The 288,358-nt window shown below is 42.4% G+C and overlaps 1 protein-coding gene across 5 annotated transcripts; it reads right to left on the reverse strand.

Annotated features, from left to right (window-relative positions):
• Positions 1 to 34,333: 34,333 nt before the first annotated feature.
• Positions 34,334 to 227,587, reverse strand: PCDH19 (protocadherin 19). 5 transcript variants are annotated; one of them, XM_066581431.1, is made up of 5 exons: positions 224,502 to 227,587; positions 219,674 to 219,788; positions 121,872 to 121,930; positions 103,754 to 103,923; positions 34,334 to 35,657 (listed from the first exon to the last, which is right to left on the reverse strand). In XM_066581431.1, exons 1-5 carry the CDS (start codon positions 226,658 to 226,660, stop codon positions 35,071 to 35,073), a joined length of 3,090 nt encoding a protein of 1,029 aa, XP_066437528.1. In that variant the 5' UTR covers positions 226,661 to 227,587; the 3' UTR covers positions 34,334 to 35,070. The 5 variants fall into 5 exon arrangements, with proteins under 5 accessions (XP_066437528.1, XP_066437527.1, XP_066437526.1 ...); XM_066581430.1 differs by having other exon boundaries at positions 103,754 to 103,926; XM_066581429.1 differs by having other exon boundaries at positions 219,461 to 219,788.
• Between the last annotated feature and the right edge of the window lie 60,771 nt (positions 227,588 to 288,358).

Genomic DNA, 288,358 nt, shown 5'->3' on the forward strand with positions numbered 1-288,358 from the left:
GGAACCCACTGCAGAATTTTCTTTGGTGTCATAAGAAAAAAAAAATATATTACAGTAATATTGAGTCTGCCTGTATTCTGCTTGTGCTATCGTGCTGATAGCAGCATACCTACACAAGACCAGTGAATAAATGCTGAAACAAAACCAAACTTATAACATAAATACGACACCCGAATCAAGCTCATAGCATAAATACGGTACCAGAGCCAAGCTCAGTACATAAATACATTCACAGAACCAAACTCAGTACATAGATAAAACACCAGAACCACACACACTTCATAGATACAGCTCCAGAACCAAGTTCAGTACAGCACCAGGACTAAGCTCATAACATAAATACAGCATTAAGCAACCTCAGTACATACATGCAATACGAGAACCAAGCTCACGACATAATTACAGCACCAGAACTAGGCTCAGAACAATAATACAGCACAAATGAACCTCAGTACATAGATACATGCCTAGTCAGGCTAATGGTTAAAAGGGAAAAAACTGAACTTTTGGGTCCCAGGATCCAGGTGTGACTAAAATGTTGCACTCCTGTATCTATGCAGTGAGGTCACAATACAGTTATAGTGGCATAATAATTCACAAACAACTCAATTAAAATTGATATTTTGAGGACAGTTTCCACCTCTTCATGTTCAGCTTATTGGAGGATGTGAGTGATAAAAGAGTTGTCTGGGATTAGAAAATAGGGTCTGTCTTGTTTTTTTTTCCAGAACATTGCCATCCTTGTCCATAGGCTGTGCCCATTATTATAATAGAGTCCCATTCAGTGGAATGGGGCTATGCCGAAATACTTGACAAACCACATAAACAAGAGTGACATTGTTTCTGAAAAGAAATCAAACTTTTTTAATAAAGCAGAACAACCCTATTAACTGCTTTCTTATTACCTCCTTCCTCAGTATGGTTCATGCCAATTAGGTGATTGAATTACCCACATATCCCAATTTAGATGAGCTTTGGAAACCCTTGGATAAAAGGTCACATTCTTCAAGATTTACTACATCTAGATTAATTTTGACTTACTACCACCATCAAAAGTACCATCAGAATACCGTGTATGGCGCAAGAAGCTGTATACCATGAGCTTGGAGACATCTAGATGAACTTTCAGTGGGTTACATACATGATAGTGGTCCAGCCTGAGTAATAACTTCAAACACATATTGTTGCATGTTGGGTCAGTTGACCAATGCTGTGATTAATACATTTGACTTTTCACAAAAATAACCACAGACAGATATTTCAGCAAATACAACCAATTGTGAATGATAATGTATAAACGCTCCAGCAACAGGTCTGTTTGAGTCTTGCCAGGAAAATAGCAGAAGTCATTACTTGCCCTGAGTTATCACATTCCTAATACAAGATGAAGATTTAACAGGCTACATTTCAATCCATTAACTGCCCAAGCCTGCTGTGCTGCCAGGCTAAGATGGAGGGTGTAAAAGAACCTTAGGCTGTCTCCTTTGGAATAAGAGTGGAGTGAATGATGTGAAGAAGTACTTTATTTTAGCAAAACCAGCAGTCAAAACGTTTCTAAGTGTGCAGACCTCTTCATCAGGCACTGAGTAGAACATATAGCAGTACATCCTTTATTCTTAGTCCAATGAATCAACAAAGAATAACCTCTGGTGGCTAACAAGGGGGTGTAAATGGCCAAAGGCAGCAGGCTTGTATTGCCCTTGACAGCATACTAGGCCAGCAGAACCTATTCGCACAGTTCCAATACGGATCATCTTCAGATCCCCACTCTATTCCTAGTCCACACCTCCCACTTCAGTGTTGCTCAGCACACTTTTTCTTTTTCGAATGGCTAGATTTCTAGATGTCTACAGGAGATATGTCTATGGACAGTATATACTCATAGCCAGAATGATCACATGACAATAAGAAGTCTAATGCTATTCATGCATAAGTAAGCATACAGATGTGCCCTATTCATGAGTCTACAGACTCTCCAGTTATCTGTGGAAATCTATGGAAATGAAATTCATAAAAAATAAATTGATTATTGCTTCAATCAAGTTGTCTTTATGATACATATATTGCAAAAAAATTACAGTAAATGGTGAAGAACGAGTTAGTGAGAAGGACTGATTCATTCATCGCCACTTGATAAAGCAAAATGTTTCTCCTTGCTGGTCGGACACAACCTGTCATACTATACGTTATTTTTAATCCATGAGTATAGAACATATTTTAATGCTAATATGTTTATTTTGAGGTTCTGAGATTTCCCATCATCCCTGCTTGGCACATTATCATATCAGCTGCAAGACATTTCCATATCATAATTGTATTTATAATCAAATGAATTACTGTCATCCTGATATCAGATTAAGGTGTAAATTAGTCTTTTATTTTTAAGTTATGCAACTTGGTAAATTGCTCATATGGTTGACAAACATACGATATGAAAGATGTTTTGTCAGAAGGCAGCAATGCAGATGGGAGGGGAACATTCTGATTAGAAAGATTAGTAAAAAAAATATATAAGTAATTTACAATCTTCTATTTAACTATTACAAAATGTAACATGTACAGGAATATAACTACCGTACTACCGTATATACCGGCGTATAAGACGACTTTTGAACCCCGAAAAATCTGCTCTGCAGTCGGGGGTCGTCTTATGCGCCGGTAATACAAAAAAAAAAAAAGTGTAAAAAAAAAAAAATTATTACTCACCTCCCCCGGCGTTCTGTCGCGCTCCGGCAGGATGTCGCTCGCTCCTCGTCCCCGGCGCAGCATAGCTTTCTGAATGCGGGGCTTGAAATCCCCGCTTCCAGAAAGCTAATACACACGCCGGCAGCCATGACAGCATTGAATGGCTGTGATTGGCTGAAGGCGCACGTGTTAGCAATCACACCCATTCAATGATGTCATTGAATAGTGTGATTGGCTGAAGCCACGTGCGCCTTAGCCAATCACAGCCATTCAATGATGTCATGGCTGCCGGCGTGTGTATTAGCTTTCTGGAAGCGGGGATTTCAAGCCCCGCATTCAGAAAGCTATGCTGCGCCGGGGACGAGGAGCGAGCGACAGCCTGCCGGAGCGAGCGACATCCTGCCGGAGCGCGACAGAACGCCGTGGGAGGTGAGTAATGATTTTTTTTTTTTTCTCCACTGTATACCGGCGTATAAGGTGACAGTTGGGGGGTCGTCTTATACGCCCCGTCGCCTTATACGCCGGTATATACGGTATAATGCTGCCCGCAATGTACAAGAATATAACTACTATGATACTGTACCCTGTGTACAAGAATATAACTACTATAATACTGCCCCTTATGTACAAGAATATAACTACGATAATACTGCCCCCTATGTACAAACATATAACTACTATAATACTGTTCCTATGTACAAGAATATAACTACTATAATACTACCCCCTATGTACAAGAATATAACTACTATAATACTGCCTCCTGTGTACAATAATATAACTACTATAATACTGCCCACTATGTACAAGAATATAACTACTATAATACTGCTCCTATGTACAAGAATATAATTACTATAATACTGCTCCCTTTGTACAAGCATACAACTACCATATTACTGCCCCATATGTACAAGAATATAATTACTTTAATACTTCCCCCTATGTACAACAATATAACTACTATAATGCTGCCTCCTATATACAAGAATATAACTATTATAATACTGCTCCTATGTACAAGAATATAACTACTATAATACTGTTCCCTATGTAGAAGAATATAACTACTATAATACTGCTCCTATGTACAAGAATATTACTACTATAATACTGCTCCTATGTACAAGAATATATCTACTATAATACTGTCTCCTATATACAAGAATATATCTATTATAATACTGCTCCTATGTACAAAAATATAACTACTATAATACTGCCTCCTATGTACAAGAATATAACTACTATAATACTGCCTCCTATGTACAAGAATATACTATAATACTGCTCCTATGTACAATAATATAACTACTATAATACTGCTCCTATGTACAAGAATATAACAACTATGATACTGCCCCCTATGTACAGGAATATAACTACTATAATACTGCTCCTATGTACAATAATATAACTACTATAATACTGCCCACTATGTACAAGAATATAACTACTATAATACTGCCTCCTATGTACAAGAATATAATTACTATAATACTGCTCCCTTTGTACAAGCATACAACTACCATATTACTGCCCCATATGTACAAGAATATAATTACTTTAATACTTCCCTCTATGTACAACAATATAACTACTATAATGCTGCCTCCTATGTACAAGAATATAACTACTAAAATACTGCCTCCTATATACAAGAATATAACTATTATAATACTGCTCCTATGTACAAGAATATAACTACTATAATACTGTTCCCTATGTAGAAGAATATAGCTACTATAATACTGCTCCTATGTACAGGAATATATCTACTATAATACTGTCTCCTATATACAAGTATATATCTATTATAATACTGCTCCTATGTACAAGAATATAACTACTATAATCCTGCTCCTATGTACAAGAATATAACAACTATGATACTGCCCCCTATGTACAGGAATATAACTACTATAATACTGCTCCTATGTACAAGAAGATAACAACTATGATACAACCCCCTATATACAAGAGTATAACTACTATAATACTGCTCCCTATGTACAAATATATAACTACTATAATACTGACCCTTATGTACAAGAATATAACTATTATAATACTGCTCCATATGTACAAGAATATAACTACTCCAATAGAGCCCCCTATGTACAAGAATATACTTACTCTAATACTGTTTCCTATGTACAAGAATATAACTACTATAATACTGACCCTTATGTACAAGAATATAACTACTATAATACTGCCGCCTATGTACAAGAATATAACTACCATAATAGTACCTCCTATGTCCAAGAATATAACTACTATAATACTGCTCCCTATGTACAAGAATATAACAACTATAATACTGCTCCTATGTACAAGGATATAACTACTATAATACGGCCCCCTATGTACAAGAATATGACTACTATAATACTGCTCCCCGTGTACAAGAATATAACTACTATAATACTGCTCCTATGTACAAGAATATAACTACTATAATACTGCCTCCTATATACAAGAATATAACTACTATAATACTGCCCCCTATGTACAAGAATATAACTACTATAATACAGCCCCCTATGTCCAATAATATAATTACTAGAGATGAGCGAACGTACTCGTCCGAACTTGATACTTGATCGAGTATTAGCGTGTTCGAGATGCTCGTTACTCGAGACGAGTACCACGCGATGTTCGAGTTACTTTCACTTTCATCTCTGAGACGTTAGCGCACTTTTCTGGCCAATAGAAAGACAGGGAAGGCATTACAACTTCCCCCTGCGACGTTCAAGCCCTATACCACCCCCCTGCAGTGAGTGGCTGGCGAGATCAGGTGTCACCTGAGTATATAAAACGGCCCCTCCCGCGGCTCGCCACAGATGCATTCTGACATAGTTCAGGGAAAGTGCTGTCTTGCTGGAGTTGCTATAGGGAGAGTGTTAGGAGTTATTTTAGGCTTCAAGAACCCCAATGGTCCTTCTTAGGGCCACATCTGACCATGTGCAGTACTGTTGAGGCTGCTTTTTGCAGTGTTGCACTTTTTTTTTTTTTTTGTATATCGGCCGTGCAGAGCATTGCGTCCTCAGTCTGCAGTAATTTTACATAGCATAGGGCCAGTAGTGCTGAGGCAGGGACAGTGAAAAAGGTGAAAGACGTATACTGTCTATATAGGCAGTGGGCTTTTCCAAAAAAAATTTGGAAAAAACATTCTATTTGGGCTGCCTGTGATCGTCCTGAGTGTACTACGTCTCTGCTGGGGGTAGTAGTCCTAATTAATACACAGCCAGCTAAGTGTTACAGCAGGCTTGCGCAAAATTCCTTACTGGCTCTGCGTTGGCCGTTACATCACCGCCGTCATCCTGTCCAGAGGGAAACAGTCTGCAGTAATTTTACATAGTCCAGGGCTAGTAGTGCTGAGGCAGGGACAGTGAAAAAGGTGAAAGACGTATACTGTCTATATTGGCAGTGGGCTTTTCCAAAAAAATTTGGGAAAAAACATTCTATTTGGGCTGCCTGTGACCGTCCTGAGTGTACTGCGTCTCTGCTGGGGGTAGTAGTCCTAATTAATACACAGCCAGCTAAGTGTTACAGCAGGCTTGCACAAAATTCCTTCCTGGCCCTGCGTTGGCCGTTACATCACCGCTGTCATCCTGTCCAGAGGGAAACAGTCTGCAGTAATTTTACATAGTCCAGGGCTAGTAGTGCTGAGGCAGGGACAGTGAAAAAGGTGAAAGACGTATACTGTCTATATTGGCAGTGGGCTTTTCCAAAAAAATTTGGGAAAAAACATTCTATTTGGGCTGTCTGTGACCGTCCTGAGTGTACTGCATCTCTGCTGGGGGTAGTAGTCCTAATTAATACACAGCCAGCTAAGTGTTACAGCAGGCTTGCGCAAAATTCTTTCCTGGCTCTGCGTTGGCCGTTACATCACTGCTGTCATCCTGTCCAGAGGGAAGCAGTCTGCAGTAATTTTACATAGTCCAGGGCCAGTAGTGCTGAGGCAGGGACAGTGAAAAAGGTGAAAGACGTATACTGTCTATATAGGCAGTGGGCTTTTCCAAAAAAATTTGGGACAAAAAAATATATTTGGGCTGCCTGTGACCGTCCTGACTGTACTGCGTCTCTGCTGGGGGTAGTAGTCCTAATTAATACGCAGCCAGCTAAGTGTTACAGCAGGCTTGCGCAAAATTCTTTCCTGGCTCTGCTGTGCGTTCCGTAAGCGAAGTCAGCCTCCAACCACAGGCCAATAAGCGGCACATTTAATTACAGCGTTCTGTTTCTGCACTAATGGTAATACACCATGCTGAGGGGTAGGGGTAGGCCTAGAGGACGTGGACGCGGCCGAGGACGCGGAGGCCCAAGTCAGGGTGTGGGCACAGGCCGAGCTCCTGACCCAGGTGTATCGCAGCTGACTGCTGCGGGATTAGGAGAGAGGCACGTTTCTGGCGTCCCCACATTCATCTCACAATTAATGGGTCCACGCGGTAGACCTTTATTAGAAAATGAGCAGTGTGAGCAGGTCCTGTCGTGGATGGTAGAAAGTGCATCCAGCAATCTATCGACCACCCAGAGTTCTGCGCCGTCCACTGCTGCAACTCTGAATCCTCTGGCTGCTGCTCCTCCTTCCTCCCAGCCTCCTCACTGCATTACAATGACACATTCTGAGGAGCAGGCAGACTCCCAGGAACTGTTCCCGGGCCCCTGCCCAGAATGGCCAGCAATGGTTCCTCTCCCACCGGAGGAGTTTGTCGTGATCGATGCCCAACCTTTGGAAAGTTCCCAGGGTCCGAGGGATGAGGCTGGGGACTTCCGGCAACTGTCTCAAGAGCTTTCAGTAGGTGAGGAGGACGATGACGATGAGACACAGTTGTCTATCACTCAGGTAGTAGTAATTGGAGTAAGTCCGAGAAAGGAGCGCACAGAGGATTCGGAGGAAGAGCAGCAGGACGATGAGGTGTCTGACCCCACCTGGTTTGCTAAGCCTACTGAGGACAGGTCTTCAGAGGGGGAGGCAAGTGCAGCAGCAGGGCAGGTTGGAAGAGCCAGTGCGGTGGCCAGGGGTAGAGGCAGGGCCAGACCGAATAATCCACCAACTGTTTCCCAAAGCGCCCCCTCGCGCCATGCCACCCTGCAGAGGCCGAGGTGCTCAAAGGTCTGGCAGTTTTTCACTGAGAGTGCAGACGACCGACGAACAGTGGGGTGCAACCTTTGTCACGCCAAGATCAGCCGGGGAGCCACCACCACCAGTATGCGCAGGCATATGATGGCCAAGCACCCCACAAGGTGGGACGAAGGCCGTTCACCGCCTCCGGTTTGCACCAATGCCACTCCCCCTGTGCCCCAACCTGCCACTGAGATCCAAACCCCCTCTCAGGACACAGGCACTACCGTCTCCTGGCCTGCACCCACACCCTCACCTCCGCTGTCCTCGGCCCCATCCACCAATGTCTCTCAGCGCAGCGTCCAGCCGTCGCTAGCGCAAGGGCTTGAGCGCAAGCGCAAGTACGCCGCCACGCACCCGCACGCTCAAGCGTTAAACGTGCACCTAGCCAAATTGATCAGCCTAGAGATGCTGCCGTATAGGCTTGTGGAAACGGAGGCTTTCAAAAGCATGATGGCGGCGGCGGCCCCGCGCTACTCGGTTCCCAGTCGCCACTACTTTTCCCGATGTGCCATCCCAGCCCTGCACGACCACGTCTCCCGCAACATTGTACGCGCCCTCACCAACGCGGTTAGTGCCAAGGTCCACTTAACAACCGACACGTAGACAAGCACAGGCGGGCAGGGCCACTATATCTCCCTGACTGCACATTGGGTGAATTTAGTGGAGGCTGGGACAGAGTCAGAGCCTGGGACCGCTCACGTCCTACCCACCCCCAGAATTGCGGACCCCAGCTCGGTGGTGGTATCTGCGGCGGTGTATGCTTCCTCCATTAAACCACCCTCCTCATCCTCCTCCTACTCCGCAACCTCTGTCTCACAATCAAGATGTGTCAGCAGCAGCACGTCGCCAGCAGTCGGTGTCACGCGGCATGGCAGCACAGCAGTGGGCAAGCGTCAGCAGGCCGTGCTGAAACTACTCAGCTTAGGAGAGAAGAGGCCCACGGCCCACGAACTGCTGCAGGGTCTGACAGAGCAGACCGACCGCTGGCTTGCGCCGCTGAGCCTCCAACCGGGCATGGTCGTGTGTGACAACGACCGTAACCTGGTGGCGGCTCTGCAGCTCGGCAGCCTCACGCACGTGCCATGCCTGGCCCATGTCTTTAATTTGGTGGTTCAGCGCTTTCTGAAAAGCTACCCACGCTTATCAGACCTGCTCGGAAAGGTGCGCCGGCTCTGCGCACATTTCCGCAACTCCCACACGGACGCTGCCACCCTGCGCACCCTGCAACATCGGTTTCATCTGCCAGTGCACCAACTGCTGTGCGACGTGCCCACGCGGTGGAACTCTACGCTCCACATGTTGGCCAGGCTCTATGAGCAGCGTAGAGCTATAGTGAAATACCAACTCCAACATGGGCGGCGCAGTGGGAGTCAGCCTCCTCAATTCTTTACAGAAGAGTGAGCCTGGTTGGCAGACATCTGCCAGGTCCTTGGAAACTTTGAGGAGTCTACCCAGATGGTGAGCGGCGATGCTGCAATCATTAGCGTCACCATTCCTCTGCTATGCATCTTGAGAAGTTCCCTGCAAAGCATAAAGGCAGACGCTTTGCGCTCGGAAACGGAGGCGGGGGAAGACAGTATGTCGCTGGATAGTCAGAGCACCCTCCTGTCTATATCTCAGCCCGTTGAGGAGGAGGAGGAGGAGGAGGTGGAGGAGCATGAGGAGGAGGGGGAAGAGACAGCTTGGCCCACTGCTGACGGTACCCATGCTGCTTGCCTGTCATCCTTTCAGCGTGTATGGCCTGAGGAGGAGGAGGAGGAGGAGGATCCTGAAAGTGATCTACCTAGTGGGGACAGCCATGTGTTGCGTACAGGTACCCTGGTACACATGGCTGACTTCATGTTAGGATGCCTTTCTCATGACCCTCGCGTTACACGCATTCTGGCCACTACGGATTACTGGGTGTACACACTGCTCGATCCACGGTATAAGGAGAACCTTTCCACTCTCATTCCCGAAGAGGAAAGGGGTTCGAGAATGATGCTATACCACAGGACCCTAGCGGACAAGCTGATGGTAAAATTCCCATCCGACAGCGCTAGTGGCAGAAGGCGCAGTTCCGAGGGCCAGGTAGCAGGGGAGGCGCGGAGATCAGGCAGCATGTACAGCATAGGCAGGGGAAAACTCTCTAAGGCCTTTGACAGCTTTCTGGCTCCCCAGCAAGACTGTGTCACCGCTCCCCAGTCAAGGCTGAGTCGGCAGGAGCACTGTAAAAGGATGGTGAGGGAGTACGTAGCCGATTGCACGACCGTCCTCCGTGACGCCTCTGCCCCCTACAACTACTGGGTGTCGAAGCTGGACACGTGGCCTGAACTCGCGCTCTATGCCCTGGAGGTGCTTGCTTGTCCTGCGGCTAGCGTCTTGTCAGAGAGGGTGTTTAGTGCGGCTGGGGAAATCATCACAGATAAGCGTACCCGCCTGTCAACCGACAGTGCCGACAGGCTTACACTCATAAAGATGAACAAAGCCTGGATTTCCCCAGACTTTTCTTCTCCACCAGCGGACAGCAGCGATACCTAAGCAATACGTAGGCTGCACCCGCGGATGGAAGCATCGTTCTCTATCACCATAAAAAACGGGGACCTTTTAGCTTCATCAATCTGTGTATTATATTCATCCTCCTCCTCCTGCTCCTCCTCCTGAAACCTCACGTAATCACGCCGAACGGGCAATTTTTCTTAGGCCCACAAGCCTCAGTCATATAATTTTTGTAAACAATTTTTATACGTTTCAATGCTCATTAAAGCGTTGAAACTTGCGCCTGAACCAATTTTTATTTTAACTGGGCTTCCTCCAGGCCTAGTTACAAATTAAGCCACATTAACCAAAGCGATTAATGGGTTTCACCTGCCCTCTTGGTTGGGCATGGGCAATTTTTCTGAGGTACATTAGTACTGTTGGTACACCAATTTTTTGGGGCCCTCGCCTACAGTGTAATCCAATTAATTTTTTGCCCACCTGCATTAAAGCTGACGTTACATCAGCTGTGCTGGGCACTGCAATGGGATATATTTATGTACCGCCGGTGGGTTCCAGGGAGCCACCCATGCTGTGGGTCCACAGGGAGTTGTAACTGCATGTGTCTACTTCTAAAGAACCCCAGTCTGACTGGGGCATGCAGTGTGAGCCGAAGGCCACCTGCATTTAACATGACATTACCTCAGCTGTGATGGGCAATGCAATGGGATATATTTATGTACCACCGGTGGCTTCCTGGCACCCACCCATGCTGTCGGTCCACACGGAGTTGTAACTGCATGTGTCTACTTCTAAAGAACCCCAGTCTGAAAGGTGCCTGTGCGCACTGAAACGCGTTGCCCGTTATTTTAGTGAAGTCTGAGAATAAAAGGTGTTATTATTTCATCTCGTATACGTGTGGAAACATCTATTTGGAGATATAACTTCAAGGAGGGGGCTCATGGTCATCATACCCCCCTCCTCCCCAGTAAGTGTAACTCCTATGTATTTTTCTTTGACAGAATACTATTTGTGGATGCACACTATTTTGTGAGCGCAGAAAATATTTTTGTTTGCTGATAGCTTTTTTGCATTTTATTCCAGTCTGACTGGGGCATGCAGTGTGGGCCGAAGACCACCTGCATTTAATCTGACCTTAGCTCTGCTGTCCAGGGCACTGCAATGGGACACATTTAAGTACAGCCGGTGGGTTCCAGGGAGCCACCCATGCTGTGGGTGCACACGGAATTCCCATTGCGGAGTTGTACCTGCCAGTGACTATTTATAAAAAAACGCGGTCTGACTGGGGCATGCAGACACCTTGACAGAATGGTGTGTGGCACATAGGTTCCCCATTGCTATGCCCACGTGTGCAGCTCCAGATGGAGGTGGCACAGGATTGGATTTCTCATTGCTTCTGTACAGCATTGTGGGCTATCGCCCCGCCCCTTTTAAAGAGGGTTGCTGCCTAGCCGTGCCAACCCTCTGCAGTGTGTGCCTGCGGTTCCTCCTCATGGCAGACGCACTTATAAATAGACATGAGGGTGGTGTGGCATGAGGGCAGCTGAAGGCTGCGCAGGGACAATTTGGTGTGCGCTGTGGACACTGGGTCGTGCGGGGGAGGGGGGGGTTGGGCAGCATGTAACCCAGGAGAAGTGGCAGCGGAGTGTCATGCAGGCAGTGATTGTGCTTTGTTGGAGGTAGTGTGGTGCTTAGCTAAGGTATGCATTGCTAATGAGGGCTTTTCAGAAGTAAAAATTGTTGGGAGGGGGGGGTGGCCCACTCTTGCCGCTATTGTGGCTTAATAGTGGGACCTGGGAACCTGAGATGCAGCCCAACATGTAGCCCCTCACCTGCCCTATCTGTTTCTGTGTCATTCCCATCACTTTCTTGAATTGCCCAGATTTTCACAAATGGAAACCTTAGCGAGCTTCGGCGATATACAAAAATGCTCGGGTCGCCCATTGACTTCAATAGGGTTCGTTACTCGAAACGAACCCTCGAGCATCGCGAAAATTTCGTCCCGAGTAACGAGCACCCGAGCATTTTGGTGCTCGCTCATCTCTAATAATTACCATGTTACTATCCCCTATGTCCAAGAATATAACTACTATTACACTGGCCCCTATGTACAAGAAAATGACTACTTTAATACTGCTCCCTATGTACAAGAATATAACTACTATAATACTGCTCCTATGTACAAGAATATAACTACTATAATACTGCCCCCTATGTACAAGAATATAGCTACTATAATACTGCCCCCTATGTACACTAATATAACTACTATAATACTGCCTCCTATGTTCAAAAATATAACTATTATAATATTGAATTTTTATGTATTTATTTACAGCTGGAAGTTTGCACTTCAATCATATGTCAACGCAGAGATGTAACTTGAACTTCTGGGCCCGAACGCAAAATTTGCAACAGGTCCCCCAACTATAATGCTTTATTCCTAGTACTAGGCTCTCCTTATGGAGAGGATAGAGAGTCGTTATGGGCCTCCTAAGGGTCCTGGGCCCGGGTGCAACCGCATTCCCTATAGTTACGCCATTGTTGTTGTTTATACTGGCTAAAATACGACAACTGTATTGCTGTCCAAATTCTTTTGGACCGACAGTAACTGTATATGGACCCAATATACGGCAAAAGGGCACACGATTAATCGTCAGTGGGGTCTGTTAGGCACCAGTGACATCCTGGGTCATAGTTTCCATTATATACCCAGTTGCTATACTGCTCTGACAATGGACATAAATGAATTATAATAATAAATGAAAATAAAGATGTAAAAACAACAACATAAAACCCTTCTTGTATTCCTCTAGTGGAAAAGTTGTAATCCCGTTGCAGGTCTGGCAAAGAGCTGATTGTAATGAGATACTGTGCAGATCCTTTGAGACTATTGCAGGAAAGGTTGTCTCGAACCCGATGGGTAATTTGATTTAATCCAAACAATCAGATTTGTTTGCCATAAATCCATATTTATTTTTGCCGGCCCTGTAAACAAGTGCACGCGGCAGTTGAAGTAATTTACTTGCTTATTTGGTGTACTCCCTAGTGCCACTTGGAATTGACAAAATTATCTCTTGTAGATACAGTGTGGAACTAATGCCTCAATGTTTGTTGTTCAAGGAAATGTTAAGGAGGTTGTGGAATGTTGGAACGTCTTATTAATTTAACCTGCATTTACATTGCAAATCGTGGTTATGCAGTACGGAAACAAACATGCAATTGGAACGGGGTCTGGAATGAATACAGTGAAAGCATGGTGGTCAAGTTGGCTGAATGGTAGGGGAAGGGGGGTTCCTTGAAAAAAAAATAGGAAAAAACCTTACCATTTTCTGAGCTAATCCCATTTCTCATCTTAAGAAGGTCAAGAATGGCTGCATCAGACCAAAGCGCTGAATAAAAAGCGCCGCTGAAACATTTATCTTTTGTTCTCAAACCGTAAGAAGTTGAGAGACTCAAATACGTCATCCAAATGACCTATTTATAATCCCATCGTTTATAACTAGAAAAAGTCTATTTCACAAAATGTTTAATCGTAGGCCCATGTGGTGTAGTATGGAATCTGTAAACCCCAACAGTGCTCAAACAATACTTACCCCATACACCATGTTGACAGTTGTATTGGGACATAGGTGATGAAATTCCATTTTTTTTTCACATTTTGCTGTACGGCATTGCCTTTAGCTTCAATGACTGCAGTAACCCTCCTAGGCTGCTTTTCACCAAATTCTCATAGTTTTGTGGAGAGATCAGTCTCTGTTCCTCAATGAGAGCTTCAGATAATGATGTGAGGGATGATGGGTGTGATGGGCAGGCATGTACGGATGTGGCATTGTAGCTTGTCCCATAGATGCTCAATGGAATTGAGATCCAGAGTATGGCCTGGCTAATGAAGTTTGCACATGTTCAGCTACTCAAACCAAGCCCCAACACTGCATACTGTATGACATGGTGCTCGGTCAGGTCGGTAGAGACACAAAGCTATACCTAATTATTGCCAAAGGGTAGGTAATGCCACATTGTCCAGGGTGCCTCTATACCCATTGGTGTTGAGGGTGGACTTAGCTATAGCAATTGACCTTAGCCCTTTCTAGCAGAAACACCCTCACACCATAATAAAATTTCCCCCAAACTTTACTGTTGGGACAATGCAGTCACATAGAAACTGCTGTCCAGGCAACCATTCCATCCAAGTGCGACTATCTACTAGGAAGATGGTGGACTGTGATTCAGCTGCTCACAACACTTGCTTCCACCCATTTACAATCCAAGAACGACACTCTGAGCATGCACTGCTGTAATGTTTGGCTAGTTTGCTGTCGCTTGTCAATGGTAAACCTTCACATGCAGTTACCTACGGATGGTTATGGTACTAATGGATATTCCAATGACCTAAAAGAACTCCTGAGCAAGTGTTTTGGCAGGTGATGTGCATGATGCCTTCACAGCTCTTACAAGGCTTCGTTGTCCACATTCTGTCAGTTTGCAAGGTCTCCTTGAATGTGACTGCACTGCACACACCTCAGATGATTTCCATTCCCTAATAACCTTGCCAGCAATGGACATTGGAAGGTCTAAAAGTGCTACAATGTCTCTTTGGTTGTTCAGGTGACATTCCACCACAATACCCCATTGGAAGTCTATCAACTCTACATCTGGTGGCATTCTAATAGTTTCTGTACTTGGATAAGCGTATGTCATTCTTTCATTTAAACGTAATGTTCTCACATCAGATTTGCATATCCCATTTGCCTGACAGCAAAGGATTGGTGGATGTCCTAATTAGAGATGAGCGAGTGTACTCGCTAAGGGCAAATACTCGAGTGAGTATTGCCTTTTGCGAGTACCTGCCCGCTCGTCTCAAACAATTCGGGTGACGGCGGGGGTGAGCGGTGAGTTGCGGGAGTGGGCAGGGGGGAGAGAGATCTCCCCCCCCCCCCCCCCCCCGTTCCTCCCCGCTCTTCCCCGCCGCTCCCTGTCCCCCGCCGGCACCCGAATCTTTTGAGACGAGCGGGCAGGTACTCGCAAAAGGCAATACTCGCTCGAGTATTTGCCCTTAGCGAGTACGCTCACTCATCTCTACTCCTAATATATTTATCAATCACCAAAGACACCATACTAGCCTCATTGGATGTCACCGCACTGTACACGTCCATCGTGCATTCGAAGGGACTGACAGCGGTCAAAAGCTTCTTAATGGACTCTGAATTGCATCCGGAATGTGCTGGATTTGCCCTGTCGCTGCTGGAGTACATCAGCAGCGCCGACCCCATTGAGAACATATAGAAGACAAATCATTCTTCTCTGCCACAGCTGTAACAGCTGTGGCAGAGAAGAACGATGTTTGCCCATTGAATTCAATGGAGCCAGCAATACAGCATGTTCCACTGAAAGCAATGGGCTGCCGGCGAGCACGGGATGAATTGTCGGGAAGGGGTTAAATATATAACCCCTTCCGTGCAATTCATCCAGAAATGTGTTACAATAAAAATATATACCGGCGTATAAGGCGACGGGGCGTATAAGACGACCCCCCAACTGTCACCTTATACGCCGGCAATACAGTGGAGCAAAGAATAAAAATCATTACTTACTTCTTCTGACGTTCTGCGGTGCTCCTGCAGACTGTTGCTCCCTCCTGGTCCACGGCAGAGTATTGCTTTCTGGACGCAGGGCTTGAAATCCCCGCCTCCAGAAACACAGCCAATCACAGCCATTCAATGACATCATTGTCATTGGCTGTGATTGGCTGAAGGCACATGTGTTTCTGGAGGCGGGGATTTAAAGCCCTCCGTAGAGAAATCAATGCTCTGCCGGGAACCAGGAGGGAGCAACAGCCTGCAGGAGCACCGCAGAACACCAGGAGGGAGTGACAGCCTGCAGGAGCGCCGCAGAACGTCAGAAGAAGTAAGTAATGATTTTTATTCTTTGCTCCACTGTATTGCCGGCGTATAAGGTGACAGTTGGGGGGTCGTCTTATACGCCCCGTCGCCTGATACGCCGGTATATACGGTATATATTTTTATTGTAACACATTTCTGGATGAATTGCAGGGAAGGGCTTATATATTTAAGCCCTTCCCGACAATTCATCCTGCAATCGCCGGCAGCCCATTGCTTTCAGTGGAACCTGCTGTATTGCTGGCTCCATTGAATTCAATGGGCAAACATCGTTCTTCTCTGCCACAGCTGTTACAGCTGTGGCAGAGAAGAAGGATTTGTCTTCTATATGTTCTCAATGGGGTCGGCGCTGCTGCCGCCGGCCCCATTGAGCGCATATAGAGAAGATTTATGGCCTTAAGAAGGACCGTTGGGGTTCTTGAAACCTAAAATACTCCTAACACTCTCCCTATAGCAGCTCCGACACGATAGCACTTTCCCTGAACTAATGTCAGAATGCATCTGAGGCGAGCCGCCGGAGGGGCAGATTTCAATACTCGGGTGACACCTAATCTCGCCAGCCACTCACTGCAGGGGGGTGGTATAGGGCTTGAACGTTGCAGGGGGAAGTTGTAATGCCTTCCCTGTCTTTCTATTGGCCAGAAAAGCACGCAAATTTCTCAGGGAAGAAAGTGAAAGTAACTCAAACATCACGTGGTACTCGTTACAAGTAACGAGCATCTCGAACACCCTAATACTCGAACGAGTATCAAGCTCGGACGAGTATGCTCGCTCATCTCTAATCAGAACTAAAAATCTGACATTGCCAGTGTCACGGCATTTTATTGAACGGGGCCACTCAACCAGTCAATTTAAATTCAGAGTAATCGACCATGTTCCTCCTCCTCCCAGGGGTGGTAACCGTGCGCTCCTCCTAAAAAAAACGTGAATTACGTTGGATTTATGAGCTGGATACGATGTCCCCCAAAGGGTTAAATATGGAATACGTCTACTTGCCCCACCTCTACCCAAGAGATTTGGGATTAATTATCGGTAACGAAATTGCGTTGTTTTTAATTACATGTTGGTGTATTTTAATATACCCTCTTTTTTTTTTTATTATTTCTGTAGATATAAACCAACAAATGGTTCCAGTGTCAGGCCTTAGTCAGACGGGCGTTTTTAGCCGCGATTTGCGCATGCGTCCGGCGATTTTTTAAAACCATTGCTTTGCAATGGTATCGGACACATGAGCGCTTTTTATGCGCTCGTCCGATAAATTATAGAACAAAAAATCGCAGATCGCACCTATCTGCGATCTGCGATTCCTGTTCTCTTCTGTATATGCGCTCAATGGGGACGGCGGCAGCAGCGCCGACCCCATTGAGAACATATAGAAGACAAATCATTCTTCTCTGCCACAGCTGTAACAGCTGTGGCAGAGAAGAACGATGTTTGCCCATTGAATTCAATGGAGCGGCAATACAGCCGCTCCATTGAAAGCAATGGGCTGCCGGCGTGCGCGGGGTGAATTGTCGGGAAGGGGTTAAATATATAAGCCCTTCCCTGCAATTCATCCTAAAATGTGTTAAAATAAAAAAAAATTGTATACTCACCTTTCCGCTGCAGCCGGAGTCCAGCCGCGGCCGTTGTCAGTTCTCCTGAACTGCTTCTTGGCACTATTCAGCCGACGGGGCTTTAAAATCCCCGCCTGCTGAATGATCTGCCTCTGATTGGTCACTGCCCTGACCAATCAGAGGCTGAAAACACTCACACACCCATTCATGAATTCATGAATGGGTGAGTGACTGCTGCCTCTCAGCGCTGAGCCAATCAGGGGCAGGTCTGACTCACATCCATTCATGAATTCATGAATGGGAGTGAGTGAGGCATGCCTCTGATTAGCTCAGCGCTGAGCCAATCAGGGGGCAGGTCTGACTCACTCCCCCTTCACACCCACTGCAGGACGGCCACGCGGAGCTCCGGCTGCCGGCAGAAGGTGAGTATTAGAGATGAGCGAGCACCAAAATGCTCGGGTGCTCGTTACTCGGGATGAAATTATCGCGATGCTCGAGGGTTCGTTTCAAGTAACGAACCCCATTGAAGTCAATGGGCGACCCGAGCATTTTTGTATATCGCCGATGCTCGCTAAGGTTTTCATTTGTGAAAATCTGGGCAATTCAAGAAAGGGATGGGAACGACACAGCAACGGATAGGGCAGGCGAGGGGCTACATGTTGGGCTGCATCTCAAGTTCCCAGGTCCCACTATTAAGCCACAATACCGGTAAGAGTGGGCCCCCCCCCCCCTCCCAACAACTTTTACTTCTGAAAAGCCCTCATTAGCAATGCATACCTTAGCTAAGCACCACACTACCTCCAACAAAGCACAATCACTGCCTGCATGACACTCCGCTGCCACTTCTCATGGGTTACATGCTGACCAACCCCCCCGCACGACCCAGTGTCCACAGCGCACACCAAAGTGTCCCTGCGCAGCCTTCAGCTGCCCTCATGCCACACCACCCTCATGTCTATTTATAAGTGCGTCTGCCATGAGGAGGAACCGCAGGCACACACTGCAGAGGGTTGGCACGGCTAGGCAGCGACCCTCTTTAAAAGGGGCGGGGCGATAGCCCACAATGCTGTACAGAAGCAATGAGAAATATAATCCTGTGCCACCGCCATCAGGAGCTGCACACGTGGGCATAGCAATGGGGAACCTATGTGCCACACACTATTCATTCTGTCAAGGTGTCTGCATGCCCCAGTCAGACCGCGGTTTTTAATTCATAGACACAGGCAGGTACAACTCCCTATTGTGAAGTCCCTGTGGACCGAGAGCATGGGTGGCTCCCTGGAACCCACCGGCGGTACATAAAAATATCCCATTGCATTGCCCAACACAGCTGAGGTAGTAATGTCGTGCTTAATGCAGTTGGGCTTCGGCCCACACTGCATGCCCCAGTCAGACTGGGGTTCTTTAGAAGTGGAAACAGATGCATTTATAATTCCCTGTGGACCCACAGCATGGGTGGGTGCCAGGAAGCCACCGGCGGTACATAAAAATATCCCATTGCATTGCCCAACACAGCTGAGGTAGTAATGTCGTGCTTAATACAGGTGGGCTTCGGCCCACACTGCATGCCCCAGTCAGACTGGGGTTCTTTAGAAGTGGAAACAGATGCATTTATAATTCCCTGTGGACCCACAGCATGGGTGGCTCCCTGGAACCCACCGGCGGTACATAAATATATCCCATTGCATTGCCCAACACAGCTGAGGTAGTAATGTCGTGCTTAATACAGGTGGGCTTCAGCCCACACTGCATGCCCCAGTCAGACTGGTAATATGTACTTTAACAGTAACCTCGTTGGTGGTAATGTGGTGGTGACTGCGGACCTGGTAGCGCGGTTTTATGTAGTTGGTTTTCGGAATGTGGCCATGATTAAGTGGGCCGTGGCGGGGGGATGGTGGTGGTGCTCTCTTGTTGTGTCGTTAAAGGTGAAATTCTTGGACTGCCACCAGACGGACCAATGCAAAGGTATTTGCCAAGAATGTTTTCATTGTTGGAGGAGGAGGGGGATGTTTTGGAGGCACTATGTGTCCTCTACACGTGTCCGTGGTTATATGCACCTTAACAGTAACAGCGTTGGTGGGAAATGGCCTCGCCGCCATCATGTCTTTGTGAAGCCTCTGTTTCCACACCCCAGTGACATACCATTAGCAGCGGTATAGGCAGAGCCCACAATTATTAACATTTCAGCGGTAGCATTAGGGACAGGCCCCACTAACATATCACTACCAGCAGTATAGGGGGAGCGCAGTCTTAGTTCCATTTCAGTAATAGTAGCACTCAAGACAGGCCCCAGTAACAATTCCGAAGCAGCAGTATAGGAGGAGCGCAGTCTTAGTTCCATTTCAGTAATAGTAGCACTCAAGACAAGCCCCAGTAACAATTCCCATTGCAGCAGTTTAGGAAGATAACAGTCTCTTTCACATTTCAGTAGCTGCAGTATAGACAAGGCCCCAGTTACATTTATGTAGCAAAAGTGTAGGCCTACCCCACACACCTTTCTGTACCATGAGTGCAGGCGAAGAACATAGAAATTACAATGATTACACTGTAGGTGAGGGCCCAAAAAAATTGGTGTAGCAACAGTACTAATGTACCTCAGAAAAAATTGGCCATGCCCAACCAAGATGGCAGGTGAAACCCATTAATCGCTTTGGTTAATGTGGCTTAAGTGGTAACAAGGCCTGGAGGCAGCCCAGTTTAACGAAAAATTGGTTCAAGTTAAAGTTTCAACGCTTTTAAGAGCATTGAAACGTATAAAAATTGTTTAGAAAAATTATATGAGTGAGCCTTGTGGCCCTAAGAAAAATTGCCCGTTCGGCGTGATTACCTGAGGTTTCAGGAGGAGGAGCAGGAGGAGGAGGAGGAATATTATACACAGATTGATGAAGCAGAAATGTCCCCGTTTTGGATGGTGAGAGAGAACGATGCTTCCATCCGCGGGTGCAGCCTACGTATTGCTTAGGTATCGCTGCTGTCCGCTGGTGGAGAAGAGAAGTCTGGGGAAATCCAGGCTTTGTTCATCTTGATGAGTGTAAGCCTGTCGGCACTGTCGGTTGACAGGCGGGTACGCTTATCCGTGATGATTCCCCCAGCCGCACTAAACACCCTCTCTGACAAGATGCTAGCCGCAGGACAAGCAAGCACCTCCAGGGCATACAGCGCGAGTTCAGGCCACGTGTCCAGCTTCAACACCCAGTAGTTGTAGGGGGCAGAGGCGTCACCAAGGACGGTGCTGCAATCGGCTACGTACTCCCTCACCATCCTTTTACAGTGCTCCCGCCAACTCAGCCTTGACTGGGGACCAGTGACACAGTCTTGCTGGGGAGCCAGAAAGCTGGCAAAGGCCTTGGAGAATGTTCCCCTGCCTGCGCTGTACATGCTGCCTGATCTCTGCGCCTCCCCTGCTACCTGGCCCTCGGCACTGCGCCTTCTGCCACTAGCGCTGTCGGATGGGAAGTTTACCATCAGTTTGTCCACCAGCGCCCTGTGGTATAGCATCATTCTCGAACCCCTTTCCTCTTCAGGAATGAGAGTGGAAAGGTTCTCCTTATACCGTGGATCGAGCAGTGTGTACACCCAGTAATCCGTAGTGGCCAGAATGCGTGTAACGCGAGGGTCACGAGAAAGGCATCCTAACATGAAGTCAGCCATGTGTGCCAGGGTACCTGTACGCAACACATGGCTGTCCTCACTCGGAAGATCACTTTCAGGATCCTCCTCCTCCTCCTCCTCCTCCTCCTCTGGCCATACACGCTGAAAGGATGACAGGCAAGCAGCATCTGTCCCCTCAGCAGTGGGCCAAGCTGTCTCTTCCCCCTCCTCCTCATGCTCCTTCCCCTCCTCCTCAACGCGCTGAGATATAGACATGAGGTTGCTCTGACTATCCAGCGACATACTGTCTTCCCCCGCCTCCGTTTCTGATTCCAAAGCGTCTGCCTTTATGCTTTGCAGGGAACTTCTCAAGAGGCATAGCAGAGGAATGGTGACGCTAATGATTGCAGCATCCCCGCTCACCATCTGGGTAGACTCCTCAAATTTTCCAAGGACCTGGCAGATGGCTGCCAACCAGGCCCACTCTTCTGTAAATAATTGAGGAGGCTGACTCCCACTGCGCCGCGCAAGTTGGAGATGGTATTCCACTATAGCTCTACGCTGCTCATAGAGTCTGGCCAACATGTGGAGCGTAGAGTTCCACTGTGTGGGCACGTCGCACAGCAGTCGGTGCACTGGCAGATTAAACCGATGTTGCAGGGTCCGCAGGGTGGCAGCGTGCGTGTGGTATTTGCGGAAATGTGCGCAGAGCTGGCGCACCTTTCCGAGCAGGTATGACAAGTGGGGGTAGCTTTTCAGAAACCGCTGAACCACCAAATTAAAGACATGGGCCAGGCATGGCACGTGCGTGAGGCTGCCGAGCTGCAGAGCCGCCACCAGGTTACGGCCGTTGTCACACATGACCATGCCCGGTTGGAGGCTCAGCGGCGCAAGCCAGCGGTCGGTCTGCTCTGTCAGACCCTGCAGCAGTTCGTGGGCCGTGTGCCTCTTATCTCCTAAGCTGAGTAGTTTCAGCACGGCCTGCTGACACTTGCCCACTGCTGTGCTGCCACGCCGCGTGACACCAACTGCTGGCGACGTGCTGCTGCTGACACATCTTGATTGCGAGACAGAGGTTGCGTAGGAGGAGGAGGAGGGTGGTTTAGTGGAGGAAGCATACACCCCCGCAGATACCACCACCGAGCTGGGGCACGCAATTCGGGGGGTGGGTAGGACGTGAGCGGTCCCAGGCTCTGACTCTGTCCCAGCCTCCACTAAATTCACCCAATGTGCCGTCAGGGAGATATAGTGGCCCTGCCCGCCTGTGCTTGTCCACGTGTCTGTTGTTAAGTGTACCTTGGCAGTAACCGCGTTGGTGAGGGCGCGTACAATGTTGCGGGAGACGTGGTCGTGCAGGCCTGGGACGGCACATCGGGAAAAGTAGTGGCGACTGGGAACCGAGTAGCGCGGGGCCGCCGCCGCCATCATGCTTTTGAAAGCCTCCGTTTCCACAAGCCTATACGGCAGCATCTCTAGGCTGATCAATTTTGCAATGTGCACGTTTAACGCTTGAGCGTGCGGGTGCGCGGCGTCGTACTTGCGCTTGCGCTCAAACTGTGGCGCTAGCGACGTCTGGACGCTACGCTGAGAGACATTGCTGGATGGGGCCGAGGACAGCGGAGGTGAGGGTGTGGGTGCAGGCCAGGAGACGGTACTGCCTGTGTCCTCAGAGGGGGGTTGGATCTCAGTGGCAGGTTGGGGCACAGGGGGAGAGGCAGTGGTGCAAACCGGAGGCGGTGAACGGGCATCGTCCCATCTTGTGGGGTGCTTGGCCATCATATGCCTGCGCATGCTGGTGGTGGTGGCTCCCCAGCTGATCTTGGCGCGACAAAGGTTGCACACCACTGTTCGTCGGTCGTCAGGCGTCTCTGTGAAAAACTGCCACACCGTAGAGCACCTTGACCTCTGCAGGGTGGCATGGCGCGAGGGGGCGCTTTGGGAACCAGTTGGTGGATTATTCGGTCTGGCCCTGCCTCTACCCCTGGCCACCGCACTGGCTCGGCCTGTGCCCACACCCTGACTTGGGCCTCCGCGTCCTCGCCCGCGTCCACGTCCTATAGGCCTACCCCTACCCCTCAGCATGGTGTATTACCAGTGATTTAATTTCCCAGCCAGGAAATAAATTGGCGCAAGCCTGCTGTTAAACTTAGCTGGCTGCGTATGATTTATTTACGTTCTCCACCCACCACACACGTACCCAGAACGCTGAGGACTGTCAGAGGCAGGCCAAATAGAATGTTTTCCCTTTTTTTTCAAGGAAAGGCCCACTGCGTATATTCAATCAATAATAAATATGTCTTCTGGCCCTGCAAATGTGTCACAGAACTGCAGGGTTGCAGAGTTATTAACTACAGCAGAGCGGTGATTTCCCAGGCAGGAAATAAATTGGCGGAAGCCTGCAGGCCAAATAGAATGTTTTCCCTTTTTTTTTCAAGGAAAGGCCCACTGCGTATATTCAATCAATAATAAATATGTCTTCTGGCCCTGCAAATGTGTCACAGAACTGCAGGGTTGCAGAGTTATTAACTACAGCAGAGCGGTGATTTCCCAGGCAGGAAATAAATTGGCGCAAGCCTGCTGTTAAACGTAGCTGGCTGCGTATGATTTATTTACGTTCTCCACACACCACACACGTACCCAGAACGCTGAGGACTGTCAGAGGCAGGCCAAATAGAATGTTTTCCCTTTTTTTTTCAAGGAAAGGCCCACTGCGTATATTCAATCAATAATAAATATGTCTTCTGGCCCTGCAAATGTGTCACAGAACTGCAGGGTTGCAGAGTTATTAACTACAGCAGAGCGGTGATTTCCCAGGCAGGAAATAAATTGGCGCAAGCCTGCAGGCCAAATAGAATGTTTTCCCTTTTTTTTCAAGGAAAGGCCCACTGCGTATATTCAATCAATAATAAATATGTCTTCTGGCCCTGCAAATGTGTCATAGAACTGCAGGGTTGCAGAGTTATTAACTACAGCAGAGCAGTGATTTCCCAGGCAGGAAATAAATTGGCGCAAGCCTGCTGTTAAACGTAGCTGGCTGCGTATGATTTATTTACGTTCTCCACCCACCACACACGTACCCAGAACGCTGAGGACTGTCAGAGGCAGGCCAAATAGAATGTTTTCCCTTTTTTTTCAAGGAAAGGCCCACTGCGTATATTCAATCAATAATAAATATGTCTTCTGGCCCTGCAAATGTGTCACAGAACTGCAGGGTTGCAGAGTTATTAACTACAGCAGAGCGGTGATTTCCCAGGCAGGAAATAAATTGGCGCAAGCCTGCAGGCCAAATAGAATGTTTTCCCTTTTTTTTCAAGGAAAGGCCCACTGCGTATATTCAATCAATAATAAATATGTCTTCTGGCCCTGCAAGTGTGTCACGAACTGCAGGGTTGCAGAGTTATTAACTACAGCAGAGCGGTGATTTTTCCCAGGCAGGAAATAAATTGGCGCAAGCCTGCTGTTAAACGTAGCTGGCTGCGTATGATTTCTTTACGTTCTCCACCCACCACACACGTACCCAGAACGCTGAGGACTGTCAGAGGCAGGCCAAATAGAATGTTTCCCTTTTTTTTTAAAGAAAAGGCCCACTGACTATATTCAATCAATAATATATGTCTTCTGGCCCTGCCTACACAATTCTCTCCCTGTAGTATTACTGCAGGGCGCAATGCTCTGCACGGCCGATTTTGAAAAAAAAAAAATATGCAACACTGCTAACAGCAGCCTGCACAGTACTGCACACGGTTAAATGTGGCCCTAAGAAGGACCGTTGGGGTTCTTGAAGCCTACACTCACTCCTAACACTCTCCCTGCCTAACCACCACTTCTGTCCCTGTAGTATTACTGCAGGGCGCAATGCTCTGCACAGCCGATTTTGAAAAAAAAAAAAAAAATGGGCAACACTGCTAACAGCAGCCTCCACACACTACTGCGCACGGATAGATGTGGCCCTAGAAAGGACCGTTGGGGTTCTTGAAGCCTACACTCACTCCTAACACTCTCCCTACAGCAGCTCCGGCACCAGCAGCACTTTCCCTCAGCTAACTCACAAGGCATGTGTGGCGAGCCGCGGGAGGGGCCGACTTTTATACTCGGGTGACATCTGATCGCCCCAGCCACTCACAGCAGGGGGGTGGTATAGGGCTTGAACGTCACAGGGGGAAGTTGTAATGCCTTCCCTGTCTTTCAATTGGCCAGAAAAGCGCGCTAACGTCTCAGAGATGAAAGTGAAAGTAACCCGAACACCGCGTGGTGCTCGTTAAGAGTAACGAGCATCCCGAACACCCTAATATTCGCCCGAGCATCAAGCTCGGACGAGTACGTTCGCTCATCTCTAGTGAGTATACAATTTTTTTTTATTTTAACACATTTTAGGATGGATTGCAGGGAAGGGCTTATATATTTAAGCCCTTACCGACAATTCATCCCGGGCTCGCCCGCAGCGCATTGCTTTCAATGGAGACGGCTGTATTGCCGTCTCCATTGAATGCAATGCGCTGGACAGCTCCAGCCCGTTTCTAATGAAACTCGGCTAGGAGCAGATTTTCGGGCGATTTGCGGGCGACTTGCGCGCACCGGTCACGCGATTTGCGGATGCGCATCCATCATGCAATCCGCAAATCGCGCGAAAAATCGCCCGTCTGACTAAGGCCTTACCCTCCCTGTTTTTAACACCTCGAGATATATTAGGAAGTCGGACAACAATTGAGGATCTACCTATAATCGTTATTACAATTTTGTGGGATACATGCTGCATAATGGTGTCTGTATTTATAACATGCATAGTGATTTTGTATGATTATGTAGATAGTGTCGTATTACGTATAATAGCTTTGTAACATTAGATATATTTACCATGGTATTGGGATAATGAATATTTTTGCATAATTGCATATTGTACTGTCATAGAGTTATATTACGTATAATAGTTAGGTAACATCGGATATACTTACCATGGTATTGTTATAATGAACATCATTGCATTTTGCATATTATACTGTATAGATTTAATATTACTTGCATAATTACTAGAGATGAGCGAGCACCAAAATGCTCGGGTGCTCGTTACTCGGGACGAAATTTTCGCGATGCTCGAGGGTTCGTTTCGAGTAACGAACCCCATTGAAGTCAATGGGCGACCCGAGCATTTTTGTATATCGCCGATGCTCGCTAAGGTTTTCATTTGTGAAAATCTGGGCAATTCAAGAAAGTGATCGGAACGACACAGCAACGGATAGGGTAGGCGAGGGGCTTCATGTTGGGCTGCATCTCAAGTTCACAGGTCCCAGTATTAAGCCACAATAGCGGCAAGAGTGCCCCCCCCCCCACACTGTCAGCATAAAGATCGTTCTCCTCTCCTTAAATATATAAGCCCTTCCCTGCAATTCATCCAGAAATGTGTAAAATATATATATATATATATATATATATATATATATATATATATATATATATACTCACCTTGTCCCGGCAGAACGATGTTAGCCCATTGAATTCAATGGAGCCGGCAATACAGCAGGTTCCACTGAAAGCAATGGGCTGCCGGCGATCGCAGGATGAATTGTCGGGAAGGGCTTAAATATATAAGCCCTTCCCTGCAATTCATCCAGAAATGTGTAAAAATAAAAATATATACCGTATATACCGGCGTATAAGGCGACGGGGCGTATAAGACGACCCCCCAACTGTCACCTTATACGCCGGTAATACAGCGGAGCAAAGAATAAAAATCATTACTCACTTCCCCCGGTGTTCTGCGGCGCTGCTGCAGGCTGTCGCTCCCTCCTGGTCCCCGGCAGAGCATTGCTTTCTGGACGCAGGGCTTGAAATCCCCGCCTCCAGAAAACACACGTGCCTTCAGCCAATCACAGCCAATGACAATGATGCCATTGAATGGCTGTGATTGGCTGACGGCGTGTGTTAGCTAATCACAGTAGCTTTCTGGAGGCGGGGATTTCAAGCCCTGCGTCCAGAAAGCAATGCTCTGCCAGGGACCAGGAGGGAGCGACATCCTGCAGCAGCGCCGCAGAACGCCGGGGAAGGTGAGTAATGATTTTTATTCTTTGCTCCGCTGTATTCCCGGCGTATAAGGTGACAGTTGGGGGGTCGTCTTATACGCCCCGTCGCCTTATACGCCGGTATATATTTTTATTGTAACACATTTCTGGATGAATTGCAGGGAAGGGCTTATATATTTAAGCCCTTCCCGACAATTCATCCCCGCGCACGCCGGCAGCCTATTGCTTTCAGTGGAACCTGCTGTATTGCCGGCTCCATTGAATTCAATGGGCAAACATCGTTCTTCTCTGCCACAGCTGTTACAGCTGTGGCAGAGAAGAATGATTTGTCTTCTATATGTTCTCAATGGGGTCGGCGCTGCTGCCGCCGGCCCCATTGAGTGCATATAGAGAAGAGAACAGGAATCGCAGATCGCACATAGGTGCGATCTGCGATTTCTATGGCCTAAGAAGGACCGTTGGGGTTCTTGAAGCCTAAAATCACTCCTAACGCTCCCCCTATAGCAGCTCCGACATCAACAGCACTTTCCCTGAACTATGTCAGAATGCATCTGTGGCGAGCCGCGGGCGGGCAGATTTTAATACTCGGGTGACACCTAGTCTCGCCAGCCACTCACTGCAGGGGGGTGGTATAGGGCTTGAACGTCGCAGGGGGAAGTTGTAATGCCTTCCATGTCTTTCTATTGGCCAGAAAAGCGTGCAAATTTCTCAGGGAAGAAAATGAAAGTGACTCGAACATCGCGTGGTACTCGTCTCGAGTAACGAGCATCTCGAACACCCTAGTACTCGAACGAGTATCAAGCTCGGACGAGTATGATCGCTCATCTCTAATAATTACACATCATACTTTTTCTGTGTTGGAATCCCATGATTGATGCATAACATGTATGTGATCTTATGCAAAATCTTTGATATTATGTGAAAACAAAGTAATTGCCCAGATGGATTGAACATATTTATTAGGGATAGAATAGCCATGTTTATATGCAGCAAATGATTATCCAACATGAAATAGATCTAAGGTTCTTCAATGTGTATTGGATGAATAGTCCCGGATAGAGCTACAAGCTGCTCTAACATGAGATCTCGCGAGACTTGCTTGCCTCTCGCGGCGGCGCGGCCACAGTATACCGGCGCGTGCACACTGAGATCGCGCGGACGTCACTCATAACACAGCAAGTGACGTAGCAACTGGCCAATGCGATACCGGCAATCATCCCGCGCATGCGCAGTAGGAGAGAGCTGACGCCGGCACCATGCACCTATGGGACTCCTATGGAGATGACAGCCTCGAGGAGGAGGGAGACACTGGCACCATAGACAGCAGTATGTAAATGATCACCTGTGATAAGGAGGGTTTACAAATTAGGTGGTGGGTTTTGATTTGTTAATTGCTTTACTGTGATGCTATTTATATGTAGTTGTACACCAATATAATTGAGCTTGAAAAAGGCCAGCACGGCCGAAACGTTGAATGCTTGTTCATATGTGATGGGGAAATAAAATTTTGGATTCTGAATTTGCACCTTGGATGCTGCCGAAGCCTTCTTTTCTGCAACACATGTTCTTCGTAGTGACAAGGATCCGGTCACTTACTATTTTGGCTATTGCATATTTTATGCCCAGCCCCTGATTGGGGTTTATAATTTGTGCTGCTGTCGGACCCTTCTTCTCTGGACTTTATCAATATATTGTATATTGTCTACATTAGGGATTCGGGGGCCTCATTTGGAAATATATTGTGCCCTATGGGCTTCACCAGTAGTGAAAGTCCATGTCAAAATTAGAAACATTGCTTGAAGAGTCATTCTGCTGCATTTTTCTGCTCAATGCTTCATCACACATAAAGAATTGCAGAATGTGTACTGGGTAGTTTGTTGTCAAAGAAACCATATAATGCCTTTGAGTCTCATGCATGGGTCCACTTTATTAAAACAAAGACTTAGCTCAAGATGACCTGCCATACCCTCCGCAACTGTATCACCCAGCATGGACCCTGCATTTTCTCATCCTTAATGTCAAACACTTTAGAGGGCCATTCTGGGGGAAAACACATTTTTCTATACCTGCACCCCTCACCTTATTGCCTTTCACATTCTGGAGATCTCCTTTGTGTATTGTACTGTCTTCCCTACAGTGTAGCCCTCCACCTCATGCTTATCAGGCACCATCGTAAGAGTGATATTTTTTTCTTTTACTTTCAAATCTATTCCATGATGCACCAGCACAGCATTAGCTAGGTGCCATACAATTTCTGTCTGCTGGGGGACAGGTTAATTATCGTTACCTTCTATATTTACCTAGAAAAGCTGTAGTCGGGAGGTTGAGCTGTTATCTCCTCTATTATAACTGTGTGGCAGCAGCTGTGTGATAATCATCAGTACCTGTGACAGGAGTGGCTGTGTCACACTCTAGACAGTTTCTTTGGCGGGATTCATGAAACAGCATCCCACAAACTGAGAAATGAACTAGAAACCTCTCACATAAACACAAGAAGATCTGATGAGCTGATCAGAACTGAGATCACATGACCATCTGAGGGGAAGAGATTGGGGGTCTATGATAGAGAGGAATAACTAACCAAGGTACAACACTAGCTCACTTAAATATACTCGGGGGGGGGGGGGTGATAGCTACATCATAAATGAATAAAAAAAATCATCAGCCCTTTAATTTACCTTCCATGTTGCTCTTAAACCAGTTTAACATTATAATAAATGCAGAAGTCAATAATGTCAACATCAAATCAAATTGCAGCCAGAGACAGACCTGTGCATCAGATGAGATCAACATATGGTTATGCCTTTCAAAACTGCCAACCTAGCTGCACCTCACCAGCAACTAGGAGTCACTCATACACAATTTAAGGGTGCCATGCACATGGTATAGCAGCCGGCTGATGTCATTCTGGCCCAACACTCCTATGGTATATTGTCTTGAAACACAACTTCTTACACTAGTACTATCAATAAACACATCTCTATCACCTCACCCAATATTCTTATTTTTCCCAGTATTCTTTCTATTTTGACACTTTTATTACCATCATGGCCACTCCTGTAAGTATGGCATTCAGTTGGTTTGACTACACCAGAAGCCCCACAATAAGGGCTAGCTATGCTTTGAGGAACATCCCTCCACCTCCTACCATGAGGGAGATCCAAATGTCATAGTATCCACTATCCATTTATTTACTACTGGGGATGCTCTACTCCTTTTTTCTACTTGCTACTATTGTCCTTGACTGTGGCTCATCTCCCCATGGACAAAAGTTGAAAACCAACTGCCCAAAACATATCTCCCTGACATTCGTTTTTGAAGAAGAGTTGGGAGTAGAGATGAGCGAACGTGCTCGGCCCCGCCCCTTTTTTGCCCAAATATCACGATTTTCGAGTACTTCACTACTCGGGTGAAAAGTACTCGGGTGCGCCGGGGGGCGGGGAGAGGCGTGGCGGCGTGGGGGGTAGCAGCGGGGAACAGGGGGGAGCCCTCTCTCTCTCCCTCTCCCCCCCCACTCCCCACGGCGACCCCCGAATTTTTTCGCCCGAGTACGGAAGTACTCGAAAATCGTGGTATTCGGGCGAAAAAGGGGCGGGGCCGAGCACGTTCGCTCATCTCTAGTTGGGAGGCCCTTATGTAAATGTATAAATATTTGCAGTAAACACATAATTTATTTAATAAGAATATGGGTAAATTTGGATAGAAACATTCATTTTTGTTTTACATATGCAGTTTGGTAACCAGGTATTATGGTAAAACCATTAGGATTAACCTATTATTTTTATGCTGTGTTGATCCAAAAGAAGACTATCCAACAGGGGTGACTTGTGCACCAGAGTTAAAGTTGAAAAGCTTGCTTGGGGCTGAGTTTCTCCTGATCTACCATAAGATCCAAACAACAAAATCCATGGCATCCCCATTGTAGAGTGTTCAAATCTTTATTTTGGAACACACAAGCGTAAAAACGGAAAGACTTCTGCACACAAGCCTGCTTAAGGAAAGCCAGTGGGTCAAAATGTTACTTTTTTTTGCATTTGCTTTCATGTTCTAAAGTAAAGCTCTGAAGACTCTACATTGGCAATGCCTTGGAATTGGATCCAGCAGAAGGCAAAAGAAGTTGAAAAATATTTATTCCTTATTTGGAATGTTTAAGTTTGTGAATCCTAATTTAAGTAAATAAATTGATTTAGTTTTTAACATGTTTTCCTTCAGGTAAAAAATGTGTTACATTAGTACAATATTTGACTTCTATTTCATATCGACTTAAGGCTGAAAGTACACTAGTATTGTCCTATTTTTAACCAGACACAGTAGCGGGTACAAAACAGAGGAGGGTGTGTCCTTTAAATTTTTCCTTCTTTTTGGATCCACTAATAACTTTGATTCAAGTAGCTGCCAAGAAAATTATTGGGCCTTAGGCTGGACAATATGTAGTTTTCAATATGCCAGCAGTAGGATACAACTCAGGCAGGCCTTTCTTCACCTGGAGAAAAACGTTCAGTTTATGGCTCTGTATCTAAACATCCTGACCAAGGTTAAGTGTTTTTTGGCACCCTCCCTGGCACTGAGCACCCTGGGCACATGCCTCTAAAAGATACTCTAGGCTAAGGTATGGTAGTTAAATAAATAAATCTTGGTATTTGTATAGCGCCAACTTATTCAGCAGTGCTTTCAGGTAATTACTACTTATTACCCCCCACCAAGCTGGGTTCTCATTTTACTGACCTTGGAAGGATGGAAGGCTGAGTCAACCTTGAGAGCCAGCTACTTGAATCATGCAGGGATCGAACTTGCAGCCTTCAGGTCGTAGGCGAGAGTTTACACTCTGCGCCACACGAGGCTCATAGTTCAAACAAAGGAGACTGTAATCAGTTGCCCAACTAGAAAAAAAATACAGTCATTGTCAAAAAAAATCAAGCACCTAGTAGGAGTTATCAGGATGAAAATGTTTTTTCTGATTGTCTGATTATCTGATATAACTAAGTGATTACAATATCAGAGCAAAATGATAATCTTATTGCAGAAAAATGAACACTTGAATAGAGGCTCTAGTAGCCTGTTGGGCCGCCTTTAGATTGGATACAAGATGTGATACGGGGAGGCATGGAGGCATACAAGTTCTGTATGGTATCTTGCCTCATATCGCTGCACATTTGCTTTAACTGAGTCTCTAGATTATATAAACTCAGAGGCTGTCAAAATTGACGTTCCAGATGGTCCCATACATGTTCTATTAGCAATAAATCTGGTGACCGGGCAAACCACTAAAGTGTGGCAATGTTTTGGGGGCTTCCTGTGACCCCCTCGTGTGTGTGGCTGAGCATTATCCTGCTGAAAAATGCCTCTTTGAAGCCGCCATGAGAGGAACACATGTGGCTACAAGATGTCTTGAACATATCGCTGAGCTGCCATTGTCCCTCGGACTACTACTAGGGGGGACCGACTGTTATATGCAATTGCCCCGCAGACCATCACACCAACAGGGGGGCAAGGTGACACCCCACAGCAAAGACAGGATTGAGGCGCTCACCCCTAGGTCTCCAAACACGAACACGGCCGTTGTCAGTGCCTAAACTAAACCTAAATTTGTTGCTGAAGACAACTCAGTTCCGCTCCATAGAAGCCCAGTTTCGTCGTTCCATCACCACTGTTAACCGAGGTGATGGTGGGTGGGTGTCATAAGTGGTACATGTAATGGGTACTGTTAGACCAAATATGCCTTAGCCAAGCGCCTTGAAATGGTTCTGACAGAGACATGAGCTTGTAACAATGGTGCCACCTGTCACCAGTTGGATAATTAGATGATCCTCTCTACTAGTTGTCTGTCTAGAGTGCTCTGAGCCTGGTTGCCTTGAATACAACAATTCCTAACAGCCTGGTCAGAATGGCCCAGGTGGTCGGCAATTCATCGATATGATCATTCAGCTTCTCACATCCCAATAATGCGCCCTCTCTCAGACTCTGTTAACTGAGCGAAATCTCTTCGATTGCATCATAGAGCCATGTCTATTGGTCAACAAGTTCTATACAAGTGGAAAAAGAGGTCACTACAAACAAGTAGCCTTGAAAGGGCCTCAGGTAGCACAACAGTTCATCTAATCACCCCACAACTCTAATCATTTGCATATCTGCCTGAGATAGAACTGCATGCCAAGTTTTGCATCAAAACAATAACTCCTTCTAGGAGCATGATTTTTTTTGACAAAGAGTATATTTCCTTTTTCTTTCTACTGAAGAAAAAAATTATCTTCTTAAAACATGTTAAATGGATACTAGTTCGATTTCCATCTGAGACAATACAAGAAGGTTCCATCATGTAAAACTGTGGTTCAAAACATGGCTACAACGCCATTTTGAAATTAAAAACTTTTTAATTTTTTCATCTTATTTTTCACTTCCTGTCAGTGAATTATGTTTTTTTTTTGTTGTAACATCTTGTAAGACTATTTTACAAACAGAATATCATGTAAACCCTTTCTATATTATACAATTGTCAAAAAACAGACTTCTTATATCAGAACATTTCAGAAATATTTTCCTCCTGTGCGCACGCTGAAAAAATTGGAAGAAGAGATGACACATACAAAATATAAATTGAATCCAAAAACCCGAATGAAACAATAAATGTGTGAAAACATAAAAAATGAAAAAAAAATCATTCTGAATTGGAGTTAGGACCTTAAACTAGACAGTGAAAATAAACAATTACTTAAAAAAATGTAATTGAAAAAAGTATCCATGAATATAAAAATGTGTATTGACCAAAACCTCACATATTTTTGATAAATAGCATTTAAATAACCAAACTATGCCATAACCTCCATAACTTTGCACGGGGAATTCATATTAAAAGGTTCTAAAAAAATTACCAACTTTTGAAATTATTTGAAAAACAAAAATGTTTAGCATTAAATGTAGGAAAAAAATCCCATATTTTAGTGAACTAGAGAACAGAATATAATAAATAAATAAAGATTTCAAATTATGTTTTTAATTTTCTTTCATTTTTACTTGAATGCCTTTTGCCATCACTGGACAAAAAATTTTAAATATCAAATACAGTAATAGTACAGATAGCATGTAACAGCAAAAGGGCTTTTAATGCAGGGGTGTCCAGGGCAACACAGCAACCTATCATAGGCTCAGTCATCAAGACTATTAGGATCCATTTGTCTATAGCTCACCTCATCAAAAGTAGGACAGCTCACAAGTCATGGGCCGGACTTTACCTATGCTACAAAATTATTAGCGAATAAATTTTTTGGAAATTGGTGTCTGAAAGTAGATTTTTTTCTCCTTTTTTTTCCATTCTGTACAAATAAGGTAATTTATATTATAATTTTGATATATATGTTTATAAAAATATATAAATTCAAAATACTTAATACATACATAATACTTTGTACATTGATGGTAATAACGGGTTCCATGTTGAGAGCAAGAAGATAGGGGGAAAACAAAAAGCAAAAAAAAAAAGTTTCCAATTCAGGCTGCTTGATTGGATGGAACACCCCTGCCACATGTTTTATAGTTTGGGATTGTCACATAACAATAGCCTTTATTTATAAACAATACATTTAGGGAAGCTTTAAATACAGCAGTTTGTGAACCATTGGTAAGCCATTAAAAACGAACTGTAATTTTTTTTTTGTTTTTTTGTTGTTTTTTTTTTTAAGTCATTCATTTGCTTTTCCATATAGTAGGCTTGGTGCTTAGAGAACAATGTCTTTTAGTCTCTTTACACCCACTGAGTCTTTTTCTCGACATTCTTGCAATAATGGATTGATCTCATGCAATACATTTTCACTGTCTGCCCCCCTGGGCTCTGCTTCTGAAGGTCGAGAAGGACCATTGCTTACAAACTGCTCAATATCACGGTTTCCAGTGCAATGCATTATATTGTATGTTGCTGTCGGTTTGGCTGGCAGAGGACTCTTTAAATGCAGAGGAGAAGTGATGGGGCTGACAGCCTCGCAGCCATTTCCTGCTTCACGGATGGCACCATTGACCTTGGGGCTGCAGATAGGCAGGTCCACTGTCCTTTTCCCTTTCAAGGTAGCCCTGTCATCAGTAGTATGCTCATTTCCATCTTTGCCAAAAGTTGCAAAAGTTCTTTTAGTGTTGCAGTCCTCAAAAGCTTCAGTGTCCACATTGGTTGCTTCTATAGACAAAGCGATTACGTTTCTTCCATGCTCTGGGGACTTGGCTCGACTTGGGATGGGGACACGAGGCATCCAACATCTATCGGAGTGACCAAGAATTCGACATTCTTCTCTGCAGTGGAAACCTTCATTCTGATCTGAACAAAAAAGAAGGAAGAAAAAAAAGGAATTAAAATAAAGAAATGTGGAATCAGTATTTGATTTGGCACGTTGTATAATAAGCTGTAATTATCATTAGACAAAAAGCTGCATTGTGCGCCTCATATTTACAACGATAATTATGAGCTATAATTTGTATCCTTATTATATTTGCTTAAATGTGTCTTATTAATATGTGCAAACTACAACAGTTCTGTGGAGGAAATGCATATTTCTGATGTGCAGTCAAAAGACATTGGCTCCGATTCCAGGCTCTCCATCTCTGGCACCGTTGACAGAAGCAATGAGCATGGCCACCAATCAACCAAGTGCTTATTGAGTTATAAGCTCAGGGATATGATTTGGTTTATAAAGCAAGTGTGTTTTATGAATATGTGCAATAGTAGAACAAATAACTTGACAATGCCTTTGTCTTGTGGCTCAGAGATAGAAACTACGTGCCAGCTGGATATTCTTTCGACATCGGCAGAAATTAAAGTGAACCAGACCCTACAAACAGGATGATAGTCTTGTCAATTGAACTAATATTTTTAATCAGAACTACCTTTATCAGATCATGAGTAGAAGTATTGATGAGCAAACTTATGAAAAGTTTGGTTTGGCCAATTCGCTGAGCTTTTTCAAAAAGTTTGGTTCAGTCAAAATTAATTCAAACAGAACAAGACATTCACTAAAACTCCCAAAACTTGTGTATAACAGTGTCTAAGAGCCACAGAAGCCATGTATAACACTCTGAGAAAGTTATACATGGCTTTTATAGATTAAGCAGTGTTATACACCAGTGTTCAGAACTAATGTTGAGCAAAGCAAACCAATAGAACTCTGTTTTGGATAGAACTTTGCTAAAAGCTTGGTTCGGGCTTGTACCAAACTGAACTTTCAGCGAAGTTCAACCAGAAGCAGGGTTGTACTGGTTCGGTTTGCTAAACACTAGGTAGAAGGCTCGACTAGACTACCTTGAAACCACCAAAAAAGGGAGACTATGGACCCTCCATCCAGATATAAAAAAACAGGTCTTCTGTTAGACCTTATGGCACCCAATGTGGGTGGTTCCATTCTCATGTCTTGACACTGACCCACAGGAGAATCATCTAGTTCAGTGGTGGTCCTCTCTGATCTTATATATGTTTATATACAGTATTGGCATCCATAGCTATTGATATGGGGCTCATACGTTTAGGGGCACCTTATAAGCGAAGGAGCTGCACACAATGGTGATTATCCTCTGTGGGGGCTTTCCCATGTGGACTCTCCTTTGTGCAGCAGACCACTTGATTGTGACAGACAACAAAACAACTGTTATTTTTGGATTTTTGTCTATAAGTAATTGAAGAAAGCTATTGTAGCCCCTTATATGATACAAATACTATAAAGACATGAAAATATCAAAGTGTACATACAGATGATATAATGAAAAACAGGTTATTTCAAGGACTTATATATTTTCAACCTTCTTGTAAAATGTATTTTTCATACGTTATCATACTAGTTAGACTTTCAATATGCTACAATATATAAATTGTTAACAGCTTTGACCCTTTCTTCTCTTTCTACCCAATGTCCCATTAGCCTATGATTTCCCTGTTATGTAGTATCCTTGTATCTAATTCGTACTGTATCCATTACATTGGTGGGATACACAGGTAATAATATTGTAACTTTGCTTCAATTATATTTATAGTTTATTTAATATTAAAGGGAATGTATCAAGTACATTTTACTAATTAAACCCAGATAGTGAATCATATTTTATTTTATAGTCTGTTTTCATTTTTTGATTGTATTTTTTTCCCTTGTCTGTACATAACTATGGCGGTGGCCATCTTGCTTGAGTTGCAGTTGGCAGCATTTAGAGATATGCTTTAAGGCAAAACTTATGGGCCATAGACACAATAGACAGGAGGGAACTCATTAGCATCTGTGGGAGAGTATTGTCGGCATGCTCTGCGATCTGTACAGAGAAGGGGGAGGAGGTGAACTGTGACTATCACCTAAAGTGAATGATGGATCTTGTATTATCTATATATAGGTGACATCTCTTATTGCATTTTTGGCCTAGAGATCAGTGTGAGAATTGCAGGTTTTAGAATTTTTTTGTATAGCTTGTGAGATTGAAAATTTAAGAAAATGCAAAAAAAAAAAACCTTTAAAAATATGTATGACGTAAAGACTTTATTTATACAATAGATCATTTTCTGATCACACATTCCCTTTAAGATGATGTCCATATCGTTTTGATTGTATGGTTGATATGGTTTTACTTTGACTGCAATAAAAGATATATATGTATTGCCTATTTTGAACATTTTTGGCCCTAAAGGAGGCAACGTCTGGTCAATATTGAAGTGAGATTTGCAAAAAGAGAGTGACGGCTATTTTTCTTCCTATGGTAAACAGAATTAAGTGACTCTAACTCATTAGAGCTTGTCAATCATAAGCATGCTGCCCTCCATTAACATTTTAATGCGTTCATAGAAATCGTAAAAGCAACACATAGAGAGAAATTAAGCTTCAGCATAACAGGGACCACACACACACTGGGGGTCGCAGGGAAGGGCTTAGTAATGCATTGTAATGGCAGAAAGCTGAAAACTTGAAAAAAATGTTTCTACCGAAGCCAATTCTCTGAAATCTGTTATTAGTTTTAGACAAATAATTATTTTGTAATAATTACCCCGTAGCAACAGTGCAACCCTACGTACTGGACAGTCACCGTCTACCTTCCATACAAAATAATTGAGTAAAGAACAGTCTGGTTTAGTAGAGGCCACATCACACTTTTGCTTTATGTCTGCTAACAAGACAGATTTATACATAGCACATCCAGCATTGATTCAGACAAGGAAGTTGAGCCATGGCTTCAAAAAAACAGAAAGTTGTTTCAATCTTATTAAGCCTCTTGAATATGACATATGGCTTCTTGCTGCTGTACTGTAAGACTATAAATACTCCGATGCCAGGTAGCAGCACTTAAAGGAGATAGGAAAACATCAGTCCAGTGCATTGTTAACTGAGAAGCAGCTGGAAGAAAGCATCATAATAGGACATAGCCAATTGAAATAGTCTTCCAAGTAATGTTTTAGCAAACAGGAACAGTAGAGCCCTGTCTTGAGTTAAATTTTGAAAAGGTTTGGTTCAGTGCAAACCCGAACCTCGGCTAGTACATCTTGGCGGAACCCATTACGACTTCTCCGCTTAGTGGTTAGCACTGCTTCCTTGCAGTTCTGAGGTCCTAGGTTTAAATCTGACAAGGTCAACATCTGCATGGAGTTTGTATGTTCCCCCTGTGTTTGTGTGGGTCTCTTTCTTTTCATAATACTAATCACCTTTATATATGTAGCATATTACATGGCGCTTTGCATCACTTTATATTTTCTATCCCCATTGGAGCTTACAATCTAATCAACTATTGGTATGTTTTTGGAATGTGGGAGGAAACACAGGGAAAACATACAAACTCCATTAAAAAGTAGTCCTTAGATTTAAAGGGGTTTTCCAGGCAGCGCCTGGTGGGATTTCAATGAGATGCGCCTGCAATTACGAGCGCCAGTCACTAGAGAGGGGTTGGAGCAGTGCTTGTGCTCCGACCCCAGTGTATCCTGGTGAGTGCTGCCAGGAAAATCCCTTTAAACCAGGGACCCTAGTTCTACAAGGCAACAGTGCCAACCACTGAGCCACTGTGCAGGAGGAAGAAGATGAAGAGGAGGAGGAAAAAGAGGAGGAAGAGGAGGACTTTTATGGCTTTTAGACAGCGTTATGCACCATTTTTAGGGGTATTGGTGAAACTCTGGTTCAGTTTAAAGTAATTTGTTTCCAGTGATAATTCAGAAAATAGTTGCCCCGTGTAAAGGTACAGTCTAAGTAAATATGCCTCAATGGGCCCACATACAGACTTAGTCTATAGTTGCTGATAAAATATTTATTTTATATTATTATTCATAGAGAGTTTTTTCGTAGAAAAAAAATGGGCCTCTACCTGAATCTAAAGAAGACTGAAATTATATGACAACTGCAAAAAATGGCCAAATTCAAATCAAAATCAACAACAAGGCCATAGAATGTGTGCGAGACTTAATCTTCCCTGGCTCAAAAATTGACTAGGCTAGAGAATCTATGAAGAGATAAAACATAGGATAGCATTGGGGCGAAGCGTGATGCTAAACATGGACAAAATCTGGAAAAGTAGGGATATCTGTATAGCAACAAAATACAAGATAGTGCAAACAAATTTTCCCCATAGCCATGTGTGGATGTGAAAGCTGGACAGCGAGGGAAGCTAATAAAAGGAGGATTGATGCATTTGGGCTGTAGTGCTGGCGAAAGCTGCTGCGTATACCCTGGGCGGCGAGAGTAAAAAACAGAGAAGTCCTGAATTTGAAGGCCCAATATATATCTGGAGGACAAGATGACCGGACTCAGGCTCACATATTTTGGCCATGTAATGCAAGCAGAGTCGCTAAAAATATCTATAATGCTTGGACAGATCAGTGGCAAAAGACTTGGCCGCCAAAGCTAATACTGTCAGAGCCGATACTGGCATGAATATCATACAACTTTAAGAAGACGTGCAAAACCGAAAAACATGGAGGGAGCTCGCCTTTAGGGTCGCCGAGGGTCATGAATGACTGAACGGCTAATAACAACAACAACATTATACAGAATGGCTCCTTTATTAGAGCTCCGGTCCTTTCACACTTGGCGCTTCCCTGTTTGGAAATTCTCCCCGAGAGATTCCTGACATCCTCTCAGAAGAGGATGTCAGGAATCGTTCTGATGAAAAGGCACTATACAGTCAAGAGTATCTGAATACAACACTGGAGCTCCAACTAACGTGTCTAATGAACAACTCATCATTCCTTAGTACAGTTCGGCTATAACAACAGACGACCAGTTTCATCACCATAGTGTCCAAGAAAAACAAAAAGGTGAGACTCCAGGGGGCAAAAGAACGCAAAAACATTGATCACTGAGCAGCGGAAAGCATCACATCGTGAGGTGAATCCAAATTTCTATTGCACCGTGCTGATGGGAGGTCAGAATTTGATGCAAGCAGCATTAATCAATGACCGCTTTCTGTCAGTCTGGTGGAGGTGCAGAAATGGGGTGTTAAAGGTTTTATTCGTGGGTCAGGAATGCTATCTTTTCTCCTTAGGGAGAGCACCTAGAAGGAGAGTGAATGAGTAGACTTATAAGGCCATTCATGCTCCTCTGGGTAATATGCAAATAAGGGCAATGGAACAATACCTCTGCAGCACCACTTGTTGGAAGGCCTTCCAATAGGTGGCGCTGCAGAGGTGTTGTTCCATCTCCCTTATTTGAAGGCTTTATTGGAACACCTTGGGTCCTCCAATATCTGTGTGATAGATACCATGATGAACTGCTATGGTTCTGAAGGACATACCATAGGAGGTCTGGCACATGACCAGCCTAGGATCTCTAAGTGGCCATTCCATGTATTTTTAGTGTTTAGAAGCAGGTAATTTTGCTCTCACAGCGATATTCGTTATTTCTATAAACATATTGATAATAATAGTAATACCGGCTCATCTTCATACACCTAAATTATACACAAAGATATGTAAAGGTTCTTTTTCTCCTTTATTTTCATCACATATTTTTTTAATTTTGTTTTTGAATGTATTTTTTCTCTGTAAGATCCCAATTTCTTCGCCGCTCCGACATGTTTGCACAGCTTGCTGATTATACAAGAAAAACTGCTTTAGAAAAGATTTCAGAATCGGCTTTGTGTTAGGTCTGAAAGGGGATTATAGAAAGAAAACAAGACAGACATAATTAGTATGACCAAAATAAAAGGGAGAGAGAAGTGGGAAAAAAATAAACCTCCCGCAACTTCTCCAGCAATAGTTATTACAAATCTATGTTTCTTCTTCAGTTCAAAGTCTAAATCACGGTAAGGATTCACAAGTGAACATTTCAGTCATTATTACTTATTCCTCGCTTTCTTACTGTATGCCGTAGAAGTGTACAAATTTGCATTGAAATTGATTAAGAAAAGGAAAATTAACACTTTCCCTTCCTTTGGCTCTTACATAAATATATTTTACATTCTAATCTTTATTAACTTAGCAGATAGACTATAGCTGAACTGGTGGCTCCGCCCTTGGATGTTTAGCTCTCCCCACCCTTCCCTGGTCCTCTGCTCCGTCTTTAGGTTTTTGACCCTTCTCTGAAATTTATTTTGCTGCACTTTTCCATTTTTGTACATCTTAGAAAATACAATATATACAACAGCAAAAAAAGTTCAGCTAAGGAGGCCATTTTGAATATTTATCTCAAAAATATGAATGAAAAACCAGTTCATAAATCTCATAAAGATAAAAAACATTGTTAATGTATCTTTTGGTTCCTATTTCCTGGGTGTGACCTTGAGTTAGAGCATTTGTTGTTTAATGAAGGTTAGTCCATTTTCTAAGCATTATGGGGCACAAAATGAGGACCATGTTAAAAAATTTGCTTTCTAATGTGCCAAAAAGTCTTACAGGCATTGGCATTGAATGGGTTGTACCAAGACAGACTTTTAGCACCTATCCACAGCATAAGTAATAACAGTCTGATCGTAGGGTTTTCAAAATGGGGTCTTGTGGGCTCATTTCTTGTTTCTGCAGGCTCACTGCACCTCCCTCGATGACAAGGAGACTGAATGGAACAGTGGTCGCACATGTATAGTAGCAATGCATTCATTTCAATCGGGCTGTTGGAAATAGCCGAGTACAAGCACTCAACTATTTCCGGCAGTCGCATTGAACATGTATGAATCTTCACCTCACTGTGGGAGGTAAAAATGGATTGAACACATAAATAGTACTTGTATAAGTTAGTATGGGTATACTTCTTAGGAGAAAAAATGGACAAAAATCTGATTACAAAATTTCCCCCTGCTGAAACCCCCAATAATTAACTGTAAGGTCTGGGTAAAACTGACAGTATATTTTTAATTTCCCCACAGCACCACCAGAGGGGATATGAAGCACTACACACAAAAGCTGATCTCAAAGGTTCCCCCTGCTGGAACTCCTAGTGATCAGTTGAAATCTATGGGGAAACAAATCAGTAAATGCTCAATTTCCCTGTGATGCCTCTACAGGGTAAATAAAGCATTACACTCTGCCCATTCAAATCAATGAGTTGTCAGTGTAATATAGGACAAGACAGGTCCTCCAGAGAAAGAGACGCTCTTTGTAACAGGTCTCTACTTTGGTCAATAGATGAGGATACTGAACAAAGAACCCCCCAACCTTTAAATGTAAAAAATTCCAATAGCGTTAAAACAGGTTTTTAAATACGACAAACCCCCTTAATGTGATTATTCCATCAAACACTGGAGAAATTACTTTTAGAATTAAGCATTTAAATTTAATTTTGTATTCAATGACTATTTTTTGCATCACCTCTGTGCCGATAAAGATCTTTTTGAAGCACTGCCAGCTATATTTTTGTATGTTTAATCTGAGTCTTTCTAAATCTATTTTTTCTCTATCTACCACACATGAGGCAAACTAATAAAAATTCACAGCACACCGTTCACTGCACCAAAAAAAGAAAAAAAAATATGAGCGGCTTAAGCTTGCAGGGAATTGGTGATGTATAAAAAAAAGCACTTTGGACTGAAAGCTCAGATACTCATCAGTTTTAAATCTATGTCTTAAATGTCTGATCACTTGCTATGATAAAGAAGCTGAAGCTGTGACAGATCTGGGAGACATGAGAAGAAAATGTCTGCACTTGTACAAATGTGCTCTGGTCATGCAGAGGTCTGCAAACCCGATGGCTGATGGAAGAGAATCTGCTACATCCACAGCTCTGCCTACGCAGATGAAGCCGGAGCCTGACACGTCTGACCATCATCACTGTTCCACAGGGGTCATGTTATATTTACTGTTTGTAGACAGCTACTGTGTGCCATGGCGATGTGGACAGTATATGGGGCATTACAATGGGATATCTATATGCTAAAGGTCAGACAGATCTCTCAATTAGGGCACTTGGTGAATATGCTAGTAATAGTAAACCATTCTGGGCTCTAGATGTATGCTAGTCCTTGAGCAACATGGTCACAGGGCATCTTCTATCTACCCCATACTTGACAATAATGAGGCATGTCTAAATAATTCATAATAGGCCCATTAGATAAGGCCATCTACCAGGTTTTCCTGTTGCTGACATCAGCCCTGAACTCCCAAATTCATGATTGTAGGGCTGTAAGAAAAGTGCTATAGTGAAAGCATAACCTACTACTGTGTATAGAGTGTCTATCTATCTATCTATCTATCTATCATCTATCTACGTATCTATCTATCTATCTATCTATCTCATATCTATCTATCTATCTCATATCTATCTATGTATCTATCTATCTATCTATCTATCTCATATCTATCTATCTATCTATCTATCTCATATCTATCTATCTCATAGCTATATATGTTCTATCTATCTATCTATCTATCTATCTATCTATCTATCTATCTGTCTATCTATCAACCTAATTGATATGCTGCAGAGCCCCTCTGTTTCTGCCAAACACTGCATCCCGTCCTGGCTCAGGGCTGCTGTCGCAGCCAACCAAGGCATGTACACAGGAGCTTGGCTAGAATATGCATCCAGCTTTCTAGTCCATGGCCAATCCAGATAGACTCCAATTAATTTAAGGAACTGTCCCCTTCTCACAGTTGCCTGAGCAATTATTCTCCTTGTGTGGAAAGGTGTAATACTGTTCTGCCTGCTCTCTTGGTTTTTAACTGTGCCTGTTCTACTCAGCTTTCCCAACTTCTCATCTCTTGATCTCAACGTATTTATTGATCACAATTATTCTGACTGTTGCCTGCTCTGACCCTTGGCTTCATTCATTGGTTCAAAAGTGTACCACCTGCCTTGCCTACAACCATGACCATGTCTTTGTCTACACCCTCTACGTTACAGTAAACCTGACCAAGTTACATGAGTAGCCTCTTAACTGAGACTAGTTCTGGGGTCCCTTGCAGCAAAGACCATATTCTGACTGGTAGGGTTAAAAAGTGAACACAAGGGAATGATATGGGTATCACCTGGGTCTGTCTATCTATCTATCTCATATCTATCTATCTATCTATCTATCTATCTATCTATCAATCGATCTATCTACTATATCATATCTATCTATCTCATATCTATCTATCTATCTATCTATCTATCTATCTATCTATCTATCCCATATCTATCTATCTCATATCTATCTCATATCTATCTATCTATCTATCTATCTATCTATCTATCTATCTATCTATCTATCTATCTATCTATCCCATATCTATCTATCTATCTATCTATCTATCTATCTATCTATCTATCTATCTCCTATCTATCTATCCAATTTCATCAAATGTAAAGTTTTATGTACACATGTTTTATATCAAGCTCTTAAAAATTTGAGGTCAGGGCAAGTTAAACGATTATCTTATTGCACACAGGGCTCTCATAGTTCCTGGAAATGACTAGGAATATTGGAACGCCTATGCAGATACTGTTCCCTGGAGCTTGGGTGGATGAATTTCTACAGAAAATAAGAAAAAATGCAGCAAGCTCACTTCACTTCACTGCATAGATATTAGTTTCCATTTAATGGCAGCCTGATGATTGCATATTTATGCTTTATAGGTATCATTCAGAGGGAGAGGAAAGAAGAAGCTCTTGAGATTGTAACTGTTGATTTCATGCGTCTTGCAGACATCATCCTACAAATCTACTCTTACAATTATGTATTATTTTTTTCCACTTCTCTCCTTTTTCTAAAACATCTTACATTCCAGCAAAGTCTTTAGAGATATCTGTATACTGTGCTGTGACTTAAACTGGGCTGGAAGGCAGAATTTATTTTGGTCTGCACAGAGGACTATAAAAGGAGAGAGGGTAACGTTCCCTGGGCATTGTGTTTCTCCAGTCTAGTGTGCAAATGGCATTAAAAAATCTCAAAAAGCCTTGGTCTCTCTTTTAGCTAAATGGGTTACTGTTCACATAATTGAGGTAGTCTTAGCTCACATCTAATTGCACCCCTCTATGGAGACCAGCAAAGCAATGGGCACACCAAAAATTACACAAGTAACCCAAACAGGGTGTAATTCCCTATGAATAGGCTAAAATGTCATCTATGTAGACTCTTTGTTCACAAGGACAAACTCTGTTAGGTCAAATGAAGATCAATACCCCATTCTAGACAGAGTACGTATAATTCCCCACCTTGACACTTTTTTTAACCATTATTATTATTTTTTAAGGTTAGTTGAACAGCTCAGATAAAACAAACATCCGCCACTACTTAAAACAATGGTCATGGTTGACTTCCACTGTAGACATGATTTAATGCAGATGCTACAATAACCATTAACTAAATATGATCTTTGTACAAAAATATACATTTATTGGATGCCATTGATTTTTTTCTTCTGTTTAATCATGGGCTATTTTTAGTGTTATAGCCTCAGGAAATAGCATGGAATGGATTATATTATGGCTTAAAGTGAAATGTCATTGCCACTCTACGGTACCGAGAGAGTTTTCCTTATCATACAAAACATGACGTCCTTTGTTGCATGAAGAGTTCAGTCAATATAAAATGCTTATATTTTAATGTATAATACCAAAAATAGAAGAAAAAAGACAAGGACTGGACCAAAAAGCTCATGACCAAATGGGATCCATAGCATCTCAGTCAAATACAGAAGCCATAATGAAAATGTGAGCAGAGCCAGACGTTGGCCATACACTTGAAATAGCTGTTGGTCAAATACAAAAACATCATCAACATGCATGCTTGGCTTGCGGAAAGGGGAAAAATGACCGTCAGACCTAGAGATCAGCAATCTTTTCAAAAGCTTGCTTCCGCTAGTTTGCTTAATTTTGTCAAAAACTGGTAGTTCACAAAACCCCATAAAACTTGTATTGAACAATGTCTAAGGGGAAGGGGAAGGGTGGTCCTTCAATGGATGTGGCTCAGTGGTTAGAACTGCTACACTGGGTTCAAATTTGACCAAGGACAACATCAGCATGCACTTTGAAGGATGTTGTCCTTGGTCAGATTTGAACCTAGGACCCCAGTGCTGCATGACAACAGTGCTAATCACTGAGCCATATCAATTTAAGGACAACAACTACCACCTAGTTTTAGGGATTTCTATTAACTTCTGATTCTGTATAAACAAACTGCCTGAGGTTCAGGTTCGTGCAGAACTAAACTTTTATTAAATTTAATGTGAATTCGAGTTCAACAAGTTTTGCTCTTAAGTCAGACTCCTCAAAGTACAACTGAGCATGTAGAAATTTCATACTTCTGATACTTCTTCCTCCTCCCCCCAGAAGACAGTCCAGAGAGACAAACCCATATGCATTAAATAGCTGATTATTAAAAATCTGGAGTTTAAGTCCACCACCTCATAAAGGGGAAATAATAGGTACATGGGGTAATAATAAATATTTGGGGTAATTGGATGTATACACTCTAAACTCTACAAAGGGAAATGTCCAAGTAAGAAAGCAATCTTTCCTCTTTTTTTAAGAAGTGCCAATAATGGTGCTGACAGCTAAAAGGGTCAGAGGATGACTAAAAGGCCATTATCACTGTTGAGACCTGTTTCCCATTAAATTGTAAATATATACAATATATTTCCTCCTTTTTTTCTTATTACATAGCTCAACAAGGTCTATGATGGAATCAAACCAGACAATCTTAATAATTGACCATAGTCAAAACCAACAGGAAGTGTTGGATTCCCCTACAGCTCTCCCACAGGGCAAATTAAGTATTACCATTAATTAATAGTCTGCCAATGTAATGTACACACTTTCTGGGTCCTCCAGAGACATGTCCTCACATTAATTGAAGGAAGTTATGAATGTGGGACTGCTGATATAAAGCAAATATTTTTAAAATAGGTTTTCTGAACCAGACTGCACCTATAATGTGGTCTGTTCATTCACTGGTTGGGTAACTGGACGTCTCTCAGTAACCGATAAATTAAAACCTCACTCCCATCCCTCTCAGGTTAAAATTGATTCCGCTTTAATGCTAGAGAAAGCTAGACTATACTTTGATTTCCACTCCAACAACTCTTTCTAAAAAAAAGGGACAGAATCGCTACCAGTTTTTTAATTTTTTTTTAGGATCTTCATTCGGCAATAAAAGACTTCACAGAAAATTTGAAATGTTGCAAAGTTTTATTTCCTTTCCTCTCCTCATTATGACCCAGAAGAGTCTCATTTCAGACAAATTAAAAGTAAATTGATTGCCCTGGAGGAATTTTGCAGAAATATCTTTGTTCTGAGCTTGAAATCTTTCCCAAAACATTAAGAGACGAAATAGGGTGGATGTGGTTGTGATACGTTCAATCTCTCTTTGTAAATCAGGGTTTAGAAAAAAAAAAGAAGGCACCATACTAAGAAATAAAATGCAAATAAGTCACCAGGGTGCAGGCCTAACATTTGTAATGGAATTTATGAATAATAAGCAGCTGACTACAAGTATCAAACATTTACTTTGAATATCCGTCTCTGTGTGCCGCATAAAGACTCATCTATGAGAACGGTTTCACTAGTTGTGATGTTCACTGCAAGATACATGATATTATTTCCCTGCCTCCTGATATTATTAGTACTAAAAATAATAACATACAAACATTAATCAGACGATTTCCATGCAGCATAGACCATGATTGATCAGACTCTAGAATCTTATATTGCATCATTCTGAGGCCAGCTACATTTGTATCCAGTGCTTTGCTGATGGTTTACACACATTTGGGGAGGAATAGAAGAAGGAAGGAACGAAAAACATATGCTACATTCATAGAGGAAGGAAGGAAGACAAACTCAAAATTTTTCTAGATTTTGAGGTAGTTGTGTTCCTTCTTGCAAAACACTGCATTCAGATCTTGCAGGTCAATAGTGAAATATAAAATGCGCTACAAACCATCACAGCATGGTCGGGTGCTTTTTTCTGACATTTTTACATAGGCTTTGCTATAGGAAGTAAAATACCAGAGCAAAACCATGTGTGACCAAAAAATGACACAAAGAAAAACACCTGTAAAACTCGCTAGTCAATAGGCTGTGTCAGAAGATAAAGGAAGAGAAGGAAGGAGGGAGGGGGAGAGAGAGGGAGAGAGAGGGAGGGAAGGTAGAAAGGAAATAGATAGATAGATAGATAGTAGAAATGAGCGAGCACGCTCGTTTAAGGCTGATGCTTGAGCAAGCATCGCTCTTTTCGAGTAATTAATTACTCGTCCCAGCACCATGCAGGGGGGAGGCGGCGGGGAGAGAGAGATCTCTCTCGCTCCCCCGCCCCCCACCCCCGCCCCCCTCCCCACATGGTGCTGGAACGAGTAATCAGTTACTCGAAATGACCGATCCTTGCTCGAGCATCAGCCTTAAATGAGCGTGTTTGCTCATCTCCAATAGATAGATATGAGATAGATAGATATGAGATAGATAGATATGAGATGGATAGATATAGATAGATAGATAGATAGATAGATAGATAGATAGATATGAGATAGATAGATATGAGATAGATAGATATGAGATAGATAGATAGATAGATAGATAGATAGATAGATATGAGAGAGATAGATAGATAGATAGATAGATAGATAGATAGATATGAGAGAGATAGATAGATAGATAGATAGATAGATAGATAGATAGATAGATAGATAGATAGATAGATGACGTTTGTAACTTCTATAAAATGATTTACAATAAAAGTACAGACATCCTATGGAATTCTTCTGAAACATTAATGATAAATATTTAATACTGCAGCCTGGAGTTTTGCTCTTTCTTGCCTGGTCAGTCGGCTGCCGGACTCTGGTGTCTCTGTTTTATGGATAATATCTGCAGTAGTGGTTTGTTGGCATTGGGTAATGCAATAATCATTTCTAGTAGATGGTGCCAGTAAAAGTACTGGACAGACAGAAACCGTTTGATTTATTTAGTAGGACGTCGCCAAAAACTGACATTTTCATTCTGTCAATAGTATTTTTGTGAGTTGCTTTTTTTGCCTGTGCTTGATAATTCCCAACTAACATTAGATCACACTTTAACCTTTGTATCACTGGTTTTATACTGTCCTCATTCTAAGTGAAGCTCCAGCTTTGATTGAGAAATATAAATCCTTCTTGCCATTTTTTCTTAATTGTTGGTTCACTTTTACTTGGAGACAATTAGAAAAAGACATTCCATTTTTTGGAAACAGTCAGTAAGCTGCTGTTGATGGATCCATGATTCATATTTCACACTTTGTGATGTTTTACTTCTGTGAGTCTGATTCTTTTTATTAACAACTACAAAATTCAAGGCTAGGTTTCACATTTGCTCAGATTAGTTTCAAGGTTTTATATCAAAAGCAACATCCTGAACAAACATATACACTGTGTGGTAGTCAGTGCAGAATCTAGGGGCATGCATGACACAGTTTTTCCCTCTTTAGTAGTCTTCGAATACTTGTGTCATGAATTGTTCCTTCAGTTCTTGCATTAGGCACAGATATGAGGCTTACAGTCCCTGAGCTCCAAGTCCTGGTGTCTTCTTGCATCTGATAAAGGCTTTTGGGGTACCTCTTGCAAAAAAAGAAGCATGGCATACTCCCCTCCTTCAATGGCCCCCCACCAGTGTAGGAGTCTTGGTCCCACAACTCCTATCCCAGAGGGAGCTCAACCAATCACTGGTTTCAGTGGTCACATGGTATTTTTGGCATAATCACGGTTGAAGGCTTTGACTGACCAAGCAGTCATGTGCACAATGAATGTCACATGATCACAAAACTCCGTCATTGATTGGAGACCGTGGCTTCAGAACTGGACTGTGTGCTAATGAAGGAGACGAGTATGCCATATTTCTTTATTATACATCATTCCAGCCGCTAGTATATATTTTTTGTCCCAGAAAACCCCTTCAATTTGCTCTAATCATGTTTACTTGAGTTTGAATAACATTTACGACAAAAACTAAATAAAGCAAAAAAATACATATATGTAACATTCATGGGAAGAACAAAAGTTGGGGCATTTACGACCCTTTTTTTCCTATCACCATTCTCATTTTTTTCGTGTTCTTAATTGACACAAGAACAATCTAAAAAACGTGACAAGTGTGACTCGGCTACAGAGAATATCCTTATTCCATCACTAAACCCTTCCTTGTAAACACTGTTGGGACATGGGCCAGAACATTAGGACGGGTACTTTATCCTGGTGGGCAGTAATCTCTAATGTCATTTATAGCCAGTTTGACTAATGAGCTCCTTTCTGGCCAAAGTCTATACACAACTGCTGTCTATTCCAGTCAAAGAACTTGCTTTCAATTTGGTGGCATCGTCCCAGCAGCTTACTGATCCCAATAGCTTAAGTGCACAAAATGGTGCCTGACATATAAGACAAATGGATCGCCATCTGTTCATTTTTCAAAATCATGGAAGAATTATGACAAAGGCGACACCTCCTTAAATTTACCTACTGAAAAATACATTTCCCAGGAGGCGCTTCTGGAAGTGTCTGTGAAGGAATTCTGATAAGTCGTTTGTAGCCCGAAGGCTTATTATCTCTTATTCTTATGTTGATGGCATCATTGTTCTTGGCTTTATACGAACACTGTTGGCCCATGTTAATATCTTGTGTCTTTCCATATGAGCTGATTGATCATTTATTGGCAATTCATGGAAGGTTCTCTTCATAGGTAAATCTACCTGCTTAGTATTGCCTACATTTTGATAAGCAAGTCTCAAAAAGATGCTCATCATACATTTACCTTAAAGGGGTTGTCCCGCGCCAAAACATTTTTTTTTTTCAACCCCCCCCCCCCCCCCGTTCGGCGCGAGACAACCCCGATGCAGGGACGTAAAAAAAAAACCGCTCAGCGCTTACCTTAATCCCCGCGCTCCGGTGACTTCTATACTTACCGGTGAAGATGGCCGCCGGGATCCTCTTCCTCCATGGACCGCAGCTCTTCTATGCGGTCCATTGCCGATTCCAGCCTCCTGATTGGCTGGAATCGGCACGTGACGGGGCGGAGCTACACGGAGCCAGCATTCTGCACGAGCGGCCCCATTGAAGACAGGAGAAGACCCGGACTGCGCAAGCGCGGCTAATTTGGCCATCGGAGGCCGAAAATTAGTCGGCACCATGGAGACGAGGACGCCAGCAACGGAGCAGGTAAGTATAAAACTTTTGATAACTTCTGTATGGCTCATAATTAATGCACAATGTACATTACAAAGTGCATTAATATGGCCATACAGAAGTGTATAGACCCACTTGCTGCCGCGGGACAACCCCTTTAAGTACATTTTTTGCACTTTTTTTCTATAGATGTCTAATGATATCAAATAATTATTCACCACTCTGGGTAATTTTGTTTTATGGGCACCATCAAATATGTCTGGGTGAGGACTTACTAAGGAAACAGTTGGCTAATTTTGGACTTTTTAACCCCATCAGTCTTGTTGACTCTGAAACCTTAAGATGGCACCAGAGCTATCCAGCTGTTCTCTCTACTCCAGCTGTATAGACATAAACATGAAAAAGGGAGTGAGCCTACCAGCTGGTAGGCTTATGAAAACATATCTATGGCTTGAAAAGACACCATCTTTTTAAGAGAACTTCTGTTCATCTACTTGCTTGTGTTAGTATCATCATTTCTATAATGTACTTGCATTAAACATTTTGTTGCTTTTCCACTGTAAATTATGCTTAAAGGGGTCTTACTTACAACTTCTCTGTAATTCACTCTCTGTTGTTAGATACAGAGCTTCCTTAGTAACTATGACACAAGCATGTTTCCATAGCAACAGGGGGATGGGCTATCTTCACAGGCAGATCCCCTGTGCCGAGAGGCTGCATGCTGACAGATCTGCAGACACTGTGCAAATGATCTCCACAGTCTCTGCCTCTGCTGCTGTTACAACATGCAGATGTTTGTCTGTGTGCACATTATGCATACAATACATTATAGTGGGCTTACAAACCATTTGGCCAGAATGTCTCTAAATGCCTGATTGTCTAAAGACAGTACAATACAGCAAGGGAAGTAAGGGCAAGGAACTGAAGGCAGTGAACTACAGGGGTAATGGTAAGCTTGTTGGACTGCCAACAGCATAACAATAGAAAAATGGGAAAGACCCCTGAAAATCAGAACCCACAGAAATGAAACATGGTGCAAACAAAAGCTGATTAGCGGATAAGGTGAACCTGGTGTACTTTAAAAAACTTGTTGAAAACCCAGGTATGTTTTGAAGGGCTTCATTTGTGTCAAAAAGAACAGATCTTAAGTAGAGATGAGCAAGCATACTCGGTAAGGCGATATACTTGAGAGAGCATCGCCTTTTTCGAGTACCTGCTGGCTCGTCCCTGAAGATTCGGGGGGGTGGGCGCGGGGGTGAGAGGGGGGTTGCAGAGGGGATCGGAAGGGAGAGAGAGAGGGATCTCTCTCACTCTCCTCCCTGCTCCCCCTCGCTGCCCCCGAAACCCTTCGCCACCCCCCCCCCCCCCTGAATTTTCAGGGACGAGCCAGCAGGTATTTGAAAAAGGCGGTGCTCTCTCAAGTATATCGCCTTACCGAGTATGCTCGCTCATCTCTAGTCTTAAGTCTATCATCCGACTTTTCCACAGTGTTTGGAAAAGGGGCGTGGTTTGAGTGGCATGAGGTTTTTAGACGGATATAAGAAATGCAACCTTTTAAAAATTCACATAATTTGTTGCAATCTCACTTAATTGGACGCTACATCTCAAGACATATATAAAGATGCAACAAATATATCAACATCAGGCAATATATTAGAAATGTATCACATTTTAAACTGGAGAAGGGGAACAAAAGATGACAGAAAAGTGGCATCACAAATTTCCTGATGATAAATTCCCCTCATCGTATCACGTCTACAACAGATGATACACTTTGTAACTTGGGCTGTAGTAGTAGACCATCCTTGGTGGAATAGTTTGAGTAAAAAGCTAAATATTATTATTTAACAAAGAGCAATTTAAAAAAGTTCCATAGATGGTTTTGAAATAACAGAAATAAAACATTCATAGAACTAAAGAGTATTGATTTGTGGGGATTATGAAAAAATGATCACATTTTCTTTTAAATCTGTTAAAATAGTATTAATGTTTACGGTTTGTGTAAATAATTTACAGCTTATTTAAAAAAATAAATATTTAAAATAATTTATTTAAATTTTGCACTTTCTTTATACATTTTTTGTCCTAGTTTACAAATTCCCACTATATTAATTGGGTGCCGGGGTAGACAAATGAACTACAGCAAGTAAACAGCTGGGAGATAATATGACCTCTGGGGGATTTTTAGAAGATACGACTGGACTTGATAAATACTGTTAATTTTGGGAAAAAATTATTTTAAATATGTATATTCATGCTATGATTCTAGAGAATTGAAATTCATTAACCTTGGGGCTTTGAGAGGTACAAGAAGAAAAGAAATAACATTTTTCAAAAAAAGTCAAATGGCATGAAAACGGTTAAACAGTAATACAACAGATTAAAAATAAAAAATCTAAAAGCTGAAGAGATTGTATTAAACAATGAAGGCTTAAAAACACAATCAGCTGTGGAAGCTCCCCGCTTTCCATGGAAAAAATGAAGAGTGTTCACTGTATAATCCATATAAATGTAAACTATTTGCAGAAATCCAGTGTTTTAGTGTATTTAATTATCAGAAACATGACTTGCTCAGATCAGAGGGCAAATACATTCCAAACATGAGATTTAAAGCATTAATGAAGTTTGCTTCTAGCTTGCACTGCTTTTGACCCTGTCCCAAGCATAATGCACTGATCTACTGCATTTCAATTCCATTTAGCAAAGCTAGAAAAATATATTAATAGAAACTATTGCAATCATTAATATAATTTTCAATACATTTTTCTCATTGAGGCAATGTATTAATTCCATTATTGTATTTAATTACGTTTACATTGCTATGAACTGAAAACCTTGACACCACCCCTGGAGATTAGGGGTATTTAGTGAACTTTCAGTTAGTAGATAGAGCAATGGTAAGTGAAAACAGAACTGAAAGTTTATCTAAACTGTAAAACTTGATGTTCAACCCTATACAACAGGGCAAGTTGGTTTATACAACAGTTTACTATAAAGAGCTAAACAATGAGAATACCCCCCCCCCCCCCCGAAGATTAGGAATTAGTCAATAGGCTAGTGCAAACCAGAATACAAGTTTTTAGAAGCACTTTCCTCCCAAACTCATCATGAGGGACAGTTACTGCATATACAAGTGAGACTAAGCTAAATTCTCAAACCTAACACCATCCATGGAGGTTATGAGACATGTTTGAATATACAGTGTTGTATATAACAGTAGACTTTGAGAATATGGCTAAATTTAACACTAAATCTGGCATCATCCTATAGATAAGGAACAGTTGATTACTATCCTCATGTTGTAAGACCTGGGCTGCACTCCACTTTAGGTTAGGTTCACATATGTGCTATGCTTTCTATTCTTTTGTTTCACAATAGGAACTGAAAAACAGAAAGTTGGATGCATCGTATAATGGAACCCAATGGCACCAAATGTTCCCCATTGACTACAGGGGGATCTATCAGGCTTCTGTTATGCTTTCTGAAATTTTCGCAGACAAAACAGTGCAAAGATTGAAGGATTTCTGGATGGATCTGCCCCAGAGGCATCCATCCAAACTTCCAATGCCAATATATGTACAGCTTTATAAGCTGATAAAAGGTGAACATGCTATTGTTATATAGGGGTGTAAAAATAGAAAAGAGGACTATTTGAATGAGGATGTCTGAGTTCGCTCTGCAAAAGATGAACCAAATGTAATCCATGTGTATGTCCATGTATAATCTGTATTCATCATGTGTATTCGATTTTCAACTTATGCATTGGCACCTTTTTTTCTGCACATAAAAAAACAAAGGTAGGCCCATTTTTATCTAGTAATGCTGAAAAACAGAGTGTACACTAATGTGGATTACTAATGTTATTTTGACCACCCATTAACTTGAATGGAAGACTGCCATCTAAGAAACTGGACCAGAAAAGGACAAGCAGCATGTTTTTATAGAGATCATCAGTCCATGTAAATAAATGCATGTCTAAATAGCCCCACTGGAAGAGATAAAGAAAGAAAAAGGGGGTGAAGCTATCCCTGAGTAAAATACGTAGAGTCCAATGGCTTAAATTGAGTTACTAGATCATCAAAGTACAGATGGCACGCCAAACACCAAAATACAGAGGGTGCCTAGCTATTGAGCGAATAGGTAAAAACTGGCTATGGTACAAACTTACAAACAATTGGGTATTTAGCCAGTTGTAAAAGTCCAACTTCCTTTTTTATTGACTTATAGCCAGTAAACGGAACGTGTTTTAGGGCATATATCCCCTTCCGCAGCTTAGTTGGGGGGAGCCCTGTCAAGCAGTCTCGTTGCAGAATCTATAGTGTGTCCCTGGCCATAGAAGTGGTATGCTTAAGACTCAGTTGCTTGAAAGTTTGCACCATTACCAGTTTTTACCTATTCCCTAAATAACCCCTAGACTGTTAAGGGTCCATGTGCTGCTTGTGTGCACTCAATTGGTCACACACAGTGCACAGATTAGAATTATCCAGGAATGAATAAGCCCTAAGTAATAGTCTAAAACCTAGTACCATTCCCAGAGAATGGCAGTAGTGAACATGCCTATAGTATGAAATAAAATGAAGGGTATACAGTAAGTAGTAGGAAGAAAAATATATAACTTCACTCTAAAACTTGGCACCACCCTTGCACATTAGAATTGTGCTATACTTGAGCACCTGGCCCAATTCTTGGGGATAAGAAGTGAATATGTCTAAGAAATTTTATAGACACCGAGAACGGAGCTTATTTATGTCCCAACAAAGCTTCTTTCCTTGTTTGCATTCTGCAAAGCTAAACATGTCTAGATATCAGGACGGCGTCTCACAAGCAACTCGAGAAGTATAATAGAACACCATTTAATAGCTGTTTAGGAAAATCAGCAGTGAAGAAGCAGAGCGAGCAGGGGATGTGCCAAGCGGAGGGCAGATTTTCAAATACCTTTAAGAAAAAATACTTGTGTTTTCTTTAGAGAAATCTAATTGCTTTATTTATTCGCTCTCACAACCGGTAACGTTGTAATAGATATAATCTAGAACCAGAACCAGCTGTGCCGAGCCACCACACATTCATATCAAAGAAAGGAAAACTTATATGCCGCCAGTTAACAAAAATGCACCATTTATCCCATTTTTGGCTTTGAAAATACAGTATGTTGACAAAGTTTTGGGACACCCACCAATCCAGCACAGTCAGGCGAAAGGCATATGCAAATCAGATGTGTGAGCATTAGGTATAAAAGAGAATATCACACAGGCTTATCCCAGTACAGAAACCATCAGATGCCACCAGCTGTAGGGCTGACAATAGGGTCTGGTTGGGGGATGTCACCAACAAATCAGTACGGGACATTGCAGCAATTTTAGACCTTACAAAGTCCACTGTTGGCAATGTTATTGGGAAATGAATACATTTGATGTGTGCGGTGCTGCCACTTTCAGGGAGACCTCAGAAACTGACAGAACATGGACAATTAAATTAAGCCTTGTAAAAGTTTCATGCACGCTGTCTGCTGAAACACTCACTCAGCAGGTATTATGATCCATTGGAACACCATTAGCACCAGGACCATTCGTTGGGAACTGCATGTAAAGGGTTACATTGGATGAGCCGCTGCACATAAGCTCAACATCACATCAGTGAGTGCAAAAAGGCACCTGTGATGGTGTTTGGAGCGTTGCTCTTGGACTAAAAATGACTGGAAGCAAGTGTTGTTGACAACTATTTCACAGCACACCATTTTTTTTTTAGATAGGCGCACTTTGGTGTGGTGGTTGACTGGAGAGTGGTTTCTATGCAACTGCATTGCCCCAACAGTGAAGTTTGGAAGAGGTTTTGTTATGGTGTGGGGTGTTTCTGCTGAAAAGGACTAGGGCCATCGGTAATGGGTACAGACAAATTCCAGACAATGTGGCATTACCTACCCTGTGGCAATACTTTGGTACAGTTCCGTGTCTCTACCGACCTGACCTGACCATGTCATACATCATGAAGTGTTGAGAATTGGTTTGAGGATCAGAACATTTGCAAACTTCATTGGCCAGCCCAAAAACTGGATCTCAATCCCATCAAGCATCTTTGGAATGAACTAAAACACCATATCCGTGCACACCCAACACATCCATCATCCCCCCATCACTCTCTGAAGTTCTCCTGGAGGAACCGAGGCAAATCTCTCCACACATTTATGGCAATTTGGTGGAAAGCATGCTTAGAAGGCTTACTGCAGTCATTAAAGCCAAAAATGTCCCAACACCATATTAAAAAATGTGAATAAAATCAAATTTCATCACCTTTTATGTTTTTTCCAATACTTTTCTCAACATAGTGTCTATGTGTCGCGTGTGATCATTATGTCTACACAATAAAAGCCATTACCGCTCTACAGTTGCAAAATCCAAGATTTTCATTTTTAAGGATATTCTACAAACATATTTAGGCAAATGAAAAAATGACGCAAGTGAAGAAAGACAGGCGAGAGCTTCAAGGTTAGTGAAGGAAGAGCAGGGGAAGTCTGGAGATGATCTGGGAACCGTGGTGCAAATGAGGCATTTTGTTGAGACAGATTGCAAGTGACACTGGTAGCTCTGAGGACACATTAAAATGCGGAAGAGCAGACAGAAATATGAAAACCAAATTACATACAGCCCAGCGCTATATATGCACTGACATTAATACATTTACAACCAACGTGCTGCTATGTGGATATATTTTCTCTGGGCTATTTAGATACTTAAGCAATTTTCAGAGCTCTCGTCTTGGAACCTCCAATGCTTTTACCTCCGCACAATGTACAACCCTGAACCCTGAAGGCTTCACAATTTCTCAGCCTCCTATTTTTGTCAAAATCCAAAGGTTTTTTTCATGTATACTGTCTATGCATGTTTTTTTTTAATAATACATGCAATTACAGAAAAAAACATCAAATTGTACAACAGAGTTCATATATATTGATAAGGGCTAAAGAACTTTTGTCTCAGTACCGATGACCCTAAGTCTTTGAGATATAATGAGCATATTGTGGGAGAGTTTATAACTCAGAAATAGACCTAGGTGTAGCTAACTTTCTAACTCAGGAACAGCCTGATGGCCTTGAGGTGCTTTCGACTGGGAGGAACTAAATCCCCCCTAACCTAGGTCAATGCCCTCTCCCCCAGCCAACCAGAACCCTACACTGATAAGAGCTCCAAAACTCTTTATGGTATGCAAAAATGGTGTAGATATTGGCTAATATGTACTTTCTATATATTTGTTGCCATCTTGTCTGATATTTCGTTATTTGTATGTTATATGCATTGGGAACCTTTGAGTTATTTTTTCCATGGAATAACAGAAATAGTGCAATGTGGTTTCACCACCATAACTGCAATGAGATCAGGAAATGTTCTTTCATACTTCTCCGATGCTATATGGATCTGATCATAATCGCTATTCACACTAACTGATTATCACTCGGTGCTGTAATTCTTACTCAGAGCATGCCAGTAACTGCCAGGTGTAAGCCCAGGATAAGGGTGAAGTCCTGTACAATTGCTAATCCTGTTTTTCTCAAGAAGCTCTAAAGTTACAGGTTGTCCTTGAGTTTAAAATTCTCCCTAAATAACTTTCCTATGCGAACTCGTATTCTGTAACCTTTGAATTAATGACGGTAATAACAGGTTCCTTTGCTGTTTTATGACAGCTGTCAGTTGGATGAGGTGCAGGATATTGCCCGGCTGCACACTGGTATGCCGTCTCTTGCTGCAAAACATTATTAACTTTCAAGTACCATTATAAAGATACATCCAGCTGCCACTGTTCTCTACTTCAAAGCCGATATATTATTTACAGGATATGTTTTTATTTTCTACCAGAGAGGTAAATTACTTTGTGAATATATGAATAGATGTCACCATCAATGAAATTAATGGTATTTAAAAGAGCGACTACAGCAGGGAGATATAAAGTTCACCCCTTCCCCCTCAACCCCCATCCACCATTCCTCTTCCAAGTAGAAATTCATTACTTAAAAATCTATCTTCAGGATTAGGGTCAATCAAACACGTTTTTTTCTTGGCTATTGGGGTACACAATGTACTGGTGACACATATCAAAATGGGCTACCAGCCCCCAATGAGCATAATGAATGGTATCACAAAATATCAACATATGGCTGGCACCAGCACCGAGCAAATCAGAGCTATTGCCATGGTGCACTTGGCTTGGCAGCCCATGGAGTTCTGGATAAACATGCTGTATTCTTGTCAAGCTAAGGGTGGGGTTAGAAGATAGCTCATTGGGGTGCTGTCGCCAAGTACCCACGTGCACCTTGATACCATCTTGCACCCACTGGGAGCACACTCTGTTCCTTAGTAAGTGTCCAGATCGAGTAACCTTCTAATTATGGAGTGGAAAGCACAATTGCATGTATTGAAACCTTACAAGTTACATGTACAAGAGAACCTTCATGTCAGCACAGACAATTGCATAGCTTTTTTTTCTTCTTCATATTCCCCGTTCCTCCATACTGGCTTTTTTGGATTAGGCTTCTGGTGCTGCTAAAGGGGTCTTCCAGGCAAAAACTATTGGTGTCCTTTCCTCAGGATCAGTCATCAATAGTTAATTGCCAGAGACCTGTTGACAGGAAATCATCTGATCACCAGGCCCGTTGTCAGTGAGTGGGACCGTGAAATAAATGTAGAAAAAATTGTGATTATAGGCGCAATCCCATTTAACTCAAAGAGGCACGAGACGTGTTTTTGAGCTTGACTCCTGATTTTAAAAGCAAGACTCAAGCTCAAAAACACGTCTCGTGCCTCTTTGAGTTAAATGGGATTGTTCCTATAACCACAATTTTACCCTCATTTATCTCATGTTCTTGCACATCCCACTTGGAAGTTGTGATGTTTTGTGGACTGGCTGCACCCTCTTAGACTCATCAAGAATCGATCAATTTCACTCCCATGCTTAGAACAAGGGAGGAGAAAAACAAAACAAAAACAATTTTCAAACCAAAACATCCGTATATAGATTTGCTCCGCTCCTTCTTTTTTCTTCTCACTTTCATTAGTGAGCGGGACCGGACATTATCAGTGAGTGTTGAGAACGGAAGTGACATAGCCAGATTTACTGCCATTCAAATCAATTGGAGCAATACCTCCTATTACACTTCCGTGTTCAATCCTGGTGTTGGAGACGCAAGTGCCAGAAATGTAATGGGTGCTTTCAGCTCCCATTGATTTCAATGGGAGTGAAGTCGGCTATGGCACTTCCACTCTTAGCCCCCGTGATGACGTCTTGTCCTGCTGCACCGGCAACTAGCTGGGCGATTAGCTGATCACTGGGAATCCTAAGAGGCAGGTCCCTGGTGATTAACTATTGATGACCTATTTTAAGGATATGTCATCATTAGTTTTGCCCAGAAAACCTCTTTAATGTATCAAGTGGGCAGTCCCCACTTTTAAATGTCCATATGTAATATAAAGAGATCCCATAGATGGGGATGGGGGTGAATATGAACAAACAAAAAGGCTGTGATAGAGTCAGCGGAGCTGTGGCAGCCAAGTTATGCAGCCCGCCATGCAGACAAGACAACATGAGGACATGACTGCTCCCCTTTCCAGGTAAGCTTCAGTCTCAAAGGTAAACTCTGCATGTGCTCCATATAGTCACTGTTACAGTATGGCTTCCACATTGTGACCACTGCTATCTTTTGACTAATTCTCTCCGATAGAATTGTATCCAATGGCAATTGTTATACTTCACCCTCTGTATATCTTATCATTTTCCTTACGCAGGAAAGAGTTGACTAGTGCACACAGTCACATGAAAACTAAGCTCAACTCAATGTGGGCTAGACATATACAATGACTGTTGGGAATGAAGTATCTTGCAAGCTACATAGAATTAAAAAAATATGCCTTTATTCCCTTCTCTTCTACAGTTTTCAAGTCCATTCATCATGGTTCACCTACACGGAGTCATCAGTGGATACATATGCGAAGATTGGAAGTTTTCTTTAAGTGCCCAATACTAGGACATGACTGGAGGGTAAGACATCCATGATATATTTTTAACTCATATTATTTCAATTTCTAGTGTAGGGTATTTGTGAGTACACAGCCGGAAACCATGAGAACAGTGGTCATCGTATTACTGTACAAACTGATAGATAAGATTGGAATGGCATTATGGAGGACAAGACAGATGAATCATACCTTGGGGGTACACGCTGTGGAGGAACATTAATCAGATGTGGCCTCAATAGCTGAGACTTAACTGAGATTCTATTAGGCAGAAGGAGAAGTCTTCAGAAAGTCCGGAATTGATTGATGCCAATTACCAGTATAAAGTTGTAATTGAACAAAAGAAATCAAGAGGTCACGGACGAAAGGAGGAAAGGAAAAAAGGAACGGGAGCTGTTCACCGGGATCAGTTCTAAAATAACAATGTCTGGGCCAAAACAAAAGTATTTAGGTCACTGCAGATTGCCATTAGACAACGTATAAATGAGAATTGAACAGTTGAGGTACCTAGTATGGCACGAAATAGAATGGCAATTTAAGAGGATTGATGGTGAAAAGATATCATCTGCCATCACCAGCTAAGATTCCTTACGTTTCCGGTGTTTTGGGTACATTTTAAAGTGGTTATTACTGAGCACATAATAATACGTATAGATGAAAGTGAGTTGAGCTTGTCCGGTGTGGTAGAGTTGAGTTTGGCATTATGATATAGTGATATAAGGCATTCTATAGTTTGTGACATAGGACTAGGAGAGATGTCAGAGGCAAGAAGAAGTACTGCTTCATTTAGTGCCTTCATCTTAGGAACTACATTGAAAAGTGACTACAAAAAGTGTCTTTCACTCTGTAGGACCAGCATATCAGTGCATTAAACCTTAACATGGACAACCTATTGAGTTCAATTAGAACTGTGCAATGCTGCATGGAATTTGAGCACATGCTGTAAATTAACCCCTTTCAACCCCATGATGTACATGTATGTCATGAGAGGGAAGGGATACTCTTAAAATACCATACATTTAAAGATCACGGATGGCACATGTTCTACAGCTGAGCCCGCACCATCTGCAGCAGGAGATGACTAACGGCCTGGGTCCCACTGCAACTGGACTGGAGAGGACACCATTCCCCACTATTAACTCCTTACAATGTTGATTGCAGAATGTAATGTATGGAGTTAACAGAGCGAGGGAGATCTCTCTGTGACATCACTGGCCTTCCGCAATGCGATCGAGGAGTGCCGTTGGGTTCATGGTAACTGGACGCCAGTCAATGGCCTTTGAGTCTTTCATGGCTTTCGGTGTAAGTAAATAGGGATAATGCACTGCAGTACAGAAGTACTGCAATGTATTATCTAAGCGATATCAGGCATACAGGTTCATATTTGCTAGTAAAAGAAAAAATCCATGTAACAGAAAAATAAAAAAAAACCTTTTGTGAACTTTTTGCTTTAAAAAAGAAAATAAATAATAAAGCCCACATTTGGTATTGCCGAATCCATAATGACCTGTGCACAAGCAAGAACTATAAAGAAAGAAAAACAGGTCCCAAAATGCTTTTTCATTCATTTTGCCTTCCACAAATACAATAAAAGTGAGTAAAAAGTCACAACATGGTACCATTAGAAACTACAGTTCTTCATGCAAAAAAGCAAGCTCTCACACAGCTCCGTTCATGGAAAAATAAAAAATTAATGTGCCTTTAAATGCAGTGATAAAAAAAGAAAAATATTTTTTTAACCAAAAAGGGTTTTATTGGAAAAAGGTGGAAAAACCTAAAAAGAATTATAATTTTGGTACTGTCATAAACATAGTGACCCACAGAAAAGTCATCATGTCATTAATACCATATTGTAGATGCTGTAAAAATAAAAGTCAAAATTGATGTGTTCTTTCACCTAGCTCCCCCCCCCCTCTAAAAAAATACAAATTAAAAAATGGCATATAACACAAGCCCTCATATGGCGTTAACAAATAATAGTTATGACTTTTAAAACTGAAGTTGAAAATCTCCAAAAATGGTTGTGTTCTTAGGACCAAACTAAGCCCCATCCTTAAAGTGTTAACCCACAGATTACAGTTGATGACCGAAGGACGATGTTATTTTTCCAAATAAGAAAACCCCTTTAGGGAAGTTTTACATGCAAAAAATCCCATTGTAGTTTTTTTTATATAATTTTTCGATTTGCAGATTTTGCAGATTGATAGGCTTCTGGGGATATAAAGGAGGAACGTCTGCTTCTTCTTGCTGCATCCTCTTTTGTCAGTGGCCCAAAAAACTGCATCAAAAACTGCAGTGGTATTTTTGAAAATTTGTTGCATGGCCATCGTTACAGCATTCATGTTTTCCTTACTTGTGATCTTTGTCTGAGGGGAATTGGAGCCGCCATCGTGACATAATTTCATCTCTCTTGTGTAACACATGAAATAATCCTGATTAATAAACCTTTGGCTCTTTTTCCGATGCAAAAACACAAATCCTGCCATCCTGTACGAACGCGGCCTCATGACTACCCATGAAAAGCTGCTAATCCACAAGTTGCCTTTTCTTACTGCATGCTATACAGAATAGACGGCTCTGACACAATGTGACATTAGGTCAGTTCATGCATTAAGTACGGCCATGACAAATGTCATATAAGAGCCTCTGTGCATGTACTTATTCTAGCGTCCGCATTCCGATGGCAGGATCTGCGGTATTTTCGGCAGCAAAGCCCAAGCACTGTGAAAATCTCACTACGTCCCTGAATCTGTTAATTCTGTCACCGGCTCTAGCTATAAATAGACAATGAGATAAGTAGAGAAATGGATAATGCTTCCTTATCAGGACACAGTGCACAGCGCCACTACAAAATATGAAGGCCTCGTTCAGCTTCACGCTGAAGCTAAGGCAACAGGTTAACTGTTTAGAATTTCATTACAGCAGGATAACGTAGGCATGCTAATCATTTATTTTCTGAATTGAAAACTAAATTGTTGAAAAATATTTTTCAGCTTTCACAATGACTCAATTTCCTGCATTTTCTATCCATATGTCCTCAAGGAAGGAGATGAAACGCGTCTGGTTGTCTTGGGAATTATTAATTACTGAGACTTTCAAAGAATTACGCCTTGAAATCCCCCCACCATCACTCACAATTATTGACAAGTTCGATTAGATATGCTTAAAAATATTGACAAACTGTTGAAGTTCTAAAGTGAATCATAAAAATGTAAGTGCCCCCTCCATCATCACCAATGGAATAAGTAAAAAAGTGATGCATTGAATCGTATAAAGAAACACAATATAATTAAAGAATCAAGAAAGCATAGAGTGTGTTTGCCCCCTTAAAAGTTTTTACGTTAGCTTGTTTTTATTCTCTTGGCAAAAGTCATTTGAAGTAGAGAATCATTAGTGTTTCGATGAGTTGAGGCAATGGTTTGCTTGCTATGTTATTATAGTCAGCCAATAACATCTTAGAGGAATGCTGTATTGCTGAAAAATTTGGCAATATCAAAGGGTCCAGCACCTGAAGCCAATAGGACCAATACACCTATTGCATTTAATGGGGCTTGGTGCTAGACCCAATCACAGTCAGACTCTATGGTTGGAAAATGTGTCAGTTCAAAATGGTTTATCACCTGAAACCAACAAGCTTCCCTTCCACCCAAAGCCTATAAAGTAGCCCAGTGCTGGACCCAACCACAGTCCTGAGACAGACTCTATTGTCGGTAATTTGACAGTATCAAAGGGTCTAGTACCTGAAGCCAAACAATCTCCATTCACTTGATGCAAATAATGGGGCCCAGTGCTGGACCCAATTACAGTCTAAAGACAGACTACAGTCAGACATTATGGGAGTATTAAAGGGTTCAGCACCTGAAGCCAGGAGGCTTTCATCCAATGCATAGAACAGGGCCTGGTGGTGGACTCAATCAAAGTCCTGTGGCAGACTTTATAGTCAAGCAATTTGACAGTACATTATTAAAGGGTCCAGCACCTGATGCCAATATGCTCCCTCTTTACTCAATGCATATAATGGGGCTCAGTGGTGAACCAATCACAATCCAGAAGCAGACCCTATGATCAAGCAATTGGACAGCATCAAAGGGTCTAGCAGCGAAGGTCATTAGTCCATCCGATGCACATAATGAGGCCTGATGGTAAACCTAACCATAGCCCTGAGACAGACTCTATTGTTGGCAATTTGACAATATCAAAGGGTCTAGTACCTGAAGATAAACAATGTCCATTCACCTGATGCAGATAATGGGGACCAGTGCTGGACCCAATCCCAGTCCAGAAAAAGACTCTATTACCAGACAATTTGGCAGTATTAAAGAATTCAGCGCCTGAAGCCAATAGGCTCCCCAAAACTTCTATGCATATAATGGAGCTGGGTGGTAGAGTCAACTACAGTCCAGAGGCAGATTCACGGCTGGGCAATTTGCAGCACCAAAGGGTCTAGCAGCTGAAGTCAATTGGTTCCTCATCCACCCAATGAATATAATGGGACCCATTTATGTAGTCAACGACAGTCTAGAGATAAACTCTATTGTCAGCAATTTGGTAGTTTTAAAGGATTCAGCACCTAGAGTCAATAAGTTCCCAATCTATCCAATACATATAATGGAGCTAGATGGTAAAGCAACCACAATCCAAAGATAGATTTTATGGTCAGACAATTTGCAGTATCCCATAGTCTAACAGCTGAAGTCAATAGGTCCAATGTCGACCAAATGCATACAACGCAGTCTGTTAGGGGCAAACCACAGTCTAGAGATGAACTCTATATTATAAGACAGTTTTCTAGTATTAAAGGGTTCAGCACTTGAAGCCAATAGGCTCCTCATCCATCCAATGTGTATATTCAGCATCAAAAGTTCTTTAAGCTAAAGTCAATGGATTTCCTTTCTACCCAATGCAGAATATGGTGCTAAAGATGCCAGTGGAGCTGATTGCTTAACACTCTACACAGTCCCCTCTAGTTGAGAGTCATCCTTCCAAGGTGCAGGGCATCACTTTCCACAGACTAGGGGAGCCAAGAGCACTCCCAATCCATCCCTTATATTCAAGCCAGAGTCCTCTTGTATAACAAAAAGCAAATCTCTATCAGAAAGGGAGACTAGTATCAGACAAGACACAGTGACAATGCCGCTGTATAACTTTTGTAAGAATTTCTTACTAATTATCTTCAGTTCTGAGGCCAGTGGACAAAATTAGATTTTTTTCTTTTTGTTATGTCTTGTTCACATGGAAAGTGACTTACTGCTACAATTAAGAAAAATGATAGCTTGTCCTGGAAATTGGAGAAACTGTAGATTTCATTAAGCAGTACAATAAAGGTCTTTGTAAATCTCACTTGTGCAATTGGTTCTGTGCCTCGGGGTCTTATTCTCCCTGTCATGGCAAAGTACAACCAAGAAGACAGTCTTGACAACAAACATGAATCTTGCGCCGCTGGCAATATGTGTGGCGGCGGCGGTATCTGAAAATATTTCAAAGGGTATTTGGTGCAAAAGTGATCTAATGCATGGCTTTGAAGTACAATGTGTCCTATCCAAAATGGAATGAATCATGGGTATTTAGCACAATATGATCTGAGAGAAAAGAAAAAAAATATTAATAGAGCTGGATGCCCACCAAGAAATTAACTGCCACAGATATAGGATTCGTCTTGTAGAAGCAATTTCAAGATGGATAGTTAACTCTAAAGCGTACGTTGTGCTAATGCTACTGTAAGAAATGTAGGACTAAAAAGATCAACTTTCAACAGAAATTCACCATGAATTGTGATTTAGACCTCAAATGTAGGAAACATTGCTGATGTTTCCCAAACGTTATTATGCGATCACCTCCATGTGCCGTAACTCTAATTTTGTCCCCTCCCATGATATAGATATTAGCAGTCCCCTATAAAAACAAAATATAGACCGCTCTTCATCCACAGTTTTCTGGTTCATGAACAGAATTCCCTAAATACAGCTAAGACTCACACAGACCCAAAGCAACAGAACAGTTGCAGCAGGAAGGAGGTATCACAGGTATGACAATCAGGGCTTATGAAAAGCCATGTTGAAATTCTTACACTGTAATAGCTGTCATTAGTGGTTATCATTTAGTATCTGCTACCCATGAAGGAGACCAGAAAAAAGCAAGAATTATTCAATAACATAATAAAGGGCTTCATATAAGAGACAACCTCTGGATCTACTAATTAAAATCAAAGTATGTGAGTAGGACTGCATCTTCATACTACAAAGGAATGGGATCACAAAGGTACAGCTGCTGTACAAGAGAATGCTACTCCATATTTCACAGGAATAGCAACAAGAATGTATCCCTGCATATAAAAGACTGTTTTTACATAGTGCAAAAAAATGGCAACAAGAAGTTATGTCTGGAGTACAAGAGACTGCCTCTCTGTGCTACAAATGGAATGGAAACAGCAATTTATAACTGCATGTACAAGAGACTGCCACTCAATGCTACAAAGAAATGGCAACACGAAGTTATGGTATGTCTACTGAACAGGAAATCATATTGCTGTAATACAAAGGAATGGCAACAGGAAGGTAACAACTGCTGTACAAGAGACTGCATCTCAAAATTACCAAGGAATGGCAACAAAAAGTTATACCTGCTGTGCACGAAATTGGCTGACTGGTAATCATACCTGGTAAGCAGCAAATGATGAGGAAAGCAGAAGAAAAGCAAGGAATCCTGGTGCTAATGGAAGAACAATCGGTGGATAGGAGTGAATCGTTGAAGATCTTTATAAAAGCAGGCTATGTGTTTTAGAGTCAAAATGACTTCCTCGAACTATGGACATAAGGGAAGGTATTTTCTCTTGCGGATACGGCCTGAGGGAGGAATTATTCTGGCTCTGAAATGCATGGCCTGCTGTAGGCTGGTTTCAGATGAGTACATTGTAACCCATCCATAACATGGATCCGTATTACGGACGTCTTACAGATGACATTACAGCTGTATGTCACCAGTATTTGATCAGTAATTGCCTCTGTATATTTTATTTTCTACTGCGCAAATGCTGATCCATATTTTCCCAATACAAAAGAATAGCAATAGAGGCAAAAACGTAAAAAATAGGTCATGTCACATTTTTAAAAAGCAGCCAAGAAAAATACAGCAAATAGATAGATAAATTTATAATAGGTGCTAAAATAGGCTAGTCTGAAAGCAGCCTTAATAAAGATCTTCAACGATCCAGCCGCATCCACCTGTTGTTCATGTAGCGCTGGGATCCGCAGCTTTTCTTCTGCTTTGCTCATGATGCATGCAGAGGACCCCATCACTCCAGCTGGGGGGCTGCAGCTCACAGGTTCATTTAGTGTTGCGGTGTGTGCCACTTATCCTGGTAACAATATTCTTGCTATTGTGTAACTTTTCCTCAATTAGCACCTCTACTTTATGGATCGCTGTTTTTCTGTTTGTGCTGAGGAACAAATGAGACATGAAGGAAAACAACAGGAGCCTTACAGAATGAATGTACTGAATCTGTATCTATCTTTATGCGTTTAGTCGGGGCCAACTCTCGGACACTCTATGATTCAGCACTCGCCACGCGGTTCTGTTTTGTATGCTTCTTTCAGCTTTTTTTTCGCCTGAAATGTACTGAATACAGGATTAATTACCTGCAGTGACTCATTAAACAAAATGCTGCAAAAATGGAGACCTGCCATGACCAAACGTATTGTGTGCTTTTACACTTTTTCGATCTATCTCAACAGTATTGAAAAGTGTCAAAAGAAAGAGGCCAACAGAATTATAAAGTACACAAAATGTATTCAAAGTATCAATATTCTTAGCGGATGTGTACGGTAGAAGAATGTGTCGAATATACAAGTCTGGAGGGCTGGTGTTTATACACACTGACCTAGTGAGTTTAAATAAACTCTGACGAGTGCAACATTTTACACATTTGTTACAATTTTTATAAATAAAACTATGCAATAAAATAGCTTTTGCCATTGCGAAATATTATAGTGTTGGTTTTCCGCTCACTTTGTCTTATTATAGTGTGATTATAGCCTTCTCTGTCTTATATTTAGCTTGTGGTATGATATTGATGATACTGTTGCCGTTTCTGTTTTTATACTGTCTTACTTTTTGCTACATTTATTTACGGTTATGATTCCTCCTACACATTATACTGGAAGTGGAAGTCGCCAGGAATCCTGTCTGTAATACTTTATCATCATCTTTCACACAGAAGTCACACCATTCTCCATCAATTCACTATTAAATCCTCGTTGATTAGTTCAGAAGTTACCAATTCCAAATCTTCCTCATTGACCTACTAAATTAGCCGGCCCTAAATCACCTCTTTCTGCCCCTCCTGGTCGTATATTGGCTCATTGATACTGTTATGTTCCAAGTGTCTACAGCTATACCCTAAACTAATCAGTATCTACTGACTTATTAATCCTCAGCCTCTAATCAGATCTTCATTTAGATGTTAACTTCTTTGACCTTTTTTATAAAATGTAAATATGGAAAGAAAAAAGTTCCAGATCATTGAGAAAATAGTTTTGCAGACCATTAATCTAATGAGGAAATCCACAGCTGGCCCACTATGCACTATGCCTTTATGGTAATGCTTTTTGTGCTAGGTCAGGATGTAGCCTGAGAATTTAACCAAATAATTCATTCACTTTTACATACCAATAGCTTTAGCATGATAGAAATTGAACATGTTGCAACAAGTTCCACCCCCCTCCGGGTGTTGTAATTACCTATGGTGACAATCTCTACTTGTCTAACACTAGTGTGATTTGAAGACAATTCCTTTGGGCTAAAGTTACAAGCCTAAAATAATATATCCAGAGAAGATCCAGAAATGTTAACTATTTGCTAAAATAGATCCACAAAAGATAGGTGATGGGTTGTCAAATTATGTGATTATTACCCACCCATATCGGAAAATGACTTGCAAGCAATAGAATGCATACACTGGAGGCTGCTATAGGGCCCTTGCATAGAGAGGGCCCAGGTCAGAACAGTTCAGGACTCCAGAAGAGCTGCATTGTCAGCAAACAAGAGGGATAGAATTGGCCTAAAGGTCTTTTTACGTAGACCAATTTACTCTGGTAGACGAGTGCCGATCAACAGTCAATACTTGCCTACCAGGTCTTTGCACAGATCAATTCAGACTCTATTAGGAGACGAGCCATCGTACATATGATCATTTGTTCCCAGAGAGCTGTCATTGGTCAGCTGCATATCTCCTTCCCTGCATAAGGTTCCTTTTATATGGACCAAACACCTGGTAATTGTCCCGGGTGATCAGAGCAGTGATCAACAAACGTTTATCGGCAGCACACTCGTTTATGTAAACAGGGGATGTGCTGCCGAGAACGATGGAAGTAAATGGGGGACATTGTTCATGATCATTCGTGTGCCAGCAGAGTCTAAATCATTCTGTATAAAAGGCCAAACAAACAAGTGCCAATCTAAATGACCGCCAAATGTCAGGCGCCAATATCTTCCAATGTAAAAGAGACTTAAACGATATAACTAGGGCCGTTTCTCGCGGAATTTTCCACATTCTGCACCCAAATTCATACGCTCTTGTTTGAATTCTGATGTGAAATGAAAATGGTTTAAATCAATCGGTCATTCTGCACCAGAATCAGCAATTAGCCATGGGGATTTTGATGCAAAATTCCGCAGCACCAAAATCCAATGTGTCCCAGTGGAAATATTCTACCCATGTGAAAGGGCCCTAACCAAACAAACAAGGATTTGCTCATTCATCAGCTAATTGTTTGTCCTTTTACGTGGCCTGAAGATCGGGCAAATGAACATTTGGATGAACGTTCTTGCTTGAAAATCGAGCTACGGAAAAAGCTCTTAAAGTGACCCTCTACTTTGGAGACAAAATGTACTCCTGGTACCGGAGGAGGCTTATGGCCTTTAGATCTATCTCTTCCTGGCCTTACTTTGAGCTGTCTAAGATGTCCGACGCAATCTTCAGACTCCTACAGTACATTGGTAGTGTTAGACTACCAATGCATTATATCTGCTCTCTGATTACCCAGCACTGGTCACAGGAGCAGCACTGGCCAACCATAGAGCAGTACAGAGTGTGCATTAGGTAGCTAGAAAATTGCAGTGGCATCTTGGACAGCTGAAAAGAGGATCCCAAACTGGTTGTAAGAAAGAACATTGACACAGAAGAATGACAGCAAGTAATATACCCCCTCCTTCAATCCAGGGAGAGAATTTTGGCCCAAAAATGGAGGATTGCTTTAAGGGTCCTGGGAGGGAAATGGAAGGGGCAACAAACTCCACATCTTTCTGTCCTTGGGGGCAAAACACAGCACTACAATGGGGTCCTATTTGGACATTTGTTATATGCCCCCTCTCTTCTATGTTCTGTACACCAGAAGGGTAGATACTCTTCAGGTAGAAAGTGCAGTTAGAGGAATTTCCTCGCTGTTTCTCTTTGCTAAGTCGTTTCCATCAAATTCCTGATTGCATATTAGTTTTGCGCTGGAAACAAGTGCCGGATTATTAAACATTCTGGATTGCCAAATAAAAGGAATATATTTGTGGTGATAATTATATCATTGTCATCATGTGAAGATTGTGTCCATCTAGATTATTTCTGTTCACTGCTGTTGATTTTACAACTTCTGATTCCCCCTATAAACTTCCAAGAACATTACTTTTCTCAGCTGCTCTTTCTGCCGTGTTACAATTGACTTGTTGGAGTTACATTACAACAATTCTGTCTCCAACATTAAATCTTGCTTTAAAATTCCAAATTTAGTCTCGAGAAGGAAGTAGAAAAGGTTAATAGAATAGGGCAGCCTGAAATGTGAGTTTCCTGGTGCCAGGACTGGGCCTTCAGACTCATTAACTACCTAGATTGATTAGTCCTGAGATGAGGAGATGCTCGCTGCTCTGTAAGCAGAGGTTTGGGGATTTTTCCTATCACCTAATAACTAAGAGATGAATGACTTTTTGCATTCTCCATGGAAGCCGCTCCACATTTCTGATTAAATAATTGATATTTCTGATATTTCTTTGGCCTGTGCTCTCCCTATCTACAGAATATTGCATCTTGCTGACTTTGAAAGTCTTTTGCGTTCTAATTACCACTTCAGTCATAATGATGTCACGGGACCAGAAAGTTGTAAAGTAATTTGTGCAAAGATATAAGGTTAGGAGGTTTATAGGTTCAGCAAAGGAAGAAATTAAGGAAATGCAACAATACCAAGATTTGATGTCTCCTTAAAAGGGTTTTTGGAGATCAAAGAAAATGGCTGATCCATTTTGTCTATGGGCGATGCCTGGTGTTCAAACAAATGGGGCTTCGTTGGTCTATGGGCAATACCAGCGAGAACAATGGACAAGAGGGACACAGTTTATGGGGCTATCAAGCCGGGTTTGTATAATTTTATGCATTCCCTTAAAGTAAAGTATTGCATAAATCAAGTTTTTATGAATTTTTCTTTTTTTTCAAATCTACATGTAAAAAAATATCCCTAATATCTTGCATTTCGCACCCTGACCACAAAGCCTAATAATAGTCTGACACTTACTGTTCTGTAGAGAAAACCTCTCAGCCATCATCTCATTATCATCACATGCAGGATTACAGTGAGAGGGGATACCTATATATAGATAATACAGGGTCCACCATTCACAGTAGGGGATATTACAGCTCACCTCCTCCCCCTCTCTGCACAAGTCACACAGCATGCCACAAAACTCTTCCATAAAAGTCAATGGGTCCCATCCTATCCTTTGTGTCTAAGACCCATGAGATTGACGTAAAGCATCTCTCTAACTGTTGTTAACTGCAGCTCAAGCATGATGACCACTGCCATAGTCATGCACAGACAACAGAATAAAAAATCTACAATCAGAAAAATAAAAAACATGAAAAATATTTCCCGATTGGCTTTTAATTATCAAAATACATAGGTAGTATTATTTCTGAAATTCTTTAAAGAGAAGTGAGTGACAAGTAGCACAAGCTGATATATAGACATTTAACACTGTATAGTCCGAGACTATGGACCTGGTAAATGAGCAATCTTGCCTTAGTACTAGACATGAACACATGTTGTCCTCTCTATTGATTTTCTAGGAGGTCAATCAGTTTGGCGTGCTACAAATCACTACTTGTAGAATTGACTCTATAAGATCTGGATAGTTTTAGGAGATGATCGACTGGGCTTGGAGGGACAAGTATGACATAGCTAAACAAAGCAATGCTTGCCAAGCTAAAGCTGGGTTGGACAAGGGGCCTACTGTCACTCTGTCACGAACACGGTATGGAGAAAAATGGATGGAGGACTCCTATGGATAGCAGTGAACACTCTTTGAGGGGTATTGTGCTTCAATCACCCATGCTTCAAATTTATTGAGGCTAGTGTATCATGGACGCTGCCACCAACTGGGGTTAGGCCATTCTGTGGGAATGGTAGAGAGACAAAAAACTGGTGCATTACGCAATCCAACTGGACTAATGCTAAATAATGGTGCTTTCATACAGGGTGGAATTATTTTAACTCTGCACCAAAAGATGTGGGAAATTCTGCACCAAAATCTGCAGCCTCAGTGAGGATTTTGATGAAGAATTGAAACATCTTAATTTTGCCATCAATTCCACATCAAAACCCGCAGGTAGACCTGCAAGCTTTGTAATGGAAGTCGGCAGCGGCATAAAGAGCCCCGTCTCCTGGTGCAGAATAAGTCTGCCAGTGTAAAAGAACCCTAAAAAAGAAGTCAGGTTAATTTATGCACTGCGCTTTTGTCTCCTAACCAACTCTGTCATCAAGAACAACCTACATTGGGAGACAAGCCTGCCACAAAGCAACCCTATTGGTTTTAAAAGGATTGTGCCACAATTGACTTTTATCACTAGAATAGGTGATAAAAGTTTGATTGGTGGGGGTCTCAACCCTGACACCCCACCGATCCCAAGAACAGGGGGCCCTGTGTCTCCCTCTTCTCATCACTGAAGACTCAATACACTCCCCTCAGTGACATCAGATTGAATGAACTGGTGGCTGAACATGTGCTACTCCATTCATTTCAATTGGGCTGAGGATAAAGCTGAGGACAAGCACTTGGCTATATCTACCATTGAAGATAAATGGAGTGCCACTACTCATGTGTGTGGATGCCTCCATTCAATGTCCTTGTCATTGTGGGGGTGCAGTGAGGATCCTTGTTCTCGGGATCAATGAGGGTCTCGGTGGTGAGACCTCCACTGATAAGACTTGTATCACCTATTCTACGAGGAGGTGCTAAAACTCAATTCTGATTTAAAAAAAACGCTTTAGGCCAAGGGGCTAAAAATGAATGTTCTAGCTGTCTCTATGTATCTACCATTTAAGTTTTTGCAAGTAACTCTTGTGTAATATGAAGAGAAGACTCCACAGTACAATTGTGTTTGTAGCATTTTACGTGGGTTACTATATATATATGAATCCTGAATTGTGTAACAATGAAATAGTCCTGAGAAAGACATCAAGGCACTGAATGAAGAGCACGGCATTGAGAAAATGTGTCATGCTCCTTTCTCAAAAGCACTGGCTGTCCAGGGAATGGAAAGCCTGCACCATCCTCTAGACCTCACCGTAGGACGTCGTATATCTAAAGCCGTTCACGGCAATTCCTTCTTTATTGGTTACAACATTTTAAACTCCAATAGTAAATCTGTGGAGCTGTCCGTATACTTCATCTCCATAGCAACTGCCGCTGTCACCGCTATTAACAACTAACAGCTACATAATTCCTATTTTCCCAAGGACGGACGACACCCAGCAGGAAGAAGCAGATCGAGCTCCGCTTCCAAAAATGTACTTTCATACTACAGCGCCTTACAGTGATTGGCTTCACTATTAGATCAAGCTGCATAATACAGAAGGAGAATTATTATTTTTCATGCAGGAAAGTAATCAATTTTCTTCAATCTGACAATTTTTTTTAAATATTATGTTAATTTCTATAAAAGTCTCAAAGGAACTGAATATTAAAGCTAATTTGGCAATTCTTAACACGCAAACACACCCATATCCCTCCATGCGGGATGGTAAAATAGGGTTTAAAGGGAGCAATTATCATCATTTAAAATGTCATCACCATATTACTTAAAATTTCAAAGTCAGTTTTTCAAGATACTTATTTTCCTGGATTATGTTCCCTCAATGCTTCAAGCTGGGATATAGATTTCTCATATGACTTGGCATCAACTATCTCTCAAGCTAAGCATTGCCCCTACTGAGTAAAACACCTTGAAGTACTGCCAAGAGGCAACAGCTTTGGGCATGTGGGTAAAGTTAACCACTATAATACTGCCATCTATGTACAAGAATATAACTATTACAATACTGCCCCCTATGTACAAGAATATAACTACTATAATACTGCCCACTATGTACAAGAAATTGCCTACTACAATATTGCCCCATATGTACAAGAGTTTAACTACCATAACACTGTGTCCTATGTACAAGAATAAACCTACTACTATACTGCCCCCTATGTACAAGAATATAACTACTATAATACTGCTCCTATGTACAAGAATGTAACTACTATAATACTGTGCCCTATGTACAAGAATATAACTACTACAATACTGCCCCCTATGTACAAGAATATACCTACTATAATACTGCCCCTATGTACAAGAATATAACTATTATAATACTGCCCCCTATGCACAAGAATATAACTGCTACAATACTGCCCCCTATGTACAAGAATATAACTACTATACTACTATCTCCTATATACAAGAATGTAACTATTATAATACGACCTCCTATGTACAAGAATATAACTACTACAATACTGCCCCCTATGTACAAGAATATAACTACTATAATACTGCCCCTATGTACAAGAATATAACTACTACAATACTGCCCCCTATGTACAAGAATATAACTACTATACTACTATCTCCTATATACAAGAATGTAACTATTATAATACGACCTCCTATGTACAAGAATATAACTACTATAATACTGCCCCTATGTACAAGAATATAACTACTATAATACTGCTCCTATGTACAAGAATAGAATTACTATAATACTGACCTATTTACAAGAATAAAATCACTCCAATACTGCCTCCTATGTACAAGAATAAAAACTACTATAATACTGTTCCCTATGTACAAGAAGATAATTACTATAAAACTGTCTCCTATGTAGAAGAATGTAACTACTATTAGGCCTTAGTCAGACGGGCGTTTTTAGCCGCGATTTGCGCATGCGTCCGGTGATTTTTTAAAACCATTGCTTTGCAATGGTATCGGACACATGAGCGCTTTTTATGCGCTCGTCCGATAAATTATAGAACAGAAATCGCAGATCGCACCTATCTGCGATCTGCGATTCCTGTTCTCTTCTGTATATGCGCTCAATGGGGCCGGCGGCAGCAGCGCCGACCCCATTGAGAACATATAGAAGACAAATCATTCTTCTCTGCCACAGCTGTAACAGCTGTGGCAGAGAAGAACGATGTTTGCCCATTGAATTCAATGGAGCGGCAATACAGCCGCTCCATTGAAAGCAATGGGCTGCCGGCATGCGCGGGGTGAATTGTCGGGAAGGGGTTAAATATATAAGCCCTTCCCGGCAATTCATCCTAAAATGTGTTAAAATAAAAAAAAATGGATACTCACCTTTCCGCTGCAGCCGGAGTCCAGCTGCGGCCGCTGTCAGTTCTCCTGAACTGCTTCTTGGCACTATTCAGCCGGCGGGGCTTTAAAATCCCCGCCTGCTGAATGATCTGCCTCTGATTGGTCACAGCCCTGACCAATCAGAGGCAGGTTTCACTCACACACCCATTCATGAATTCATGAATGGGTGAGTGACTGCTGCCTCTCAGCGCTGAGCCAATCAGGGGCAGGTCTGACTCACATCCATTCATGAATTCATGAATGGGTGTGAGTGAGGCATGCCTCTGATTGGCTCAGCGCTGAGCCAATCAGGGGGCAGGTCTGACTCACACCCCCTTCACACCCACTGCAGGACGGCCGCGCGGAGCTCCGGCTGCCGGCAGAAGATGAGTAGACAATTTTTTTTTTTTTTTACACATTTTAGGATGAATTGCAGGTAAGGGCTTATATATTTAAGCCCTTACCGACAATTCATCCCGGGCTCGCCCGAAGCGCATTGCTTTCAATGGAGACGGCTGTATTGCAATGCAATGCGCTGGACAGCTCCGGCCCGTTTCTAATGAAACGCGGCTAGGAGCAGATTTTCGGGCGATTTGCGGGCGACTTGCGTGCACCGATCACGCAATTTGCGGATGCGCATCCGTCATGCGATCCGCAAATCGCGCGAAAAATCGCCCGTCTGACTAAGGCCTAATATTGCCTCCTATGTACAAGAATATAACTACTATAATACAGCCCTATGTACAATAATATAACTACTATAATACTGCTCCCTATGTACAAGAATATAACTACTATAATACTGTTCCTATGTACAAGAATATAACTACTATAATACTGTTCCTATGTACAAGAATATAACTACTATAATACTGCTCCCTATGTACAAGAATATAACTACTATAATACTGCTCCTATGTACAAGGATAAAACTACTATAATACTGCCCCTATATACAGGAATTTAAAAACTATAATACTGCCCCTATGTACAAGATAATAACTACTACAGTACTACTCCCCATGTACAAGAAGAAACCTACTATTATACTGCCTCCTATGTACAAGAAAATAACTTCTATAATACGGACTCCTATGTACAAAATATAATATAAATATAATAAACCTACTATAATACTGCCCTATGTACAAGAATATAACTATTATAATACTGCCTCCAATGTACAAGAATAAAACTACTATAATACTGCCTCCTATGTACAAGAATATAACTACTATAATACTGCCCCCTATATACAGGGATATAACTACTATAATACTGTCTCCTATGTACAAGAATATAACTACTATAATACTACCTTCTATATACAAAAATATAACCACTATAATACTGACCCTATGTACAAGAAAATAACTACTATAATACTGCCCCCTAGGTACAAGAATATAACCACTATAATACTGCTCCTATGTAGAAGAATATAAGTACTATAAAACTGCTCCCTATGTACAAGAATATAACTACTATAATACTGCCCCCTATGTACAAGAATATTAGTACTATAATACTGCTCCTATGTACAAGAATATAACTACTATAATACTGCTCCTATGTACAAGAATATAAGTACTATAAAACTGCTCCCTATGTACAAGAATATAACTACTATAATACTGCCCCCTATGTACAAGAATATAAGTACTATAATACTGTCTTCTATGTACAAGAATATAACTACTATAATACTGCCCCCTATGTACAAGAATATAACCACTATAATACTGCTCCTATGTACAAGAATATTACTACTATAATACTGCTCCCTATGTACAAGAATATAACTACTATAATACTGCTCCTATGTACAAGAATATAACTACTATAATACTGCTCCTATGTACAAAAATATAACTACTATAATACTGACCCCTATATTCAAGAATATAACTACTATAATACTGCTCCTATGTACAAGAATATAATTACTATAATACTGCCCCTATGTACAAGAACATAACTACTATAATACTGCCTCCTATGTACAAGAATATAACTACTATAATACTGCCCCCTATGTACAAGAATATAACTACTATAATACTGCTCCCTATGTACAAGAATATAACTACTATAATACTGCTCCCATGTACAAGAATATAACTGCTATAATACTGCTCCTATGTACAAGAATATAGCTACTATAATACTGCCCCCTATGTACAAGAATATAACTGCTATAATACTGCTCCTATGTACAAGAATATAGCTACTATAATACTGCCTCCTATGTACAAGAATATAACTAATATAATACTGCCCCCTTTGTACAAGAATATATATAACTACTATAATACCGCCTCCTACAGACTTGAATCGTCAAGAAATTTACAAACGACACATTATTGTTTTTTTATAATTTGCAGATGTAGAATTTTTCAGCTCTTCTAATATACTCTTCCAGAGTCATTTGGCACCAAGTGCGGCAGACAGCTATGATCTCCCATCCGTGTCAATCTTTTCACTTCAGTGAGCAAAAATAATTCCGTGTTATCAATTCCCAGTGTCATTGTGACTTTTCTAAACCTGGGAGGTGCAGTCTGCAGAAAGAGGCATGTAAATATAAAAAAAAAGAGGAATGCAGATGCTGAGGTTAACACTTCTTGACTTGTACGCTGTAAACACGCTCAGCACAGCAAGCAAAACTGTTCACCAAGTAAACGTATAAAGCCAGGATGGCGTCTCTGTAGCGTGTGTAGAATCTGCATATGAATTATTGAGTGTCTTTTACTAGTGCGACTTTTATGTTTCACAACATGGATATTTGTTTGTGAGTGTTCAGCCCCGGCTGTCAGCGCTCAGATGATATGTTGTATGTGGAGGCCTCATATGACTTTATTGCATTTTTGTCCTACAATCTCTCACATACTGAAGCCTCTTTAAATGGAAGAAGAACAATGTGACGGCCATTTTGTTAACTTCAACCATCTAACCTAACTAACCTTCCAAAAATACAACCACTACCCAAAGCATCCATTTAGTTTATCACACTCATGGATTAGAACTTCTATGCATCTTGTTGGTACCGTCTTCCCCATTAATAATCCCTACAGTATGGCACGCCAACATCAGCAGCACACTCCCCCATGTAAACGGGAGATGCTTTGCTGACAATGATGAAACTATACGAGGATGAACAATCCAGTCAATAATCATTCATCCCCGAATAGAGTCTGAAATAGTCATGTAAAGCCAGATGAACGGTGTTGAGCAAAACAGTTGAATCCCGTTTCGGGCCAAACTTTGCTAAACCATTAAACTACACTGAAGGGGAAGGAGGACTTATATGTTCTTAGACAGTATTACACTAGTTTTAGGGGTCTTGGCAAAATTCCAGCTTGGTTTGAACTAATTCATATTGAACTAAACTTTTGCCAATATTCATTGAACCAACCAAACTTTTCAAAAGTTTGCTCATTGCTACAAATGAGCACAGATGGGCGTTTGTCTACTGGAACAACCTACTGTATATAAAAGGTCCCTTAAAGTATTGTACCACAACTGTGCAATTGTATCTACGCTCTACTGGTCGAGAACGTGACTGGTCATTCCAGGTAACCTCTTTGGTCTGATTTCACACTACTTTCAAAAAATAAGCTCCATTAACCGGAGGTCCTTCTCTTGCCTACAGTAGCAGAGGTGGAGTTAAGGGCGGTTGACCAAGCTACCAAGCTTCCATGTCATGTGAGCTCGGGAAGGGGCAAGGCACCTACTAGCCACTTTGTTTTATCTAGTGTATTCAAATACATAGATTAGGGAGCAATTAAAGCTCTGCTCTTGGTGAAAGAAAGCCAACTACAACTATGCAAAAATTGTGGTTCTTTAGATTGTGCTCTTTTTGGCTATAGTACTCAAGGGTTAAAGAGTAAAGCAACCTTACAGTTTGGGGTAAAATTCTGTCCTGGGACCGGAAACAGCAGCTATATTTCCTGCTGTTAATCTTTTGTGCTGATGCCCCTCTGATCCACTGGTTCTTGTTTTCCATTTTCAACTGACAAGGATGGCCGATGCAATCTTCAGACTACCTAATAAGTACATTGGTAATGTTAGGCCACCAATACACTTTACCTGCTCTCTTATTGGCCAGCACTGTTCTCATGATCAGTGATGGCCAATCAGGGAACAGTGCACAATGTGCATTAGGTAGCAAGTAAATTGCAGTGACATCTTAGATGTCTGAAAATAGGATCCTGAGTTGGCAGACCAGAGGGACATTGGCAGTGAAGAATGACAGCAGATTATATAACCTAGTCCCTTTGGTACTGGGACAAAACTGTGTCCTGATACCAGAGGGTTGCATTGTGGGCAAAATCTTTTTTTTATCTCATTAGTTTCTGTAGGTAAACCCCATTGTCCAAACTACTGAGAGCAACCATTTGTCTACAGCAATCATGGTTTCAAATGTTCCACCAAAAATGGTGGTTTCATCTTTGCTACCTATGGATTCAAATAGGATTGGTCATTACAGGCAACTTCAGGGATAGTTTTACCCATATTTGTTTCTAGAAATACTCTACTTTGTTTAGTATACTGGCAGAAGAGCAGCCATTTTGTTTGTGCCAATCATATTCTAGAAGGGTCTACCGAAGCTTGTCATTCTTTCGACACTACCCATTCCTTTGAACATGATCAGTAAAGGCAACATATTTTATTTCTCCAACACTGTTTTTTCCGTTTGCACTCTACTTTTGCTAGTACATGTGCATTACAGTGGCCATTACATCTATGCCAATCACTTCTGAATGTCCTACTGAAAGTGGCCATTTCATCCTAAACAATTGCTCAATGCAACGGTTGTTCAGATTAATATGAACCTTAAGGAGAATCCATCAACATTTGGTTAAGATACATGATCGGAAATAATGCCTCTCCCGTCAGTCGTGAAATACAAATGAACTCTCTCCATTGGTAAATAATCGCCAAACAGACATTATTGCTCATTAAGGTGATGGACCATTAAGAATCAATACTGCAAGTGAATTTCTTAACATACTCAAGTAAATTAAACATGTCGTGAAGAAAACGGCTCGAGAAAAAAATATCTTTCTGAATTATTATTAGCATCGCCTTCGTAGTTTACCAGAAAATTATGCAAATTTGCAGCCAAGTCTGCGGCGTTCAGGTGAATCTCCATAAATAATGACGATCCTCAATGCTTTAAAAGTCAGCAGTGCTTTTGTTATGGAAATAAGAAAGCAATAATTATCAGCAGACTTTCCCCTCTTCCTTCCGTATTGATTATTATGTCCTCAATGCAGGAGGTGAAGAGATCTGGCATAAAGCTCATCACCTCCGCCTCGTAGAGCGAGGTCCGAGACTCCACAGCAAACAGGCTTTATCCCCATCATCTCCTCAGGTTTTCTGCTGGAGAGATAGTAGATAAGGCTAGTAAATATTATAATGCAGAGACGAATGAGTTCCCGTGTTATCGGGAAGGTTGTGCAGCCTCAAGCCCTAAAGCACTGAGCAGGCGATGGGGGCTGACTTCAACGAGGCACCGGCGCTGCATATAAATGGCTTCATGTGTCAATTTGTGCATAGCAACAAACAGCACAGATACATGAGAGAATACAGTACTGGGAGCGTCTGCCATATATATCAATGCATTGCGCTATTTTTGTTGCCAATCACCATAGTCAACACCAGCCATGGCACCATATGTAAAAAGTTTTGGGGGCGCTTCCCAAACATAAGAAAAGAACAATATATATTGCACTGATAAGACAGCCTGCTTGTGAAAAAGGCATTAAGATAGCAGCATACCCACAGCACAACAGCTCAGTGAATAGATACAGCACCAGAACCAAGCTCATGACATAAATACAGCACCAGAAGCAAGCTGATAACATAAATGCAGCCACAGAGTAGGAGGATTCATGTAGCTCGATAAGCTGCTCACACATGGAGGAAAAAGATTATCTGGGCAGGCTGACCTAAGAGGGGTGATCTCCCCCCAGCCTACATCAGACTGGAGCCCTCCTTACATTCTGGTGGCCGGCACCTTGTGCAACGGTACTGGTTGCAAGTCGCTATAGCTGTTCATGAGTATAGTCGCAATACAGAGCAAAGACTAAACCATTTAACTACCGGTAATATTTGGAGCTTTATTCAGGTGCCAAATTTGAGACTTTTGAATGCCAGAAATCTGGTACTCAGGGCCTAATAAACAATTTGGTGCATTTTAGTATTTTCTGAAATTAAAAACTGAAACCTATGCCAGCTATGTGCAGGTTCAAATTTGCACAGTTTTCTGGGTTAAGAATGAATAACTCTGTCAGAAAGTTGTTGATCACGCCCCCTTTAGTAAACCCCACCCATTTTTCTTGTCACTTAACAAAACTGATTAGTAATAAGAAAAGTTGAAACTTTTCGTACAAGTATGTTCTATGAGTCCAGCCTTCCACTAAAAAAAATGGTTAAAATCAAATAATAAACTCCTCCAATAAATGTTAAATGTGCGGCAGCCTTGTGGAAACGGAACAAGGAGGATTTCCAAATGCCAAAAATAGAATAAATGGTTTACATTTTTTTCAGTCCCCCCTCCCCTTTTTATACTGGTAGGGGTAGCGGATAGTGATGCTTGGAATCAAACGTCTTTCCTCCTTGACCCAGAAGGAGATATAACTTCTGCACCCAATCGGTTTTCAAGAAAAAAAAGCATAAATACGGCAACACATCACAGCAAAACCTAAGGAGATATGGCTCCATGAATTGCAAAGCAGACTGTCTGACCTCAAACATGCTAATTCACCTCCCGGGGGACTTAATCAACCCCTTTGTTGAAGTACAGATAAAACTTTTTGACAGCAAGTGCTGTTCTAATAAAATGGAATTTTCAATTACTCAGTGAACATCTGCTCTGATCCGCCATTAATGGCACATTTTACAGCGAGGAGACAACTTCTTCCTCTATGGGTTCAGTTCTCACAGAACTGCAGAAATTCCTCCAGTGGATCCTTTCTGACTCATAAAAATTCTTATGTCGTTTTTCTTTACATCATGAAAAAAATGGAAGGTTAAAAATGTAGAAATTTCAGGGGCAAAAATTGGAATACTTGGAAAGAAGGGGGAAAGAAGAAGAAAAAAGAAAGAATAAAAAAAGGGAAGAAGAACATTTCAAGAATTAACAGGATGGGTAAACTTTTGGAACCAGTTTTATTCTGCATCAAACATGAAAAAAATGAAATTTTGGAAATATTCTGAATTAAAAATCCCATGTTGTTTTATGTCAATGTTTCCATGAACAGAGACTAAAACAAAGCTTGTAATCCTGCAATCATACTGTCTTCTGTCGGTGCTCTACTCCCTCTTAGTCTTCCAGATGCACACTGAGTACATTGGGCTTCAGAACTGCTGCAGTTCATCAGGGGGTCCATCTGTAGATATCAGAGGAACCAGAGTGCATCAAGAAAACCTTCCCTACACCATTATTGCACCTCCATCAGCTGACAGGAAGGGGTCATCGATTCATGCTTCTTGCACCAAATTCTGCCCTCCCATCAGCACAAAACAACAGAAATCTGGATCTATCTGACCAGCTGATGTTTTTCTGCTGCTCAATGATACGATTTTTGCACTCTTTTGACCACCAGAGTGTCACCTTTCTGTTCCACTTAGGCCTCCTGCCCACGGGCGATATGCCACTGCATTATCTGCAGCAATAATCTAGCCGCGGGTAACGCAGTAAACGCTTTCTACAGACTTAACTATGGAAAGCACAGCACCGGCATCCATGAGTGGAGAATCATAGCGATTCTCCACTCACAGGATTCAAGTCGTGGCACGCTGCGATTTGGCTAGATTTTCCACGGTGAGCTTATCTATCAGATAGGCTCATCGTGGAGACCTATCAGTCCCCCCCCCCTTGTTCCCCCGTGGCAGAATATCGCTAGCCGTAATCTGCCTTGCCCGTGGACAGGTGGCCTCAGACACTATGATGATGGAACTAGTCGTCTGCGGTTATAGCCCATCCGAGCTGAGGAACGGCGAATTGTGTATTTGGATCTGTTAGATGAAGCCGTGCAGCTTTTAAACCCCGGGAGCCTGGGGTGACAGTACCAAAGTGGCTCACTTTTTGAGGTGCAGGGCAGCCTGCCGAACTATTATGGCGTTGTTAATAGGTTGCTAGTCTGCATGGTGGACTACATGTATGAGAAGGTCTGGCACTTTGTATCCACTCTGTGTGGGAGTATACACCAAGCAGCCACCCCCCCACCTATATTAAGAGGTTGTGTGTGTGACTGTCTCATCGGTGTCCTCCACAGGTGTAACTGCCTCCCTCATTTGGCAGTATGGCTGCCTGCATGTTAAGGTGGTACATATATTTGCCCTCCTGTATCAGTAAGTATCTGGCCGTTCTCCGTGATTGTTTTTTTTTATATTTCCCTTTCTGTAATAAATGACTATGAAGTGCCATTTTATCATAACGATTCCTGACATCCTCCTCTGACCCCTTACGGTGATGAATTCTTTCCATCCACAGGATCCCCTTTCGCTGGATGTTTTCCTCAATCATGTGATTCTCTACATATTCTCCATACCATTGCACAAAACAAAACCCACGGTTGTCAGTGACATCCTCGCCCAGACTAGTCTAGCACCAATGACGAGGCTTGGTAGGAAGTTGTTCAGATCTGAAACTAATCCACAGAAAACTCGTCACAGGATTTTATTCTGCACTCCGGAAATTGTAGCATATTAGAAAATTGCTCAGCATGCAGTTCCTCAGCCTACAATGAAAGCTTCCCCGAATACGAACAATGGAAGGTGCCTGCAGAAAGCCCTTCTCTTCCATCTGTTCCCTTGAATCCTATCAGCAGAATTGATGAAGCTAATTTTCCCCCCCCCTTCTTGGAACATTAAGTATGCCGAGTGCATATGAAAAGATAAGAACTGGCTGGTAAAACCTTTCTTTCCATTTGACTCATTTACGAAAATCAAAACAAAAGGATTTAATGATGTTTACCGTGAATTGCATTAAACAGCCCGAGACCCGCACACATAATCAGAGAATTTTGTTTTTCACATCCTTAAGTCTTCGAGCAGTTGAGGCTTCCAGCTGAGATTCAGCTACAGCTTATCTCAAGACAGATCCAAGCACCCCGAGGCTTCAATGAGCTTCAGCACCAAGCTGAATTCATACTTCTTAATTGAAAAAGACAAGATGTTTGCATAGGACGTTTGCATCGGTTAGACATTAAAAAACAACATTCATGCCCGCACACAAATGAAAGCCTGGACATGAGTGAGCGGAGAGCTGCTGTCACGCCGCATCGGAAGGCCTTGTCACCACATAAACTGCATCAAATGAAAGCCAACGCCGCTTTCCTTGTTCTTCCCCGGAATTAGACATCCGAACAGCGCCATTAAAAATCACATACATAAAACATCCGTGCCGTCCGCCTCTTTAATATATTTTCTTTGATAAATCGCCAAGCCCTTCTTCAGTTTCCTTTTTGAAGCTCCTTTAAGAAGGTTTACTTAACTAATGCTCCTGACATCAAGCCTTCAACTCGGGTAAATGAACTGTTCCTCTCTTCCATCGTGATTGCAGCTCTGGACTATAAGACAGGATGTAACGCCGGGTCATTACAGAGTAGGGGCTAAAACAGATGGACGCGATTTCCTCATGTTTTGGCCCCTGAAAATCACAGCCACATAGCGGGATGAAATCAATGGTTTCGCTTTGACTAGTGGGATTCTCGTGTGCTAATACTACAAATGAAAAAGATAGGCAGGAGTTATCTTCTCGCCATTTTTCAAACTGGTGCGCCATAGCAGCGAGCTTGAATAGTTAAAAAGAAAAATACTGGTTCATGTACTAATGCAGCAAGCGTATTTGTGCATGTGCCAGTCCAGCAGCGCCGACCCCATTGAGAACATATAGAAGACAAATCATTCTTCTCTGCCACAGCTGGAACAGCTGTGGCAGAGAAGAACGATGTTTGCCCATTGAATTCAATGGAGCGGCAATACAGCCGACTCCATTGAAAGCAATGGGCTGCCGGCGTGCGCGGGATGAATTGTCGGGAAGGGGTTAAATATATAACCCCTTCCCTGCAATGCATCCTGAAAAGTGAAAAAATAAAAAAAAAGGATGTACTCATCTGCTCCCGGCAGCCTGAGATCCCCGCGGCCGTCCTGCAGTGGGTGTGAAGGGGGTGTGACTCAGGCTTGCCCCTGATTGGCTCAGCCTGAGCCAATCAGAGGCTGATCTCAGTCACACCCATTCATGAATTCATGAATGGGTGTGACTGAGACTTGCCTCTGATTGGCTCAGCGCTGAGCCAATCAGGGGCAAGCCTGAGTCACACCCCCTTCACACCCACTGCAGGGCGGCCGCGGGGATCTCCGGCTGCCAGGAGCAGGTAAGTACATACATTTTTTTTATTTTTTCACTTTTCAGGATGCATTGCAGGGAAGGGGTTATATATTTAACCCCTTCCCGACAATTCATCCCACACTCGCCCGCAGCGCTTGCATTCAATGGAGCCGGCTGTATTGCCGGCTCCATTGAATGCAATGCGCTGGACAGCTCCGGCCCGTTTCTAATGAAACGCGGCTAGGAGCAGATTTTCGGGCGATTTTTCGGCGCCGGTCACGCAATTTGCGCATGCGCATCCGTCATGTGATGCGCAAATCGCGTGAAAAAAACGCCCGTGTGACTAAGGCCTTAGTAATGTATGTACACAGTGACTCCACCAGCAGAATAGTGAGTGCAGCTCTGTAGTATAATACAGGGTGTAACTCAGGATCAGTACAGGATAAGTTATATATGTACACAGTGACTCCACCAGCAGAATAGTGAGTGCAGCTTTTTACATTTGTTGCACTTCACAGCAGCGCCATATTGACTTAGACCAGCATCTAAAATGCCAACCCCTGTAATTACACCCCAGTGATCGTACTTATAATCCACCATGTTTTGCTGAATGCACTTACATGACAAATAAAAACGTTGCATCATGGGACATGCGAAAAAGCATCACTAAACCTTCCCCTCCTGTCTTCTTCACAATACCACGGGTTTTTGTAACTAAACTGTTGTAATATGATGGAAGTCGATCGATAGGATTAGTCTGACGTATGGCGGCTTCTGTCTGCGGCTAAGAGAGCAGGTGGAAGAGCCACCATCGATCATTGGGCACAAGCGATGCTATCTTGACCTCGATAACACATAAAAAGTCCAAAATGCAAAGTCTTCTAAAAATACAGAGGAAGGCAGCAATCTGTGTTTGCAAATAACAGGTGCGCGGCCGTGCTGGCCGGATCAATAGGCAGCGTATTACCTTGCTTACAGCACTATGTAGTCTTCCATTGATTTTGCACCAGCACATTTTTATCTGCCAAACAAGCAAGTGGCTTAATACATCGTACAACTGTGCAGAACTTTCTGTAAAGTCACCAGACGGGGCCCAGACACAAGGGCAATTATTTCCCTGTAATAACATTGTAGCCTTAGTGACGGATATGTATCCAAGCACGGCTGCCGCTATTATGCTTATTCATTTGTCTTGTAGCCCCTGTGAATGGATACTAACAAATTCTTAAAGAGACCCTCTGGTTTTGGGACAAAATTCTGTCCCAGAACTGGAGGCAAGCCGGGTATTATCTGTAGTTGTTTTTATGTGCCGACCTTCTGATTTACCAACTTCTGTTTTCAGCAATTCAAAGCAACCGACAGAATCTTTGGACTACCTAATCCCTACAGTGCAGGGCACTGCTCACATGATCAGCACTGGCCAATCAGAGAGCGGCGCACAGTGGGCATTAGGTTGTTAGAAAATTGTTGCAGACATCTTGGATGGATGAAAAGAGGGTCAGAAAATCAGGATATGGGTGGGGAGGTAGAGAAGAAAACCGGCAAGAAATATTCGCCACCTCCTTCGACTCTGGGACAGAATTTAGTTCTAAAACCAGAAGGTTGCTTTGTATAAATTGTCTAGGTTGGACTTCAAATTGTCAGACTCAGGTCAACTCTATAGTAAAGATCAAATTGTGCCGTCTATAAGGTGGATGGTTTTGCCTCTCAGGACGGAAGGAATTATTTTTTTCCCCTCCTTTCCCTTTCAAGACAATTGGGCCATTTCCCCAACTCATATGCGCTAATAATGTGCAGTGGTATGGAGACACCTGAATAAATGGAAAGCAGTGGTTGGGAATGCCATCCTGTGTGTGGCATGTTGCTAAGGGGAAGGGGACAAATCTGTGAGAGGCGGTGTCCAACACAGTGGCCATTTTGGAACCAAGTCAATATTTTCACATGGGAAGGGGTGCATGTGACATATGTATATGACAGAGAATTTGATGAGGAATCCAGATATGTGCTTAGATGTTATGGCCGGAGCAGATGTCTGCTCATTAAGGAAACACAGACTTAGAGTCAAAGACCTAAATCTTTCCCAGAAACATTCGGTCGTACAGGAGTCTTGGGAGTTCAGGTCACAGATCACCAATGCTCTTTGCTGAGTCTCGATGGCGTCTTCTGAACTTAGTGTTTGATAATATGAAACTTTACTCTGTGTGAACTACAAGGATGTATCTACTCCTTATGGTAAATGATCATGTACAGATGTTCAGATGGAAAGTCCATGTCCTGCTACATAAACAAATCAATCCCCTCTGCAGCTTACAGTTACACACATCCATCTGTCCTGAGGCTGGTTGTCAGATACAAATGCAGATGGTGAATATGGCAAATATATGGAGCCTTCCCATTAGAATTAATAGTTAGCCCATTTGTCCTTAAGTTTGTGATCTATGTTTATCCCATTTACATGTTTAATAGGTGTTGAGTGACTAATAGCAGCCATACGGAAGTTGTCTCCCAGCTTTTCATATGTCATAAAGGATATATAAATCGTGTATATCAATGACATTGTATAGCAATGCAGATTCACATATAACACCGTATAGGAGTAGTGGACCAAAGAAGACCCTGAAGAAAAAAAATGGGGCTTCCCTGGAGTTGCTGGCTGATTGTACTGATTCCTGCAGGCACTGAATGAGATGTTCAAGTCCTCAGGGGTGTGACTATTAGGGGGATAGAGTAAGAAGTCACACCCATTGTCAGAACCGGCAACTCTCGGGGCCGCCGTGCCCGCACCACCGGTCCGGCCACCCGGGGTACAGGAGCACGGCGCAGAGGTACCCCGGTTCTTGTGATCTCCCCGGGCCGCTGTAAGACTGGTCGCCGCCGGGTTGCTAGGGAGGCAGCTGGTGCTTCTAGTCGCTTGACTACCAGGCTGGCTTCCCTGGTAACTGTCTGTGCAGTGAGACTGGGGGCGTGCCCCCAGCACCGCCCTGATTAGCCCTGCTGCTGTCAGGCTCCCCGCCCCAATCAGCTTCTGGGGCGGGAGCGCTGACAGCATTTAAATAGGTGTGTTTTCCTCTCAGGCCTTGCCAGTGTTAGTTTGGTCTTCCTGCTGCACCCGCGTATTCTTTTGACTCCTGTTTGTGACCCCGGCTTTCTTGACCTCTGCTTTTGGACCTTGACTACGTTTTTGCCTGACCCCCCTGTACTGCGTACCCTCCTGTTGCCGACCCGGATTGTCTGACCGCTCTACCGTTGTTTGTCTTCAGTGTCTGTTTGTCTCCCCGTGTCCCGCTTCCCTAGTGAGGGTAGGGACCGCCGCCCAGTTGTCGCCCTGGGGGTTAGCCCAGGGGGGCAAGTAGGCAGGGACAGGGGTTGCGGGATATATCAGGGACCCCCATATCCCGGACACTGTCCTGACAGTAACACTGGCCGAAGGTAGGTCAGACTCGTGCATCCGCCCGGCTACTTTGAATCCCTCGATGGAGGCCGTGGCTGCGTTAGCGAACCAGGTCCAGGTCCTTACTAACCTTGTCCAGGACCTAACCGCCCGCATGCAGCTACAGGAACAAGTGGCGGCTGCAGGTCCCATGCAGCCCCCTTCCGCTCCCGGGACTATGTCAGAACCCCGAGCCACGCTGCCGGACTGCTTCTCTGGAGAGAGAGGTCAGTTCTTTGCATTTAGAGAGAGCTGCAAGCTCTACTTTGATCTCCGACCCCACTCCTCTGGTACTGAATATCAGAAAGTGGGAATTGTAATTACCCGCCTGAGGGGGGACCCCCAAAATTGGGCTTTCTCGCTACCAGCAGGCTCTCCAGCCCGACTATCCCTTGACGCCTTTTTTTCCGCCCTGGGTCAAATTTATGACGAACCCGACCGGGCGGGCTACGCAGTCTCCAAACTTCTGGCCCTGCGCCAGGGTTGTAAAATGGCGGAGGACTACTGTTCCCAATTCCGTCAACATTGTACGGAATCCGGGTGGAACGATGCCGCCCTAAAAGACTTATTTTTGACCGGTCTGTCTGAGGGTCTCAAGGACCTACTTGTGGCCCACCCAGAGCCTAGAACCCTGGAGCAAGCCATGACGCTTGCTATTCGGGCCGACCGACGTTTGAGGGGCCGACACGCCGCTCGGGCCACTCCACTCCCCACGCCCACTTCTTCTACTGACCTGACTCGCTCACTTCCCACCACCGAGCCCATGGAACTGGGAGCCATGAACCCCAAGCAGCGACGGGAATATCGCCTGAAGAAGAATCTTTGCTTCTACTGTGGGGAGCCGGGTCACCGCATTGCCACCTGCACTAAGAAGCCACGGCAGGAAAACTCCCGCTCCTAGGCAGTTGTCGGGAGGACTGTCTAGGAGCTAAGGTACTCCCTGTGTTATCCAAAATGTTATTGCCTTGCACCCTAGAATTTCATGCTTTCCACCGTACTGGGCAAGCCTTTGTTGATTCTGGGGCTGCGGCGAATTTCGTTAACTTTAATTTCGTTGCTCAACTGTCCGGGGTTTTTTTACGTTTAGAGACCCCGATTCTGGTTTCAGGAGTGGACTCCACCCCATTGCAAGCAGGGGTGGTTCATCTGGTTACCCCTGAAGTAAGGTTTACGATAGGAGCCTTACACGTGGAAACCTGCACCTTTCTAGTGATGAGAGATTTGTCTGTGGACGTCGTCCTAGGCCTCCCCTGGCTCCGGGAGCACAACCCGGTAGTAAATTGGGACACGTTGGAACTGGTAAAGTGGGGTCCCCGCTGTGCTAACCACCTTTGTGCGGTGAAGGTGGGAATCTCCACCTGCGAGGGGACCCCCCTACCAGATTACCTCTCCGAGTTTTCTGACGTGTTCTCCAAACAATTATCTGAAGCTCTGCCCCCTCATAGGGAATGGGACTGTAAAATAGACTTGATTCCTGGGGCCAAACTTCCTAAGGGCCGCATTTATAACGTTACGGTTCCTGAGAGAGAATCCATGAGGGACTATATCCAGGACAGCCTGGCCAAGGGGCACATCCGGCCCTCAGAATCCCCGGTGGGTGCCGGGTTTTTCTTCGTTGAGAAGAAGGATGGGGGTCTCCGGCCCTGTATTGACTATAGAGAGCTAAACAAAATCACAGTCCGAAACCAGTATGCCCTTCCACTCATTCCTGACCTCCTCAACCAGGTCGCTGGTGCCCGATGGTTTTCTAAACTTGATCTCAGGGGAGCATACAACCTCATCCGCATTCGGGAGGGGGATGAGTGGAAAACCGCCTTCAATACGCCCCTCGGGCATTTTGAATACCTAGTTATGCCTTTTGGATTGTGTAACGCCCCCGCCATTTTTCAGGGGTACATGAACTCAGTGTTTCAGGATATCATGGGGGTGTTCGTGGTTGTATATCTAGACGACATTTTGATTTTTTCCTCCGACTTGCCAAGTCACCATACTCACGTTCAGACTGTACTAGCTCGACTCAGACATAACAAGCTGTTTGCTAAACTCGAGAAATGTGTGTTCGGGGTACAAAAGATATCATTTTTGGGGTATATCATCACGCCATGCGACTTCCAGATGGATCCTGAAAAGGTGAAAGCCATCACGGAGTGGGCCCAGCCAGGGTCGTTGAAAGCCCTTCAACGCTTCCTCGGCTTCGCCAACTACTATCGCAAATTCATCAAAGACTTCTCCGTGGTGGCTAAACCTCTAACGGACCTCACCAGAAAGGGGGCAGATGTGAGGACCTGGTCTTCTGAGGCTCTGAGGGCCTTCGATACCCTAAAGGCGGCGTTCTCTTCTGCACCTGTCCTAGTACAACCAGATCTGTCCAGCCCTTTTTTGGTGGAAGTAGATGCCTCTGAGTTTGGTGTGGGAGCGGTACTGTCCCAAGGTCCCTCCACTCTCACCAACCTTAGACCGTGTGCCTATTTTTCTAGGAAGTTTTCTTCCACCGAACGGAACTATGATATAGGCAACCGGGAATTGCTGGCGATTAAGTGGGCTTTCGAAGAGTGGAGGCATTTTTTGGAAGGAGCCCATCACCAGATCACGGTACTCACAGACCATAAAAACCTCACCTATCTAGATTCCGCTAAGAGGTTAAATGCTCGGCAAGCCCGCTGGGCCTTGTTCTTCTCTCGGTTCAATTTTGTTGTTACCTATAGACCGGGTTCTAAGAATGTCAAGGCTGATGCCCTGTCTAGGAGCTTTGGTTCTCCGGAACCTGCCGAGCCGGAGCCTGAGAGCATCCTCTCCCCTGGGGTGGTCCTCGCTGCTGTCTCCTCCGACCTTTCACCTCTCATTCACGCCGCTCAACAATCTGCTCCTGAAGCCCTTCCGGAAGGCAAATTATTTGTCCCATTGTCACTGAGATTGAAAGTGTTAGAGGAGACACACGCTTCTGTCCTAGCTGGACACCCCGGCATCAGGGGTACGCTGGAGTTAGTATCCAGACTCTATTGGTGGCCGCACATGGCCAAGGAGGTACGGGTATTTGTGTCCGCGTGCCCGGTTTGCGCAAGGGGGAAGAATCTCAGGAGACGTCCTGAGGGTCCTCTTCTTCCCTTGCCCATTCCGTCCAGGCCATGGTCCCATTTGTCCATGGATTTTATTACTGATCTGCCATCCTCGCTGGGGAATACGGTCATCTGGGTAATAGTAGACCGTTTCTCTAAAATGTCACATTTTGTTCCGCTTTGCAAGTTGCCTAACGCCAAACTTCTGTCTGAAATGTTCATCAAGGAGATTGTTCGGTTACATGGGATCCCCGAGGACATTGTGTCAGATAGAGGGGTTCAGTTCGTCGCTCGCTTCTGGCGAGCCTTCTGTAAAAATCTAAACGTAAATTTGTCCTTCTCCTCCGCTTTCCATCCCGAGAGTAACGGACAAACGGAACGAATGAACCAAGAACTCATCCAGTATCTGCGACTGTTTGTCTCTGATAACCAGTATCAGTGGGCCAACTACTTACCTCTCGCCGAATTTGCTATCAACAACCATGTTAACTCGTCGACCCAATTGTCACCTTTTTTTTGTAACTATGGGTTTCATCCCCGGTTCTCGCTTTCCACTCCTGTGGTCTCGAACAATCCGGCCGCCGACATATCCTCTGAGGAACTGTGCACAGTTTGGGCCCAGGTTCGTAAGAACCTTCAGGGTTCCCAAGAGAAACTGCGTAAATACGCAAATAAAAGATGTACCATCTCTGCACCTTTTGTAGTCGGGGAGCAAGTTTTGTTGTCTTCCAAGAATCTGAGACTCAAGGTTCCCTCCCTGAAACTTGCTCCTCGGTTCATTGGCCCATTTACTGTTTCTCAGGTCATCAACCCGGTGTCATATAAGTTGGCACTTCCTGACCCCTGGAAGGTCCACAAGGTTTTTCACAAAAGCTTACTTAAGAAGTATGTGACTCCAGTTCTACCCACCCAGAACCCGCCTCCTCCTTCTCTGGTACAGGGGGAACTGGAGTATGAAGTAGAAAGGCTGGTGGATGCCCGACGGGTTAGAGGTGTGCTGCAGTACCTGGTCCACTGGAGAGGATTTGGCCCTGAGGATAGGACGTGGGTCCCTGCCAGGGACGTTCATGCGCCACGCCTAGTCCAGGCATTCCACAGGGCTTTCCCGCTTAAGCCCGCACCTGGCCATGGGGGTCCGGTGTCCCCCCGTAGAAGGGGGGGTACTGTCAGAACCGGCAACTCTCGGGGCCGCCGTGCCCGCACCACCGGTCCGGCCACCCGGGGTACAGGAGCACGGCGCAGAGGTACCCCGGTTCTTGTGATCTCCCCGGGCCGCTGTAAGACTGGTCGCCGCCGGGTTGCTAGGGAGGCAGCTGGTGCTTCTAGTCGCTTGACTACCAGGCTGGCTTCCCTGGTAACTGTCTGTGCAGTGAGACTGGGGGCGTGCCCCCAGCACCGCCCTGATTAGCCCTGCTGCTGTCAGGCTCCCCGCCCCAATCAGCTTCTGGGGCGGGAGCGCTGACAGCATTTAAATAGGTGTGTTTTCCTCTCAGGCCTTGCCAGTGTTAGTTTGGTCTTCCTGCTGCACCCGCGTATTCTTTTGACTCCTGTTTGTGACCCCGGCTTTCTTGACCTCTGCTTTTGGACCTTGACTACGTTTTTGCCTGACCCCCCTGTACTGCGTACCCTCCTGTTGCCGACCCGGATTGTCTGACCGCTCTACCGTTGTTTGTCTTCAGTGTCTGTTTGTCTCCCCGTGTCCCGCTTCCCTAGTGAGGGTAGGGACCGCCGCCCAGTTGTCGCCCTGGGGGTTAGCCCAGGGGGGCAAGTAGGCAGGGACAGGGGTTGCGGGATATATCAGGGACCCCCATATCCCGGACACTGTCCTGACACCCATGCTTTGGTGTATAAAGTTTTTTTACCCTAGCCAACAATCGGCGCATTGTAATGACCGCTGATCATTGGTTACATACAGCTATCTTTGATCGTCTGCACATCTCCTTGTTTGCACGGGATGTGTGGTCAACAAGGGAGCATTTTAATACCCAGCTATTCAGCTAATGAATGACCACTTGATCATCCACTGATCATTGGCCCCCTTAACAAACACCCATTCACAATCTTTTGGCCCATGTAAAAAGGCTTTAAAGGGAACCTGTTATCACCGAAACTACATTATGGGGCTTAAAGGGAATGGAATAGGGCATCCTGGAAGCGGGTTTTGATATTCACTAGGTACCCCTTTCCTGCACCATTTTCCAGCAAAGTTGGCCAATTCACACAGTGTGAAATTTTTTTTAGCCGTCTCTGTGTGCACGCTCTTCCACAGTGATGAGAGGGAGAGCGCTCTCACGGAGCTGTGTGAAAGAGTCATGCGGTGTGTGTGCTGATTTCTTGGGGACGCAGCACAGGAATGGGTCATCCAATGAGTATGAAACACACGGCTCCCTGTTCCCTCACCTTTTGATAATGCAGTTTATTAGGCTCAAAGATGGTGACTGGTTCCCTTTAAGGAGGCTCAAAGGCCCTTTTACCACATAAGAAATCACAAAAATGGCACATGATAGGTGGGGCACCCTGTACACATTTTGCATTGGGGCCCCAGAGCCTAAAGGTGCATTGCTATCAATGCTAAATCACTTAGACGGAAGAATATTGCCCTTTTGGTTCTTCCGATCTCACCTGTCAGCATACTTTGACTATGTAGAAGGGGGACCCTATATCCTTCCAAATAGCTCAAAGGTTTATACTAAATTAGCTGATATACCCGGCTTCGCCCGAGTTAATTTGGTACTGGTGTTTATCTGGTGTTCACACGGAAAATCTTATGAAGTCGTGGTTACTTTAGAGATACTGAGGAAAAACATATGTTCACCATTTTGCATAGTTCTCTTCGTTACCCAGGAAACACCACGGGGAGGTAACCATGCAACGTTTCCTTTATATAAAATGACATCAGGAAGTGAGAGAATTAGATTACGTACATAAAATTTGGACACTAATTCTTTTGCGCTTAGAATTGAATAATCGAGTTGGGACCCATTAACTTTTCATATTTATGACATAATCAATGCTTGTGCCAAATTTCATGTTTCTATGACATTGGGAAGTGAGAGATTTAGATTATGTACGTAAAATTTGGACGCTAATTCTTTTGCGCATAGAATTTAATAATGGAGTTGGGACCCATTAGCTTTTCCTATTTATGACATAATCAATGTTCGTGCCAAATTTCTCGTTTCTATGACACCGGAAAGTGAGAAAATTACATTCCGCATGTAAAATTTGGACGCTTATTCTTTTGCGCATAGAATTGAATAATGGAGTTGGGACCCATTAGTTTTTCCTATTTATGACATAATCAATGCTCGTGCCAAATTTCCCGTTTCTATGACACCGGAAAGTGAGAAAATTACATTCTGCACGTAAAAATTTGGACGCTAATTCTTTTGCGCATAGAATTGAATAATGGAGTTGGGACCCATTAGCTTTTTCTATTTATGACATAATCAATGCTCGTGCCAAATTTCCCGTTTCTATGACACCGGAAAGTGAGAAAATTAGATTCCGTACGTAAAATTTCGACGCCAATGCTTTTGCGCTAGAATTGAATAATCGAGTTGGAACCTATTAGCTTTTCCTATTTATGACATAATCAATGCTCGTGCCAAAATTCACGTTTCTATTGCACCGGAAAGTGAGAAAATTAGATTCCATACGTAAAATTTGGACGCTAATTCTTTTGCGCATAGAATTGAATGATGGAGTTGGGACCCATTAGCTGTTCCAATTTATGACATAATCAACGCTCCTGCCAAATTTCCAGTTTCTATGACACCAGAAAGTGAGAGAATTAGATTCCATACGTAAATTTTGACGCCAATTCTTTTGCGCATAGAATTGAATAATCGAGTTGGGACCCATTAACTTTTCCTATTTATGACATATTCAATGCATGTGCCAAATTTTAAGTTTCTATGACATTGGGAAGTGAGAGATTTAGATTATGTACGTTAAATTTCAACGCCAATTCTTTTGCGCTAGAATTGAATAATCGTGTTGGGACCCAATTACTTTTCCTATTTTGGAGATAATCTATGCTTGTGCCAAAATTCATGTTTCTACGACATCGGGAAGTTGGAGAACTTTTGGCGAGTCAGTCAGTCAGTGAGTCAGTCAGTGAATGAGTCAGTGAGGGCTTTCGTCTTTATATATATAGACTATATCCCATTGGCCCTAAAAAGGGTGTTATCAAAAAGCCTGATCCAGTGCTATATCTCACAACTTGTGTCCTACACTGAAATAACAATAGCATACTTAACTAGGAAGACATGGATGCGCTGGACGATGGCATGGTGCATAGACCTCTGGGGACCCAGAACCTGTATTTCAATTTGGTGTTGCGGCCCAAATTTCAAAATTGAAAAGTAGCATGTGAAAAGCAGAAATCCATTTTCCACATCTCTTTAAGTCCCGTTGGACCACTGCTATGACTGAAGTAAGAAAAGTGTTCTCAAAAAGGCCTTCTCCTGCTACGATACATGCATGGAGCCATTGTTGGATCCGTATTCATGCCAAGAATATAGATCTGTACTTCAATCTCCTGCAGACGACGGCGGATGACTTCCTGGATGATCTGTTCCTATCGTTGCAGAAGCAGGGCACTTCCAGTCTGCTTTCCTTACTTCAGTCATATCAGCGGTCCCACGGGACGTGGAAAGTGGACTTCTGCTTCTCACATGCTGCTCTTCAACTTTACAATTGGGTTTTGCTTGCTCTTCCAGGGGCCACAACACAGAATTGAAATCTCTATCCCGAACCCCCAGGGCCCATCCACTATTCCATTGTGTAGTGAGCTATAGAGCTGAATCAGAGTTTTTGACTACACCTTGTATAACATGCATTGTCTGACTATATGGTGTATAGACCCCTAACTGTAGTCGCTGTCCTGGCAGCCAGCAGCAGTTCTCATCTTCGGTAATCCACCATCCATTAGACCAAGTGAATAAATCTAAAAGGACACCGCACCGCAGGAAGACTCCAGCACGGAAAATATTCTCTAATGGTGTATATCTGCCATGATATATTGCAGAGTCCATGTTCCTTTACATATAATTGCCCCCTTTTTTTCTTTTGCAACATATTTGCTCGGCTTCCAGCTGTAATATTTTGCGAAATAACATTAAAATGTTGTGTAAGAAACATCAGGGACTCATAGGCTCTTAATAAATGGTTACAATTTATTGCATATCTTCTGCCATCCTCTAGGCTAAGCCTTACAGATTCAGTAAGGACAGAAAGGAAGAGAAAGAAAATAGAAAGAGAGAAGAAGGGGGTGGGGGGGAGAGAAAAAGGGAGGGAGGGTTAGAGAGAGACTGCCTAGACAGATCAAGTATAAATTCTAATAATTTATAGTAAACAAAACAACATGTAGCAAAAAATGCTGCGATGTTACTTGTTACTGCTGAAATCTCTGTTTTGTCTGTTCATACCACACATAATGAGAAGATCTCCCAGTATCTTCTACTGCACATCTCAGTGAGAGAGGTGAAGCTTTCCTCTGATACCGTAGAGTATGGGAAACAGAAAGATCCATGCACAACAAGGTGCTACTAAAAAACACCATATAAACTAAGTGACAAGATAGAAAGCTGTATCATTGTAACTTAAGCGGCGCTACAATGCAACAGAAGGCAAATAACCAGGACTAAAGAGCAAATACTGTCACTTCAGGAAAAAAAAACCTTGTCCAATTCATGTTCTTATAAAAAGGGGGCAGTATTGTAGTAGTTATATTCTTGTACATAGGGGGCAATATGATAGTAGTTATATTTTTGTACATAGGAGGCAGTATTATAGTAGTTATATTCTTGTACATAGGGGGCAATATGATAGTAGTTATATTCTTGTACATAGGAGGCAGTATTATAGTAGTTATATTCTTGTACATAGGGAGCAGTATTATAGTAGTTATATTCTTGTACATAGGAGGCAGTTTTATGGTAGTTATATTCTTGTATATAGCGGGCAGTATTATAGCAGTTATATTCTTGTACATAGGAGCAGTATTATAGTAGTTATATTCTTGTACATAGGAGACAGTATTATAGTAGTTATATTCTTGTACATAGGGGGCAGTATTATAGAAGTTATATTCTTGTACATATGAGACAGTATTATAGTAGTTATATTCTTGTATATAGCGGGCAGTATTATAGTAGTTATATTCTTGTACATAGGAGCAGTATTATAGTAGTTATATTCTTGTACATAGGGAGCAGTGTTATAGTAGTTATATTCTTGTACATAGGGGGCAGTATTATAGTAGTTATATTCTTGTACATAGGAGGCAGTATTATAGTAGTTATGTTCTTGTACATATGAGACAGCATTATAGTAGTTATATTCTTGTACATGGGGGCAGTATTATAGTAGTTATATTCTTGTACATAGGGGGCAGCATTATAGTAGTTATATTCTTGTACATATGAGACAGTATTATAGTAGTTATATTCTTGTACATATGAGACAGCATTATAGTAGTTATATTCTTGTACATGGGGGCAGTATTATAGTAGTTATATTCTTGTACATAGGGGGCAGCATTATAGTAGTCATATTCTTGTACATATGAGACAGTATTATAGTAGTTATATTCTTGTACATAGGAGGCAGTATTATAGTAGTTATATTCTTGTACATAGGAGGCAGAATTATAGTAGTTATATTCTTGTACATAGGAGGCAATATTCTAGTAGTTATATTCTTGTATATAGGGGGCAGTATTATAGTAGATATATTCTTGTACATAGGAGGCAGTATTATAGTATTTATATTCTTGTACATAGGGAGCAGTATTATAGTAGTTATATTCTTGTACATAGGCAGCAGTATTATAGTAGTTATATTCTTGTACATAGGCGGCAGTATGATAGTAGTTATATTATTGTACATAGGAACAGTATTATAGTGGTTATATTCTTGTACATAGGCGGCAGTATTATAGTAGTTATATTCTTGTACATAGGAGCAGTATTATAGTAGTTATATTCTTGTACATAGGCGGCAGTATTATAGTAGTTATATTCTTGTACATAGGAGGCAGAATTATAGTAGTTATATTCTTGTACATAGGAGGCAGTATTATAGTAGTTATATTATTGTACATAGGAACAGTATTATAGTACTTATATTCTTGTACATAGGGGGCAGTATTATAGTAGTTATATTCTTGTATATAGGGGGCAGTATTATAGTAGATATATTCTTGTACATAGGAGGCAGTATTATAGTAGTTATATTCTTGTACATAGGGAGCAGTATTATAGTAGTTATATTCTTGTACATAGGCGGCAGTATTATAGTAGTTAGATTCTTGTACATAGGCGGCAGTATTATAGTAGTTATATTATTGTACATAGGAACAGTATTATAGTACTTATATTCTTGTACATAGGGGGCAGTATTATAGTAGTTATATTCTTATACATAGGGGGCAGTATAATAATAGTTATATTCTTGTAAATAGGGGGCAGTATTATAGTAGTTATATTCATGTACATAGGGAGCAGTATTATAGTAGTTATATTCTTGTACACAAGGGACAGTATTATAGTAGTTATATTCTTGTACATAAGGGGCAGTATTACACTAGTTATATTATTGGACATAGGAGGAAGTATTAAAGTAGTTATATTATTGTACATATGGAGCTGTATTATAGTAGTTATAACTTGTGCATAGGAGGTAGTATTATAGTAGTTATTCTTGTACATAGGGGGCAATATTATAGTAGTTATATTCTCGTACATAGGAGCAGTATTGTAGTAGTTATATTCTTGTATATAAGAGCAGTATTATAGTAATTTTAATCTTGTACATAGGAGCAGTATTATAGTTTTTATATTTTTGTACATATGGGAGCAGTATTATAGTAGTTATATTCTTGTAGGAAGGGGACAGAATTTTAGTAGTTATATTCTTGTACATAGGAGACAGTGTTATAGTAGTTATATTCTTGTACATAGGAGGTTGTATTATAGTAGTTCTTGTACATAGGAGCGGTATTATAGTAGTTATATTCTTGTACATAGAGGGCAGTATTATAGTAGTAATATTCTTGTACATAGGGGCAGTATTAGTGTAGTTATATTATTGTACATATGGGACAGTATTATAATAGTTATATTCATGTACTTAGGGGGCAGTATTATGGTAGTTTTAATCTTGTACATAGGAGCAGTATTATAGTAGTTAAATTCTTGTACATAACAGTATTATAGTAGCTATATTCTTGTACATAGAGGGCAGCATTATTACAGTTATGTTCTTGTACATACAGCGCAATATTATAGAAGTGATATTCTTGTACATAGGGGCAGTATTATAGTAGTTATATTCTTGTATATAGGGGCAGTATTATAGTAGTTATATTCTTATACATATGGGGCAATATTATAGTATTTATATTCATGTACATAGGGCCAGAATTATAGTAGTTATATTCTTGTACGTAGGAGGCAGTATTATAGTAGTTATATTCTTGGATGCTGGGAGCAGTATTATAGTAGTTATATTCTTGTACATAGGGGGCAGTATTATAGTAGTTATATTCTTGTACATAGGAGGCAGTATTATAGTAGTTATATTCTTGCACATAGGGAGCTGTATTGTAGTAGTTATATTCTTGCACATAGGAGGCAGTATTATAGTAGTTATATTCTTGCACCTAGGGGGCAGTATTATAGTAGTTATATTCTTGTACGTAGGAGGCAGTATTATAGTAGTTATATTCTTGGATGCTGGGAGCAGTATTATAGTAGTTATATTCTTGTACATAGGGGGCAGTATTATAGTAGTTATATTCTTGTACATAGGAGGCAGTATTATAGTAGTTATATTCTTGCACATAGGAGGCAGTATTATAGTAGTTATATTCTTGCACCTAGGGGGCAGTATTATAGTAGTTATATTCTGATACATAGGGGGCAGTATTTTAGTAGTCATATTCTTGTAGATAGGAGCAGTATTATAGTAGTTATATTCTTATACAAAGGAAACTGTAATAAAGTAGTTGTATTCTTGTACATAGGGACAGTATTATAGTAGTTACATTCTTGTGATAGGGGAAAGTTTTTTAGTAGTTACATACTTGTACATAGGAACAGTATTATTGTAGTTATATTATTGTGCATAGCGGGCAGTATTATAGTAGTTCTATTTGTACATAGGAGACAGTATTATAGTAGTTCTATTCTTGTACATACAGGCAGATTTATAGTAGTTTTTGCTAATCTACTTTCATGAGTGTCTTTAATTAGTACAGTTACCTAATACAGATTGTTGTCCTTTTAATTTTAATTTCAGATTTGACTAGCACTGCTCTTTAAATCTTGGCTTTGTCCTTGCAAAGTGGAGAGTGTGTTTCTTTTAGAGAAGTTTTACAGAAGTAGGAATCCTTCCAGAGTCCCTGCCATGTTGTGTACGGTACCTTGCTCTGTCGGTTGAGTCCCCACTGAATTGGCACTGGTGTTGAGGACATCATTGACAGCAGTGTCACAGTACAAGCCCCGCTGGACGTCATGTTCGCTGTCAGTCTGGTCACTCTCCTCGTGCCCGCTGTCCTTGAGGCTATTTCCCTCTAAGTCCTTGAAGGTTGAACTGCTGGGATGAAGAAACAACAATAATTTAGTGTCATGTCAACTCCCATCATACAGAATTATTCTAGGCTGTAGCAGTTAATAGTTCATCCCTCAAGTCGCTGCACACACAGAGGTGACATCACCTAGTATGTCACACATTTAAAGATGCAACCAATGGCTCTAAACCTTTTCTCGAGCCACCAAAAACACTTTGCATTCAATTACCTTAAGACTATTTCCTCCTAACTCAGTTTCCATTTTACACCTTTGTTCTATCTGATTCTTGGAAAGATGGCTGACAATAAATATGGCTGGCATTACAGACTCCAAAACCATTGCCACCATCTTACCCTTGAATTGAGACCGTTTATATAGGCTATTATAGTAAATGACATGTTTGTATTACTAGATCTCTTTACTATAGGAATTCAAGAAAGCACACAGATCACAACTTTTAAAGCTGGGAAAGACAAACTGCCATGCACAGAGCTTTCAGATACCATGGCAAATCTTATAATACCACAGTGCCCACATAGCAGCTCAAGTTCCACTGTCACTTATCCAAGGTAAACAAAGTACCCCAATATATAGCTTGCTCAAATAACTGTGATAGTCACCCATACTAGCTCCAGTGTTCCCTAACAGTGTCAACCACAGTGTTTCATATGCAATCAGTGCCCACAAAAGGGCCAGCCAGCAATGTTAGCCATAGAATCCCATAGCAAGGCTAACTTTGATGTCCATATAATAGTGACAGTCACAGTGCTCCTATAACAATCAGAGTCACAGTCCACTCATCTAGGTTCAACCACTATGCCCCAATTATACCCGCCACTACACTGCCCCATAACGGTCCAGCCACAGTGTTCCAAAAGAGTCCAGCTACAAAGCCACATAAAAGTCCAGTCAACAACAGTGCTCCATAAGAGCCAAAAGGAAAAAAGTTTAGTACTGTGTTAGCTAGTATAGCAAAATGTGATTGTTCTCAGCAAGAGAAGCAAAATCATCTTGTAGATATGATACCTTTATATGGCTAACAAAAATTCATGATGCTATAGCGAGCTTTCCAACCTACACAGTGTTTTTCCTCAAGCTTATTGAATAGATCTGAAGAAACATGCAATATATATGACAAAGCACAGACATTGTACCTCCTGCTCTGGCAAACCATTGCCCTACTTCCGCTACATTGATAACATCATAATCATCTGGATCAACTTCAAACAACAACTAATAAACTTCTATGGGAGATTTAATGGATTTCACCCCATCATAAACGACGTACTCATATACTGAAATCAACTTTTTGGACGCCACCATAAAAATCTCAAAAAACTCAGTACTGACATCCCTATACCGGAAATTGATTGATCGGCCCACATACCTCTGATGGGAGAGCTTCTACCATTAACACATCAAAAAATCCATAGTCTACAGCCAGGGCATCAGGTACAACCGGATCTGCTCCAACCCAACAGACAAAGAGGAACATCTACCATTGTAATAGGACATTTTAAATAAGGGCTACCATCCCACCTTAATTGATGACCAAATCACCAGAGCCACCAGGATACCCAGAAATCAACTACTCCAATACACAGAGAAAAAAGGAAACGGATGTGTGCCTCTACTAGTAACCTACAATTCACAGATGCAGGTACTAAGGAAAACCACAAGGAAACTCCATCATACATTACACAAGGATAACCGTCTGAAAACCATATTCCTGGACCCTCCCCTTCTGTGTAACAGGCAACCTCCAAATCTAAGGAACCTTATATTCAGGAGTGTATTGCCCTCTGACACACAAAAAGGAACTTATCCCTGTAATGCAAGGAGTTGCAAGACCTGCTGACATGTACGGACCACAGACAGGATACATAACCCCAACACACAGCAGGACTATAAGATCCCCAGGACATTCACATGTTGTGTATCTGATCCAGTGCAGTAAGTGCCCTGTTGGGGGGGCTTCATATTGGAGAAACAGGACAAAAAATGAAAACAAGGATGAGATCTCATCGCCACACGATTAAAGAGAGAAAGACAGAATTACCTGGCCAAGAATTGTTTTAGTTGCGAACACAACATGGAACATATGAAAGTCACCATATTAAAAGGCAATTTCAAATCACAAAGCCATAAAAGAATTTGGGAGTACAAGTTTTTAACCACCTTTGATAATTTCAACAGAGGCCTACATTCTTCAAAAGAATTCATGTGTGATTTGGAAGTATAGGAAACTTCTAGCACAGATATCATGCTGGCCTGGTGACCCCCTAACACTAAACACTAATTCATAGACCATAAAACTTTCATATCTTTATCAGTGGACTATTTAAGTATTTATTTATTTCTCTACTCATTCTGTTCTGATATTTTTTAAGTGCAAATTAATCACACCATGTCTGTGCTTTGTATATATATATATATATATATATATATATATATATATATATATATATATATATATACACCTTTTCAGGACTATTCCATTAAGCCTGAAGAAGAACCCTGAGTAGGTTGAAGAGCTCGGTATAACATAATGTATTTTTGCTAGCCTGCTAGCCTTTAAAAGGTATCATATCTACAAGATTACTTGGTTTCCCCCATAAGAGCCAATCACAGTACCCCATAACAGTCCAATTATGGTACAACAAAATACGCCAGTCAGAGTGCCCCATAAAAAATACTCAGGCCAAAGTGTCCAAATATTCCAACTACAATGAACATAAAACTCCAATGACAATGTCCTATAAGAGTCCAACCAAAGTGCTCCCAAACAATCCAATCACAGTGTCCCATAAGAGTCCAACCAAAGTTCCCAGAAATACTCCAGTCAACCTGCCCCATAAAAGTCCAGACACAATGTCTGTGATTACCCATAATATATCCTGGGAATTTTTTTAATTTTGTGTAACTGCCTGGATGTACCTTCCTCGGTACACCTACACGAGGGTCCTGGTTGTACCTTCCTGCTATACACAGACAATAGGGGAGGGTCCTGGTTGCACCTTCCTCTATACACATACACGGGGGTCCTGGTTGCACCTTCCTCTATACACATACACGGGGGTCCTGGTTGTACCTTCCTGCTATACACAGACAATGGGGGAGGGTGCTGGTTGCACCTTCCTCTATACATATACATGGGGGTCCTGGTTGCACCTTCCTGCTGTACACATACACTGGGGTCCTGGTTCCTCTGTACACATGCATGGGGGGTCCTGGTTGTACCTTTCTCTGTAGACATACATGGGGGGTCCTGGTTGCATCTTCCTCTGTATACATGAATGGGCAGTCCTGGTTGTACCTTTCTCTGTACTCATACATGGGGGGGGGGGAGGTTCTAGTTCCATCTTCCTCTGTATACATGAATGGACAGTCCTGGTTGTACCTTTCTCTGTACACATACATGGGGGGGGGGGGGGGGTTCTAGTTGCATCTTCCTCTGTATACATGAATGGGCGGTCCTGGTTGTACCTTTCTCTGTACACATACATAGGGGTCCTGGTTTTACCTTTCTTCTGTACACATATGTAGTGTATAGAAGTTGATGTGCATATGTTCAGGATGTTTCTGTATGATCTATGTTTGTCTTGTGCTTATGTGTATTGTCAATGTATTCCATGTGAGTGAATATGATATGAATTACATAGCTGCAGCACTGTATGGGTTATGTCTGGAAAAGTATCTCTTTGCATGTCATGTGACTTTGTTTTATATATGTGTCTACAAGGTGCATGAGTGAGGAGTTCAGTTCTGTTCTGTTCTGAGTTCTGTCTCCTGTGGGCCTTCTTGTCAGCCCTGCTGTGAGGTGTGGGGCCTGTCTGCACACAGATACCTTCAGTCTGTGTGCATGGAAGATGGAAGAAGCTGAGAGGATAGCATTTGTGTGTTGTGGACTTCTTCCTCTCCTCTACCTGGAGAATTAAGAGAGAGAAGCCTCAAGTATTGCAAGTCCCCACTGTGCAGCACTGAGTTTATGTTCCTGCTCCGTGAGTGTGTACCACTGAGTGTATGTTCCTGCTCCGTGAGTGTGTACAGTTACAGAGTTGGTGAGCGTTCATGGAAAGGTGTCCGGGAACAGAGATCCACAGATAACTAGGCCTGTGAAAGTCCCTCTGTTCTCCCATGTTTCCTTCCTGTCATACCACATGTTCTCCTACACAGAATGTATTGCCGGTGGAGGTAAATTGCTCTGGACAGTTATTGCATTATTTCAAGTTGTATTCCAAGTAAATGGCTTTACCAACTGCTCCTGGTTCAGCCTTTAAACCTCAACTCTGTGTGTGTGGACTTTGTATTCCATTATCGTGAATTCACCGTGGAGGACGGAACCCGTGACAAAAGGACTAAGGTAAACCATTACTGAGTTAACCTACCTAATAACTTGCCCTCAGCTTCTTGGACGTGTCCCTGGTTACCCTCTGGGTGGGAGATGGTAGAGCCACCGTGACAAGGCCTAAAACTCTACGCTGCTGTCTCCTAAGGTTGGGGCCCATTCCTCAGACGCTGCAGGGCGGAGCTATCTTGGCATCATGAACAGGATAGGATCTTTATGCCTGTTCACACCAGACAGAGAAAAAGCGCCTCCGCCATCAATTCCCCGGACTAGAGAAAATTTTGTGTGCCTGTGTCTGGAGTTTCTAAAAATACCTAATTTTCCAGTCCGCTGAGCCTTCAGAAGAGTTGCCAGGAGGAGAAGACTGAGTTCCTGCACGTAAAATATACAGAATCAAGGGAGTTCTTCAGTTAAACCTCATTCATATGTTGCTTAGATGCATTATGCCCTGAGAAGAGGACGTGTGGAGTTATTGAACCCCGTTGTGTTACCTGACCTACATGTTCTAACTGCCTACTTCCTCATCTAGTACTCAAAAGCCCACAAAAGATTCCCACCACCAAATTCCTGCTGTGTCTGGGGAAAAAGTAGTAAGGGGTCACCCCCACCGTGGAGCGACAGAAACTGAGGACCATCCATGTGAGGAGACTTCTTCCACAGTAAGTGAACCACTGAATCCCTCCCTACAGATCAGTGCGAGTCCTCATCCAGATGAGATGTCTGCAGGAGTAGTAACAGGAGTTCCAGCCAGGTATCCTCCCGCTTGATCCTGCTTCTACTGGTGTGATGAACCGGGGCTCCAAGGATTGGCAATGCCACTACCAACACCCATTTCCCCGTGGGCTACATCTGCTTCCCCAGCACTGGGAAAGAAGTGCCTGGGATAATGACCCAGAGACATGGCGCAGGCCAGGAAGAGATCCCCTCCGATTTCCATTACCTCGGAGGAGGAACAGTCACCTGGAGACCCACCAGCCAAGAAGGGAGTCCTTCTTTGTGCCATGGATCGTCATCCACGGGGACAAATTGGAAGCCAGAGCAGCTATTCCTTTAGGGTTGCGTCCCTTTGTTCGGGACTTTTAGGACCTAGAAGTATAGCTCAATTTCAATGCCCGTATGCGACAAGGACCACCTGCAGAGTTGCACCATTCTTTGTGTGGACCACCACTACTGATTCCTCGTCCACAGCCTCACAGCACCACACTGGATTGGACTGTTACACAGCGGCAGCTGGACTTGAGATGTTTTGAGCCGGCAGCGGACCCTGAACACGCCGATGACAGTGAGGTAAGGGCCTTCTTATGCCAAAGCCTGCCCCTTTGCTTCTCAGTTGGCATATATTAGTGGAGCAGTTGTGCAACACCCACCAGGTTCAGCATCAGTTCAGAGTCAAAATAAACTGTTGTCACTCATCAAGTAATTACATGGTGCTAAAAAGACACTCCTGTCTTAGAGCAAGCCTTTTTCTGCAGAGACTCTTGCCATATTTTATTTATTTCAGTGACTTTCTAAAATATTTCAAAACTTTGTGTTTTGCCTTTTAAAAAAGGACTTTAAAGTTATTTTAATATGCATAATTTCCTATTGTTTATCAAAAGGTTTAATGCAACATTAAAGTGTTTAAGGTACTGTGCAGGAGGATTAGAAACATAAAGTAATCTTTTTTTGTACTAAGAAATGCATATGCTTACTAAACGTGGATTTACATGGGACGAATGTTAGGCAAACGATGCCTAACACTCATCCCTCTGTGTTCTTGCTCCCGTTCTCTCGCACGGGAGCTGGTAGTGCTGGCTCGCTTACAGAGCGGCGAGCAGGGGGTCTGCAGGAGATTTCTCTCCTCTCGCTCCCCCGCCCCTCTCCATTGACATAACACAGCGGCTGTTCACTACTGAACAGCAGCATAAACGATGAGCGATGAGCTTAACTATGACAGTACAGTACAAATAGCAGCCGTTTAGTATTGAATGACCACTATGTTAAATGAATGGAGAAGGGCGGTGGGAGCGAGAAATGAAATCTGCTTCTGCCATTGCTCTGTGAGCCAGCGATACAAGTTCCCATGCAGGACCACGGAAGCGTGTATGTGCGGGTACGAGTGTCGGGCATCTAAATGGGGCTTTACCTACCAATCACCCTTTTCTATTTTGTATGTAGTTATAGTGATATATTCTCTTTCTTTTGTCTTTGTGAAGTCTTTTATGTAAGTGCCCCATAGCTTATGTTAGTGCAACTTGGATTACGTCCAGCCTAACAAATCTTGTCTCAAAACGGTATGGCCCTACCAATACTCTTACACATTGTCATAAAATTACACTGCATATAGAAGGTGATGTTTACAGGTTTCGCCTCGCACACTCCATGATTGTGTAGATGTCTCAAAAATGTTAACAGATAGAACACTGAGAAATTTCCACTCCAGAGTATACACTCTGTGTTGAAGCGTGGCCAGGTTTGGCTTTTTGTTAAATAGGGGGGAGCTGTAGTGTTCAGAAGTTCATGTGCATACGTTCTGGATGTTTCTGAATGCTCTAGGTTTGTCTTATGCTTATGTGTCTTGTCAATGTATTCCATGTGAGTGAATAGGTGTGTATTGCATAGCTGCAGCACTGAATGGGTTACTTTCTGGATTATGTCTGGAAAAGTATCTCTATGTATGTCATGGGTATTAGTGTATCTTGACGCCACCAGAAGCTTGGGGTTTGACAGGAGGAATGCCCCTGTCACACCCCTAGCTCCCGATTGGCGCAAGCCTCCAAGGTCGTAGGAGCATCTCCATTGCTTTTAGCCGTCCCCGATGCCTTAGGGTGAGGGTTGTTTTTGCATTTAGCCTTACATTAGCAGCTTTACAGTGGATAATGTACGGCTAAGAAGAAAAGAAACCGTCACCCTATGGAAGCTGTCTGGATCCGCAGGAGACCCACGCCTGAATTAAACTCACCTGCTCCGGGCGATGCAGATCTTCCTTCCTTCGCAGCTCCCTGAGGTCCCGCCCCCCGCGCCCATGTTCTGCCGATGTGCCGCCGCAGACTCTCCTGTTGCTCCTACTGCTGTGCTGCGGCTGTGCAGTGGGATCGCTGATGTCCTGCTGCACAGTGTGGGTGGCAGTCCGGCTGTGACAGTGTCTGCTCTCTCCCTGCGGAAGCTCAACATGCCATCAGGGGGCGTGGGGGGGGGGGGGTCCGCCCTGGGTTTGCTGCTGCTGCCGACGGCTACTTCCACGTTAGTTCTATGAGAAGCCTACAAGACCTGGGGCGGCGTGCCTGCAGCTAATGACTGCTGTATGCTGCATTAAAGTCTTTCTAAGTGGGCTGCCAGGACCTGTAACCCAGCCAGCTGTGCAGACAATCAGGTACAGGGGGCGTCACCCCCCTGGTAATCTTGCCGCCACCAGGACTTCCTGGTGGCATCAAGATACACTAATACCTATGTCATATGACTTTGTTTTATACATGTGTCTGGAAGGTGCATGAGCAAGGAGTTTAGTTCTGTTCTGTTCTGAGTTCTGTCTTCTCTGGGCCTTCTTGTCAGCCCTGCCGTAAGGTGTGAGAACTGTCTCCACACAGACACCTTCAGTCTGTGTGCATGGAAGTTGGAAGAAGTTTAGAGGATAGCATTTGTGTGCTGTTTATCCCTTCTTCTCCCCTACCCGGAATTAAGAGAGAGAGAAGCCGCAAGTATTGCAAGTCCCCACCGTGCAGCACTGAGTGTATGTTTCTGCTCCATAAGTGTGTACCGGTAGAGAGTTGGTGAGTGTTCGTAAGAAGGTGTTCGGGAACAGAGGTACACAGATAAGTTGGTCCCTCTGTCTTCCTGTGTTCCTCCCTGTCCCACAATGTGTTCTTCTACATCAAGTGTATTGCCGGTGGATGTAAATTGTTCTGGACTGTTATTAAATTACTTCAAGTTCTGTTCCAGGTAAATGGCTTTACAGACCATTCCTGGTTCTGCCTTTAAACCTCCTTGCGTGTGTGGACTCTTTATTTCATCATCTAGAATTCACTGTGGAGGACGGAACAGTGACGTTACCCATGACAAAAGTAATAAAGCAATCCGTGACAGGGTTAACCTATTTAATAGCCTGCCCACGGCCCCTTGGACATGCCCCTGGTTACCCTCTGGGTGGGAGATGGTAAAGCCACCGTGACAAGGCCTAAAACTCTACCTCACTGTCTCCTCAGGCTGTGGCCGGCTCCTCGGACGCTGCATATACATGTGGGGTCATGGTTAAAGCTGCCTGCTTTACACATACACGGTGGGCCTGGTTGCATCTTCATTCTGTATGCATTCTTGTGAGGTTGCACCTGGATGCACCTTCCTTGGTACACATACATGAGGGATCCTGGTCGAACCTTCCTTCTCTCCACATACAAAGCACAGGGGTCCTGGTTGTACCTTCCTCTGTACACATACACGGGGGTCCTGGTTGCATCTTTCTCCGTACACATACACAGGGGATCCTAGTTGCACCTTCCTGCTATATATATACACGGGGGCGGGGGGGGGGGGTCCTGGCTGTAGCTTCCTGCTTTACACATACATTGGGGGGGGGGGGGGGTCCTGGTTGTACCTTCCTCTGTACACATGCACGGGGGTTCCTGGTTGTATCTTCTTCTGTAAAAATACATGGGGGTCCTGGTTGTATCTTCCTCTGTACACATACATGGGGGTTCCTGGTTGTACCTTCCTCTGTACACATACATGATGGGTCCTGGTTGCCCCTTCGTCTGTACACATGCACAGGGGTTCCTGGTTGTATCTTCTTCTGTATACATACATGGGGGTCCTGGTTGTACCTTCCTTTGTACACATACAGGGGGGTCCTGGTTGTATCTTCCTCTGTACACATACACAGGGATCCTGGTTGTACCTTCCTCTGTACACATATATGGGGGTTCCTGATTGTACCTTCCTCTGTACACATACATGGGGGTCCAGGTTGTACCTTACTGCTGTACACATACGTGTGAGATGTCTGTCTGGAAATGCATCATTTCATGTTGTGAGTTGGTGGTCACCTGACCATGCTTCTGATATGTGTTTGCAAGGTGTCTGCAAGAGGAGTTGAGTAGAGTCAGTCTTTGCATTCGTGGAGAGTCTGAGAGAGGAGTTGGAGAAAGGAAGAGGCCGGGCGATATCCTGAGAGTTGCTCTGGTACTACTACCCCAAAGAGTGCTTCCCACTAAGCCAAAGAGGGCAGATCGCCAAGCAGCATGGAGAGGCGGCTGGAAAGAGTGAGTCTCAACAGGTTGAGAGTCTGGAGAGGAGAAGAGTGTGTTATTTGTCCAGGAGCGGAGCTGCAGAGATAACTTGGACTGTGGACCCGATATTTATCCTTTTGTCTGCCACCCTGTCTACTACCCCCTTTACCTGCACCAGTGCTATGGTTGGGCCAATCTACTGTTGGACTGTTTAAAGTTGGCATTTTCCAGTAAAGCAACATTGCGACCGTTCCCGGCTTTGTTTTCAACTATACTCTATGTGTGGACTCATTTCATCATCCTGCTTCACCACAGAGGAAGGAATGGCGTCACGTGACCTTGAACTGCAAGTTTTTCATCACCACTTGATTTGTTCTACCCTTCACATCTCCCACTAGCAGTGTCCGGGACGGGTCTTGTTCTTCCCTTATGGGGGAGGAGATGGTAGAGCCACTGTGACAAGTGACATCTTTGCCCCTCGCTATCTCCTTGACTTTGGGCTGGCTCTTCACCCGCTGCAGTTGCACCTTCCTGCTGTATATACACAGGGGGCGGCCTGGTTGAATTTTTATTTTCCTGCAGTACACATACACGGGGCCTGGTTGCCCCTTCCTCTGTACACATACATGGGGGGTCCTGGTTACTCCTTTCTGCTGTACACAGATGGGGGTCCTGGTTGCCCACTCCCCTGTATATATACATGGGGGTCCTGGTTGCCCGTTCCCCTGTATACTTACATGGGGGCCCTGGTTGCCCCGTCCTCTCTACACATACATGAGGGGTCCTGGTTGCCCCGTCCTCTGTACACATCTTCAGGAGTTCAGGGACGCAGTTCCATCTGTCACTTTTTTCCTGGGTACAGATGGATTATTTTAGGTCGCCGTTTTCTGCTCGTGTCGGCAGCGTCTGATAGAATTACTGGCTTATAATGTACTGGGGAGCGCATGCTGATTCCTGCATTATGGAGAACACACGGCGTCTGGAACACTAAATCAGCGCCGCTTTTCATCCTTTGCCGCTTGATTTTCATTTGATCTTGTTATAGCAGAATAATATAGACTCGGGCTTATTTGTCTGCGGAAAACAAGTTCTTACTATCAGGACGAGCTGCGATGACTTTAGCTATGTAGTTGGCGAGATGACGGTTATTCCTCCGACGAAAGTCTCTTCCTGAGGGCTTCTTCACATGACCGTATTTGTGGCTCCTTCAGACGGGCGTGTTTGCACACATTTTTGCGCATGCAAAATCTACATGTGCAAAACACAGAGAATAGAACCCATTGATGTCAGTGGGTTCATCCTAATAAGTGCGTTTTGCGTGCACAGATTTTGTGGTTGCAAAAAAATTATTTCTACAAGAAATAATGGGTGACTCTTGAGCAAGAAACACCCAAAAATAGGACATCCTGCAATTTTTCTCAGACCATGGGGTTGAGAGAAAAATCTCCCTTGTGAATAAAACCAAGTCAAGAGAAGTCATATTGCAATGGTCGTCGTAGCACGCCAGCCCCGGCAAGATGGGAATACCTCTTTAAATACTCAACACACATAAAAAGCTTAGATACACAAGTTTACCTGAACGGTATCACACATATTCTTAAATACACCAACTAAGCAATTAGTATTTCACATGACAAGCTTAGATACTCTGGTTTACCTGCACAGCAGGATATGCTTAGATACACACTCTTTATCACAATGTCATATATGATGTTAGATACATCAGGTCGATAGACTGCATCCCACATGAAGGGCACAAATACACCATTTGGACAGCACAGCGTCACACATGATAGGCTTAGATACACTCGTGCAACATCACAGTATGGCCTCATTCACAGGGGAGATGCGTTTTTACGCCGGCCACATCACGGCCGAAAATCACATCAATGTAGAATAGCCACGATTGAGTTGCGTGATTAATTACCATTATCTCGTCTATTCACTCAGGCGTATCGCGTGAAAAATATGCTGCAACGCAGAATTTGCCAGTCAGCAGAAATCCTCAGAATGACTTCTAATGCTTAAATAGCGGCAGCGGTCTTCTTTGCTGAGTGCTGGACACAGGTAAACTCCCTCCCCTTCCCTTTTTTCAGCACCCATCGGAGTCTATGGGAGCCTGCATCGCTTTTCGTCAAAAGCTAGGTCTTCACATGGTTACGATTTTTGGCCAACCTTTTATCGTGGCTAAATAGCCGCATAAAACCGCTCGTGTGGATGAGGCCCGCGGCTGGCTGCACGCTTGTGTTAAAAAATGCATGTTATATCTGTGAAAAAACTGACATTTTTTTCATAGGTGTGCAGTTGCATGTAACTTCCATATTTGGTCCACGTGTGCGTTTTTTACTTCCGTGTGCCATCTGTCTTTCACATCCACAGAAGAAAACAGAAACAAGCCCAATTCTTTTTCTTTCTGCATCCTTTTAAGAAACTCACTGGTGCGGTTGCCACATTGAGTCATTTGGTTTTATATACTGTCCAAGACAGAACATATACCGACTAAAAACAGCTGGTGTGCTGGAGACCCATGGCACATGAGAGGCTTTGATATACTAAATAAGCAGATATGGTAGTATCCCACATGATGGGCTTAGCTACAGCTGCTGAAACAATAGTATCACGAATGATAGATATCACAAGAGTATCACGAATTGATACATCAATTGAACGGCACATTATGATAGGCTTAGATACATCAGCACAGCAGTGCAGTATCACACATGTAAGCCTTAGATACATCAGCACAGCAGTGCAGCATCACGCATGATAGGCTTAGATGCATCATCACAGCGGTGCAGCATCCTATATAATAGGCTTAGATACATCAGCACAGCAGTGCAGTATCACACATGTTAGGCTTAGATACATCAGCACAGCAGTGCAGTATCACACATGTTAGGCTTAGATACATCAGCACAGCAGTGCAGTATCACACATGTTAGGCTAAGATACATCAGCACAGCAGTGCAGCATCACGCATGATAGGCTTAGATGCATCATCACAGCGGTGCAGCATCCTACATAATAGGCTTAGATACATCAGCACAGAAGTGCAGCATCACGCATGATAGGCTTAGATGCATCATCACAGCGGTTCAGCATCGCACATGATAGGCTTAGATACATCTGCACAGTGGTGCAACATCACACATGATAAGCTTAGATACATCATCACAGCAGTGCAGCATCATACATGATAGGCTTAGGTACATCCGCACAGCATTGCAGCATCACGCATTATAGGTTTAGATACATCTGCACAGTGGTGCAGCATTATACATGATAGGCTGAGATACATCCATTGCAGCATTACGCATGATAGGCTTAGATACATCCGCACAGTATTGCAGCATCACACATAATCGGCTTAGATACATGAGCCCAGCAGAACATACTCTGCAGCTGGGATAACTGCCTTGCAATCACTCCAGAAGTCCTGCACTTAGGAATCCTGTAGAGCTGAGAGAGTGTTCGGTGTTCGGCTTAGCCGAGACTTTTCTTCTTTCTCTCAGTATCCATAGAAACCAGATAGACCACCTACCATTCATCGCTTCACTGAGCTCTGAGGAATGGGCTGCGGAGATACACTTAGACCCAACTGTTCAAATAGTTCATTAGATGTAAAGAAATAAATATGTTCAGGAAACGAGAAAAGTTTTGGTCCGATTCCAAAGTAGAACATAAATTTGTGAAAGAAGGATCCGTGCGACATCTCTGAGTCATGAGAATAACGTGGCGACATTTACTAGAATAATGATCAGAGAATCGTCTAATTGTCAGCGACAACGTGCAAACTTCATCAGATCGGGATTGTAAAGGTCACAGCGATTAATGACACTAAAAAACACACTAATTTCTGCATATTAAGTGTCATCATCACCATCACAACTATCATCATCATCATCATCCTCAGATACCGTAGAATTAGTTAGAAAGATATATATGACAGATAGATATGAGATTGATAGATAATTTATTTAATATCTATCTCATATCTATCTATTTGATATAGATAGATATGAGATAGATAGATAGATAGATAGATAGATAGATAGATAGATAGATAGATAGATAGATATGGATAGATAGATAGATAGATAGATAGATAGATAGATAGATAGATAGATAGATAGATAGATAGATAGATATGAGATAGAAGGATAGATAGATATGGGATAGATAGATAGATAGATAGATAGATAGATAGATAGATAGATAGATAGATAGATAGATAGATATGAGATAGATATGAGATAGATAGATGATATATAGATATAAGATAGATAGATAATAGATAGATATAAGACAGATAAATGATAGATAGATAGATAGATATGAGATAGATAGATAGATAGATAGATAGATATGAGAGAGGCAGATAGATAGATAGATAGATAGATAGATAGATAGATAGATAGATAGATAGATATGAGAGAGGCAGATAGATAGATAGAGAAGATAGATATTGGATAGATAAATATATAGATAGAGATATGAGATATATAGATAATAGATAGATATAAGATAGATAGATATAAGATAGATAAATGATAGATAGAAAGATGATATATAGATATAAGATAGATAGATGATAGATAGATATAAGATAGATAAATGATAGATAAATAGATAGGAGATAGATAGATAGATAGATGGAAAGATGATAGATAGATAGATAGAAGATAGATAGATAGATAGATAGATAGATAGATAGATAGATAGATAGATAGATAGAAAGATGATAGATAGATAGATAGATAGATAGATAGATAGATAGATAGATAGATAGGAGATAGATAGAAAGATAGATAGATAGATAGATAGATAGATAGATAGATAGATAGATAGATAGATAGATGATAGATAGATATGAGACCGACAGACAACAATCTGTTTAAACTGTATTCTCTATATTTATGCACTAATTTGCAAATTACAGGGAGATGAAAGTCCATCCAGATGTAGCAGAGATGAATTCATCATTTAATTCATCAGCTCAGAAAATATACTGCTCTTACTTGAAGTCTTATGTGAGCCCACAGACAGACTGTAATGACAAACTCACCTCTGCTACATCTTTATAGTATTAAGTAAAACAACAAAAAAGGAGTGTACAAGCACAGAGGCCGGCCCTCCCCAGTATAGGCCATAAGAACTACAGAGCATTGTTCCCAGACCTGGAATTAGTATCCGGGGAAGAACCTCTTTGAAGATCATTTAGGTTTTGCTTTGAAGGAAAATCTTTTATTGAAGAGCAAATCCTCCTGACAATGTGCGGCTTCCTGCAGCGCGGCCGGCCGCAGAGACCTGCATGCACTAACATTCCTGACTTGTGTCTTGATGAATAGTCCTGGGAACCCAGGAAGGAAGGTGGGGACCTCATCTGACTACAGAGGACACCAACATTGGCCTTGTTTGCTTAGCTGGTGATTAATAGAGCCTTCACAATGGAAGAAGGAGTGCGGCAGCTGTGTGTCTGCGGAGCAGGTGTGTTTGTCTACGTGCTCATCCTCCGCTCATAATACACCTACAGGACTTTCTTGACTTGTATGTGACCAATAAACCATGTCCGCCTGCTATTCATAGGCACAAACGGCGAAAACAACGCATCGCGATGATCATTTGGCCAGCAATTACGCCGCGGCATCTGCCTTTTCTCCCTTGACCCCTTACTGTCAATTTCTTCATCCTTATTCTTTATCAGAACATTCTGCGAGTTGTAGTTCAACAACAATAGGCTATTGAAGGTTTTGGCAAAGTGCTGTGCTCTCCTCATATGATATGTCAAGGGTTAAAAGGAAACAATGTATTCTCTGCGATGAACAGTTACAAAGTAACAAACATCAGTGAAGAATTAAAGGGATCCTGTCACTATGACAGACTTCATATATTAAGGGGTTGTTCTGGAATTACAAGTTAGTTATTCTCTACTTGGTGATCTCTGGGGGTCTCCCTTTTGAAGCCTCCACTGATCTTAAGATTGGGGGTTCCATGTCCCCAGCAGTGATGAGGAGACTGAATGGATCGCTGGTCGTAGCGGCCTGTGGATAGGGGGTGACTTGCAATTGTGGTACAACCCTTTAAGTATCTTAAATGGGCATTCCAATAGCATTAAAGGGGGTGTCCAGTTAAAAATTTGGTTTGTAATATTAGAGCCAAATGAGTGAAAAGAATGAAACAAAGGGTACTTACCCATCCTCAGGCCCTGCACTGCAGCTCTGTGACTTTCTCTGTACCTGTTGACAGCAGACGTCAGGTGACCGCAGCCTACCAATCAGAGACTGCAGCGTCACCACCCATCTATCTGGCATCAGCACACACATGCAGGACACCATGATGCCAGGGGTTTGAAACATGATGCTGCGGCCTCTTATTGGCAGGCAGCAGTCACTTGACTTCCACTGTTAACAGATAACAGGGAATATCACATGGCTGCAGGTAAGTTTCCATTATTTTATTGTTTTCACTCATTTGGTTTCAATTGTAAAACTGAATTTGTAATTGGACCCCTTCTTTAAGTTATACCCTATCTATTGGATAATAGATAGCTAGGTGGTCAGTGGACGTCCAACTGGGCCCACCACCAATCGCCTGAACAGGGGGTCTCCTACTCTTCTGACAGGATGGCATTGATTTCAGTAGGAACACCAGGGATTGCCAAGCACTTGAAATCAGCTATTTTTGGCATTCCCATTTAAACCAAGCATGTGCACTACTTCATCTTCATTCATTTTACCAGTCTATTAGGAGGATATGGAGCCCCTGTTTTGGTAATCAGTGGGGGTTCCAGCGGTCAGATCCCACCAATCACCCAGTCGTCCTCTATCCTTTGGATAGGGGATAACTCAATCTTACCAGAATACCCCTTTAATGCAATACACAAAGGCCACGTTCACATGGCATAGTTTTCATACGCACTCCACACCATAATCGGCATTGGAATCCACGTCATTTTATCATCCCAACTGACTTTAATGGAAATCCGTTCCGTAATCTACACAACACAGATTTTTCCATGCACAGATTGAAGATCTGAGCCATGGAAAAAAACAACTTACATGTCAATTCTTGATGTAAGCCATATAAGGTGGCTGCATGCAGATTTGCACCATTGGATGGGGCTAAATCTGCATGCAAATCTGTGGATTTCATTTGTGGATTTTGTGGAAGATCCATGTGGGAAAAATCAGATGCAGGTCTTCCACTTGTACTACCAGGTGAATATGTCCTTGGGGCGATTCACATGAGACAGAATGTTCCCCAGCATGCTGAAGAATATTGCGCCATGCTAAAAATGTCCACCAAAATCTGTAAGTGGATTTTAATGGCAGGAATCTGCTGGCAATTGTGCATCAAAATCAATTTTTAGGTTTGCAGATTTTTACAGCAGAATATTCCGCAGCGCCCTACAGAATATTCTGTCCGGTGTGAAAGTCGCCTTTATAGTGTTGTAGTAACTTTATTGTACCCATTAAATGACAACCAAATTGGGGTTGAAAAGAAAAGCACATTTTGGCTCTGCAATACTGACTTAAGTTCCTTTCCTTAAAGTGATTGTCCAGTCTTAGGAAAACATGGCTGCTTTGAAACACAGCACCACCCTTGGATTGCAGCTCTGCTGTCATTCACTGATTTCTGCAGAAAGCAGATATCTCTGTTTCAAATAATGGTGTTGATGTCTAAAGGAAGCAGATGGCTCTATTCTCCATTACAGAGGTCAGGATTGGTATTACAGGCCTGGCTTGCATTGAAGTGAATGGAAACTTGAACTGCAATACCAAGCCTGGCCACTGCAGTAGGAACAGAGCCATCTGCTTCTTGTAGAAATCAACACCATTATTTGAACACACTGACCCAATGAATATCTGATTGGCGGGCGTCCCGGATGGCAGATCTCTGGTATTCTATTATTGATGGTGTCTTTTGCTAATAGGCCATCAGTAGTTTACAACTGAACAACCCTCTAAGAAATTTCCTGTAACAATTACAAAATAAACATTAGGTGCAGTGTATGCAGCTCCCTTCATTCTTAGGCCCTGTTCCCATTTTGTAATAGTCAATTATGGCAGTTTTGCGGGAACTGCGGCGATAACTAGCACTGCATCCACCACCGGTGATGCTAATAATTGGGACCTGTTCATAGTCAGAAGTTTATGGAGTAATTTTGGGATCATTCTATATTACCCTTTTAGTGTATTATGAATGCAGAGTGTGTCGCGGGACAATAAGTGAAGCTTTCAGCGCCACTTTGTAGCACGGACACTTTAGTACCTCACCTCCATTATTGGTTTGTGAGTTTACAAAAAAAATACCTAATGGAGCAACAAGAATATGTTAGCATTGAGAAAAGTCATTGTGAGATGCTGCAACAGCAGCTGGAGAAAGAATCGATTTTCAGAAGCAATGAAAGGAGATCCGTACCTTTTAATCAGATGTGCTCGGCTGTTCACATAGTTTGTATCGAATGAATAGTTCTCAGTCTGAAAGAGAAGAGCAGAGGAAGGGGTTAGATCCTGACATAATGCAGTCTCATCCAGAGGCTTAAGATGACAAAGACTGAAGAGGGAGGCTGAGAAATACAGGGAAAGGGAAAGAAGGGCCTGAAAAGTAGAGAGAAAGACTGAGAAGTGAAAGGGGAGAGAGTGAGAGACATGGAAAAGAAGAGGGGAAGAGAAATATAGAGAAAGAGGAAGAAATAGATAGACAGGCGAGAAAAAGATATACAGAACAGAAGGGAACAGAAGAGGAGAGGGAAAGAGAAGGAGCGAAAGAGAGAAATGGAGAAAGAGGAAGTAGGAGAGATACAGGGGGTGAGAGAAAGAGGGAAAGAGATATACTAGGTGAGAGAAAGTGGGAAATAGAGAAAAGAAGAGAGGGAAGAGAAGTGGAGAGAGAGAAGGAGAGAGAGAGAGAGAGAGAGAGAGGAAGAGTTGAAAAGCAGGGTAGAAAGTCAAGATTAGAGGAAGGGAGAGAATGAAGAGAAGGGAGAGAGTTAAAATGGGAAAATAGTGTGAATACTAGGAGGGGAAAGGGAGAAAGAACAAGAGAGAGAAGGGGAAGAGGAAGAGAAAAGAGAGAGGAAAGAAAAGGAGAAAAGAATAAGGACTAGAAGTTGAGAGAGAAAGAGGGGGAAGAGAAGAGATAGGTGAGAGGAGAAAGAGGGAAAGAGAAGGGGGAGAGGGGAGAAAGTGACAAAGAGAAGTTGAAATAATTAAAAAAGTGAAGGAAGCAGGGGAGATAGAAAGAGAAATAAGAAGAAAGAAGAGATAAAGGGAGAAAAGACAGGGAGAAACAAAAGGAAAGAGACAGAAGAAAGGAGAGAGATAGAGAAGAAAGAAAGAGGGGAAGAAGTTGGAGTAATAAAGGAATGGGAGAGGGAGAAAAAAAAGGGAAAGAGGAGGAAAGAGGGTAAAGTTGAGAGACACAAACAAAAAAATAGGAGAGAGAGAATGAGAAAGTCCAGAGAGAGGAGAGAGAAGGGGACGAAGGAGGGGGAACCTTTCAGATTCTGAATGTGAGATAAAATGTGACATTACAAATTTTGTTGCTCCAGAAATAAGACAAAGAATCAGGAAAATGCATAGACATGACAGTTCATTAAACCTGCTATCTCTGGAGATTTCACTTCTCTACACAAACATTCCCTGCATCAATGTCAGCTCTTTGTTTCTCTTACATGATTTTGAGTTACATCAGGTATTCAACAGCAATCACACCAAGAGCTGCATTCCCAATTCTGCTGTCTTCTTCTTTTGGCCTGCTATCTCTCTCCTCACAATGTCCTGTATAGTCATCTACATTAATCTCCTGTACACATTCTAAAGTATGCAAAGAGCTACATGTACACTGCTTTTAATGCAGCTCTGGTTGTGATTGGAGTGTAAGAGAAGATATAACTCAATAGCAAGATACAAGGTAAAAGAAAAGTTAAAAAGTAACGTAAAACAATCACATCTGGCATTAGACACATACACTACAATATACAATTGCAAAGAATGCAAAACCAAAAGTGCAGACATTTTAAACTTTTGTTATGTATTTTTCAAGTTTTTTTACTTTTTCTTTGAAGTTCTGCTTTTACTGCTGTGTGTTAATATTTTCCTCAGTTGACAGAACATTTTCCTATTAGTAAGCCGCGTTTGCTGCAGCGGCATCTGGCAGATGTGAAATGTTCACACAGCACTGCTGGCAGGTAGGCTGCAGGACGCAGGAGAGGACAGGTATGGCCTGCATTAACCTTGTCAGTGGCCTGTGCAGAGACTAAAAGTGTCATTTTTCCAGCAGATCTCAAGCAACCAGCATGAACCCACCCTGCGCTGGTGGCGGTGGGTCCAGGGTCGAGCTCCAGCACTGTTACTGCCAGTCACTGCTGCTAAGAAAACACATGGGTCCGCCGACATAAGGGCTCAGTGCAACACGTTCTGTCACTCCCAAACTGTGCACTTGGCTGATTAGAGAAATTATTTACTGCAGTTCTTAAAGAAGACCTGTCACTAGATGAAGCCAGCATGGCTCGGCCGCCACGGCCCTGCTAACTCTATGCTTGTGTCTTTTTCCATACTTGCCTCCCTTTGCTCATACAGACTCTTCCCAGGTCCAGTCCGTGGTGCTTCCAATATGTCAAATGGACATCCCCCACCACTCTTAATGGGTGGCGTTGAACTTGACTGATAGCGAGCAATGGGAAGCGCCAATTGACACATTGAAAGTGCCAGGAGCCAGACCGTAAAAGGGCCCATGTGGACAACGAGAGATACATATGAAAAATAAGGGGATAGAGTCAGTAGGATGCGACTGCAGAGCTATGCAGCAATCCACACTGACTTCATCCAGTGACAGGTGGCTGCCGTGCACTGGCTGCAATTAGGAAATAGGTTGTGAGTGACGTCACAATGTCACCCCTGGCCCATGTGACTGCATCCTTGGTGCATTCACCCTTTCATTCGGGCTGGGCACCAACCTGTGAAAATCTTCCTATAGTGTAAGAGCTGATTGGTCAGCAGGTTGCCCTTAGCTGATCAGTAAGTCATAGTGGAGGTGTATTTATTTTAGCCCCGCCTCTATATGGGTGCTGGTTATTGTCCTGCCTGAGGTCTTCTGTCAGTTAAGTACCAATGATTATTCAGACTTTATTTGGGGCTTATTCACTTTGGCCTAGTTCTGCTTTTTACTACCTCCTAGATTCCTGACGGGGTATAGCCCCTATCCGTCCAGGTCTGCAACACCGAAGTTAGTTAGGAATAGCTTCCACTTCCCCATATTTCTGTTACCGTTATTTGCCCTATTTTGTGTCCCCCGTGTTTTGGTAATAATAAATATGTCTATATTTGTCCCCATTGGACAATATTTACGCCTTCATCTGACGTTTCCGTGACATCCATTAGGCGGCACCCTGTACAAAAATAACACAAGTCCTCTTTGAAGGGCTGTTCCAGAAGCCTCCTTAGACTGAAGCATTGCTCATTGCTGACAGTTACCAGATCTGAGTGTATAGCAGACCAGAGTGTATATCAGACAGATATAATGAGGCAAAATGAGCCTCAAATGAGCAAAACAGGCAAAATGAGCAATAACAAAACTAAATAAGGGAGAAATCTAACCCTAATGTACTAATACAGGAAAGTCCTTCCTAAAGCAGGGCGATCGCACTGACAAGGGCAGCCACATATCCAGAATCTGGGGGATTCTTAGACATTCACTAGATGGATAAGAGGTGACAATGGACAGTTGTTAATAGCAATTGTCACATCAGTAAAAGAAGCAGATGTAACACCACAAGTCAAGTATGAACAGAACACCAGGCACTTATCTGAATGTAAGGTGACACCAGGGAGATGAGGACTGAACCAGAACTTCACCAAGAGAGAGATAACTGGTGCCCTTTGAGAGAAGGGGCCAGAATTTATATACTATAACAGTGGCTGATTAGCTGGCTGGGGACAACACCTGCCTGACGATCAATCAGACCAGAAACCATCAGATGGACTGGCCCATGCTGAATGACAGGGCACACGCACAAGCAGCACTGCCACATTTGCAGAGCTAATGTTATAATGCCAGCCCAGACCCGCTTCTGTATTTCGGACAACACTCCGTGATATTGACACGGACGGCTTGCCATGACAAGCTGATGCTGTAATGGAGGCCACTTACAGACATCATCATAGAGGTCAATAGAAGTTGTCACTCAGAATCTGTTACGTAAATTAGAAATATAAAATAGCTCAAAACTAATTGGAATTTTTCCTAATTTCAGTATTTTAGTATCACTCTGCTCCCATCACCAGCTTCTTCATCAAATCAGTTTTAGTTATTATCACATTGTTAACAGATGATGTAAACTGACAGAAACTAAGTTTGTCTAGACAAAGAAAGTAATTAGCAATGTTTTAATTTTTAAGTATAAAATTATTAAATATCTTTTTATGTTATTCAAAAGTTCTCAAAGTTGGTCCTAACTCACTAAAATATTCCACTTTAAAGTGAAATTCCACCTTAACGATCAGCGATGTACATGTGTGGCATTAATCCCTTTAGGGGGTAGAGAATGGGGTCTAGAGTTGAGTTGGCCTCATACCCAGTGGATGTCTGATGTCTGCAAGAGCTGACATATTCCCACATTGTCCATGAGCCCCAGTCATGTCCATTTAACTACTAGATGTCATGGTCAATGCTGAACACTGTATCTAAGTTGCTGTCGCCCCCTTGTGATGTGATCACATGGTGCCGGTGGGTGTCATGGTAGCCTGGTTTCTTATAAAGACATCTAGGCTTGCCATGGATTATAATTAGAGTTCAATTCACATGAAAACTGGCAGGTCCTTAGTATATGATCGGTGAGGACCCGCCACTTAGGTCCCTGCTGAATCAACTGATCGCCATAAATCTGGGTGGCAGGTCCCTGACAATCATCTATTGATGATCTGGTCATTAATAGAAAGAATTTTAAAAACTCTTGGATACCCATTTACGTTAACAAAATGTTAGAAAAAGCATTTGAAAAAAGTTAAACATTTTAAATTTAAAAAAAAAATTGTTTCCTAAAAATTCATACAAATAAAGAAAAAAACAAAAAACAATTGATTTAGCTGCATCCATAAAAGTCCGAATTATTAAAATATTGTAATTTTCAGCCTGGAATGCTAATTTTTTTTTTTTTAATTTAGTAAAAATAAAACTCAAAAGACAATGATGCAATTATTATTATTATTATTTTTTTTTTTTGCCTCACTAAATCTTTTATTTTTATTTTCCTATCTTCTGGATAGGTCATCAATAGTAGAGCAGTAGGTGTCCTGGGATCCCTGCTGGGCCAGTGTACTTGAAAACTGAGCTGTTTTCTACAAGAAGCAGACAGCTCCTTTCTCACTGCAGTGGCCATGATAGGTATTACAGGCAAAGTTAATAATAATAATCTTTATTTGTATAGTGCCAACTCATTCCGCAGCATTGAAAAAAAATGTGATTGTTCTCAGCAAGAGAAACGACGTAATCTTGTAGATATGATACCTTTTAATGGCTAACAAAAATACATGATGTAATAATAGCGAGCTTCCGAACCGACGCAGGGTTCTTCTTCAGGCTTATGGATTGGATCTGAAGAGGCATGCATATTTATACATACTCATAACATACATACTTATGACAAGGCACAGATATGGATGTGATTGGTTCGCACTTAAAAGGAATTCTGCAACAGCAAACAAACTTTTTTTTAATTTTTTTTATTTTGTCTAGGCACTGATAGCGAAGTGAAAGTTTTATGGTCCCTAAATTACTGTTGGAGGGGGGAAAAGTCAGCAGGCTTGAATTGCTACAAGATACTTTTCCCCCCTCCAACAGTAATTTAGGGACCATAAAACTTTCACTTCGCTATCAGTGCCTAGACAAAAAAAAAAAAAAGTTTGTTTGCTGTTGCAGAATTCCTTTTAAGTGCAAACCAATTACATCCATATCTGTGCCTTGTCATAAGTATGTATGTTATGAGTATGTATAAATATGCATGCCTCTTCAGATCCAATCCATTTAAGCCTGAAGAAGAACCCTGCGTCGGTTCGGAAGCTCGCTATTATTACATCATGTATTTTTGTTAGCCATTAAAAGGTATCATATCTACAAGATTACGTCATTTCTCTTGCTGAGAACAATCACATTTTGCTCTACTGGCTAACACGGTACCAGATCTTTGTTTGCAGCATTGAAATACATGGAAACTTTGCCTGTAATACCAAACCTGGCCACTGCAGTGAGAAAGGAGCTGCTCATCTCCTGTAGAAATCAACACAATGCATGAACACACTGGCCTGATGAACAGCTGATCCGAGGCTAACTTGGGCGACAGACAGCCACCAATCTACTATTGATGACTTACCCTAAATCTAGGCCATCAATAGTTTACACTGGGGCAACCCTTTTAAAAAACAAAAATCAATGGTATTCTATGAGCTAATGCTTGTAACCAGCAAAGTGAATACTCTCATCATTATTGCAGGTTTGGTATTAATATATGCCCTCTCAACTTATAACATCACAACTTTCATCCAGGCATTGACTATAGCTCTACCTCCTGAACCCTAGAATGTCCATATGATCACAGTATGGCAGCCCCCAAGACACCTCGATACCCTTTACTGAACAGGTGAATCCTTGATAGGCTTTTAAATATACGGGAAGGGCAATCAATGTCTAATGCTTTTAAGGTGATCTTAACAGCATATGACTGGTATCAATTATGTATTAACCCCTAAGTGGACAGGAACCAACCTTCTTGAGCAACCATCGTAACTTCTGTCAGCCTCCTACAGAATGCATGCTACCATTCTATCATACACAGTAATATCCCAATATTCTATGTGATGATCGGAGTTATTGACGTAGGGCTGTAGGCGTCCATCATCCTGAAGAACAAGCTGACTCACTATGAATTTACACTTCAAAGTCTCCAACACATGATACATTTATGAGCTTGTTTCCTAGCTCTGGTTTATTTCATTGACACATGGAAGTCATTGACTAAACCTTAACGGATGACGCACCTACAAGAGTGTTGTATAAAGTAAGTATAAATACATTGATGATCTCACTGCTCTGAGCAATGAATTGAGAACATGTTAAGATGTTTAAGAATCCCTCTGGGATAACGAGTTGTGGTTTACATCAAATACTGCTCATATTTTCCATATTGTGAACATACTAAAGAGATGTCATCAAAAAATGGCGGAATGTATAAATCAAGTTTAATGTTAAACATATTTTTAGGAATTATTAGTGATTTTTTTTTGTTGAATTTTCAGTGTCATGATTTATATTTAAAGGGGCATTCCAGGACTTCACTAACTTTCATTATTGATGACTGACAGGTCAGCTGATTCCTGATGCCGCTGTCACTATGGTCAGCGCAGGAAGCACTGACCATAGTGCAGAAGCCCAGTTTGGTATTGCAGGTGCAGCTCCCAACAATACAGAAACATAGCAAAGTCCTGGAATATCCCTTTAAAAAAATCTGAAAATCCTGCAGTTCTCACATTGAGCACTAAGCCTAATAATGGCCTGGCACTTACTGTTCTGTAGAGAAAAAGCAGTCATTTCATTATCATCACAGGCAGGATTACACTGAGAGTTGAAATCTATATATAGACAACATAGATCCACCATTCACAATAGGTGATGTCACAGCTCACCTCCTCCCCCTCCCTGCACAATGACCACAAAGCCTAATAATAGCCCAACACTTCCTGTTTGGTAGAGAAAACATTTCAGCTGTAATCTCATTATTACTGCAGACATGATTGCAATTGGAGGTGATACCTATATATAGTTAACACAGATCCACCATTCACAATAGATGAACAATCACTGAAAATGGCCATATACTTATTGATACAGGTGGGCAGATATGTGCACCACCTCAGCATACAGGCAGCCAAATGCCAAATGAGGGAGCCAGTTACACCTGTGGAGGACACCGATGAGACAGCCACTCACACAGCCTCCTAAAATTGTAAGTAGGTGGCTGCGTAGTGTATACTACTACACAGAGTAGTAAATACAGGGTGACAGACCTTCTGATACATGTAGTGCACCATGCAGGCTAGCAACCTATTAGTGACGCCATATCAGTTTGATGGGTTGCCCTGCACCCCAAAAAGTGAACCACATTGGTACTGCCACGCCAGGCTCCCCCGGCATCTGGAAGCCACACTGCATGTGAATAATAAATGTGAGGTATTAGATGGATTTGGGCCAAAATACTTGAGCTCACAAGCCAATCGTCAAGGCTGCTCACATTTTGTGAGTCCCTACGCTAACATAAATGTATCACAGAGAGGGGAATAAAAAAAAAAAAAACAATCACTAAGAATGGCCAGATACTTACTGACACAATTATATGGCTGTTTTCAGTGATTGTTTGCTTGTTGTTTAGATTTCCTTTCCTGTGATACATTCATAGTAGATGATTTCACAGCTTACCTTCACCCCTCCCTGCACAGGTAACAGAACGCGTCAATAATACTCTCCCATATTAAGATATATTTTTTAAAAAAAAACAGAAAAATACTTTTTTAAAAATACTTAACTACATTATTTCTCCCTGATTAGAAGTGAGTATTCCTTGGCTTTACAATATCTCCTTCATACCACAAAGTGTGAGACTGCCACAAAATGAGACATACACAAAATAAAAGGTCCCTTTTGGGAAAGCTGACTACAAAAACATAGTTCATATACCTCCCATTCAACCCAAAACAAGCCCTATTACTCCTGGAACCTTGTAAAACCACTCCCCCTTTGAGAAAGCTTATAGGACATATCCTTTTGGGAGCAAAGTATCTAATTACCAAAACATGGAAAACTGAGACTCCACCCAACCGTCTAGAACTTATCCACCTGATCTCTGAACATAGTGTATATGAAAAAATAATAGCCCTTCGTAATAACACGATCCAGAAATATAGTGAGATGTGGAACTTTTGGTTAAGCCTCTTCCCGAACTAGGGAAACAATCTATAGACCTGAAATAGAATTAGTTACAGGCCTAGTTCTACGGGCCTTACTTCCCTTCCTTCCTAACAAATACCTACTAATCCTCATACCCATCCCCCCTCTATTGCCCATCACCCTCCCTCCTTTCACCCCTTCCCTTCCACCTCCCCCCCATCCTACCCTACCAACCTATCTCTCTCTCTCTCCATGGTTATTTCTTGAATGGAAATAATTTTGTTACTACTGAAACTGTTGTTAAAGCCTTATAACATTTATTAATAGAAAAATTTATGGTCACCGTATGATCAACAACATATTCAAATCATTCAATTGAATTAGATGCATATACTGTACATGTCTTGATTCTGTAAAAGCCTTAAAGTATATATTGTAACATCTTCAAATGCTGACCAATAAAAACATATTGATTTTAAAAAAAAAACATAGTTCATATAAGAATTGTAAGTGACTGAAGGTTTTTGCAAAGATTTTTAACCGTGTTTGTCATTACGGACGGAAACTGATCACAAATGGATCACCAGAGACCACAGAGGACGGTCAATGTGACCACAGTCTGTTTCCAAACTAATTGCTTCAAATTCCCAAATGAGGCTAATTGTATTTGTGTCAATGCAGCTCCAAGTGCAAAGGTAAACCTCCATTAACATACAATTAACATTTCTGGATTGGCGAAGACTCATCCGAACGCATAAATATTGAACATTTAGCATTTTTGTTCCTGGAAACACAAAAAAAATTGAGTTGCGAGATTCTGATGTATTAAATTATGAGAAGGCCGGAGCCGCATACATCGAGATTAAATAATGCACATGATTGATGAACCGTGTGCCAAATATACACTCGTGCTACTTACAGAACTTGGGTGAAAAATTATGTTTTTTACTGTTTTAGATGACTCTAATACGCTCATATTTCTTACATTCATCTTCATTTGGCTGCTATCTGCAGATTTGACCAAAAATAGTTTAATTCTGCAGAATTTTCTACCTGTCTAATGAGTGGAAGTGACATTTTGTCATTCTGCCCATGAATAATTGCCTCCCTAGTACAAATATTTGACCTACAGCTCGTATTTGGGGTTAATTATTCTTTTCCAAACAACCTTTGAATGACACTTCCTCCAATATGTTAAAAAATTGCAGTATCTTAGGTGATTCATGATAGAACTAGAAGAAAGAGTCAACTGATAAATACATTTTTATCTGTGATAGACACTCTGATACACTATATGTTGACAAAAGCATTGGGACCCCAACAATCCAGTGCTGTCAGGCGAGGGGTGTATGCAAATCGGATGTGTGAGCACTAGGTATAAAGAGAGTATCACACAGGCATATCCCAGTAAGACACCATCAGAATACCACCAGATGTAGAAACGTAAGACTTCTAACAGGGTATGGTAGTGGGATGTCACCTGAGCAACCAATCAGTATGGACATCGCCAGGTTTTGGACCTTCTAGAGTCCACTGTTGGCCATGGTATTGGGAGATGGAGACCATCCGGTGTGTGTGGTACTGCCACGTTCAGGGAGACCTCGTAAACTGACAAAATGTAGACAGCAAAGGCTTGTACGAGCTGTGAAGGCATTACACATCGTCTGCCAAAACACTCACAGGCTACTACAGGCTATTGGAACATCCATTCCTACCAGCACTATCTATAGGGAACTGCATGCGAAGGGTTACCATGGACCAGTGGCTGCACAGAAGCCCAACATCACAGCAGTGAACGCACAGAGGCACCAGCGATGATGCTTGGAGTGTCGTTCTTGGACTGTAAATGAGTGGAAGCAAGTGTTGTGGATAGATGAATTCTCGGACACCATCTTTCAATTGGATGGCATCACTTGGACGTGATGGTTGCCTGGAGAGCAATTTCTACATGACAGCATCTTGCCAGTAGTGAAGTTTGGTGAAGGTTCTGTTATGGTGTGGGGGGTGGTTCTGCTAGGAAGCACTAGGGCCACTGCTTATACTGAAGTCCACACTAATGGGTGCAAAGACATATCGGACAATGTGGCATCATCTACCCTGTGGTATTACTCTGGTACAGCTTTGTATCCCTACCAGCATGTCATACAGCACACAGTGTGGAGGCTAGGTTTGAGGAGCAGAACACTTAATTGGCTGGCCCAAAATCTGGATCTGAACCCTGAACATTTTTGGGACAAACTAGAAAGCCATATTCCTGAGCACCCAACATACCCATCACCCCCCACATAACTATCTGAAGCTCTCCTGGAGCAATGGAGACAAATCCCTCCACACATCTATGGGAATTAGGTGGAAACCATGCCTAAGAGGGTTACTGCAGTCATTGAGGTCAAAGGCGGCCCAATACTGAATTTAAAAAATGTGAAAAATATCCAATTTCATGACCGTCTATGTGCATCTCAATACTTCTGTCAGCATAATCTAGTAGCTCAGGGCTCTGGCTTTTTCCATGTAGATGTATCCAAAACTCTTGAGACAATATCTATGAATCCAGAAAGTAGTCAGAGCTCAGAATTTTTAGATTACTACAGCAACATCTTAGTCCTCTGAGATACGGTCTCAGATCACATAGGTAAAATCTTACTTTCTCATTTCTCAGATCTCATTTTAATAGACCACTGATATGTTTTCCTATGAAGGTGGGGAAAGAAGCTGTCTGGATGGTTATCCAAGCTTGTCAAAATCTACAGTATATGACCCACCAAGACTCTCCTGTGAGATAATTTTTCAATACTGTAATATAGCAAAAAAATGAGAAAAGTGAGAGCTCTGACTACTTAGGACACTGACAAAATATTTTAATGATGAGATAATGACTCAGAGCTTCAAAAATTTGTCGTATTTTCCAAATATCAGAGAAGTAGATGCAACCAAACCCTTGAGACAATAGCTATGAGCCCAGAAAACAGTCAGAGCCCAGAAGTTTTAGATTACTACAGCAACATTTCAGTCCTCTGAGATAAGATCTCAGAGCACATAGGCAAAGTCTTAGTTTCCTCAGGGCTCCGAAAAAAGTCAGAACTAATTTAAGTACATTATAGATATTTAATCCTATGGAGGATGGAGAGCGGCTGTTAGAAAGTGAGAGCTCAAACTACGTAGAACACTGATATATTATGTCAGTGCCGAGATAACTCAGAGCTTCAAAATAACACTTTCCATAGGACACGATGCAACCAAAACCCTTGAGGCGATAGCTCTGAGCCCAGAAAATAGTAGGAGCCCAAACTTTTTAGATCACCACAACAACATTTCAGTTGTCTGAGTGAGATAGGGTCTCATTGGCCCAAAGTCCAGATCTCACTTAGATGGGATCTCAGAGCACATAGGCAAAAACTATCTCAGGGCTCTTGAATAAAAAAAAAGTCAGAACTAATCTAACTACATCATGGATATTTATTCCTACAGCGCCAGGTAAAAAAAGTTTTTAAAAAGTGAGAGCGTGGACTATTTAGAACACTGATATATTATGTCAGTGCCGAGATAGCAACTCAGAGCTTCAAAATAATATTTAGCATTTTCCATATTGCAGACGTTCATGCAACCAGAACTATATTTTTTTACATTATGCATGGAAATAAGTGATTTCCTCAAGCAATTTTATTTACAGCATCTTAGATTCTGGTGAATAAAATGGAATAAATAAAAAAAATAAAACCAAAAAGAAAAAAAAAACACAGGAACAATATTTCAAAATGCAGGCAAGCGGCCAGAGAAAGCAGGCAATTTCCAGCTGTAAAGCCATCCTTCATTTACACAAGCATATCCCTCTCTCAGTTCATCATAACTGGATATAATTCATTTATCAAATTAATACCTCATTTGTAAAAAATAAATAAAAGCCTGAAAAAAATTTGCAGCTGCTTCCACTTAGAAAAAGGGAAAAAAAAAATATGATCCATCGACGGTTAATAAATTCAGCAAATGCATCAACAAGTCTGAAGCCGAGATAATCAGACACTGGAGGGTGGAAGGAGACGCGCAGACACACTGCAGAGCCGCAGATCGGGCTTATTAATCTAAAAATCAAAGTGTGACCACTGATGGGGAGGAGGCTGCTGAGCCGAGATAATAAAGCAGAGCAAACGCTGCTTAAGAGTGACCTTTCCTGAAATACAATATCTAATTTACCAAATAGCGGCTTCCTTGTGAGTAGCATGTTATCCTGTTAAAGCCCAGGGAGTTGGGATAACCCCGCGCAGCGCCGTTATTACTTTCCCCCGGTAATTAGTGCAAACAATGTTGTGCGGGATTTTGTATCTGCAAAGAGAAGGCAACTCCTCGGTGTAATGCTTGAGTCTGGGCATCTGATAAAATGGCTCTCGGCACAAAGACATCCATTGGGAACACAAGGGAGACTCAAAATGCCTTGCAAAGCCTTATCGCCCCTCCAACTTATATAGTATAAATGTAGGCTTCCGCACCGTGCCATTCTTTCATGTCCAAATACAAGATTCAAGCATCTCTATTGTAACTCACAATATTCCTTTAGAGTATCACAGCGTATTGATCATCTGTGTGCAAAATGTAACGGCTTGAGTTTAATAAAACATGACAACGCGTTTCGGTCTCTTTATTAGGCCATGTTCGATATTGTCTACTGTACTATCTATGGTATTAAACCAATGCATAGACAGGATGTAGCACATTTAATGGCTTGTTTGTAGGCACCTAATGGGAGGACTAAGCTGGTTTCGAAACGCGTAGTCTTGAAATATTCAATCAATGCTTTTTTACTTTTATTTGGTCTTCGAAATCTGCCGATGCAGAAGGAATTTGGCACTGAATGACTATTTGGGTCATTATATCTAAATATCTGCAGAAAATTATCTTGTTTTCATCAGATTGTTCGTAAGACGTTCCTTTTAAAATATATTTAATCTGCTTCTGTATATATCTGATCAGCAAAGTCATAAATAGGAAACACGTGTCTAGAACTCATCTATTAAGGGGTCATGAGACATTTTGTTGGTCGATATTTTTTTTTCTTTTGAATCCTTGGACAAAAACAATTTTTGCTTTTTCATTTTTGTTTTTTCATCCCTACCTCTACAAAGCTATAATCTTTTGTAAAAGAAAAGGTCAATAAAAGATATGAGGACATGTTTGTGGCACAAGTTGTGTTTTTCAAGGGTATCATTAAAGTTCCATAAAATGTGTTTTAAAACTTTTACACATTTCTTAAGTGAGGTGAAATGGAAATAAAGTGCAACTGCGCCATTTTCAGAGGAGGATCATTGTTACGGAGTTCACGATGTGGTAAAAATAATTAGCTTTATTCTGTAGGTCATTACAGTTAGGGGGATACCAAATCTTCACACTTTTTATTATAATGCTTTACCAGTTTTTGAAAAATCCCAAACTTTTTTACATTTGCTTTTTCTCACCACACCATGTCATCATCTTTTAGATTTTTCCATCGATGAAACTTGTGAGGTTTTACTTATTTCTATTTTTTTTTGCAAGGGAAGCTGTGGAGTTTTTAAATATCTTTTTGAAGTGCATACAATTTTTTGATAATTTGTATTCAATTTTTACAGAAAACGGAGGTGACATAAAATCCCATAATTCTACACCATTCATAGTGAAAAATAATGTTTTATTCTATCAGTTTGGATTTTTTTGAGCAATTACAATTATGTTATATTTTTTTTAGTGCTTCAATTTTCTAAGTTAAAATGTTATGTTGAAAAACTTTAATATTTATTTTCCTTCATATTTTTTAACTTTTTAACCAGGGCATGCTTGGAGGCCTCCACCAGACCTCTGGCTGCCATGGCAACCAAATGGCACCCCGCAATTGCATCGCGGGGTGTCTGTTTGGCTATAAAAGGAGACCCTACCCTATATCTAAGTGTTTAAAGGTGGTGCTCAGCATTGACTGTGCATCCAAACAATTAAACGGTCTTGATCAGAGTTATCTCAAACCCTGACCATTAAAACTGTGTGTCAACTGTGTTGATCATTACTCTTCTACTGGGCCAATTTTCCACATAAACAGATCATAACTAGTGTAAGACTACAATCTGGACCCAACCACATAAGAAATAAAGATCGGGGGGGGGGGGGGGCGCACATTATATACTGTCATATTGTGCCCTACAGTAGCATTGGACCTCAATCACACATGACCTTTCAAGGTGAGCGGATAACCATCAGGTGGTGTCTTGTTTTTGTCTTGGTGGGAACTACCAACTGCCCAATGTCCAGATCTAGCACACTATGTAGGACCATGTCTTCACTTGCCGTTCCAGACCCGTAGAGTTCCTGCACATTTGTATCACTCTTATAGAGGATGGACTGTACAACTGATTCCATACAAAATCTACTATTACACAAAATAAGCCTTGAGACTACAGAAAGCACAAAATCCTCCACATATGAAGAGTTCGTTAAAGGATGGCTTCCCCAGGAGACAAAAATAATCACATCTGCCCCAATTGAGGTGATTTGTCCACCACTGGGGCCAATTGAAAATGACAGTCATGATACAGCCTTGAGGGTTTATGAGAGCAAATCTGTTAACTTAGAAGCGAGTCTATCAGTATCAGAGGAAAATATAATGAACTAATGAAAAGTCTTTAAGCAGAAGTGATAAATCCAGAAAGAATACAGCCAGGCCGAGCGGAACACGATATAATGATGTTGCCTGGCTTGTATTAATATAGCCATTCTATATTAGTGAATAGAGAAATCTGGATTCATGAATTAACCAATAATAAGGTTTGATGTCACCGTATGATGACATCATCATGATAAGTAGAATCTAGTACACCACGGCATTATATAGGATTTGTATGAATTAGTTCAGTCTGGAGGGATTACATCATTGACAATCATAATCTATAACTGACTTTCTATGTTACCCACCTTGATGTACTATTGTAGAGGGTGTGAGGCCTCTCATGCATAGGGGTTCGGCTGTGATTGCAACATCGAAAACTCCTATTCCTACATGAGCGGACATACATGTAAATATGGAAGTCAAGCATCACATGACGTCTCAACTATATAAATACCTACCATGGCTGCTATGGGAACCCTAGAATGTTGTGCCAAACTCAAGTTGTAAATGAAGGAAAGGGATCTGAGACACTTGTGAGGACTCCTTGTAGGAGCTAGAGAAAATGGTAAATGGGATTCAGTTCTTGAAGGTTTTATATCACCAATACTTTTTTCACAAATTAAGATTTTATTTTTTCGATTGTGGATTTTTGTATTATATTGTCTGTATGTGACTATAGGGGTGGCCAGTTAAGAGGATTTAATGATATACTTTACAGCAGCCCCATAGACAGTGGACAAAATGGTGACCCATTGACTTCTATGGGAGAGTGCTCTTTGCATACACTATGACCTGTGTCAGGAGGGCATGAGGTTAAAAGCTAAAAAAGTTTTCTATACTTAACAAAAAGTGTCAGAGTATTATTAGGCTTAGTGGTCAGTGGAAGAACTGCAGGATTTCAGGATGGTTTTTTTTTATATAAATTGTGACATTGAAAATGAAATTTGAAAAATCACCAAATTTTAAAAAAAGTGTGTAACATAAAAATTTAATTTATACAAGGTCATTTTTCATGGCACATCCCTTTAAGCTGCATAGAACTTCTCTCCTATGAGACATGAAGGAAATTGGAAGCAGAGCCAAATCCTAAAATTGCCAATGGCTCTGACTCAACTCAAATGCTTACACAAGAAGGAAGGGTAAAATATTTTCATGATCCCTCTCCATACTCCTATCCAAGGATGGGTGGTTAGTTTTGGGTTAGGGACCTCTGTATTCCAGAGTAGCCTGGCGCTGTTCTACTATTTGGGCAGCACAACTGCTGCCATTCAGTTTGATTGACAGCCATGCTATGCAAGTAGCGCAGTCAAGCCAGCAAGTCATGGTGTTGTGCTAAAGCAAGATGTGTCAGCACTGGCAATTCCGTATATCCATGGTAAAAAGGAAAAAAATTGTCCCTGCTATTATGGAAGAAGGTGACTTGCATCTTCTTAGGGTGCAGTCAAATTATAGTTGAGCAAAGTCATACAGCAGGAAGATTACCCAACAGATGTGTTCAATGGAAGACTTCAAGACTGTTTAAAGTAAAAAAAACTTTTTTTTTAGGGATGTAGTCTAAAGGACAACCTTTTGGCACCCGTTTAGACAATGGGGCCCTATGGATACATCTGTCATGTATGCAAGGACTCAACTGTGATGCACACAGAGAAATATTTTCTAAATCCTGCATTTTCTGCGACTGGTGGAGTATGATTTTCCGTGGCACTGAGTACATGAACAGACGTAAGTCCAGCAGCTTCACAGAAATGTACGCCTGGTCCCGATCAGTTTCTGGCATAAATTCTACATAAATATGTTGGTTCAGGGTGGCTGCCCCCCTCCCAACAAGCTTCGCTCACTTTTCAAAAAAACTGTGGGTCCGGTACAAGCAGAAGAAAAGTCACAAAATTTTTGAACAACTGGTCCTTTTGGTAAATGGCCACCATAGAGTTCTAATTGCACTTGGGTGTAATTGTTGATTAAGTTTCCGGATTGTTATCATTGAAACCAACATCAGAGAGCAGAATATTCTGGAAAAGATAAACCGCACCCAACAGAAAGTGGTGCTGAAGGTCACTGCAGTGCTGACACCGGGGCGGTCTCACCGCTCTGGATACAATTGTCTGGAATTTAACGACAGGGGATTTTTCCTCTAACAGTGTCAGCTATTCAGAGTTGACGTCCTCAATCCAAAGCAGCGTCTTAACAGGTCGAGGCGTCATTCGCCCTCGCTACCTTCCCGTAGAGGAAAAACAAAAGCCTCATAGCCCCAATATATGAATGCATTAGCATAATTGCATAAATTGAGCGATATAGAATTCATTACTTGTGATCTACGAGAAATGTTAATTTAGTCATAATCTATGAATGCATCAAGCTCTTTACCGGACCCGTACCATTCAGCCCTATCAGTGAACGCAGATGGAACGATCTCCTGCTTTGATACAGCCTAAATTTTATAATTTGTGCTTTTTATGTAACGCTTTTATAACGATGAGATTATCTGAGAAATTCACATCATAATGTGCTGAAAAAGTACAATGAGATAAGAACACAGAATTTTGAGGAAGAGGGAAAAAGGATTTACATAATGCAAGAATTCCATTTTTATCATGAATATTTGGCCACTAGGTGGTGCTGTTACTATCAGTGATACTTCATGTTGCTCTTAGGTTGAGGATACTTTGTAGCTTGTATTGTGTGATGTCTATTGTTACATGTTACTAAAATCATACATTCGGCTTTCTATCAAATTTCGTTGGAATGCAGATTGTATTAGTACTGTGTGTCATCTGTGGATTTACCACAAGGAAAGCTGTGACATTGTGTTAACTAAGGGGGAACTAATAGGAAAGTTAACCCTGCTACATCTCATGTATAAATACAGAGTATCTCAAAAGTGTGGAAACACTCATGCAGAATGAAAGGGGTTCGGCAGATGATGATACAATATTGCATACAAGCTGCTGGGGAAGGGTGAACCTGTTGGGCCATTTCCCCAACGTGACGGCCATTTTGAATGCCGCCATCTTGTATTCAACTCTTTTTAATATATTTATTAATGATTTGGTAGAAGGATTGAACAGTAAAATAGCAAGAAGAGCATATCAGCAGGTACAAAAGTGGGCAACTAAAGTAATAAACGGAATGCGTGGACTACAATTCAGTTTTTCCTTTCCTCCCATGTAGGTCTCAAGGCCCAACCATCATCTACATGTAGCTATACATAATATACGGTTCCAGAAGGTAAGCATACCAAAGGGTATGCGAGTGACAGGCTCAGCCAGTCCAGTGTGAAATTAGCCTGTGCAGTCAGCCCGGGTCCCCGCGGAGCAGCGTGCACCGGCCTAGTGCTCCCAAGTGGCCTTTTACTGTCTGTGGCTGAAAATGGTGGCCAACAATGTAACAAAGCGATAAAGAAGAAATATCACTTCTCCAGTAATGACACACAGCTGTAAGGAAAGCGACATCCACAGTATCGGCCTCCAGTGCGCTCACAAGAAAATCAATTTATTATTAACCCCTTCCTGCAGCGACCCTTCTTGTTTTTCTTATTTTCATTTCTTCCTCCTCACTTTCAATAAATCATAGCTTTTTTATTCTCCCGGTGACACGGAGACATGAGAGCTTTTCAATGCTGCCATTTAATGTTCCATATAATGTGATAAATTGGAAAACTTTTTAAAAATTTTGAGCGGAGAGAAACAGAAATCAAATATGACTGAAATGTAGTTTTTTTTCTTTCACGGCGCAGTAAAAATGACATATTATTTTTATTCTGTGGGTCAGTATGATTACAGCGATACCTAATTTATTTTGTTTTTTATATATAATGCTACTTAAAAAAAAAAAAAAACTGCATTCAAAAAGAAAATCACCTTCTGTCTTCATCTTTTGACCCACATAACTTTTTTATTCCCCTGTCGGTGCGGCTGTGTGAGGGCTCATTTTTGAGCGAGGTGTCCTGCAGTTTTTATTGATATTAATTTGAGGTACATAAAACTTTTTGAATGATATTTCGTTTCTTGGAGTTGGGGTGACTAACAAACTCTGGCATTGTGTTTGCTGTGTGAGATTAATAATGTGATGCTTTTACTAAACTGCATTCTAAGGGCTCAGTCAGATGGACGTTTTCATGTGCAAATTTTTGTGCGCAAAACGCATTCGTAAAACAAATTTCATGACTGCAGCCTGTGTCACACAGAAACAAACGCACTTGGCTGTGTTTGTGCGCACATAAAGTGCGCTGCCCGGATTCCTTGGATGTGAAACCCCTGGATGCTGTCACAACCAGGGATTTCACCTTTGGTCAAAAAGGCCGGCAGCAGCGGCAGCCCCATTGACATGCAGAGAAGATCACGATCCTCTGCCACATCTGTCACAGTGTCCAGTGACAAGGGGACTCCCTGCGGAGATGAAGAAATCCTCTGCCACAGCTGTCACAGCTGCGGCAGAGGTTCGCAATTCTATCCCATTGAATTAAATGGAGCCGGCACTACAGCCAGCTCCATTGAAAGCAGTGTGATGTTGGCAGCCCCTGCATTGAGTTTTTGGGGAAGAGCTTTAAATTTAGTCCCTTTCCTGAAAATCAGCCCTAAAATGTGTAAGAAATAAAAAATATATATATACTGACCTCTATGCAGCTGTCGGGACTCAGGCGCATCCAGCCTCTTCTTCTTCTGAACTGCTGTAAAGTGCTTTCAGCAGTTGGGGATTTAAAATCCCTGCCTGCTGAAAGGGCTGTCCCTGATTGGCTGAGCACTGTGACCAACCAGAGGCAGTACTCAGCTATTGAATGACAACTGAGTGCTGCCTCTGATTGGTCACAGTGCCCAGCCAATCAGAGGCAGCTCTTTTAGCAGGCGGGATTTTAAATCCATATTTAAAGCCCTTCCCCGAAAATCACTGCAGGGCTTGCGAGCAGCCTATTGCTTTCAATGGAGCCAGGTGTAGCGCCGGCTCCATTGGATTCAATGGGAGAACATTGTGCTCCTCTGCCACAGCTGTGACAGCTGTGCCAGAGGATTGCGATCTTCACTGTATGTTCTTAATGGGGTTGGCACTGCTGCCGCCGGCCCCATTGAGCACAGGGTGAAACCGCTGGATGTGACATTTTTGTGTGCAGGTAAATATCGGGCATCTGACTGCTGCCATTGAAAAGCATCGGTTCTAATAGATGCGGATCGCAAAAACAAGTAACATGCGCAGCGAACAAACGCCCGTCTGACTGAGGCCTTAAAGACACAGTACTACAACATTTTAATTGTTCTTTTTAAGTTTTGATGTGATGACTGGAAAAAAAGGATTTTTTACTATTTTTCTCTTAAGTCCAGTTTTACCAAAGTTTTGATTTAAGATTAAGTAGAAAAATGTTGCATCAACCTGGTTTAGCCTGTGATCTTGGTTCAAATCTAGGTTCGCTTTGATCTCCTGATCAAACTATTTGAACTTAGTTTAGCAGCCGAACTCCATGATGGCGGACTTGGCTCATAGCCTCATAGGGTTTTCCAGGGTGCTGAAGTCATACCCACGTTTGCTGCTGGTAGCCGCCATGCTATTACTATAGCTATGAATGCATGGAAGGTCACCTGACTACAGTCACCAATCACCGTGCTTGATAGATTTTTTCTAGGTGGGCTCAGCACAGAAATCAGCACATTGCTGTCAGAACTATGCAGCTTTGGCTGTAACTGGAGTGGAAGATATGATATAACACAAGATTAGCGCCTTGTAGGTGAAATGAAGTAAACCTCTAAGATTTCAGAAGATGACGCTGATCTCCAGGCTCTGGCTTTACAGCTGCTGTGGGGCTCCAACTCCCAGCGTGTTCTGATGACTGTTGTCGGGGCTTGCTGGGAGTTGTAATTCCCCAACATATATAGAGCCACAAGTTAGTTTATGACATTTTCTAGCTGTTTTAACCCTTTGCATGCCCCAATAAATCTGGGTCTCGGGTCGCATATATATTCTATACACCATGACGGCTCCCTTTTACTTATTCTGCACATTTTACATTCCTCTTCCTTGAGGATGTGATGAGTCTCTATACATTCTCTTTCATTCGCGGCGCACATTCGTCACGGCTGTCAAGCGGCAGTGCACCATCGAAGAAGAAAAAATGACTAAATACAAAAAAATAAAAATTTGCCGCAGGCGTCACGTGTGATTTCATTATAATGAAAATGACATTGCGTGACTGTAGCGCGCCAAGACGCTTAGCGGAGCTCGTGGTATGGCTTTATTTAGCTGGCCTGCGCTTATAGCTGGTGTCACGCCCCAAGGACCCGCCGTCATATTACTGTGGTGGGCTCACATAGATGGTGGCGCAGGAGCTCGTACTCCTCCCGCCACGGGAGAATGCAAGAATCTCTCTGTTAGAGCGCTATTAGATTGTATAGGGTTGCGGGGTTGTATAGGATTGAAGTCTCCATATATAGCAAGATTCTAAGAATGGCCAGACTTAGCTTCATGCAGCTCATACGGCTGCACAGGGTGCCCGTCACCAGGTTGGGGGTGAAGGGGACGCTCCTGGCTTTGTCTCCTCCCCTTTTCTGAGGTGCCACTATCAGTCCAATGGTGCCATCCCAATACAATCACTGCTACTCTATTTATGTTATGAGCTTGGTTCTGGTGTGGTATTTTGTATTTCTGTACTGAGCTTGGTTCCGATATTGTATCTATGTACTGAGGTAGGTTTGTGCTGTATTTATGTTATGAGCTTGGCTCTGGTACTGTACATATGTACTGAAGTTGATTGTTGCTGTATTTATGGTATCAGCTTGGTTGTGCAATTGTATTTATAAAAATATGACCTGTTGTGGTATTGTAACTGTGTGCTGAGGTTGGTTCTGGTACTGCATTTCTTATGAGCTTGATTCTGGTGCTGTATTTATGTACTGAACTTGGTTCTGATGCCGTATTAATTTTATGAACTTGGTTTTGGTCCAGTATGTATTCACTTTGCTGTTCTGATTTGGGTTTTCTGCTATCTCGCTGCTTTCTGCACAAGCAGAATACAAGCAGATTGCCTATCAGTGCAATATATATATATATTGTAATTTTATTTTCTTATAATAGGGGGTGCCAGAAAAAATTCTGAACAAAGTGCCATCTAATCAAAGTCTGCATTGATCCTAAGAAAATATTGGTGGGGTTAATGAGTTCCCCCTCTAAATCTAAATACCAATGTGAAGGGAGTATGGCTTTGAACATGATATCCGACCTTCTCTTGCCTTTGCCCCGTTGAGATATTCACGATATTCTTTTCTATAGCAGTGGGCTCAGTATATGGGTATGTTTGCAGCATGTTTTATGATATTTGATGCGTTTTTACTATGTTTTACTGTTACTTTATTGTAAGGCCTTAGTCAGACGGGCGTTGTTTGCCGCGATTTGCGCATGCACATGCGTCCGGCGATTTTATAAAACCATTGCTTTGCAATGGTATCGGACACGAGCGCTTTTTATGCGCTCGTCCGATAAATTATAGAACAGAAATCGCAGATTGCACCTATCTGCGATCTGCGATTCCTGTTCTCTTCTCTATATGCGCTCAATGGGGCCGGCGGCAGCAGCGCCGACCCCATTGAGAACATATAGAAGACAAATCATTCTTCTCTGCCACAGCTGGAACAGCTGTGGCAGAGAAGAACGATGTTTGCCCATTGAATTCAATGGAGCCGGCAATACAGCCGCCTCCATTGAAAGCAATAGGCTGCCGGCGTGCGCGGGATGAATTGTCGGGAAGGGCTGAGCCAATCAGGGGGCAGGTCTGACTCACACCCCCTTCACACCCACTGCAGGCCGGCCGCGCGGAACTCCGGCTGCCGGGAGCAGGTAAGTATATATATATTCTTTATTTTAACACTTTTCTGGATGAATTGCAGGGAAGGGCTTATATGTTTAAGCCCTTCCCGACAATTCATCCCACACTCGCCCGCAGCGCATTGCTTTCAATGGAGCGGGCTGTATTGCCGCTCCATTGAATGCAATGCGCTGGACAGCTCCAGCCCGTTTCTAATGAAACGCGGCTAGGAGCAGATTTTCGGGCACCGGTCACGCGATTTGCGGATGCGCATCCGTCATGCGATCCGCAAATCGCGCGAAAAAACGCCCGTCTGACTAAGGCCTCAAAGGGATTTTCTGGGACTAAAAGACAAATCTAGTCCCTTAGCTTCAGCCGTTATACTGCCATGAAAGGCAAGTGACCCCTGAAGCCACTGATTGACCGAATAGTTAAGTGTTCAGCGAATGGAACTTCCAGGACCGGAGCGACAGGGACTGAAGCAACCGCACAAGGCCAGGGGCCGATTTTAGAGGTCAGTATGGCTTTTGTTAATTGTCTACCGTTTTTTACCCATTCGTTTTTCAGTCCTGGAAAACCTGTTTAACATATTATTAGTCTACAGGTTCTGGCAACTTTACCTGGTCACAGAGGTGTAACTTGAAGTTCCTGGGTCCCAATGCATAACCTGTAACAAGGCTCCCAAATATAATGCTTTATTTATAGTACTGGGCTCCCTATATGGAGAAAAGAGGCCTTATGGCCCCTCTGAGGCTCCGGGGCCCGGGTGCAACCGCATCCCCTGCATCCCCTATAGTTACGCCAGTGCCTGGTCATATTCAATAGGATGTCTTAAATGTCATTTAAAGTATGCTCGTATATTGCGGTTTGATAGGAGGGTCAGATATGGTGGCCTAAAGTTGGTATTAGCTCCCACATTAACCCCTAATGCTCTGAATATTTAGAGCCTAGGAGGTACAGTCTAGTGTTGTAGATTCACAAGCATCCCTTCCATTGCCTTCAACAGCCCATACAAAAAAGGAATCTGTGGATTTTATTGGAATCAGGGCTCAGATTCCCTGGTGGCATAGCATATGAAGATCTGAATGCCTCCCCCTTGGGAGCGTGGGTTAATCTATATTTGTGTGCTGCTGGCCAAACTTTTTTTGTATTGAAGCATACAATAGGGGAAGTCCACATTGTATGGAAAGCAAGCAGCCCGATAAAAACAAGTCCCATCTCTGACTGGCTCTTGTGCAGTGCTTTTTCCTTAAAGGTTATGTGCACTTTTGCACTTTTTTAATCAATGTGTTTTTAGAAATGCAAACTTTTTGTAATTTCTGATTGTTTGATTTCTACAGTGCTGCAGACTGAAGGCGTGAAATCTTAGCAAATTATGTCAGTCAGAGTAAACTGACAGCTCCTCCTTTAGCCTGTTTCCCTGTTGTGAAGGTACATCCCATTGCCTTTCCACTGAGATATTACATAGAGATGTATGATAGTGCCAGGGTATGGTGGAGGAGAGCAGAGAAAGGCATTATAACAGAGGGCTGTAATTCACTCCAGGTGAACTAACTTGCTGGGGGGTAATAAGTAAAAAAAATTACCTGAAAGAGCTGCGGAAAAAGTTGGCGCTATACAAATAACAAGTCCCTTTCCCCCTTTCCTCCTTCTGCTCTTATCAGCAGTGAGGGGGGAACAGACCAGCAACTACTCAGACAGAGAATGAGGTAGATGGAGAGACAGCTTTGTAGTATTGCGTGGACATGGTTTGCAAACTAAGTATTATGCTTTCTAAAAGCATGAGAAGGAAAATGCAATGCAAAAAAAGATAAGTGCATCATTTTTCCATGCAGGGACTTAGATATGTGTGTATTGATTTTTCATGCACTTAGCCTTTAAAAATTTTGTCTGGGACCTACACACCTACTCATCAACAGTAAAAGTTCAGAAACCCTTTAAGCAATAGCGTGGAACCTAACCTATAGAAGATGGAAAAGAGAGTAACCAACAGCAAACTCTTCCTCTCAGCTCTAGGACAAGGGTCCCATATTGACTATTACCTATGAGTTCTCTTTCCTGTATGCACTGAACATCTCTTGAAAAGTCAACACAATAAGCTAGTGTCTCTTTAAGAGAACTCATGACATTGTCTCTTGTTAGTTGACTTGGTGGAACGGCAGAGTTTATCACTGGAATCACATGTCTCATGAAGCTAATGCCATATGCTCTGTGCTGCTCCTCCTGTGCTGTTATTTGGTTAGCGGATATCTCTTTCATGTAAATACTGTGCACTGAAATAAAAGGGACTCTCAAGCTGATGACATTTGATTCGGCGTATTAAGAAAACATCAGGACGCCTCGATGTGTAATGAGCGCCAATCTCAGGTGTTACATCCTTCAGTTCAGTTCTGCAGTTTAGAGTCACTTGCTAATTACAAGGCACAAGATAGGCGGCCAAGATAAAACACGTGCAAAATGCAAAGTGTTCCCATAAAGAACGGATCAAGTAATGCCTTACTGGAGTTCTGTAATTATAACCGGCTCAGGGAAGCCTTTACCTAGTTGGAAGTACACCGAACCATCGCTAGATCTCACTACTGGGGTCTTATATTGAAATAATAATGGTGTACTTGAATAGGAAGGCATGAATGTGCTACACAATGGTATGGTCCAATTTTGTGTTGTGGCCCCTGTAAAATCTAGAGAATAAAACCCAATTGCAAAATTAAAGAGCAGCATGTGAGAAAAGCAGAAATCCGCTGGGTCCGATGGGACCGCTGCTATGACTGAAGTAAGGAGAACGTAATGGAAGTGTCCTCCCTCTGCTACAATAGGGACAGATCATCCAGGTAGACGTCCGCTGTCATCTGCCCAAGACTCATGTCCCGATCCACGTAGAGTCCCTGAAATGAACACAAGTCCAATGAGGCGATATTGCCAAAGTTTAACCACCTGTTCACGCTTAAATTTACATTGTCTTCTGATTGGGTAGTGCTCTTACCAGTACTTTGCATATGCACTGAATAAGCGTTTCACCGTTTAATAACATGGTCCCGCAATGAGGGTGACAGCCCTAGACTGCAATGTCAAAGGGCTCCATGCATGTATCATAGCAGATGGAGGCCATTTCGAATAAATTTTCCTTACTTCAGTCATAGCAGTGGCTCCATGGGACCTGGAAAGTGGATTTCTGCTTTCCACATGCTACTTTTCAACTTTGCAATTGGGTTTTCCTCTTTATCTCTTATAGGGACCACAACACAAAATTGAAATCCATATTCCAAGGTTCCCAGGGGCTCATGCTCCACACCGTCTTGTAGAGCATCCATGTCCTCCTATTCAAGTACACTATTGTTATTTTAATATAGGACACAAGTATTGAGATATAGCGCCAGATCTGACTTTTTGACTGCACCCTGTATATAGATTGTTTTTGACTGGACCATGTATAGATAAGTATTTGGGGAAATAAAAGCAAGGTTTTGAGCAATAGAACCAACATATTTGAGTCAAGAGGAATGGATACGTAGACGACACATTTCTCATAAACATCGTAGTCTTATGAATACAATTTAGCCTACTGAATGACTAAATCCAAGAATGTAGAGGATGCATCTTCCTTCTAAAATTACTCATCCAATAGTGAAGAGTTAAAAGGCTCCATTAAGGAGCTAATTTTTAAGAAAAAGTACTATGAAAAGAATTTTTAAGAAAGAGTGCAGTGTGCATACAGTGAATGCACACCTTCAGGCAGTTGAAATCATACCTGTGGACAAACATCTGAAGGGCCCGCATGTTCCTCCAACACATAATAGAGCGGCAGTATTATAGTTGGATGGTGCAGGAGGTAATTAACGTTTTATGCTAATTGCACAATGATGTAATAACACCAGATGGACCGATCACATTATACAATAAGAGCAAACATTGCATTGCTGTATGTAGACTCTATGCACAAATAGTTGTACTTTTGGCAGTCAAGTTGTGGGACCCAGATGGCTTTTTTCACAAAACTCCAACCTAAACCTCAGGATGGGTTATGGGCTCACCTGAGCTCACTTAGAAAGATGCTGGGGTTCGTCAGAATGGTGACTCGTTAAGTGAGTAGTTCTACCTGGGATACATCCACATGTGCCAAAGCCAGTATATGGAATACTGGATATAAACTCAAAAACAAGCAAAAAGAGCATGCACCTGCTCTGGCATGACATTACATAAATGTAGAGCATGGGAACAACACCTTCTAAAGTTGCAGCAAGCAGCTACATTATGGCAAGCTTCAGACTAGTATATTATGGCACATTTATGCATCAGCAATATGGACAAATGGCTTGTGTCGAGATACAACCATCATACACTTGTCTGAAACTGGCCTATAACTTCAATGGTACCAGCTGCAACCTATTTTGATGCGTTCCTGAACTGCCCCCTCCATATTCCTGCTCAGGTACCGTACCTTCTTGGATGTAAACTCAAAGGACTTGATTGTTCACAAAATATACACAAGTGTAAGCGCAATGCTATGACCATCTAGAAACATTTGCCATGTCAAGTCTATTGTGTTAGCGCTGCAAGAGCATGTCATGTAAGAGGAACCATTGCTTTAATCCCAAGATTGACAGTTGTGTTGTTTAAGCACCCTCATGCCATTTTAATGCATTTTAGTGAGCTGCAATACTGTCTATTAAGACAGCAGTGCAAGAGTATGTTATGCAAGATGGACACTGTTTCCTTAGCCTGACCCTTCACTAATTCTCACAGGGAACTTGGCAGTGTTGCACCTGATAGTTGCGCTGCTAAAACACCCTTATGCAACTTTAATGCATTTTAGTGGGCTACAACATTAAGTCTATTGTGGTAGAACTGCAAGATTGTATCATGCAAGAGTTATACTATTGCTCTAATCTATCTCTTGACTAGGAACGGGAACCTGAAAGTGTCATGCCTGTCAGTTGTGCTGCTGAAGTACCCTCATGCAACTTTAATGCATTTCAGTGGGCTGCAACAGTAACATTCCTTCAATTTGGCATACAATAATCATTGCCATGAAACACCATTCAGTTCTCTTGCCTAAAGTTGGCTTTACACTGAAATTACATTTAAAGACTTATATTTTATTTTAAAGGGGTTGTCCAGTTGTAGACTTGTAATGGCCTATCCTTAGGATAGGCCATCAATAGTAGGCTGCCAAGGGTCTGCCACCTGGGACCTCAATCGATCAGCTGTAAGCTGGGCCTTTGTGCTCATACACTTTGCTGATTACTGCAGGAAACAGACATCTCTGTTCTAACTGCAATGGCCAGGCTTAGCATTGTGGGCCAAGTTCACATTCACTTCAATGTCTGTAACACCAAGCCTGGCCACTGGAAGTAAGAACAGAGATATCTGCTTTCTGCAGAAATCAGCTCAGTGCATGATCATGAAGGCCCAGCTTACAGCTGATCAACTGGGGTCCCAGGTGTCAGAACCTTGCCAATCTGCTATTGATGGCCTATCCTATCAATAGTTTACAACCAGACAACCCATTTAAAAGGGTTGTACCAAAATCAACTTTTATTATCTATCCATAGGATAGATAATAAAAGTCTGATTGGTGCGGATCTCACAGCTGAGATGCCTACTGAGAAGATGGGTCCTGTGAGCTTGTACCTTGCTACTTCCGTCAGCCTTATTGAAGATGAATGGATTGGCACCGCTCATGTTTGACCATTACTTCATTCAATCTCCTCCTCACTGCAGGGGCTGCAATGAGGAGGAGTGGGATACACTGAATCCTTGTTCTCGGGATCGGTGAGGGTTTGTGGATAGGCGATAAAAGATGATTTGGGCACAACCCCTTTAAGGGATCAGTCTTGCATTCAATCTGTGTCCATGGAAAAAGTTTTCAAAAAGTTTTATGAAAAGTGCTCAGTTTTAGCACATTTGATTCTGGAGTTCTCTCTTTGTCTTCATCTCTGACCCGACATCAAATGTCCAGTTGGCTGCCGTCAAATTTAGTATCCAATGGATGAAGAAGAACAAATGTCAAGAATAACGGAACGAAATAAATCTGTAAGTAACAACTGCCATTGTGTCACGGAAGAAATGCAATCTAGGAGAGTGCGGTGCATAATAATAATACTCATTTAAAAAAACATAATAGAAAAACCCATTAATTATGAAATATGTGAGTTCAGCGGAATTGTCAGCGTGTGGGAACAATTATATCTATTAATACACCTGAGAAGAGAGCTTCTTGATGGGTGTGAATTAACCCGTACATCACAGAAAAGTGCTGAGGAACTTTCAATATGAGGCTGGAATTGGGAAATGCCAGGTCCAAACACAACTCCAAGCGGCCAAGAACCTGGTGACAAGGCAAGCATAGTTAGATGTCGGGGCCTCCTGTGTCCGCGGGCCCATAAGAATGTGCATAAAAATTCCCTACACTTGTCAATAGTACTAAGTGGACTGAAAGAGTGAAACCTTATTTGGGGTCAAACTTTGCTAAAAGTTCAATTTGGCGTTAACACGAATGTCTCGGCTGAACCCACTACAATTCTTCTTCTTCCTCCTCGTTATATACCAGTTTATGGGTTATTGTTTAAGTTTGGGCTGAGTTCAAACTAATTTAGACTAAACCAAACTATTTGCTAAATTAGGCGAACCGGCCAAAGTGAACTTTTAAAAAGCTCACTTATCAGTACTTGTGAAGATGAATTTTGATAGGGTCGGGGGTGGATTATGATTTACTTGGCCAAGAACCCACATGGACCTGGAGTTCCAGTATGATCCAAGTGGGCATTTATCAAGCCAAAACAACTGGTGTTGGTTCATCCTAGCTTGTGAAAAAAAGTGACTTATTTCAATTACATAATTTTACACCATTAAAAAAATGGGTGTGGCTTGTCAGGAGGGGCGTGGTCACCAAGACTTAAGTATAATTTATGCCAGAATCTGGTTGAAATTATACCAGAATTCTGGTCCAGCTCGTGGCTGGTGTAGATTTCTCTGTAGGTACACAAATGGCTTGAGATGCACTTAATATCTGAAGAGGCACATCTTACTTTGGTGTGGATTATATTAAGCCCGGTGTAAGAAATGGCCGTCCTTATAAATCCCCTTTTTATATAAAGTAAAATGAAAAAAATTACATAACTGTTTAATATCCAGGCTGAATCAAAAGTGTGGCAACACCCATATAGAATGAAAACAGGTTGGCAAAAGCTGATAAAAATAGCCGGGAAAGGGGAAAACCTGTTTGGCTATGTGACCAGCATGATGGCCATTTTGAATGCCGCCATCTTGGATTCAACTGTAATTTTTCCAGTGAGAAGGTCGGTGTGTGATATATCAAACTGGCATAGAATTTAGCTAGAAGAACAATATTGTGCTTCATTTTGACATAACCTTATTCATTCACATGTTATTACAGTGATTTTCTTCACTATAGGCAAAGTGACTGATGGCGTTATCTCAAGCAAAACATGTTCAGTTCATCCTTATGTCAGATGATTGAAGCAAGTGTGTCATTGCCGCAGATTGCAATCAACACCACCCAAACAGACCTCCCATTACCTACAGTGCAGTCGCCAAACTTCATTCCATATTCTGAGAAAAGGTTTGGTTGCCGATAAATCAAAATCTGGATGACCAAAAACCATTACTGATGAGGCCTCAGCAACCGCTGTTCTGGCTTTATTTAGCAGATTTTGGTTTATCAGCGACAGAACCTTTTCTCGGAATATGGAAAGAAGTTTGGCCACTGCACTGTAGGTAATGGGGGGGTCTAGTTGGGGGGCGTTGATTGAAATCTACGGCGATGACACATCTGCTTCAATCATCTGACATAAGGATGTTCTGAACATGTTCTGCTTGAGATAACATCATCATTCACATTGTGTGTAATGAAGAAAAAAATCACTGTATTATCATGAGAAGGAATAACGTTATGTTATAAAGGAGCCCACCATTGTTTTTCTGGTCAAATTCTCTGCCAGTTTGATATATCACACATCAACATTCCCATTGGAAAAATTAGAGTTGAATCCAAGATAACAGATTCAAAATGGCTGCCATTTTGGTCACATGGGCCAACAGCTTTCCTCCTTCCCCTGCAGCTTGTATGTAACATTGGATGACTGTCTACCAAACCTTTTACAGTCTATACGGGTGTTTCACACTTTTGAGACAACCTATATTTTATGTAGTAATTCATTGCCATTTTCAAAATCTCTGCCTTCTGTCATTGAATAGCAAAATCCTGAAACTGACAACTCATGCTGAGCCAATGCTTTTCACTGCAGAGAGTTTGCTACAATTGTATCCATTGTAAGCCAAACTGTTGATTCGAGAGTGATACATATTAGCTGCACTGATACATTGTAACAAAGTGTAAAGACATGAGAAGGAATTGTGCTGTTGATCTATTTAGCCTGCAGAGGATTACCTAGGCTGGATTCTACTGTACAAACCCTCATCTGTGAGAAGTATTAGGTCTCTATAGGTTTTCTGTCTATGACTATCTGGGTAGATAAGGTTAACTATTCAGGACTGTAGGAAAGCGGAGTGATTACCCCTGTAGTGGTTGTACCGGCAGCCATACTGCTTGTAACTCATCTATTCCAGCTGCAGATACAAACATTGGAATAGTTTTTTAGATGAAGCGCGGTGGGCGATGATGTTTAGAATCCCGCGTCCTATAAAGTAAAGCATGCCTGCTTGAAATTAAAATTACAGATGGGTCTATTGTAACGTCAGACAGAAGAAAGCAGCGGCAAATAACTCCGATTATTGGTCTTTTCTCAGTCCAGTGCAGCCGGACATTGCCGCTCTTGCCGTCTTCCATGACTATTGTCAACAGACTATGCAGAGATTATCTGCGGTAACTCCCTGCAAGGCGGCCGCGCACTTTATAAATAACTGGAGCCTTTTTACGGCTCCAGCGTCCGTCCCACTGCCTGATTTCTATAGGTTCCGCAGCAGCTGAGAACAAAGACATTTTACTGCAGTGAGGCAAGAGGATTCAGGAACATTCTCTAATCAAGGAGGGAAGGGGCTCATTTATCTACAGGAGTTCCTGTGCTGCAAATTCCATACATTTGTTGCAACCAGCGCAACGCTTTTATTCAGACAAATCTACTGTAGTAGGTATGTAAAGGGAATCTGTCAGCAGCCTTCTGCAGACCGTAGGCCCAGCTCACACGGCTGTATGCAGAATCCACTGCGGAATTCCAGATGTGACCCTGCGTACGGCTGCGTGATGTACAGCGTATGACCGCGTACTCATGCAGGCGGTCATGTACAGTACACCATTTTTTTGCTGCTTATATTTCTGGCCCTCATGTCCACGGGGAAAATCAGGCCCGCTCCGGATTCTCCATGGAGAATCTGCAGCGGGTCCCTCCTGCCCCGCGGACATGAGCGCTGAAAATCAGAATAAATGAGAATAAACTTACCTCCCATCCGCTCCGTTTCTTCTCTTCGCGGCGGCGCCATCTTCTCTGCGTCGCGGCCGGATCTTCTTTCTTCGGCTCGGCGGATGCGCATGATGACGTCGGTGACGTGCCCCGCGCATGCGCCGTCTCGAAGAAAAAAGATCCGGCCGCGACGGAGTAAATTCCTATTTTAGGTCTCCCGCGGATCCAGACGGCTTCCATAGGCTTCAATAGAAGCCCGCGGGAGCCGTCCCCGCAGGAGACCCGCACGAAAATGGAGCATGGTCCAGATTTTTTCATGCTCCATTTTTTTTAAAATCCCTTTTATTGACCATCCGCGGGTATTTATCTACCCTGCGGGTGGTCAATGCATCCCTATGGGGTGCGGATCCGCGGGCAGGAGAAGAGTTAAAACATGCAATGTCCACGACCATTGAGAATAATGGTCTCTATGTTGTGAATTCTGCGGTAAAATATAGCATGTTGCATCTATTTTCTGCAATTGGATTATGCAATTCCAACCTACTAATATGAGTGGAATTGTGTAATCCAATGCATCTGATTGATCCGTGTTTACCCAGGGATCAAATGCTCACGGAATCTGCAATTCCTATCCAGTTGTGCGAGACCGGCCATACTGACAGCACTCTAATGCAGGGCCTGTCACACTGATTACAGTGATATCTCTGCTGTCTGGATCGGTGCTGGAGTTTGGGAGAAACTTGCATTTTTATTAGTAGCAGCCAGACACAGAACTAGTCCCGAGCTGCAGTCTAGCCACACCCACCTTACCCTCCAGCCAATGAAACACTTTTCACTCTACAAGTATAGTAGTAGCTGTCATTAGTGACTGGGGGGTCGGACGGATGTAGCTTGCTGCAGCTCATGAATATTCAGGAATACTTTAAGTAGTCCTCCATGCATGTGCCACTGTTAATACAATGTAAGTTTCTCCCAAACTCCTGCACAGATCCACACAGCAGACATATCACTGTAAGCAGTGCGCCTGGCATTACCTTATGCTGCTCTCAGAGAGGAAGGCAAAAAGATTGTGACAGAGTCTCTTTAAATACAGAACAAATGCTTAAAGCAACCTTCCAGTTGCGGGACAAATTTTGTCCTGGGATCGGAGGGTGCAGTTATATTACCTGCTGATCCCCATCTGATCTGCCCAAGATGGGCAATGAAATCTTCAGACTAATCCCCACAGTGCATTGGTCGTGTTAGACTACCAATGCACTATATTTACTCTGATTGGTCGGCACTGCTCACATAATTACTGCTGGCTAGTCAGAAAACAGCACACAGTGTGCATTAGGTAGCTAGAAAACTACAATGGCCATGTTGGACAACTGACAAGAGAATTCGAAACAAGTAGATAGAAGGAATAGTAGAAGAGAAGAACAGCGGGTATTATACTCCCCACCTCTGGTCCTGCTCCATCATTATTTTATCTGTTGCTTCAGCGTACAAAATGTACGCTATGCTTCTGCTATATTTACTCAATTCTTGACAGCACGCACATTAATACAGGAGTACTAAACTGTGCAGCAAAACAACTAGAAGTGGGACCACCCCTGTATGGGATATTCCGAGGCCAAGAACAATGAGTTCTATTGTAAGTGAACACGCACCCTAAACAGATTCCCCAAATCTGTTTGTGACCTTATCTGCGCTGATCCCTGACTTCCAATACCAGTCCTTCAGGAGATATTCTTCTTCCAAGGCCACTACCAGTCGCTCCTGTCTGGCTGTCATGCCAGCAATGATGTAAATTACATTGGTGCAGAGACAAGACCAATACAGCAGGGTCCATCTAGAGAATGTGTAGAAAAAACTCCTGGAGTTATGAGTGCCTGGCGGAATGCCTCTGTGCAAGGGTAATATGAGCATTGGGGTGGCACTCTTTTGGCTGGTGGAGTGGACGGGCAATTTAAGTCATAACAAGTGAAGCTAGGCATTTCTTGCACTGACACAGAAGCCAGCACAAGGCAACAGGGGTGATTGTAAGGCAGGGGAAGCAGAGGCTTGTGCAGTCGGCAGCTGCAAATTTTAATAGACTGGGTTTGTGGCTGTGAGTTCAGGGGAAGCAAAGAAAATACTTTTAATGTATCTGGGGGGGGGGGGGTTGTGCTGAGGCCTTTCTACACATAATTATTGTTTAAAGGATCATTTAAATGAGCAGGAATGAATGATAATTGTTCAGTGCAAACACAGCCAACAATCAAATGATTAATGAAAATCTGTTTGCTTATCATTCATTTCATGCAGGCGTTAAAATCATCATTGGCTTGTTTGCTAATTGTTTGGTTTCCATACTGATCATTTACTTATATAGTAAATGTGAACAACTGAACGATCTAGCGAGTGAAGGAGCCAAAGATTGAAGTACCTGTAGTTTGCTCAGGCAACAATAAATCGTTAGGTGTGAAAGCACCTTCATGCGTGTAGAGGTACTCGTTGGGAAATCAATTTTGGTATTGGACAAGCCTTTCACCCAGTTTTAGAATTAAATATTGACTGCGGGTGAAAGATATTAACATAACGTGATATGAGTCAGATGGAATAATCCAATGTTTTAGCCACGGCACCAAGAGAATTGATCCAGATCCAGTTTGGGAAAGTGTCCAAAGTCGACAAATCCCAGCCATTTGGAACTTCTGTCCTCTATGTAGAAATCCTTCATTGTCACTAAGACCTGATTTTTGGCCAGAAATTGATGAGCCAACTGCAACATTTTCCAACTGGTTTTATGTTCCTGTAGATTAACTTGTAAACCAGGAATTGGGGTCATTCTTAAACTGAAGATGTCACAAAACATGAAATCACCATTGGCCATTTTTGAAACTCCATCTTCCCAAAGTGATATTTTCCCATGAATATAATCCAATTGATTAGCTTAGAATAATTGCTATGAGGTCTGGATCTCATTAGTATTCCAATTTGGCCAACAGTAGTCATTGTCAAGAACTACAGGTGAAGTAAATGTTATCCCAAAGTGATATTTTAAAGATATCTATTTTGTGCAGTGAGTGTACAATGGCCCCAGATGTCTTGTTAACGGAGAAATCGCAGTGATAGTGGCAGAAAGAACATCAAAAGTATCATATACAAACCATTCCAACAAACAGTAAAATGGTAACAAAAGGCTTCTGAACCTCAAAAATGCCTTTGTACCGTAGTTTTGTTACCAGATATTCACTACAAGGATAAGCTGAAAGGATCCTGAGTAATATTGATTGGGCCTATTAGATAAGATGCCTTAGGTGTTCTTCTTCTCTTATTACGATGGGGATTGTGCAAGCTATAAATGCCTGGATGAGGACTTGGGTCACTTCTCTAGTGTTAGTATGAGACTGCTTTCTACTATCGGAGGAGCATCATCAATCTTACTTGACTCTCCTTGGAACACAAAGATTCCTTTGTGACTCACTAGCTTTTTCTGACCTGTCACGAATACAAATCACCATCTTCATAGGCGTTCATGTAGACAACAATAAGAGTTGAGTCAGATGTAAAGTACAAACACTCGCACCTGGTCAAGCCTTTGAGTTTACAGCTTGGGTCAACAACTGGAGACTCTACTCTACTCTTCTTTCCTGGGGAGAACATATGATAATGAGTTACACGCCTCTTACTGAAGACTCCACTTAGCTTAACCAAGCTGAAAATTGGCCCTTCATGCTCGCAGGGCCAACAATCTAAACTAATTCTTGCAGCTGGTCAACTTTTGGACAGTGTAGGCTATTTGTGTGGTCTTCTTAAATGGGGATTTGACTTAATTCAGAAAGTAAAAGAATATTCTCAACAACTACAACGATATAGAAGATTCAAGGACTATTTTGCTTTAGGGAAGCCAATATTAAATTTTAACATATCATATGACACATTTCTGAAAATAACATTTGCTATTTTGTGAAACATTGCTGTCAAAAGTATGCATTATTCAGGCAGGATGGGAGCATTTTGTATGGTGTATTCTTTTTTCAGTCATAGGAATATAGGGGGAGAAAGGAGTCAAAAAAGGTAAAAACAGTCAGGGAGCATGGGGTGAGTAGTGCCCAGTCACTCCAACAACTGAGCCAGATATATCAACAGGGCATATCTGGTATAAGCCAAAAGTTTAACTTGATATTTAACACATCACATTTTTGAAACTATCAATATAAATTTTGTTGCTTCATGATAATTAATGCGTTAAACGACAAAAAACAGTTTGCTACATTTGTGAGAGTGTTGCAAAAGTGTGATAAACGCAACTTTGATGTCCTGCCTATTTTACTGACATTTTCATGTGTGCCAGCAAACGTAGTAGAGAGTCTTAAGCCCAAATACCACATATCTGCCAACTATACACATAATAGAACAGCACTGATAGGACAACTAATGATTACCATGCACAGAGATCACAGGCCATTGTCTTTCTGCGGGAAACCCCTGAATAATGTTTTCTAACCTGGGGACCCCTGCTTCTATTACTACCTTAAAGGAGTTTTTCCATAACGTAAAATTCTTTCATATCCACTCTGTCCTTCCTAGTTGCTGCTGACCACGACATGTGGTCACTGTGGTGGTCAGTGATTGGCTGCAGCAGTCACATGTCCTGGTCAGCAGCAAGAAGGAAGGAAAGAGCGTGTTATAAAGTAATTTTCAGTCATAAGATAACCCTTTTAATAATCTCAGGCAAAGCTTTACATAACTGTTTGGTAGACCTATGGTCTGGACAAAGTTTCTGGATTTCTTAGCCTCCATTTCCCTCTATGCTTATGCCAAGGGTCTTAAAGTGGTTGTACACTTGATGGCCAATCTTCAAGATGAGCTGTCAATAATAGATTAACACAATTCTGCCTCCTGCACGCACGCTGACCATCTATTCACCATGTCAGTGCCTTAGTGTATGGCGCTGATGTCTGTGGGAATAAGATAGCTCTGTTCCCACTATAGTGGATGGGCTTGGTATTACAGGAAAAGTTCCCATTGACTCCTGCCAATGTAGTATTGATAACCCATCTTGAGGATAGTCCATCAATCATTTAAAGCTGGACAACCCTCTTTTAGGCTCTAGAAGTGGAGCTAAAGAGTTCATAAATAGAGATGAGCGAACGTACTCGTTTAGGGCAATTACTCGATCGAGCATCGCTTTTTTCGAGTAACTGCCTACTCGGGTGAAAAGATTCGGGGGGCGCCTGAGGGCGGGGGGTGGCATGGTGGAGCAGGGGGTAGCAGTGGGGAACAGGGGGGAGCTTGAGCTCTCTCTCCGCCCCCCAACTTCCCTCTGCAACCCCCCACTTACCCCCGGCGCCCCCCGAATCTTTTCGCCCGATTAGGCAGTTACTCGAAAAAAGCGATGCTCGATCGAGTAATTGCCCTAAACGAGTACGTTCGCTCATCTCTATTCATAAACCTTGGCCAGAACATATGACTACCAAAGAAATATGCAAAGCTGTGTCTGAGATTATTTAAGGTAGAAGTAGAAGCATGGGTTTCCATGTTAGAAAATTATTCAGGGAAAGAGTCTGTGTTTTTTATGGGGGCGACTCAACTTTCCACTGATAGATGATGTCACAGGCAAGAAGGATTGGAAGGTGGAATTTCAATGCCTGATTTGTTTGTTCTCCCGAAGATAAGCCAGGGCCAGAGCTGTCTGGCTGTGGCTTACTATCCTAAACACATGAACTCCAAGCCGAGTCAAACGTTCACGCGTATGGAGAAAATGAAGGAATCAGCTGGTAGTTGAACCATCAAAGCTGAACCAACGTCTGACTACTCCAATAGTGATGCTCTTAGTTTTCTCTTTTTTTTCAGAAGCCCCAACCAGACTGGTGTTCCATATAGACTTCGTTAAGGTGTACCATTTTAAGGATGATAGAGAGACAGATATATCGATAGATAGATAGATAGATAGATAGATAGATAGATAGATAGATAGATAGATAGAATTGCTCCATTGATATGGGCTTTGATGATTTTGGCCATCAGTTCAAGACTGGAAAGTCTTAAAGTATCTGAAACCAAGGAATGGAAGTACAAATTAGAGGGATATATAAAATAGCCCACATACAATCCCTTTGCACTAGATTTGCCCAAGACAGTATTTGTGTTAGACCCTTTTTGCCATCTCTACCTTCAATGCATTTGCAATTTAGCTGAACAACAGAATAAGCATATTAGCAGGGAAAGGAATGTCAGCTAGATGACAGCATTTGTAATAATCCACCAAGACAAAGCATAATGCGATCTCTGTGCTCGAAATATTCTGCAATAACAAATAATTGATTCACTGTTCTGCTCGGCTACAAATAATGGAATTTCTTCACTGAGTTTGAAACAATTGTTGGAGTTTCCGTGCAAAAATGTAACTAATCTAAGAGGCAATTAGTTTATGGCTTGTAACAAATAACGTTGTGAAACAGAATTTGCAGACTGTGATATTGGTAGGAAATAATGAGCCGAGATGTTTATAGAGCTGCAGAAATTGGGGCTGTCACTCTCTCTCTTTCCGTTACTGGGTTGAGTTCACTGTGGCCTCATGTTTAGTAGGGTTCAGTTGGGGACAAGGAATACATCAGGCCCACTTAACCTTTTATCATTCAAAATGGCTGACCTGTATCACCATCAATGAGCAGCCTCTGTGACATTCAATTACCATCCTTTGTTGAATGCTACATTAAAGAACTGGACTTCTTTTATAGACTTTTATAGATTGGAGCCATTCAATCATGCAACAATATCCTTTATGATGAAGTTTCCCGGTTTGAAGTCTTTAAAAAATGGAAATGTGACTCCGTAGAATAATATAGAACAGGTTCACATTCTTCAAAGAAACTTACAAGGACAATGTTTCAAATTGTTTGAGAGGATTTGCAGGCCCCTTCGATTGCCTTGGAGACCCCAGACCATTTTATTTTGCTACAATGATGGCAATTTTCTTGTTTAAGGGTTTCAAAAACACAGTTGGAAAGATACGAATCATGTGGATGGTTATTTAAATACAGATGTAGTAGAGCCATGTTTGTCATTTCAACAAACGGGGAAGACCATGGTAGAAACAATTAGAGCTTTGACACAACCTATGGCACCTTACTGATGGTTGTAAAACTTTCATAGATGGCACCAATGTTACTACTGATCTAACATGAATGAAAGTAATCTAATCAAGCTACCAGATCTGTCTAATGAAGAGGCTCATTGCCTTGAAACACATACAATTTGTTGCTTCTTAATAAGTCTTTGTGGTTTTGAAATCACTGGTATCTTCCATTCTAAATCATTCACCAAAAGTTGCACAAAAGCTTTAGTTTTTTCTACCATGGTCATCTGACTATATTAACAGTATGCAGCCTCTGGCTAACTAGCACAGCTAGACTGGCAGCACCTAGCTTTGCACTTATATCTGGAAGCACTGTTGGCCACTGCTCTTCAACCCATCAGCTTTTCACACAGAGCTCTGTCCAATCACTCTTTTTTCCAAGAATCGTCTTTTGTTGACGAATCATTGAAAAAAATAATTTGTTCTCTATAGGCACCATGTACATCTATCTACCTGTTCACATGGGGGTGTGGGGTTAAACGCAGACTAAAGGGCATTTTAATGCTTGCTGAAACTGCACGGCACAAGTGTTAGCACCATTTCCATGCTATGCAGCCACACTGCCTTCTGTAACTAAATTTCTCCCACCACAGCCACCCTGTAGCTGTTCTCTGGGCCTCCTGTGGCAGGGAGAAATCAGGGTCTGTAGCAAGTGGTCCATCCTGCACCAATCCTAATTCAGCTGCAGTAAGCCTACAGTAATGTAGCTGGTCCTAGCATCTGACGAGGTGCTGGTGCCAGCCATGCCTGACCAGACCAGTCCATGACCTGACTGGCCTATCAGGCTTCCTCCTTGTGGGGCCTATGGCCAAATTGCCTGTAATTGACTGTAAGGCATTATCATAATGTACCGATAATGGAGCAATGATAAAACTTACAATGACAAAATCAAAAGTGTCCAAACCAGCTTCCAAAACACCTTAGCCTTGATAGCACTCTGCTGCAAACTAGGCATGCTCGTAGATGTTGGTTCATCATAAATGTAAAAACTGAAGAAAGATCCAGCACTGCGATGGTTATAATAAAAAAGGAACTTTTATTTCAACAGGAGTGTTAAAACAGCTTACATGTTTGGAGCTTAACATGCTCTTAATCATAGCATGCTCCAAATTTATCAACTCTCCATATGCTATCCCTGCTTGGAGATATCCATTGGGGCTGTGCCTGCACTATGTGTTAGTGCCCATATATATCCAGTATAGTCCAACCATACTGGGCAATTGGGCCAGAAATGGGCAACAAAGGCATGATTTGAAGCTCTGGGTCTCGATGCAAAAGCTGTACTTGCACTCAATAACTATTTATGATATCCAATGCTACTATGAACAGGAGTATCCCATTATTCACAGAATCCAAATATAATATTATTTGTATAACAGATTAGCACCATATTGAACATTATACATTGCATTGCTCCTGTACCCCTGCACTATTGTGGGCTCCCAAGATACAAGACCCAAGAAGCGACTACAAGGTCCTAAGTGCTGCATCATAGGTTGGGAACAAGAGTAGATTAATGATATCGGATTTAGAAGAATGGTCTTCATTAGTGTTGAGTGAACCAAAACAGTCAAACCCTGTTTTAGGTTGAACTTCACTAAAGGTTCAGTTCAGTGCAAACCCGAACCTCGGGAGGCGCGTCTCAGCTGAACCCCATAAAATTCCTCCTCTTCCTAAATCCATCTCAAATCACAACGAGGGCGAGGAGTTATATGATAAAAGTATATATGAAAAGCGTAGCTTGATCCTGTCCTTTGGTTTGTTAAAGGAAGACTTTTATTTTCCAACCATAGTTGTCATCATATCCGTTCACTTTTGGGGAGCAGCGCCCTATGACAGGTGGTTGTTTCATTCTAAAACAGGGTTTGATTGTTTCACTTCCTTCGATAGTAATCACTACAGAAGATCTAAGCATAAAAGCATTTTTTTACAATATGCAATAGTTACATTGTATCCATATCTACAGTAAGAGACAATGATGTGTTCAAAAGAATATCTAAATACCAAGGCAATTTCTGAGCCGCTTCCCTGCTCAGAGCGAGCCAAGGGGCTCCAGACAGCTCCGTGGACCTCGTGAGATTACTCCTGCAGCCTGTAGGCCGACTCTAGCACTAAATTATCCATATCAAAGTTGACTTACTTTATTTTCCCCAGCTTTCCAGCACTCTAAAGTAGGCCAGCTAGCCTAACATATGTGACTGAGATTAAGTAAACTTCATTTAAGCCCCAAGTGGGTTTGCAATGTCATTTGTACAGAGCAGCTCTATGTTCAGGTCTAACTGGGGCTTCTGTTTTTTTAAAGACTTCTATCAAATACATCTCAGCCAAGAAGGGAAAATAAAGAAGGAAGAGTCACCGATTTAAGAGACTTCATCAAATTTACTGATGCACAAGACTCAGCGTGCATTTTCTAAGTGGGTCAGACAGTACATAAAATTCTATTACGCCGTATATCATATGGAAAAAGGGAGCAGACGTTTAAGGAAACAGGCTGTTGGAGGAGTAACGATGGCTTGATGTTGCTTTTTTTCATAATTAGACCTAATAAAATGGAAGAGGTTGCAGCGGCTGATGAGTTGGATGCCTTCCCTTAGTGTTTCTTTTTTTTTTTCCATCCCGCTTAACAAAGCCGCATTTTAAAGCAGAATACTGCATGGGGTCTTCCAGGGGGAGATGCACATCTGCAGCCGGCGTCCTCTATGTTGATGGCAGGGTGATGTTGTACAAACAGAATATTTATGGCTGACCTTTTTCAAGTACTAATTTCAAATTTAATGAGGCTCAGGGAACATCTCCGAGCTGCTGCTGAACATAAACCTCCTTGTAATAATTACACAGAGAGAGAAAAAATCAAGCAGGATAATACAAGTAAAAAGCGGCTACCATGGGGCTAAGTCGGGTTCCATTTTCTAATAGAGTAAAAGGCTCCCTGCAAATACGACGGCACGGCTTAAATCTCGTCGTAACTCGTCTCTCTATAATGAACAGAAACATAGACAAGATTAAAAGTCGGACTAATCTCCTTTAAATTGTGACTTTCCTCTCAAATTAATAATTTTCCTCATTTGATATATGGAAAATGGAGGCAGAAAAAGAAATATAATTCTGTATATCAACACAGATTAGATTAAAAAGCATAAAACAAAATTAGAAAATATTCATCTGCCTCTCTGCGAGATTCTGATACAAATGAGATTAACTCTTGCGCTGCCAAGGAGCATGCAAGTATCAGAGGAGAGGGGTCAGGGGAGAGGAAAGGGATTGAAATGGAATCAGCAAGGCAATGTTGGGCTTCTGCTACTCATTATAAATGAGTTTATTATCGTATATTGTAACATATTATAGTAGGTTTAACTATATCATTGTATTACATATCATTTTATTTCATTGTACATCATACTTTGATGTAGAAAACCTCTTTGTATCAGAAACACAAGGTGCAGAATTTCAGTATTGGCTAAAAATAGTCCCAGTGCCTGTTGGATTGGAAATTGCTTAGTAGTCCAGATCAAAACCCAGAAGTATAAAGTTCTAGAGCATCAGGTCAATGACTGGAAGCCAATATTCTGCACTGAGTCTGGGGAAGAGACTACATGACTGTAGGGTTATGGCCTCGTTAAGTGTTTAAAGTGGATCTGTCTGTTCTCTATTTGAGGTCAGTATATGATGGTAGGAGAAGGCTAAGTAGGGTGATATATAGTTGTCTATGGCTTAATTTATAATTTTTATATGAAAGTTGTTTAATTACGTGAACTCATAGTGAAAGCCTGTGAGTCCTGCCTCTTTACTCACTCATGGAAAAAGCCTTACATAGAATGGCCTGCAGAGGGCCGTAGACCGGCATTTAGGCTGTAGAGATTAGAGAGAACACCTGTGAGTGTGGCAGGAAGCAGCATAAAAGTATCAGTTCCTGACACACTCAGGGGGAGAGTTGGCTGTCAGCCAGAATGAGAGGCTGTAGCAGCAGCCATGAGGCACATGGACCTGAGGTTCATGTGGACCAGTCTGGACCTGTCACAAAGGTCTGACAGAGGAGGACGCCCTCTAGACATTCCAGATGGTGGATAGTGATGGAGACCCTGTAGGTTGTGAACCCTGAGTTGTTTTATGTTTCACAGATAACTGTTGTATATGAAATAAATGCCGGCAGGTGCCAGAATTGCAAGTGATCTGCATCTCTGGAGCTGTAATGCATGTGGTGCCCATTTGTGCTGAAAAAAGGCAAAAATGGCAATCCTAATAACAAGTCCCCCCAGGTTGTCACACCACCCATTCAAAGAGAAAACCTGTGAGTCCTGCATCCTCCACCCACTGATAAAGAAAGCCTGTGAGTCCTGCTTCCCCATCCATACATAGAAAACACATGTGAGTTATGTCTCCCACTCCCACTTCTAGAAAAGCTTGTGTGTCCTGCTTGCCCCACCCACTCATAGACAATGCCTGTGAGTCCTGCTTCTTTTCACCGACTCATAGAGAAAACTTGTGAGTCTTGCATCCCCTATCCACTCATAGAGAATGCCCGTGAGTCCCGCTTCTCTCCACCCACTCAGAGAAATACAATGAGTTCTGCATTCTTCTCTAACTCATAGTGAGAATCTGTGAGACCTTCATCTCCTACCCACTCATAGAGCCAGTTTGTAAGTTCTGATTTTCCTGCCCACTCATAAAGAAAGGTTGTGAGTCCTGTTTCCTCCAGGCACACATAATTCACAGATCTCAATGTATGAATTGGATAGACTAATAGGCTTTCATTCACCTAGGCAAAAACTCAGTTTGCTACTTTCACCCTGCATGTAAATGTTTGATTAAGCCAAGGCAATTTGTTTATGCCCTGCTGGCACCCAGCACTTGGGGCACATGCCCCCAATAAAATCTCCTACACCAAGTTATACCTCTAAGTTTCAGAAGGGAGAATGGCATTATGCTCTTTTTCTACTAAAGTAACATACACCAAAAATAGGTTTTGAGGCATTATGTGTTTATGCACTGAGCTGGAAGTCCTATTTGGTTCACTGTTATGTATTACCAATTATGTATACCAAATCATTAACAGTAGAGATATCCATTAAGGAGCTATGCGTCCTGTTGGTACACATACCTTAAAGAACCAATGCCCACTCCATATCAGCATATACTGCACAAATATTGAACACTGAGTCTCAATCCTGAAGCTACATGTTAAAATTCAAAATGTCTGCCATCTCTAAGAAAACTTTTAATTAAATTAAGACTTTAAGAAACTTCCTCAGAAAGGATCAAGGCATGAGGCTTGGCCAAGAAATCTACAGGACTTGGAAAGCCATAATTCAAGGGGACTGTTAAATACAAAGTTTCTTGGAAAGGTTTTTTTTACAGAAAATGTTATATGCCACTGCAGTTCTTCCATTGATTTCCCTTCTGAATTGGTCATAAAAGCTTCCGGGTGCAGCAGTGTATATATGTTCAAAATTGTATTGTGCTTCTATTGAAGCCAACCTGTGCTTGTAATGAGAACGCGGTCATGCTGTTGAATTATAGGTCTGCCAATGTCTTATCACAGCACCAAAATCAATATTGGCAAAGGTGACATATATAATGTATTTATTTTTCTTACAAAAGGAGATTAGCACCGCTCCAAAGAAAAAACAAAGCTGATTTCAAAAGATTGTAGATTCCTTGTTGATAGAGAGGCTGCCAAGTAGAATTAAAATGAGCCGCCTCTGGATTTTGCAGGTTTTGGTTGACAAATGGAAGTATTTGAGAACAAGCCGAGCAAGAGAAAAATTAAACTTTAGCCTGACCTTGGCCAATAAGCCCATATTCTAACAGTCTCTATGGGTTTTATTAAGGTAAATCATATAGGAATAAATAATATGAACATTACATAAAATAATTTTACATTAAAAAATTGAAAAATATATTTATAAATAAATGTAAAAAAATTGAAAACTAAAAATTTTCTAACATAGTTTTTTTTTCTTCATGAATAAAAGAGACAACAGACAGGCTAAGCCTTGGGATTCTACAGTGGATTTGCATGCAGATTTAGTCCCATTCAATGGAGCAAATCTACATAAAGCTATCTAACACGAATTACAGATCGAGAATTAGCATGTCAGTTCTTTATTTTTCTGTGGCACAGGTTCAAATCCGTGTATGGAAACATCCGTGCAATATGAATTATGGCGTGGATACTCATTGAAGTTAATGAGATGTTAAAATAATGGATTTTAATGCAGAATTTATGTTGGAATCTATATCAAAAGTGAACTATGTGAACAGGACCTAAGAATATCTTACTAGGACCCTGCAGCTTTCTTCGACGCTACATCCAAATGTAGCAGATTTTCTGCCATGGAAAATCCACAGAGGATTTTGGTGCAGATCCACATCAACACACATGTAAAGGTCCCGTCTTCAAGTTGGCATCGATGGAGACTCAATGCAAACAAAAAGCCTTCCGTTTGTATCAGTTATTGGTTTCCTTTAGCGGATCCGTTTTTTCTTCTGCACGCGCTCAGATGGAAACTAACAAAAAGTACTAAAAACTGATCTGTGAAAATGGACACAAACAGATGCTGAAATGATACAAAAGAGGCTACTTGTCTCCATTTTTGGACAAATCCATCTAACTGATCCATCAAAAAACATGGAAACCTTAGTTTCCAATTGTTTCATCCACTTTTTAATCCATTTATGGGATTGTAGACGGATCCATTAAAAACGGAAACCCAAATGCTGAGTGAACTGAAGTAGAAAATTGGAACAGCCTATAAAAATGGAAACTCCAAAATAGTAATGGTACAGGATGTCCCCGATGCAGGTATCAACTCAAAAGTTTCCTGGATACAAAAGAAGCAGCTGCATAAGAAACATATTCATTTCAAAGGGTTTCCTTTTCTTTCCTTCTCTAAGTATTAATTGCAACAATCCTGTACTGTTCTGTATCTCCAGACTCCTCGCTCCCAATAGGCTTCCCCTCCATGCGGCTCATGTAGAAGAATGTCACAGGTGTGCCGGCTGCTTATAAGCTCTAAATAACTAATTATTCTGTTCAGCCAGAGAACATTGCCCTTACACTTTACAAATAACTTTCAACATCCTAGCAGCTTCTAGCAAATGTTCCCAGCCTGCGAGAAATGAAATAGGAGCAAGAAAAATGTTTGATTCTTCTGCAGTGTAAGATACAATGGAATCGGGATATAATATATACAGCATACAATGGTTTTCCTGCACCATTGTAACCCGAAACCAGACTCCACATACAATGCCTCCGATAATCCGGACCTGCAACACACACACCTTGCAGAATCCAACCAATTAGCATGGGCTTTTTACTGGTGTGCATGCACTGATTAGCTGTCTGATTATGCCTCTCTACAGTACACTGCGGTGGTACTACATGTTCTGTACTGTTCTTTACCTCTGCCAGGATGAGCTGATCCTTTGGAAACCAGGCAAGGGCAGCTCCATGTTTTTACTCTATGGAACAATGGGGCAGATTTGTTAATACTGGGTAGGTTGGATGGTGTAAATGAGGACTAGGCAGTCTTCAAATGCACCAGATTCATCACAGAGCTTCTGCTGAATGATAAATCTATTGAATTTTAAGATTGTCTAACTTTATACCAACTAATAGTGGGCTTAATTTATAGCAAAAATGTCAACAAAATTTTGGCACAATTTTTAAAACAAGTTATGCCGCACCCCATTTCATGCAGCCACACCCCTTTCCCAGACAAAGCGGCAAAGGTATCCAAAAATGGCCAAAAATACATAGTAATTGTGGCACAAAACATGCAAGACAGTTTTCTGACACAATTTGTGCCAGAAAGCTGTCGTATTTTAAATGATCAGGACGATCAGATTTTTAGGGGCATTCTGACCATTTTGTTAGTAAACCCACTATAATATGTGCGCAATGTGTACACACAGACCGACACCTACATGCTGTAAAGGCAGGAGAGGCAGAGACTTAGTATCACAGTGTCTGCAGATCTGTGAGCCTGCAGTCAGTAAGTGCAGAGAAGCATCCCTGTGTGCTTGTTACTACAGAAGGTCTGAACCTAACAACAGAGATGGGATTGTAGAGAAGCTAGAAGGGAGACCCCTAGTGGCAGCCACTTCAAATGTGATTTACAGGGGTAAAACAACATAATTTTTAATGCAAGTATATTAAAGGCATGATGAGACTAACACAAGCTGGAAGATGAGCAGAAGTTATCTGAAAAGTTACGGCACCTTTAGTCTTCTTTTTGTGTTACTTTAGGTCGACATATAGGGTCTTCAGAACCAACTAGCAGTTTTTCATAGCATTACAATTTCAGGAAACAATATATTTCAACATACAGTGACCGTCCTGGAACCCATTGTATGTTGAGGGATCGCTGTATGTAGCATATTTTAATGTAACTACTAGCTATTAAAACATACAAGAATAATTACATAAGTAAGTAAATAAATGATACATTAAAATATTAAGAGGCAAAATAACAAAGTGAAGGCCTGGGGTAATAACCTAAAGCTAACTTCAACTTACTTTATAGGGTGAGTCTAATTGGCTAGTGTTACCTTGTTACCTTTTTCTCAGATGGTCATGTGATCTCAGTTCTGACCAACTCAGATTGACTTGGGGTTATGGATTTATTTTCTATTCAATTTCTCTGCCAATGTGATGGTATTACAAGATCCGTACCACAGAAACTGTCTGCAGAGGGACACATGAATCTCCTATCACAGTTACTGATGATAACCACACGGCTCCTGTCACACAGTTATAATAAAGGAGATTACAGCTCATTCTTCTGACGGTATACTTATATTATGAAGCTAATTTAGGTGAATATAAAACATAGTGATAATTAAACTGTCCCCCAGCAGGAAAAAAATGTATAGCCTTAAATTATATTGGGATGATGTATCATGGGAATAAATTAAAGTGAAAGTAAAAATCTCACCCTCACGATGGTGTCTGATTAGGAGGCTGCATGGCATGGAAGTGACTGGAATGCATAAAGACCTACAGAGTGTGATAGGCAATCAAGTGAGTGGGGCAGGTATGGAAAAATGTGTTTTCACTGGAGTGGCCCTTTAAGGAAAACCCTATTGATAGTATTAGATCTCCCTTAGAAAGGCATTTTCCAGCCTCTCAGTTAATGTAGCATTGCAGAATATGAATTGCTAGTTAGCATGGGCTAAAAATAACTATAAGAATATTTTAGAGTCTGCTTGTCTTTTCTGTGAAGAGCTCCAGTACGAGTCGCAAGCCATTAGCCCTGGCACTGCTGAAGTCTAGCATGAGATACTTCTTCATTAAAATTCCCTTCACTTCATGAAACTCCATCAAACTTTATGGTAACTCCTTCCTGTCTGCTGCTCATTATTGGCTAGAATTGCTCCAACGATACGGCTCCCGATTATACAAACATTCTGAGAAGTAGAATTTTCATTGTCGTTAAAGTGCATCTTTTTCCTTTTTGCTATTTTTAGGTCTAACATTCTGTGCCAATTCAGTTCTTAAAAGGGATTTCCTTTATTAACATTTATTCCTTATCCACAGGATAAATATACAGTTGCTGAGGTCCGACTGCTGCGACCTCCAAAGGTTCTGATATCTGCACATACTAAGTTTGGTATGTGAATGGAATTGTGGTGCACATACATGACCACCACGCCATTAACTTCTATGGAGGTGGAGAAAGATTGCCGAGCACATTGCTCTTCATCTGTTCCATTGAAGTGAATGAAGTGGTGCTCATGGTTACATGCTATACATGTGGCTGACACCATGAATAGAATAAGGAATATTATGTTAATGAGCTTGTCATCCATATGGTAAACCTATAGCAAACATCTGTTGCACCTGATCTACAGCTGGGAAATGGTCCTAACTAGAGATGAGCGAGTATACTCGCTAAGGCACATTACTCAAGCAAGTAGTACCTTAGCCGAGTATCTCCCCGCTCGTCTCTAAAGATTCGGGGGACGGCACGGGTGACAGGTGAGTTGCGGGGTGGGGGGGGGGAGAGGGAGAGAGAGATCTCCCCTCCGTTCCTCCCAGCTCTCCCCGCCCCCCGCCGGCCACCGAATCTTTAGAGACGAGCGGGGAGATACTCGGCTAAGGCACTACTCGCTTGAGTAATGTGCCTTAGCAAGTATACTCGCTCATCTCTAGTCCTAACCAATGATAAGCAAATTTCTGAAAAGGTCTATTTGGCCAGTTAATTGAATTTTTTGGTGATCGGAAGTTCACCAAAACTCCTTAAACAGGTGTAGAACATTGTTTATGAGCCACAAGTGCTGTGTATAATACTCTGAGATTGTTATACAGGGATTTTATGGCTCTTAGACACCAGTTTCCAGGACTAGTGTTGTGTGAACCGAACCAGAAGGACCCTGTCTTGAGTAGAACTTTGCAAAAAGTTTGTGTTTGTGTTGAACTTAACTTTCAGCAAAGCTCAACCAGAAACAGGATCCTACTGGTTTTGGTCTCTCAGCATTAGTCACGATTATACTCAGAATCATAACTTTAGACACAGATGCATATACATGTACACAATGCTAATGCTTACACCCTGGAGCTATGCTAACACTATTAAAGGCATTACATCACTTATGTATATATTTTTTTGACTAATGAAAACCAGACAGCAAGCTATTATACCTTTTTATAATCTGTTTTTACTTTGTGATTGTAATTTTTTATCCTATTGTCTGTAAATGACTGAGGGAGGGGGAGGAGGTGAGCTGTGACCATCACCTATTGTGAATGGAGGATCCTGTGTTATGCATATGTAGGTGACAGCTCTCAGAGTAATCATGCCTATGAGGATTATGAGATAACTGCTGAACGTTTTCTTTACAGAACAGGAAGTGTCAGATTATTATATTTGGTTTACTGGTCAATGTGAGAACTGCAAGATTTCAGATTTTTTTATTTTAAATATAGATCATGACATTAAGAATTTTAAAAATCACCCACAATTCTTAATAAATGTGTCTAACATTAAATTTTGATTTATACAAGAGGCCATTTTCTGATGATGTGTCTTTCTTTTCTTTGTCATAGAGAGCAATAAATGACTGCATAAAAACTGAATAATAATTTATATATTTTACCCGAATACTCAATTTATCAATTATATTTTTTAGTGATTGTTAAATTGTATTGTTTTATATTTTATACTTCCTTTACTAATTAGTAATTACGTATTTTTAATTTATTTTCTTTTTTACTATTTTGGACATTTTTCATTTTTTTATTTGCTATTTTTTAAATGTATTGCTTCATTAGAAAGTTCTCCATCTAATACGTGACAAGACTTCTTCATGGCCCATATAGTTCGCAGGATCTATTTATTATTGTCTGGGCTGTGGATATTCAATTTATAAGAAGAGAAATTGAAACTGGAAATAGTCTGCTACTTTTGGATTCAGTAAGTGGGACAATTTGAGGATCAAAGCGTTGAAATCTTCACAGAGAATGTATGAAGCATAACCTGAGTCGGTGCTTCAAATCAGCAGCAAAATGCTTTTAAAAAATATTGGGGAGGGGGGGGGGGTGGCATCACAGAGAGGAAATATTCCAACACATGTAGGAAGTCTACTTATAAGTCAGTACTGGTTTTATTAATGAAGTCTTTGTGTTGGGGGTAAACAATGTATTATTAGCCTACAGTAGATCAATCAGCAGAGTGAAGTGACATCTGGGTCTGAGTCATTCATGAATGTAAAACAATTTGTGTGGTGATGTAGTGGAGCTTTAAATGGTGGTTTGTGGCAAAAATATCGACTACCCGTCTGCGAGAAACAACTGACACTATAAATCAAGCTAAGAAAAGAATGGGGAAAAAGAAATGCAGATACATATGTATCAGACGGTATGAAACGGACTGTTCATCGCTCTCACTTGTAAAAGGGATTGATTTGGGTAAAAGGAGTATATAAGAGAAATGTTGCAAACACAATTCCTAAAAGTGGTAGTTCCCAACCTGTGGAACTCCAGATGGGTCACAGCTGCAACAGATTGTTCATAAGTAGCGTTGAGCGAACTCAAACAGTAGAAGTTTCAGGTTGAAGTTTGCTAAAAGTTTGGTTTGTCATGAATCTGAAGCTTGGGCGATCCGCCCTCTTTTTCTAGAAAGAAGGAAAAAGTTGTAGAATAAAAGAAAAAAGACAAAGGAAAAATAATATTTCTTCTTTCCTTTTTCTTTTCCCTTTCTCTTTTTTCCACTTTTTCCTACTCTTTTTTCATTCTCTCTTTTCCTTCATTAATGTTGCCTTAAACCGAGCTCAGAAGTATTTAGATACACGCCTAGGTGGCCTTAGAGTATTATACAGGACTGCTATCACTAATACAGTGTTATACACTAGGTGTAGGGGTATTGGTGAAGTTCTGGTTTGGTTAACTCTAATTTGGACTGAGCTAAACTTTTTGGATTCTGTGAACCGTCCAAACGTTCACTCATCACTTTTCATAAGCTTGGAGATGGTTCTCTTGGTCATCACTTTACAATATATATTGACTCCAATTATATTCTAGAAATACAATAGATTCATAAATGTATGATCTGGTCCTGGTGGGAGATAATGGGAATATGTCGGAAAAACTATGTGCATTGGAAACCAAGGAATCCAATAATGATAAGCCTGAATAAACAAGAGTGATATTTTTACTCATGATTGTACTGTATACAACATCAAAACATATACAGAGGGGTTTGTACTTGATAAAGCATCCTAGACAAATGAATTGCCGTTCTACAATACATCTGTGCTTATATTATGATATAAGGATGCAGCACAGACGAGTCAGTCATGTATCTCCTTGGGGTTGTGTTAAGATGATACTAGCCATTGGGATATTGCAGTAGGTTTGCCCAAATTTATGAAGAATTGGACCAAATGACAAACTCAGTATTCCAAAACATAACCAAGCTCTTCTAGGTCTAGTAGTGGACGTCTTCAGGGAGCCCCTCCATGATATTCCTTGGACTTGGTACATCGATGACGACCACCACAATCTCCAATGTTATATTTCACTATTATTCATTATACATTATAGAATAAATAGCTTAGTCCATCCCCATACCACTAGCTATGGTGTTGGCCAAAGTAGCGTTATGCATGATCTCATAGACCAATCAATTGAAACTTCTTGCACCATCCTAATTTATGGTAAATTGAATTAAGCCATAAAACAGCTCCAAAAGCAACTGCATCACTTATATTCCACCACAGAACATCTATAGCAAAAGAGCTGGAAATGTTCTGGCTCAGAATAGCACTGAAGAAAGAGGAAGCGTTCTGAATCTTAACTGCAGAGAAAAATGTCCATTACTTGTCGCCCAAGCATAAATCTTTCCAAATATGAGAATAGAGCACTGGTAAGGAAGGTAATTTTATAATTACATTAGCGAAATAGCAGGATTCACAGGACAGATAAATTATTTGACTGAAGAAGGAGGATTCTTGGCAGAAGTTATTGTGTCCCTGGCTGGCAGAGCGTTTCATTTTCTACCGATTGTCTTTTTGAAGCCTTGCCCAAGCATGCCTAAGTAGGTCCATTTGACAAAAGTACCAAAAACAATTGCTAATTACCCTAAACAACTCAATTCATAAGGCAAGTTTGTCTGGCTGTCATTGAGAGTGCTTTGAATAACATGCCAGGAGAGGATTGTCCGTCTATGGAGAGGCAAACAATCCCTGCAAATTAGCATGTCGTTATTTGTAGAAGTCAAATAATCTAAAACAAGTTGATTAAAGCCAAATGTACTAATGGCTTTTGATGACTAAAGTACAAATCGATGGGTATGGTCAAGAATCAAAGGCACTTCATATAGGTGTTTTGTGGAGGAAGTTCTTGATCCATTCGAGTACAAGGAGAAATGCAAAAAATATGGCACAATGAGATTTCCCTAAAGAGAGATCAACATGGTAGGATTATATGTTAGACTCAGTCTAACTGTGCTGGCTTTCAACCTTCTCAAATGTAAGTGGTGCAGTTGGCTTTGGAGCATTTTATGGCTTAATTCAATTTACCATAAATTAAGATTATGCAATAAGTTTCACTCGATTGGTCTATGAGAAGATCAACCTTATATAACTATGAGATAATTATAGAATCGCACCCATTGAACAGCCTGCCAGAGTTCCATCAAGAGACCGGAAAATAACTCATCAAACATTGTTAAACCTATGTGAGCACTATCAGTCACTCCATAGAGTCAAAGGGGTCACATCAGGCATCGCTCTTCAGGCCTAATTTATAAAGACCCTATATCCAAACTTTTTTGGAATTTTGAAAGGACCAAACAACTCTAATATGTGCATGGGGGCCACTCAAATTTCCCCTGACAGAGGTTGCCAAGGGAAAGAAGGATTGGGCACATTGAATTTCAATGCCAAGCTGTCTGGCTGTGGAGTCTCCACTGTCCCCATGTAAAACACATGAACTCTCAGCTGAACCAAGTATTCATGTGTATAGGGGATCCATGAGAAATAGTAGTCAGATTAACAAGCATTTGATTGACAGACATTACATTTGCATGATCACTTTAAGAGAAAGAGTCAGGGAGGTTGGGCTTACATCTTCTAGCCTTCCCTATTTGCCACCTTCTGGACTATCTAGTGGCTTCATTTGCATTCTTTCAACTGTGATGGGTTATTATGAGGCCTCAATCAAAGAGGAGTTTGGCCCAGTGACAGGTCTTGTTCAACCCCTTCCCACCCCGATTCGTGAATGTATTTCCTGAGTGGAAAGCAGTTCCCACAACTAGACATATATTTATGTTCTATTGATGGTGTAGGCTCAGAAGCTGAGACCCCACCATCTGTAGTGGAAGCCAGCTCCCTCTCCAACAGCAGGGATCGGTGAGAACACTGATACCTGCAGTTAAGCGCTTACATGGTGTAATAAATCTTGATCACAGCATGCAAAGGGTTCACAGATGGAGGGCACTCCTCCTGTGACATCATCATCCGATGGATTGCTAGTCAATGATGTCCGGGTCTGCCATGGCCTGTGATCGCTATTGTAAGTGATAATGCATTGCAATGCAAAAGTACTGCAGTATCAGAGTGATCATAGGATCACAGGTTCATGACGTCTACAGGGACATAAAAAGTTTTAAAAAAAATAATAATAGTAAAAAAAAAATCAAACAACAAAATAGTTAAAATAATTGTTGTGTACTTTTCACTCTTTGTTTAAAAAAAAAGAAAAGAAGAAAAACAATCTTTTAGTTATTGTTGCAACCATAACGACCCATACAACAAACTGAACAAACATTTTATCCTGAGCGGTAAATGCTGTAAAAAGATAAATTTCTAAAAAATAGAGCCAAAATGCTTTTCATGTTCATTCCATCTTCCCAAAAATGCAATAAAAGTGATAAAAAAGCCATATATACCCCAAAATGGTACCAAAAGAAACTACAGCTCATCACCCATAAACAAGACGTCACACAGCGCCCTCCATGGAAAAATAAAGAAGCTATGGGACTTTGAATGCAGCGATGCGAAAAAAAAGTATTTAAAAATTTAAAAAATGGGTTTAAAAAAGTAGAAAATCCTTAAAAAATTACAATTTGGTATTGTCGTAATCATACCAACCTACGGAAGAAATGTATCACGTCGTTTACACTGCATGTTTAACGCTGTAAAAAAAATGGCAGAATTGATTTGTTTTTCTCCCTGCCCTCGAAAAAAATTAATAAAAGTTATCAAAAAAATGGTACCAATAAAAACAACAGCTTGCCTTGCAAAAAACAAGCCCTCATACGGCCATGTCAAATGAAAATTTAAAACGTTATGGCTTTTGAAAAGGGAAGAAATAAAGGCCCCCAAAAAACGTTGCGTCCCTTCTAAGGACCAAAACAGTCCGTGTCACTAAGGGGTTAAGTGCTCATGCTTGTTACTTATGGTTTAATGGCGAATCCAATATTCATGATAATGTATTGCAGATAACTGGTTCAGACATAAAAAAGAAAAAACATCCAAAAAAGAAATTGTCATTTCCTTAAGTCACTAATGAGTGATGTCATATTTATCTAACTATTTGATGTACTGTAGTTATGTATCCAAACTGGGTAAAAATAATTATTATCAAACCTTCATTACAGATAAGGTTAGCCTGAAGTGCAGTGTGCTCATTACTAAGACGTGACCATTGGACTAATTGTATGAACTTCAATGTCAAGACAACAAGTTTTCTGCTGCAAACTGTAGTTAGCGCTGGCATTGCCTAAGAGACCTGTAAATAGCAGGAAGTCACTGCTTGGCCTTTATATCATATGCTACAAGCTTCTCTCAATAGTTCACTGAAGGATAACAAGGTTTCCTGATCCATTTCTGGAATATCCACTGCTGTGCCCTTTTCAATGTAACAGCTAATTTGTAAACCACCAGATGACTCACCAAGTCCTTAAAGGGAACCTCACCCGCTAGATACACTGTCTGATGTGCCATCACCGAGTTATAGATCAGGATATGCTGAGAATATTGATATATACTTTTATGGAAAAAGATTTAGTAGAACTTGTAATATATTCATTTAAGTCCCTGAGCTAAGAGTCAAGTGGGCGGTCCTACTCACTAATTAACAGCTATCTCTATATATGCAGGCTGATACAAGGAAAGCTGTCAATCACTGATAAGACAACCCACTGAAATCCTATACTCAGAATAACTGAAGAATAACACTGACAGAACGGCTTATGGATTGAACCTCTATTTTCAGTATTAACATAGCTTAGGATGCAGCAAAGACCACATAATTCTTGCATTGGGCCGGCATTAGCAACAGCCAGCCTGGGCAGATGCCAGGGCCTACTGAGCCTCAAGTGCCAACTTAGGGTTGTGATAAATCTGGTCCTCGAAGCAGTTGACTATGACAGCAGCACTGCGGGAAGTTAAGCCACCCAGTGCCTTCTCTGTAACACAAGCCATGCAATAATGTCATCTTGCCACCTGCATCTTTCTGCACAATCTTACCTAGAAGAGGCCAAGGCAGAGGATGAAGAACACCATGTAAGTTTGATAAAGGTGAGTCTATTATTTGATTTTATTGGCAGGGCACAGTGGGGTCGTACTAATTACTGAGGGGGCAGAGTGGGGCTTTATTAATTTCTGAAAGACCCTAGTGGGGCCTATAAATGACCCAGGGGCCAGAGCAGGACCTATAAATGACTTATAGGGTACAGCAAGGCCGAAACATTGCTAAGGGGGACACTGCTAGGCCTAGAAATTGCTAGAGGCCAGAGCAGCGTCTATAAAGTGCTGAGAGGCACAGTGGGGCCCTTAAATGGCTATGGAAGCACAGCAGGGCCGTAAAATTTCTGGGAGGCACAGTGTGGCCTATAACTTGCTAGGAGGGCCCACTTTGACTCTGTCACCCAAGGGCTTATGTAAACCTAAAGTCGGCTCTGGTCATGCACCATTTTCTGTAATGTCCATTTGGGCACACTACAGCTAGAAATTCAGAGGGGTTAGCTTACATTTATTTATACAGAACATGTACATACTGTATTGTATTGTAAAATCACTGTAGTTGTTTTCATTGCACTTCTGGATTAAATCTGCAATAAAAACTAATAAACTTTTGTGAAATTACCAAAAAAGTGACCCCGGAGGCAAGAAAAATCTCAAAAATGAGCCTTATTAGATTGGCGGCTTCTCTGGCGGACCTTAGCGTCTGAGACAATTCTGTAAACTGTGTTCTGCTCACATACATAAATATATAATAGAATTAAATATTAATATTATTAGTGATAACCATACAATGTAGCAAAGCAAAGAAGAGATAGTAACACTGATATAGGCTCCACATAAAAAAACAGGACAACAGATTTCTTAATTATCCTAATTAACCCACTCCATAAAACAGATTTGTGATGCTGTCATGACAACATGGATGGCTAACTTGCTAAAGCATTCCTTTAACTGTCCATTCAGATAAATCTCTGTTAATTATCACTATCACATCCCTGACTTGTGTTATAATAATTAGTGTTACTGCTCCGAAGGTCACACAAAACACTTTATGACTGATAGGACTAGAGTTTTTTTTCTTTCCTTAGCGATGATTAATTCCGAATGACCAAGGAGATACTTTGTATCTGCCGGAGAAAGGACAAGATGGAAGATTTGTGCAGACTACTCTGTGATCCTAACGTTGAGAGGGAGATGATTCCCATGAAATGAGTTTCACAATGGTCCAATTAAAACCAAGAAGCGTGACAGCTGTTCAGAAATTTTCAAAGAGCCAGGGTTAGGGGTGGGAGAAGGAACCGCATATAAAGAAGAGGCCCTGTCAAGTATTTATGAAATGGCTCTGGCAAAATGAAGAAAATCAAGGTAAGGTAAAGAAAGAAAAAAGACAGAGATAAGGCTTTGATTATCTGTTATGACTTCAGCGGAATTAAAAAAAAAGTTTCAGACTTCAATCAATAATTTATTCTCCTGGTGGAAAAAATCTACTGTGGAAGACGGGGCTTCTTGATACATCGCTAAAGCAAGGCAATGTTTTTGCTTATAGTTTTTCATGACAAAGTACTATTTCAGTAAAATAGCCCTTACTGGTGGTGGATTCAATGAAATGTTTTGAGATACGCTAACCAAATGCACTGGTTTAATGGTCACTGACTGCTTAAATGACTATTCTGTATGTGATGGCCAGTATTACACCTCACATGATGTCATGACATTTTTTCCCTTAAGACACACCCTTTTTACATTAAGCCATGCCTTTTCTATCCCCTTAGTGTCTATTTCATAGTAACAGTACCCCTTAGTGTCCCACTCACACTAATAGTGCCCCTTACTGACCAAGTCATAGCTATAGTGCCCATTAGTTTCCCTCTCACACTAACATTGCCCTCTATGACAGTAATAGTATCATCAGTGACCTTCTCACAGTAAGAGGCTCCTCAAACTCCCAGCCAGCAAAGAAGCATCCTTTGAAGTTACCTACCCCATCAGATGCCTCCCGCTGCCTTTCTTGGGTGAGCATTCAGTGTACCATCTGATCCTCCCATCAGCAAGCCAACCCCACATGGCTGCCGACACAAATTCTCCTTTAGGTAAGAGTGAGCGGACAACCCAAGGAGCTTCTGAAGATAAACCTCCTGCTCTCTTGTAACCAACATTGAATGACCCAGCATACTATGGAGCAATATACAGACAGCACAGGCCCCCTGGAGGTCTGCCTGGACTGAAGATTATTCCGCAGAGGTTATTTATAAGTGTTCAGGGCTTCCATAACGTTTTAGAGTGACCACCATCAGGCTTCGCCATAAGAATCACCATTTAACTTCTTTGTTTGAAGTCCTTAGGAACAACCCTCTGCCCGCCATCGCATGGGGCTCTGAATTTGGACGACGAGATGTAAGTTAGTGACGTTAATCCCCCCACTTCTTTAAACTACCAAGGAAATTTTGATTAGCATGAAAAATGTTTCTTGCATTCTTGTGTTCTTCTGTAACATGCGGGTACGTCTTGTAGTAAAGTGCGTTTTATAGTATTAAAAATACGGTGATTAGTCACCAATTCTAAAAAGAGAAGCAAATGAATTAAAAAGAGCCAATAGAATTGCCAGGTCTGAGGACAATAACATCCCAGTATCTGCTCTATTAACCTCCCGTCTACATAAGTGACCTCATTAATTATCGATTTTTTTCTTTCGCTCTTGAGGAACAGCGGCTTTCAGTAAGGTACAGCACGGGGGCATGCAGAAACCATCCCAACAAATGTATGTAATTTAAGTCTACATAAAGCCCCATTCACTCACCCAAGTTTCGATGTAAAAGGAAAATGCAATGAGTTCTCACAGCACAAATGTAACAAGTAAGCCAATACGTTGTGATGTGATTACATGACTATTAAATTTCTTCCTGAAAGGAAACTCAATACTGTGCAGGTATAAAAGGGGAACTTAACATCTTACAGCGCTCGCTCCGCAGACCGGGAAAAATGTACAGGGCTCCAGTGTTAAGAGATTAATTTTGTTCTGAATGGGCTGATAACGAATAGTCTCAGGGCTCTCCGGTAATATAATATGTTTGGATACAAATAAGATTCAAGCACAATGAAGTCGGGGAGCTCTCTAATTACATTTGCTAGATTATGCAATGAGTGTTAATGAAAAAAAAGGGACAAAACCTGACGGCTGAAAATTAAACGGTTAATAAATTGTTCCGTAAGTTCATTGAGTTTTAATTAAAATGAAAAAAAAAATAGAGTGTAATGAAATGTTTTCAGATTCTTTCCACGTATTGCACATGACACAAGACCACCAACATAAAGAACACATGGGTGCAGCTGGGGAAGGGGCGGCATCACCGGGCATCTACCACCTGGTGCTAAGTCAGGACAGCACCAGCAAGCCGCATTGCCTTGGCAAGGATATTTAGTCACCCCTGGATAAAGCTATATATACACGTTATACACCTACCTTATATATCCTTTATACTACATATCTTCCTGGTGTATTATACAGCTATCCTTTGTTCTATAGATCGTTCCAGCTGTAGCTGTCCTGTGTATTCTCCTCTGCGTTATACACCTATTCTAGGTGTTAAATACCCATATTTGGTATTATGTACCAATCCCGTGTCCTCTATACTTAGTGTAGTATGTACCTATATTGTATCTGCTACACCTATCCTTTATGTGTTATAAACCGCTACTGTGTATTTTATATCTATCCTCTGTGTTCTATGCCTATCCTGTGTATTATCGACAGCACTATGTAAAAGTTTTAGGCAGGTGTGGAGAAAATGCTGCAAAGTAGGAATTTCTTTTTTTAAAAAGTGGCGCACAAATGATCATATAAAGAGTCTGAATCGGCCCGTGTGAACGCACAGTTGACAAACACTGATCTCATTGGTCGGCACTTTATCCTTTAATGTAAATGGACTTTTAGATGCATAAATTAGAAAGAAGCTACGTTCAGACTGCCACAGTGAAACTAAACAGCGGGAGTGAGAGAAAAATGGTTCAAGGCGCAACGACTCCAAAAAATGGTGATGATGGTAAAATATAAAGATTTTATTATATGAGGAGTAAAACCAGCAGAATAAACAAGATTTGAGGAAAAAAAACTCTTTTTCAGTAATTGCTGGGGCAAGACATGCTGGATGGCTACGGTAAGTTTCACATTGAAACTAAAGGTACCTTTATATGGGCTGATAGTCCACCGAATAACCGCCCAAATGGACAATTATGGATGACTGTTGGCCAATGTGCCCTACATAGTTCCCGACAGGCAACTGAGCGAGAAATGGTCTCTAGTCATTCCATTTCAGTTAGCTATAAACAGGAGTCACAGGTAGCGCTCAGCTGTCATTCAATGAATGGCTGAGTGCTGCCTGTGAATGGCAGAGCGCTCAGCCAATCAGATCCAGCGCTTTCAGGAGGTGGGGATTTTTTTAAATCTCTGGCCAGGAGAAAGTGCTTCAGAACAGCAGCTTGGGATGATTTTGAGGAAAGGGCTTATATTTCAAGCCCTTCCCCGAAAATCACTGCGTGGGTTACCTGCATCCCATTGCTTTCAGTGGGGAGGCAGTAGCACCGGCCCCATTGAAAGCAATGTAAGAACATCTTGATCCCCTGCTATAGCTTTGACTGCTGTGGCAGGGGATTCTTTCATCCCTGCGAAGAGTCCCATCATCACTTAAAACTGTGACAGCACTGTCACAGTGTTCAGTGACAAGGGGACTCCCTGTAACATCACACAATGTTACGCGCAGCACGGACCTTCACGGTACACGCATGACCTATCTTTTGCAGGTGTGAGTATTTTGCGCCTGTAAAAAACTGTTATGTGAACACTTCATTGGAAACCAATGGTTCTAAAAGACGCGCTTTTTTGCGCACATAAGCACGCAAATAAATGCTTGTCTGACTTCGCCCTTAAATGGGTGATCAGTGATACATAGGTGAAGAAAGTTTTCTAAAGTAGAACCTCCCATCTCTAACATTAATGGGGGGGGGGGGCTCTATTAGGGTGAGGCAAAAAACATCAAAAATATAATCCTCAACTTCCGATCTCAGAACATTTCTCAGCGACACATAAGATGCCAACACTGTCACAAACCGTAACCGGCTCCACTGCAATCTCAGAGCAGATACAATTTGTAAACAATCCCTTTGTTGTTAAAGGATAAAAGGGGATAAAAATGAAGGTGTCATTGAGGAATAAATAAACATCGGGCCCCATAACTGTCAGCCGCGCCATTGTCTTCTATCAAATGAATACAAATGACTCATTTAGAGGGGCCTGTGCTACCGGGAGCTTAGATTTGGCTTTAAAGCCCCAAAACTGCCCTTAAAAACACAAAATGACTCAACAAGACGATATTAATAATTTAAGGACATTGGCGGGATCGTGCAGGAAGCCCCATGGGAAGCATCACAGCTGTACTTCACACACCACACGTCTTTATCACATACTTCCATTAAGAAGTGACTCCTTCTTCTACAAACTCCTCCGGATCAGTTCTCATGGGATGAGCCTTTTATTATCTCTTAGCAGAGAACAAGGTCTCTTTAATTTCCGTAACAAAGACTTCTAGTAAAATGACTTCTCATATCCTAATCTTAAGCAGTTGACCACTTGACACCAATGAACCTCATGTTGTTACTGGGCCACCGCCGGTGTTACCCAAGTACAATAGCTAAACTACAATGTACTGGGCTCAGCATCACAACCTAAATGCTCAGTCATTGTCCAAGAGAGTGAGCATCACTATAGACTAATCTGTAAGCAATGTGATTTCAATATGTAAGTTCACTGGCAATGGGTGCAGTAGGGATCTGATAGTAAATGTCAAAATAGTGCACACCTCATTGTTGGAGTTCACAGCATTGTGCTATGCTCAGTATTCTGTTATTGAGCTTGAGTTACATCCTGTATTATACTCCAGAGCTGCACTCACTATTCTGCTGGTGGAGTCACTGTATACATACATTACTTATCCTGTACTGACCCCGAGTTACATCCTGTATTATACTCCAGAGCTGCACTCACTATTCTGCTGGTGGAGTCACTTTGTGCATACATTACTTATCCTGTACTGATCCTGAGTTACATCCTGTATTATACTCCAGAGCTGCACTCATTATTCTGCTGGTGGAGTCACTGTGTACATACATTACTTATCCTGTACTGATCCTGAGTTACATCCTGTATTATACTCCAGAGCTGCACTCACTATTCTGCTGGTGGAGTCACTGTGTACATATATTACTTATCCTGTACTGATCCTGAGTTACATCCTGTATTATACTCCAGAGCTGCACTCATTATTCTGCTGGTGGAGTCACTGTGTACATACATTACTTATCCTGTACTGATCCTGAGCTACCCTGTATTATACTCCGGAGCTGCACTCACCATTCTGCTGGTGGACTCACTGTGTACATACATTACTTATCCTGTACTGATCCTGAGCTACCCTGTATTATACTCCGGAGCTGCACTCACCATTCTGCTGGTGGAGTCACTGTGTACATACATTACTTATCATGTACTGATTCTTATTTTTCATTCTGAATAATTCTCCAGAGCTGCACTCACTATTCTGCTGGTTGTTATTAGCAAATGCTAGCAACCATGTTGACTCATAAACTACCTTAAAAGATGAGCTGAAAAATTAGGTGACTTTACATTTTCCACAACGCAAATCACTAAGGACAAGTGCTGCAGAGACACTAAACAAGCAGAGGGTAATGGTAGAGTGCATCTCTGAAGTCAGCAGAAAAGTGAATGCAGCTCGGCATTAGGACTTATTTAACTCCTAAACAAGAAACGATAAGGCTGAACTGACACTTTCAGTGTGTTTCTGAGTAAACTCTAACCAAAATTGAAATATCACATGACCCCCTCGCATTCGAAAAACCTGAGCTGAATTCAATATGGCGGAGTTCAAAATGGGTGCAAAAATGGCTCTGGCACCAAAAAATGCAGCTTTTCTCCCAATTAATGCTTTCACACATTGGAAGTCATTTTTTTCATTTTTTACACCAGTTAAACAGGTGTATCCAGACTTTTGCCTCACCCTGTATGTGGATTCACGTTGTGATGTAACAAGTTATACTTTCAGGGTATTTGCAAATGGACAATATCGGAAAATCGCATACAGGGAGCAGCAATTCTAGTTTTACGCATGTGGGCGGTTCTTTACTCGGACTGATACTCCAAGCAATAAGGGTCGCAGCATGACCTATGCTTGTCCGATTTTCGGAAGAGCATTAGACATATCAGTGTGCGGCGGTCAGCAATGGCGATACCTCAGCCACAGATTGAGTTAAACATAGCACAGCGGACTAGAAAATGTTTTTTTTTTTTTCCTTTGAACTTTTTAAATCAATCTTGTTTGACCCATTTTCATCTGTGCAGCCATTTCCGAGGCCATTACCCTCCGCGCCACATTATAGGTCAATACGCAGGAAGAGATGAATGTTGTTATTTTTTTGTAAACCTTCATCACACTAATAGATAGGACCATCAATGTCTGCGCGGAGCCCGCAGATGTCGGACTGCATTGAGAGAATGCCAGAAGGTGTGTTAACTTAATAGCATTGTACATACCTGACTTAGGGCTGGGTTAATGCAATTCTCCAACACAAGGATTTCTAAACCTGCCCTCTGGCATACACCTGCCACTACAAAAGATGGCATAATCCGACAAGCTCAGTCCTACGCTCTCTTTTTTTAAGGACTCAGTTCTGTATCAGCAGAAGCCGTAATGAAATGTATTGTTCAGTTCGCAGCAAAGCAGATTGGATTTTACCTTTAAAGGGCAACAAAACCAATTTCATATTAGATACCGGCGCGCCCGGCCACGTATTTGCAAATAATATGATTAAAAAAGAAGCTCCTTAAATCTTTCCGAGGTTCATTGCTGTAATTCATGACCTATCAACATAAATGATTGCACCACGAAAAGGCTGGAGCAGCACGGCGGCACGGCTTCACCCACAGGTTACGGTAAAACTGCAGGATTACCACAACCGCTATATTTCCCTAGAGAAAGAGACTGCACGTCCTTGCTGCAAAGAGATAGGAGACGAATGGAGGAAGCATAAAGAACAAGGTTCTATCATTCTTATACCAAAACTGGGGTAGAACCAGCGATAAACAGAGCTATAAAGAGCTTCCCTTTCTATTCTTCTACTTTGTCCACCGGAGGGCAGTGTCATAGTAGTTATATTCTTGGACATAGGGGACAGTATTATAGTAGTTATATTCTTGTACATAGGGAACAATATTATAGTAGTTATATACTTGTACATAGGGGCAGTATTATAGTAGTTATATTCTTGTATATAGGAGGCAGTATTATAGTAGTTTTATTCTTGTACATAGGAGCAGTATTATAGTAGTTATATTCTTGTATATAGGAGGCAGTATTATAGTAGTTATATTCTTGTACATAGGGGCAGTATTATAGTAGTTATATTCTTGTATATAGGAGGCAGTATTATAGTAGTTTTATTCTTGTACATAGGAGCAGTATTATAGTAGTTATATTCTTGTATATAGGGAGCAGTATTATAGTAGTTATATTCTTGTACATAGGGGACAGTATTATAGTAGTTATATTCTTGTACATAGGAGGCAGTATTATAGTAGTTATATTCTTGTACATAGGGACAGTATTATAGTAGTTATATTCTTGTATATAGGAGGCAGTATTATAGTAGTTTTATTCTTGTACATAGGAGCAGTATTATAGTAGTTATATTCTTGTACATAGGGGGTAGTATTATAGAAGTTATATTCTTGTACGTAGGAGGCAGTATTATAGTAGTTATATTCTTGTACGTAGGAGGCAGTATTATAGTAGTTATATTCTTGTACATAGGAGCAGTATTATAGTAGTTATAATCTTGTACATAGGGGGCAGTATTATAGTAGTTATATTCTTGTACATAGGGGGCAGTATTATAGTAGTTATATTCTTGTACGTAGGATACAGTATTATAGTAGTTATATTCTTGTACATAGCGGGCAGTATTATAGTAGTTATATTCTTGTACATAGGAGACAGTATTATAGTAGTTATATTCTTGTACATAGGGGGCAGTATTACAGTAGTTATATTCTTGTACATAGGGGGCAGTATTATAGTAGTTATATTCTTGTACATAAGGGGCAGTATTATAGTATTTATATTCTTGTACATAGGGAGCAGTATTATAGTAGTTATATTCTTGTACATAGGGGGCAGTATTATAGTAGTTATATTCTTGTACATAGGGAGCAGTATTATAGTAGTTATATTCCTGTACATAGGGGGCAGTATTATAGTAGTTATATTCTTGTACATAGGAGCAGTATTATAGTAGTTATATTCTTGTACATAGGGGACAGTATTAAAGTAGTTATATCCTTGTGCATAGGGAGCAGTATTATAGTAGTTATATTCTTGTACATAGGGGGCAGTATTATAGTAGTTATATTCTTGTACATAGGAGCAGTATTATAGCAGTTATATTCCTGTACATAGGAGGCAGTATTATAGTAGTTATATTCTTGTACATAGGAGCAGTATTATAGTAGTTATATTCCTGTACATAGGAGGCAGTATTATAGTAGTTATATTCTAGTATATGGGAGCAGAATTATAGTAGTTATATTCTTGTACATAGGAGCAGTATTATAGTAGTTATATTCTTGTACATAGGAGGCAGTATTATAGTAGTTATATTCTTGTACATAGGGGACAGTATTAAAGTAGTTATATCCTTGTGCATAGGGAGCAGTATTATAGTAGTTATATTCTTGTACATAGGGGAGCAGTATTATAGTATTTATATTCTTGTACATAGGTGGCAGTATTATAGTAGTTATATTCTTGTACATAGGAGCAGTATTATAGTAGTTTTATTCTTGTGCATAGGGGGCAGTATTATAGTAGTTATATTCTTGTACATAGGAGGCAGTATTATAGTAGTTATATTCTTGTACATAGGGGGCAGTATTATAGTAGTTATATTCTTGTACATAGGAGCAGTATTATAGTAGTTATATACTTGTACATGGGGGCAATATTATAGTAGTTATATTCTTGTACATAGGAGCAGTAGTATAGTAGTTATATTCTTGTACATAGGAGGCAGTATTATAGTAGTTATATTCTTGTACATAGGGGACAGTATTAAAGTAGTTATATCCTTGTGCATAGGGAGCAGTATTATAGTAGTTATATTCTTGTACATAGGGGAGCAGTATTATAGTATTTATATTCTTGTACATAGGTGGCAGTATTATAGTAGTTATATTCTTGTACATAGGAGCAGTATTATAGTAGTTTTATTCTTGTGCATAGAGGGCAGGATTATAGTAGTTATATTCTTGTACATAGGAGGCAGTATTATAGTAGTTATATTCTTGTACATAGGGGGCAGTATTATAGTAGTTATATTCTTGTACATAGGAGCAGTATTATAGTAGTTATATACTTGTACATGGGGGCAATATTATAGTAGTTATATTCTTGTACATAGGAGCAGTAGTATAGTAGTTATATTCTTGTACATAGGAGGCAGTATTATAGTAGTTATATTCTTGTACATAGGGGACAGTATTAAAGTAGTTATATCCTTGTGCATAGGGAGCAGTATTATAGTAGTTATATTCTTGTACATAGGGGAGCAGTATTATAGTATTTATATTCTTGTACATAGGTGGCAGTATTATAGTAGTTATATTCTTGTACATAGGAGCAGTATTATAGTAGTTTTATTCTTGTGCATAGGGGGCAGGATTATAGTAGTTATATTCTTGGACATAGGAGGCAGTATTATAGTAGTTATATTCTTGTACATAGGGGGCAGTATTATAGTAGTTATATTCTTGTACATAGGAGCAGTATTATAGTAGTTATATACTTGTACATGGGGGCAATATTATAGTAGTTATATTCTTGTACATAGGGGGCAGTATTATAGTAGTTATATTCTTGTACATAGGGGGTAGTATTATAGTAGTTATATTCTTGTACATAGGGGGCAGTATTATAGTAGTTATATTCTTGTACACGAGCAATATTATAAAACCTATATTGTTATGCACACTGTTATTACACTAACAGACTCAGTTTGAAATGTATCAGCTCAGAGTTCAATATCACAAGTGATCAGAATTCATTGAACATCTCTGACATTCACTATATTGAATTTTAAATATCCATCACAGATCAGAAGTGTTACAAGCTGTTTAGAAAATTGCTATCACTTCTGGCTATGGCTTCACCTGTTAGCATTTATCACAAAACCTGTAGGGGTTCCATCTTGTGTAGATTGTATGAGATGATATCTGCACAATATGAAGATCAGAAAAGGCTTATAATGTAGTGTAATAAAAACGGCAGAAATGTTTATTTACTTATCACCGATATATAAATTCCTGGCAGAAAAGAACACAAACCATAGAAATGTTATAGAAGATTACATATTAGATAATGTGATAATAAGAAAACGTTCTTTGATATTACTCGTTTTAGTATTATAAGTTTTATTTCTCTCAGCATTTTTTTCGATCGGTGATAATTTGTTTAGATGATTATTTGCAAAGAACATTACATATGAATCATGATTTGACTATATTTAAAGCACATTCCCTTCCATGATGTCAATAAAAACACAAACTTCAGTGCGGATGTTCATTTCGGGGAATATTTAAATAGATTCAAATTGGGAAATGATATAATGAAATAGATATTAGTTCGCTCTGACGTTGGATGTTTCACAGCTGCGCTCTTTGGGACACAATCCTGCATGTTACTTGAAAAACAAAATTATATACTGTACTTCATCATTGTTGTTCTTAATAATGTTATTTACGTGATCCTTTTATGTTTCAACTTTTTTCTGAACAAAAATAAAGTAGGAGTGTAAAATAAAAAACCTCTTTATAATATGTATATTTATATGTATTATAATTAGAGATGAGCGAGCACGCTCGGATAAAGCAGTTACTCGAGCGAGCATCACTCTTCTCAAGTAACTGCTTACTGGTCCGAGCAGGCTCGGGGGGGGGGGGGGTGAGCGGGGGATGCCGGGGGGTAGCGGCTGGAAGAGTGAGAAAGAGAGATCTCTCTCCCCCCGCTACCGGGCGCCCCCCTTCCCCCGAGCCTGCTCCGACCAGTAAGCAGTTACTTGAGAAGAGTGATGCTCGCTCGAGTAACTGCTTTATCCGAGCGTGCTCGCTCATCTCTAATTATAGTGATCATGATTATTATTACTATCACTATTATTGAAGGAAGATACTGAGGGGAAGAATGAAATTTTGTGCATATATTGTGTTCGGTCAGACTTTAACTCAGTAATGCCTTGGGGTTAGAAGGGTTTCTTGTGTTATTGCTTGTATACTATTTTGCCCCACCCTCACCACTCTTGCGCAAAACTATATAAAAGTAATATACTCACTGTGGCACTGGATTTGGTGCCACAGGATCTCACAGGTGACATCACTTGGTCAGAAGTGGTCACATCAACCTGTCAGTTGGGCTTCTAATGTAGAAGCCCTGAGGCAGGTAATGTCATTGATTATGTCCCTGTCCAGCCTCCTACTGGCTGCAGCAGTCAGGTTGGTAAACAACAAGCCATGAGAGTGCTGCTGCCAATGTATGTTTCTTCTTCAACTTGCATTTGTCTCCTCCAAATCTACCAATGAATATATCAGACATATATATAATGAATTAACATCAGACAGTGGGACATTTTCCTTTTTTATTATTATTATTTTTTTATTGCACATTTTTTGTTCCAATGTGTGCATATGACTACAGAGTTGGCCATCTTGTCTGAGCTGCAGTTAACAGAATTTAGAGATATGCTTTTCAACAGTCTCATGGGCCATAAATACAATGGACAGGAGCCTACCCATTCACTTCTATGGCAGAGTATTGTTTGCATGCTCTATGACTTATGCAGGGAGGCGGAGGAGGTGAGCTGTTACTATTACCTATTGTGAATGCTGGATCCTGAGGTATCAATATAGAAATGTCACCTTTTATTGTAATCTTACCTGTGGTGTTTAATATAAAACCCTGACTGATACAATAGTTCGGACTCTTATGACACATTCCCTTTACCACCTGGGGTTACCAGTTTTACACATATGTGCAGCTAGACAGATGTCGCTGCTCGGAGATTGCTTTATTGCACTATCCCTTGATTTCTATCCTGCCAGCCATTGGATGTGATATTGCCTGATTTCCTATGCATGAAAAGATGTTCTAAAAATGCTTCTTGACACCTTAATGATTGGAAACAATGTAGCAAGTCAAGAATAATATATACAGAGCCTCCCACTAATACTGTACAGCGAACAGCAGATGATCAGCATAATGTCCTTCTTGTACGTTTATGTATAAAAATAGATCACAAATTACTCTCTGCAGCCTCAAACACCATACAATTCAAAAAGACTCCGTACTGAAATATTGTACCCAGCTGTACAGTGTCCCAGAAAGAAGCGTGTTCTCTGGCCCTGAAACCAAAAATGTTATTCATCTACACCCGATGCACCCAAGCACCGATTCCTATAAGTCTCAAGTGTATTTTCCCATGGGAGGGTTTCAAAAATACTTTGAATGAGGTACTGAGTAAAGTTGAACACAATTTTTAGATAATAGATGTTGACAGTGACGTCCATGATGACAGCCCCAAAGATGCCATGTCCAGTTTAAGACCAGAGAAGAATTCTTGGGCAAGTTCACTGAATCCATTACTGCAGATGTCATAATGTGGTGCAATGGCTGCTATTAAAATGTCATTTACACAGCCCCCCTGACATGTTTCGCCGATACTGCAACATCATCAGTAGTGGTGAAACATGTCAGGGGGGCTGTGTAGATCACATTTTATTAGCAGTTATTGTGCCACATTATGACCCATCTGCAGTAGTGGCTTGTATAGCCTAGTAATTGTCTATGGACAACTGTTATATTGAATAGATAGACGCACTAGATGTGTTTTTAATAAAGAGTTTGCCATTGTTTTAATAGCATAAATAAAAGTTACGATTTAGTAGCAAAGAACTGAGCAAAGCCATTGGGTCTAATGGATGAGAAGGAACGGTTGGGCCTCATAAATGGTCCATGTAAAAGGACCTTAAAGACAGCCCTGTACTACACCATAGAACTAAAATATCAGCCAAGACCTTTTTGACTAGTTCTTCTAAACTTTTTTGAAAAACTTACGAGGTTCACCTATTAGCACAGCAATCAAGGTTCCCAATTACACTGACAAGATCCAAACTAGTTTACAAGTCGAGGAAGAATTTGTCATCTATATGAAAAGGTGACTTGATTTTCATACATAAGTTAATGTTTTAGAAATTAATTCCAGTCATTTGACACAACAAAAACACTTCTCCTTTCCAGGCACAATGACGCTCTGATTGACGGTTGTTTGGTATTCAGAGCATACATTCCCCTCGCTTTATCTGGGTGTCTTGAATTTTTCTGTCCTGATTAGAGAAGTTTCTTGCTGAACTTCAACACAAAGGCCCTTTCAAAGTGTTAAATTTACATTCCAAAAATCCTAGGAAATGTGACATATTTACCAGCATTTCTAGAATATTTGCTCAATGTGCGCCATAATCAACTACGTCATGGTACATTCTGAATTGGCTCCATCAAATGTTTTGATGGAAACCAAAAGAAACCCACTATTCTAAATACTAAGTAACAGATAAATATGTATTTCTGCTCAAGAAACAGGAAAATTCAAATTTGCCAAGCCATAGCTTGAAGTAATCCATTTTAAGGTTCCTAATTTTAATATGTTGACCTTCCAAACAAGAATTTTTTTTTTTTATTCCATATTATCATAATGTTAGCTAAAGAGACCAAAAAGGTCAATGGGTGAATCTTGATTTAGTGAAGTTCGTTTTGTAGACTCTTCATTGGGGCTTTGATGCCGGTTAATACGACCTGAATATAACGCATTATCAAAATGTCCATTTGGAAGATTAATCAATTTATTAGAAGAAAGCAAATGACTGAGCACAGAGCTCAGAAATGGAGAACAGCACAAGGAAGACTCCAGTCAATGATTCATGAACCTGTTCTATGTTAGAACAGACAAAAAATGATTTAGTAATCATGTTGCAAAGTCAAGAGTTAGAATTAACAAAGCTGCCTCTGATTAGTCTCCAAGCATCAGCTGCTTACTTCTACAAGAATAACAATAATCAAATATATTCAATCTGCTTAAATAGTTACGCAAATGTAAATGTTCACACTGTGATGTATCTATTTATATATTTGATTTATTTAGCTCTTCCTTACTCTATTATCAAGTATTTATATATCTGTATCATATCTATCTACATTTCTATCTATGGCCTCCTGCAGACGGCCGGGTCAGATCCTGCTGCAAGAATTCTATCCATAATCTATCTATCTATCTATCTATCTATCTATCTATCTATCTAATATCTATCTATCTATCTATCTATCCCATATCTATCCATCTATCTATCTATCTATCTCATTTCTATCTATCTATCTATCTATCTATCTATCTAATATCTATCTAATATCTATCTATCTATCTATCTATCTATCTATCCCATATCTATCTATCTATCTATCCATGTATCTCTCTATCTATCTCACATCTATCTATCTATCTATCTATCTATCTATCTATCTATCTATCTATCTATCTATCTATCTATCTATCTGTCTATCTATCCCATATCTATCTATCTCGTATCTATCTATCTATCTATCATCTATCTCATATCTATCTATCTATCTCATATCTATCTATCTATCTATCTATCTATCTCATATCTATCTATCCCATATCTATCTATCTATCTCATAGCTATCTAGCTCATAGCTATCTATCTATCTATCTATCTATCTATCTATCAATCATATCTCATAGATCGATCTATCTATCTATCTATCTATCAATCATATCTCATAGATCGATCTATCTATCTATCTATCTATCTATCTATCCCATATCTATCTATCTCATATCTATCTATCTATCTATCCCATATCTATCTATCTCATATCTATCTATCTATCTATCTATCTATCTATCTATCTATCTATCTATCTATCTATCTATCTATCTCATATCTATCTATCTATCTATCTCCTATCTATCTATCTATCTATCTATCTCATATCTATCTTTTTATCTATCAATCTCATATCTATCTATTTATCTAACTATTTCTTGCTCTCTCTATCTCGTATCTGTCTCGTTTTTTTTTTCTTTCTACCTCTCTTTTTCTCTTGATAGTAGTAATTCAGCTTTCCAGTTGGATATTGGGTTTTTATTTTTATTTTGATGCACGGGTGAAGAACAGAATAGTTTTGGCTCCCATGCTGAAAATTGCAGGTGGGATAATTACAGAAAATCCCTATCCCCCCTCCCTTACTCTTCAGGCATCTTTTTTATACCCTTTCCTGTGTTTAACCAGCAGATTTCCATTAAAATAACTTCTTGGGTGTATGGGAAGTCAGTGTCCTCCCATTTGTAATTGTTGCTTGGTAATTGCCCTGGACAAGGTGGCATGTAAGTAGTGATAAAATGGACAAGTGCTATACTGTACTGCCCCAATTTACATGCCAATTGTCCCTTGTTGTCGCCCTTTTCATTCCCTGCTTGGATTATTGACTCAGCTGACTACTTTGTACCATACAATGGCCGCCTGATGAATCATTGTTCCCCCCTAACTGTTTCATTAGCAGGTGCAGGAGCTACTGGTCAGTGACTGCACAAAAGTTCAGCAGCCGCTCTGCAGCACATGTGGCTTCACACATCACTTGTATTGTGGAGATTAGCCAATTCTACAGAGGATCACAATATAAAAGTAGAGAAAATCAAAATCACAAATGCCATAAGGAGGATAATAGGCATTTCTAGTATAGTAGTGGTATTGTTAGAAGGAGTAGTAGAGGGGTAGGATTTGTAGTATTATTAATAATAATAGTAGTATTTATGTTAGTAGCAGCATTAGTATTGGCAGTAGTAGTAATATTGTTGGTATTAGTAATGGTAGTAGTAGGATTGGTAGTGGTAGTAGTATTGGCGATAATAGCACCACTAGTATTGCTACTAGCTGTATCATTGATAGTAGTAGTATTGGTGGCAGTAGTGGTAGCATTGGAAAAGGAGTATTGGCGGTAGTAGAAACACTAGCATTGGTAGTAGTGATATTGGTAGTAGTAGTAATAGTAGCATTGGTGATAGTAATATTGGTGGTAATAGCATTTGGTGGTAGCATTGATAGTACTAGTAGTATTGGCAATAGTAATGTTTGGTGGTAGTAATATCAATAGCAGCAGTAGGATTGGTGGTAGTAGTATGAGTAATAGAAGTAGCAGTAGTATTATTGGTGGTAGCAATAACACTAGTATTAGTACTGATAGTAGTAGTAATATTTCTGGTAGTAGTAACACTACTATTGGTAGTAGTAGTATTTAGTTGCAGTAGCATTGGTGGTAGTAAAACTAGTGTTGGTAGTAGTAGTATTGGTGGTAGTACTAGTGGTAGTAGTAGCACAAGTATTGGTAATATTAGTAAAATTGGTGGTAGTAATAATGGTAGCAGTAGTATAACTAGTATTGGTAGTAGTATTACTTATGTTAGTAGTAATAATAGTGATAGCAGTAGCACTGGTTGTAATATCAGTACTTCTAGGATTATAATTGCTACTATTATAATCAGTAATAGCAGTTGTATTAGTAGTATTGGTGGAGGCTCTAGTAGTAATCCTGGTAGTAGTGATATGTGAAACATTATTACTAGTAATAGTAATATTGCTAGAAGTATTAGTAATTCTATTGGTAGTGATTATAGTAGTAGTTACCATAGTAATAGTAGTAGCATTATTGGCAGTTGTAGTAGTAATAATATAAATAGTAATATTGATGGTGTTAGTAGTATCTGTAGCATTATTATTACTAGTAGTAGTATTAGCAGTAGTAGTAATAGTATTGGTGGTGTTAGTAGTAGTTGTAGTTATCATAGTAGTAGCAGGTGGTAGAAGGTAGAAGCAATATTAGTGGTAGTGATAGCATTTACTGGTGGTGGTAGTATTAGTAGTATTGACAATAGTAGTAATATTTGTTGTAATATTGCTGGTAGTAGTATTTTTTGTAGCATTATTATTATTACTTTACTACCATTAATATTATTACTCTAGTAGTAGTTGCAGTAGCATTAGAAATACTGTAGTAGAAGAGTGATATCATAGAATTCGGTAAAGTATTATACTGGAGGAACAGCATATTGAAAACTACACAACTATTGCATGACAAGTTCTATCAGAAATGATATTTTTCTTCTTTTCTGCCGTTCTGCTCCTGACATATTAAATAACACAATGTCATATACTCAGCATTCCAGTCCTGCGCAGAGGTCACATGATCACGCACAACATGTGGCCATAGAGATAAACGAGAAGCTGCAGGGAACAATGGCGCAGAATGTTACATTGTTGGTTATTTGCGACATTCAGGGCACAATGGCCATTGGTTTTGGGGTTACAACACTGTTGCAAGAAGCAAGTCTAGAAATTTGAAACTGAATGTAAAAATCTGCCGAAAAGAAATTGTCCCGCTTTCCATCATATGTCGTACAGAAGCACCACACATTGGCGTACGGAGTGCGTCCAGCCCCATTGCACAGAACTATAGAGACTCTTGTGTCAGACCACGTATTTTTAAGGGGTCAGACTGAAAAATTCTAACAAGATGTTCGCTGTCAGCAAGGATTTCCTTCTAAATTATGAATGGCTGCCATATTCTGCTGCCTGGAGGTGTATCCTGGGACTTGTAGTCCATCGTTACTGGTTTTACATTAATAGTCTAATGTATCTTTATAGATAGAAATAACCAAGTTCTTTGTGTCCACCTTAAACTTTGCTGCATCAGTTCCAGCTGTTTAACTGCTGGACTTTTGTTCTTTTCACACATAATTGACTGTGAAAATGACATATTATTACAGATGGAACCGGGATTTGTACAGACCGGCCCGTGCAAAGCTGAACAAATAATAATCCGGTACATAGATCTGTCTCCTCTGCATTCAAATAACCCTCACAGTATGTATGGGGCGCGGACTGTGCCGCCGCTTGTGATTGTAGATGCAAAACATTCAGGACGGGGATTACGCCAACTCAGGACCTTGTATTTGCATGAAATCTTATTTGTAGGGTTTGTAAGTAAATATTGAGGGCGGTTGTGGGTGAGAAAGGATTTCTCTCCAGCTGCGAAGCGTTAGAGTTGGGAGACGAATGAGGATTTTCGCCTCTGCTGCATCTAGTACAGGACTGCATTTTAGGAAAATGGGGAATCATGGCATCAGAAGGAAGAAGGGGCTGCAAAGGGTGTGTGGCTATAGAGGAATAGCTGGGATGCAAAATCTACACCTCCTCAATAGCGTTACTAAACCGTTTCAGTAGAATCCTGTTTCAGGACGCACTTTGCTAAAAGTTCAGCTTGTCACGAACTCAAATTGAACTTTTAGCAAAGTTCTACCGGAAACAGGGCTCTACTGGTTCGGTCAGTCGACACTAGTCCTGACCACTGGTGCATAACACTGTCTCAGAGTGTTGTGCAGGGCTTTTTTGGCTCTTAGGCAGTGTTATACACCAGTTTTATGGGTTTTGGTTAATTTGTTTGGTTTGAACTAATTTGGACCGAACAAACTCTATGTAAAAGTTTGGCGAACTGGCTGAACTAAGCTTTTCAAAAGTTTGGTCATCATCACTTCTCCATAACCACTTTCCCAACCCTCACATGTCATGTATCCCTTATGTGGCAGACAGGGTTTTGCTCTTCTCTTGCCCCAAAGCCTACACTCATATCCTGTATAGGTATTTCCTGTTTCTGCAATCAAATACTTTTCCCTATTGTACAAAGAAATAATGGCAACTGGCTGCAAGAATCATTAATTTTCCAAGGGATCCCATTGTCCAAGAGCAGAATATCTATTAAACAGAGAGATCCAGTCATTTAAGGGCGTTGTCCATTTTATATAATCCCTTTGCCTTATTACAAGTACTAGTCGATAGGGTCTACAGCAGTATATCTCAACTCCAGTCCTCAAGGACCCCCCAACAGACCATGTTTTCAGGATTTCCTCAGTATTGCACAGGTGATATAATTATTGTCAGTGCCTCACACATTGCCACTGGTGTTCTTACCATAGGATCCTGAAAACATGACCTGTTGGGGGTCCTTGCGGACTGGAGTTGGGAAGCAGTGGTCTAGAGAGTACAAAGCCAGCAAAAGGTATAATTTCATTGGGCATAACTTGAAGCTGCTGGTTCCCAATTCATAACAGCGCCCCCCAACTCTAACACTTCGTTTATAGTACTAGTCTCCTTATTAGTGTTGAACCAAAACAGTCGATCTTTGCTAAATGTTTGGTTTGGTACACATTCAAACCTTGGGCGGTTCATCTTGGTTGAACCTACTAAAATACCACCACAACTACCACCAGTATTGGTAAAGTTTCAGTCCGAACTAATTTGAATCAAATCAAACTTTTTGATGAAATTTGGCAAACCAGCCGAACAGAACTTTGAAAAGTTCGCTCATCACTACCCCTTATGTGTTAAGGAGAAACTTTATGGGCCCCCTAAAGCTCCAGGTCCTAATGTGATAGCATCCTCTGTACCCATTTTAATTACGTCCCTGTTTAGAAGTAATGCATGCTCCACTTTCGAAATGAGCATTTATCAAATGGTTTGCAGGGTGATTATTTTAATTAGCATGAAGGGTCCTGGCATTAAGAGCCCCCATAACTAGCTGGTGATTAGGGGACCTGTCTAATGGAATGGAGCTGTGCTAAGTACACAGGGTGGCTTCACAGCAGGCTCTACACAAAAATACTCACAGCATATCAGTGCATCTACAAGGTTTGAATGGGTACATAATCTATGTGTTGCTCGCGTGTCTGCTTGTAGCACTATACGTTTAGCGCACACAGAGCCAGTTCACATGTGTATTACATACACCTTTCTGTGGAATTAATGGCTATTCAAAGCCTCATGAGCTCCAGACATGTTCTTTTTCCTGCGTCCTGCGCAGTGTCACACCCATCCCCTTGAGTATTTCCGCACCTCCCATAGACTTCTATGGAACAAAATGCATGATAATAGAGTAGTTCCTTCTTTTCCCCATGTGTGCAAATCACTCTTATGTGAAAGAACCCATTAAAACTAACTGATTCTGTTCTTTGTGTTTAGCGTGTGCAAATTTTGAGCGTGCAAATACCTGCACAAACACGGTCATGTGAAGAAGCCCTTAAAGTAGCACATGCCAAATTTCCAATGTGCCTGATGATTAAGGCATAGACAGGCTTGGTCTTGAAGGGGTTAAAGGAAGCCATTGGCTTTCCACTCACATCATGTGCATCACTACCTTCAATAACAGGTACAACTTTATTTATAATTGACACAAGAACCCGAAGTATTTATCTCTGCGAAATAATAATTCGGAAGTGTTGCTCGGCAACGTTCTCCTGTAATGACTTTCCACTGATGCAATATGAAGACTTCACACACTAAGTGAAAATACTCCGTGCATGTCAAAACTCCTTAACGGCATCTCAGTGGCTTTTGTGTTTTTTTTTCTCAGATCTCCTTCAATCTAAAGAGACTGTGAGAAGGATAAACAGCCAGATGCTGGAAGAAGATAAATAAACATTGGAGATAGGATGTATCCAAATTCGGGATTCTCTGTTGCATTATCTTGTTTAAGTAAATCACAAAAAGCCCCGGAAGACAAAATCAATTTCGAGCAATAAGGTTTGTGTAGACGGTTCCGAGCCTTGTGAAGTGAGCTACAAGGTTCCCTTTGGAAGTTCCTTTTTTACTCCTTCAATAGGGGATTCTGAGCACGTGTCAATACAGGGCCAAGAGGAGGGAAAGACAAAGATCCATCTTTTGCAGATGTTAGATTCTCTTCCTTGGAACAAATACAAAGCCGAGCGAGATGAGAGCCGACACGACACAATAAAACATTTTCAAATGGAAGCAAATACTCAGCAGATAGTCTCACATTGTTATTAATGTCTTTTAACTCCATCTGCCTCCTGATGGTGGATTCCATACGACATCGTGGCCATTGGGACCGGTTTTCCATTTTTGCATGAAGCCTTAAAGGGGAAGTGCTTTATTAGGGAATTTGGGAGTCAGAGAATGAGGTCATGAGTGGAGAACTATTGCAAAGAGAGGCATCTGCTCTGGTGGACTGATGTGACTTAGTTTTATGTAGTCATCAATCTATTTGAATGAACATCATGGAAGACTACATTTCCCCTACAGTGACCACACACCAACCAACGTCCACTGGGGATCAGAAAAGGCAATCCCTCGTCTATCAGCTGATAGCTAGGAAGGCTTTATTCGAAAGATCCTTTTATATGGAGCAATGTGCTCTGGCAAATGAGCACCAATCAACAAGATCAACGCATGTCTACCAAGCCTTTACGCAGACTGATACAGAATCTATTAGTGGATAAACCATTGATTATATGTTCATTTCCATAGGGTATCATGATTGTTTACATGGGGAAAATATGCTGCCAACAACAATCATTTTTTGTACCAAATAGAAGATGTGATCACCCAACGAATGAAGGTTTGGACGTTCATCAAGTGATTGGTGGCACATTCACTTGGGCCAATCAAACATTCGAGTGAATGCTTGTGTCTGATAATTGAGCCCTGATAATCAGATCTTAAGAATTGTCTTTTTGAGAAAACCCTTGTTAAATGGGTTGTCCGAGTTGTAATATCGCAGAACAACCACTTCCCCATGCAGTAATATAAGAAATAGTAATATACTCACCTCTTCCCTTTCCCGATGTGTCTCGCACCGGTGCCCGGTCCCACACTCTGGTCTGTGTTTACAGTTACAGTCCTGCCCGGTTTACGGAATGTCACAGAAGCTGCAGCCAATAAAAGAACTCAGTGATCGATGGCTGAACTGCTATTGGCTGCAGCTCCTGTGACATTCCGTGAACCGGGTGGGACTGCAGCTGTAAACACAGACCAGAGCAGGGGACCGGGCCCCGGCAAACACAGCAGGATTGTGAAGAGGTGAGTATATGACTATTTCTTATGTTACTGCCTGAGGAAGGACTTGCTCTGAGATAGTACAACTTGGACAAGCCATTTAAGTCTTCTTCCCTCTTAAGGTACCTTTATACTCAGCAATTATCCATCATATAGACACTCAGAAAAGTCGCCAGAGCATACGAACAACAATCACTTGTTTGCTTTTATACAAAGCTTGTTCATTAGTTGTTTGCTGACGTATGGTTCGTAGAGGATCTCCATGCAAATTTGTTCGCAAGTCATTTAATCATGAAAGACTGTGACTTTAGATCAAATGACTTTTCATCAACCAATGACTATTTTTAGGTGAGCTGAAACAAAGTCACTAGCAAGTAGTGAGTGAACTATCGCTCGTCACCATGTTGGTCGCCATGTATACATGGAAAGACTGTAGTTTGCATTCGCTTGATTGAGTGAATACTTGGACAAGAGTCATCTGATGAAAAAGTACCTAAAGCTCTCTTTACTCGGGTTAATCCAGCCTGTGGAACTAGCACAGGCCAATAATATAAGTTTGTTGCCTGATTATCCCTTGCTGCTCTATATTTACATTCTTTCTTCTCCATGAACTTTATCCCTCTTGTCTTATTTTTCTTTTAATTTCTGCAACTGTGTGATGTCTCCTTCCAAATTCTTCACTAATTAATGAGAACTCAAGCAAGCAAGTACAGAATGAAGAGGCGGTCTGTTCTACAGCAGAAACTGTAATTGGTGATTGGTGGATAATAGAGATCAGCGAGCGTACTCGCTAAGGCAAACTACTTGAGGGAGTAGTGCCTTATGCGAGTACCTGCCCGCTCGTCTCAAAAGATTCGGGTACTGGCGGGGGAGAACAGTGAGTTGCGGGAGTGAGCAGGGGGGAGCGGTGGGGGGGGGGGGGAGAGTGAGAGAGAGGACCCCCCCATCCCTGCCCGCCCCCCGCTGGCACCCGAATCTTTTGAGACGAGCGGGCAGGTACTCGCATAAGGCACTACTTGCTCGAGTAGTTTGCCTTAGCGAGTACGTTGCTCATCTCTGGTGGATAACCTTCCAATATAGTAAAACTAAGCTTGGATGTCCCTTAAATTCGGCTATTATAACTACTATTGTCCCAAATTACCAACAATTACTATTGTTAACTCTGACCAACTGATATCAACATCACTGGATGGATCACTGTCTCACAATTGTAGAGTAGCTGGTAATTTAACAACATACAAGACCACTAGTGATTAGAAAACTTTTGAAAAGTTCAATTTGACCAGTTTGCCTTATTTTTGCAAAAAGTTTGCTTTGGTTCAAATTAGTTTGAACCAAACCTGCACCAATACCTCCAAAACTGGAGTGTAACACTGTCTAAGAGCCACAAAAGCCCTATATAAAACTGTCAGGCCACCTAGTAGGTATCTAAGTACTTTAGAGCCATGGAAAAGGCAATGTTAATGAAGAAAAGGCAGAAAAAAAGAAAGAAAAAGGGAGAAATAGAAGGAAAAAAGAAAAAAATGGAAAAAGAAGAAAAAAGACAAAAGAAAGAAAATATTATTTTTCCTTTGTCTTTGTAGGTTCAGCCGAGATGAACCACCTGAGATTTGGGTTCACATTGAGCCAAACTTTTAACAGAGTTTGATTGTTTTGATTCGCTCAACACAAAGCCTCTTAGTCATAATCATGGTGGTCTTTAGGATTTCCCATCACCCGCTGACCCTGGGACATCATATGTCTGATGTGTAGATTAATATGTTCCTGAGTCCTCTGGGCTTCTCATGGTTAACAGATACGTCTTGGTAGACAAATCTCTCCCATTAAGCTATCTACAGGGTCCCAATGGATGCTAATAAACTGACCAATAAACTATTAATTATAATTAGCTTGATTCTGTGCCAGACCTGCACCGCAGACCCCGAAGGGAGCCTCACAGGGTAAAAAAAAATATGTCCCAAACCCCTGGAGGGTGCCTTCACAGCTAGAGGATTTGGTGTGGATTTTGTGCTATTTTGTAGAAATCTTGCCCATTAAAAAACATGCAATGTTCATACGTGTGAAAAATCACAAGTTCAATTATGTGATTCCATTTTCAAGTAAATCACTTGCATAAAAGATCACAACTTTACAAGGACCGTATCAGTCTGATTTTCTTAGACCGATATCGCACTCACCCATGCAGATATAGCCTAAGGCCTTACTTACACGACCAGGTCATTAAAAAATCGCGACCATATGAAGCACTGGATTCCAATGTATTCAATCATATGAGCGATATTTGGGCGCCTATAAAAAATTGCGCAAGAAAAATTGGACATTGGTGTTCGAAAACGGCGACTGCTTTTATTCACAGCATAAAAAGATAGGTCTTGCACTATCTTTTGCTGAGATACGCTGGAAGCTCCCATAGATTTCTGTGGGAGCTGAAAAAAAGAAGGGTAGGGAGTTTAGCCGCGTCCAACGCTGGGATACAATTTAGGCATTAGCAGTTATTCCGGGGATTTCTGCTGACCGAAGGATTTCCGCGCTGCAGCGTATTTTGTTGCCATCACGCAATACCCGTCAGTGTGAATGGCCGATAATATGCTAATTATTATGGCCGATGATATGCTTCATTCATGTGATTTTTCACTGTGTACAGCCGAGCGTAAAAATGCATACGGTCATGTGAAAGAGGCCTAAATGTGGGATTTGATGCAGAATTGCCAACAGAATTAAACCAATTTCAATTTAGCATAATAATGTAGTTTTATTTCACATTCCGCTGCCAATTTTGTCCCTTTTGAAAGCTTCCTCAAAATCCAGATCAGAGCGAGGACTGACAGATGCGTAAAAAAACGGAATCAGCATCAGTAGACAGTGGTGTATCCGTGACTGCTCTCTATAGGAGAAAATAGTGGACTGCGGGCGCAACCCTTGGAATGTAAAGCGCATAAAAGCCAAGGGATTAACCCAACTTCTTCTTTATTAATTAAATGACAGCATAAAAAACGCGTTTCGGGGACTAAGCCCCTTTTTCAGAAGGGATTCAGGGATGTTAGCCACACCCACCCCGCCCTCCAGCCAATGATTGGCAACTCTTTCTTATGCACAGTAATAGGCAGAGAGCTGTCAATCATTGGCTGGAGGGCGGGATGGGTGGAGCTAGCCAGTAGCTCATGAATATGCAGGATTACTTTAAGTACTCCTCTATGTATCTGCTGCCACTGATAAAAGGCACATTTCTACTAAACTCCTGCACAGATCCACACAGCAGACATATCAGTGTAATCAGTGCATCCAGCACTACCTTGTGCTGCCATTAGTGCATAAGGATAGTGACGGTCTCTTCAGGGCTCATTCACATGAGTTTTACATGGACTTGCATTGATCCATTAACATGAGCGTGTAAACACCGCATGTAGAGACGCGTGTGAGAAAGATGGCAGTCGGCTCTATTTCTCCGCATATCACGCAGCATGTACCGTATTCTTTTTATACGGGCATCATATGCAATACATTCCGTACAGGCGGCGATTTATAGACAATGGGACAGAGCGGGGAATTAATAATTAAAAAAAAGACGAAAGTCACCCTGCGCCTGACCATGTGCATGAGATATGAGGTCATGCGCAGTACACTCGCTCCCATACGCAGTCTCTGCCGGCTCACACTGACCGGTAATGCTGCGTGACCCCCGCGGGGTCGTGTGAATGAGCTCGTAGATTCACTTTTTAATCTACAATAAAATCTGAATGTTTCATAAAAAAATATCCTAAAAATAGAAAATTTGTAACAAAAACAATATCAGGTTTGTAAATGAGAGTTAAAAAAAGCCCCCATCCTCCGTCTCCAGCAGAACTTCCTGTCAGAACGGCATCTCTCTGGGGATCTCTTCTTCAAGAATCACAACTGTTAAACTAAAAGCTGCTCTCATTAAAGAGCCGCTACATATCACAACAAGCGCGGCGTTCCCTGACAGACAGGTGGTCATTCTAGAGAGCTCCTTCCAGCAGAGTGCGGCGGCGCGGCACGCTCCGGCGAGAAGCATATGCGACGGCATTATGTGCAGCCACTCCGATATCTGATGCAAATAAAAATAATGAGCTCCGAACTGCGACACGAGAACCAGATCCGACCCCGGAGAACGAGCGCCGCCGCCGGATCACCTCCCATCGTGTTCATCAGTCCACTGCCCTACGGATAAACACAACTACATAGAGCTGCATGGCTCACGTTGGGCGTGATAACTTGTATCTATCCTGAAAGGCTAGTTGGATCACTCTACATTTTTAACCCCTTAGGGACCAGACACTTTTCATGATCCTTTATCTTTTTTCTTGTGCTGACAAATTATCACTGAGGTGAGCAAATTGCTGCATTTTCTTGTGATATACAAGGAAGGGGAGTATATGTTTTTTTACAGATTTTTTTTTCTTTTTTTATTAGGAGTGATGTCTACAAAAAGTTTAAAAAAAAAGATTTTTTTATATTCATAGTTCTTAATTTTTAAAATGAATATATTTCTGATAAATCAAGTACAGGAATGTGACCCCCATTGTGTGTTTGGATGCATAATTTGTATAGTCTTGGATTACAGGGAGGATATGACGATGGTTTAAACTGGAGTAGGCAATGTTGTTTTTTAATAAATAAAAAAAAACATTAAAAATATATATATTTGTACTTTATTATGCTTCTTTTTTTACTTCTTTTTGTACAGATGTTATTTTTTTAATATTTATGTCCCCCATGACATCATTTAAGAACTGGGGAGTATTCACAACATCATTTTTTTTAGTCCATATTTCCAATTTTCCACTGTAGCAGGGGCATCCATAGGAGCAGCATCCACGAGAGCCCCAGTTATAGGGAATAACATCCCCCAAATATGACGGTAGTCACTGGTCGAGCTCAGCCGCTCTGCCGTACTGGGGGTTTGCCGTCGATCACCGGTCCAGTAGCGCTAACAGCACTGCCACTTCCTCTATTCACTATATAGCACTCACTGAGCGCCATGCAGTCTACAAAAGAGAAGTGGTTACAAACAGCTTCTCTCTTCTCCTCTGGGTACCCGGCTGTCTCTGTTAGCCGAGCACCCCACCTATTCCTGCTGATTGGAGGAGCTTTAAGCCCATGCTGTATATTTATGATAATACGGGACCTAACACCGTATATTTATGGCACTTGGTACTTATCGGGTTACAGAACCCAAAACCTAAAAATGAAGAGGTTGTATGAGATGAGAATAAAATATCTGCTTTCTTTTCCCAGAGGCAGCGCCACTTGTTGGTTATATTTGGTATTTTTGCTTAACTTCAACTTAATAAGGTGGTATTTACATGGCCAAGAATCACATGTGAGTTCTGTGTGATTGCGAGACACGTACAACCTGCACATTCTAATAACCCATTATTTTTAAAGTGTTAATAAGCAATTTTTGCTCATAGCGGTAGTGCGAGATTGAAAAATCACCGCATGACCTATTTTTTGGACAATATTGCTGATTATTTTCTATGGGAGCAAAACAAAATTGTATCACAGTCACATGTAGATGGGATTTTCAGGTTGTCCTGAAACGTGTGCTGACTAGAGATGAGCGAGCACCAAAATGCTTGGGTGCTTGTTACTCGGGACGAAATTATCGCGATGCTCGAGGGTTCGTTTCGAGTAACGAACCCCATTGAAGTCAATGGGCGACCCGAGCATTTTTGTATATCGCCGATGCTCGCTAAGGTTTTCGTTTGTGAAAATCTGGGCAATTCAAGAAAGTGATGGGAACGACACAGCAACGGATAGGGCAGGCGAGGGGCTACATGTTGGGCTGCATCTCAAGTTCACAGGTCCCACTATTAAGCCACAATAGCGGCAAGAGTGGGCCCCCCCCAACAACTTTTACTTCTGAAAAGCCCTCATTAGCAATGCATACCTTAGCTAAGCACCACACTACCTCCAACAAAGCACAATCACTGCCTGCATGACACTCCGCTGCCACTTCTCCTGGGTTACATGCTGCCCAACCCCCCCCCCCCCCGCACGACCCAGTGTCCACAGCGCACACCAAAGTGTCCCTGCGCAGCCTTCAGCTGCACTCATGCCACAGCACCCTCATGTCTATTTATAAGTGCGTCTGCCATGAGGAGGAACCGCAGGCACACACTGCAGAGGGTTGGCATGGCTAGGCAGCGACCCTCTTTAAAAGGGGCGGGGCAATAGCCCACAATGCTGTACAGAAGCAATGAGAAATATAATCCTGTGCTACCGCCATCAGGAGCTGCACACGTGGGCATAGCAATGGGGAACCTATGTGCCACACACTATTCATTCTGTCAAGGTGTCTGCATGCCCCAGTCAGACCGCGGTTTTTTATAAATAGTCACAGGCAGGTACAACTCCGCAATGGGAATTCCGTGTGCACCCACAGCATGGGTGGCTCCCTGGAACCCACCGGCTGTACATAAATGTATCCCATTGCAGTGCCCATCACAGCTGAGGTAACGTCCGATTAAATGCAGGTGGGCTTCGGCCCACACTGCATGCCCCAGTCAGACTGGGGTTCTTTAGAAGTGGACACATGCAGTTACAACTCCCTGTGGACCCACAGCATGAGTGGGTGCCAGGAAGCCACCGGCGGTACATAAATATATCCCATTGCATTGCCCATCACAGCTGATGTAACGTCAGCTTTAATGCAGGTGGTCAAAAAATTAATTGGATTACACTGTAGGCGAGGGCCCCAAAAAATTGGTGTACCAACAGTACTAATGTACCTCAGAAAAATTGCCCATGCCCAACCAAGAGGGCAGGTGAAACCCATTAATCGCTTTGGTTAATGTGGCTTAATTGGTAACTAGGCCTGGAGGCAGCCCAGTTAAAATAAAAATTGGTTCAGGTGAAAGTTTCAACGCTTTAATGAGCATTGAAACGTATAAAAATTGTTTACAAAAATTATATGACTGAGCCTTGTGGGCCTAAGAAAAATTGCCCGTTCGGCGTGATTACGTGAGGTTTCAGGAGGAGGAGCAGGAGGAGGAGGATGACTATAATACACAGATTGATGAAGCAAAAAGGTCCCCGTTTTTCATGGTGATAGAGAACGATGCTTCTATCCGCGGGTGCAGCCTACGTATTGCTTAGGTATCGCTGCTGTCCGCTGGTGGAGAAGAGAAGTCTGGGGAAATCCAGGCTTTGTTCATCTTGATGAGTGTAAGCCTGTCGGCACTGTCGGTTGACAGGCGGGTACGCTTATCCGTGATGATTCCCCCAGCCGCACTAAACACCCTCTCTGACAAGACGCTAGCCGCAGGACAAGCAAGCACCTCCAGGGCATACAGCGTGAGTTCAGGCCACGTGTCCAGCTTCGACACCCAGTAGTTGTAGGGGGCAGAGGCGTCACCGAGGATGGTCGTGCGATCGGCTACGTACTCCCTCACCATCCTTTTACAGTGCTCCCGCCAACTCAGCCTTGACTGGGGAGCGGTGACACAGTCTTGCTGGGGAGCCATAAAGCTGGCAAAGGCCTTGGAGAATGTTCCCCTGCCTGCGCTGTACATGCTGCCTGATCTCTGCGCCTCCCCTGCTACCTGGCCCTCGGAACTGCACCTTCTGCCACTAGCGCTGTCGGATGGGAATGTTACCATCAGTTTGTCCGCCAGGGTCCTGTGGTATAGCATCACTCTCGAACCCCTTTCCTCTTCGGGTATGAGAGTGGAAAGGTTCTCCTTATACCGTGGGTCGAGCAGTGTGTACACCCAGTAATCCGTAGTGGCCAGAATGCGTGTGACGCGAGGGTCTCGAGAAAGGCATCCTAACATGAAGTCAGCCATGTGTGCCAGGGTACCTGTACGCAACACATGACTGTCCTCACTAGGAAGATCACTTTCAGGATCCTCCTCCTCCTCCTCCTCCTCAGGCCATACACGCTGAAAGGATGACAGGCCAGCAGCATGTGTACCGTCACCAGTGGGCCAAGCTGTCTCTTCCCCCTCCTCCTCATGCTCCTCCCCCTCCTCCTCAACGCGCTGAGATATAGACATGAGGGTGCTCTGACTATCCAGCGACATACTGTCTTCCCCCGCCTCCGTTTCCAAGCACAAAGCGTCTGCCTTTATGCTTTGCAGGGAACTTCTCAAGAGGCATAGCAGAGGAATGGTGACGCTAATGATTGCAGCATCGCCGCTCACCATCTGGGTAGACTCCTCAAAGTTTCCAAGGACCTGGCAGATGGCTGCCAACCAGGCCCACTCTTCTGAAAAGAATTGAGGAGGCTGACTCCCACTACGCCGCCCATGTTGGAGTTGGTATTCCACAATAGCTCTACGCTGCTCATGGAGTCTGGCCAACATGTGGAGCGTAGAGTTCCACCGTGTGGGCACGTCGCACAGCAGTCGGTGCACTGGCAGATTAAACCGATGTTGCAGGGTCCGCAGGGTGGCAGCGTCCGTCTTGGACTTGTGGAAATGTGCGCTGACCCGGCGCACCTTTCTGAGCAGGTATGACAAGTGTGGGTAGCTTTTCAGAAAGCACTGAACCACCAAATTAAAGACATGGGCCAGGCATGGCACGTGCGTGAGGCTGCCGAGCTGCAGAGCCGCCACCAGGTTACGGCCGTTGTCACACACGACCATGCCCGGTTGGAGGCTCAGCGGCGAAAGCCAGTGGTCGGTCTGGTCTGTCAGACCCTGCAGCAGTTCGTGGGCCGTGTGCCTCTTCTCTCCTAAGCTGAGTAGTTTCAGCACGGCCTGCTGACGCTTGCCCACCGCTGTGCTGCCACGCCGCGCGACACCGACTGCTGGCGACGTGCTGCTGCTGCTGACACATCTTGATTGCGAGACAGAGGTTGCGTTGGAGGAGGAGGAGGGTGGTTTAGTGGAGGAAGCATACACCGCCGCAGATACCAGCACCGAGCTGGGGCCCGCAATTCTGGGGGTGGGTAGGACGTGAGCCGTCCCAGGCTCTGACTCTGTCCCAGCCTCCACTAAATTCACCCAATGTGCCGTCAGGGAGATATAGTGGCCCTGCCCGCCTGTGCTTGTCCACGTGTCCGTTGTTAAGTGGCCTTGGCAGTAACCGCGTTGGTGAGGGCGCGTACAATGTTGCGGAAGACGTGGTCGTGCAGGGCTGGGACGGCACATCGGGAAAAGTAGTGGCGACTGGGAACCGAGTAGCGCGGGGCCGCCGCCGCCGCCATCATGCTTTTGAAAGCCTCCGTTTCCACAAGCCTATACGGCAGCATCTCCAGGCTGATCAATTTGGCCATGTGCACGTTTAACGCTTGAGCGTTCAAACAGTTGCGCTAGCGACGTCTGGACGCTGCGCTGAGAGACATTGCTGGATGGGGCCGAGGCCAGCGGAGGTGAGGGTGTGGGTGCAGGCCGGTAGGCACTCGTGCCTGTGTCCTCAGAGGGGGGTTGGATCTCAGTGGCAGGTTGGGGCACAGGGGGAGAAGCAGTGGTGCAAACCGGAGGCGGTGAACGGCCTTCGTCCCACCTTGTGGGGTGCTTGGCCATCGTATGCCTGCGCATGCTGGTGGTGGTGGCTCCCCAGCTGATCTTGGCGCGACAAAGGTTGCACACCACTGTTCGTCGGTCGTCAGGCGTCTCTGTGAAAAACTGCCACACCTTAGAGCACCTTGGCCTCTGCAGGGTGGCATGGCGCGAGGGGGCGCTTTGGGAAACAGTTGGTGGATTATTCGGTCTGGCCCTGCCTCTACCCCTGGCTACCACACAGGCTCGGCGTGTGCCCACACCCTGACTTGGGCCTCCGCATCCTCGCCCGCGTCCACGTCCTCTAGGCCTACCCCTACCCCTCAGCATGCTGTATTACCAGTAGTGCAGAAACAGAACACTATAGTTAAATGTGCTGCTTATTGGCCTGTGGTTGGAGGCTGACTTCGCTTACGGAACGCACAGCAGAGCCAGGAAAGAATTTTGCACAAGCCTGCTGTAACACTTAGCTGGCTGCGTATGAATTAGGACAACTACCCCCAGCAGAGACCCTGTACACTGAGGACGGTCACAGGCAGCCCAAATAGATTTTTTTTTCCCAAATGTTTTTGGAAAGGCCCACTGCCTATATACACTAAATATGTCTTCTGTCCCTGCCTCACCACTACTGGCCCTGGACAATGTAAAATTACTGCAGACTGTTTAACTGTGGACAGGAATACAGCGGTGATGTAACAGGCAACACAGAGGCAGGAAAGAATTTTGCGCAAGCCTGCTGTAACACTTAGCTGGCTGCGTATGAATAGGACAACTACCCCCAGCAGAGACCCTATACGCTGAGGACGGTCACAGGCAGCCCAAATAGATTTTTTTTCCCAAATGTTTTTGGAAAGGCCCACTGCCTATATACACTAAATATGTCTTCTGTCCCTGCCTCACCACTACTGGCCCTGGACAATGTAAAATTACTGCAGGACGCAATGCTCTGCACGACCGATATACAAAAAAAAAAAAGTGCAACACTGCAAAAAGCAGCCTCCACACTACTGCACACGGTTAGATGTGGCCCTAAGAAGGACCGTTGGGGTTCTTGAAGCCTAAAATCACTCCTAACGCTCTCCCTATAGCAGCTCCGGCACCAGCAGCACTTTCCCTGATCTCTGTCAGAATGCATCTGTGGCGAGCCGCGGGAGGGGCCGATTTATATACTCAGGTGACACCTGATCTCACCAGCCACTCACTGCAGGGGGGTGGTATAGGGCTTGAACGTCGCAGGGGGAAGTTGTAATGCCTTCCCTGTCTTTCTATTGGCCAGAAAAGTGCGCTAACGTCTCAGAGATGAAAGTGAAAGTAACTTGAACATCGCGTGGTACTCGTCTCGAGTAACGAGCATCTCGAACACGCTAATACTCGAACGAGTATCAAGCTCGGACGAGTACGTTCGCTCATCTTTAGTGCTGACAGAATCCTCTCTCCCTCGGTATCAGTTTGTTAGTCATTTACTAGATGTTTATTGTTACTGTATATATATATATATATATATATATATATATATATATATATATGTGGTTTACACCTTGTTAAGCCCCTATTTTGTTATTGTACACACCATGGAAGTAATGGGGCTTCAAAATACATAATAGTAATAATAATTAGCTAATAACAACCAATGAACCATCCAACCAAGTAGCCAACCAACTGACTGACCAACCAACAGCATATTTACTTACTAATCAGCTAACCAACCAATTTATCAACTAGATATCCAACCAGAAGACTATCAAGTCAAACAGCCATCTAATTAACCAGGCAACTCATAAACCATCCAATCAAACAAGCCATCAAACTACTGCAGTACTCAACCAACTATTCAACCAACCAACCAGTTAAAGTAATGCTTAAAAGGCAGGTCTATGTACCACCATAGACATTTATCTGCTGTCCACAGATTAAATTATAAGTGTCTGATTGCTGGGGGTCTCACCAATGGAACTCCCAGTGTTTCCGAGAACTGCAACCCCAAAACCCCAGTGAATACAGTGGCAGTGCAAAAGTCTGATCACTGATCTATCAACCTCTATAGTGTTTGCAGAGATTAATGCAGTTGGCAAATGTCCTTGGCCTCATAGAAGGGAATGGAGCAGTGGTCACATGTGCACCACCTCTTCATTCACAGCGATATTTGAGGTGAATTGCTAAGTAGACAACCATGGGGATAACTTGTAGATAGGGGGATAAATATATTTGGTGGTGAAACCCCTTTAAATCTTGGTGATCTACTCTTAGGATAGGTCAGTAAACAGGTTGTGCCACAATTGACTTTTGTCCCCTTCCACAGGATAGGTGATAAAGGTCTGATGGATGGGGTCTGACAGCTCAGAGCCCCACTGATCCCGAGAACAGGGGGCTCATTTGTATAACCCTCTCCTCCTCACTGTTGGCTGATAGCACCCCCACAGTGAAGAGGAGACTGAATGAAGTGTTAGTCACGCATGTGCGGCCCCACTCCATTCATTTTCAATAGGATCATTGGAGATAGTGTTTGTACTTGGCTATTTCCATCAGCCCCGCTGAAATGAATGGATCAGTGCTCTGACTGTGTGGCTGATGCTGCATTCAGTCTTCACATCACTGTGGGTGAGTGCAGCGAGTTCACAGTGATGAGAAGAGGTGGACATGGGACCATCGGGCTTGGTGGGGGTCTCAGTGGTGAGATAAGTGACAAAAGTAAATTGTGGTACAACCTCTTTCATATCAGATCAGTGGGTGTCTGACTCCAAGCATCCCCACCGATCAGTGGCTTTAGGCCTGTAACATCACGTTCATCAGTCACATGAGCCTTACCATAGCTTCAACCAATTCAAGTGTATGTGACTGAGCTACAAAACCAGGTACACCCACTATACGATGCATGGTGGTCTGTCTGGTATACACTAAAGAGCCGCAATTTCCCCCGAGCACCATGACCCCTTCAAACATCTGATTGGTGGGGGTGTCAGAGGTCGAACCTCTTGCTCAAAAGATGGGTTAAGAAAATTTAAATCCTAGTCAACCCCTTTAATCAATTAACCAACCAACCAACTATCCAACTACCTAATAAACAAGCAAACTGCTACCCAACCAACTATTAGATTACCCAAACTATTACCTGACCAGCTAAAGACCCGAAGAACCGAGAAGACACAAACAAGACATAATCTAATAAGCCCGGTATCAGGCTCCTTAATTAAAACAAACCTCTTATTGGTTACAATTTATCTCCCGTATCCCTTCAGTAATAAGAAGAATTAATTCTAAACTCCTCGCTAACACTCATATTAAATCCTGCACTAAACTTCATATCCTTTTTCTTTTTTTTTCAATCATGAAAGCGATGTGAGCGCAGGAGAGGCGAGCCGCCGTCTTCTCACTCTAATATCTTTGATTGAAATTTAAAAAGTCCACAGATAATTAATTTCTCCCCATCACATTGACTCATCTCTTCTGCCAATTTGGCTGTTGTTGTTTTAATTTTGTAACAAGCTAATAATGAGATTTAAACTTCAAAATGAGTCCCAATGTGGCCAATTTGAACAATTAAACAAACAATACGCCGCAAAACCCGTCAGCCTGATAGGAAAATATGAAGATTTCTAAGATACAAATGTATCGATATTGGAGAGGCCTCAATAACATGAGATGAATAAGACTGTCAACTATTGTATACATTGTATCACTCTGAATAGAATAACAACATTATTGATCGCTGCAACAGAATGGCGCATTTTTAGGACATCAATATAAAGACCTTTATTTTCAAGCCACATATTGACTCTTGACTGATGTTACTCAAGTAAATTGCTTGGCTTTATGCTGAAGACTCTGAGACATGGATATTTTCATCCAGTGTGGGGCCGTATTTATACAGGCGAATTTCAAGTGCAAGTTCCGTTCGATAACGATATGGATGGAACTCGCGTGTGAAAATAAAACATTCATTTTTTCTGGATGGTCCAAGATAGAAAACTCCCAGCATGTCCTATTTTTGGGTGACTCTGTTTAGGGATCGCCCATTAGTTCTTATAGGTGCAAAAAAATTGCATTGCACTTCTATGTAAATGCGAGTTTTATGTGATTTTTCTATTTTTGCATGGGAAACAAGTGATTTTCACACGTGTGAAAAATGTGCATTAAAATCGCATGTGCTATGCTGCAATGTATTATTATCACAATCGCAGGAAGAATCACTGGTATACAAGTGCAATATCAGTCTTCTTGGACCGATATCACACTCGCCTGTGTAAATACAGCCTAGTAGCAATTATAATATACAACAGTGAAAGGGTTAAATAAAAATACACCCAGTGGGGCAGATTTACTATTGAGAATTTGATGAAAGTTCTGGTCCCGCAACCCCACACCCGGCCATATCTGGTGGCTGAGAGTGGTCAGGAGTTACAGATCATCAGTCTAGCAGGTTGTCTTACACTGTTTCCACAACTCCTATAGAAGTGAATGGGAATTATGGAAACTGCGTGGCAAGCAAATGTACTCTTTCCATTGATTTCTATGGGAGTTACAGAAACAGTGTAGCACAGCTGAGTGTTTCCGTCCGTCCTCCTACAGAGAGGTGTTCTCATTGTGGCCATGTGTACTCAACATAGGAATGGCCATGACAGGTTCCCTTTAATAAAATTTGCATCTGTCATCACTATCAAGATCTCTGCTTTCAATCACTGAACAGAAGTACTTGGAAAATTCACTATAGCAAATGTGCCAAAACTCTGGCCCAAGCAGCATATGGCATATTTCTGAACTTTTTTAGACAATTTTTACACCTCACAAGATAATTGTCAAAAGTGTCAATTAAAAGGGGCTAAATTGTATAATGCAACTGATTCATTGTGCCAATGAAAAGAGTCTAACCTGTGCCAAGTTGGGCCAAATGCATCAAAGTGTTCACATCTCATCCTCATGGTTAGGCTACCCTTATATAAGCCAACATTTATAAATCTGCCCCATTTTTTGGTTACATTCAAGGGTTACATATTACCTGCACTCTCACATTGCAGAGAACATCTTGTACTGCTGATGCATTTAGTTCACAGAGGAATGTCTAGACTGGATACAATTGTATCAGACTCTCAGCTGTGAGAAATATAAGCCCTATACTGCATTCTCCTCTCAATAAGCAAGGACCATTCCATTCATTGACAGCAAGCAGAGATCTTAAAAACGTTGAGTTATGAAACTTAATTTACATTGCAAACTTGCATTGTCTCATTATACAAGGAGTGATCTTTATTTACAGCTCACTCCTTGTATAATGAGACAATGCAAGCGTCTGTTAACCCATTATCTAAACTTCCAGTATGACCAGGTCGGGGGGAAGGGGGGAGTTCCATTATGCCAAACACTGAAAGACCGCTTCTTCTTCCTATAAAAAGCAATCCTACATTTTGTCCTAATGCTGAATAATTATATGTATTAACGGAAATGATTAAATATTGCAAATTTGAAACCCTTACAAGAAACTCACAGTTTAAAGAGTATGGACACTTTTAGGGGGCACTTTTTTCACTTTAATACGTGTATTTTGGGCTGGCAATCATTTTTGCAACAGGGTTTGATTTAATTTTGCACTGTTTGTCTTCTGCAGCTTCTACATATCACTGTGTATAGAAACTGCAGACTGAGTCCAATAGGAAATCCTTCTGTGTGTTGGACTAATGGCTTAGTTTGCTTCTGCTCTGTTTGCCTGCATCTTCTTTTAAGCTAATTTATGAAAGTTTGTCTGTGTTGTGGTCATACATTAGCAGCTAAAAAGTGCAGAAGAGGAGAGAAAAGAGCAAAACTATGCATCAGCCCAGCCCACTGATGGATCTCCTATTGAGACTTAGACTGCAGTTTCTATATAAAGTAATATGCAGAAGTTGCAGAAGAAAAACTGCTAAATTGTTAATCAAACTCTATTGCAAATATGATTATCAGCCTAAAATACACGTATTTAAGTCAAAAATAAAAAGGATCTAAAAGAAAAAAAAAAGACTGAAGTGTTTAAGAATGAACTCACCCACTCCACAACACTACATTGAGTTGATAATGGAAAATGGGAATATACTCTTAAAGCAATAGAACACCTATTTATTTACAGAATTTCCCGTATAATTCTCAATACTCCGTAGTCCATTGGACCTTGTATACAGAAAGGAATGCAGCAAAAAAGTGCAATAACAAAAGACGATATATAAATAATATATATCCCTATTCCAATATTCATTAGAGGCTAAAGAAATGATGTGTTTGGCCGTTACGGGCCGCTTCTTTACTTTGCCCACAGTGTTGGGAGGGTGGAGCCATTGACTTAGAATCTATGGTCGGATATGAGGCCATTGTGAAGGGTAATATAAATCCACTAATATCCTCTTGTGCATCGGAACTCATTTATGTCTGTTTAGACCTAAAGAATGTGAGTCAGACCTTACAGAGAAGAACAGCCTGGTACATTCTAGGTCTGAACAAACCCTGGCACATGTGTTGGTAGTAGCGCAGAAACTATTGTCACTTGTCTTTGACTTAACACAAGAAAACTCTTTAGTCATATTATAAGTGTGAAAAGAGCTTGGTACAGCTGATAAAAGATAAGTTCACACATTTTATAAGCCAGCTGACTACAGAAACTAATTGGCCCAAGCTCTCAAAGTGTGATCCTTCATCTAATAGTCACATCTGCTACTGACAGAGCATAGACAATAGAAGAAACTCTCTTCTGTGTCACTCATTGGGGCAACAGATGAAACAATGATGAACTAAAAACAACAAAACCTCAACCTGTGATAGATTGCTGACGTTTCCATCGAAAAGATATAAAACTAATTATGTTTGGTGCAATACTAGACGTTGTTATTCCTCTGTAGACCTATAGAGAACCTACAGGGACCTGCAACTTTAGAATTTACTGGTGGTATGACCAACATTCAAGGCCTACAAAAAGTTTAGTCTTTTTGAAAACTCTTAGTCCTTATGTATACAGCAATTTTATGACTTCATAGAAGTTGCATGGGGTCATAACTTGGCATCCAGAGAAGAAGAGAAGTATAGTATATGGATCCATACATTGATATGCCTCTGTATTTTCTCTTGAGTTCATATGTGGTATGTTTCATTGGATGCCATATTATGAAAGCCCGATGTAGCAGAATGTAGAGCCTCTACAGCTGTATACTGTGGAACCATGCGGGCTCCATCTGCCAGGTATAAGCGCCAGGCAACTGAAAGAATCCATGTGCATGAGGTCTAAAGTCCCCATACATATATGTATTTAGCTGTCTGAATCCACTGATGACAGTGGGACTAGGCCACTCTCTATTGTTTACAGGGGCTTCCCAACTTCACCCTAACAGATGATGATGGGGTAAAGAGGGATCGGGGATGATAAATTCCAATGCCCAACATTTTTGTCGATGCAACACCTCAAATATCTAAGAAACATCAGTTATACATCGCTCAAAAAAACCCTCAACATCCAAGGAACATACATGGTAAGAAGAGCAGCACCATGTACAAATGTAGCAAAGATTAACTTTCTGCAACAAGTCATCTTATCTTAAAGGGGTATTCCTATCTCGTCTTTTCATAGCTGAGATGAGAAACCTTCGCTATCGTTACCGGCCAAACAGCTGAGCACTTCAGCCTATTGCTATTTCTGTAGCTCTCGTTAAAGTAAATGGGAGCTATGGTAATAGCATAGCATGCTGAGCTACACTGCGTCCATAGTTCTCTTCAAGCAGAGCCACAGAAACAACACTGGGTGGAAACACTCAACTGTTTCCGACCACTTGGGCTGGGTTTTCCCATCTTGGCCATGAAACGCTGAGATGGCAATACCCCTTTAAACAACTGAAAAGCTGTTGTTCTTTTTAACACAACAAAAGCCATTGAAAAGCTACTGCAGGATAAACCAATTGTGGCACAAAGCTTCTTCTTTATGCGCTAAGTCTCAGTTTAAACTTAGCAACACCCGCCCTATAAAAAAATTACCATATTTGATAAAGTAACATGTCGGCTTCATGTGGAACCTTCATCAGACGCTTAATGAAGATGTCAAATCGACCCAAAATCTGACAACATGGATCAATATAAACTTTGTTGAAGATGTAGAATGGTGCTAATCCTTTCAAGCCTTACTCAAATGTGTACTCAGAAACCTGGAACTTATGGATCACTGTTTCATTATTGCTTCCAGCATTGATTATTCCACTGTTTCTATCACCACTAACAAAGTCAAAGTGTCTAAAGGCTCACATATTCATAGATCATGTTGGATAGAGGAAAAAATCAGACTGCTACCATTTCATATTCACTCTTGTGATCACTCCATGTGATATAATCAATGATAGTTACAATAATGCTTTTCAAAATGTACAATAAGATTCATAAGAGATCCGATCAACAGATTTATGGTTCACATGTGTCACCTGATGCTGCATCCAAAAAGTCAACCATAAGAAGTTTCTATCATGTCACTGACCAAAAATGATCATGATGAAAGAGCAAATGCACAAAAATAAGATACGTGGTTGACTTAATATAATTTTCATTGGCTATTAAAGATTCGAAGACTATGTATGATCCATAATGCATCTCACCTGCTATGCTGGTTATGCTATAGACCTCAAGGGGCTAGCGGAAGAGAAGGTGGTTGCTCAGTGTACTCACCTCAGGAAGAGGCATCCCGTTGATGATGAGGTCGGGTTGAGGAGGACTCTGGTTGGTGAAGGTGTGGTGGTAGACATGATTAGACCCTGCATTCCTTGTGTTTTGGTTCTCCACGTTGAGGAAGGTGCTGTCTGAACGCCTGCAGCCAAGCGGAAGGGTCTGCTGGTGGTAGTCAAAGTAGTTTAGTGATGAAGTAAGGGAGGAACAGCTCACCACGTTCATTTTATCCGTCTCCTCCACATCACGAGGCACCAGCCGGATGTCGTTCTTGCTGATTTTCTTCTTCTTGTTGGATTTCTTCTGGTGTCCGTAGGAGTATTCGGCTATTCTGCAAGACAACATTAATAAGGTGCAAACACATGCATGTTTTATCATAGCACTGTGTAATACAAGGCAACCCAACATGAATGAATGCAGAAGAAAATTCCCTAACCTCTAGATATAAAGACATATCGAACCCCATATCCTTCTCCCAGTTTCATTCTATGTAATTCCAAACCAGAGGTTGATACTCTGCGATGATTTACAAGTGTCTTTCACTTCATCCTCTAATTATGCTCATGTAAGGAGTCATGAACCCATGATTTCCAGAATATTAATTGGAAGTTCTGGGGGGGTTAATTTGGTCTTCAGTCTTTCGAGCAGAAAAACGTCTCTACAAAGCTGCGCAGCTGAAAATCCCTTGAAATTGCATGCGATTCAGTCAAATCTTACGACATTCTATACGGGAATCTATTAATTATGGCATTCCTTATCTTCACATTGAAGATTCTTTTTGATTCCTTACATCCCTGATACATTTTACAGCCTGCTAATTAGTATGTAGTTTATAGATTTAGACTATAGGCTCTAATGAGATGGTAACAGCCTTTAACTCTACGGTGGATGAGAACTATACAGAATGTCTACCCAGGCTTTAATACAAGACCTCTAGGAGTGGATGCCTTCTTTGATGTTGAACTACAACTCCAAGAACGACACGGCTCTAGCTCATTGCTGCAGAGATTCTACTACGTATGTCTTGATTGACCCCTTCTTGACCAAAAATGAAGGCAATAATGGTGCTAAATGTAAAAGTGGTAATGCACTAGCCATTTGTTTAGCCTTCCATGATAGAGTTGACTGTAAAATGCAGATGGAGCAGAGTTGACCTTGTTTATCCATAATATGAATTTGGGCATACATTGTCATTACTCGTTACTAAGCTATACAAGTTGCACATTATGATACGATAGCAACCTATTTCCAACCTACCTGATGGCTCTCATGCACTTCTATAGGGTATTTGCAGATTGATATCTTTACCATATCTTCATGCTATCACTATGAGCTCCACGAAACTCAACTCTGCTACATCTGCATGATCAGAGGGAGGAATGTGTCACCATTCTAACGCATTTCGGTTGTGACAAGAGGATGTGTATGATGATTACCTGCACTGCCTGCTAGAACATAGAGAACATACTACAGAGCTTTGTTGATTGGGAGCTACTAGAAGAGTATGCCGGGGAATCTTTATTTCAAATGACTAGTCAATGAGCAGTCACATCTCACCTAAGGCTTCTCTTTTCTTGCAAGCATTGAAGCGTGAGGAGCTATGTGATAGCTAAACAACCCCAATGACTGAGAGATGGAAATCCAAAGTAGAAAATACAGATAATTAAGTGCATAAACCAAAGACATACTGCAGAAGAAGGCAAGCAACCTTCCAACCTTAAGACCCAGTCATTGCATATAGAAGAAGCCATAGATACTAGTCTGCCATGTCTTTTGCCATTGCAAATATCACACATCAGGGGCAGATGCCTCCAATTTATTACGGAACTGCACCTCTTCCAAAGGCCGGGGGTGAATCAATGTGATTATCCCTCTCTATATGTTTTCGATCAAGGACTGCGGGCTTATAATTATACTCCCTCCATATAATTTAGCTGCTAGGTTTGACAATACTGGAATTCTATATGGAATATTTGCCATCGGTTATGATTCGTGGCACCTATATTAATGGCATCTAGCATGTTGCAGATTTACTTCTAGTTTCTCATGAGGTTCATATTTCACTGGTAACGTCAATGAGACTGCGTGGGCCAGGAAGGGTTAATTCCAGAGTCACTTTTATCCTACAAGTGATGATAATGAATGGGGACCACGATCCGCAATTGGAAATGTCACATAAAACTAAAAAATATGACATGGATTTATACTTTCAGTCCCAATGACATTTTCATCATGACGGAAATAAAACCACAGAATTAAATAGCAGGGTTGGCATCGGAGGAACCACGAAAAGTCATCCAGCTTCTAAGCTGCAAAGGAAAAATACAGATGAAGATTTGACGAGAGAGGGGAGGAATTTTAATTTTCACCTGTCTATCATTTTTTTTTTCATTTTGATTGAATTTCATAAAATTGTTGGTTTTCCATGAAAGGAAGATGGAGGGTGAAGGGGGGTCCTATAGTCTAAAATGAGATTCTCCACAATGGACAGTGTATGGTTCACCTCCCTGCCATCCTCAGTGCATGCAGACACCATACTTTACACATATTAGTCACCCAAGCAGGAAACAATTCTCTATTCTATGACTCCCAGACCTGACAGATCCTCTCTCTGCATTATCAGCAATAGATCAGCGATGGCTCTGCAGTGAGCCTTGTGTATTTGGACAGAGGCAGATGTTTGCACAACTGGGGTGTAACATATTTTGCTCCCTGACTCATTACATCTGTGCTCCCCCTCCCATCCCCTTCCTATCTTCATTCAACTGCTGAGACTATACAACAAGAAGTCTGGATAGCGTTCTCTTCTGCTGCAGTAAACCAAGGGTTAACCCTTCTCCTCTCTATAGACATATAGGTAATGAAATATGCCATATATATATATATATATATATATATATATATATATATATATATATATATATACACACACACCTATGTGGACCTTACTTTCCTATAGTCAATTTTAACTCATTGATTTCCGTGTTCAGCAAAAATGGACCTAATTTACTATGTAGGGAGCACATATGATTATGCATATGGAAAACGGGCTGTTCATCTTACTTCCCTATGGACTTTTTTAACCCTCTGATTTCCATGCTGGACCAAAATGGACCTAATACACTAGACATGGAATGGATATAATTATGCATAGAGAAAATGGACTGTGTCTATTATAGTGGATAGGAAATAAACTGCATAGAGCAACATAGGGCAGTGGTCTTTCATCTGTTGCAGAACTACAAATCCTAGCATGTTGTATTCGATATCAGGACATGATGGAAGTTGTAGTTCTATCTATCTATCTATCTATCTATTCTGTGATTTTGCACATGCTGCATGAATATTCGGGCATTTGCCAATGACACATAAATGACCTAAAATACATAAAACTCTATATTTCCCAAGCACATGACGACCGTTCCTCAAGATATGCGCTAATGAATATCAGAAGAAAGCATATCCATTCTCCAGTAACAAGATTAAGCAGAATATTAGGCACTGCAGCTGCCCCACAGGGTAGCTGATTGATATTCATGTGGGGTTAGCATTTGTCTACCAAACTTTTTTGTTACGCTGACAATAGGGTAAAGGAAAGAAATGGCTATGACTGCTTCATAAGACTGCCACACTCCATTATAGCATGTAGCATCCTCCTCAGCAGCCCCCGTGGTCCTACAAAGTGGACTCCCCACCTCATCCTGCTGGTTTTTCCACCTGCAGAGCTGCCGCTTTTTGCAATTTGTGTGATAGAAATAAGCGCTTAAAAATCTGACATAAGCTGATAAGAACCGAATCAATAATTAATCTGCCTCTAACTGTGTTTTTTTTTTTTTAAGGGAGGGGGGGAGTTGCAATTAAAAAAAAAATATATATTTTTGCTGTTACTCAAGGGGACTGATAAAGGGGGACAGGGCTAGGAAATAGACTGGATTTTGATGTGATCCCCTCGGAAGGGATGCATTGAAATGTAAAAATCATTATGTTTTCATTTAATTCTGTATTCTTTCAAATTCCAACTGTGATTCACATCTAGCCTACATGACTCCGCTGCATTTGTGCATTCTTTGTGCTCACAGTGCCACCTAATGGTAAAAAATTGGAAGTGCAACTTGTTTCCTACATTAACTGACAGCTCTGTGCCGTAAAGGACTAGTGACCGGCTATTTCCTCTGCAGACACCTGCAAGAGTTACTTTTTATTTGTATGTCTTAAAACTATGCATAATCTAGTCCGGTTCTGCGCAAATGCCCCCTCTCCATCCTCTTAGTGCATTTCTAAGGCTAGGTGCACTTGCATTAAAAAAAAAAAAAAAAATCAATGTTATGTCCGCAAAAGCGGACATTTTTTCATAGATGCGTAGCTCCGTGTGGCCTCTGTATTTGGTCCGTGTGTCAGTTATTTTTTTCTCTATATGTCATGCATTTTTTACGTGCAGAAAACAAAAACTGAAACACACCCAATTATTTTTTTCTACATCATTTAAAAAAACGGACAGCACACAGGTGGCATATATGTTCTGTCCTTTTTTTCTCCCCCCCCCCCCCCCCCCCCATTGACTTGAATGGGTGGGTCTCGTCCGAAGAATGGATTAGAATAGTGTGTGTGATTCGTTTTTTTACGCAGCTCGTGTCTGCGTGAAAAAAAAATCGCTAGTGCATGTTGCCATATTTAATAATATGGGTCCGTATGCGGTCCCATTTTGAAATTTACTACATACTGACAAAAAATGCTAGCGTGCCAGAGGCCTAATGCTGCGGTGCATTCAAAGTTCTGTATCAGTCTTTAACTTTTTCATTGCCGGGAATATAAAGTTCTTAATCAATGGATTTAATTCCTGCAAGAAAATAATCCAATGCAGTATAGTGAAAATATCACTGCAGAGGGAGGGATACATTGTAACAGAGGAAACTAACAGATACGGCAGCTATGTTGCATTTAGACTAGTAATGTCACACAACATATTATGTTCTGCATGATGTTCTCAGTGACATCCTATCTGTAATGATGAGCCTATAGGTGCACATTGGAGGTAGCTCCTTACCTGCAGTTGTAGGTCCTTATTTCCTTGTTGTCCCTCTTGCATTTCACAGCCACAAAGATCATAGTGACAAAAAGAATAGCGGCAATAGATCCCAGGGCAATAATAAAAATCAGGGATAAATTGACAGATCCTATTGATTCCTGGGCATCCAGGGCCGGGGACAGGTAAATTAAAATCAAGGCGGAAGCAGAGAGGGAAGGTTTTCCATGATCCTGAGCTGCTACAATTAATTCATAAGTGGTCTTTGAGTTTTCACCAAATGTCCTGGTGGTCCTGATCTCCCCGTTAATTTGATCAATTTCGAAAAAGCCCCTGTCCCCTTCTGTAATCTCATAAGACAGCCTGCCATTCTCTCCCTCATCATAGTCATCAGCCTTTACCACAGTCACTAGGTAGCCCATGCCCGCATTCCTGGGGATGTAGACCTCGGAGGTGCCATTGACTAGTGGTGGGGCAGTTATCACTGGGGTGTTGTCATTCACGTCCACCACTATGACTCTGACAGTGACATTACTCTGGAGCGGTGGGGTTCCCCCATCCTTGGCTGAAATCTTAAATTCAAAAGCCTTTGTCTGTTCATGATTAAATGACCTCAGGGCATAGATGTCTCCAGTGGTGGGGTTGATTGACACATAGGTGAAGACTGGCATGTCTCTCACTTGGGAAGGAACAAGCTGATAGGACACACTGCCATTTAATCCTAAATCGGGGTCTCTGGCTGACACAGACAATAAGTAGGCCCCTGGGGTGTTGTTTTCGGAGACGATCACTTGGTAGAAGGTTTTGGAAAAATGAGGGTGATTGTCATTCTCATCTGTGATCCTCACTGTGAAGGACTTGGTGGACTGCAGAGAGGGGTTCCCACCATCCTTGGCCTGAATGGTTAAATTGTACTGATCTCTCTGCTCCCTGTCTAACCTGCCGTCTACCAAGATTGTGGAGAAGCTTTCATATTCCTGCAGCCTGAAGGGCACATTCCCTAGAAGTTTGCACAAAACCCTTCCATTGATGCCTGAATCCCTGTCTGAGACCCTAACCAGAGCTATGACATAGCCAGGGGGGGCGTTTTCACTCACTTCCACCACCTCACTGTTCACCGAGAGCAAGTTGATGACAGGCACATTATCATTTACATCCAAGACATTCACAGTCACTTTGCAGTGAGCAGGGATGGAGTTGGGTCCTAGATCCTTGGCTTGCACATCAATCTCATACACATGCCCTTCTTCATAGTCTATGGCTCCACTGACCGTGATCACTCCAGTCTTGGGGTCTATTTTGAAGAGCTCCCTGGTCTTGTCAGACACATAGCTGTTGAAGGAATAGACAATCTCCCCATTGGTGCCTTCATCAGGGTCTGTAGCATTGAGATCAATGACTATGGAATTGAGGGGGGCATTCTCAGGGACATTGACTGTGTAGGCAGGCTCCTCAAACACTGGGTTATTATCATTGGAGTCTATCACCTTAATATTCAGCTCCACCGTTCCGAAATTGGAGGGGTCTCCCCCATCCAGAGCTGTGATGATGTATTTGTAATGAGATTGAGTCTCTCTGTCCAGATTTTTCTCCACCACCAATTCTGCAAACCTGGAGCCATCCCCTCTGGTCTTAATCTCTAAGCCAAACAGGTCATTGGGGGTGATTTCATAAGACTGCACCCCAAAGTTACCAGAATCGGGGTCATAGGCGCTCTCCAGAGGGATTCTCGTTCCAGGGCTGGCAGTCTCTGAGATCTCCAAGTCAATCTGGTCAGTGGGGAAGCTGGGGGCATTATCATTCAGGTCTTTGATTTCTATCTTAATGACACAAATCTCCATGGAGTTGGACATGACCTCCAGGGAGATGACACATTTGGGCATCTGCCTGCAGAGAAGGTCCCTGTCAATCTTTTGCTTGGTGACCAGCACTCCAGAGGCATTGATGTCCACCAGGTGGGGGGCTGAGTTGGAGACCACTCTGAAGGCTGGCTGCCTGGGGTCCAGGACGAAGCCTGCATCCTTAGCGTCCTTAGCTACGTTGGCAATCTGAGTGCCAGCTCTCTGCTCCTCCTCCACCGTATATTTCAAGTTGATCAGGGCTCGGGTTCGTGTCCAAGACACAGCCAGCAAAAGCAAAATATGAAATACATCCATCTCCTTCCACATGCACAACCACATAGTCGCTTACTCTCCCCTAAAGTGTGAAATCAGGGGCTGAACAACCTCAGGCAGGGGAATGGATACAGCAAAGATGCAGAACACACATATATACAATCAGGGTACCGGCTAGGGATGCAGGAGGGGGTCCACCTCAGGTCTCCTCAACTTGGCTTCTTCTCTCCTGCTGTGGTGCAGTCTCAGCTCCTCTGAAGACCAATGCAAGAATGCAAAAGCGACATGAAGTGTGGACCCTGCCACCTGCTCTGCATGCGCAATGTCTCAGGGAGAAGCAGGCATCAGAGGGCACTGGATGGGCACTTTAAACGCGTCCTCATGACTTGCAGTCATTTCATTCTTCAATGAGCAAGGGGCTGCTGCATCGATGTGGAGGTACCATGTCAGGAAGTCAGTGCAGAGGCAAATCGGAGCCTCAAACCTCCCTCATCCACATCTGATCCATAGCCACACAGGGCTGCAATAATTAGTATGGAAGTCTCAGTAGCGTTCATTCATTTACGCAGCTCTTTGTATCTGCAATTGTGCATTAGCCAAGAAAATTCCAAGTCCCACCTTTGCTTATGATCTCCACAAAGTGTGAACGATAGAAGAGCAGGTGGGCTGCAAAGAGTCCCCCCTCCTTTTTTTTTTTTTTTTGCAGGAGCCAAGCAGCAAATAAATCCACTATGGATGCAGCAAGAAGACTTTCGATAATCTCCAGATAATGTCCAAGACGGAGATGACTCCTGCAGGAGCCTCTGATCCCATCAGAAGCCTCTTTCCTTCAGGAATTCTTGCAAAAAAATAGAAAGCAAGTAGTTTACAATCCAAGTGGGGTCCCAGTCTCAGTACATCCTCTGGCAGAGAGCTTCTTGGAGTCCTTCATATCCCTGTGTGCCTCTCGTGTAGTTGAGTAGATATAGGCACCTAGCTGTCTCTCTCGCTTTGCCGCTGCTAACTACTGCCAGTGCAGTCTGTAAAGAGAGAGACGGAGAGAGAAGACAGGAGGGAGGGGGTGATACTCCAGGCTGCAGCCTATCACAGTCTGCTAGGGGAGGAGGGGGTGTGAGGTTCTCTCATTGGAGCTGGGGAGCTTCAAATTTCGTACAGGGGAGTAAAACTTCAGCAGTCAGCAGCAGTGGAGCTGCAGGGAGGAGCTGTCCAAGGTGCTGCCGCTGCTGCTGCTGCTGCTACGGGGGATTCTCTCTGCAATTCACTGTTTCATGTTGGATCTCTGCTCCTCCTTTGATATCCCTTTGCTCCATGTTCTTTCCCCTGTGCTCAGATACATTGATAAGCTGTGCATTCCTGCAGGCTCCTTGATGCAGCTTCACAATCACGCTGTGTTCTGCTTTCTTCCCTTTGTGTTTAATGAATCACCGTGCTAGATGTTAATAGAAAATCTTCTAGTTACAGTGTCCTTGAGCAATACAAGCAAGGTTGCAGCCTAGATATTGCTTCTACTCCTGCTATGCTGCATATAACCAGCACTATTGTGTATGTGGCTGCTGCTATACAAGGAGGCTTCCTGCAGGAGCTGTTGCTGATGATGACATGACAGGAGAGCTGTCTCTGTTAATGCAGGTCACAGGCAAGTGATAAAAACTCTTTATTTCCCAAGCATGCAGCTATCTGTCATAGCAGGAAGTCGGTGCAGCTGGTTGTACGTGTGCAGAAGAAAGAGGCATCACCTCCTGATAGTAGTTGTACCTGTTATGGATAATGTTAGAATCTCCATTTACTCTGTATTCCTGGCAACCTTGTGTACTGAGCAGCTCATTACACCCTGCCATTAGCATGCATTAACCCCTTCGAGTGCAGCATAGACTGTGTGAAATTACCAGCACTTAAACCTCTTCTCTGCCATCCAGGCTGCAAACATTTTCTATGCTGACATTTCTACACCAGTAATACAGCAACATTTTCACTCACCCAGTGCATATACCGTATTAATGCTGCACGGGACTAACATGTCATCCCCTTAACCATTATTTACATGCAAATACCATTTATAAAGCAGAGGCAAACAAGTTGCATTGTGGCCTTGATTTATTTAATGTGCTTTTAATCAGATCCATTGATTATAGCCGCTTAACTATCTAGATTAGAGTAGATCTTGTCACATTACTTAAAGGTGGATCACTGGTATGGGAAATCAATTGGGGGTGGTTAATGGTGAGATGTTCATTTTATATTGCATAGGACAAGGTGGGAGTGTTCAGAGGCAACAGAAGGACAGAAGCTTATGTCACTATAAGTATTTTATATAGGGGGTGACTGTCAGAATTAGGATTCTATACAGGGTGCAGTCAAAAAGTCGGATCCAGAGCTATATCTCAGTACTGGTGTCTTATATTGAATTAACAATAGCATACTTAAATAGGGGGACATGGATGCTCTACAAGACAGTATGGAGCATGAGCCCCCGGGGCCCCAGAGTATGGATTTCAATTTTGTGCTGTTGTCCCTGTAAGAGATAGAAAGTAACACCCAATTGCAAAGTTGCAGAGTAGGGTGTGAGAAGCAGAAATCTGCATTCTGTGGGACCGCTGCTATTATTAAAGTAAAGACAGCATACTGAAAGTGGCTGATAGATAGATAAATAGATAGATAGATAAATATGAGATAGATAGATAGATAGATATGAGATAGATAGATAGATATATGAGATTAGATAGATAGATAGATAGATATGAGATAGATAGATAGATAGATATTAGATAGATAGATAAATATGAGATAGATAGATATATGAGATTAGATAGATAGATAGATAGATAGATATGAGATTAGCTAGATAGATAGATATCATTCAGCGCTATAGAGTTAGCTGTTCTTTGTTCGACTGTTGACTAGCATAGAAAGTGTTAAGTTGATCACAATGCATGTCAAAATAAAGAGGCATGAAGGGATCATATTCTAGAAAGCTGACACTCGGAGAGGGAATATGAATATATGTAGACAAGGGCTGGATACAAATATGCATTGACATTAGACAGGAGGGCAATGAAATGTTATACCCCTTGACATGCCCGTACGCCACTTGCAGGAGGGGGACATGGGGAGTAATGAGGGGGCTCAGGACAATCTGTGGTCAGGAGAATAGTCAGACTAGTTGGGGGGAGGCAGGAGAACTCTCCTTGCTGATGCTGGAGCTGCATAGAGGCTATTAGCTAGAGCCTGACGATTGCTGGAGTACAAGCTGCTGCATCCTTGTGGCAAAGTCTGTCAGGAACGCAGTGATCAATACAAGGGAACTGGCGCCTTGAAGATTTGATTGAGCAGCAGAGAAGAGTCTGAATGGGATGCTCTGCTATTAACAATCCCCCAGGTAACTAGAAATGGAAGAATTACTCAGGTAAAATTATTAACTTTGCAGCAGCAAATATATAACAGAAGAAAAAAAAAGAAGTATGAACACAACAAGATAGAAGGAGCAGAGCAGTATCCCGGCTCCCAGGGGAGGCCTAATAGAAAGTCTATCTGCAGCTGTCTTTTATAGCTCAGAAGGGGAAACTAGCGAATTATCCGCCATGTCATTACTGCTTATAATTACACAGACCAAAATAATAATAATTAGCAGCTGGTTCATCGTGATCTACGCCATGAGCTAGCAACAGTGACATCACTGCATCTAAAGGATGACATCACAATAAAAGAGACTCAGCTAAGTTTGGAATAGTGACATCACTGCATTTAAATAATGACATCACCAAGTAAAGCATGAAATTATGCTAGAAATAGTGATGTCACTTCTTATAAATGATGACATCACAGCTGATCTTGGAATAGTGAAATCACTGCAACTAAACAATGACATCACAATATAAAACCCAGAGCTGAGCAAGCGCTAGTGACATCGCTACATCTGAAAGATGACATCACAATATAAGACTCAGAGCTGAGCAAGGACTAGTGACATCACTGCATCTAAAGGATGACATCACAGTAAAAGAGCCTCAGCTAAGCTTGGAATCGTGACATCACTTCCTATAAATGATGACATCACCAAGTAAGGCCTGCAATCATGCTTGGAACAGTGACATCACTTCATATAAATGATAACATCACAGCTGATCTTGTGGTGACATCACAATATTAGACCCAGAGCTGAGCAAGGACTAGTGACCTCACTGCATCTAAATGATGACATCACAATATAAGACCTTCTGCTGAGCTAGGAATGGTGACAACACTGTATGTAAATAATGGCATCACAATGTGAAACCCTCAGATAAAGTAGAAGTAATGATATCACTGCATACAAATAATGAGATCACAATGTAAAATTCTTAGTTGTTCTGGGTATAGGGATATCACCACATCTAAATGATGACCTCCCAATATAAGATCCTCAACTAAGCTTGTAATAATGGCATAACTGCCTCAAAATTATGACATCATAAACTATGGCATTGCAACCTCAGAGCCTAGCTGATGATAAAGCAAAGGATTCTCAGTATTAATGAAAAGTGATTTGCTCTACTGTCAGCTTGGCTTGAGGTCCACCATTGGGTCTCATTGTCTGTCTTTGGTGGGTTTCATCACTTGGGGACTCCTCAGCTCAGAGATGCCAGATTCTGAAACACAGCTAATCACCCCCCCCCCATACATATATATATATACATACACATATATGTGTATATATATATATATATATATATATATATATATATATATATATATATATCCCACTCCCCACATTAGTAATTAATTTATGTATTTACTTATATGACTAATTAAATCATATAATTATAGCTGCTTGCATCGATCACTAGGAGGAGTTAACTGTGTAGGCATTTATACAACTTGAAATAGAAGTCTGTATGCAATGAGCTTACATCTGAAAGCAAGCAAGCAGCTGAAAGGGTTATCAAGGATTGAAAAACATGGCTGCTTTCTTCCAAAAAAAAGCACCACCTCTGTCCATGGGTTAAATCTGGTATTGCAGCTCGGCTTCATTAAAGTGAATGAGGCTCAACTGCAATACCACGCACAACCCATGGACAGGTGTGGTGCTGTTTATGGAAAAAAAGCAGCCATGTTTTTCTAATCCTGGACAACACCTTTAAGTATCAGGTCACCTATCAGCAGGTGTATCATAGCCATCACATGACCTGCCCCTATGGTAGGTACACCACTGACAGTTCTTTACTGACCAGGCTTGCTGAGGATAGCAGTTCCTCTATAAGATACATCATACTAATATATTGGCATCTTTTATTAGAGGGTTCTGCAAGACTTGATAGTCGGTCCTTGTCCTTGCAGCCACCCAATATACTAGTGTATAGCATCTGTAAAAGAACCCGACCCTCAGCAAGCAGCGCAGGCAGACAAGCAGCTGAGTGCCGCCACATACCTGCATTCACCATTGCTGCTGCAGGGTGCTGCTGATACAATGTAACCATGCAGCTTGTATCCATAGAAGCAGCCATTGTGCTGTTAGCGTCCAGCTCTTAATGACCAGCCTGAGAGGAGAGCCTGCGTCGCCTGTCTGCTTACAAGTGGATGCCTGCTTTGCATGCGGCTTTGTGGCAGCACATTGAACCTGCACACCATGTGAAAGTGCCTGTGACTAATCAGCCCAACTGTTCTGGAAATCACAAGGAACTAATTATTAGAACAGCAGACAAGAAATCAGACCAAATAAAAGAATCTACATGATCATTAAATATTGAACAAGTGTTTTCTGGCAAACTCACGCGTTTTACACTGGTTACATGAGACTCTTATTACACTGGTGCAATATTGAGGGGGGCTTACCTGCTGCACCTTTATGAAGGTGGGGGTCATCGGCAGCTTTTAATTCTGACACTTGTTTTCCAACCTCCATCTGGAATAGCATTTAAAGGGGTTTTATAATTACAAGTTATCTGCTATCCATGGCATAACTTGCTGATCAATGGGGGTCTAACTTGCTGATGTCACTGCGGAGGGAGAACTGACCCCCGCAGTGGTAGGCAGAAGAGGACATTAGAGTCCCACTCTGGAGATTGGTGCAGGTCTCGGCGGTGAGACCACCACTGATCAGCAAGTTATCCCAAATCCTGTGAATAGTGGATAATTTGTAATTTTGGCACAACCCCTTTAACTTTGCATAATGCCTTAAAGGGGTTCTCTTACTTCTAAGACTGATGACTATCTTAGAATAAGTGACTAATTGCTGATAGGTGAAGGTCTGCTGGCCAGGACCCCCATGATAATCTGATCACCTGAGCTGGTGCTCTAATGTATGGAGCTGCTTTGCTACTGGAAGCTGAGAGCACCATACTTTGTGCAGTGGTCTGGCATGGTACTGCAGGCTGAGTCTCATTGAAATGCAGTACTGCACTGGGCCACTATGTAATGTGCGGTGCCCTTTTTATTCCATCAACAAAGCAGTTCTATACAATGACCTCGGGGAACAGCTAATTGGTGGAGGTCCCAGGCAACAGATTACCTATTCTAAAGTATAGGTCATCAGTCTTAGAAGTCGGACAACCCCTTTAGGCAGTTCCCACGTAAAAGACTCTTCCACCTTGCAAAGAAATCCCTCTTCTTCATATACTTCTACATGTAGGAAAAGGAAGTGACAACCCCGGTTGTGTCACAAACGGGTAAAGATGAGAAATTGCAATAATGGGGCCCCCTGGCAATAATTTAGAAGGGGCTAAAAGGTGACAGTAGCAATTCCAGGTACTATTGGTTTCACATCAAGTACCAATATCATGAGCGGCTGGGACAGCATCCAACTGAAAAGGACCTGAGGGAGGAGCTTTGTGAGATAACTCCTATCAATCAACTTCTCTCAACCCATCAGCTTGAATGAGAGCAGAGCCATCAATGCTGACTGGCTGAGAGCAGCTGATTGACAGGCTCTGCCCAATGCTGAGCAGCTGATTGACAGGCTCTGCCCAGGATGCCCTTCCTTATGTCCTTTTCAGTTAGATGCAGACCCAGGTACAACAGAAGTGAATGGAGGTGAAAGAGCTTCAAGGCAGAAAAAGAACCACTCCGGCTGTTCATGGAATTGAATTGTGGTCCTGCACATTATGTAGCTAGAGGGTGTGGAGGTGGCAGTCATGGTTTGGCGCCTACTCTTTGTAGGACCCCTATACCATATAAGAGAACAGCAGACCTGTATGTTATGCAGAGAAATGGATCATGGCAACGATATCCCAATGATATAAATCTACTATATCTCTCCCCCTAGATAAATAAATTCTTGACCGGTATATACAGTCTGGAGCAGAAGCTATCACCCATGAGTTGCACTTGCATTAGGACCCAAGAGGTCATCCTACATGTCTGATTCTGGATCCCAGCACCCACGGAGAAGGTTGTGTGTTAAAGGGGGTGTCTAGTATTTATGCATATATGCTCCAGTACCAGACATGACCATGGGCAGCAGTGCTATTTGTAGAGGAAAGTCCTGCATGCAACATATGCCAACCAACCCTGGCAGAAATATACCAAATATTGATGTTTATATAAAAAAAACAGGAACACAGGCAATGGTGTACAAAAAAGAGACGGCAAAGACTTAAATGCCCCCCTCCCCCATTATGGTGCCCACTTTTGTCACCCCAACAAAAACAGGAGGGCCTGGAGTTTGTTTCCCTTTTCATGTCCTTTAAAACGACCCTCAGGCCAAATGCCTGCCTCCTTGTTTGCTAGCAATGCAGTTCCTCCCTGGAGTACGGACCTGCTCCTATATATATGTCCTCACTACCCAGAATCTAAAGGGATGGTGCAACATCTCTCCAAGTGCCCCATGCGGTTGCATAGTCTGCCTCTATGATACATACGCCCTTGAATACTGGCCATTGTGCCATACAAGAGGACCTGCAGCTATATAACATATGCCGTTTTTGCTCCTGCGTCATTAATATATAGACTCTTTGCCTCCAGATGTCGATGTGTTAAGTAACAATGACTCCCTCTAGTGGTCACAGCTGGTAAAAACATGGGATTCCGCAAGAAAAGAATGGCTTCTTCTGTTGATTCCACGTGAAAAGGATTGTCTAGTCCTAAGCCGGGCTCACACGAACGGGTTGGATTCTGCATGCGGATTTCCTCATCGGAAGACCTGCTATCATTTGCAGAAAGTAACTGCGAATGATCGCGGAAGATCGCAGATGTGAAAATTTTTCAGTGCGGATGTAAGCTATGTACAGCGTATTCTCTGCACGGAAGAATAAACTCTCTCTCCCCTTCAGCCAGCAATCCAGCTTTTACTTTGAAGTAAATTGTTAATTGCGTATAAGCAATGGAACACTCGCATCCATTGACTTCAATGGTGGCTGTTTGCGCAGAATCCACGTTAAAATTGAGCATACTGTGGTTTTTCTTCCGCTCGTGGGATATGCAATTCGTACCTGCAAGTCTGAAGGAAAAATTGAAAATACATGCCTTACAACGCCCACGTTTTACAGCGGGTCTTCCGAGCGGACAGTAATCACGGATTCTGCAACTAAAATCCATTTGTGTAAGACCCCCCCTTGAGGAACGACTTATATGCCCACTAGTTAGCACCTTTAGATAAAGTGCAATGAAAAGTTGTGGAACTTTCTAATCAACCTATGTATTCCAGTTCATCATCATCATATGAACAAATCTCAGTTTGCTGTCAGTGAATGGGAACATTTTTATTTAAATGCAGACGCTAAAAAGCCCTCGGGCCAATCCCACATCTACATAGGAGGATTCTCTGTGAGGGGCAACAAAAACAGAGGAGCGAGAGCACCGACAGCAAGCAGAGATCCTGCAACTGCAGAAGAACTAAAAGAGTTTTTTAGTAAGTTGGAGGAGTTTTCAGTTTTCTGCAGATAGCAGCGGGTGAGCCCTTTAAAGTATCACAAACCATCACCAATTAGCTCTGAGCAGGCGGCAGCTAACAAGCTGGCACCTCTCTATGTGCAAATAAACAACAATGCCCGGATAACACTGACAAAACTTGCAAAATATCACAAAAAGCTAAAACATTGCATTTCCTGTACTTGTGAGACTGTGAAAGTCAGACCAAAGAACATAACAAGGACTCTATAATGAAGAAACCTGGGCATTGAGTCCTTAAATACTCTGTGCCACGGTGGGCACATTGCAGTTGCTTACAGTTTTCATAGATTTGACTTTCTAGAAGTAAAATACTGTCTGTGGGAAGCAATATGTCCAATAGCGCACCAGATACTGATTGGCAGAGTGCCTACTACAAGCCAACAGGATTCATCTCTCATACTAGCCACCAGGTCAGGCTTTCATATATAGCAAGAAAATCCAGCTTTAAAGGCATCTTCTGCTCCGCATCAAGCAGTCCTAATATTTGGAAAGGAATATCAAGTAAAATGCATAAAAGGGCAAATATGATATTTGCTGGAAAAGCCGTTACTGTCTCTTTAAATCCCAGTGGTGAGGTGCTGGATATTTGTAGGGGAGTTTTTCTGCTCCAGTTAGTATCGGGATAGGATATGCAGTTCTGCATCTGGGGATATGGAGTTTACCACTATGGGATATACAAAGCCTGCAGTGTTCTACATAGCTGAATATTAATGTGTGCTTGGAAGTACATTGTGCGCAATGTGGTCTCCAAAGCTGTTATTTTCCTATGAAGTCTATTAAAGTGCATTACAGCATGTATTAGCGCCATTCATCAAATAATGAATCTGTGTAGGAGGAGCAGATTGCTTTATTAATGGTGGGGGGGTTCTGTCCGGTGGATGCTGTCAGGGCGTTTGATCAGAGAGGTATTTGTGGAGGTTAAACTGGTGATTGGCGTTGGGTTGATTCTTCTACGGCCATGTTATTCTTCAGTAGAACACATTCATGAGGTGCAGATGACAGAATGCAGAGTCTCCCCTGTCTCTTTTATCCTATATATACTTATGTGCCAGAGAAAATAATCAATACCAATGGAAGAATTTACCAAGGCACAAGAGAGACATCTAGTGGCCAAATTGGGCAATTGACAGTACTCAAGACCTGTTTGTTTAAAGGCGCAGTACAAATTACTTATACTTTAGCCCAGAGCAGCCGATGATTAATTAATCAGTAGTCTTCAGCATGTTGCACTCCAGGCATTAAGGAACTACAACTCCCAGTGTACCTTGATAATCAGGGGTGTTAACTGCTTGTTTAAATATGCGAGACAAAGCCTCAGAGCGTGTTTGCACATCTTATACATTGATCTATGGCTTCTCAGCAATATTATACACATTTTTAGTTACATTATGAGCAGCCTGTATAGGTCCACTAGCGATGAGGGAACTTCTTAAACTTTCGCTTTGGCCAGTCCGCCGAATTCGGGCTGAAATTTCATTTTAGTCCAAGTTAGTTTGAGCCAAACCTGAACTTCACCAAAAACCCTAAAAGGGGTGTATAAAACTGTAGAAGAAGAACAAGAAGAAGAGGAAAAGGAAGAGGAAACAAAGAGACTAAGAGGAAGAAGAAGAATAATATGAGGAAGATGAAGAAGAAGGCAAAGAAGATGAAATAGAGGAAAAAGAAAAGGAGGAGGAAAAAAAAGAAAAGGAAGAGGAAAAAAAGAGGAAGAAGAAAAGGAAACAGAGAGGAAAAGGAAGAAGAAGAGGAAAGGGAAGGAATAAAAAGAGGAAAGAAAAGGAGAAGAGGAAAGAAAGATATTAAGAGTAAGAATAAAAAAAGGTTTGGTTGAGATGAACTACTAGAGGTTTAGGTTTGCGCCGAACCAAACTTTTAGAAAAGGTTCAACCCAAAATGGTTTGACTGTTTTGATTTGCTCATCACTACAAGCCACTTCCCTGTGACCTCTTATTAGTGGGTCCGTACACTACTGGGTGCAGCAAGGTATGTTGACCCCTGCCGTCTCAATACAGCAACCATGGGAGGAACAACCCAGTAACCCAACAGCACCACTACTAACAAGCTGAGCCCCCCAGCTATGGACAGCAATGCCCCACTGACACCATGCCACAACTACAGCAGCCGCCATGCAGCACTGCACCATGGGAGCAGACCTCCAGAAGTCACCTGTCCTTATGATCCAATAGGCAGTCCAGAAACCAAGTAACTAATCTGTGACCCCATAGAGAGATGAGCTTTTGTGACCTTGTTAGTGCCCCCAGCTGGAGATCCCTCTGGCAGGACCAAAAGGGATCACTGAGGTTTCTACAGTCACCATTCCAGGGAGTCACTGCTGCAGGCAATTGCTGTGAAAATCTTCAGTCCCGCGCCTTCCTCACCTGTTGCTCTTGATGTTTGGATAGGTCTTGCCCCCTCTTTTGATGAGATACGCTGGAAGCTCCGATAGCTTTCTATGGGAGCTGAAAAAAGGGAGGGGGAGGGAGTTTAGCTGCATACAACACTGGTAAAAGATAACAGCTGCCTCTTTTTAAGCATTAGCAGTCATTCTAAGGATTTCTGCTCAGCAGCATATTTTTTTGCCATCACGCGGCAGCCGCCCGTGTGTATGGATGAGAAAGCATAATTAAGATCGAGACTTAATTGTGGCTATTCTTCATACATGCGATTTCTAGCCGTGATCGTCCGAGTGTGAAAACGCATGCGGTCGTGTGAAGGAGGCCTAAGTCATGCACTTCTCTATATGTTTGGTGCATCTTGGGTGGTCCATGCACCAGAAAAGTTGAAATCGGTGACAAAAACAGTGCTGCATGCAGATGTAACCGTGGCCTGCTCTGCACCCGCGGGGGTCTGGTACTAGATGAATATGAAGCTCACAGTTCCGACTGGCGCACAACGGAGAAACAGGAAGGTCGCTATATAACTGCTTTATGTAACAGGATGCAATGTGTTTCATCCTTAGACAAACAGCTTCATCAGGACATGGGTTAGCATTCATTGATTGGCCTGATGAAGCTGTTTCCTGGTGTGGGGGTCAATCGTAGCACAGGGGTGTCACTGAAAGCAAAACAAGGCCACGTAGGGTCTCCTAGATCAAAAAATAGGCCAAGGGAGACAGCAGGTGTGCTGCTTGTTCTAAAGCCAATTGCGTAAATCTTACAAGCAGAAATTCCACCAGGTGAGCAGAACAGCCGAGCACAGGCCGCCTCCAAGGAACAGCTATAGAGCTACCGAAAATTTAGCTTTACACAAGACAGCAGGTGTGCTGCCCTTTTAAAAGCAATGCCATAATAAAAATCTTTTATGTCAAAAAGTTTGCAAAGAACGATTTCTGCCACGTTGAACAGAACAGCCGAGCACGGACCTTCTCCAAGGAACAGCTGTAGAGCAATAGATGTTTCTTGTGCTTTAGAAAACATTTATTTTGGGAGGATGAGGAAACACAGTGAAAGCAGAAGGAGAGCAGAAGCAGCAACCCCACCCACACGTCCCTTGTTTTCTTTAAGTTTTCTTTTTATATTTTTTTTACTAGTCTTTTTTTTGTTTTCTTATTATTGTAGTTTCAGGTAACTCATCAACTTTGTAGCTTGCAAAACACTACTGCTAGCTGTGTAAGCCTGCACATAAATCATAGTGGCTGGAATGGTGACCTTGAACGACATCTGAGGCTGCTGACACGCACTGTGTGTATTTGCTGTTTCCCTGTTTGGTTTTCTTCTTGTTTAATATTAACAAAAAAAAAAAGCACCTCCAACTAAATAGGCTTCAATCCCTGGGAGGCACAATGTGTGAGAACAGAAGGCCACAGAGTATGGCTTGTATCCTTCTGAGCTGTCCCTGTTTGGTGCAACGTCATTGAATTCCCCAAATCCCATTAGTAGCTGCATAAGTTCTGCAAATAACTCATAGTGGCTGGACTGGTGAGCTGTCTTTCTGCTTTTCTTCTTTTTTCACCCGCACAATAGCGCAACGTTTAAATGGTTAAAAAAAAAAGACTTTGGACTGGTTCATGTGAAAACACACTCCGTAGCTGTGAGGGATTAGTGCATGTGTCCGTCTGAAGAAGCCCTAAGAGCCATAAAAGACCAGTATAAAAGCTCACTCACAAAGGTGTATAACACACATAATTCACAGTGCTAAAAGGCCCTTGGTTCACATTGGGGCATTCAGAGTGCATCTTTCACGGGCAAGTATTACGCACATGAACGAAAATGCTGCATGTCCTCCCTTGGTGCATATTACATGCAGAATACTTACCATTGTCATAGTCTGGTGTGCTATATACATCACATAGGCTTAATATACTCATATGAGTGAACCCTGAAACAGGGCTTCTATAGTTTAAGGCAAAAGCACATGGGGCATGCGCTAAAATAATAAGCTTGCCACCACGGAGCATGTTAGTGCACCATTTTTCTTCATTCAAACTCTCTCGAGTTTGAAAAAAAAAGCATGAACCCTTCTTCTCAAGCGTGGTGGCTCAGTCATTAGTACTGCTGGAGTTGTAGGTTCAAATCTGACCAAGGGTGATGTCTGTATGGACTTTTTCAAAGTTGATGTTGCCTAAAGTTGAACCTCGGACCCCCATCTGTGCAAGCCAACAGTGCTAACCACTGAGCCGCATTCATTGATTAGCCATTGATGAAAAAACGGATTGTCTTCTAGTTCCCTCCGCCCGCCATTGAGCACAATGCAATAAAATCTGAGGCTGTAAACAAAAGTGCAGCGGTCCACGTGAAAAAACAACAAAAACGAACGGAGACGGAAAATACAGAAACTGAAGACCTTGCGCTACGATACATTTCTATGGGCTGGAAAATGGAAAAAATTTCCTTGTTTTACGTTCCCTCAACGGATCAGTAAAACGGAGAGCAAAACGCTGGCGGGAAAAGTCCCTCAGTGCTCCAGTTAGGGCTCAAACAGACGGGCGCATGCGCTAATATGCTCGCCGCTACGGAGTGTATTAGCGCATAAACCAGTGGGTTTTTTAACTATTCAAACTCCGTACTATTGCAAATGAGTTTTACTAAAGGGTCCTGCCCTGTGTATTCACACATGTATTAATAACGCACGAGAATCCTGATAGCGGGAATGAAACCACTAAAATCAATGGATTCGTTTCGTCCCGTTATGCCCCCTGATTATCACGGTCACATAAGGGTACACAGACACGCCTGTGAGAAGAAGTCGTTGATTGGAGCCTCTCACTGATCTCTGGTCATGCTTCCTACAATTGAGGACACTTTACATTGTCCTGCAAGGCGGTAAAATCGCGGCTTTGGGCTTTTTCACACGGATTTCTCATCAGTATTTTGTGAGAGGAAGTAGAATGGAAACAGTCGCATTTCTTCCATATTTTGGACCCGCTGCTGGTTTTGACTCACTAAATACTGATGATAAATAGTGATGTGTAAACACGCCCTTCGTGGTAACGTGACGCCATCTTATCCGTGACCGGGCGCCGCTGATACATATCCGTGGGACGCTCACAATCACATAGTCCTTCCTATTCCAAGGATTAATGAATCATTAGATATAGCAGCTCATAAGCTTTACTGTACAATAACCAGAGTCGGGAGTTACAGATGTAGCAGAGCTGAGTTGGCTTTCCGGCACAGTGTGCTTGTGTTGATATCACACTGTCCTACATGGGACTGCAAGTAAATCTGTATTTAGACAGTCGCACAGATAAAGCTCACTGCCCCGAGCTCTGCTGCATCGACTAGTTCTGCACATACTGATGAAACAGCAGAGCTGAATTGGTAATTTCATGCATCCCCTCGGGATATCAGAGGTTTGCATAGGCTAGCAAGTTTCCCGAGTGCCGGTGTTACCATCGGACACAAAAAGATGCTGTCCAAAGCTTGTTCTGTATTGACAAATCCTGTATATATACTGTAGATGTAGCAGAGCCGAATTTGTTAATTATTAAATATCAACATCCAGCTGCTGGGAGACATCCACGGAGCAAGGAAGGAATCCAGAGCAAAGCTCAAAATCCCCCCTCACCGCGGGGTCTGGACATCCCTGGGTAGTTAGGTACAGAGTTTGCTGCCCCCTTACTTTAGTCCAGTGTCTTTTTTTTACAGCCGCAGTGGGGGATCGCGGAGTTACTTCGATGCCGATGGCCGATGCGATATGAGGGGACGCCCAAAGATAGGACATGCAGCCATTTGTTTCCCGCATGACATTGCGGTGCCAAGCGATGCAGGAGAAAAATCGCTCATTTACGTGACCCCATTGAAAAGAAAGGGGATCATATTTGTGCAAAATTTGTTCGTCCTGCAACACACAAATCTTGCACGATTTTAGCGGGTGTGTGAAAAGGGCCTAACCGATCCCTAGCCAAGCCTGGAACCTACTGCAATCACCTGGAAACAGCTCTCTGAGCATGGGCGGTTTTAGCTTATATCCCAGTCATGGATACATTGACTTGCAGGAATAATGCCTTCCAAAAGGTGGCGCTGCAGAGGCATTGTTCCATCTTCCCATTAGAATATGATGCCGACAACATGCTGCCCATTAAAGCCCAGCGATGTTCCATCATCCACGATTGTGTCGTCTCTCGGTAGCGCCGTTTATGTCCCCCTGATTAACCCTTATTGGCTATTTGATTAATCTGTCATATTTGAAACTACAGAAGGAAACAAAAGCGCCGTCACAAATTCTCCTGACATTAAATCCCCCCAAGTATGTGTGCAAACGGCAGCTCCGGCCCCTATAAATATATCTATGCAAAGTCTAGTATACTTGGTGCCTCTCTTGGGGGCGGGGTCTGGATTTGGCGATGGCGTCCTGCGTTTAGTAGCTCCACCCCCGACGCCATTGATGAAGCGTTCCGAGCCACTGATACATCTTATCTGGGTGTTTTTGCTTTTCTGTGATTATATTGTCTGGTCTTGTAAATGAATGATTGTCTTGCGGCGCGGCTCGGCGATCCAGTAATATCTGCAGATAAGCTCATAAGCTCTTCTAAAACTGCTGATGCTCGTTCATTTCGGGGGAGGGGTGGTGAAGGCAGCGTGATTAAATATCTCTTATTACAATCTGAATGTAAAATAAAATGGATAAACAGAACGCCGGATCGTTGCGAGACGTCTTCGTCTTCTTCTCCCCCGTAAATTTGTAACGGGTCAGCGCAGAAACAGATGGAGAACGTCATTATTATCACAACTGTTCGGCGCTTGGAGTTGTGGAGATAAACGGATTTGTTGTCACATTGAATATTTTATGCAAAAAAAGTACAAATATTCTGCTGTTTATCTACAATTACTGTCATTTCTCCCTCTGCGGCTCCTCCTGGCATCACACATCGCATGGGTTATGTTCACACCTCACCGAAATGCTGCGAGAAACCACCTCGCTTCATAGTGAAGGCTTTGTGCATGAAAGGTCAAGGCGTCTCATGCGTGCTGCGGGAATATGGCGCAACTATTCTCAGGATCTCTGCTGGTCGTGGTCAATGCAGGAAGGGAACGACTGAGTCATTGAATTGAGCCGGTCAGCCAACCCCCTGCAAATAACATCACTGGCAACGAGGGTCCACACTATGTGAGCCGGGGTCAGAACCAGTGAACATTCCGTGACCGCTGGACCTGGACTGGATCGCGATAGTTATATCTCTCCAGATAACTCCTTTAACCCTTGTGTATATACATTGGAACACTAACCCATGCCCTGTATTTGGCCCTTTATGGCTGCCGTAACCATAGGTGCCTGGCAAGAGCGCACAGAGTGCCGGCCAGTAGCTTGTAGGGGGGTGCATCAAGCGGATGTAGACTGGGGGCAATCACCCCCCTTTAGGTTTGCCCAGACAGGTGATCTTCCTCCATGCAGCAGCATCTTGTGAATTACATGAATCATCCTCCTCCTGGCTTTGTCTCCTCCCATCTGATGTTCTGAGGCGCCATCGTTAGCCCATCAGTGGCTTTATAACATAATTGCTTAGTTCCACTGCTGTATATATGCTGTGAGCTTCCTTCTGTGGCTGTATTTATGTGATCAGCTTGGTTCAGGAATTATATCTATGTACTGAGCTTGGTTCTGATCCTATATCTATATGCTGAGCTTGATTCTGGGCTTGCATCTATGTATTGAACTTGGCTCTGGTATTACATATGTGTACTGAGTTTGATTCTGGTACTGTACTTATGTTATGAGCTTGGTTCTGCTGTTGTATTTATGTATTTGGCTTGGTTCTGCTGTTGTATTTATGTATTTGGCTTGGTTAGGGGGCTGTATTTATGAACTTGGTTCTGATTATATATTTACTATATGTACTGAGCTTGGTTCTAATGCTGAATTTATGTACATAACTTGGTTCTGCTGTTGTATTTATGTATTTGGCTTGGTTAGGGAGCTGTATTTATGTTATGAGCTTGGTTTTGGTGTTTTATTTATGTCCTGAGCTTGGTTCTGGAATTATATGTAGGTATTGAGCTTGGTTCTGATGTAGTATTTATATTCTGAGCTTAGTTCTGGGCTTGCATCGTCAGCCCATCAGTGCCTCTACAACATAATAGCTTAGTTGCATGACTGTATATCTGTATATATGCTGTGAGCTTGCTTCTGTAGCTGTACTTATGTTGTGAGCTTGGTTCTGGAACTATATCTAAGTACTGAGCTTGGTTCTGGGCTTGCATCTATGTATTGAGCTTGGCTCTGGTATTATACCAGTGCAATGAGCTTGATTCTGCTACTGTACTTATGTTATGAGCTTGGTTCTGATAGTGTATTAATGTACCGAGCTTGGTTCTGATGCTAAATTTATGCACTTAACTTGGCTCTGCTTTTGCATTTAGGTATTTGGCTTGGTTAGGGGGCTGTATTTATGTCATGAGCTTGGTTCTGGTGCTGTGTGTATTTACTGTACTGTTCTGGTGTGGTTATGCATCTATCTTGCACCTTTCTGCACAAGCAGAATCCAGGCAGACTGCCAGTCATTGCAATCTATGTAATGTTATTTTTATGACTGGGGGGATAGGGGCGGCACAAAAAATTCCGCACAGGGAGCAATTTAACCGAAGGCCGGCACTGTATAGGCGCGGTTGTCATCCATAAGACAAACATTGACTATGAGAACTCCTGCTAGGAACACATGATGAAGAGTAATGGCCCCCAGGACCTCAGCAGGGAACATGAAGCGTGTTTTTCTTGCTCTCTACATATAATATGTAGAACGCGGTTTATTATTATTATTCATCTCTTTGTTGGTTGTCTAAATACAAGAGGAATGTGCTGAGCTTCTAGATTGTCAGATTATAGATCTTCAGACACTGCTGGAACTGCATAGGAACTGACTTTAAGGCTTTTCTCCAGGCGTCTCCTTCTCGGGGCTCGTTACACTCGGCCACATGAAGCAGCTCCTCAATAATCTTCTTTGTTGGTGTTTCAGTAGTTTATAATCATTTTTTCCTCTTACTGATATCTGAACATCTGAACAGTCCTGAAGTAATCTAATGGAAGGGACCTAATGCCCACCGCGTCTGCAGGCCTCATAGATGAACACTCCCTGTTGACCCTGCTTGTTCAGTGTCTGCACATAGCATTCTGGGAAGTAACGACTATGCAGACGTCATGCAATTATCAGATGTAAGAAGAACTAACAGCACCCCCTGCAATGTAGCAGCTCCAATAAAGTTAGGGGTTGTCTGTCCAAAAACTTGCTGACTGTTTCCAATAACAACCAGCAGAGTTCTCAACGCAGCTCTAACTTTTTTTCAAAGTTCTACTCAAAACAGGGTTCTGCTGATTCAGTTCAAAGTGCTGCACAAAGGTGCGTAACACTAAAGGCTTAAACAGATGAGCGTGATGTGCCGCGATTATGTGAGCAGGAGATTCCCACACGCATAACACGGAGAATAGATCCCATTCACCTCAATGGGTTAATTCTCACCTCTTTTTTTGTGCCTGTTGTTTTTAGGGGGCGCATACCCGCAATCCCAGGTACCCCGTTAGGCAAAATAGCAGGATTATTCCTCTGCCCGTATGAACAAGCGTTGCCTGCGCAAATACAAATATAAGCACGAGCACTAAATACACTCGTTCACTGTATTATATCACACGCTCGTCTGTCGAACCCTTTAGCAACGCAGTGTATTTGCGCATGAACAAGGTTTGGAGATGGCAATAATCAGGCTGTTGCGTGCGTGTCTGCGCATAGTACTGTCATTTTTGCGCTCGCAGGGCTGGTTCACATGCGCGCCGTACTCCATTTCTGTAGACTTGAACAACTATTAAAGCCTAATAAGTCCAGCTGAGTTTTGCCAAGTGTCACCCCCCCCCCCCCCCCTACCACCACCACCACCTTGCTATGTTTAGTCATGTAAAACGTAGATAGGTAGGACAGGTCCTATATTTTCACACGCACAAGAATTGCACATGAAATACACGCTCATGAGAATAAACCCATTTAAATCAATTGGTACCATTCGCTGGGCACAAAAAATGTTGGTGAACACATTTGACTGTTTAAGCCCTCAGGGCTTATTCCGGCGACCGTATGTCAGCCGGGTATTCATGCCCGGCCGATATACGGTGTCCCTCTCTGCAGGGAGAGGAGGCTGGAAGAGCCGGGAGCAGTGCACTGATCTCCTGTCCCCTCACTGCCCCTCGACTCTATTTGCGATGGGAGGGGTGGGACGGGGCGGAGCTAAGTCATGGCACTTACAATAGACAGTATTTATACACCAGTTTTAGGGGTTTGGGAGCTTTTGGTTCAGTTGGAACTAATTCAGGCTGAACTGAACCTGTTGCAAAAGTTCAGCAAACCGGCTGCACCAAACATTTCAAAAGTTTGCACATCACTAGTTAGTTTGGTGCTCTATGTTATTTGTGTAGCTTGTTGTCTTCTACATTAAAGGGGTTGTCCCGCGGCAGCAAGTGGGTCTATACACTTCTGTATGGCCATATTAATGCACTTTGTAATGTACATTGTGCATTAATTATGAGCCATACAGAAGTTATAAAAAGTTTTTCACTTACCTGCTCCGCTGCTGGCGTCCTCGTCTCCATGGAGCCTGCCTAATTTTCGCCGTCTAAAATGGTCGAATGGCCAAATTAGACGCGCTTGCGCAGTCCGGGTCTTCTGCTTTCTTCAATGGGGCTCCGTGTAGCTCTGTGTAGCTCCGCCCCGTCACGTGCCGATTCCAGCCAATCAGGAGGCTGGAATCGGCAATGGACCGCACAGAAGAGCTGCGGTCCACGGAGGAAGAGGATCCCGGCGGCCATCTTCACCGGTAAGTATAGAAGTCACCAGAGCGCGGGGATTAAGGTAAGCGCTGAGCGGTTTTTTTTTTACGTCCCTGCATCGGGGTTGTCTCGCGCCGAACGGGGGGGGGGGGGGGGGTTGAAAAAAAAAAACCCGTTTCGGCGCGGGACAACCCCTTTAACTACATAAAAAGTCCTGATAATAAAGATAAAAAGTGCTACATTGTGACCAGGCGCAACACTACATGTTTAATAGAGTACTGATGGTCCTAATGCTTCCATGGACTCCAGTTACTGCAGTGACCTTCCATATACTAACCCATATACTAACCCTCCTGGCTCCCAGGTCCTCCTCACATCCAGGTGCCATCTCATCAGGGCTTCATGTCACTCAGTTATGCGCAATGGAGAACGGACCTGAAGAGGACCTGAGCCAAGATCGATGAGCATTCTTGTAAGTGGAGGCATCTGGTCTGAGATCTGGATTTTGGGGTCTGAATTCATTGAGGTATCTGAATAAATTTGGGGCTCACAACCGGGGTCCGTATTATTTGTGGGGTCTGAAATCTGTATCTGGTGTATTCATTTTGTAGTCTGAGACGGCCTTCACACTGCACAAATCTCACACAAATATGAACTACATTCTTTTGAATGGGGTCATTCACATTAGCGAGGTTTTCCTGCATGGCAACGTGATACGATGCTATATGGGAAACATATCACAGCATGTCCCATCCAGCTGCGAGATCTCCCACTGCTGTCAATGGAAGCGCTGGCCCCATTGAAAGCAATGATAGAGCTCTGCGATACTCTGCTGCGGTTGTGACAGCCACGGTGGGGATCGCCTTAATCCCCGCAGTGATGTAAGCCTGTTTTCACATGAAAATGACTAACATCCACGGGGCTTCCACATGGTGGCAAATCCGATATCGGGCCGTAAATATCACGCTCCACAGCGTGAAGGAGCCCTGAGTGTTACAATCCGGCTGCACCATCATCTCCTGCTTTCTAGGTGGTTGATGGGACAGCTGCTGTTGCATCAACAACAGGAAAACACATCTGGCATTCATGAAATAATTTGGCCATTTCAGTGGGACCATCGGTGTAGATTTATTTGTGCGCACAAAAAGTACAGTAAAAAAATGCAGTTGCGTGCGCAAATATGTAACTTTCACTAAAAAATACACAGCGCAAATATCGTAAAGGCTGGTGTGAAGCCATCCTAAGCCTGCGTGTGGCCCTGGTGTATCCAGTGCTGATTGGCTACCACAACCTCCATTATTGAAGGGCTCAAGGTGGATCATTGGAGTTGTAGTTCAAGCATAAAAGCATCAAGCGCCCGGATTGTCCTGATGTTTATTTCTTCATTACTGACACATGTAATTCCAGTTTAGCCCTAACAAGTCATGTAAGAGGCGGAAGATTCCCTTTCATCCCAGCAGGAGCTCAAGTCAGTGATCAGCGAGCCACGAGGCCCCTCAGATCTTCCCCTTCCGAGATCACACAACCAAATGCACATACAAGGGAGCCGGAGCAGAAGAAAGGCATGGAAATGAGGGGCGATGACATGCCCAGTGCCAGCGGATTACCTGCAAAATACCAGCATCTCTTCTCCGTAGAGAAGCAGACCTATTGTAAATAGCAGGACCGCCATCGTTGTTAGCAATATCCTGGGTAACGGCGGATGCGGTCGCAGCAAACACAAAAATATCAGTAAATAAGGTACTAAAGCCGCACGTCAGCCGGTGCGCGGCGGTCTCTGCCGGCGCCAATCTCAGCGGGTGTGCCTGTGGTAAGATTAGGAGTTTTGAATAGAGAGGGGTGATAGACTGAAGTGTTGTAAGGGACCTTTCACACTGGATGGAATTAGTTCACGCGGACATTTCTGCATCACAATCCTACGTGGCTTGAATTCCGTAGCTGTTAAAATCCGCACGTCTTTACTTCAAAGTCGCAAGATTAAATTCCGCAGTACAAAAGCTTTCTGCTGCAGAACTGAAGATGTCTTGCGGGATTGTTCTTGCGAATTTCTAACCTACTGAAGATGGAATTCCGCAAAAAAAGTATTTGTAAAGAAAAACTAAAGAAATTCGACAGAACACATTGCGCAGCTACAAACGCAGCATAATCCGCACTAATTGACAAAACCTGCGCTGCATCCTGCGGACAATTCTGTCCGGTATGAAAGGTTCATAACAGAATCGCATTGGAAACATTGTGATTTATTTTGATACTTTCTGTTTGTGTCTGTGTTGTGTGTCAGTAAAGGGGAAACATTGAAAACCTCAGCAGATGTCCCTCCGAACCATCGATTCAGGACCCTCAGCTGTCCAAGATGCCACTGCAATTTGCTGGCTATCTAATGCACACTGTGCACTGCCCTCTGATTGGCTGGTGTTGATTACATGAGCAGTGCTGGCCAATCAGAGAGCAGGTATAGTGTATTGGTAGTCTACGGTTGCATTCACACGACCGTATATCGGCTAAGTTTTCACGCCCAGCCGATATACGGCGTCTCTCTCTGCAGAGGGAGGAGGCTGGAAGAGCCGGGAGCAGTGCACTGAGCTCCAGCCCCCTCTCTGCCCATCTGCACTATTTGCAATGAGAGGAGGCAGGACGGGGGCGGGCTAAGTACCGGGAATTGGCTCCGCCCCCGTCCCGCCTCTCCTCATTGAAAATAGTGCAGAGGGGTGGAGAAGAGGCAGAGAGGGGGCGGGAGTTCAGAGCACTGCTACCGACTCTTTTAGCCTCCTCCCTATGCAGAGAGAGACGCTGTATATCGGCTGGGCATGAAAACCCATCCGATATACGGTCGTCTGAATGCGCCCTAACACTGTAGGGATTAGGTAGTCTGAAGACTTTGTCAGCTACCTTGAATAGCAGAAAACAAGGCCAGCAGCCATCAGAACAGAAGACCAACAGCCGGTGATATAACTACCATTAGATGTTCCGTATTATGTATGAAAAAGCTTTAAAAAATTTTAAGTGGCAAAAAATAAACAGTAATTGCACCATTTTTGTGGTTTTAGTTTTTAATAGCATTCACAGTCCAGTTAAAATGTTTTCATGTGGGTCAGTATAATTACAGCGAGATCAAATTTATATCGTTTTTTTTAAAGCTTTTCCATTTTTAAAAAGTGAAAACTTTTTTACTTAAACAAAAATGTGTTTTCCGTCGACATATTCTGAGACTTGCAACTGGTTTATTTTTTTTTATTGATTGGCTGTGTGAGGGCTTGTTTTTTGCAGGGTGAGCTGTAGTTTTTTATTACCATCATTTTGGGAAACATACATCTTTTCAATCACAGCTTTTTTTGGAGCAGGAATACATTTTTTTAAAATTGCAATTCTGTCATTCTGTCTGCTTTTTTTTAACTGTGCGGGATAAATATTGTTATATTTTAATAGTTTGGGGTTTTATGTACATTGCTTAGTTTTTATGGTAAAAAATTGGAAAAGTTTCTTTTTTTAACTTTTAATATATTTATTTAACTGTTAGGGCTTATTCACACGTCCGTATATCGGCCGGGTTTTCACGCCCAAACGATATACACTACCCCTCTCTACAAGGGGAGGAGGCGGGACGGGACGGTAGCTAGTGCACTGAGCTCCCGCCCCCTCTCCGCCCCTGCCACTGTTTGCAATGGGAGGGGCAGGACAGGGGTAGAGCTAAGTTCTGCCCCGCCATGCGCCCTCCCATTGCAAACAGTGGCGAGGGATGGAGAGAGGGTGTAGATGGGGCGGGAGCTCAGCACACTAGCTCCCATCCTGGCTCCTTCCCTTGCAGAGAGAAGCAGCATATACCATCTGGGCGTGAAAACCCGACCGATATACGCCTGTCTGATTAAGCTCTTAAATAAACTTCATTAAATCTTTTCGTACACTATTATTTATTCCCCACGGTAGACTTGAACTTGTGATCATTTGATTGCGTGTACTATACACTGCAATACTTCAGTTCTCTTTCCCCCCTCCCACTGACTGTTTTGACATGCTGTCATCTTTGCCCATGGCATCTAAAGGGTTAACTGCTGGAATCAGAGCTAACTCTGGTCAAGGCTGTTAAGTGGTGCCAGTAACAGCTGATAACCGGCAGGTACGGAGTGGATTCGTCTCCTGAGCCGCTCCATACACATTTCAGGATTGCAGGAGGTGCCTATGTGTTAATGCAGCAGGGGTTAAAGAACAGCTAAGCAGTTCCTGATGACGTTTTTGCCGCGCTGTACAGAGATTTTGCCCCGGGGCTCCCAACCTCACCTATCAGTACGTTGGTTTGGAGGAAACTCACACAAACCCAATTCAGAGCTCCATGCTTGGACTCAAACCCAAAACCTCTGTAGTAAAAGAGGGCGGTGCCAACGCTGAGTGAACACGCATGTAACATACATGACGCATCCCCAACTGTAAATGCTGTTTTCTTTCTCCCTTCAGCACACTTGTTCCCTCTTACGTCTCTCCTGTAACCGAGCGCTCCGGCAGCATCTATTAATGTCAGTCAGGTCTTAATACTAATCAGATTGGCAGACATTTAGGCAAAGCTATTTACCCGCTATTAAAACTCGTGTTTAACCAAAACACTTCAAGAAAAGTTAAATGCAAAGAATGGCAGATCTCCAACCTCTTCCTGCGCCGCAGACACATTTTCATTAATGTAAATATTTCCTGCAAAATATATTAAATATCTATCATCTGGAAGTTGGAGGAGCTCGCTGCGAGAGAGGAAAGGGGATCGCTGCTGTAGCGAGACCGCGAGCCGCGAGAGAAGCCTCATACTAATAACGGGATAATAAGAGTCTGGCACTCAACAGTCTCAGCACCCCGCTAATCTGGCACTCAATAGCCTCATCACCCCGCTAATCTGGCACTCAATAGTACAAGCACAGCACTGATCTGCCAACAGTAGACTGAGCACCCCAGTAATCTGCCACTCAACGATCTGAGCATTCCAGTAATCTGGCACTCAACAGTCTCAGCACCCTACTAATCTAGCACTCAATAGTAAGAGCACAGCACTAATCAGGTACTCAGTAGACTGAGCACCCCAGTAATCTCCTACTCAACAGTCTGAGCACCCCACTAATCTGCCACTCAACAGCCTCAGCACCCCGCTAATCAAGCATTAATCTGGCACTCAATGGTTTGAGCACCCCACTAATCTGGAACTCAATAGTCTGACAACCCCAGTAATCTGGCACTCAATAGTCTGAGCACCCCACTAATCTGGCACTCAATAGTCTGAGCACCCCACTAATCTGGCACTCAATAGTCTGAGCACCCCACTAATCTGGCACTCAATAGTCTGAGCACCCCACTAATCTGGCACTCAATAGTCTGAGCATCCCAGTAATCTGGTGCTCAATAGTATGAGCACTCCAGTAATTTTGCACTCAATAGACTGAGCACCCCACAAACCTGGCCCTTGAGAGTTTGAGCAACTCATTAACATAGCACTCAATACTCTGAGCAATCCACTAATCTGGCATTGAATACTTTGAGCACTCTACTAATCTGGCACACTGTAGTCTAAACACACTGCTAATCTGGTACCCAATGGTTTTTGTTCCCTCTTTCAGATTAATGTTAATTCTGTATAGTCATGAAGACCTACCTGGAGCGTGTAAACCCACCTACAAATGGCCGCTTACTGCCTGCACTTAATGGCATTCCTCCCACCTCCGAACCCTGAGCACCTACTGCCAGCAACAAGAGCGCAGCGCACACCATCACCCAAGAACCATTACTGAGGACTGCCATCTTTCCCCTGTTGACAGGCTGCCTACTTCTAACCGGCGGCGGTTGGCAGTTGACAGTATGCACTCTTGGTGCTGGCAGTAGGTGCTCAAGATTCGGAGGTGGAATGAACGCTGCTATGTGCAGGTAGTAAGTGGCCAGTTGTAGGTTATTTATCCAGGGCATCTGACCCCGCAGATCAACCAGTGATGACTTACCCTGATGGTAGGTGATTGGTAGTTTAGGGTTGGAAAAACTCTTTAACTCTGTACCCCCCATGCTGGAGGGAAGCCCTGATTGGCAGTGCCCAGAGATGGATAGACGATGCCCGATGGAAACAGGAAGGGCAGCTAAGAATCAACCTAGTAGTTAATGCGCTTGCAATGGTCCGTACTGTATATCTGCAGTCCCACGTCAGCGAGCAACAGAAATATCAGTATATGGAGCGAGTGAAATGTTGTTAGCCCTCTGCTCACATGCTTTATTTTAGAAATGTCACAGGACGCAGATGCCAAAATAGAGAATGGCGCAGCTGTAACATCTGGTTCCCTCGCAGCCTCCTAGGTGCTAGTGTTGGCATCTGTAGATGTGCCCTGCGGGCCTGTCACGGGGTTATCTTGCTAAGTGCTCTCCATTCTGTCTTGTCTCTCTGCGTGTCATTTAAGAGGTTCGCCCATAGCTCTGGGAAGCATTAGGAGCGCAGAACGCTGGAAGCCCAGACTCCTAGATTATATATCTGCTCCAGTCTAGTAAGTGTACAGATGACGCTGCCGAGGAGGAAAGTGGCATCTATAAAGGGGAAGCGTTCCCCACCCTCCCTCCTAGAGAGAACAGATTGCATTACATAATCATACATCGTACCTCTACCGACTCGGCACGGAGGAAAGAAAGAAATTGCTGCTAAATTCATGAGATTGCCAGGATGGAAGGAAACAGACAAAAACATCTTTAAGAACAGATTTGACAAGTAAGAATGTGTTTATGTAGGGGTAATCTGCATTCAATAGTACGAGCACAGCACAAACAAAGGCAGGGGCCCGGATAAATGACAAGGGGACCCCGTATGTAAGCAGGGAAGGTTTGATCCACCGGAGAAGCCGGGGAGATCTGTCAAAATGATGGGAACAAAGTGGTCAAGAAGACGGCCAAAATGAGGTCAAGAAGACGGCCCTTTATGATGCTTACTTTTGAGTAGAGTTTTTCTGTCTCTGGGATCTATCACTTTTTGGGGTAATTGATAAATAACCCCCTATTGATTCCAGCACTGATGTCTGCAATGATAACAGAATAGTTTATGATGCAATTCATTGTGCCAAGTTGGAGGGATCTTTGGTGAGCCAAGGAGGCCCAGTCCAAAGCTGTAGGCATATACTCACTCTTCATAAATGGAGGGTGGGCTTTCATAATCATTTCCCATGGTGGGCTTCATGTAACCCAGTTAGACACTTCAAGAGTAGCTTGATATCAAAAAGAGAAGGCATTTAGAAAGAAATAACATGTGACTGCAAGAATCACCTAAGAATGGAAGCTCATATACTATGGCCCCTTTATTAGAGCCCAGGCCCTCTCACGATTTGTGCTTCCCTTATGGAGATTTTCCCCACAAACCCGGAGTGCGGCGTAAAATTACGTGACAAGTTTTCTGTGGATCAGTTTCAATTAAACTCAATATTAGATGGGAATATCCAGCGATCTGAGCGACTTCCAACGATGTTTGGTCATCGGTGCTAGACTAGTCGGGGCCAAGATTTTACCGCCAACCTCGTATATCAAGAATGGCGTGTTTGAGGAAAAAACATTCAGGGAAAAGGGATCCTGTGGATGAAAACAACTCCTTGTCGAAAGGGGTCAGAGGAGGATGTCAGGAATTGTTCTAAACAGCACAGTCAAGCAAATTGCAGCTGAATACAATGCTGGAGCTCCAACTAACTTGTCCGATTACACAACTCGCCATTCCTGAGCACAGATTGGCTATAACAGCAGGCGACCAGTTCCAGCGCCATTGTGTCTAAGAGAAACAGAAAGACGAGACTCCAGTGGGCAAAAGAGAGCAAAACTTGTATCACTAAGCATCGGAAAAACATCTCCTGGTCAGATGGATCCAGAGTTCTGTTGCCCCGGGCTGATGGGAAGTCAGAATTTGGAGCAAATGTGTCTCTAATAAAATGACTGCTTGATTAATTTGTGAAGTGGAGTGCATTATTCAAACTTCCCAGCACCACCCTGCAGGATGCAGTCACTAAAAAGGTGCAAATAGGCATTTCAATAGCCTATATCATACCTGTGCTATATAAACACAGTGTACATATGTAATAGAGGTTATCTACTATATTAGTCATTGTAGAAAAAATGTATTTCAGTAAGGGCGAGCACCCACTGGCGTTTTTTTACCTGCGTTTTGCGTTTTTCCTGCACAGGCATAGAGATAACATGTGTTCCTGTCCACTGGCATTTTTTTTGCGTTGCGTTTGCGTTTTTAACATAGGAACTGTCAGTTGCATATGTGTCCTTATTTTTCTCCTAATGCACCCATGAAAGTCAATGGAAATTAATGGAAAAGCCGCGAAAACGCCGCGAAAACGCCGCGAAAAACGCGCGGGAAACACGGCGAAAACGCAAACGCCAGTGGGTGCTCGCCCTAATTCTGCTGCTACAGTACTTTATGTTATGAAAAGTTATGTAGGTGCCTGGGACAGCTATCTTATAAGATGGGGGATATGTAACAGGTCTTCCTCATGTTACTAGCAATGTGTACATATTGTACATGCAATGTTTATATATATATATATATATATATATATATATATATATATATATATACAGTATGTATATATAGTGAGGGATTAGCGTTTAGGATAGGTAGCACTTACTAAACATGGAGCATCCCTGTCTACATACTGGTAACCAAATGGTATCTGCGCACCGCCAGACAGGACTCTCAGACCTGCAAAGGTCTCAGCTCTCCTCTTCCAGGACCTGTAGGCCCAGGCTTTATAAGGCCTGGTACCAGCCTCACCTGGTACGTGGGAGTGGCCATCCCACCCTTCGCTTTGACCACTCCAGGAAAAGCCGGCCCAGATTATGTGGCTTGGAGCCACTTACACACTACAACGTGTCAGTAACTTAATGTTACTGACACCATACTTCCTCCACCGAGCCCAGGCTGCTCAGTGGCACGTATCTGCCCAAGTGCTCCCTAAAGCCGCATAGGAGAGCATCCTAGGCGAAATGTAACGGCCCTCCAGCACTTTGCCGGTCACTGTCTCACAATATATACATATAAACGTGTTTGATTTTTCTCCATCGTTCAGGAGCCTTTTGGCTGCTCCCCAGCACAGGAAAGATCCACTTTGACTCTACGTCTGTATACTGATCTGCTCTTCCCTTGCTATGTTACCCTGGTGTGCTAGTATTTAGTTGGTGCCTACTATGCCTCAAAAGTTCTAGTCCCTTCTGGGTATGGAGACTAAGCCCTCTTCAATGTCACTGCCACATCACTGAGGGGGAAGTTTTCTCTTCTGGTGCTTAGAATACCTGGACTCCTCTTTCCCCCGACCATACTTCTGGCAGGGGCCAGGGCTTATTACAGAAGATGGGGCCACCACTATAATGGCTTGGCCTTCCCTCCATCTCCTCACACTGGTGCCAGATTGCATACAAGTGTTTGCAGCAACGAGAGCTGTATCTCTGTTTCTTGACATTTCTTTGTTGTATAAAAAGTTATTCAGCATCATCCCAGTGTGAATGCTAATATGTGGTCGAGCGGTCTGACAAGCCCACTGCATCAGCTGGTGAGCGATTATAAGAATATTCAGGCTGGCCATTCCTGCCCCAATTTTGAAAAAATAATTATCATCGGAATGAGACGATTTCGACTCCCATTAAAATCAATGGAAACAAAAATCAGGTTTTCTAATATGCTCTTCAGACTGTTCCTAAAGCGTAGTGGTGGTTTTTCACCAATGAATGTGTCTCAACGGTTAGTAATGTTGCTTTCCAGTACTAAGGTCCTAGGTTCAAATCCCATTAAGGACAACAACTGCATAAACATTGAAAAACTCCATCCAGATGTTGCCATTGGCAGATTTAAATCTAGAACGGCAGCAGTGCTAACTACTGAGCCACCACACTAGTTCTTTCACCTCTGGAGGGTGAGAAGAATGATATGAGTAAACATTAAGAGAACATAAAACAACCATACAGATGTTTTCCTTGGTCAAATTTCAATCCTGGACTCTAGGGTTGCAAGCTAACAACCGAACCACCACACTTTGTTTCTTCTCTTTCTTTATTCTTGTCCTTCTCTAGAAAAGTAAACACAAAGCGAACATGCAAACTCCATGCAGATGTTTTCCATAGTCAAATGTGAACCTAGAGCCCCGGCGCTACAAGGCTACTAACCACTGAGACACCAAGTGCAGTTTCCCATAGGGAGACCCCAGACACTTGACTTACGTGGGGAGCTGGGAGGATATAGTGCTGACAGGCCCCTTCCCGGAGGGATGCATGCAGCCAAGGCCAGAGTATCGCCGCAGGCCACCTGAGACAGCCCTAGGATAGGGAAGGCCCATTAAGCAGGATAACAAGGGTTGTAGTTGTCACGGGTGACGCCACCATTCCTTTACACACCAATTCCTTCAAAATTTCAGCCGCATCCGGGGTACCAAGAAGGTGAAATACTCACAACTCCATTAGAAGTGCTTCATCTTTATTAGTTGCATATAGGTTTAGACAACGTTTCGACTGTCTTGTGCAAGTCACTCGAAAAAGACTGCACAAGACAGTCGAAACATTGTCTAAACCTATATGCAACTAATAAAGATGAAGCACTTTTAACAGAGTTGTGAGTATTTTATCTTCTTGGTACCCCGGATGCGGCTGAAATTTTGAAGGAATTGGTGTTGGACATATGGATCACGGATCCATTTTTAAAGCCTGCATCACACATTGGACTACCGGAGCCTCCCCCCAAGTGTTGAGGTACGTTTGGGTGCTGCTGTCAACTATACTTTTGCATCATTCCATCATACACCGGTATGACCCTCAGTGGAGAATAAATGCAGCCACAGTCAGTTTTTAGTACGACAGGTCCCTAGGAACAGTTAGGGCCCGGCAAACTTTACTTAGAAAACTTGAAACAACAATTACAGGGCAGTTCACTTATAGACTTCACAGTGCAGGCAAATTATTGTCTTGCAGTACCTCCACCCAGTCTGGCAGATGTGTGGGTGTGACATTCAAAGGGTGTACCTCTATGCGGTGATCCAGGCTCCAGATGGCCGCATAAGAAAATTAGAAGAGGTAGTATCTCTGCACTGGCCTTGAGGAGAAGTAATTACTTACAATTGCTCTCTCTCTCTCTCTCTCGAGGTTCATTCCACTAACATTCAATCATACGTGGAACGGAAAATCTCTCCTCCTCTTCCATGCTTCAGTACATGGGAAATGAAGGTGTCCCCATGTACCTGGACCTCTTGAACAGCAACATTCCTAAATACATGGTCTCTTTCCAGCTCTCATACACTCCCTTTTATAACCTCCTGTCATACCACATGACATGACAGACTTCATATATTTACATGCAAGCATTAGATTTTTGCAGACGTTAACCTCTCAAACGCCACAGCTGTGCATTACACATACTGAAAATGAAAAGACAGCTTTACACAGTGCATCAACACAAGACATACATGTATGACATTTATGGAGCGGACCAGGATGATGTACTGGGTCACTACAGAAGCTTCTTACTTTTTCCTTCTCCTGGTTCTTCTTTCTCTGGAGTAGCAGGAGAAGAAGGAGATATTCTTATTCTCCATCTCCTGTTCCTCCTCATCCTACTCCTTCTTTCATCATTCACTTACTTCTACTTTTTGTCCTTTGGAGGAGGAGGCAGAAGAAGAAAGAGGTAGAAGGAGGAGAAAGAAGGAGAAAGAAGAAGAATGGTGTCTATGTCATTAGCACTCTTGCCTTACAGCACTGGGGTCTTACGTTTAAAGGGGTTGTCTCGCGAAAGCAAGTGGGGTTAAGCACTTCTGTATGGCCATATTAATGCACTTTGTAATATACATTGTGCATTAAATATGAGCCATACAGAAGTTATTCACTTACCTTTCCTGCGCTGGCATCCCCGTCTCCATGGCTCCGTCTAACTTCAGCGTCTAATCGCCCGATTAGACGCGCTTGTGCAGAAGGGTCTTCTGCCTTCGGCTCGGTTCAGCAGCAGCGGCGTTCTGGCTCCGCCCACTTCTACGCGTCATTGTGTAGCTCCCCCCCGTCAGGTGTGCCGATTCCAGCCAATCAGGAGGCTGGAATCGGCACACATGATGGGGCGGAGCTACGTGATGACGCGTAAAAGGGGGTGGAGCCAGAACGCCGCTGCTGCCGGGCAGACCCGAAGGCAGAAGAATCTTCTGCGCAAGTGCGTCTAATCGGGCGATTAGACGCTGAAGTTAGACGGAGCCATGGAGACGGGGACACCAGCGCAGGAAAGGTAAGTGAATAACTTCTGTATGGCTCATATTTAATGCACGATGTATATTACAAAGTGCATTAATATGGCCATACAGAAGTGCTGAACCCCACTTGCTTTCGCGAGACAACCCCTTTAAGTCTGACCAAGGACAATATCTGCATAGACTTTGTATGTTCTCTTTGGGTTTCTCCTTCTTCTTTTCCTCCTCTTCCAGAGAAGAGAGAAAGAAGACCAGACAGGGGGCATAGTTGTTAGCGCTGTTGGTACTTGTGGTGGAGACAAGATACAATAGTACCATCACTGTTACCTGGCAGTGATGGAGTTCTAGGTTTAAATCTGACCAAGGAAAAAATCTGGCATTTTTCAAAGTCCACGCAGATGTTGTCCTTGGTGAGATCTGAATCTAGGACCCTGCAAAAATCAGCTGGATTTTATCGCCTGACCGATCACAATGAGCAACACTAATAGACAACTTTGAAGCCTCCCAGTGCCAGAAGCAGCCACCACTATTAATTAAGCTTTCCTCCAAGAGGGACATTCACTGTCAATACCCAGTCGACCTCTTTAGGAAAGTCAATGATAAAGCAGGTAGGAAGATTGCATCCCTGCATCATTCCCTCCATCATTATAAGTGTAGCAGTCGCTGCTTCCTCCATGAGATACTTGTACTCCAGGCATATAGTCATTTTCATTTAAATTACTATTATAAATTAGAGTGCTGATACTTATAGCGTGAATGCGGTTAACGCCGAGCAAACTGATGTAGCCTCCGCGTGACTCACATCTCGGTACTGTAAAGTTTTACGACATATCTTAATCCTGGAGAAAACGAGATTCTCTGCAGGCTGCTTGTATGTTTTTTTAGTGGACCTGCGTTACAAATATTTATTGGATCTGCTCTAAATGAGTTTTCTGGGGCCCCATGTACAAAACCGCAGCTGTGAGGGATCTTTATGTTAGTTATAAAGAAGTATCCCATCACGAATATGACAAGGTCATATGAACCCCATTTGTTTTTATACGTACGGAGCTGCCGAATGGGAAAGTATTATCGCGAGCGTCAAAAATTCAATAACATTGTAATGTGTATTTTTCTTTATAGGTGTAAAAAATAAGGATGGAACATATTGGCTAATATATTCACAAAGAAGTTCAAAAGATGTGCGCAAAAACAACAAAATTAACCAGCTTTCACCCCAGATAGGCCCATTGAAATGGTGCGCAAATATGCAGTAAATACACAGATTTCCTGTGCATTCACCACGTATTTGCGCGGCCCATTCACTTCAATGGCCTATCGGGGTACGTAGTATGTAACAATATAGATCATGTTGTGTGAAAATATACATCATGTGAAGGAACTCATTGAAATCAATGGCTTCTATTCACTGCATACTATGTACGCAAATACGCTTGTGTGAACAGGCCCTTACTATACAGTCTTAGGACCCATGTCCACGGTCGGAAATTCCACGGCGGGATTTCCCGCAGAATTTTCGCCCGTGGAAGCTGCCATAGGATTCTGTTAGAAACGCAATCCTATGCAGACGGCCGCGGTTTGTCCATGCAAAATCTCGCGCGGAAAACAAAGCACGGCATGCTCTATTACTGTGCGGGGCTCGCAGACGCCCATACAGAAATGTCACTCCCTGGCCACTGGCTCCGCTCTGCGTCGGCTTGCCGGCAGCCGGCACATCACAGAGCCGGAGCCGTGGGAGCAGGTGAGTGCCGCGCTGGTCCCTGCAGGGGCTCGGATCGGGATCCAACCCGGCCGTTTGCAGGCGGCCTTACAATCGGCCCTTTGAAGGTCACCATAAGCCTGATGTGGCCCGCAGTCCTGGGTATAAACAGATCATGGGGGAGATCCTTGTATTGTCCCCTCATGTATTTATACATAGTTATTTGGTCGCCCCTTAGCCGTCTTTCTTCCAGGGTAAATAATCCCAGTTTTGATGCCTCTCTGGGTATTCCAGTGCTCCCATTCCATTTATTAATTTAGTTTACCTCGCCTCCATCGATCGATTGCTCTTATTTGTTCAAAAGCACCGCCTCAGCCAATCAAAGCCGGCGCTCGATGAACCAATCACAGCCATTCAATGATGTCATTCAAGGAATGGCTGTGATTGGTTCATTGAGTGCTGGCTCTGATTGGCTCACGCGGCACTCCTGAACCAATCAGAACAATCACTTGCTGGAGGTGGGATGTTCAAGCGTCATCACCAACAAGAGATGCTCCGTCGGCATTGAGGACTGCACGGAAGCCTGCTGGAGCACTGGCAATCAGTGGGAGGGACCCAGATGGCGCCTGCTAGCTGAGTATTGCTTTATTTTTTTTCATGTAGTGTAGCTGGGGCTTATATTCGGGATAGAGCTTATATTTCAAGTCCATCCCCCCAAAAATCGGGGTAGGGTTTATTGTCAGGGTAGGGCTTATTTTTTTGGGAAAACTGTATTCTATGAAGAATGCAAATATACATTAAGCAGGAGAGATCCTTAAAGGGTTTTTCCAGCACTACACTATTGATGACCTACCCTGATCGGTTGGAGTCTGCCACTCAGGATCCCTGCAAAACGACTGATTGAAATGACAGTAGTGTTGGGGTGAGCTATTATATCACTCCTTAACAGATAGAATGCTGTACATTGTGTAGTGGCTGTCTCTGGTACTGCAGTTTGGTCCCATTCACTTCAATGGAACTGAGCTGCTTTCAAGCCATGTGACCAGGGAACATGACGTTACAGGCCTGAGAAGAAGCTACAGCACTCATGTGAGCACTACAGCCCCTTCAATCAGCTCATAGGCAGGTATCTCAAATGACAGAACCCGCTGATCCAACTACTGATGACCTAGCCTGAAGATACGTCATAAATGGTATAATCCTGGAAAACGCTTTTAAGTCTCTGCATAGAGGCATAGCTGGGCTACTGGGGTTCCAGTCTAAAAAAGTTTTGTTCTGAGTTATACAAAATATGCGCAGAGAAAGGAACAGATATACTTATTGATGTGAACCCCTGCCGAGCCACCACTCCTATCCTCTGATTGCTGCCCAGTGATCCCAAGAATGGTGTACCCCAAGTGGCCCATGTGCATGTGTGACCACAACTCCAATCAATTCTATGGAGTGGCGAAAGGACATCAATCACCCTTCAACCCATAGAAGTGAATGTATGGTAATCACATGTGCACCACCACTCCATTGACGTGGGGCTTTCTGGGTTTTCTGTTCTTATAATTACTCGGGTCTCAGTGATTGGACTCCAGAAATGAGACATTTGTCCTGTGCATGGGAAAACCACAAAATGGAACTGGTGCAGAACTTTCCATGCAAATTCCACCTGTAAAACTATGGCAGAAATCCGCAGCTAAGACAAAGATTTTGCCATGGATCCACAAGAAGATTTAGCCCTGTCAATGGTAAAATCCACATGCGGAATTTCTGCCGCAATGGTTTGTGTAGCAGTGACATGTCACATCTTCAAACAGATCACGCCAGGGGCGTAACTATGGGGGAGGCGGTTGCACCCGGACCCAGAAAACTTAGGGGGCCCATAAGGCCTCTCTTCTTCATATAGGGAGCCCAGCACTATGAATGAAGCATTATACTTGGGGGCCCTGTTATAGGTTTTGCATTGGGGCCCACAAACTTCAAGTTCCACCTCTGATTCAAATGGAAATTTTGCACGCAGATTTCACCCATTGACAGGGCTAAATCTGCCTGCAGTTCCGTGGCAACATCCATGGCAGAAAAGCTGTAGATTTCTATCACTGTTTAAAAGCCAGAATCCGTGCAGGAATTTGCTTGTCAGATTCTGCCTAGTGAAAATACCCTTCAGGGCTCAGCCACAAGGGCGTTTTCACGCGCGTAAAAAAACTTTTACACTGCGTGCGTAAAAAAGAAACGCGTGACCACGTTCCATTGCCACCCATATGTTCTATCTCTGGTGGTCACACGTTCTTTTTAACGCACGCAGTGCGAGCATTTTTTATGGGCGAATAAACGTGCGTAAAAACGCCCATGTGACTGAGCCCTCAGGGGTCAGGAATACAGCTGATGGGTACAAGGAGTAAATACGGCTCACAGTCATAGAATAGGGGCAACAATTAAAAAAATGTTAAAGGGAAAATGACCTTTTATATAAATAAGATGTTTAACAAACTTAGGCTAGGCCATCAGTGGTTATGAACAGGAGTCCCACTAATCAGCTATTTACTGAGCCAGTTTGCTTGTACACTGAGCTGTTTTCTGCAGGAAGCAGACGGCTCCATTCTGATTGCAATGGCCCAGCTTGGTATTACAAGCAAAGTGGCTATTTTAGTGAATGGCCTGCAATACCAAGCCTGACCACTTCAAAGGGAACAAAGCTGTCTGCTTCCTGCAGGAATAAGTTCAGTGCACAATGCAACGCCCCAGAGAAGAACAGACACTCACTCATATACGGTTTATTGATGATACCGTGCAAAGGCCATCAGTAGTTTACAATTGGACAACACCTTTAAGAGTGAACACATCTGTAGATCTCCCTTAATGAATAGTCACAACATTTCTACGTAATCTCCTCCCCATCTCTATAGCCAAAGGGGACAACAAGCATCGGCACAAAATTCCAGCATTCTGCGCATCATTTCATTGCCTCCCCGTTAGTTTCAGCCTTTTTCTCATCTGTTGGCTAAATCAACATGACAGCCCAGCGATGTGTGTAGGGACCTCGCAGGTAGCGCAGCGGAGTACTCAGTGGTCCTTCTTCTACTCCAGCTGGATTGGTTCTGTGATCTGAGCTCACATTATGACTATTGAGAGTTGAGGTCATCAGGAGAGGCTCCGGCTCTACACTCAGCTTGTCATCTTTTATGGTTTGGCAGCATCACCTCCCCGTCTTGTTTTGTGATATTTTCTTTGGTGGTGTTATTTGTGCTGCATTAAAGGGGGTCGGAAAGGATTAGTGCTATCTCTATGCATTCCTGCAGTCATACCAGCTGCACCTACACAGGATGCCTCATCTAACCACAGTACAAGGAGAAGGCTTCTCACCTGTGTCGTACCACCCTGATGCTGACTCCTTGCCCACGTTGTACCACACTGACACTGATTTCTCGCCCTTGTCATACCGCCCTGACACTGACTCCTCATCCCTGTCATACCACCCTAACACTGACTCCTCGCCAATGTCATTACCACCCTGTTGCTCATTCCAGGCTCATGCATCTTGGGCTTAAGTCTAGGCTTCATATCTACATCTTGAGGTAGATCTTTGCTTCCTCAATGGAATATACAGATGTAGCAAAACTGAGTTCGTCACTGATTTTTCTGTGCAGCTCTATGGTATAATATACAGTACATGTACAGCTTTTTAGAGCGTCTGCGCATGCGTTCCTCCTCAGTTAGTTTGAGACGATCAACCTGCATGGGTTCAGAGTCAATAGGCAAATAGGTAGTAGGCAGGACAAAAAGCAGTCTCTTCTCCTTGGTAGCCTCCTTAGTTTTCTCATGGAACCAAAGATCAATTCTTGTGGCCATGGAGATCAAGGCATCTAGGAAAGCCAGAACCTTGCGACCAACCACCTCGTCTTTGATGCAACCTATCAAGCCCTCTTAGAACGCCGCTACCATGGCCTTATTGTTCCAGCCCAACTCCGAGGCCAGGGATCTAAAATTTAATGGCATACTGCCCCACAGTGAGTCTACCCTGATGTAGATGTAACAGGTAGAAGGAAGACGAAATAGTATGACCAGGCTCATCAAATACCCTCCGAAACGTCTCAATAAATATACCTAGGTCATTGCCCATAGGACCGTCTCTCTCCCAGAAAGGGTTCACCTAGGCCAATGGCTGTGTGGAAAGGTGAGACATCATAAAAGCCACTTTAGTGCAGTCAGTAGGGAACTGGAGAGACCACAGCTCGAAGTGTAGCGAGCACTGATTAATAAACCCATGGCATTGTCTAGGATCTTCCTCGTAATATGTGGGGCAGATAATCAATGGCTGGATCCAGTCGCAAAAACTGACTGTGGGAATGGAGCCAGAGTCTTGACTGCTGCGGAAGATTGTGGTACCGCTGCATCAGAAGATATTGAGTTCAGGTTGTACAAATATGACAGATCTGTTCTTGGCAATCTCACTGCTGAACCAATTCTTGGAACAAGTCTGAGATACCCCGCAGGCAGAATCAGTGGAATTCATAGCCTCAGAATACTGTTAGGGCTCTGGGTGTGGACCCACTGTGCTAACCAACCAAACCTGCCTTTTAGACCAGACCTGGTATGGCTGGCAGCTGACCCCAGTGGTCAGAGGCACCGAAGTAGGGAAATCTCAGATGGGTATCTTGCCCTTAGCTAAACAGGAAGACTGGAAGACCCCTGCCTATAAGCAGGGTAGGTTTCCTGATAAGAACGCCCCGCGCTGGGACAGAGTATGAGACCAACTCTTCAGATTCTTCCCACAATGAGATGGTTAGAATCTGGTTCCTACAATGAGATGGTTAGAGAAAAGGTGTAAGCTAGATGCCACAAGGAGAAAATGAAAGGGGAATTCAAGATTTTCTTCCACCCTGGGTCAGGTGCCGGAAGGAGAAACCTGGTTGCTTCTAGTTGAACTCTCCAATGGGTTCTGGGCCCTTCGAGACATCTTTCCCTCCTCTTTTGAGGGGGAGGTGGAGGGTAGCTTCCTAGGGCAAAGAAAGGGACAATAGGGCTTGTGAGTCTCCTTCTCATGGAGGAGTAGTTCCTTCAGGTGAGGGGGCTGCTCTAGAGCCTGGAGATAAGGATGATGGGGTTGGGGGACACCTTTCTATGGACACATCTCTGTCCAAAAAAAGGAGCAAGTGGCTTTCCTCTGACCCAGAAGAAAGGGGTTTGAGGAAGAGAAGAAAAAAGACAAGCCAGACAAGCAGGAAGTCATTGCAGCAGCACCATTACCAGTAGCAATGGATGTCTAACAGAAGTGTGGCATAGGTTTTTCAGTCCCTTGCAGTCTGCAAGAAAAGCACAGGATAGAACTGACAGTCACAGCAGCACTTATCCATGATGGTCCAAGAGTCTGTCAGCTGCCACATGGATGTACTCAGGCATTATGTAGAAAGATAGTGTACAAACAGCACTCACAATCATCCACTAGGGCAGGATGTCCATAGGTATGCAAAACCATGGAAAAATAGGAGCCCGGACTTGATGCTGCAGAACAGCAGCTAATGAAAAGAAAGTCGACGGCAGCATATAGATGCAATAAAAAAAATGTAAACCTTTATTTCTCCATTAAAAAATGGCTACCATATATGGCAACCTTTCGGTCAGGTCTTTTTCAAGCATAATGAACCATTAGCAAGCATAGCATATATATAGCATTTCACAAGCACTCTACACCAATCACAAGGATTGCAGACAGCTGAACTCACAGACCAAGAATAAATAGCAATCAATAGATTAGACATAGATTCGATGTCTCACATGTGCCATCCCTCTGCCAAGGGTCCCACCCACAGCATTATGGAATATCCTTTGCGCAGACGTGGGAATCAACGACTCCCGTGAGAATATGGCGCTCAAGACCTGACCGAAAGGCCAAAACGTAGCCACCATCTGTATGGCAACCATTTTTTAATGGAGTAATAAAGGTTTACATTTTTTTAATGCATCTATACGCTGCAAAGGGCTTTCTTTTCATTTGATGTACTCTGGCATGATGTTGGCCCCTTTAACTTCTGGGTGTCTAAGCTGCATGAATGGCCACAGATTGCCCAACATGCTTTAGAGGCTCTTGCCTGTCCCGCTGCCAGTGTGCTATCAGAAAGGGTAGTCAGCACAGCTGGGGGGGGTGATAACTGATAGATGCATCCACCTGTCCACAGACAATGTGGATCACCTGATGTTTATAAACATGAACCAGATGTGGATTTCACCTGACTTCTGCAGCCCCATAGCAGATTCCATTGAATAGTGGGCGCACTGGCAATTTTTACTCACAAATGGCTGAGGATAGATTTATAGCAAAGATCACATTGTGTGCTCAAGGCGCTGCTGCTGGTAGTGGTGGTGCTGGTGGTGGTGGTGGTACTGCTGCTGGTAGTGGTGCTGGTGGTGGTGGTGGTGCTGCTGGTAGTGGTGGTGCTATTGGTGGTGATGGTGCTGGTGGTGCTGCTCTCCTCCTCCTTCTGTCATGTTTCCTGTTTCTTGTGCTTTTCTAATGCACAAGGAACAGCTACAATTCTACATTTTTTCCTTGGAGAAGGTCTGTGCTTGACTGTTCTGTTCACCCGGTAGATTTGTCCTTTGCAAAGTTTATGACATTGCTTCTTTAAACAAGCAGCGCACCTTCTTTCTTCCTTGGCATAATTTTTTATCTGGGAGAGCCTATGTGGCCTTATTCTGTTTTCAGTGACACCCCTGTGCTATGATTGATCCATAGACCACGATTTTAGCCAATTTTTGGGAGGTGCACCGCGTTCCCCATATATCTGGCTGTATTCTCATGCAATTTGGGGGGTTTTGGCTGCATTGGGGACCTTCTGGAGGGCAAATTAGTGAAAAGTTTTTACTCTCATTGACTTTGATAATCGGCTGTCCCAATTCACAATGATTTTTATGAAATTGGTCCGATACCAACACAAACCGATTATTCCACTAATCACTCATCACTAGTAATGACTATTCCTAATTGGATCATTTCTGGTCTTGGGGGTTTTGTTTTTCCTTTGCACTACATGCATACAATATTTGTCAGCCTAAAATAAAATCACTATATTGGTTTGTGGGGAGAATTTTCACTTTATGAACATATTGAGTTCTCATTCGGTGTTTCTAAAGGGCTGCGCAGCCTTAATACAAATAATTAAAATATGCATCATGTTCATTTGCATCTAGTGGGGTGAAATTATTCCTCCACAGCGTGAAACGCGCCACTAAACATATTACAAGTTTACTTTCATAAATACAGTCAAATCTCTAGTTTTGTTGGTAATCCGTCCGCAAACAATCGGCCAAACTTGAAACCAATGAAACTCGAGGTAATTATTTCCATAGAATCAATGTAAATCCAATTAATTTGTTCTAGACGTTCCAAAAAACACCAAATCACATTTAATATAGAACAAATATGGTTTTAATACCAAAAACAATAATAAATGAATATAAAAGACTACTCTAAGGAATAAATGAACTTCTAACATGTTATTGAACATATTACTGTGTTTTATCTGTGGTGTTACATAGGACTGCAGGTCCCATCTACTACATCATCTGTCCTCAGCATTATCACTGTGTTCTCTGTGCTGCTACATAGGACTGCAGGTAACATCATTATCTGTCCTTAGTGTTATCACTGTGTGTTATCTGTGGTGTTACTTAGGACTGCAGGTGACAACATTATTTTCTGTCCTCAGCATTATCACTGTGTTTTATCTGTGTTGTTACATAGGACTGCAGCTCACATCTGCTGTACTACAGTACATTATCTATCCTCAGCATTATCACTGTGTGTTATCTGTGGTGTTACATTGGACTGCAGGTGACATCATTATCTGTCTTCAGTGTTATCACTGTGTTCTCTGTGCTGTTATATAGGACTGCAGGTGACATCATTATCCTCAGCGTTATCACTATGTGTTATGTGTGGTGTTACTTAGGACTACAGGTGACATCACTGTGTTATATGTCCTAAGTTCTCACTGTGTTCCCTGTGGTGTTACATAGGACTGCAGGTGACGTTACTGTATTATCTGTCCTAAGTTATCACTGTGTTATCTGGGTAAACATGGCCACTTACATTACACTACAGACTGTTTTACTAACAGCCACAGCGACGCTGGAGAAGGGTAGGTAGTGTTTCAGCATCAGGAGGAGGAGATGCTGAGCAGGAGATCACATGGGCCGGCGGCCGCTAATGACGCTAGAAGCAGCCGGTGAAACGAGAGGCAAAATTCTGGCTTGAAAAATCTGTGAAACTGTAAACCGACTGAACTAGAAGACAATGAAACTAGAGGTTTGACTGTACACCGGTCTGCTCTGCAGGAACACACTACACAACTTCCCACAATGTGTCCCTCTTTGTGTCCCTTTTTAGCTTTTCTCGGGTGGAAATTCCGTGGCTGAATTTCCTGCAGAATTTCCACCTCTCAGAGGCTCGCACAGAAACGTAGCTGGTGACGCGCCTGTTCAGCTCTGCGCATGTGCCGGCTGCATGGCAGCCGGCACATAGCAAAGTGGAGGAGCCAGCAGAGCAGGTGAGCCGCAGTGGTCACTGCAGGGGCACGGCTCACATCCCGCTGTGAGAATTCTCACAGCGGGATCCGACCCAGCCATCTGCAGGAGGCCTTAGGCAAATCCGATTTGGAGAGACTTCCCTACATTAGAAGCAGAAGTGAATTGGTAGCCACTGGTCATGGGCTGGATCAATGGCAGATTATAATAGAGGCATTTATGGTGACTACCCTGGGCCCAAGGCTCAAAGGTGACCCATAATTCTCTGTAATGGCTCCTGTCCCGGTCCGCCCCATCATTTCCCTATAGCCCCCAGCCACCTAACGGTGCTGTCACACTCTAATTCATCCCATTGTTCTGGTACCTTTATTGGAAACTCTGGAGAGTTGCGCCTACACAACAGATTTTTCTTTTAGCATATACAGCAAATTTCCTGTCACTGCACAGAACCGCTCAGTCCCATCACCCACCAGTCTCAGAGATCAACTCCTCCCCTTTGTCTCCATTGCTCTCGTCTGTACAGAATGCAAGGCTCCCAGGTGATGTGACTGAGCGGTGTTCAGAAGTGATAGGAAGTTTGATATTACACAGCACTACTGGCTAAAGTTGCTGCCCTACTACTGTAAGTGGCCACATGTAGGTGCAATATTACTAATGGGCCACATAGGGGCACTATTACTATTAGGTGTCACATTAGAAGCGGTATTATCATAAGGAGACACATCAGGGGCACTATTAATAAAGGGCCACATTGAGAGCACTATTAGCAGGTGGGGGGAGCACATTGTGTGTGTGGTGGGGGCCATGTTGTTCGAACAGTTCAGGACCTTTGGTCTACTTAATCTGCCACTGAGCTGGACTATTGAAATCATTATGTTTAGCAAGATGAAATCCACTCACTGACTGGCTAAGAGTCATAAGCTGTTGGTAGAAGTCATCCGTTCCACTGACAATTAAGTGTTATATGCAGTGAATTCTCCTGCTGTGTTGTCATCTCTTCTCCTCTAGAGAGTTATTGGGGCATTTGCTATGCAACTGTCTTACTCACAGCTGATCTATTACAGTGGGTCAGCTGACCACACCGCTACAGCTTAGAATCATTTGGAGAGGAACACCTGATTGGCTAACCTCTCTTTAAATATCCCTGGCTTCTGCAGAATGCTGCTGGTTCTGTGAATATAAATCCAGTATGCCTTGTATGCTTTGTTTCTTTAGCAAAAAAAGGATTTTTATCCCACCTTTGATGGCACCTAGCTCCTGGCTCCATACAGCAGGTGCGTCTCCAAGTGCTTGTACAGCCTTGCGGTCACTTTGGCTTTCTTTCACGAGTAAGTTCCATAGAAGGGGAGGCAGCTATTGAATGACAGCTGAGAGCTGCCTCTGATTGGTCCCTGCGCTGAGCCAATCAGAGGCAGCACTCACTCACGAATTCATGAATTCATCAATGGGTGAGTGAGAGCTGCCTCTGATTGGTGAGGGCTGTGACCAATCAGAGGCAGCTCATTCAGCAGGCAGGGATTTTAAATGCCCAGCTGCTGAATACTACACAGAGCAGTTCAGGAGAACTGCCGGCCAAACGCGGCTGAACTCCGGCTGCTGGGAAAAGGTGAGTATACATTTTTTTTTTTTTTTTTAAACATTTTAGGAGGATTTTCAGGGAAGGGCTTATATTTTTAAGCCCTTCCCAAAAATTCATCCCGCACTCGCCGGCAGCTCATTGCTTTCAATGGAGCCGGCTGTATTGCTGGTTCCATTGAATTCAATGGGCGAACATCGTTCTCCTCTGCCACAGCTGTGCCACAGCTGTGGCAGAGGATAGCGGGCAGTGTGGGGCGGTTTCACTGAAAACACTGCTAGGTGCAGCTTTTTCAGCGAATTGTCGGCCCCGGTCACGCGATTTGTGGATGCGATCCGCAAATCGCTGGAAAAAACGCCCGTGTGACCGAGGCCTTAGGGAGAGCTAAAATTAGATTTAGATATTGTCAAGCTATTATTCATGTTTCTATCACTCATTTGCTCCATTATCTAACTAGCATCATCTCTTACCTCGTATTAAAACACATCCCTTCTTTCTTTATGCTACAGTTACCTGATAATCATCACTCATTGGCTTAGATGCTTGTAGTTTCTAACAATTTTGTCCTTAATATAACGGAAATTAATTTTTTGTCTTCTTGTAGAAACTGTGCTTGTATGTATCAGCCAATCAGAGTAAGCAGAGCTGCGGTAGGTAGGTATAAAACGTGGGGAACAGAGCAGCAGCCTGAGAATTGGATAAAACCAGAGCTGGATTTCAGCTTACCTCTGACTGCAATAGAGAAGTTTGCTAAGCTGGAGCCACTCATCATAGCTTTGTCCTAATAGAGCAGAGCTGCAGTGTAAAGGAAAGTGGAAGAGTAAAGCAACAGCCTGAGGCTTTGAATAAACAAAAGATTAATTTAAGACAACTTCAGACAGCAATAGGCAATGCAGCTACAGTAAGTTGGAGTCATTGACCATGGCCTCGGCCTGAAAAATCAAAACTAAAAAGAAACTTGCACTGAAGATAATAACAGCTTTTATCACCATCAGTCGCCATTTTTGCGTGGCCCATTTTATGATACTCTATGGGGCCACTGGATATACATTATAGACAGTCCTCTGACTATTAGATTGCAGTGCTGTAGCCATTATACCACTCCAAGTTTCCATGGAAGATTTTAGATCCTGTCACAGAAGTGGCTCAAAACATAAATCTAGGTGTCATCATGTTGGTACGTGATGGGTAATGTGACATAAGTGGGGAACTGCTGCGCCAGTCTCGATTCCAGCCTGCCAATGATGGGGACTGCGCTGCTTGTAGGCTTGTGCGATATGTGTGCGTCTGCAGGGATCTGGATGCGCTCCAGACAAGACTCATCCTTGAATCTCAGCCAATGCTAAGAGCAGCTGCTATTAAATGTACGGTGACGGTACTCAAACTTGGAGGTTTAAATTAACTGCGTTAAGGTAATGACGTCCATATTGGTAATGATTTCTGAGAGTACAAGATTTAAAAAAAATGTGGAGATTAATCATTTGTGTCATGAGAAGTTATGAGTTGTCAAAAATACACAATTTGCTACAAATTAATCAAGCTTACAATGATAGACACATTTATCCATCTCGTATTGTGGAATATATAGTCTATATAGTACAGTACGTATATGTAAACTACTGTACAAATGAGGAAGGGGAGTGACTACAGACTACAGGTTTGTTCACACGGTGGATTTTCAAAGTAGGATTGGCTGCAGGATTAATGCCAATTCCATGGCAAATTCTGTGAAAAGTCCACATCCTATTACTTTCCATACAGATTTGTGCTGTAGTCTATACAGAGATGATTCTTTCTATAAGTGGATTTCAAATCCACATTTGGAAAAAAAAGGACATTTCACTTCCTAAAGTGAATTCTGCATCTTTTCTGCGCAGAATCTGCGTCAGGAATTCGGCATATGGATTTGCCCATTGAAAATTATTTTCATACCTGTGGATTCTAGCTTTGGATTTCTGCCGTTGGTTTTAGAGGCAAAATCCAAGCAGGAAAATCAGTGTCAGATTCCGCCATCTGAACATACGGATGAAGCAGTCCTAACGCATGCTGCGTTGTCATGTGCGACTGCGATAATGAGTCATGCTGAGCCAATGGCGCAGCCACTGCTGTTCTGCTTGAATAGGTTAGAGGCGCTTGCCAGGCTGTACTGAAGTTGTAGTGCACCATCGTTTAAGGATGGCTCTACTACATCTGTATCCTAAGGGCTTATTCTCATGGCCATGGTCTGGGGCCGAGTGCTGTCTGTGTATTTCATGGGTGGCCAAGTGCTGCCCAATGTGAGCTACGCCCAAGATTCTTGGGTCAAACTCACAATATGGCTGTGTGAATCTGTCTTTAGACAACACAGGGTTTGTATGTAGGACGTAACCATGGAGATACACAAATCTGCATAGTAGTTGTATACTCAAAACAGTAGGAGGTTTTTAATCAAGCCAGTTTGTAGATTTACAAGGTTAACAAAATTAAACTTCCCCCAACTCAGATCTCTGTAAAGCGTTCTGCTGCTCCAAATGAGTGGAAATTTGAACAACGGCCACTTGCAATTTGTGAGGAAAAAAAAAATAGTTAAAACGTTGCAGGTAGGTGGCGCTGTAGTTATGCAGTACAAATGTAAAATATCGTATCTCAGTACAAATGCTTAATATGTCAATATGTCCCCCCTTGGTTTTTAATGACGCTCTCCATTCGTAAGTGAGTTAACTTTAATTACTGCAGACGAATGTTGTCCTTCAGATCTGATGCTTATGAAGGACTGTGACGGCCGACCTGGTCCGCTACAGCGCTACCTATAGGCGACTTTTTTACTAATTCTTTTTCTCTCATAAATGGCAAGTGTATCATATGAAGTGGCTATTGCCCAAATTCCGTCTGATTTGGAGCAGCAGAACGCCCTACAGTAGCCTCTGACTTGGGGAAGGTTACTATTGCCAACCCTTTGGTTGATGTTTTTATGCCCAGAGAACACTCTGCAGCCTTTATCTTCATGTTATCTGTTGTAGTAAACGTTGTAACAATTTCTAAAGCCGCAGATCATTTATTTTCTTCTATTTAAACCCACAGTATAAACAGGTCTGTACAATGGTGCAGGAATGCGGGCAGATGTTGTGAGCGCCCACCCAGGCAGAGATAAGAGGGGGCAGTCAGGGCTGCCTGTGGGTGTTGGGATCACTGTTTAGAGGAAAGACAACAGACTTGTTCCAGTAAAGAGGCAGAAAATCTCAGGATGTAAAAGTATCAGCTATCCTAATAATGATCACATGAATAACAATACTCATCATCATAATATCCATACTACTGCCAATAATAGTCTTAAAGAGGTCTTTCGGGACTTAACTACCCTCAGGATATGTCAACAATAGTTAATCAGTGGGGGTCCAGCGCTCGGGAACTCTGGTGTCCAGCTGCGGCACTCAGGTGAGTGCTCTGTCCTTACCAGGCACAGCGCCCTTTATTATATAGCAGCTATGGTACAGCAGACTGTAGTGGCCCAGTACATGCTTTCCTGGACCCCTTCATAATGTCATACATGTAATGTCTTGTGTAGATGCACTGTGCAAAAATGTCTTGTTATTCTGTTATGTGTATTGCACAGCTGCAGTGTGTGATGGGTTAAAGGGGTTGTCCCGCGGCAGCAAGTGGGTCTATACACTTCTGTATGGCCATATTAATGCACTTTGTAATGTACATTGTGCATTAATTATGAGCCATACAGAAGTTATCAAAAGTTTTATACTTACCTGCTCCGTTGCTGGCGTCCTCGTCTCCATGGTGCCGACTAATTTTCGGCCTCCGATGGCCAAATTAGCCGCGCTTGCGCAGTCCGGGTCTTCTCCTGTCTTCAATGGGGCCGCTCATGCAGAATGCCGGCTCCGTGTAGCTCCGCCCCGTCACGTGCCGATTCCAGCCAATCAGGAGGCTGGAATCGGCAATGGACCGCACAGAAGAGCTGCGGTCCACGGAGGAAGAGGATCCCGGCGTCCATCTTCACCGGTAAGTATAGAAGTCACCGGAGCGCGGGGATTAAGGTAAGCGCTGAGCGGTTTTTATTTTACGTCCCTGCATCGGGGTTGTCTCGCGCCGAACGGGGGGGGGGGGGGGTTTGAAAAAAAAAAAAAACCCGTTTCGGCGCGGGACAACCCCTTTAAGTGTCTGCAACAATGAGCCTGACTGTCTGGTAAATGTAACAATTCTATCCTGTCATGTGGTGTGAAAGAAGGTATAAATGTGTGTGCTTGAGGGCGGGAAAAGGTCTTCCATCTTGAGCTCCGTCTGGCTTTCAACGAAAGCACAGAGGCACTTGGGGGCACCTTCAGCCCTCATGTGTTGAAGATGGAGGAAGAGGAAAGATTTCCCGCACACTACCAGAGGATTGAGCCCCCAACAGAGAGAGAGAGTGAGTTGAGTGTGTGTGTTCTTGGGCAAGGACTAGTGCAGAGGTACTCCTATCTAATTAAATAATACCCGCAAGTATTAGTCTGGGGCCGCCAGGTGGAGGTACTGCAGTTTTATTGCTCCCACTCAAGCGTCTTGAAGTCTGAGTCCTGCTGAGTGGAGGTACGCATCTTTATTTAATCACACATGGGCAGCCTAAAGTCTGGAACTGCGGTGTGGAGGTACTTTATGTCATTTCATTCCTGCACATTCTAAACCTGTCATTTATGCCTTGTACTGTTGAAGTTTCAAGTAAAGTTTATTCCAGGCCCTGACCGTTCCCGAGAACCTGAGGTACTATACAACTGCTGTGGCTCATTTATTGACTCGCTGATGGGCATGGCGGTGGGAACTGGAATGGTGGTGTCACCCTTGACAACCACAACTCCTGTTCACCAGTTTATTGAACATCCCCATGCTGGGGGTGTCTGGAAGAGGCCCAGCACTGCCCTGGCCTTGGCTATGTGCGTCCTTCCAGGAGGGAGCGTGGTAAGTGCCACTGTGACAAGCCAGCATATGCCCTATGTCCGGGGTCACACTACAAGATGCTGCAAGACCATTCCCATTAACTTGAACGTGACTGAGCTGCTCTCAAGCCATGTGACCCCTGAATGTGACATCACATGCCTAAAAAGAAGCAACGATGATCACGAGATGCAGGATCTCTAGTGGTGGACCACACTAATATACTAATGATCAATAGCTAAAATGCCTTTCCCATGCAGTAAAATAAACACCAGGCATGTACTCCCCTCTCCCGGCTCCCGCTGTGTCCTGCTTGGTTCTCCGTTTCTGTGTTTGTTTACAGGCTGAAGTCCCTCTGGTTTATGCGATGTCGGAGCCAATAACAGGGCTCAACGATCGAGCGCTCAGCTCTTATACTGGCTGCAACGTCCATGACGTCCCGGAAACTGGCTGTAAATGTGATGTCAGAGGGGAGACTGGGGGCAGCGGCATAGTACACAGCGGGAGCTGGGAGAGGGGAGGGTATGACTGTTAGTTTACTGCATAACGCTGCTATGAAATCGCTACATGACAGTACAATACCATACAGCTCCTACTGCGCAACACTGTATTACACTGCAGACGTCTTACTGCTATACCGTGCCTCCATGACATTACCATATAGTTCTCACTTTATATACTGCCAACAATTTACTCTTATTTCGTACGTAGAATATAGTGTGATATAGTACCTAAAAAATGTTGCAATACTGTACATACAGTTGCAAAAAAAAGTAAGTGAACCTTTGGGAACTACCAGGGTTTCTGGGTGCTTAATAATAGATATGAAGCGTACAACTGTCTGTGTGTTATTAGTTACACTGTGTTTGTCTAGAATTGTGACCTAGATTCAAACAAACCACATTTTATTAGTAATCACTGGAGAAATATATGGAATTCCAAAAGGCTCACAATTGTTGTTATTATATTATTTTCATTATTATTATTTTCTTTGTGTATTTATTGCTTATGAATTAGTTTTTCCTAAGTTTCACCACAAAGTATGAAAAACTAAATGCATCCAGACATAAATATCTGCACAGACTTGTATGTTCTCCATGTGGCTACAGACTATTTTATGTTTTACGCTTTCACCTCTACGTTTTACTAGCATACAATGTATTTACTAGGTTCGATCAGCTCTGAGAGGCCCTTAACCTTACTGACTGGGATAATGTCCTCAGAAATAGAGTACAAACAATAAATGGGAAATGTTAAGAAACATCCTAATTACTTCCTGTGAGCGGTTCATACCTTACGGGAATAAAAGACTTAGTAAGGCCGCCTGTACATGTACAGGTCGGATTCCGCATACATGAGCCCGGAGCGGAATCCTGCCCGGACCTCGGCTGGCGACCCTACATACCTGTCATTAATCTTCTTTTTCTGTATAGCAGATGGTCCGGATGGCTCACCGCAATACAGATTTTTTTTTTAAATGTTTATTTTTCCAGCGCCATCGCTAGGCAATGACGCAAAATTTGCAAGCTTTCTGCAATCTCAATTGCAGAAGGGCTACATGTCGGACGGCTACCAATGACTTCAATTGGTTTCCGCGAATGTGCAGGAAAAAGCGATTTCCCATAGCAATCTATGAACAGTATTTGTTGCATACACCCCCGGGTCCTAAGGGAATTAAGTAATGTGATAGAATTGTTTTTTATACAGAAGGATTCTCTAGTGACCGGGTCTGTTCCATTGGATTAACATATAACCAATATGGTTCTGATATTCAAAAAAGGGTCAAAAAATGAACCCAGAAACTACAGGCCGGTAAGTCTGACTTCTATTGTGTGTAAAATGTGTGAAGGGTTTCTAAGAGATGCCATCCTGGAGGACCTTAAGGAAAATAGCTGTATAACTCCGTATCAACATGGGTTTATGAGAGATTGCTCCTGTCAAACCAACCTGATCAGCTTCTCTGGAGTCACTGGATTTTGTGTATCTGGACCTTTCCAAAGCATTTGCTACTGTGCTGCATAAAAGTTTGGTATATAAAATGAGAATGCTTGGTCTGGGGGAGAATGTGTGTAAGTGGGTAAATCACTGGCCAGTGATAAAAAGCAGAGGGGGGTTATAAATGGTACATACTCTGATTGGGTCACCATTATTGGTGGGGCACTACAGGGATCAGTGTTGGAGAGGTATCAAGTTGGGTACAACAGAGGGCAGTACTGGATGATTCTCAATTACTAGTGGGGTACCACAGAGGGTAGTATTGGAGAGATTATCATTACAAATGGGGTACCACAGTGGGCAGTATTGGAGAGGTACCACAGGGGACAGTATTGGGCCCTATTCTTTGTGATATATTTATTAATGACCTGATAGAGGGATTGTATAGTAAAATACCAATATTTGCAGATGATACAAAACTATGTAAAGTAATTAACACAATGTGGTTTCAAATAGATCTGGATAGGTTGGGGGGCAGAAAAGTGGCAAATGAGGTTTAACACTGATAAACGTGCAGTTCTGCAGACGGGCAGGGAAATACATGTCACCATTACACACTGATGAATATGTATATATATCCCTTAGACGTTGCTGGTCCACTACACTGAAGGGATTGATTCAGGGATTAAACTTGTCAGTCGAGTTTTACATTTAATAGGAGCTCTCTGTGATGTCATGTCTTGCTGCAGTCCCTATTCTTCTCTGTCTTAATTAACCTCTGCACTCGTTCCTCTCCTCTTGATTAGTATGGTCATATGTAAAATAATTGGAGGATCTTCAGAAAGATGAGATGTTCTGCTCCAATCTATTGATTCCTATTCATACTGTATGTGGAGAATCTTCTTATTAGATGCAAATTAATAACGTTTTTCCTCTGAACATTTCCTAAAGAATTCGGGTGAGTCCCGTTTCTGCCATATATTGTAGTTTTGAATGGAAGAGTGCTGTAATTTGGGTAATGAAGGGAACTAGTATTTGTTCATGTTGTAGCACTATAATACAGGCATTGTAAGACCGTATTGGGCACGAGCTGTACTGTATTATTAGTGCTGCTCATCTTGATCAGATAGACAATAAAATCATCACGATTTTTGCAAAATCAAATTGGGTAAGTCCGATCCAGTTTTTGGAGAAAATTTATTTTCTCATAATGCCTGTGGCAGAGGTCTGCGTGCAGCCAATCAGCAGCCAGAGTCCCTTGCGAATGTCACTAAATGTGTTCCCATCTTGCATATGGGCAGCAGTGTCATTGGATGCCTGCATCACATGACCTAGCCATGTATATAACATAGGCATAGTATAACCAGTGGCCATTTTACAGTTGAGTATAGCACAGAGAAGCTGCATCATGTCTATATGCCTATATAACACATGGTCTGTTGTAAGGGACAGATATTCTACAGAGGATTTATTGCTGCTGGTATGACAGCCTGTATAGAAGCGGAGAACTTAAGCAGAGTTCTATTGCAGGGAGGAGAGAAAGTTGCTGCATCACGTTTAGATGCCTATACAAAACATGGCCTGTACATTGGGAGAGGGAATATTTCTGCTGCTGTCAACATATATAGCAGCAAAGCAGACAGACAAACTACGCCTTGGAGTGGGGAATATTGTAGTTCTCTGCTTGTGGTCTCAGACGTCATTCAAAGTCACCAATTATTTGCAGACCTTACGCAGCCAGCAGTGGGGTTCGGGAAATTCAATTATGCTGCGCCAAAATGAGACAGCTCACAAAGATACAAGCCATACTCTGTGGCCTTCTGTTCTCACATATCACGGCTCTCAGGGATTCTAGCTTATTTACTTGGCAGTGGTGCTTTTTTTCTAATATAAAACAAAAAGAAAACCAAACATATAACTCAAGTTTTCTGCAAGCTGTAAAGTTAGCTGATAAGTTACATAAAACTACACTAAAAAGAAAACAAAATTAGAAAAAAAACTAAATAAAAAGGAAACATGAAGAAAGCAAAGGGTTGGGGATGTGTTGGTGGTTGTGGTAGAGGACGTAGAGGATGTAGAGGACGGACCAAGTTGGTGCTTCAAGTGGCTTCCACTGAAGTAAAAGTGTTAGTCCACATTTCATGGTACTCCCATGCCACTTTAAGGCATATCAGTGCTTTTATGCTGCATTGCTTGCAGAAGGACCGTCACATATCTCACATCAGAACATCCTATGATTACTGGGTGGCCACACTCCTTGATGCCCACTAAAAGGCCAAAAATAACAAATGTCTTTCCGGCATTGGAGAGGGACCTCACAATGTGGCACTATCTGGACAGACTTTTAAGCAGCTTAGGCATAGCATTTCCTCATAGCCGTGGGGATGCAGTGGATCGCAGCTCTGCAGGTCATGGGGGACAAGCAGAAAGCCGCTGCAGCAGCACCACCACTGGTAGCAGGTGAAGCTAACAGAGGTCTGGCATAGTTTTTAAGCCCGTTGCAGCCTGCAGTGAGAGCACAGAGTGAGACTGACAAAACAGGCAGCACTTATCCTTGATGGTCCAAGCATATGTCATCTGTGTGGATCTACTCAGATTCCACTGATTAGTTGGCACACTGGCAATTTTTATTCACATACTAGCTTACCCGTCGCGCGTTGCTGGGAAGACAGACAGACATACATTAATTCATTTTATATATCTAGATAACAACCAATCACAGCGCAGCTTTCATGTTACCTCAGTGGTATAATATATAACAACCCATCGCAGCGCAGCTTACATGTTACCTCAGCTTTATAATATACTAGCTTACCCGTCACGCGTTGCTGCGAAGACAGACAGACATTCGTTTTTATATATCTAGATAACAACCAATCACAGCGCAGCTTTTTTAGGTTACCTCAGTGGTATAATATATAACAACCAATCACAGCGCAGCTTTCATGTTACCTCAGCTTTATAATATATAACACCCAATCACAGGACAGCTTATATGTTACCTCAGCAGTATAAAATATAACAACCAATCACAGTGCAGCTTTCATGTTACGTCAGCGGTATAATATATAACAACCAATCACGGCGCAGCTTTCATGTTACGTCAGCAGTAAGAGAAATAACAACCAATCACAGCGCAACTTTTATTCTGCCTCAGCAATATAAAAAATAGCAACGAATCACAGCGCAGCATTCATTTTACCTCAGCGGTATAATATATAGCAACCAATCACAGCACAGCTTTTATTTTACCTCAGCATTCTCAATATCCAGGAATTGTCTTGTGATACGTTTGACGGATGCATCATTTTGTAGTTGAACACGCATCCTGTTGCTCGTAATGCCTTTTGCTTTTGTGCTTGAGATGGAAATCAAACGATATTTGTCTGGGGGGCATAACTGTCGACGACGCTCGCACACGCGCGCGCCACCTATCGTAGGATAGATGTACTATGCCTATAATCTTTCCAGGAGTGTACTCAACAACTTCCCATTAACTTTTCCTATTTATGACATAATCAATGCTCGTGCCAAATTTCAAGTTTCTATTACATCGGGAAGCGAGAAAATTCGATTCCGTGCGTAAAATTCGGACGCCAATTGTTTTGCGCTTAAAATTGAATAATCGAGTTGGGACCCATTAACTTTTCCTATGTATGACATAATCAATGCTCGTGTCAAATTTCGAGTTTCTATTACATTGGGAAGCGAGAGTATTCGATTCCGTACGTAAAATTTGGACGCTAATTCTTTTGCGCATAGAATTGAATAATCGAGTTGGGACCAATTAGCTTTTCCTATTTATGACATATTCAATGCTGGTGCCAAATTTCGAGTTTCTATGACATTGGGAAGCGAGAAAATTAGATTCCGTACGTAAAATTTGGACGCTAATTCTTTGGCGCATAGAATTGAATAATCGAGTTGGGACCCATTAGCGTTTCCTATTTGTGACATATTCAATGCTCGTGCCAAATTTCAAGTTTCTATGTGAGAAAATTACATTCCGTACGTAAAATTTGTACGCTAATTCTTTTGCGCATTGAATTGAATAATCGAGTTGGGACCCATTAGCTTTTCCTATTTATGACATAATCAATGCTCCTGCCAAATTTCACGTTTCTATTACATTGGGAAGCGAGAGAATTCGATTCCGTACGTAAAATTTGGACGCTAATTCTTTGGCGCATAGAATTGAATAATCGAGTTGGGACCGATTAGCGTTTCCTATTTATGACATATTCAATGCCCGTGCCAAATTTCACGTTTCTATGACATTGGGAAGCGAGAAAATTAGATTCCGTACGTAAAATTTGGACGCTAATTCTTTGGCGCTTACAATTGAATAATCGAGTTGGGACCCATTAGCTTTTCCTATTTATGACATAATCAATGCTCGTGCCAAATTTCATGTTTCTACGACATTGGGAAGTGAGAGAATTAGTGGCAGTGATGGAAATCGAACGATCTACACGGGGGGGGGCGTAACTGTCGACAATGCTCGCACGCGCGCCATTTATCGTAGGATAGTTGTACTATGCCTACAATCTTCCCAGGAGTGTACTCAACAACTTCCCAAAGTTTCATGGCGATCGGATGAATGGTGTAGTAGCGCATAAAGGACAAACACACACACACACAGACAGACATACATTCAATTTTATATATATAGATGACTGAACATAGATTTATATCAGAGACCACACTGTGGCCTCAAGTTACTGCTGGTGGTGGTGATAGTGGTGTTGCTGCTGCTGTACTTTTCCTGCATCCACCATGTTTCCTGCAGCAAGCGTTGCAGTGATTTTCGGGGAAGGGCTTCAAATATAAGCCCTTCCCTGAAAAACAACCCAAAAATGGGTAAAAAAAAAAATAAAAAAAATCTATACTCGCCTCTCTGCAGCTGCTGGGGCTCTGCTGGGTTTTCTCCCTGCACTGCTCTGCTTAAAATCCCCGCCTGCTGAATGGGCTACGTCTGATTGGCTGAGCATTGCGACCAATCAGAGGCAGCTCTCAGCTATTGAATGACAGCTGAGAGCTGCCTCTGATTGGTCCCTGTGCTCAGCCAATCAGAGGCAGCACTCACTCATTCATGAATTCATGAAACAAGTAAGTGAGCCCTTTGGAATTACCTGGACTGTGCAGCAGGATTTCTAAGATCTACCTTATTTTGCGTTCTATAAGGCGCACCGGACTATAGGACGTACCCCCGTTTTAGAGCGGGAAAATAGGTACAAAATATTTCAAACTCACCCAGGACAGCGCAGGGTTAGTGCTGGGCGACTGGGCAGAAGAAGCAGCAGGGGCCAGGAAAAACAGCTCTCCATGTCACAACGGCGATTGCAGGAGGAAGGGAAGAAGCTGTTTGGTGGAGACGGGGAGGAGCAGAAGCTCACCACCAATCAGCGGTACGTATGGGCGGCAGTGGGGAGGAGAGAACTTCTGACTGATCGCACATTTGTTCGTATGACCACGAGTTTAACGCGCGATCACGCTCACTAAATCGCGGTCGCGCATTAAATTCGCGATCGCGCTAAAAATAGCGATTGCAAGGAATTTTTGGCACATTCACTCTATAAGACGCAGCAACTTTTTTCCCTCGCTTTGGAGGGGGAAAATGTGCGTCTTATAGAGCGAAAAATACGGTACATATAATAGTTATTTGTAGGCATTGCTGACAGCAATATGCTAACTATATGGTAATGTCATGTAGGCACTGTTTGGCAGTAATACGTTTGCAATGTAATGCCATATTGTGTAGTATGAGCTACAGTATTAGGCAAAAGTTTTAGACAGGTGTGGAAAAAATGCTGCAAAGTAAGAATATTTTCAAAAATACAAGGCTGCAAATGTATACTGCAGCAGGACAACAACCCCCAACATCCAGCCGATGTATACGGTGTTCACTCTTAGGGTCACTACCCAGTACAGTTTTTTTTCAATGCGAAATTCGCAGCGTTTTTTTTCTGCAGGGGTCTATGGGACTTGTAATCTTGAAATCGCGATCGCGCAAAATCGTGATTTCGTGGTAAAATGCGATTTTGCGTGATTGCAATTTTAACATTACAAGTCCCATAGACCCCTGCAGAAAAAAAAACGCTGCGAATTTCGCAGTGCAAAAAACTGTAGTGGGTAGTCACTCTTATGTGGATCCTTTATGGCACTGCTGACCCTGTTGTTTTGTCATTTTCTCTAGGTTGTTGTTGTGCAGTTGTTACGCAAGTATCTCACTGCTTATCCATTAAGCATCATGCCCACGGCTGGGTCGGATTCCGACTGCGAAATATGACGCAGAACTGCGGCAATTTCAAAATTGACATTATAGAAAATCGTCACGGATCGGACAGCTTCCATTGACTGCAATGGAAGCCGCCCGTGCGATTTCCCACATCAAATAGAGCATGTGAGCAGAATATCACTGTTGATTTTCGCTCGTGAGTATCAAAGAATCTTTTAACATAGCGTGTGAATCCCGCCGCAAAAATCTATCCATGGCCATTGGGCCTTAGAGTGGGTCATCTGCAGCTCAAACTCTTGAAGAGGAGGGCCTGATTGGCTAGCCTTTTTGTTTAAATATTCCTGGCCTCTGCAGTATGGTGCTGGTTATAGCGTAAGCTAGGGTCTGTTAAATGAAGTGTTCCTTGTATGCTTGTAGTATCTTGTTCCTGGTCTAGCTTAATTTCTCCTCAGTGTAGTTTTGTTTCTGTTGTTATTTCTAGTCCAGTATTTGCATCTTTGTCTTGTAGTTTACTGTTTGCTCTTTCTGTGCTTGTATCTATCTTTTTCTTGCTTCTAGTTTTTTGTATGCTCTATTTGGGTTTCTCTTCTCTGGGTCTTTATGCCTTCTTATTGTTTGCCAGGATCAGTGTTTCAGATAGGGTTTCTATTAGGGATATCTCTAGGGATACTCAAGGACAGTCTAGAGATAGGGTCCCCATCAGCAATACACTTTAGGAAAGCTAGAGATAGGGTCAATTATTGTTACCTTGGTATTAAATGCTCACCATCATCTATCCATTCCATTATCTGACTACCATCATCATCGTCATCATCTGATTACCATCACCATCTGTTCTTATCATCTGGTATTGAGTTCCTATTCCTCATACTTTGTTGCCTACTAGTGTTGATACACACGCTTTATGTTATTGTTAATTCAACTGCCCATCTGTTATACTATTTAGCTCTCCTCGGTGTATCTGAGTACTGTGAGGCCCCATCAGTACCTGAGAAAAGCAACTACTATAAGTGAAGTCCAGTTCTGTTGTCTTGTGCCCATCCAGAGTCATTACAAGGACTAAGGTGGATATTTATTAAGACCAGTGTTTCTACTGTCAGCCTTAATATCATTTCTGCTAGTATACGTTGCGCCTAATATATGAAGAGGCACACACCTTTTCATATCTTAGGTAGGTTTTAGCTCCTCCATATGCCTACACAGAAATCTATGCCGAGTCGGGAGCTAGAGTAGATTTATGGTATATTCTATGCCAGTCAATAGTATAAATTATACATACATGTGTTGGTCTGGGGTGGCAACACGCTTCCCGACAAGCCATGCCCCCTGCGCCGTAGAGCAATGTGCATCTCAAAAAGCCGCTAAATGTTTGTACTAGTGGGGATTGCAACAAATTGTGCAACTATTTTACACCAAAATACATTGATTAATCCTCCCCTATATGTGTATAGCATTTAGGCACAGTTTGGGCTCTGTTTTTTGAGCTGTATTATGTTTTTCTTTCCATTTTCCTTTTTCCTCTTGAATTGTTTTGCCCAGGAGCCTCCACTAACCTACTTTAAGACCCCTTGATTTTAGCTATTTCCCAGAGTCGTGAATGCATATGTGTTGACTGATTCTACTGCTGATGAGACTCTGTTACATTGTAACAAAACTGTCAACCTCTGAGATCATTATTCAAAATGCTACATTCACTTCACGTTACCTGAACAAATGTGTGAAACATTTAACAAAATGTGTTGCTCTACTCTTCAAGAAAGAAAGGAAGGTTCGACTTCCTCAATGACAATGCCAGACAGCAGAAGAAAGTAACAAGACTTTACAAAGGTGTTATTATTTTTGTTATGACTTTTTCATGCCCTGAAGAGGCTGAATTCCTGTTCGCAGACAACGGGCGAAAGTTTGGAAACACAGAAAGACCCTTAATCAGTTTGACAATACTCTGTGGCTGCTAAATCTCGTTTTTTTTCCCCTCTTCCAGGGCTTGAAATGTATTTCTTCATACATCTGAGGAATGTGCATCTTACTGAATACCAATCGCATTCATATTACTTAGTCTATTTGTCATCTTCTATCTGCTCACTAACAATTGTTAATCCTCCAGTGCTTCTCAGACTTTAGGTATGTAAGAAGGTCTTCAGATTCCCCGGGCGGGAGACTCACTGTACCACTCAGTACCATTTCTATGTGATCTGGCGTAGGTGCCACTCTTCTTCTGGTTTCCATAACTTTCTGTCTGCATTGTGTTTGTTGTCAGTCTTTAGCTGAAGTCTCCAGGCACTTGCAATCCTCCCTGAAACTTGACATTCCTCAGATGTTCTTCAGCTACTTGTTGCCTAATTAGTCAAGTAGGGCTGCAGACTCCATTTCAACATCAGTCAATGTTATCGAGCTTCATGACACCCATTATCTCTAATGTAAATTGGATTTGGCAAAAGGTATATTTTATTATCGTGTCTTCATTTTGTACTTTCTCTGTACCATCCCGTAGCTCAATTAGTCAAAAGCATTAGTCAATCTATTACAAATCCTCACCTACTGAGTGCAAACAGTTTGAAGACTCTACTGACATCGGGTTATCTTGTTTTGTCTTCACATTTCTTCTTTATTAAGGGAACCATTTTGCAAGGTCATGAGAAGTTGGGGCAAATCCAAGAAGTTTAGTTCATAACTAGATTTTAAGGACTAAGGCCGATGATGAAAAAACATTTGCAGTTTCAATGATGGGATGCTCTTAATCTGAGAGGACAAATAGTTAAATTGTTATGAGGGCTACACGGGTCCTTTAGACACAAGAGTCTCACTTACAGTAAAGTATAAAATGTTATAAAGTCTACTATGTGACAGTTACAGTAAAGTATAAAATGTAGTATAAAAGTCTACTATCTTTGTTGTACAACTTTTTGAAATGAAAGTTCAACTGTTAGGGCTCTTCCTCACTGGCAATAGGTTTTTGTAGCGATGTGGAGAGTGAGTGAAAACGCATGATTATGAAACCAATGATTTTCAATGGTTTCATTCCCATTTGCGATGTCTTCACTCAAGCCTTGCTGCAATACAAAAAGCTGCAATATAACCCACTGTTTTCAATGGGGCTGAAGCCCCTTTAAAATCAAAGAGAGAAGATCGTGCATCAGCCTTGGAATCCCCCATAGTGAGCAGAGAGAGGGGGTGGAGCTATGGGGGATCTCTTACATATCTCCCCATATTTGGAGAGATAGGGGGCACGGATAAAGGGTTTCCACAGGGTTTCCCTGAGAGCGGGGACGAGGGAGGGAGGACAGTGATGGCGGCGGCATCAGCGACAACAACAACTTTGCTACATGTGCCAGACAAGTCAGCGGTGTCAGCAGCAGCGAAGAGAAAGCTAGGAGCTACAAGCAACACGGTGAGGATAGCAGGTTCTGCGGCCCATTTTGGCAGCACGGCCACAATGGACGTCACGGGAGGCGAGGTTGTGCGCCCGCAGTCAGGCTTGCAGGATAAAAGGTGAGCCACAGACAGTGACAAAACTGTCCAAATGGAGTGATAGACGGGAGGAGAAATCTGTGATAGACCCGGCCTCATGCTTGGCAAAGGGTACTGTAAGTAGAAAGGGGTAATCCAGACAGATAAATCTTAAATGTACAGCCATATAAAAATGTCCTTAGCAAGAAAAAAAAGCCGTTCAAATTAAAAATGTATGGAATGTTTAATTTCTTGGCATTTCAAATGACCAACTCAGCTCTGCTACATCTGCATACACTATGAAACAAATTCAGGACAAAACTTGACTGTATTTCATTGACAATTGCCAATATTTTAGGACCGGAATGTTATTTCCAACCAGAATAGATATACTGTATCCATAAATGTGCAGTGCGGCACTGGAAGGGTTAAAAAGTGACAAACTCTGACAGTCTGGCCTGCTGGTTGTTACACTGATGTCCCTGACACATGAAATGGATGTTGTGCTTCTTCTGACTGCGGGGCTCTACCTGCGGCCGGTGGCTCCTCTATCGCTGTCGGCAGATCCACAGGGAAGGCTGAAGCGTTACACACTGAACACACGGACCATTAGTGGCGGACTTTGGGCTCTTTTTTCGCTGTTCTTTTAATAAAAACTTTACAGAATCTGTCAAACCATCACCAGGAGCAGAGAGACGTAATCCTTACTGGCCTGTTACCCCATGATGGGGCACAAAATACAAGAGGATGCTGGGAAGTCACTAATACATGTTCTGATGAGTAGAAACAATGTATCACATTTATAAAGCCAATATTGACAGAACTAGAGAGTGCAGCTCTGGAGATAATACGGATGTAACTGAGGATCAGTACAGGATAAGTAATGTATGTACACAGTGATTCCACCAGTAGAATAGTGAGTGCAGCTCTGGAGTATAATACAGGATGTAACTCAGGATCAGTACAGGATAAGTAATGTATGTACACAGTGACTCCACCAGCGGAATAGTGAGTGCATCTCTGGAGTAAGGTGTGGTTTGTTGGAGCTCCTCAGAGAACCAGGGTGTGGCTGCAGTCCCAGCTGGAAGCCTGTTTTGGATCCCAGGATCAGTGCACTCATCTGGGCTTCTTGTTCTATGGAGCCACGCAATTCCCCCCCCCGGCTTCGGTCGGAGGGGGGGAATGCTGAGAAGGCAGCGACAACACCATC

This window comes from Eleutherodactylus coqui, chromosome 10, assembly GCF_035609145.1.
Source record: "Eleutherodactylus coqui strain aEleCoq1 chromosome 10, aEleCoq1.hap1, whole genome shotgun sequence".
In the NCBI taxonomy this organism is placed as follows: domain Eukaryota; kingdom Metazoa; phylum Chordata; class Amphibia; order Anura; family Eleutherodactylidae; genus Eleutherodactylus; species Eleutherodactylus coqui.

What these genes read in the sequence shown, in the direction of transcription:
- PCDH19 (XM_066581427.1), bottom strand. Translation starts at nt 226,660, where the DNA reads ATGTGGTTGTGCATGTGGAAGGAGATGGATGTATTTCATATTTTGCTT. An exon ending in ATAAGGACCTACAACTGCAG is followed by an intron (nt 219,789 to 224,501) that starts GTAAGGAGCTAC and finishes GTTGTCTTGCAG; the next exon opens with AATAGCCGAATACTCCTACG. An exon ending in CGAGCACATCTGATTAAAAG is followed by an intron (nt 103,927 to 121,871) that starts GTACGGATCTCC and finishes TCTTCATCCCAG; the next exon opens with CAGTTCAACCTTCAAGGACT.